Below are 223,544 nucleotides of genomic sequence, written 5' to 3' on the forward strand. Positions count from 1 at the left end.
ACCGTAGAATATTAAGGTCTCATATACAAAGGGATTTTAAGTGGTGACAACTGATACAATATTCAGCTCCTTACCTTATCTTTTGAGCGTCGCACAGACGTCTCAGTAACTGTCTGGCCGTCTCAGTTATTCTTTTGTCTGAAGCTGTACTTGATGTGCTTTCCTTACACCTAATATATCTTCTTAAACATGTTAGCTGTATTTCCATATTTAGTGTATAAGATCAACGAAAATGTAGTTTTGATTAATAGTTTTTCATAACTATTCCCGATTGTTGCGTAAATATTTGAATTTAATAATCATCTAAATTTCCATTTCAGAGGGCAAAAAAGATTAGTGTGACAATGGTAGTGTTAATTTATTGCATCTCAACGAAATGAGTCAGTTATTTATCTTTGACTACTCAAAATCACGAAATTATATTTAGGTTAACAAGGATGACATGCACTCATATTCTAATGTACATCTTGTACATGTTGTGGTTTAGTGGATAAGTCTATGGACTGTGATTCACATGGTAGTGGGATCGAATCCCAGCCGCAGCACTTGCAATTCCGGCAGGACATTAATTTACATTTGCTGTGCTCAACCCATGCGTAGGAAGTGGGCACCTGGTAGGAATAACAATTCCTTGAATTCTCTGAGCGCTATACGGTTACCGTAGCTAATTCAGAAGCGCAGAATCGGAACATTAGTACTATTATTATTATTGAAAGCACATCTTTGACGGTGGTGTTTCACGATGTGCTTAATTGGGGGAATTTAGAACCACCCTTCCTGACAGAAATTCAACACAGAAAGCGAAGCATGTGGCAGAGGTTACAGACGTTACATCATCATCCTGCATGTGTCGGAAATAAGAGGGTCAATGAACCTGTGTTCATGAACACGGTGAATATTAGCAAGTTCAGTGATTCATTTTTCATGCCGTTTGATATTGAATCTTTCATATCATTTGTAATGCTCAAACTGCTACCAATGAGAGGATGCGCTATTCTTTGTTATCTTAATCTATTTTCTCCATCTCAATCAATCATTGCCTCTACTTCCTCCTTTTAGGGCTAAGATTTGCAAGGGGCACATTTTGTTTTTATCGTGCACTTAGGATATATGCACGGTCGGGCTTTAAAAGGGTACACAAACTAGTTTGGACCCCACATACCCACGTACACCCACACACCATCACCATAAATCCACCAGTCAGGTTTAGTAGTTAGGAATGCTCCGGTGCCATTGGGTAATGCACTCTTGTCAGATGGATGTAATGCAAGGGGGCCTCACTTTCATTTTCCTTCTCCCTTTTCGGGGGGGGGGGGGCGGGCACTATGCACCCGTTGTAATGTGCCCACATGAATCATCATCATCATAATCATCATTATTATCATCATTGTCATCATCATTGTCATCATCATCATCATCGTCATTATCATCATCTTCATCATCGCCACCACCACCACCACCACCACCACCACCACCATCATCATCACCACCACCACCACCATCATCTTCATCATCGTTGCCATCTTCGGTACCATGCACAACCATCGCCCTGACTGTTAATCATCAGTTTCATAATCGTCGTTATCATCATGAGACTTATGGCCTCCTTCCGACCCATCCTTTAATCGATTTACCTTCCTGAGAGTCGATTCCATTGGATAAATCAACGTCAGGATCCACTGACATCTTCTATCTCCTCTCTGAAGGGAGGGGATCAGTCAAACATAGCGCACCCCTTATCCTCATGTTGATTCAGTTCTTCGAAGCCCGCTCATGCTCAATTCTGTTTTCGAATTTCATCGTAGATTATTTTAGCATCCTCCTCGGATCATCTTGTGTCTTTGAATTTGAAGCTTGAATCTCCTACACAGCAGAGCAAAGAAATAATTTCACTGTGTATCACGTGAAGGCTGTCTCCCGTACGTTATATATCTGGATTTGTTATTTATTAAGTTCCGTGTTTGTTATTTCAACTCATGATGACCTTGACATTAAACCAGCAAATGTTGGGGAATTCAAGCTATTAAAAATGGCATCCGTCTATGATCACCAACAATGCTTTACATTATACTCACAATCAACGAAACATAGTTACCAAGCCTACTTCAGATAATTAGAACAATTATTATGAATGCAGTATTCACAAAGGATAAAAATTAAACAAATATTACTCAATATTTCTGAAATCAGTTTTAATTAACAACATTAAGAAATAAAATGCATTAGAATAAGCAGTTATCATGCAATCGGAAATTTCACTGGTAAATATTAACAAATCAAATTTACCAAAAAAATGGTCATAAGTCATACAGACAGTTACAGTAGTGGTAAAATACATTAATAACAGCTTTAGTGACATGACAGAAGTTTATTTTACAATGAGGATGCCGACAGAGCGAGAGAGCAGAAGAGGACCAAAGGTAAATAGGCAGAGGAGCTAAGTGGGTAGAGGAATGAAGAAAATATATAGAGAGAGAAATTCAATATCAGATAGTATATGATAATAGATAGGGGGAAAGTATACAATAACAGGAAAAAGGGAATACAATGTATCAATAGTATTGTCAGATTTGTTAATGCCTGTCCAGCCTAGTACGTTTCGTAGAACATCATCATCATAGGCCTACACAAGCATTACATTGCTTTTCAGTTCATAATTATTAAACAAAATATCATAATGTTATCACTGTGACATCGCCATAAATCCCATCTTTGAATTAATGTAGATCATACATTTCAGTTGGTTAATTAAATTGTGACGGTTTTTTTTGGGACATCGAATGAAAAGTGGTGTTTGTCGAGCAACGGATGAAACTGGATGGAACTGGAGGTGATGAACTAGGGAGCAATGGCGTTTCCAAGAAATGATAAACAGGAGGGCGGAATCCTCCCCAGACAAGGGATGGAATTTACCCGACTGCCGAAGTCAACTCTACTTGACGAAGACTCAGGGTATTTTTTTACCCCTGTTACAGTTTCCAAACTGGCGGGGGAAAGAGGGGGAGAGGATGGGGGCGGTAGTGGAAGTGGCGCTACTTCAGGGTGCGAATCCACCCTACATTAGTTAGTTTAGGAAGAAGGTGTGAGAGAGGGAGGCTGAGGGAGAATGAAATGTAACCGGAGCAAGGTTGATACCTCCATCGCAATCTAGGATAAATAGAGGGCGGTATACCGTTACTTCAGCAGCCGGACATCAATGGTCGAGCTCCAGCACCAGTCTAACGAGTTTATTTTAGTTTAAAGGATGTAATAGATATTGTACTGTATTGTATTGCATTGCATTTATTCTATCACAGTAAACCCTACTTTCAGCTAGAATTTTTTTTCGGCAAGGCCGTGAACAGCAGTTTAAACAAAGCGTCATACTAAACAAAAAAATATAAATTGAAATCACTTTGTACTTCGTTCAAATGTTTCTTCTAACAAAAGAACATTAATTACTTCTTATCATTTTGAAAGTAAACAAAACAATGTTTCTTATATAGTGTGAGTGAGATTATCTAGCAATTTATATTTTATTTATCTTCGCTTACAATGGAAAGTAGACTTCCACGCACGCACACAAGCTGCCCATTCCACAGCGGCTGTTTGTTTTGTTTTTTGTTTGATTTTGTTGTCGTTGTTGTTTTGGAAAATTATTTAATTCTTCTTTTCTCAACAAACAAAATGGAATACATTAATTGCACAATTAAGATATAATATAGTGCAAAATTATATTACATAAGGCTCAATAGAATTATACTTTTAAGTTCATTTGTATCGAAGCAGAAAAATAAAAGCAACAGAATGGCGAAAGTTTTAAATGAATACGATCAAGAAGATTATGAATATTTCAAATATGAGATCACTGTGAGATAACAGTGGATTGTGACGTAGTCGCGGATAACTGTACCGTTTGTCATGTACAAAATATAATTAATTTTTGATTTTCTCCTATGTGACTTCTCCCTTTGGCACTACTCAAAATGTATTATGGGTAGCATGAAATCATTATTATATTTTCTGTAATAGAGGGGGGGGGGGGGTGGAATTTGAGTCATTTTGTGTGTTATGAACAAATGGGGAAACATTCCGATACTACATCACAGAGACAATACCGATTCAGCCAATTTGAAGAACCCATATATACCCATAGTAATTGCAACTTTCAGATTACAACTAATGTTTCATTATTTTGTCCGATTTCATTCAAATTTTCACCAGTCTACTTCGTGGATTTTTCTACTTTCTGTAGAGTAGTTTGCTATCAAGGTTGGATTTCCCTTCAGAATGAGGTCTATTATTTGTAATTTTAAACCCAGTGACAGGTGAAGATTGAGTAAAATACTAACTCCTTGGTAGAATACGAAGCGCTTGGCACTTTCAAGCAAGTTATCGAAGCCTTGATACTTGGGGCTAATGCAGCTCTAACTCCCTGCTCTTACTAATAATAATCCTTTCTGTCATTAAAGAACAATAAATTATCAGACTTTTAATTCTTTATACCATTAAAAATGATTTTATTAAACAACAATATGATGATCCAATAGCAGACAAAAAAAGGACCGAACAAGATAGGGGAAAAGTGTCTGTAATTTCATATAGATAAATTATATAGACCTCACTTCCTCGTCTGTCTCTGTCACTCTGTCTCTCTCTCTTCTCTCTCTCTCTCTCTTTCTCTCTCTCTCTCTCGTATCCTCAGGCTTGCTCTATGCCTGCTCTCTCTCTCTCTCTCCCTCTCTCCTTCTCTCTCTCTCTCTCTCTCTCTCTCTCTCTCTCTCTCGTATCCTCTTCATACTCGCTTGCTCCAATTTCTCTCTCTATCTATCTCTCTTATACTGGATAATGTCTGCTCCTTGTCTATCTCTCCACCCTCTCTCTCTCCCTCTCTCTTTCTCTCTTTCTTAACTTAAGATTCTCTCTCTCTCTCTTTCTTTCTTAACTTAAGATTCTCTCTCTCTCTCTCTATCTCTCTGATACTGGATATGTCTGCTCCTTGGCTCTCCACCCTCTCTCTCTCCCTCTCTCTCTCTCTCTCTTTCTTAACTTAAGATTCTCTCTCTCTCTCTCTTTCTTTCTTAACTTAAGATTCTCTCTCTCTCTCTCTCTCTATCTATCTCTCTGATACTGGATATGTCTGCTCCTTTTCTATCTCTCCACCCTCTCTCTCTCCCTCTCTCTCTCTCTTTCTTAACTTAAGATTCTCTCTCTCTCTTTCTTTCTTAACTTAAGATTCTCTCTCCTCTCTCTCTCTCTCTCTCTCTCTCTCTCTCTATCTCTCTGATACTGGATATGTCTGCTCCTTTTTTACCTCTCCATCCTCTCTCTCTCTCTCTCTCTATCTCTCTCTCTCTCTCTTTCTTTCTCTCTCCCCCTTCTATTTGTCATAATTACCCCTCTCACGACATGAAAAAAGGTAAATAACACGAGGAGGAATCATTACGTCATTCCATTTAATGAGACCGTTTCGTGCACAATGTGTCAGATAATAAAGCAGCTGATTAAAACATTGACAATTTATAATCGGAACATACTGTTAAGATCGTTGATTTCTATTTTTGATTTTTATTTCTGCATTTTTCCAAATATAATATCTGAATAACAAAGAACATATAAATGTTAGGTATAATACAAAATATACAAAAAATAATTACTTCATGTCAATTTTTTTAAATCATTATGTAGCCTACATAATTATAATAACGAAACTTAATATTTCTATAACATATTATTATAAATTTAAAGTATTATCCGAACTATCTGAAAAAAGTGCAGGACACCGCAATCATAAGCGATGCTTGACAAGAATGGCGGCCTGAACAAAATTAAAACAATTAAAGGGCAAATCTACTCCAAAAAACAACTTACTTTCAATAGAAGTAGAAAAATCAGACAAACCAATCAAATCAAGTTTGAGCAAAATCGGATAACTAATAACAAAGTTATGAATTCTTAATGACATGAAAAACCTTAATAATCACAAGACAAATTGGAAACTCTCTCATGAGTCTATGACGTCATTGCCTCACTATCCTCTAATTGTTTTCTTTAAATTGATAATACAAATTTCCGATTTCTAGCATCCAAGTTATATTGATAGTAATATGTTTTTGTGTGGGTGCACAAATTAGTAAAGAGTCTTTTTCCCCCAGTTAATTCATGAAAAATTGGAATTTTGATGAGCTATATAAATAAATATCGATAATTATCAATATGCAATATTCAGAAAATAGTATAAATTCTTACAGGTTCAAAAAGGATTTTGTGAAATGTCAGGCACGCAATATCATACAAATCATTTAACCTCGGCAAAGGCATGGGGAAATCAAGTTTAAGATCCATCTTGGGTCATGATTGTTGGGTCCTCCTTTGTAGTGTTTAAAACAATTCAAAGTCATTCATACATTTTACCGTACTGGTGCAAGCCCATACAAGCTTTTTTTAAGTGGGGGTTCTTAGGGATGCAATTTTGAGTCAGAGGTGAAAGCGAGACATTGCGAGGGAGCGACCAAGGAATATTTAGCGGCGAATAAGCGGGGGGGGGGGGGGGGGGGAGGGGGGGGGGGGTGGTGAGCACTAATTTTTTGGGGGCTCTTTCTTTATTTCTCGATTAGAAGATATTCATATATTTACCTATTGTTTTCGCCAGAATTTTCTTTCTATTTCGTTATTTTTATTTCTGTACACCTTTTTGTGTGCCGGATAACTCAAGATCGGTTAGGTCAATTTCGTTCAATTTCCAAGTTAATCAAATTATCGTGACGTCATCCAGGCGCCATTTTGTGTTTTTTGTTGTTGGAAATCTCAAATCATCATAACTTCATAACTGAAACTCATTTCTCATTTATTTTCAAGCCATTCATGTCGAGGATTCACGATGTACGCAAAAACAGCCACACCCTCACATGACGCCTACGTGGATAATCTCCATACAAACCCTCGACATAAATACCTTTGGGACTTGATTGCGCATTATCGAAACATTGTAAAATTGATGCTAGTATTTTTGCAATCCTAACAGTGAGTTCCCCTCGCCCTGCTGCTGCTCCCAGTGTGACGGTGACGGATCTCCGAATGAGCCGAAGTTGGATACCTGCATCACCTATAGGTAGAGAATGAATCGTATCACAACCTGATTAAGATTAAAAAACACTGTTATATACCCGTATATGACACTAAGCCGTATACACAAAATTTAACGAAGAACAATTGACGAGAGTAATAATTAAAGACGTTCCGTTGTCGGTAAGCGACAGTATGATTAAATGTGATCTTGAGAAATTCAAATGTACAGTAAAAGGTCAATAATATTCATTAGACAGAAACATTACTTGTCAATGGACGATAATGGTGAACTGTCTGAACGGCGATCGTTTATGCTACCCCCCCCCCCCCTCACTCCCGGAACGGAGGGACCGCATTCATGTTCCCAAAATCTCTGGCTCGTAACAAACAAAAAGGTCTGCCCGTATTGACTTTACCCACCGGACTTATGGGGTGCTGAAAAGGGAGGGAACATGCATATGCGTACCTTAAATAACACTGTGTGGGAGGGGGCGGGGTATGCTACCAGGTAACACTTGATAGAAAAGAAGCCAAATCAAGTCGCTCTTCTTTGACCCCATGCTCAACTGCAAAAATAAAATAAAAACACACGAAAGCACTCATTAGCAAATTTAAAGTCATCCAAGATTGTAAATCGTGGATTAAATGACTGGACATTAAAACATGTGAAAATAATCGGATTATCCTAAAATATTGAGTTTTTGTCAGGATCTAATTTTTCTTTAACCAATTCTGGCACACAAATTATAGGAAGGGCGGAGTACTAAATTTGAAAAATTGTTTGATTCACTATTCCCAATAAAATCCCCATATAAAGTTTATAATTTACACTGAAAATTCCTCCGGAGTTCCCCGCAGTTGAAGAGCGGCTCGGAGCATGGAACTTCAAAGCCAAGTGGAATGTTACCCATCCCATTGTTACGATTTAGAACTCACGCATGCGTTTGAATATATTACGAGAGTCCCCCCCCCCCCCCCCCGATTGATCCACCCTACCATTACCAAGGAGTTTTAAAAGATGGGCCATATCTAGCTCATTCCTTTGTACCATCTTTGATGCCGCCAGGAGAAAATATGTCAGGCATGTGCTTAACTGGATCTTTCTTGCAGATATTTTACGTTGTTAAGCGCTTTATAAATGTAATGCATTATTATTATTATTATGTAGACAAAATTAATAATTCCTGCATAGCTGCAAACTAACGGGCCACTTTCAAAGGGAAATATGCTTTTGTAAATTTGTAATGATAATTACTTTTCGCTACCACTCGTCTGATAATACGAGCAATACAGTGCTTACCTTTACAGGAGGCAAGCGAAAGGAAATGGAGCAACATTTCCCGAAGTATTAATCAAAATTACTCGACTGGGCATGTGTGGGCACTAATTTGACATATAACATCATATTAAAAAACTGTACATGAATTTACTTTTTATTTTCGTGAGTCGGAAGTAATCGGAAAAGTGTCAAATTGCAGGTTTTAGGACTGTAAAATGTTACTATTTTTCACAAATTCAAGCTGCTATCATACAATGTAAGCAAATTTCTTGGCACAATAAGGCTTTTGTATTCATATTTTATCATCTGCTCGATTTTCTACTTGTTAGTTCAAATAAAAAGTGAAATATTAGGGATATTTCTTTGTGAAAAAAAAAATCACCACCCAAGCTTTCCAATGACATTGGCGGCTTCGAACCTCGGACATCAAAGGTAAGAGCACACCAGTAGATTCTTTGTGCAATCATAGAAAACGGCTTGGAAAAATTTGTTGCCAGTTGAGTCTCCAGCTCTAAAAAACTCCTTGCCATTACCAAGAATGATAAATGTGGCAAACATGTTTCGGGGAAGAATCTTTCATGCCGGTCAACCCGAGCAAGTGAAAAGGTGTTCAAAATGCCTAGAAGCCGGGCCCCATTTATCACAATGTATTAACATCCTTGAATTACGAACACAGTTTAGTACTCTCTTTCCCTTGAAGAAGCAATTTTGACCGAATTAAACACAAGATGCAATATAAAAATTAAAATGGTCGAAACAATAATAAATCAATAAATCAAATCAAATCAAACAAAACTTGGTTGGAAACTAAATTCATCTGGAAAGATCATCGGCATGGATAAGAAGTGATAAAATGTATCTTTCTCTAATGCAGTCAAACCTGCCTTAGGCTTAGCGGACTATACTCTCTATTAAGGCCACCGGCCTATACAGGTAGTGGTCACTCACATTGCCTCCCTCTAGAAGGGAATGTGTGTTGAAAAACCTGTCTGGAAAGGCCACCTGTATACAGTGTCACTGTATACAGGTGGCCTGTAAACAACTCTGATAACATTCATTTTTGAAAACCCCCCCTTCTCTATCATCAAACCTCAGCGACAGCTTACTTCAAACCTATTCGGATTATGTAAAAACATCATTGTCATGGAATTGCTTTACTGAGGTTTATTGTTTGGTAATTATTATGCTTTAGTTATTCATTTAGTTGGTTGACAACATTAAAAAAGGAATTGCTTACTTTCGGATCTGACGCCCTGCGTATCGTTCTCCTCGACATTCAACGCATCAGAATTGTCGATCTCATCTTCCTCGACTAAAACACTTACTGCCGCGGCCAAGGCAATCAGAAAGTAGAGAGCGATCATGGTTTTTGATGCCATTTTCAAAGTCTGAGGAAAAGATAATCAACATGGAATACATTTGTGTTTCACCAATGACAACTTAAAAAATGTTTAACTTTCCAATGTTTTTTTACCGGATATTGCTCAAATATTATTGTACTAATTAATTTTTGTTTGTCTCACTTTTCTGATTTTATCAAAACCACCTAAATATCAAGGTGGACTTCCCCTTTACAGTCGGGTACAGTTTCACACACATGAGGTAAACAAAATAAGGACCGCACATGTATGTTGGGTTAGATTTAAAACCAACACTATAGGTAATATTAAACTAATTTTTAGTACATGCATGTTACCCAACAAACATGCAATAATAATAATAATAATAACAAGCTTTAGTATTTTGAAAGTAATAAACAATTTAGGAAGGTAGTATATAGTTAGTCAGGGTGAGTAATATGGATTAATGCCTTACCAACGGACACTAGCAACCTTTAGTGTTACGAACCCGGGACCACTCCTCCCAATTACGGGATCACTGGGCCTTCGCACCCGTCTGAGGCAAGAGACGAAGAAAATGTCTGAAGAAATGCAGACCTTCGCTCAGCAACTTAATAAACATTGAGTATTCCCATATCCAGACTCTCAACTACCGAAAAACGTTTTACAGTGACTGCTTCGAGGGATTTAACCTGTCTTGTCACTTTCAAAAGATCCATTAAAACATTCTTCCTTTCAGTATTAAAGCATGATTTACTTATTCAATAATTATTATGTTTCTCTTCACATTCTGTTACTTTGTAAGCGATAAGGTATTTTTTTTATTTTAGCGCTCCTAAATAGTCGATATCATTATCAATACAATTACGAACTGACGAAATCAGAAAGACGTCTCATGTGCAACAGGCTTAACGTATTAAAGGGCTGTTGGGCCTACCTGATTTCGATGCGGTGTTCGAGTAGGATTCTGTGAGATGATGATATACTTGCCCGTAGCTTGATGTGACGAAGTGTCTCTATCCAGCTATCTAGATAGCTTCTAGATATATAGAATATCCAAGGTCACATGAAGGATGCCATCTGCTCGCAACCGCGAGTGAGAATGCATTAATAATTCAGTTACAATAATTAATGAATAATGAATAATTCGATTACAATAAATAATTAATAAAGAATAATTTAATTACAATGAATAATTGATAATGAATAATTCAATTACAATAATTATTAAATATATTTAATCTGAATATTGCGCCAGCCAAATTAACCAGCAAAAATAAAAATCTCTTCCTATAAATTTCGCACTGATATATTAAATTCACCTCTTTTTAGATCTCACGCATCTGAATTAGACAACTTGGTTTGTCAATATGATTCTGTTCTAATTGACCCCCCCCCCCCCCTCAAAAAATGCACGCACAATAAGGTGTCGACCTAACGCGCCTTGGTTCAATGAGAAATTACATGAAATGAAACGGAGCTGTTTCTAAGTTAGAAGTTGACAGACATATTTTCAAAAAACTATGTTATGAATATAATCGCATGATCAAACAATCTAACCAAAACTATGATTCAAAACAATTTGAAGGCTGTAATTCAAAGCTGCTAATTCAAAAAGTCAACTTATTGTCCACACAAAAAGTATCCAAGGGTACAGGTGCCTCGAAAAGAGTGCATGGTACATTTTTGATTTATATCCTTCATCAAGAAATGAAAATCAAAGAAATTCAATGAAAACTATATATATAGAAATACAGTGCATCAGAAATCAAGTATCAATTCACATCTTTGTCCAAAATACACACAAACACACACTGAAAAAAAATGTATAGTAATTTTAATTTTGTTTTATTCCTCCAAATGTGTAATACAAACAAAATTTGCTTAATTGCTTATGCATAAACATTATTAAACAAAAACTAATTTGCAGTATAATATTATATTAACTTAGCAACAAAGCAAACTCATAAGTACCTAAACTTAGTTAATATGTCAATCGTAAATGTTATTTACTTTATAAAAAAATACTTTAACAAATCTGGAGGTTATCTTACCGGTACAATGCCTTCTCCTCCCTGCCCCCCCCCCGCCTCCCTCAAACAAACACCCCCCCCCCCCACACACACACACACGCACCACACACACATACATCCAGAACCCTGAATGGCTGGCCCCACGCTAGGTGTACCCTGTCCCTATGATAGGACACATATGTTCTTGGTGAGATTTGTTATCTCTAAAATGATTGTATTACAAAAAAAACATAGACACATCGGTTTTTTGGTTAATGTAATCGCGATAGCGAACTAGGAATACCAATATAGGGTTAAAGTGTGAATTATTATGGCAACCTACAATGCATTTTTGATTTTTTAGTATTCCTAGAGAGTAGAGATAATGTTTGACTACAATGTATTTGATTAAATTTGGTTATTCTCGATCGACTCTATATTATCATCAATTATCCCCCAATCCATAGAGCTCCTGTCTTTCCGTCTAAAATTGGGATATAATTGGATCACCCATCTTGGCCGCATACAACTAACCAAGAACAATTTTAGCTGTCGAAGATAATTTTACCCCTGTGGTTTTGACATCATAAAATTGACAGCTCGAAAAGCTAATTATCTATATTGCTTCTATGCACACATTGATTATTGTTGCCGTAGCCTGGGTTAGATGGTGAAAACAAAACAGAAAATGGAGACGATTTCTTGGTTATGGAAGGCACATGAAGAGCTGCGTGGAGTGGGCGTGGCGGACGTGGAACATACAGCAAATGAACTGAAATTGACTGTCTGCCTCTACTTCTAAAATGTGCGCTGAATTTGCTTGCTTTTCTGCTCACCGCCGCGCGTTCGCCCGCAACACGCGTCCGGTGCTATCGCTGAAGTGATAGCAGTCGATACGTACGGTTCATCTGCTAGCTGCTTGAGTGTTGTGAGATGATATGCCATCATCGAAGACATTACATTTTCGTGTTTTTGCAAGTTCGGGTTGGCCTGAATTTTTGTTAAGAAGGGGGAAATATCTTAATTAGTATCAACCTCGAGGAGAAATTATCTTTGGATTATTTTGTTACACATCCGACCATAGCTGGAAGAGCGCTGGGAAGAGCGCTATCTATAGCAGACGGAATCGCGGAATCTGTCCCGCTAACCTGTCCGGAGAAGCAGTCAGTCCTCCCAGCAATACCCCCCGGATCATTTCATTTAATCTGACGTCCATCTAGGAAAATAAATCATGGATAATGCAAGCAGTGATTGGTGATGCCAAAACGAATGTTGTGACTCTGGAATAACATCAACCGTTGCTGGTCTAAACAGAAGGTCATCATGTATCCCATTTGCAGGATTAAGAGAATGGTAAGTTTAACCATGTTTACAGGCAATAATAAAATGCATACATAATTATAGATGCGACAAAGAAGGAATTTATTTATCATTATCAGAAAATGCCTCGGTGACACAAACTTTCATTTAAAAAGTGTTAAGAATTGCAAATGAAACATTCGGTAATAATTATTATTGTGGTAGGGCTGTAGTATAACAAGTACATTTTCCTTGGTTTCTTGCACCACACCCCTGGTTCGGGAGGAATAAATTACATTTTAAGAGTGACTTCTTTTCGGTTTGTTGACGTTGATTTTGATGGCAATCATTTTCTAGCTTTGTCTCTTACCATTAATCAAAGCTTACCGACAAAAAACAAAAGCATTGCCCTGGACCTCTGGAAATGTATTATTAATCGTTATATCTCACTGTTGATCATTGTTGGGACTACCATGAGTAATAGCAAAAAGGGGGCGTTTCCAGCGTCAAAACTAATGGGGGCGGAATCCCTTCAAGGGGGACTGGCGTATCTGGACAGCCCCTCATGGCGTTGACTCTTCTCATTTAGTTTTGGTTTCATTTTCTGGGTCTTCAAGAAGAGGGCGGGGTATACCCCCAGCTCAATCCTATCCTGGAAACGCCACTAGCCTACATGTTTTTCTTTTCTTTCAATTTCGACTTGGACGATTAAACACAGCAGGCATGATCATTCCATGTGCAAAACAAGTTTAGCATGCGTAGCTACCTGGGATAGGTAATAAGAATGGATAATACAATAGCTTGAGTGGGTGGATGTAAAACTCGATCAAGGTCGGAAATTGGTGGTTTTACCGACAAGAAATCATGAAATGGAACAACGAGTTCACACTACATTAACGCTCCTGTCTGAAGCCGATAATGGATGTTTGAAACACGAATGAAAATGTAGTTGTATAGTAATTTTTTATATTTTTTAAAGTCACTAGCACGAATATACATGTAAAGGACGGTGTAATCTAAAGCACATTTGTACTGCTGTTCGAATTGAAATCGAATCATGACCGTATAAAAATGATTTCTAGAATTATTCTGATGAGCAATTCGTCAAAATAATGTATGTTATTCACCCATTTTCATTAATAAGTTGGTTTGACTATATTTTTATTTGTCATTTCTTTTGGCACAATCTCACTTTCAACAAAGCTCCTCTTTGTGCATAGTTATTGAGCTCTTTTAATAAACTCTATCTACAAGACGATGGGTTTATAATACGAAAAATGACTTTTACTAAACCATGACTTATCCTGATCCTCACCTTGTCCTCGATCATACAAAGTTTACTACAAAGAAAGGAATATCTTTTGCCATATCCTTGATGTAAATAGGCAAAAACACCCTCTGCATACGTTTCCGTAATCTCTTGAAAGTGGAATTTTGTATCAATATCATATCATAGCCACAAGCAAAACGTATATAACTGTATTCAACCGAGGATCGAGCTTAGAGCTCCGTGATTCAACATCCAATCCTTCTGATCCTCAAAGCATTCTAAAGTTTAATCTATCTGACAGCTTAATAACACGTTCTAGACTAGACTGCACGTTTTGTTCAGAACGATGCCGGAGGGCTAGGAAACAGAAAAATAATATAGAAAAAATATGATGGAACGTGTAACAAGATCACGAACTGTACGTGTATGTATGTGTCACCCGTACAAAATCCCACGTTGCGCTTGGCAGTGATCATTAATGATAATGATAAATTGTATACTATTATAGAAAAGAATGTCATGTTATCAAATGAATATAGGGAGGGGGATAGCGGGTTGTATTTGGGAGAAGGAAGAGGAGCGACGAGGGGGAAGAGGCCGGAAGAAGAAAATGAAAGTGAGATGGGAGAAAGAGGTTACAAATGGGGAGAGAAGGTGTATGGATTTAGAGGAGGAGAAGAGGGATGATAACGAAGAAGAAGAAGAGAAAAGGAATGAGGAAAAGCAGGTTGAAAGATGAGGCAGCTCAGCCGAGTAATCCATGAGGGATATGTGTTTAGACAAACTGCGCCACATCAGATACTATTTCCCATCTCAATCCCAGTCGACATGTTATTCGAGATATTAATATCTCCCAGATGTTTTGGTCAGTCACGGTCATAATAGAAACGTTGGATAAAGTCCAAAGAACAATATACCACCCGACTGAGATGCGATCCCGCTTAGAAACGGGTATTCAATCTAATAATTGTGCGCTGCCCTAGTTTAACAGGGTCTCGATACCAGATTGAAAATCCAGGTTTATTTACGATTGCCTCGTTTGGTACCTTGGATTAAGGGCTTGTAACGGCTTCATATAACAGTGGGATCTTCATCTAAAAATACCAAAAATATCATGAACAAGAATTGAAAAAAGAAAACATCTTAATGATGCATAATTCATAACATAGTCGAGTGCTTAGGGCAAGAAAAAAAAGACCCATAACTATAATTCGAAAGGATGAAGAGAGGAGAGGGGTGAAGATGACATAACCTGGTTATTGCAAATGCGGTAGGCCTACGCCCAACCCCCTACCGAATTTACGCCTCGCCACTGAATATACCAATATTATCACTAATCCTGCAAGATGTAAACACCATCGTAAAGCTTTACTTGATAGTTGTTCTATATCAGGTAGCTCACGTCTTTCCAATTACCCCTAGAGCTGGGTGCAGGTCAAGTGTATACCGTCTAACGTTTCAGAAACAATTCTCTTCCTGTCTGCGCATGACCCCTACTAAGTGTAACTCGAAATATCTTGACATGTTTAGTGATTATGTGATGGAGCAAGTGTTAGGAGAGGGTAGAGTTATTGTACCGCCATCAGAGCCCTCATGAGACCAGGAAGGGAGATGAAGTGGGGGGGGGGGGGGGGTTGGGGGGGGGTTGGGGGGGGCTGGGGGGAGGGCGAGGGGTGTTACAAAATAACACTCCGTTTTCTCCTTGTTTGAACTCTTGCAACATTTTAGAACATCGAGTGGGTACTGAAGTAATTTATCGAAGTCCCTCTTAAAAGTTTAGAAGAGATCTTCAAATTATTTAAAGTCGATTTCCCCGTCATCTTAGTTTATACCTTAAACGCAATTTCAAACGTCATAACTTTCAATTTTGTACTATGTTTAGTTAAAAGCTACCATCAAGAACATAGAAATGCTTGTATTCAGTACTGTTGTAAAGAACATCAAGCTACATAATTAAACATCAGACCATTATTTCCCCGTAGATTGGGTCAATCATTCCTTACACGGTCATTCTCTTTTATAAATAAATGACAAATCCTTTGCACTTTCCATCCTTTTACATTTTATGAGCAATTCCATCGTTGGCATGTTTTGAAATATTGATATTAGACAGGATTTGGTTTCGTCAAGGGAGAAGTACGTGATGTGTTAAAGATGAAAACTCCCTAGAAACTAGATCAACATTCCTTAGTGATAGAACAAACAACACCACCTCTGTGGAGAGCTGCTCTTAGTAGTGTCTTACAAATTGATGACCTAAAACGGGAATGACAGATAAAACAATAAAACAATGATTAAATGATGATGCGCCATCTCTTTTAGGTTTCCACTTTCCTTTTAAATGTAATCGTTCGTCTTCCTAGCTTATTCTTTGTAAGAACATTTCTCCCTCTACACGCTTGTAAATAGCTGAATGAGGTGGCAGATGCCCAATGCCCCCCCCCCTTCGGTGCTGTTAGAGCCCCTTCCAGTCTTTACTGAAATAACATTGGCTCTGAAAATTATGTATTTCTAAGATTATATTACTACAACAAAAATCAATCGAAATAAATTTCAGGAAAATAACTCATTTTCTCCCGAGATTAAATAAATCGTGTTTCCTCTACGTTTCCAATTAAGACACCTGGAGGGGCGCTTTGACACTATACATGTATTCTGAAAATAAGCACGAAGAGGAAACTGTTCTTCGAGTAGAGAAAGCACGAAGTTGGGGGCGAGCGTGCAGAAATAGCTTCAATCCGGTTGCCCATTCTGTTTAAAAGGGATAGTTGCAGAGGGCGCTAGAGAGATAATGAAAAACTGAGTGTCAAATTTGAAAGTACATACAGTTCAAATGACAAAATTCTCTTTGTTTGATCAAAAATCGGTTCAGAGACGGCTGAAATATCCATAAATATAAGGATTTGTAACATTTGTGGAGCCCCATGCACATGACTTTGTATTCGATAATTTAAACCAGCCGTTGAAATGTAGCGCCTTATACGTTTTTATTGCAGCCAATGCCGATGTTGGCTTTTTGTTGGCTTTTTCGTGTTGGTTATAATACGCGCGACCAGCCGGTCCGTGTATTGTTGTTATTAATTGATTAATTAATTAACGGTCACCGCATGTATATATGCACACCTCTTTCTGTCTGTTTGCTTCACCAATCTGTTCTTATCACTACACCATTAAAGATATCCGGTAACTTTGTCTTAGATCCTTTAAACAAATCCTTGATGTAGCTCATGCTGTAATGATAATTATAAACCTTTAGGTCAGTCAGGAACCCCATGACTTTTACAAGCCGATCGCCTGTCTGATTATCAAGACATTTATGATTGAAAATCGAAATCAAATTTTGCGTTTGCCAAACAGTCTATTGGGGAAAACGAGTATGGTAAAACCAGTCACTCAAAGGTTTTTACCTTTTTGAGGCACTTCTTAATCATTTTGAAGCGCAATTTTTTTTAGGGCTTCAATATAACACCATATCACAGACACTGATAACACGTACGGCTGTGCATCTCAGATTTAACATTGTTAAACGGTCCCAGAGCTGAATTTGGAATGATCATATTGGCTAATATTTCACATATTTTGGGGGTCTAAAATTACCTCCATAGCAATTGAAGGTCATAAAAGGTCACTAGAAATGTCATAAATAAGAATAAGAGCAATAACCATGCACTTTGAAGGCATTTGCGGTCTGAAACGAGAATTCAACTATCCCTTTAAAGTCGTGCCTTTATTGAGGGTAGAACAAATTCTCTACACATTATGGAACTGCGCTTGATGATAATCATTATATTTTTCTGTACGAAACGGTATTTGCTTTATTTGGATCAATATTCACGTGTCCATGAAAAATAAACTGTCTAGTCCTCAGAAACGGTGACAAACAAAATGAAATCGCCCAATTTTAGAACTATTATGTTAATCATATTCCTTCACTTTAAGTCATAAACGAAAACATAATATATCAGTGCCCTTCATGATCATCTTCTCATATTTTCAGCTTAAAGTCAACGTTTTCAGTCCATTAAGATTTGATTTATGTCGTCCTCGACGTTCCTCGAAGTACTTTACTGAAGCTGTTGCCATAGTTCCATGCGGCTGAATATAGACACGACTATTTACCCACCTGACCTTCCCCGTGGCTTTCAAACTCTGACAGAAGAAAGAGCGCGATTGTAGTTCCATATCGGAATATTAAAATGATGGAATGCCAGGAAAATGATCGGTACTGAAGCCCTAGGCTAGAGCCTAGGTCAAACATCAGATGTTATGGGATTTTAAGATTTGCACTTCTAAAACGAAAGGCAAGGGGGTAATTGATTCTTTTAAGTACAATATTTAGAATTGATTTCCGACCATCGGTTTCTAGAAGGCTAAAATCAACTTTACTGTTAATATTATCAAAAGTAGAGTCATTTAATCCTGTTTTGTTCTGTAGTTTGTTTGGTGAGTCACTTATATTAATATTTAGTATATTGACATGACTTTTTTTTGTAGTAATGTTCAATAAAACTACATACCAAAGATGCTTCTGGTTTCATCTGAGAAAAATATTGGCCTGTAGGCTGTACAAGGCCGCAGTCCTCTCCTTATGATTCTCATTTTGTTGATGGGTTGGGTGGTGTGATAATTGAATATTTTGTTCTCTTTTCGGTGTACTAAGCAACGCTAATGGACAGTTTACTAATGGCCTGTAGTCCCGAGCACTGTAGTATCTGTTACCTAGTTTCGTTAACAGAATTTACACGATTATATTTCCCGTGCACTTAAGGAAAAAGTATGCTTCAGGCCAGGACGTGACAGCAAATAAATACGCTAGTAAACCAAGGAAGTAATTTGAAGGAACACACCGGCGACAGTGTTTAGGAGGGGTTGTATACTGTACGACACATGTACCGGTCACAATAATGTTCCGTGGTCAATATCTACTTCAGTCTGTGACCAATCCCTATTCCTTCCTCTAAAACTAACCCTAACCCTAGCCTGAAACCCTAATGGCAACCCTAACCTTATTAACCGTATCACTACGTCATGTTTGTCGAAATAAAGCTCGCAACGAATGTCACCGAAGCAGATGAGGTGATCGATGCTTATTATCTGTGCATGGCTGTGTATCAGATACTTGTTGTGTTTTTTTTTGGTGGGGGAGGGTGCAATAACTTTATTTAAAAACAAAAAGAAGTGGACGATTTATCAGCAAATATTTAGTAGCAGGATATTCCGCATTGTCCGTAAGAGGGATATCATTTCTTCCTCTGACCTCCCTATCCAAGGGAAAGGCTCTGACTGCTGACAGAGTCTCAAGGTCTGGAGGATGGACGGATGGACATCTAATCTGAGATATAAGAAAATAGATTTTTGATCGGATGGTCGAGATCAGAATCTCAAAATCTATTATCTAGAGTGTTTTAAGAGTCACAATTTACTCCAAGGTCGGTGTATATCGTCCTATAAAGCTAAAAAAAAAATATTTTGTCATCGATATGGGTTTAATGGATTTTATTCAGCGCATTGTATCCTCTGGAAAAGGCGCTGAATAAATCAAATTGTTATTATCATTTTTATTATTATTGTTATCATTATTGTTATTACAGTATGTGCTATAATACAGACACAGTGAGTGACAGTATTTGTCAAGGATAAATAAGATAACGATCGTTTATATCGGCTTGTCCTGATTAATTATCAGTCATGGTATATCATGAATATTATAATTTGGATCTATCCTCGGGGCAAGATTTCTAGCGTGTAGGGAATGTTTAACATTTCTCTGCCTCTCCCCCTCCCCCCCCCCCACACCCCTTCCCTCTCTCTGTCCTTGTAGTTTTGTGGATAAGCACAGGTTTTGACAGTATAAATGAAATTTAGATCAAATTAGATCTTATATGGGGCTCGTGTCCTGCTGTGGTTAACTCTTCGACCTCAATAGACGAGATCGTACAAAGGTCTCCGAACCTGATGATGATGATAACGAATGTTTAACATTTCTCTCTCCCTCTCTCTCTCTCTCTCTCTCTCCCTCTCTCTCTTTCTCTCTCTCTCTCTCTCTCTCTCTCCATACAGTTTCGTGGATGAACACATTGTTTCAGATTAGATCTAATCGGGATAGCGTTTCTGATGTGGTTGATATTTACTTGGTATTTACAGCAATGATAACAACGGGCAATCAATGCTGCTTACTTATGAAATCATGTCACAATTACACCCCTGACTATAATGCTAATTTCAACAAACTGATGATGTATGCAGAGGATATAGATTTTTTTTCCCCCCACAGATAGTATATTAAATCCTACAGCATCAGGAATTTATCATAGTACATTCATTTACTAAATTGAAATCTTTTTGTCGAGGACTCTTCGACCTCATCAGACGAGATGGTACAACGATCCCCGAACCTGACGACAATGGTGTTAATAATAACGAAGGTTTAACGTTTCTCTCTCCCTCTCTCTCTCTCTCTCTCTCTCTCTTTCTCTCTCTCTCTCTCTCTCTCTCCGTACAGTTTCGTGGTTGGACACGGTTTTTCAGATTAGGTCTTATCGGGATCGTCTTCCTGCTCTGGTTAACTCTTCGACCTCATCAGACGAGATCATACAAAGGTCTCGATGTCTGGCTCGACCAACAACAAGCCAAGAAAATTTTAGGTAGGTTATTTTAAAAGTGAAATGGGAAGCAATGAAATACTGCATATTAGAGGCAATGCAGATGAAACTGGTAATTTGCTGGAAATCCTATGCAATCTTAGCAATTGGCGGACCTTAAATGTGCCCCATGCAGGCAGTGACTGTAGATCCTCCAGAAAAGGCAAAATGGATGGCAAGGCGACCCGCACCGGGTCGTAACTATCGTAACTGTATTGTAACTGTTATCATTTCATTGTGTGAATTAAGCTATAGATGTTTTAGGACTTTGATTAAACAATATGAATGTCAAATTTCAGTTATAATGACTCAAAACCAATTTTAAAAAAATAACTTTCGGCCAAAACAGTCGATAACAATCAGCCTTTATGCATACCTGTCATAAATGCGATTGAATTTTATACCGTAGATAGAAGACAAAACTATGAAAAAAGTGAACATAAGAAATTACTTATAATCAAACTTATAATCATATATTATAATCAAATTATAGGAATAAATAAATGAAGATTGATTCTCCGGCCGCAATGAGCATGAGCAAGGTTGTCGAGATAGATGTAAATCATTAAATTGCTACTTTAAATCCAAAAATATAAAAATGACAAAAGCAAACAAGGAATGAAAGGGATCAATGTCAAAACAGAAGTTCAAGTTCAGAACATGGAAGACAAATTAAGATGTAGCAGGCACAGGAAGAATGTCACGCTCTCATTCATGTCAGGTACAAGGCCTAGTAACTCAGTCGATTGGTCTATCTCCTAGACAACCAAATAAACAAGACATCGAAACACAAATCAAATCAAAGATGCATCGACTTTCATTTCTGCTTCATACTGCATCACAGTCGTTGTATAAACAGGGTGATAGATCGTTTAGGTGCTGCACAAATTCAACAATAAACAGAGAACATTGCTAACCAATAAATTGTGATTTAAGATACTTTGCGATGACAAGTACTTAAAGCGGTAGATCAGAAATGAAATTTAGATTCGTCTCTGGTCTAAATGTCATTTTAAAGTAGCTTTTTAATATTCTTTTATTGTTGGGTCGTTTTGACAAGGAAAATGTAAACCAAGTCATGAAAATTATCTGGAACCGCTAGGAGACAAGATGGCCGTCCTAACAAAATTGTCCACTTCTTTATTTTGCTCTTCTGCTATATCCATTTCCTTAACATTCGTTTGTCATATGAGTTATCTTTTATTTCAGATTTTCAACATTCAGTGTAATATTTTGTTTAGACTACAATCATCAGAAATGAGAAGAGCTTTATTGAAATAAGACGTACTCGATAAAATATGCTTATTTATCTAACATGTTTAAAAAAATTATAAAAAAACATAAACTGAAATATTACAAGGATGTTTTGAAACATTTGAAACTGATGTTAGATTACGATTCTTTCTTTTTATCTTTCTCTTTACTTTAATTCTTCTTTTCAGGCGTGAATGTTCCTCACTATTTCATACAAAACGACAATCCTTCAGCGCCTTCAGCTAACGCACAGACAAGGCATCTTTCTACGAGATCTCGTCTGCAATTATCTCGCACATCACGTTATTTAAACATTTCATTTTCGGCTCCTGCAGGTGTAAGTAAAATTATTGATATATATCTTGAACAAAATCGAAAGCTATTTCTAACCATAGCATCCAAATGATATCTGATAAACGGCAATATTCACAGATAAGTGATTGTTTCGAGGGACAGATGGTATCGATAATTTACATGTGGGGGAAGTATTGGTTTATGGAACCACATTGCCCATAATAGGCCTTTGGCTATAGTATACTATGGGACATGAAGTCTTTGATCTTTGATTCTTGACATTCATTAAACATGGGTCAAACCATTTGAAGTCCTATTGTCCAGAAAGACGTAAGTAAAGTGGGGATTAAATGCTGTATTCAAAGTCAAACTCATAGCACTTGGGTTTGAACCCTCGACCTAGTTGCTATAAACCACTGTTGTAACCACGAAGCCATTACTCTTCTTGATTGATATTGGTCCAAGGCTTACATCCTGAATAGAGGCTTTACATCATCGTCTTGAAGTGGCATTTGTTTGTGTCTCGAGGTGTTTGGTCTGCCTTGACATTCAGGGGGTTCACAAGGTCAGGGAAAAGTCTGGAGAAAGAAAAAAACTCGGAAGTAAATCAGATGGATGAAAGAAAAACAGTGAAAGGGTTGTAATTTCATCCATTCTACCCAGATTCTGAGCTTCATAAAATAACCCGAGGCTGTGGTATCTCGTACAGTGAGAGCTGTGGAAGCCGATGATGCAAGTTTTCAACAACGCTTAAGTGGAGAACTGTTGAAATCTAGTCGAGTTTAAAGTCCCACTGTACTGCTTATCAAAGAGATTCGATCATACACATGCGCCCTCTATATAGCAAGCAATGCCTTATCGGTACCTGTTGGTCCCCATGATCCCCCTTTTTTAAATGTTAATTGAGAGCTGATTTGATGAGATAACCACATGTCAGTGAACTTGCAGGGAGGTCTAATCCCCCTGGCCAAACTAGTACAGACTGGATTTAAAGAGCAGTAATGTTGTGCCGTTTTTATTAAATAGTGAGACTAGAATTAAAGTTGCAACAAATAGTTGAATTTAGTCGAGTTTAAAGAGCAATAATGTCGTGCCATTTTTATTAAAATAGTGAGACTATAATCATATTTGCAACAAAATAGTTCAAAATCTATTACATAGATAAAATCTGCTACCTGATTTGTTCATCATGGCTTGTAGTGTTTCATTCATAATATTGAGAATATATTACATTATTAGTTTTTAATATGTCACATAACCTCACCTACAAGATCAGAGCCAATGTCGCTTCTATTACTCAGCATGGCAGGGTTTAGATCTATACTCTGTCATCTACGGGTCACATCTTCCGTAGATCAACCAAAATCGCCATTTTTCCCAAGTTGATCGGATCAGCCACAATTATCAGATATTTGACTGATGATTGGAGTATATTTCAGCATTTTCTTCCTCCACAATAGCCTTCAACCAATGTCTCAATTTTCTCGATGTCTTTTCCTTCCAATTGTAAAATCACTCAAGTCAAATAAAAGCTGTGAAATAGTGAGGGAAAAAAGTGAAATAGCTGATGCTTCAAATGGTATGATCCCTATAATAATTAAACGTATCACAATAAGATAAGGTACGTGGATAAGACGCATTGAACACCTTCTTTTATTCAAAATTCAGTTATATCTCAAGTTTCTTAAACCATCTGTCTTCATTATAACAAGCTATATCATCGTATTGGCAAATAAGAAAGGTTAAGGACTGATGATATACCTTACGAAAAATTATTATAATCTACAGTGACACACAAAAACCAAACTTATAACAGAAAAGCAGCAAAACGTGATCACATAGGAATTACCGTTACTGAAATCAAATGACTCTCCACAAACTGAACTGCTTGACATGGATGTGTGGTCGATGGGCCATTAATATGCTGTCATCGGAAGGACCTACCATCGCTCATCAAGTTCACACAGCTCCGTCTGATGATCGAAATGTCACAGCCTCTTCCTCATATCATTTAAGTCGCTCGCACTTGTTCTCACCCTGCTTCTGAGGCAAACCAACCTGCTCGTGTCCCCCTTAAGCCACCCTTCCCGATTATAGACCACCCTTTTCCATTATTATGATTTATATAGATAGCGTACCATAGCGGTATCAACCAGAATGGACTCAAGTTGAATGAAGAGAAAACAGAAAAATTCCATTTTGATAGTCGTTTTCGTTCTCACATTCTTCTCGCACCAATGTATCCTGATGAAAGTGTTATTAATCCAGATTAATTTGCTCGGAATCAAGGAATGTATTATTAGTAGTATATTTCATTGTTATATTTTTGTAAATCATTTTCAACTTGGGGAAGTTGGCAAGCTGCCTTAGTATGAGAAAATTATATTTCTCAACCGAACACTGGTGAAGCGCTATCTTGAAGCTCCCGAAGTTGACGTTCTCGTTGCTTCCTCATTACAAGTCATCTTCCGTCTCGATTAACATGATTAATGTTCATTATGACCTTATCCTATTTCCTGTTCCACTTATTGCCATGAATATATTCCCACCCGTCTACGGTCATGACGATATCTCTTTCTACCATTATAGGAAAGGTTTCTTGATTCAAACCTCCTTTTCCCACCTGGTGAAAGCCAGAAGCTCCCATCTATCATCAGGTTCAAGATCCATCAGGTAGTGAGCAGGGTCTACCCACAGACCACCCCCTTCATTAGGAGTGTGAAACCCCGTGACCTGATGCTTAATTCTCCGTCAAATCCTCTGTCAAGGATAAATTTGAAGAAGACAGGTAGAGGTGTGAACGAAATATGACGAAAAATATGCCTTCGACGGCTTGCTCTCTCGGATAGGCTCAGTTCAACACCATGCTAGCAAACTGTGTCAGGTTTTGTGAACCATATTGAACGTGTCTGTTCAAACAGTATTCAGAAATATAGATGGATTATGATGATGGAAAAAGAAGCAAGGCCCGCTTCTTAAAAGGCGTCATTGTGCTGACGTAGGACTGCGTTAGTGATTAACGTGGTCTTTAACGCGCCATACGAGAGTCGCGTCGTACACAAAGTGAATGGACAGTGCAAGTATTGCGTCACCGGCTTAATAGGCGCAAGTAATTACGCAAACGAAATAACGCTTCGTGTGCATCGTGCGTCAGTACGGATAAGTTTCCGATGCGCCAATACAAAAGCAGGGTCTGATTTTAAATGTTTAACTATATCAGGCACTTACCACGAAATCAATAACCTCGAGTATGGCGATGTAATGCATCTTACAATTTTCCGAGTTCTTTTTAACTTGCGACTTGATGAACAGAAATGGGAAACTTGCCATAAACATGAATGTAGTCTAAGAACATGCAGTCAACACTTGGAATAATTAGCCCTGACCTACTTTCTTAACAATTCTCGGGTCGACGTCCGGAGAATGAGGTCATTCTACTCTAGCTGGTCATACTTTTTTTTCAGAAGATCCGGGCGCCATATTCTGCTGAAGTGCTATAATCAGAGTAAAGAGAAACTAAAAGACATTAGACATCTTGAAGTGACGCAATCCATGTAACTTATAGTCCTCTTGTATTGTATCATCAAAATAATAAACGTGAAACATTGAATCCATGGACTAGATGAATAAGAGGGGCGTTATGAATTTCGATTTGAAAGGTTTTGTTTTCATATTGTTTTGTTATGTAATTAAGTCAAAACAATCAGTTTGCAAGAATTTTAGGTCATCCTACACAATGTCATATTGGGTCAAAGCCAGCCTTTCTCGCCCGCAGCAGACAACAGTATAAGTCCTCAACACGAAGACATTTATTGTTTCTTATTATTGCAAATCATTACAACCTAATTCTGAATAAACAGTACAAAATAGTAATATTTAATAAGGAAGTATTAATTGTTGATAATTAGTTTCAGTGATCAGGTAGATTTTTGAAAATGTAAAAATAAAGTCTGACTTTTGGAACGTTCATGGCTTCATGCAGGCCTTGAATGTCATATTCGGTTCTGGAGCATAACGAGAAACGAACAAGAGCCATCCTACATTGGGCCCTTGCAACAGCTGATGAAAGGTCACCATATCATATGATTCATATAATGAAACCACATGAGCAACATTTATGATATCATTATCACAGCATGACAGTCATACCATGCTTGTATACGCGTTTGTTCCTGCTTTTTACAAAACAAAATAAAGAATGGGGTTAATTTCATTTCAATGTGCGGTTCACTTTTTTTATATTGAAAATGTTCATTAATTTGAATGCTACTATTTTCTTGCTAACAGATGATTTAATCACACCATGAAGATCACCGACAAATCATCGTTTATCTTGGTATGAAATAGGTCGGTTATCAGCTTACAATAACTTATTAATGACATGAGCAATTTCTTTCAAACTATCTAAAAGTTGGGTGAAAACAAAAGGAAATTCATATTTTCTGGTAACGAGGCAATTTATGACATATGACTCCACAGGGAGCCGCAAAATTGCAATCATTTGAGCTAAGGTCAGATGAAAAGGTTAAATGCATTACTGAGACAATCCTTGATGTATTGTCTAAAGATTCGTCGGATATAAAAACATACCACCTTGACTATGATATCCATTATATTTTAGTCCGTCTGGAGCAGTAAGGAGGGCGGGGAGGGGGTTGTCAGTTAGTCCCACTTTTTATGTCATGTCTCCTGTGCCCATGATTTCAATTCGGGAAGTCTAGAAACATATGGTATCTATATGAATATTACTACATGTATAATATTTTTTCTGTTTTCGAATGGTAACCATGCTGTATTCAAAGGCCAAATTTCTAATTTCTGACGGAGACATACGTCAGCTAATGACGCCTAGTGTACGTCCGTTTCATTCTAATTGCGTTAACTATCTACACTCATCAAGCCTTTGGGTATGATTGGCGTAGGCATAAATACCTAAACGCAGTGTTTGCATCTCTCATATTTCAAACAATTGTGTACGATACGAACTCACATGGCGCGTCAGATGCTGACGCAGCCTTGCGTCAGTAAAATGATTGACGCCTCGTGCACGACCAGCATTAGGAACATGTTGCAATCGCCTGACTAGTACATGCCTTTAATTCTACTGCCTTTTAAATGTTAACTGCAAACATCGAACCGAATCACATCATGTGCCTTCTCTCCCGTAGGTCCACGGTCACATACCTTTTCGCATTGCCGACAATAAATCTAATTTCACCGGGATAATTCTACCTCGAGTTACAGGAGTAAATCAATTTGCACGAACATTACAAACACGTTCAATCTTTGGTGTAAGCTCAATTACTTCGAATCAGAACCAGGGCAATGCACCATCTTGAATGTGAATCAAGAAATCCATTTAATTTCCTTCTTGTGTTCCCTCTTGGGTGACTCATTACTCTACCATTCTTTAAAACATGTAGAAGCAGTTGGAATTCTATAATCAAACCCAGTTTACTTGAAATGTTCCTGTATTGATTGGGTTATTGGGATGGGATGTATAAATAGCCAATTTGGCCAAGTGGGTTTTTATTCCTCTCCCGACCCTTAAACTTTCCAGTTATACTAGTAAAGCTTGTCTGCATCATTCGTTTGGGTTTAGCGTAGCGTGTGTCGCGAGATTAAGGGGGCACCGCCATAAGGGGCGGGGACACCAGAGACCGTTCTTATAGTCAGTGAATGAAATCAGTAGGGTCCATGATGAAATGGTCTCGATGAGGGGAAGGATGTCGGTGGAGTCGTTCAGTCTTCTTTTTATGTTTACTTTTCCTTCTCCCTATTCCCTCTCCGTTTTTCGTTTTCCATTTTTTCCGTCGTTTGGTTCAGGTGCTCGTGTCCCAATATTTCCTGGAGCAACGCGCTTTTTTTAAATTCCCTTTCTTTACACGATATTACCACATATTAGGCATTTAATTTTGCTTTATTGTATGGCGACCAAAATGCAACTTCACGCACAAACCATTGCAATCTCTGACTTGACCGGGCACGGCTAGGGTACTGCACAGTTTATTCATCATCAAATTGATGGTTGTTTTTCTTTTTACATTAATTTTTTGGATCACGAAACATTGTAACTCATCACTGTTTACGTACAGTAACGATGAGGAATTATAGTTATGAATAACAGTAAAAACATGTTATTCATATCATCACGGAATGTACTTTATCAAACACTATGATTTACAATATTGACATTCACATTGTATGACAAGGGTCTACAACATTCGTTTTTTTACTTGCCAATTTCCCCCCGACAAATACACCCACAAACTCGACAATCAAATCTGCTCTAATTGTTTAACCTAAACGTAGAATCGTTGAGGAATGCTTACTATAATGTTGGCGTTGCATGTCGTGCTAACATGGACACACATCTCTTGATGTGACTGATTAGTGAGAGGTTGGAGTGACACAGTAATATTTATGAAGCAAATGTTTGTCCTTTAACCCACTCTCAGTCGAGGGGGTGAATGATGAGAGTAAGGACATATCCCCTTGTTGACTCTCTTGAACAAGCTTTGCATGAATAAATTGGTCTTTAGTCATGATTGTACTTATGTGCAGAGCAGGCGCGGATCCAGGTTTTTTAGGGGAGGGGGGCCCAACTTGTTTTCTTTTTTTTTTCGCTCCCGAAAATTCGCTCAGTAGGGGGAGGGGGGGGGGGTAGTGAGCACATTTTTTTGGGGGGGGGTCCTCCAAAATTTAAAAATTTGCACCCCCACCCTTGAGCGCCAGTGGGGGCCCATCCCCCCCCCCCCAAAAGGTAAAAAATCACGTGTTTTGACACTTTTTTTTCCAGGGGGGCCGGCCTCCTCCCCCTGGATCCGCCACTGGTGCAGAGAGAGAGGGGGGGGGTAAGGGATGGTGGTCTTTTTCTTCTTTCTGAATTAATCTAATGTTGTCATTATATTGAATAAAATTGATAAGTATGTTTGCTAATGGTAACAAAGTATTATAAAATAATCAATCAGGACCGATATTCATAGCACGTATAGGCCCTAAGTGTTGTCTTTTGTGTTGTTTTTCAAGTCTGTATTGTGAAACACTCTTTTACCATTATGAGTGAAGACTTAATCATCGTGAACCTGGGTTCTCTCTTTCTTGGTGAAAGCTCTCAGATGGAAAGTCTTCTTGATAAAAGACGAACAGTGATTGGGTCCTTACCTTCCCTAAGTCTTGTTTGTTAATGTTTCAATGTCAATTTATAATTGCTTCTTTGGAAAGGGGAATCATTTCTTACTGCACACATCTGTAATTTACTTTTTGTTTCAATAATCATTAGTCCATGAAAAATTATCTAAATTAATCTTTCGAAACATCGTCTGTCCGCATTGGATTAGAATTGTAAATGTTTTGACAAGAAAATGGGACGCCTGGTAACGCAGGCGGCGTTATGATCACAGCCTGCGTGTGAACTTGACGCATGGAAACATCTCATTTCCCGCCAAACCGCGTCGTCTGCTGACTGTTTCCTCTCTTACGTATCGAAGATGTCGTCTGACTGGTGAAAGTGTGGGGGTCATGCCATTACAGTCCAAAACGTCTTGAGGATTAGATATAAAACAAATACAGATTTAGTTTAAAGGTACTATGTCCCATTTGCAGGCCAAAAAAATGAAAAGGTTAAATTCCAACGGCATTTGAAAGACAATACTAATTAAGAACTTCCCTAAAAAAGAGGGGGCTTGAAAATGTCTTTAAGTGGGAAAATAACGACTATTAGTTGTCGAATCGACTTAGGAGCTATAGAGCCAGTAAGTAATAGTCTGATTTTCAGACCATTGTACCGAATAATCGTACGTTTTATGATGCACAAAGATTCAATCAGTTTAATTTGGGCCATTACAAGAAGTGGGTTATTGATGTAGACAATGCTCATGTACCCTTTACAGCTCATTTTGTATGTTATTACCAAAGATGGAAAAAAAAGTCAGTCAGTCACTCAATAGTGTCTGACAGTGAAGTCTAGCAAGTTAACGGGTTTCCTTGCATAATTTGAATATTCGGACACTGCTAACGTTTAAATTTCACAGATAGGACATACATGACATATTCATTATACATGCAGAGTTCTACAAAAGGGACATAGTATCTTTAAAGAAAGGGGAAATTCGTTCAGACTTGCGTTATATTGTCATCCGAATGAAGTATTAATCGGTTTTGTTGACTGATGCATTTCCGTTTTGATGGCTACTCAAGATTCAGATACGCCTTGATGATTTCCGAGTTATTCATTTATGGAAATAGACATTCGTAATTCTTATCACAACATCTCTTCCGTTGGAAATCACATGATATCTTCATGTGCGCCCAGTCTGAAGGGGCTGATTCATTTTCTTAATCACGTACATTGATCTCCCTCACTTTTAGATATTGGTCTACATGTAGGCCTACGTATGATACGTGTTAATGTGTTAAAATTACTTTTGACTTTTTAATATTCTTTTATAAATGTTTTTATTGTTATTGTTTACTCTCTGTTTAATATCTCACAGTAATGTTTAATAGATTAAATAATACAGAGAGCCTGACAAATTAACATGACAGATATACATTATAGGCTAATGTTTGGCATTTATCGGCATATACATCATCAATATATCATAAAACAATAATGTTAGTTCCTTATAATTAATCTAATGAAGTCGTGAATCACCAATTGATAACGACTCTCGTGAATATGATATATTCGCTGTAATGGAAATTAGCATTCTTTTAAAACTTTTGTTAACAACATTGCTTTGCTTTATTTTCTTCAATTCTCGTATAGTATCATTACTCGATTGAAGATGTGACTACAAGCAACCCTAAGCTTGTAGGCTACCCTGTCTTCAGTATACCAATCAAGGGCAGAGTACCATCAAGACATACAGGTGAGATCACTAATACATTACATAACGTGCCAAAATCAATCTGATTATGATTTTGTATTATTTAACAGAATTATGATATAAATTAAATTGCGAAATTATGGAACATGCTACAAAAAATTAGACAATGCAATTTAATTGTAGGATGATATGAATGATTATTCTCTTGTTTTGTTTTCTCTCTCGATTAGAGGAGCGCTTAAACTATATTAATAATAATAGTATGGCACACAAAATTGACACATGATGTTTTGTAAAAAAAGTCACGAAGTGTTCGGAGCATGGGGGGGGGGGGGAGGGGTTGAACTGACATTGTGTATCATTATTTCGTTTTCTCTTGGATAATTAGATAAAAATGTAAATGAATAATTTATGATGTTTTGTTTTTCTCGTCCACAACATGGAGAGGCTTAATTTCTCTTTTAAAACATGTTTATGTTTATGTATATTGCAATTGACAAAATATTATTTATCTTTCTGTGATGTGTTGTAAAGTCCCCCCCCCCAAAAAAAAACAAACAAAACAAAACAAAACAAAAACAAAACAAAACAAAACAAAAAAAAACAAAACAAAAACAAAACAAAACAATAATAATAATAATAATAATGATGATAATTTTTTAAATTAAAAAAATTGTACTTTTGTTCTTACTGTACTTTATTTGACACGAACAAAATGTTGATGTGTGTGTTAATGATGCTTTATATAAGTGATCACATAATTTCATCGAAAATTGAAATTTTAAATCATTTTCTTCTCCTTTTGTCAGTATTTAGTGTGGAGTTTCCATGCACGGGAAAAGGAGTAGGCTCAGCTCTTGTCAGTTTTCGTCTTCGATTTCAGACCGAAAACTACGATGGCCAAGACATCAAAGCATCACCACTCAACTTCCAGATAGAAAAAGAATGCGAGAAATGTAAGTTTTGAGAGGTTATCATTGCAAAACATGAGTGTATGTTTCAATGTAGATTTGATAAGATTTTACCGTTTTCATTGCTTCATAATTAGACCCGACTAAAGACTATACCCTCGTAAAGGGGATGTCCACCCTAATATTAACTTGGTTTTAATGAAAGCAGAAAAATAAGAGGGAAATAGGTCATTGAAAGTTTGAGCAAAAACCGATTAATAATTTCCCCAAGGGACGGAATTGTTGTGATCACGTGACAAAGAGTTGTCATTATCAATTATCATCCATGATCGAGGCCTCATCGAACTAAAATGTTATCATTAATCAAGTATAGTTTCCTTAGAAAATGTCATGTTTTCCCAAATTTTCGCATTTCCCCCCATTTCTTGTGTCTGGAAAGATGAGGGTGTGTCTACATCCACAATCGAAGTCTGCCATCCGCCATGTTTAGAGGGGGGCGTGTGCAGTCCAGAAGGGAGATGTGATTGTAAGGAGGGGTACTACGGTCTGCGATGTTCACAACGTATGTATATATACCTTTTACCCCCCCCCCCCCCCATTCTACACTCTACCAGAAATCATCTTACTCTACCCCCTTAATAGTGCCGCTGTTCTCACCCCAATCCCATCTCTCTCTCTTTCTCTCTCTCTGATTCTCTCGCTTATTTTTCTTATTCTTTTTTCCCTTCTCTACCCACTCACTCTTTCCCCATTGTTTTCCCCTCTCTTCCACCTTGAATAGTTCTCACCCCCTCTCGCTCTTGCTCTCTGTTTCCCTAGCTTACTCTCTATCTTTTCTCTCCCCCTCTCTACCAACTCACTCTTTCCCCATCGTTTTCCCCTCTCTTCCACCCCTTTAGTACCTTTCATTAGCAAATTTAAACACTCCAACGTTATTAAATGTGCATTAATCTATTTCATGCTTGCTCCCTTCACTCATCTCCTGATGAATATGAATCTTTACTATCAACAATTTAATTTAAATACATTACACTTATTTCTTGCATCCCGTTTCGTCATGGTTTCGGTTTGACCTTATGTCAGATAAATAAATAATTGCCTCACTGATCTAGATCAATTCATATCTATTTTGATCCATCAAACATTGCAAATCATGAATGTTTAGTTCAGCGAGGACATCCTCGAGATTCAGGCGATTTATGTGATCATTTTATTTTTAAAGATTGTATTCGTCACATGTACAAGGAAGAGGATCATTATTTTAATCAGCAGGATTTAAGCAACATTATTTTGGAAAGGGGAGAAGAGAATAAATTGTGAGTGAATCATTTCGACCACCAATGTCTCATATCTATGGAAAATCATCTAATGTCAACACAATCGCAGTTGAAAATTGAATAATAAATAGATTTAGCCGTCATCATCATTTTCTCAAATTCAATTTCCTGTCTATACAGCTCTTTGTATTCCACATTGCTACAATGGTGGTACCTGCATCAAGCCGGGACTCTGCGCATGCCCAGAAGGATTCAGCGGAAAAATCTGCCATTTAGGTATCCTGCCGATTGACTTTTTTAAATTCAACTGCCCTTTCTTTTAAATAAATGTTAATTTACATTGACATCATTTGAGGCAATATAGGGTCCTGATTAAAGAAAGATAGATTGAGTGTTGTACTAGTAGCCTTAATCAAGAAAACTGAGAGTTTGAGAGTGTTCTATTTCCGTATGGAGTAAAATAAATTCCATGAGAAGCGTTTTGAATATTATTAATAAGTATATGGTTGAAAGAACAATATGGGTATCATGTATTGATCATTAAAGATAATATGTATATTCATTGTGACTCTGCTTAGTAAGTGAGATATCCTTTTAAAAACAAAACATATACTTATGTAGGCCCATTTCCCTCTTATTAATTTCAACCTTTCTCTTTATCGTTTCTAACTTTTAGCATCATGTAGGGATAACTGTTTCAACCACGGTCGTTGCATAGCACCAGGAAAATGCAAGTGTTATCGGAACTGGTTTGGTGATATTTGTCAGTACCGTAAGTAAATGCACATTTCTTTTCATTTTATCAAAACAATGACAAAATAGTAAGCCGATATCTATAATCTACCTAAAAAGTCAAGGGAAAACGGGGGTTATTGTCCCCAAAATACACTTTTATATATTTGTTGGCCCATTTAATATTTTATTGGCGCTTGCATATTTAACAAATGTATTTTTGTTTTATAATGAAGAAGCCAATATATCTGTACAGTAGGTCTCTCCTCCAACTATGGAAACTCTTCATAAAATTACAATCAGCTATCTAATCGAAAGGGTGACGAAAATGTAGTTTATGTGTAAATTAAATTTAACAGCATTATGATGAAAATAACCTACTTTGAAGAAAAAAAATCATATCCTAGACGTTGTTTTATATTTATTTTTTGTTTTTGTTTTAGGGGGGGGGGGCACATAATATGTTTTAACTGAAATGTGAAAGTGTTATTCTTTCGAATACAAAAAGTGTTGAAACTTCTTAACCTTTGCTTTGTTTGGGATTTTCATGTACAGCTGTGTCGAGAGAAAAATCCGAAGGTGCGCAACCGGACAAGGATAAAAGCATGCCGAACATAGACAAGATGAAAGAAGGCATCAACAGTAACTATTCATCGGAATGAAGTACTCTATCTGAAGCCGTCTGAAGAACTTTGTGAAGGGATATCCATATTGTGGATGGAAGGTCTGGATACATGAACTGGGAATTGTGTCAGACGATATAGGCATGGGGATGAAATATTGGCATTATCACGATTTTACTTCTTGGTCGGAACCATGAAGCCTGTGTCACTAATATGATAGGTCGATATTGGCGGTTGCGAGAGTTGCAAGGGAACTAGTACTCAAATTAATTATGTTGATACTAGGAGAGACTTGGTTTGCTTAATTAGTTGACTATAATGAGAATTTGTTTCTCCTATGCCAACTCTGGAACCACAGAAGGGAAACAGTGTCAATAAACATCCGATAAAATTTGATTGATACTTTGACATAAAAGTTTGAAACGGTCATGACTGTGAGTGACTTTCCTTTTAGAAGTAATGCATTCCTCTAACTAGGGCAACATATTTTCCTTTGCTGCAGCTACGGAATACCCAAGGATGGCTGTCAATATCTATAAGACTGAACGATTTTTTTTCGAAGCTCAAGACTGCATCATGTGATACACGTTTGCTCAGTCTAAGGAGTAAGGATCTTAACTCCTTACTCAGATGCTCGACGTTCGTCTAAATATTGAATTGAAGAGCGCCAGCTTTCGATTGTATTTTGAGCACTGTCAGCTGCAACGCCAACAAATATTTTCAAAGCATTGTTCAAATTGTTGTTAGTAATTAGATGCATAAAACCTTCAAAGTGGTTGTTTCTATTTAACTCGAATAATGCACCTTACAGTAAAATGTTGTTCAAAGTTTCCTACATTTTTGTCTATGTTATCTGATTAGAATGCAGAATGAAACATTTATCTACCATGTTAGACACTGTTTTATCATGGCTTCATTTTTTTATATACACAATCTCCATCATCATCAACATTATCATCATTGTCACCAACATTATCATCATCATCATCATTAATGTTGTCATTTTCTGATCATCGTCGTCATCAACGTCATCATCATCTTGCATCATCATCATCAAAGACACGTGATGAGCCAGATGCAGAAACGAAATGGGGTGAAAGAGAAGCGTGTATACAGTTGAAACAGAGACATGCAGAGAGATAGAGGCATATATATATACAGAGAAAGAGAGAGACAGAGAGAGACAGAGAGAGAGAGACAGAGACAGAGAGAGAGAGAGAGAGACAGAGAGAGACAGAGTCAGAGAGAGGCAGAGAGAAAGGGGCACAGTGGAAAACTGCAATTTGGGGATTAGGAAATGTCCACTTCAGACAACAAAGAAAAACGAATAACAATGTATTTTTCTTCAAAAACATGGATCTTAATGATAATTAGAGCATTCTTATTGCGTTTTCCGAAAAGGCGAGAAGACAAAGAATAACAATTATTTCAATTTCACTAATAAACCAATACTCATTTTTTTCAAAATCTCCAATTAAAACAGTGAGCAGTATTTTATATTAATTTTAATTATAATGATATTTTTCTGATACATGTAGTTTGTTTGAAACTCGCTCTTTCTTGATATCATTTTTGAAGTGAAATATCTGTATGCGAATGAACAATTTTAGTGAGAAAAAAGGGAACGCATATAATCATTAAGTAACCAAAATACAAAACGTGAACTCAAAATCAAATGATTTTTATGAAATATAAAAAAAAATTGCAAATGCACTGAAAATTAAAATAAAATGAATCAAAAGAATTTTTAAAAGTTTGGTCACACGTAGTAATAATAATGACAATAGGCACTTAATATCACTTTATTTGACTGCTGAAGTATTGAAGTAGATCTATCGTCCACCCCTTATTCCCAATCATATGCCTCCCCCCCCCCTCCCCCCCCCCAAAAAAAAAAAAATAAATAAATAAATAAATAAAGGAATAAATAGATCAATAGTTATAAAATGATAAATAAAACGCAGTTCAAATCGTTACAAACGCAGAACTGACGGTCAACCACCATCTTTACAGATACCGGGAACATTGCAAAGGGGGAGCTCAGGATTTTTTCCCACATGATACAGCAGCGGCAGTCCAATCGTTGGCGGGGCACTTCCTCAGTGGTTGAAGTATAATGCTATAGGTCCCCTAAGCGAGATCTATTTTAGTCAGCGCTGACTAAATTTGACCAATCACAAGCCTGGAAAATAGTCCGTGACCAAAGAATTGTCGGTGAACATGACATTAGTCGGTGAAAATCACCGACTATTATTGTTTCATGAAACGTCCCCCTGGTTTGTCATATTTCAAGTGTTTTTTTTATAATAATGTGTAACGGTGAGGATAATTACAAATATTTTAGCCAACTCCATTCGGGGCATAGGTCTCATGTCTCCTCCTTTTTCCTTTCCCACCACCTTCTCTCTCTCCCCCACCCCTCCCCCTCTCTCTCTCTACTTCTCTCTCTCTCTCTCTCTCTCTCTCTCTCTCTCTCTCTCTCTCCCTATTTCCAATCTCTTCTCTCGACTACGACAGAAACCCTTATGAATGTTATATTGTCCCTTTGGCGCTACATTATAATATAGGCCTACGTCCCTGACAGTATCTTTAACAACTTTAGTTTCATACCATCATGTCACCTGATGTTTGAAAAATCTTATTTTAAGTTTTGAGTGGGGAGGTGCGGGGATCACTTCACCGGGATCAAAATTTATCACTGCTCATGGCTTCATCGACTTCAACAAAAAGACATTTCAATGAAAATAAAGAAGAGGACCGAGTCTATGATGGTGAGGTCTATGCGTAATTGGCGGCAGGAGCGGCGGCATCGACGCTGTCACGTGACACCTGATAGTATGACGTCACACAAACTACGCACAGGATCTAAACAGAAAAATAAAATGTAAATACAAACGTATTTTTACTCTGAGTCTGTATCTTAATCCGACATGCTAAATATTCCGTCCCTAATTAGCGTATATTACAAACATCAACGATTCGACGGGGAAATGGCTGATTGATTTATCAAATTGCAACTTCATATCATTACTTCTATTAATTTCAGATGAAAACATGTTAAAGACTTTTCTCTACTACAACGTTGACAAACATGGTAAATGTGAGACATAACCAGGATCTGTAAAAAACATATATATATATATCATTAATACCTGCGTATTAATCTAATATTTATGATAATAAAAATGGCAAAAGATAAGTGATCAATATAATTATTAACCGATGGACTTACATTAATGACCAAACACAAGATGTTGTACAGGATGAAAAAGAAGTCCATTCCATCGAAACCATTCATCGCCTGTAATCAAACAACAAAGGAAGAGAGAGAGAGAGAGAGAGAGAGAGAGAGAGAGAGAGAGAGAGAGAGGGGGGGGGATTACTACAATAGTTGGAGCTTTTATAGAGATATCTTTTTTGACCCCTTTGACAAACGTCATTATTCTCCACTAATTATTATTATTCAGCATTAATATACATGTAGTTCTTGAAACATTTTAACACGATCAGTTCTCACAGAAAATGAGATTTAAGAACTTCATCTTGTTATTTTCATCTTTGGAATCCTAATCACTTTTATAAACATTTAGTATCTTTCTTTTAGAAAAGGAAACTTTGATTGCGGGTCAAGTCTTTGCACATAAGAGACTGTTCCCTCACCATTTCAAACCAACTCAAATACTTCAAGTAACTATCAGGGGGGGGGGGAGTGCACACCTGCCAATCTGGCATATCTTAAGTATACATTATAAGAGTTTAAAGAAATTCTGCACCAGTACAGGTGTCCTCCCCCCCCCCCCCCCCTCCTTCCCCTCACCAACAAAATATCAAATACGATATAAAAACATTGGCTTCGATTGTGGTAGTTTGATCATACTTCCTGCGATAACTTACCAGATTAACAATGATGATGATGAGACTGATGGTTTGTATGATGACGAAGATAAACATCACTATGATGAAAGGGATGAAGAATTTAGGTGCTTCCTGCATTAAAAAAAGAGCAATTTTGAAAACGATAAATTGTGTATAATCAAGGTTCAATTCAATACAATTCAATTTCATTTATCTCCATTGTACATGTTTTAAAACATAGTGTACACATAATTATAGTACATGGACAAAATATCAACAGCAATAAACTCACAATATAGTATAAAATGGTGGAATATCCTCAAAAGCAACTAACAATCATTCGATGAAGTGAACCTGGAAATCAAAAATTTGAATTGGTGTTGATGATTCTTACCCGAAAAATAGCGCAGAGTAGGAGGATTGAGACGATAAGGATAGTGATGAAGAAAATGATTTCGAGGGCGTTGATGACGAAGACACTTGTTTCGCCAGAACCTGAATGACAGATAAAAAGTGAAAATAATACGTTCTAAAATGTTGTTTTACAATAATATGAATATGACAGATACAATTCGTTATTCTAATGTGATACCCTCCTGGTAAACGGAAGTAGTTTTTATAGAAGGCCTGGTGGTAGAGTCGCTTCCCGGCTAGCAGAAGATGGCAGGTTCAAATCCCGCTGGTTCCAATGTTTTGTTTCTGACCTGTTTTCAACTACAAGATCAAGCATGCGATCTTTATCTATACTGGGTGCAAGCCAAACATTTCTCTACAACAATCATTATTGTAAGTCAAAAAATATTTTTTAAAGCAGATTTTTATTGAATACACGATCCGATGAAGGGATGCAACTTTGAAACATAATATTCGAATTTGACATTTTCTAAAAATCTATAGGGATGTGAAATATTGATATCGATGTCCAACCGTTGTTTATAGTACAATTTACAAAAGAAACGAATTAGCCACTCACTAAGGGTTCCATGCTTGAAGACGTAGTACGCCGCAAGTGCCACCGAAATTCCAGAAAAGATCTGTACCAGAGAAAAGAAGAAAGCGATAGATTAGCACTGTATAATAGATCGACATGAAGGGTAACAAAATAGATTCTTGGTAAAGATATATCCGAAAATAACGTCGTTTTTCTGATTCAAATCATCTAACCCACTCGTAATTGGTAGAAAGAAACTTTTGGTTTATTTCCTATTTTTCTGTCCGCTTTTTTCTTTCCAACTCCATCCACATCTTCACCTTGCATTATTCTTAATTCATCTTCCCATTTTCTTTTCTAAGACGATTATATTTCCTGTTTCTGGTATTAAACACCATAATTATATCGAGAATTTCATTATCGTCGTCGTCGTTGTTGTTGTTATCATTAACATCATTATTATTGTTATTATTATTGTTATTATTATTATCATCAATTATCTTCTAATTATATCACTATTCTTGTTAATTCTCTGTGTTTCTCTATATGCCACACCCTCCCCTCCCCTCCCCTCTAAATCGTTCCTATGAACCATGTATTTCCAATCTTTTATTTAGTCCCCATCCTCCTATCCGTCTACCATCCATCTATACTGAGGCGATCATCGTTAACACAGCGGGTTGAACATACATGAGTTTGGTATTCCATCAATTCACTCTTCGTAATAGGCCTCCTCCCTTCTCACAAAACTTGTTAACAGGCGCACGTAATTTAGGGGGGTACATTGAGCATTTTTCCGTATTTACGGGGGTCTCCAAGGCAGGAAAAGCCCGCGAAAGGGGTTCGGAAATGTTGGCAGTCCTCAGATAGGAGGTGCTTTCAAAAAGAGGGAACGAGCATACGCGTACCCTAAATAACACTGAGTGGGGGGGGGGGGGAGGGGGGAGGGGGGGGGGGAGGTACTTGCCCAATACGGCATACAGGGATGTGCCGCTCTAATGGATTACTGTTTTGCAAAAAAAATCCCTGAAAGTGCCTCCACTTTTCAGATCTTGGCCGTAAACACGGGTAACTATTTTCTTCAGGATTATATCATTAAATTTTGCTAAAGTAAAAACTCCAGATGCAAAATCCCGCAAAAATAGTTGAAATCATTTAAACATGGGTTGCGTTTTGAATGGAAGTCCCTTAGGCCTACCAAAAATATGTTGTATTGCCCTTTGCGACCGAACCCAAACATCTTAAATTCTACGATCGGCTTAAAAAAAAAAATTAAAACCATGTTTTAGAGGAAAAAAATATTAAAGTATTCAAAACTGAGAAATATCATTCCAAAGAGGGAGGAAAAAAAAAAAAAAAAAAAAAGATTTCCGATCGACCGACCCTTGTTTTGGCAATACAGAATCTTTTTGGGAATGGGTACCATTTTCTGCCAAAATGACCCATGAACTTGAGGCTTCATCCCCACACCAACGTCCAAACCAAATTTGAGTACCTGGGGGGGGGGCAGGAGCATCACTAAATATTCAAATACACTACTGCATGAATGTAATGTTTAGGATACAAAATACTAAATCACTACGCAGATAAAAAGTTAGATATTCTACAGATAATACGTTTACTATCTATAGTTTTGGATAGTGTTGTGACTGTTGTTATTGTAGTTATCCGGGAGATAGTATACACCCATTCTAGCCTCATGCAAGAGAAAGGGCATGTCACATTGGATCAAGTTAACACACTCCCACGTAAGCAGATGCGTAATCAGATGATATGCAAGCTGTCGATATTGGTCTACATGAAACAGTAAACATCTCTCAATTCATGTACTGATTGTGACGACAGACTTTGTTATCTGTGTAGGCGTATACCGATGAATATTTTACTAATTTAGTATTTTGCTCATGTGTACGGTGTATGTCACAAATGTTTATTATGTTCATGTTTACACTTCTGACATGTATGAGAGACAATTCATACATACCCCTCCTACCCTCCCTCTTTTTTTTTCTTTTTTTTTTTTTTGCTCTCTCTCTCTCTCTCTCTCTTTCTTTAATATTTCTTTCACCCTTTCACTGTTCAGTCATATTCTAACTCCAAATCTGCATTTACTTTCAGTCTATAATTGTATCATATAGGCCAAACCCTCACCTCTCTATTTATGAATGAAATTGAAATGGTATATCAAATCACATTCTACCTGAAATATCATTCTTAATTCCCCTTATCGCGTTGTGCTCTCATCGTTTGCTTCCAATTAAAGCATGTATAACGATCAACACAAAATTCAAATTTCCCCTTTCTTGCAATTATTGTACACGCATCTTTTTTTCCATTACTCATGTTTGTTTGTTTTAACTGACTGCTAAGAAAGCATGTGTATGCTTGTATTGGTAAGCAATCAGGGGACCGATGGTTTTAACTCCTCTCCGAGAGACTTGGAAAGGAGGATCAATGCATTACCAAAGAGCACTATAGCGCAACGATTATTGGTTTCGAACCCGAGACCTCCCAGTTTCGTTCCCCAAATTATAACAAGCATTGCTTTTTTTCAGAATAAAACTGAATATTATTTTCTCAACATATTATTATACAGAATGAAAGCCTTATGAGTTTTCTTTTATTAAAATATGTTTTCCATGTTTCTCTCGATGCTTCCCTCTATACCCAGGGGGTACTTCTCAACTCGACGTGACGCAGTGGGATGAAGGATGAGGCCGAATTCTCGGGATAGCTTGTCGCTCCAGCTATCATCCATATACCCAAGCTACCTATATAGCTCGTGCACAGAGATATACTTAATGTCCATGAGAAAATTTACCAGTGCTAGAAACGAAGAGGAATGGAATCTGGTAGGCTTCACCTCCCGCGATGAAACATGCATATTATTCTCTTCATCCTACTCCTCGAATACCTCCAACCATCTCTCTCTCTCTCTCTCTCTCTCTTTCTCTCTCTCTCTCTCTCTTTCTCTCACTCCCTCTCTCTCTCCCCTACAACTTTCTACATTCTCTTAAGCAAGTATTGTTTTTCATTAATATCAATTCCGTTTTTCTTTCACATCAGTGCCTTAATACTTTGTTTATGTTAACCATTCCCTTTAAAAGAAAAACACAGGGGGAAGGGGTAGACGCATTTACATAGGCTCTGCTATTATAAAGCTAAGATAATTCTGCATCATTGTTGTGTCATGTGCAATTCACATTAGGCATGTGCTGCCAACATACTTAGTTCGATATTTACAATGAGTGGGCTACCATCTTACCAAAATGTATAATTGTCCAGAGCCGAATATAGTAATGTCAGATACGGGGCGGGGGTGTTTGGAAACTGTTAAAACTCATGTTCGTGAAGCTCGCTTTTTAGAGAAAAAAAGTATTATTATTATTATAATAGGGGGCGGCTGATTTGTTGCCTATATCGATTTTATAGGTCTATTGATAACGAAAATATGTGTGACATACTTAAGGGATATCAATAAAACTAAAAAAAATAGAGACTATTGTTCTGGATTTTTTTTAAAAATAGTGTCACATGAAGTCAACGTATCGTATACCATGAAATGTATGCTCTATTACCTTTAAAAGGACAGAAAATTGCCATATCAACCAGCAGTGTGAAAGTGAAAATACAAATAAGGATCACCCTTATTGCATTATAAAAAATATTACAGAAATAAGGAAATTGTTCTTACCATACAATAAATTGCACTCATAATGGATCCACTCCTTAATCCACAACAAAAACATTTATTCATTAACGCCATCTTGCTTCACTGATGATAATATACACCGACCTAGATCAAAAGTATTAAAATGAGGGACGCAGAGATGGAAAGCGGCCGCAATCCACCATTTAACGATGTAGAGAAGAGAAGAAGATAGTCCAAGACCTTGGCATTCGATTGTTGTCAAAGATGAGCTACGGTAGAAGGTTCATCCAAAGAGTTTGCATCTTTCAAAGCCAAATGCCATTACCATCCTCCTCATCATCACGTACAATACATGTTTATCATATCGTGTGTGAGAGAGCATCTGCTAAACTGCATCACCAGCTAGCCCAACCACACCCTACCAGGGGCCGGGGTGGATGCTGGATGCCATCGACTGGACGCCTTAGCAACCAATCAAACAACTTTAGACCAACAGATGGAACACGATCGCAAACACTTTCGAGAAATTACCTCAAGGGCAATTTCAAAACCCTATTGTATATTCCAGGGAAACTATCATTTCATGTCATTGTAATGTTCGCACATTCCAATAGGGGACATACATTTCACCCATTTCAATAGGGGACATAATTATAAGACTATCGATACGGCCTTGGATCGCGTTTATATTTTAGAGAGCCTTCGTATGTTTGTTTGTTTAAACTTACGAACGCCAATTAAATATTTTGTTTTTCTTCTGATTTATATCATAAAAATCTAGTAAATTCTCGCTTTTGTGGTATTCATTCAGGTTTTGATCACCATGCATGGGAAAATCTGCGTTTCAGTTGCTACTGGTTGGAAAACAGTATACTGATCGGTGATGGTGCAGGTACGCGAACATGGCGAATGGAGGGAAGTAGTTAAGGCCGTGACGATGGGCGATGCATTTCAAGAATGTCTGACGTGAAATTCTATCTGAACAGCTGACCTGGGCAATGACGGTTGTGATTGGGGATGAGTCAACTGGTTACTGGTAGGGAGGGAGGATTGAATAGAGAGTAAGAGGGTGGGAGAGAGAGAGAGAGAGAGGGAGAGAAACAGAGAGAGAGAGAGAAACAGAGAGAGAGAGAGAGAGATAAAGAAACAGAGAGAGAGGGGGAGACACAGGGAGAAAGAGAGAGCGAGCGAGGGAGAGATAAAGAGAGAGAGAGAGAGAGATAGATAAAGAGACAGAGAGAGGGGAGACACAGAGGGCGAAAGAGAGAGCGAGTGAGGGAGAGATAAAAGAGAGAGAGAGAGAGAGAAGGGGCGGGGCAAGGGAGACATGAATAAAAGAGAGGGAGAGAGAGAGAGAGAGAGAAATTAAGACTTAAGACAGATAGAAAGTACAGAAGGTTTTTGTATCACATGTACACATTATTATCGGTCATAAATTAAATATCAAACAATGCAGATAAAAACAAAATTGGAGACAATCAATTCATTAGATTATTGCATGTTGCAAGTACTTTAATACTGGAATTAAAATGATCTGAATTATTTCATGATCAAAGAAATGATGAGTTAGCGATTGATAATTATATTTGATTGAGTGCATCAATAAATGAATGATATTTTTTTGTGCATTTCTTGAAATTCCATTTCAATTTACAGAGCTCATCAGTTTATAATGACTAAATTGCACTCAAGTTATTTTTATTATTTATTTGACGTATTTATACAAGATAAAAAAGAAAGAATCGAATCAGCAAAGCTGTTTTTCATCGATGTCCTGTTGACATGATTAAACATTTCCAATTCTAACCAAATATACATAAGGCTTTTAATGCAAGAAAAAAAATATTTGGACAAATTTGTTTGAAAGAAGTTAAAGAATGTCCAATCATATTTGTTTGAAAGTTAGGAATATTTTTCTAACCAACATATTGTAAAATTGAAAAAATAAGGAAAGAGAAATTCTAACAATGTACCATAACAGAAAACAAGCTACAAAAATCCTTTTACAACTTGTAAAACGTGATTCCCTATTTCAAAATATACCAAATGATAATTATTATTATCATAATTATTATACAATTGTAGGTATCAAATATTTGACAAGGTTATAGTTTACGCTAAGAAAATTTCATCAAAAAATAGGATAGCAAACCTATACTATTAAGCCATTTCTAATGTTCCAGAAGTATACAAAATCCCTGGTTTCAGTTATAAAATATTAAAACAAAGGAAATTATGAAAGACTTTAATATTTTTAATACAAGTTGTGGTGTCTTTCTAGTGCTAGCAATGCTTTCTTTCTTAAAGCCCCACTGCACTATTTATAGCTACTTGGGCCCTCGTTAGAGCAACCAATACCTCATCAGTGACCATTGGTCCCCCATGATCATCTTTTTCTTATTTTAATTGTGACCATGATTTGTACGTCCGTTGAGAGACTATTTATAAATGGCGAGAGCAAACAGTGGCATGAACAGCCTGCCATAGTTAAGTCCAACTTAAAGTCGACCTTAGTCTTTGTGAAACACCCACTTGAATGTGTCTTTGTTGGGCCTGATTTTATGGATTTCTGTTTGTTTCTTCCATGATTCCATCAATGTATTGTTAACCTTAATCATAATAAGCCTAAGATAACTCGAGATAGAATCCATTGGAACTATTTGTTAAATGAAAATGAAATCACTTCTAATGAGATAAAACAATATGATAGATTAAAAGAGATGATTCATGTTCATTTCAAAGACTTCTCCACACAACCTTGATGGTCTTAATAGTCTTTGCCTCATGAGTTGAGTGGTGTAACATGCAGCAATAAAGTTAAATTTCTGAGGTTGCACAAGATATCATAAAATTAATTTCAAAGAGTTAACTATATATATCGAGGGGTCAGTGACATAAAGACGTTACTCCATTTTGGCAATTTTGAGAAAAAAACGTGTCACTGAGCACTTGGCCTTAAAGAGTTAAGTCTATGTTTCACTAGCCATTGACTTCAACGGGGTGTTGGTTGGAGTTAAGTCTTTGTTTTTCCTGGAAAGCCCACATTTTTATATCAAATACTCATTTTGGCAAAATATGAAGTTACAACTTTGTGTCACTGAACCCTCAATATTGTCTATTCAAAGCCAGAAGGGCATTAAGTCTGTATTAAAGGATATGAGTTAATGCCCTTTTGGCTCCAAACAGACGATACATTAGTGCATTTTGTGTATCACTATATTATAATGCAAACCATATGTTTACTGGCCATAACAACACTTCTCCCATACAATGTCAAAAACATTTTTTTTTTTTTTTTTAATGTCCGTCTGATGTTTAAAAAATAAATAAATCTAAAAGAATTTTTAAAACAACCTTGTTACCATATAAGCAATAGACCCATCTACCTATATAATTAATTTCCCATTATACCCTGAGACTTAAATAAAACTAAAAGAAACTTTAAATGACCTTGTTACCATATAAGCAATATATTTAACTATATAATTTACTACCAATTACACCCTGAGATTCAATTTTATGCTGATTTGGCTTTTCTCAATAAGTTTATTCAAACTTCAGTTGTTTTTTGTTTATTTAAAGAGCAAATTTTGTTATACATATGTACAAACAATGTAGTGCAAACCCGCTTGCCCAACCTTCTTACTGTCACACAATAAAGTATTACAATGTGTAACCAGTTAATAATTTCAAAGTCATTTCTAAAGAAAAAAACTAAAATATATTCTTTGATCATTCCTTTGTTCTTAACAATACAAACTTGAAGAAGCGCCACATAAACCAAGTCTACCACTTGCATAATGCCCTCATCCAATAATATATTTGTAGCATTTTGTATACCTAGTCACATGATCACTATACAGCTTGGCACTCTTACATTGTACGTAGGTAGTTCTCCTGACATTGATAGCGATACAAAAGTGCAAAGATTACAAGCCTTCAAAGAATTGCAAAAAATTATAAACATAATAAAATATGAGCACAATTGATAACTAATCAACTTATATACATATTCTACAGATCAAAAGGCACTTTAACATATAATGTATTCACACAACTATTCTCTTTCACAAAATGATGATTGTCTGTAAAGGTTTTAAGTACAGTGTTGCAAGATCAGATAAGAATTTAGGAATCAAACTTCATGATAATGAATCATTATTTGAATTATGGATTTGAAATAAAACAGTGTAATTTATCACAAAATATTGATTAATACGTATCTTTCATACGGTACATGCTTGATGTAATATGATCTTTCAGGAAAAAACAATTAATTTAATGCCTCCTATATTTTATCTACTCTGTTCTCTACATAATCCCATGTTATGCTACATGGAATCAAATGAAGATTGATAAACAGGGAATTTACTAAATCTCCTTTTCACATACTTTTAATATAAGCAGTTGCTGCAAAATCAAACTGCATTTATAAATAGATGTACACACATACACATTCATAAAGAAAATTGCTACAAGAGTCATCTTGATTTATGCAAGAGGAGCAAAAATGTAATTTATTTCTACATATTCTTTTTTTTTGGTGAGAAGAAGTTATATTGCATTGCTAATTTCATCCTTTGGATGATAGGTATATCAGCACATTGATTATCTTATTTTCTATAGCAAAGTTTAAAGCACCTACTTGTTTTTTTCTTTCTTCAGACTGCATGTAAAATGGAACAGATAAATAACTAGATGGAATTTTGACTGCGTGCAGTCGAAAATGATGCCTCCGCCATAGAGCAATTTAAACAAGTTTGGAGTTTAAATCTCCAGTGGTTCTTGAGATATCATGATAACAATCTCAATGTATATAATTTCATAAGTTGACCTCTGTGACCCTTGACCTTTGACCTACGTGCTCCAAAATCTAATCAGATTGTCTTCCTATGGTGATACACACTATCATTAAGTTTGAAGTTTAAATCTCCAGTGGTTCTTGAGATATTATGATATGGTGATACATACTATCATTAAGTTTGAAGTGAAAATTCTCCAGTGGTTCTTGAGATATCGCGATAACGATCTCAATGTATGGAATTTCATAAGTTGACCTCTGTGACCCTTGACCTTTGACCTACGTGCTCCAAAATCTAATCAGATTGTCTTCCTATGGTGATACACACTATCATTAAGTTTGAAGTTTAAATCTCCAGTGGTTCTTGAAATATTATGATAACAATCTCAATGTATGGAATTTCATAAGTTGACCTCTGTGACCCTTGACCTTTGACCTACGTGCTCCAAAATCTAATCAGATCGTCTTCCTATGGTGATACATACTATCCTTAAGTTTGAAGTTTTTACATCTCCAGTGGTTCTTGAGATATCATGATAACAATCTCAATGTATGGAATTTCATAAGTTGACCTCTATGACCCTTGACCTTTGACCTACGTGCTCCAAAATGTAATCAGATTGTTTTCCTATAGTGATACACACTATCACTAAGTTTGAAGTTTAAATCTCCAGTGGTTCTTGAGATATCATGATAACAATCTCAATGTATGGAATTTCATAAGTTGACCTCTGTGACCCTTGACCTTTGACATACGTGCTCCAAAATCTAATCAGATCGTCTTCCTATGGTGATACATACTATCCTTAAGTTTGAAGTTTAAATCTCAAATGGTTCTTGAGATATCGCGCTAACAAACTCAATACAAGGAATTTCATAAGTTGACCTCTGTGACCTGTGACCTTTGACCTACGTACTCCAAAATCTTATCAGATCGTCTTCCTATGGTGATAAATACTATTCCCGAGTCTTAAGTTTAAATCTTAAATGGTTCTTGAGATATTGTGATAACGGTCAAACGGGACGGACGTACGGACGGACAACCCGAAAACATGATGCCTCCGGCACCACCTTCGGTGGCGGAGGCATAAAAAGTAGTTGTATAGGAGATAGAAATGCACAACAATTGCTTACAATTTTGTCCCCAAGGAATCAAGAAATATCTTTAATTCCATCACATTTTCCCTGTTGTCATTAATATATTTCTCTGTAACACAACTTATATGTAGAATTGCAGTGTAAAAAGTGAGCCACAGCATTCTACAAATACTACATCATTTTCTGAGTGTGAATCAACAAAGATTAAAGTCAATAAAGCAAAAGATTTAGAATGCGATTTATAACAATCTAAACCAAATACCGGTAACCAATCAACATAAAAAAGTTGTAAAAACAAATATTTTCCCAAATAATCAGGCAGTCAGTTTTTAAGATTAATAGTACAAAGAAGTGTAAAAAGTATGGGGTCCGTTGTGTCAGTAAAATTCAGTTGTGACTCAATTGCATGCAAAACCTGCACAACCCACACACATATTAATGGGCAAGTCCACCCTGATATTAAGTTAGTTTTAATAGAGTTTTTGTTTCACTAATGCCAACTTCACTAATTCAGAACTTTATTTTACTATATCTTACTCAAACTTTCAACAAAATGTTTCTCTCATTTTCTTGCTTTAAAGCTTATCTGCTATAGTTTACAGGAGGGATTAGAGCGCCCTGCAAGGTCACTGGACAGGTGGTTATCTCATCAACTCGGCTCTCAGTTAACATAAGAAAAAGAGGATCATGGGGGACCAATGGTCACCGATTAGGCATTGTTTGTTATATAGAGGGCACAAGTAGCTACAAGTAGTGCAGTGGGCCTTTAAATAAAACTAACTAAAATTTCAGGGTGGACTTCCCCTTAAAGCATTATGAAATTACAAAATATAAATCTATCTATCTATCTACCAAACTATCTAATTAGCAAAATTTTCAGCAAATTCTTCACAATAACCAGACGGATTGCTTGATTACTCTCAATCCCAGTGTAAAAAAAATGTTTTAATCAAATACCCTTTAACATGTAGGTTCATACATGAGAATGAAGCAAGTTAAAACTACATAAATTTGGACTGGACAGTGATTGCCAAGAACATATGCCAGTAACAGTGGTACTACATATTTCGAATTACCAGTACAAACGTAACGTATGTGGAATGGACAAAGTTTACCACAGGACCTGCCGACTCTCAACCACGAAGCTCGACCATCACTCTCTTTCGCTTTTATCCATCACTCTGCCTTCTTGTCTTGTGACTTAGGTGGAGGTCCTACGAAGATGGCATCCTTCAACTGATGGAGGACGCCGGTGAAGAGAAGCGTCCCCCCAAAGACCAGGCCGGTTCCAAACCAATGCCACAAGGTGAAAGGGTTCTGGAAGTAGATGATGGAAGCGACCAGGCTCACAAACTTGCGGAGGGTGACGACCAGCGTGGTGATGAGGGATGGACACTCGGAGGTCAGGATGAACACACCACGAATGCATATATACGTAAGGTCAAAGGTTAAGGAAGCAAATATGCGGTTTACACTTGGGTCACTCCCCTTACTTTCTTTGCAACTCCATCCATCCAGAAGCAAAAGTCGCTAATACATTTTCATTTCAGTTTCAAACATGTTAGTTTTAAAGTCTGTCTAATTTGAGGTAGTACACTTGGGGTCATGTGATCTGTGTCATTAATAAATTTTACTGTATCCTCAACAGTGAGAATCAAACCTAGCTGATATTCTTTCACTTGCTCTCCCTTGATGGAGAGTGTTTCTGTGTCATTTTAAAATTTTACACTTTTGTTGGGTCACTCCCTCATTATTGTTCTGATTTCCTTTCTCTCTCTTGCTCTCTCTCTCTCTCTCTCTCTCTTTCTTTCATCATAATCCTAAATCTCTCTTTCTCTACCTCCTTCAAATTTTCCTCCCTCTCTCTCTCTCTCTCTCTCTTCTCTTTCTCCTCCCTATGTCATTTCATTGCCCTTACTCTTTCTTTATGTATGTCTGTCTGTCTCTCTCTCTCTCTCTCAGTCATTCTATCTTAAATTATAACATATATTTTCATAATTACGTATATGACGTAATACTGTTTCATTCTGGGTTTGTTCTTTAGTAACCCAAGGATGATCTCTTTCCTCGAATTACAATGTGACCTTAATTGAAGCAAAAAGGATATTGTGTCAGCATATTCCCTAATAGATAAAGCCACATCTTTGGTAAAGAAATTCCAAGACCAATCATAATAGGTTCTAGGAATGAAAACACAGAGAAATAAGAACAAAAATAAATACAATTACAAAATATGGTTACCGGAAATCTATAAATGCAATGTTAAATGGACATTGGTAATTAAACATCTGCTGGTAGGGGTAGTCTTAAAATGATGCTCATATAAAGACATGCATTACCTGCAAATGTGCAAGCTTTTACACCTCTTATGAATATGGGTAAATATAACAAGTGCAATCACCTGATAAATGCCACTGTACTTTTCTGTCCCAGAAATTCTTGTGAAGTGTTTATGTGTACCACAACCAAACTTATTTAATAGGGATGTCGTTAAATTGAAAATTTCATGAATGAAACCGATCAGTTACAGCACATTATCTTCTTAACCATTACCTTATAAAACAAGCACTGTTTTATAAACTCATTTAGTGATGCAAACATGTTTAGATTTTTCTATTATTTTTACATAATCATTATAAACAATAGTATTTTGGCTTGAAAACTTCTTTCCCTGTGCGAATACTAATGTAAACCCACAAAACAGAAATTATTGATTGATGATCAAATGCCTAAAGAATTATTTGAATTAGTTTGATTACAAATAGAATGATGAAACATACTAATATTAATTCTTATTTTAAACAGGAAATAACTGAATACTAATTCTGGGACTTTATTATGGCCTCTCTATTGGTATTGGGGTGGTCATGGTATGGAGGTTGAACTCACCTGAAGCACTGTACATTACAGCATGGTGATAGATATCCCTACCCATGAGAAGAAACCCAGGCAGAGGCAGAGCATGCTGGTGAATCAAAGAACAATACAAACAAGAGTTATAAATCATGTATAGTCAAACCTGCTTTAGCAACCACCTGTATAGAAAGACCATTTGTCAATAAAGGCATCATTACAAAAATTGGGTGTTAAAGCCCGTCTGCACTAGTTTGGCCAGGAGGGATTAGACCACTCTGCTGGTCACTGACAGGTGGTTATCTCATCAACTCAGCTCTTAATTAACAAAAAAGAGGATCATGGGGGACCAACGAATACTGCTTAGGCATTGTTTTCTATATAGAGGGAGCCAGTAGCTACAAGTAGTGCAGTGGGGCTTTAAAGGAACCTTTACAAGAAGACCTACTGTCTGTAAAGAATTCTCTATACATGTGTCCCTTGAGTGATCTTTTTATACAACTGTAACATGATGCATACTCCTTGCTCACAACAGTTAGAAGTGCAAAAGGAAATTGAATCATAATGGGATATGTTATGCACCTCAAATGTACATTAACAAATACACAACAATCAAAGTTCAAAACTGGCACCATGATTTCATGTGTTGCAGAACATTTAGGCATTCCTAACTTTTTTTTTTTCCTCAAAGATTTCAAAGGTTAATCCTCTTCAAGTCTGCACTTTTCTTGTACTTCATGAAGGAAAAATAATGTTCTTTTTAGTCTTAATGATACCAATGTATTAAACTGGGTCAAGATGTGACGATGACCTCATTTGACAGCTTATTATTTCCTAGTACAGCTATATAACATCAATTCCTTGAAGTCCAAACAACGGTTGACCATTTCCCCAAAATTAGAGTCAATACTCTAAGTTAAAAGTCTAATGTTATGGGAAGCAAGAATACCATGAAGCAAACTATTAACCTGACATGACAGGAATTATTAGCTAGATACCAGTCACTATACAATAAACCACAAGGGGCTATATAATAATAATGGGTTCTTGTATAACGCTAATATCTGTCAGACTTGACACTCCCGGCGCTCGCCGGTCATTACCCTGACCTTACCATGGCTGCATTTATGGCGCTCTAGCATTTCAAGGAATTAATTCCTGCCAGGTACCCATTTACATCACCTTTTTATATATATATATATATATATATATATATATATATAGTAAGGACATTATGAAAGCAAACTGAGGGGCTTAATATCTGAAAGTTTCAACAATTTATTGTGATCATGTACGATATAAAGAAAGATTAAGTGATATATTCATTTCAGAGAAGGATTTGTAAAAATATATATGGAAAATAAAAAAATTCTTGAGCTCTTGATGTAGAATGGTACTTGAAGTTAAATGATGCTTGAAGTTAAATGGTGCTTGATAGTGTTCAACCAAACAATATTACATTGCACAACATGCAAAATGATGCTGAATTTTTAACATGATGAATAACAAGCCCAATAAACACTGGCTGGAAATATGTTGAAGCAAAATATTCTCTTCAACATATTATGTTTGCATTTAAATAACACTCTCAAGCAGGGACCAACTTTTGTAAAATACATGAATCTTGACTCTCAAATAAAATGTTCTTGTTATCATCCTATCTCTTCCTAACCTATATATACCTGCAACACTCAACATTTGTTTACTTTCATTGTGTGTATTTTAAGCTATGAATTCAAAGTACAAACTTTCAAGTGCCATATTGAGGGTTCAGTGACACAAAGACATAACTCCATATTTTGCCAAAATGAGTATTTGCTATCAAAATGTTCAGAAAAATGTGGGCTTTCCAGGAAACACAAAGACTTAACTCCACCCAACACCCCATTGAAGTCAATGGCTAGTGAAACACAGACTTAAATCCTTAAGGCCCAAATGCTCAGTGACACATAAACCACTTTTTCTCAAAATGGCCAAAATGGAGTAACATCTTTGTGTCAGTGACCCCTCGATATACATGATTACTTACAGAATAGAAGAGAGCTTCTCTGGGATGTTTGCCGTGTTCCTTGTAAAGAATCTCTTGAAAGATTCCCATTCGAGCAGACAGTACGAGAGCGAAGGTCAACATACTAAGACCTGATGAGGAAAATTAGATAAATACATTATTAACTCTCTAAAATCTCAGGCTTACCCGCACACAATGTGTGCACATTTTCCACTCCCTGGGGAGCATTCCAGCCAGTCGCCATTTTACAAGCGCACACTTGCTCGTCCAACCACATGAACGTTCGCATCCTACCGGGTACCCATTTAACACCTGGTTGGAGAGTAGCAAGTGCAGGTAAATATCTTTCCAAAGGATATTAGTGCCGTGCCAGGATTCGAACCCTCGACCTTCGCATCTACAGTCACACACAAAGGACCCTGTCTGGGCTTTTTGCTGCGTCATCTAACCTCTCCCCAGCCTAATCAGTTTACTTTACATCTTCATGCTCACATATTAGATGTTTGCTCTGTCGTGAGAATATATGTGAAAAAAGAATGTCAATGCACTCCGAATCAATGACAATATGCAATATCACACTGCCATACTGATCTAACTCATACACAGAGCTTTCTCGACATAAATGCCTCACAACTATCAGTACTTTTTATTTTGATCACAATGCATATACATGTTGAGAGATACTTAGTGATATCTTGATCAAAGCAATAATACTGTCACTTAATCATTTTCCTTTTTGCTCCAAACTCCAAATATGAACAGCTTTTCTTGGGAATGTACCAACAATTAAAAACAATGGACAGACAAAAAGAGAGAGACACAGAGAGAGAGAGAGAGAGAGAGAGACAAGAAAGCGAGAGGGAGGTGGAGGTAGAGAGAGAGAGAGAAGCAGAGAGGAGATTAGTCATCTTACCTATAACCCATAGCATGAAATCTGATGTAGATTCAAATCCTTCTGTCTTTGGTTGATCTTCGCCACCCTGCATTTTTCAAAATATTAAAATCATATCAATATCACATGATCAATGAAATAGCAGTATTCTTCCTCAACTCCGTGTGAGATTTTGACCTGGTATTTCTGCTATTACAATCCACTATTATTTTGCTCCTTCACCTTTTATAATACAAGGGGAGGCCAGGGCCCCGTTTCATAAAACTTGTCATCAATAACAAATGCTAAATTTCAATGACAAATTTGCTCTCAGCTAATCAAATGGCATGATTTCAGTAGCTTATAACAGTTATTGTAACTTGTTACTGATGACAAGTTTTATGAAACAGGACCCAGGAGGGTGATAGTGATGTTAATACAGCTGAAATCGTCCTCCTTCGATTCCTTTACTACATACATGTGCATCCAAATTTGAACATTCCATTTAACAATAAATGATAAATTACTTGAACATGAGTTGCTTGAATATTAGATAAATAATATTTCTACATACCACGTTTTTGGCTGACATTAGGGTACACAGAAAGATTCCTGACGATATCATGCATATAGCTGCATACTTGGAAGGAGCATACCTTAAGGAATTCATGAAGAAATTAAAGGGGAAAAAAGGATAAAATCACCTTACACAGAAAAATCATTACTTCATTAGTGAAAAGAATATAACATAGTTATAGAATCAATTCAGATTGATAAAGGCATTTACTTTTTTGAGCTGACTACACATGAAACATATTTACAAGATTTGATATCAAAATATCTCATTCTGAAATCAAGTTGGAAAAAAGAAATACTAACTGTCAACATACACAAAGTCATCTCATCCAAGTGCTAACACAGGGTACAGCAGTTTGGTTTCATTTTCTTCAGCAGTTGTTCACTTCTTGCCATGGCAAAAGCAGTCAACCTTCATACAACAACCATGCACTGTAAACATTTACTGTACAAATAATGTCATATATATTCATACTGGTTGCAGTTATTGACTCTTTTATCAAATAGATATTGTGGTCACAATCGTTTAAAAAAGACACCAGAGTTGAAGAAATCAGCTACTCACCGTTTGTGTAAGATATAAATGCCAAGAATCATGTTTGCTATAAGAGATCCCTGTAAAATGACAAAGCAATGGAAAAAGAGAGGTTTCCAGTGGACATATCAAAGGGCAATAAATTTCATTTTATGAAAATAAAAGTAAACTTGAACTAAGCTTGTATCTCATACACTTGGTCTCATACTGCTTTTTTAAAACTATGCATACATGCAAATAAAAATATTTGAGGGGAATCTATTTTGTAAACATTACTACTTTGTTTTCTACCAAAAATCTGAACATGTTCCTGCTACTAAAATCCATCAAAAGGAAAACTTTTCACCTGATTTAGTTAGCAACAATAATTATGGTAGCGCTTTTATATAAATAAAAAGATGTTTCATGAAGTTCAAGTGGAATCTCCACATACTTACACTTCTGAAGATAGTATGTAGAGGAACAGATATTTTAAAGTTGAGTGCGTAGTTGTTGATTACGCTTAGTGTAAAAAAAAATGCCACCATTATGAAGTAGTTCCTGCATTGAAAATACAAATTAACCAAAATATCTTTGAGAAATGTTACAAAGATGTTGATTGGATGGAGTCATCCTTAAATAATCTCAATAAAATTAATTATTATCTGTATTTTTTTTGTTTTTTTTTGTTAGCAGATGTTTCTGCATTTATTGATAAATCAAATATAAAACATTCAAATAACAATAATAGTATATAATATAATTGATTTACATCAAGAGTGACAACTTAATACACACAAAATAAAGTATAAAAAAAAAATACATAATTGAAAGCTTGAAAGTATGGAGGTAAGTAAAAATAATCAAGATAAATGCAGAGGCCAACTATCATAAGCAAGGAAGCTTGAGTCGATATTTAGGCTACAATGGTACAATAAATCAGTGTATTCAATATCTTTAGCGCAGTACCCGGATGACTGATCAATATTGTTTTCATATTGCTCAGTCATCCTGGAACTTAAAATATCAATATTGCACAAAAACAAAGCCATATTATCCGAGGTAAGTCAAATTTTGTTATTTCGGCAGTCAGCTTGATATAGATCATATCAATAATATTATATGGCTTTGTTTTCATGTGATACAAGAAGATATTGCTCTTGCTATGACAATATTGGACTCATCTTCGACTTGTTTAATATTGTCATAGCTCAAGCAATATATTCTTGTATCACACCCAAAGCCATCCAATATCATATAATTATTGCATCCAAATTGTACCAATATTGATCTATGGAAAATCCCACTAAGCATAGGTCAGTGTACTTACTTGATAGGTATAATGGGTCTCTTTGTGCCAAATTTTGTGGTGAACACAAATCCTTCCACAGCAATCAGAAGAAACTGAGCAAAAGTAATGATGTTGCCGCTCCCTGGGAATTCACTGTTAAAAGATCAAAGAGTGATACTACAAATCAGAAAAGGAGAGGAGGGCAGCTAGGGCAGAATGAAATAGGAAATGTGAAATTAGAAGTCCCGTACCTGTGTTTTATTCTGCATCCCATTGTGATACAAGTAGTGCAATAGACCTTACAAGAATTGTTGGATTTCCCAGTAATGGTAATGGTAAACAATGACAAATACAATCTAAATTTGCAGAAATTTAAAAAGAAAATGTATACTTAATGCTAAATATATTACTCATTGCGGCTATAGTATCGAAAATAATATCGCTAGAGATATTCGTTTGTCTTGCAATGTATGGTCAAAAAGGGATCAAAAGATCATGACGTTTCATGCGCCGCTGCAACACTTCGTCAGGTGATAAAATATATTGTAAGCAAGCGTGTTTTATACTCTACGGGTAGACCGGCGGTAAATAATTCAATCAATAATTAGAACAATAACGGACGAGGCCTATTGGCCGAAGCACACAGGTGCTCAACCAGTCAACGGGGCCGTTGACTCGGCTCGCCTGGCAGCGGAGCACGAAAAGTTGTGATCTTTTGATCCCTTGTGTACCATACATTGCGAGACAAATGGATATCACTAGCGATATTATTTTCAATAATATATATACTTGTTCTGACATAATCTTAAATTTGTTTCCTATAAGCAGGATATTTAATTCAAAGGTATCTTGAATGTACTGTCATCTTCTAAATACTGCTCATTTAATTCAATGGCATTTTGATTAATGGTACTAAAAATATTTTGAAATGGGTGTGAAAATAGCTGAAGTGTATCACTTGTCAAAGAATGAAAGAAAAAGTATCCTTGAAAATATCCATAAAAATGAACAATGTAGAAAAAAAAATGTTATGTTGATAAAAACTCTTCCTTCTCAAACCTTTTGGACAGATTTTCAATATATAGTTTTTATAAGTTAGACAGTATCTTAAAGCAGCAACAACATGGGTCAAACCATTTTGAATTCAATATAAAAACATGTAATTGTATTCTTGACTCCTTCCTCATTACAAATATGTTAGAAGAAAACAAAATCAAGAATCCAAAATAAACTAACAGAAATACAACCATTATGTAAATGCTTGTGAAATGAAATACCAGCTATTGAAATTCAATTCTTATCCTATATATGCCCATCACACCTTTTAGTTAAGGTATCATTCCTGATGTGACACTTTACTTCTTCCTAACTTTCGATTGGAGTAAAAATACATAATCATTTTCTTAAAATAAATCACTTATAAACTCTTCCAAGGAAAACAAAAAGTTGAAGATGACTTTTACTCACCTCACTATAAGCTCTAAGAAGAAGACATTAGCAGCACATCCTATGAACACCATGGCCATGGCCATATAGACATACATACTGTATGCCATGTCTGCTGCAACAGGTTTCAATCCCAAATCAAGAATCCAGTCCAGATACACAGCTCTGCAAATAATTAAAGAGGAGAGATTATTACAAAATAGAAATTGTATAATAATAATAATAGTGGCTACTTGTATAGCGCACAGGTCCACCTTTTTGGTGCTAATGGCGCTTAGATGACATTCCAATAGATCGATCTTAACCCTTTGACTACTGAATTCATCCATCCCCATAGGCTTAATACAGTAGGCACCCAGTTCCTGTAGGCAAAGGTTTATATTAAATATAACTTAAAAGGGTTAAAGTTAGTGTGCAACGACATTAAGTGCGGGAATTGTCAAAAACACTGTAAGTCAGAATCTGTAATTACTACCGTTACACACTTAGGGAAAAATGTTGCCACAACGTTTTTTGTTTCAGACTCCGGCGTTGGAGCTTCCTGGAGTTAGGGTAGCTGTAGACCCTAGGCCCACATCATGTTTACATGTCATAACCATGGCAGGCCACCGGAAAGACTGGATTTTTTGGCGAAACTTTGTTGTGGATTGAGTAATATAAAAAAGGCCTCTTTACTTTATAGACTTTATATCGATTATCATGTTCATGCCAGGTCTTGAGCCGAGTTCTGTTAATTCTCTTGTTTCAATGGTCTCCTTCCAAGCTTCTGTCAGCATGTCTGATGAAACCTTACATTACAGACTCAGCTCTGTGACATCTACTATACTAGATCTATATTATAATAATATTAATACTATACATCTACTATTCTCGTGAAATAAGCCACTGCTCGATCACTTCGTACGATTTCATCGTACGATTTCATCGCGTGTAATGTCTATGGGGGACTCCACCTCCCATACCTCCACTATCCAGTGAGCTCTGCCCCCGAAGGCGTGGCGGCGAAGCTCCCTGGGATGGGGTTAGGACTAGATTCTAGAGTAGACTTAGAATTTACACGCAAGTTATTCAATGAAGTGTTTTATTTTACGAGAAGCCCACATAAATCATGTTCTATATGCCATTATAATGTTAATTTATGATATGAATTAGATTAGGCCTATAGACTCTACAGCAATTAAAAGTGTGATATCACGCTTACCGGTACAAAAAAGGCAAACGTAGCACGGCCACCGACGTCTGTCAAAAATGATACCGACAGCCCTCTTGTGGTGGGCTCATGTACATGTAAACAAACAGAAGCAGAACTTTATATGAAACTCCAAAATATATAGATCAAAAATAATTCCCATCGTTGAAATTTTGCCAGAAAAGAAGGCCCTTGTTAATTTTTGTAAGTAAAAGACACACGTGTTAATGACAGTCTATTCTGTGCGTGTAATTCGATTGTGTTAAATCTACAAATTCAATCATACGTTTGCACTATAGCACTAGCAAAAAACATGAGAGAACAAAAATTACCTTGTGTTAACTTGACAGTAAAAATGCCCTGTTACATTATACATGTACTAAGCGTTAATGTATTATGTAATAAGTTAATACTTAACAAGTTGAACTCTATTCCGTTGACACAGATTCATCGCTACGCCTACGGGGGACTAAAAGAAAAACAAATCTTTTTTATTTCAATTAATTTTCTAATTTACTTACCTGTTCCTTCTTATCCTCCTCCTCCTTATCCTCCTCCTCCTCGATGTCTTCAGAGGTGGAAGTCAATGTTCGCTGGTCTGGAAATAAAAAGATAATGTATAACAAATTTAATTAGTATTTTCACTACGTTTAATGTCCTTTTTATTCCTGCGTTCTTTATCGGAATAGTAAAAAGGTTTTTTTCAACCAGATCACATACTGTAAGTAAAATTACACCAACTGAAAAGAACATACACTTATGTTATAATGTATACACCTCATCAGTTAAGTAGCCCATAATTTTCCTTTCATGAGGCTGCCCTCGTGTTTAAGCTCTAGAAAGAGATTGCAATCTCCTGCATTTTCGATTTTGAAATGATTTGTCAACTCATTTGTTTTTTGAAAAATATAATTATATTTAATTATTCATATTATTATGTATGTATTTTAACTGTTGTAATTTGTTTACTATGTCAACTGTGACATTTTGTCAACTTGACAATCTATAATCGCATCGATAAATTCCTCATTTCTTATCTTTTCCTCAAAAATTGTCTTCGCAATTTGATTATAACTTTCACCGTAATTACCCTGATAAAAGTCTCCTCGCGATAACATTCAGAACAAAACTGAACTTTTATAAGGCAATGTTGAAGACGATTATTTTGATGATACAGTCACATCTTGAGTTCATTCTCTTCTATCACCCAGTGGCGAATCCCAAAATAACAAAAACAAAGAAAAACAAAAACAATTGAAACAATAGAAAAATAAACTGTAACAAGGTTCACTGCACTTTTAGATGCCCGTTTACTCATACATTCCCTGACACCCAATTAGGACGCAAAGGTATAATACCGGAAAGTTAAAAAAAAAAAACGAGGGGCTATGCCCCCCATGCCTTCGCCCCTGCCCTTGATTCCCCAGTACCAAGAAAAATCGATGTCCCATGCACGCTTTACTTGTCTGTATGTTCACTTTGGGAAAGGCAAATCATAATTGTATATGTATATATTTTTGTCAATTTTCCATTTTCAATATCATAATCTACTTATTTTGTTCAAATCAGATAATGTACCTTTCTAAAACGTCGAAAAATAGAAGCATAATTATATAGATTTTTCTCCAGACAAAGCCTGGTGTTTTCCATTTCACTTATAAGAAAAATTGCTTCTTTTTTCTACTTTAAATTAGGTATGCTGATCATATTTAACTGTTGTATTTTATCCGTGCCACTGATTAACAGAGTCGGAGTAATGTTGAAATCTATTAAATTTTCCATAACAATCGCGGAAGACTGATGAGAGCATTATGGCCGTAAAGATTAGAGGAATGGCATGAACATACCGCCGAAGAATTTAAGAAACTCTATAATAACTTAGTAATTACAATAATTCTTAGAATTCCATAAGTACACATTTGGGTTATTTTGTTTGTTTGTTTGTCTGATTAAGCTTGTTTATCAATTTGTTTTTTGCTTTGTTGTTGTCGTTATTTTGTCTCGATTGCCGCGGATGTAATTTTAACCGTCTCCCTATCCCAAGCAATTTGCTTCCAATAAATTAACATTCAGTCACATAACGAAATCCGCAAACATAATAAATGTCGATATAGACAAATGAAACAATTAGTGTGACCTATATTGTATCCGCATGTAGCTTTTTTGAGGGTGTCGTTTCCATACGATTTCATGATTTCGAAAATGGGAAGGAAATCTAATATACACATATACACATCTACAAATCTGTTAATAAAATATTATCGATTTCTTAAAATAACGCTCGGGTTACTCAAGTGATTGAATATGATAAAGATAACGTAAGTTCGTGATGATTATGAGGAAGATAAAGGAGATAATGAAATAGACAAATATGAGATTTATATAGAAAAGATTTACTTTCGACGATATGTTGACGCGGCATGTGCCTGTCTTATGATTCTAATTCCCGTTACAAAGATATTCGCGTCATTTGCGTCAGGATAGCGTCAGCGACTGGCACGGTCTATGCGCCATGACAGTGTGTTGTGAGATTGTAAAACAATATAAAAATTTGATGTGACTCCGAAATGATAATCTTGTGCACAACGGGTAACGTGCATGACGCATTCATCTGTTTTATGTGTAAACTTTTGTTGATCTTTTTATTTTTTATTCATTTTTGTATGCTGTTTTCTCTTTTACCTCTTCTCCCAGGAGATGAAACCTTGCGAATCAAGGGCAAAGAACGTGAATGTCGAAAAGGCATAATAATAATAATAATAATAAAGACATTTTTATAGCGCGACATATCCACCCAGAGGGTGCTCAAGGCGCTTACAATGATCGAGCTACATAAGATACTTAAATACAATTTTACTTACAATACATTACACATGACACATAAAAAAGGAAGAAGATGATATTAGTTAAAGTTGGCCATTAGATAAGTTTAGATAATGTCCTACTACAATGTACATGCATGAGGAACATAACTCGAGATGTCTTTAGAGGATTTCTACAGGACCTTTAACCAAAGATTTGCCGATTTGATAAATGATACAAAGTTCCTGTATAGTGAGGGATGATTCCTCCTCCCCCCCCCCCCCCCCCCCACTCCGGGGTCGGAATGACCGCATGCGTGTTACCAAAATGTCCGGTAAAAGGGTACTTTTCACGCACCAAAGTCCGGCTCGTACAATATACACAAAATTGACTTAACACACCGGACTTAGGGGGTGTTTTCAAAAGGAGGGAACACGCATATGCGTACCCTAAATAACACTGAGTGGGGGGGGGGGGGGGACCGGCCGGGGGGTGCATATTTTTTTTACACAACTGTTTAGCCACTTCAGTCAAATATACTGTGCAAACGACTAGAGACAGAGTCTATAGCATTACCCTTAGAAAGAGAAAGAATCCTAAAAATAGTCATTTATGACATGAAATTGTACATACGTATATATATATAAATAATTCATAAAATAGTGTGTGGCAAAAATAGTCAACTGTGACTGATTGCCAAACAAAAACAAATCAACAAGAAGAAGAAGTGTTTTGTTGGATTGCTGGAGCTGTACATGCATGTGTACATACTCGTTATGCGGGTTAAATATATCCTCTCTTCTCTTTCATTATGTATTTCTGAGTTCTCCTTCAATCTATCCTCTTCTCTTTTGTTTTATGTATTTCTTTGTTTCTCCTTCAATCTATCCTTTTTCCTTCGTCATCTATTTCTTTGTTTTAATCTGCATGATAGATTCCTTTTCTCCTTCTTTATGTATTTCCCTGTTTTTCCTTAGTCTAGATCTATGATCCTCTTAGCTCTTCAATTATGTATTTCTATGTTCTTCCTTTGACTTATCCTCTTCTCTTTCCTTATGTATTTCCCTGTTTTTCCTTCTCCATCCTCTCAAATATCCTTGTTTTCCCCTTTCTATCACCTATCCCCTTCCCTGGGTGTACGTGCTTGCACATAATTATAGTACGCTGACGACTATCACCAGAGCACTTCTTTGAATTTTTTCGCGAAAATGGCTAAACAGTTGTGTAAAAAAAAATATGCGCGGCCGGGGGATGATAATCCTTGACGAATATATGTTTATGTAAATATCTTATATAAAAAAATAATAATAATAATTCCACTATTTTCAGTACATTAATCAATGTTGTTTTTATGAAGGCACAAACCGCTGCATTTTCTACCCTAGCTTACCTTATTTTGTTTTCCTTAAATTCCTCTGGTATATATTTTGTATCTCTTACATTTTACCGGGCACACACTTTTCAGCATTATCGTAAGTTTGTGCGTGTGTATAATATACATTACTAACAAAATTAAAACAGTCCAGTATATGATAAGGCCAAAATACAAGAATACCAGTATAGGCTACTATAATAATCGTATCCGTACTTTTGATTAATGTAGTGGCGGGTTTAAAGTATATTACAGTGCTTTGCATAAAGGCCCCCGAGTGACACGTAGTCTCTTCATAGAATAAAACAAATCAAAGAAGAGTAAAAAGAAGAAGAACAAAAGAGTGAAAAACAGAAGAAGAAAGGAAGGGGAAAAAAAAGAAAAATGAATGCATGAACTTTACTAATTTCTTTCATTTTAAAATTCTTTGTTTTCCCTCTCTTTCCTGAAATAGTCTTCAGAGACATCAATGCTCCATCACTTCCTGTGACCTTTTAATGAGGGGAATTATTTTATAATAATATATCAAAATATTGAACTTTTAACCCGTATTGCAAAATATTTCATTCATAATGGAAGTACAGTATAGTCAATGAGACGCCGCAGAAGATATACTGGTATCGATGTTCAAAAGCGGTTCTAAAGAGAATTTTCTTTTCCCCAATAACTATTTGGGTGGGTGTTAGCTTCGGGGACTTGGAGGCTTAATCTTGCAGTAATTTTCTACATAATTTTGCCACGCGATGTGTTTTGATTTTTTTTCTTAGGGGGGGGGGGGGGTCGGGGACGTCAGGAAATGGGAGCGGTGCTTGAACTGTGTTTATAAAGACTTCTTTTTGTATGTTCAAATCATAAACTCTGATCTTTTATAATAATCAACGGTAATAAAATAAAATAAATATAATTGATACCAGTATGTTTTTTTATGATGAACATTGAAGTTCAATGTATAGGGGACAACGAAAGTTCAACGAATGTATCTAACGTTAATGGCGAATTCACTGGAGTAAGAAAATGACGGCAGGTTATCTCGAAAAATGAAACATCGATGGGATAAATTAAATATGCTTTTGATAATGCTTTGAAATAAAATTAGGGGCTTCGAGTAACTTACAAATCTTCTTGAAGGTGTTTCGTTATAATACTTCGTCATTCACTTCGTCGTCGATTAACTATTCTTTGGATAAAGAGTCTTGAAATAAACAGATGATTATCTGTTCCCTGTGACTTTGAACCCAAACAAGTTTTTTGTAAGATATTTAATCTTAAAGATATTTAATCTTTAAGATAATCTTTGTAAGATATTTAATCTTTTCCCCAGTGGAAAAGTCCTGGCACAGCCGCGCCGGAACTACACTCGGAGTTGACGAGGGCAGACGATCGGCCAAAAACACAGCAGAAATGCCTTAAACCGGGCTAGAATTACAGCCCGGCTCGAGACACTCACACGAAACACAAGAAAAATATACACAAAAAATTACGAAATAGGCAGAGCAGAGTAGCCCGCCCTGCCCAAGACGAAAATTCGAAATTTACCTTAGAATCTACTGATTAATATCAAATCACAGCGAGCAGCTTAGCCCAACGCACATGCAGGACCGCACGAGTTACCAATGCGTATACGGGCAGCTGTGCTCGCTGTGCAAAAATCACAAGTTTTAAAATTCCCCGCAAAAGCAAGAACGTAATTAGCTCGCAGCGCCAATGATGATGGTTGCAATAGTTTAAATTATCTTTTTTTTAATGGAAAATGCCATTATGGTTTATTTTTGCAATTGTGGTACAATACTTTTGATTCCTATACATTATTGTATAGTTTCGTATAATTTTGAATTTTACAGTAAATAATTATGACAATGTTAGTCTTTGGACTTTTATTTCATTTTGTTATTCTTTTAAATTAAACCGCAAATTGCTGTTGAATTAAGTTGCGTTATTCTATATTTCACTATATTTCATAACTACTATGAAGTATTTTACGAATTAGATATGTAGGCCCAACAATTTGATTATTGTCATGAAATTTTAGGTCATTATGTATATAAGCCTTTCTATTGGACAAGAAAACAAAATAAATGATTTGGGTATTCCCAATTAATGGATGTCTTGGTTATTTAAAGAGTATTATTGATGATTGTATACTGACTAGGTTGATGTAAGTTCCCCCGTTAGAACATGTATAAAAAGAAAAAAATGTAACAACACTATACATGCGAAGTAATTGCCACATTAAAATCATTACAGCGTCCGTTCTTTTGGGAAGTATATGGAAACGGTTATGGTGACCAACTTATAAACATCTTCAGGAAACGTATCGTGGGAACGGTTTAGCTCTTGTTGACAACATTAGAAAGACTGGATGAAAAAATTGTCGCAGGTGTATTTCAACTGGTATCCAGATATGCATTAATATTTCAGTATCGCGTTATAATCTTGACACACTTTCCTAAACGTTGAATAAATCTCACCTTGACGAGATAATAACTTAAGTCAGGAACCTCTTCAAGAAAGGTTGTGGCTTTGAGCTACATGTAGTTTACTAAAGATATCTGATATCCTGATTTCGAGAGGTGCAGTAATTAATTGGATAGTAAAAACAGCCTACCAGCAAACGTGAAGTCCGGATTCGAGTATGTGACTGGTCGTTGATACTACACTACTAGTACCAGTACAATGGCAAGATAAATACGCACGGAGAAAATAATTTACACAAATCAACAAAGCCCGTGCCTCTTTACCTATAACAGTAGCTATGTTTTACTCTCTTTCCATTTTGGTTCATGATGGGACAGAAAGCGTTGCTTCTTTTTTTCTGAGCGGTGCATGAAGAGTACGTGTCTCTCGTATACCTACACTTAAGTGATTTGATTATCCTGACGAGATGATTTGAGATCAGTCGACTCCTACCAAAGGTTGAAAATACTTGTCCATTCCTCATTTGATTCGTCACGACATAGACAAAGTGTGGAAAAGGGACGAAATGTGAATTTTTGCATACGATCGCCTGAACTCGCCCTATAAACCTGTAAATGGCTCGGCAAAGAATTGAACGGTGGTAAGTACTAGTAATGATTGAAAAAATTGTGGTACAGCGATTGGTGTGATTATGATGAGGACGTATTTTGATAACTGATTTTGGTGATTTCTCTCACGTCTTTTAAAACTTCAGATAATATTGCGTTCTATAAGTTAATTAATAGAGTTTATTACTTTTATAAGTGTACAATATGTTGACATGACAATGTGTGTTATCCATAAATCATCACCTGGGCCCCGTATTTCAAAGAGTTGCGATTGGTCCAAATCAAGTTTGCAGTTTCATAATTATATCTTAGTTATATACATAGTTGCGATATACGCATATATTATTATATCTGTTCAGTTGTGCTGAATTCTATATCACTATCATGTTCACGAAAATGATGTTCCCGTGAAATTCGTTGAAAGTTAAATATAATTAAGACCTTCCCAGGAATAGTCACGTCCGTCTACCATAATTTAAGCTATGCTTAAGACGACCCCTTTTCTGTATATAACATGTCATTATCATACATCTAAACTTATAAGATTTTATAGTGTAAATATGTTGATGTATACGGAATAGATAAGCATCAAATAAAATATAAAATCTTACATCATGTCTCTTGACCATACGTAAAATATATTTGCCTACCATAAGTTTATAAAATGAAAGTGAAAAATATGAATGCAGTTCTCGAAGCCAAGTGAAAATTCAATTCCAATCCGGGCCCCTTAGAATCAAAGAATTATGATTATATTAGTCTTTTATACAAAATATAAGTGACACTCACATTATTTTGTGAGCTGCTGATAGCAAATATATTTGCCTACCATAAGTTTATAAAATGAAAGTGAAAAATATGAATGCAGTTCTCGAAGCCAAGTGAAAATTCAATTCCAATCCGGGCCCCTTAGAATCAAAGAATTATGATTATATTAGTCTTTTATACAAAATATAAGTGACACTCACATTATTTTGTGAGCTGCTGATAGCAGTGTATTGCGTATTTTCTAAATGTATTCGAATACGGTGGCATAGAAATACATTGAAGGTAAATGATGTCGAAAAAGGTCGTCTCATGTATGAATATGCGGGCATGTAATCATACCAGGTTCAACTATTATACGGGTCATCCATTTCAATTCCTATCTGAAAAATGAGGTTTGTTTCCTAAAGGAGAACAAGGAAAACGAAGGGGTGGGAATAAAGAACAGGAGAGGGGGCGAGAGAAAGAGAAATAGAAGGAATAAAATAAAGGAAGAAACACTGTAAAGAAAGAAATAGACAAGATGATAAAGAAAGAGAGAGAAAGAGAAAAAAAGAAAGAAAAGAAAGGGCAACGGAGATGGGGAGAAGGAGAAAGATAAACAGCTAGGGAGAGAAAATGGTCTCTATTTGACTAGTTTTGCGAGTTATCAGTATTATACAGAAGTAGTAACTCGCCACTCGAACACCATTCCTCATTGTGTATTGCTAAACGTTTTGATGTCATAATGTAGGCCTAACTTCTAAGAGTGCATAAATATGTAAGGATCGGTAGCGATGTGATGCACAATGTTATGATTAGTTGTCACTTACTGACCTCTTGAAATCATTTAAAAAGAAGGTATATAATCATTTCCTTCATGTGCAATTTCTCTTAAAAACAGAGCAATCTTCCACGTGACGTGACTAGATTGAAGCAAAAACGATGGCATTTTGTCGGACCAGTAATTTACTCCTGGCCATACTCTGCGTGCTTCGTGTACAACGTGGAGGGAGTATAGATGGTAGGTTCCACACATTTTGTTTCCTTCTGCTGTTGTTGTTGTTTGTTTGTTTGTTTCTTGTGAGGGTTTTGAGGGTCTAATCGTTCTTCTTCAGAATGGAGAGAATCAAATAAAATATTATTCCAATAAAAAATGTTGACGCAAAAATTACATCGTCTCTTCTGAGACCTGTACATTTTTCATGAATTCATAATTATAAACATAGCCTATCTCGAACTATAGTCTAAATAAGGAAGTAGCCTATATACTGTGCGGCCAAGAAACAACCGAAACCCCAAACAAACGATTATTGTGAGGGAATTATGAGCTTTATGACAATATAAGGCAGAAGTAATGTGCTTTTAAATGATACTTTGATAGCATTAATCTGCTTCACCGAGCAAAATTATTTTGAAAAAGGCATGTCAAAATCTATTTATTCCAGATTCCGGTAAAAACAATGAAAACGTTAGTATCACATGCCATCATGACCTAAGGAAAATTTAGGCTTTAAAGGATTATTATACAAAATTTCCACTGTGTGATAATGTGCATTCAATAAAAAGTTACCCAGTAGGGCTGAATATCCATTTCCTGGGTGTCTTGGAATACACCCTCATAATTTATCCCCAAACCACTAAATAATCTCCGAGCAGTTGAAAAAGTACACCTCTTGTGATTGAAAAAGGTGCCCATCCTGAAAGGAAAATTGCAGTCTGTTGGATAATATTTCTACCTTATGTGCCCATTATACCCTACCTTTCCCCTCTTTACCACAACTGTGCATGCCCCTTACTACGATTCTTGTAGAAATACCACCTATAGCTGTCCGCTTTGTGCTTTTGCAAAGTTGCAGTTCTGAAAAATCAAAATAAAATTGTTCACAACAATATAACAGACTAATTAGTTGCAAGAAAGTTGCGATTGATTGCAAGTTGCAAAATTTGCAACTGATATTTGCAATCGATTGCAACTCAACTTTCTTGCATGCCCCTCTAGTCTCCTAAATTTCCTAGGATTTTGTTAGGATTAAAGTTTTTAACAATTAAAATAAGTTAACTAGATCTAGCTTTTATTCCCCCCCCCCTCTTGCATGCTTACACGCCCCATTAGTCATATATAATGTATTGAGTACAAAATATGCGCATGCATTTTTAATACACTTACCACCGAAAATATCTCAGTTAGCCTTTATATTATGATGGTGGCACTATGTTTGATCTCATTATTTAAAAGGGCATATAAAAACAATATTCTCATTATTGTCATTGAGGGTTTCAGTTGAATCGTGTTTCTTTAAAGTCATGTTCGGTAATATTCACCGTTTTCACTATTTTACCAATATCTGGCTCAAATGAATTTCAACATGCCACTTTCAATACAATGTTTTGATCAATGGAGCATGCATGGATTAATGTTATCGATGTATCATTATGAAAGCATATTACTTCTACTTTACAATTATTATAACCGGTTGATTTTGGGTACTTTTTTTTCTGTAATGGCCGTGCTGATGCAGTAAGTGTGCATGTTGTTTGTAAAATCCCGTGAAATTCAAGGCATTTATTGAACCATAAAACGATAACAATAATCTATTTGCTGTTACAGTGCATGTGCCCCCTTCCCCATCGAACTAAAAATGAGAGGGTAGAGATGAAAGAAAAAGAAAGCGGAGAAAAGGAAAGAGGAGCCGTGAGAAAAAGATAATAAGACCCCCTCCGAACCTCTAGCACCATGTTTCGAATACATCATTTACACTGTTATCCATCTTGTACCCCCCTTGAAAAAGCTATAAGATATGAATGAATGAATAAAATATTTTTTTGTTTTAATTAAGAAAAGACGCGGGTCCAGTCACGAAGGGGCGTTGGCATTGAGAGTGGGTGCTGGGCATCGATTTTACAAATTGAATTAAATGTGAAGAGTAAACTTTACAAAAGGATAGAAGATGCCGTGTTACCTTCCTCTTGCTCTTATCTTGTTTTCCCCGTTAATCCATCTCTCTCTCTCACACACACACACTCTCTCTCTCTCTCTCTCTCTCTCTCTCACACACACACACACTTTCCCTCTCATTCCATCTTACCTTCTTCTGTTCGGAGCTGGTGAGTGTCCCCATGCCTTCATGCAGTATGTACGCCTCCTTAGAAAAAAACGACATCATAATCAATAAAATAAGCTATTTTATTGCTTAATAGAATAGGGAAGTTCTCTAATGATTAAAAGTTATAAAACACAGAAAAAATCATCTAAAGTCATTTTTAAGAGGTTTTTTTGCCATTTGAACTTGTTTCTTCTATATAAAAAACAACAACTCTTGTCTATTAAATTCAAGCCTTGCTTTTTTGAAAGGGGGTTTACTTGTTTTGCGATTTTTACCCAAATATGAACTACGCTTACTATTCAAATGCTTGTCTCTCCATAGAACAAAATTAATGTCGTTTTCAAAAAAAAACTAGAAGTATTAATTCGCTGTCAAGAAATCTGAAACGTTTTCAGACTGATTTCATGCACAAAAAACAAAAAACGTTTTAGACATGGTAATCTATATTGTTTTATTCATTAACGTTCTGTTCCTCATTTAGGCCTATTTAATATTGTTCGAAGTCAAAAAGAATTTTTTTAATCGTATACTTTCCCCCCGAAAATATTATGTTGCCTATATTCTTATATTGCCATAGACGGTTTCATGAAACCGTCAAAAGTACACGTTTGTCGATATAATAGTAATAATAATCCCGATGAATTATTACCCCGGTCATCGGATTCATTCATGTACAATGTGCACCATCTCCACTCCATGCCGAGTTTTCCTACCAGTTTGGTCACCGTGAGGGCATATGGCAATTACTAACACAAATGCTTTCGTCATCCTACCGGCCGGGTCCCCATTTCTCTCTTGGGTATTGAGTGGCAAATGTAGATTAATGACTTGCCAAAGGGATTGAAACGCTCGTTGATAGGGATAGTTGAGTTTTGTTGCAGGGGGCGCTACACAAAATGTTTTTTTTTGTTTGTGTGAGATAATAAAAAAACGAGTGTCAAATTTGAAAGAACATACAATTTAATTGACAAAATCATCTTTGTTCAGAGACGGCTGGAATATCCATAAATATAACAATTTCTAATATTTGTGGTACCCCACAAAATAATATTCGATAATTTGAACCAGCCGTTGAAAAAATGAGATAGCGCCTTGTATATTTTATTCCAGCCAATGCCGATGTTGGATTTTTGTTGGCTTTTTCGTGTTTGTCATAACACGCACAACCGGCCGGCCCGTATATTGTGTTATTATTAGTTAATTAATTAATTAACGGTCGCCGTATTTTTTTCTAAGTGGAGCTGAATTGGTATGATCGTATATAGGCTAAATTTCACACATTTTGGGTCTACAATTACCTACATAGCAATTGTAGGTTCTAAAAGAGCACTAAAAATGTCATAAATAAGAATAAGAGCAATAACCATGCACTTTGAAGGCATTTGCGGTCTGAAACAAATACTCAACTAATCCTGTATTTCAGTAGGATATTTGCTTTTATGGTGTTTTCGTGAATCGATTCCCGTGGAGTATGTTTCACTTTGGAACGACCATAGTTCCAAATGTCCTTCAGTTCTGTCCTGCTTTGGCTGAAAGGAGGGCCGGTTCAAGGAACCGATGCTAATTATGATGGTCATATCATTTTCAGTCCTTAACAGGAGCAATGTCCACGAGTGAAGTGTCAAAACAGATCTTTAACCTGCCGGCTACGGCGTGAACTAATCACATTGATTAGGGGCGTTATTCAGCGGTTAAAAATTGTTTTTGATAGAGGTGATATCAGATTTAAACCCACCCCGCACTTGACGATTTAAACGAAATTCGGAGAAAAGTTACCTGGTAATGAATAACGATTGTATAATAATAATAATACTTATGATTGTGTAAACTTATAGAGCGCAGACATCAAAATGATACCGAATGACCAAAGTGATGGACAGCTTCTCACTAAACCCTATCAACTTCGGGCTTGGAATATTCCAAACAAAGACACCATCGCCAATCAATGATTTCCTTTAAGTTATTTAGAATCCTAAATGCATTGTCACCGGCTTGACCAAAGTCAAAACCGAGAGAGAAAAACAAAATTGTCGTTTTTGTTTTTCATCTGAATGTGTAGGATGTTGAGCTACGAAGAGAGCAGTATTGAACAAACAAGAGCACCACTACATGACAATTTTGACTACGTGTAGACTTCTTGCTATTTATTGGGTGTTTTCATCAATTGCCGAAAATACCCCCCCCCCCTCCCCGAACGCTTTGTGGGAGTGGGTAAATTGCTCTTTTTCATTCGTTTCTCAGCTTTACTGTCCTGTCTTTAATGTTTTCTCCTCTCAGTCCTCTGTCTGTATCTTTTTTTTTGTCTGCGACACATAAGTCGAAATTAAATGCAAGAACACAAAGCCCCGCCCTTCCCCTCACACATACACACACACACACAAAAATCTTTATATCACGACAGCTTTACCAAATATTTACCGACAGCGTTACGATTTATTGCCGACAGACCTTTAGAAAGGGTATTACTCTCAACATTGTTTGATATGTTTTACTTTTACTATTTCTGTTAAATCTTAAAACTTTCTAGTAGAATCACAACTTATAAAATGCACTTATGAAGCGGATGCTTTCAGTTGAACCCACATCATACCACACTGTTAAGAGTCACGAATACTTTCAAAGTGCAAGTCCTTTTCTTCTGACGAATTAATTAGAAATATCAATAAATTTTATGACCATGTTCCTAGCATTAAATACCCACATTACCACAACTTCAGTGTACGAGTATTGCAGTGTGTATACGTGATGTTGATATTTTATGATTTCTGTCTATCAGGGAAAATCGGGAATGTACAAATTAACCTTTATCTCGATGATTCATAGTAACGAACCTTCGGTATAATATATCTTCTGAGTAATACACCCTCTTAATGATCGATATTATTAACCTTATTTCATTTTCGAAATACTACATTCCTTGTATTATAAGGCTTTGTGTTTTTTGAATTAGTGAATGCACTTTTTTAGGGGTTCCCCGAACCTTTAAAATGCCAGTGCCCCCACCCCTCCTCCACACACACATACACCCTTTGAAAAAAACAAGCAGAATATCCATGCGCGTGAATGATGTCATTAAGTTGAGTTATGAAGTATGTCAAACACATTCAACAATACTTTACTAGATGGGTGGCCAGGAAAAGGAAACAAAGCATTGGGTATAAAAGTGCTAACGAATGAATATCCGGGTTAATGGGCGCATATTTAATATACAGGGAAATTCGCCAGAATACTCTATTAGGAGCGCTTCGCCTTCGAGAATAATAATTTGGGAGTATGTGTGGATTCTTCATTCATTTTCTACATAAGTTGTTATGCCTCCTGATTATTATTATTATTATTATTTTATTTTTTTAATTTATTAATTTATTTTTTTTATTTTTTTTAATTTTTTATTAATTTTTTTTTTTAAATGTTTAAATATATATATATATATATATTTTTTTTTTTTTGGGGGGGGGGTTGAAGAACCGCCACTGCTCTCCATTTTCTAAATCTTATCAACCAAGCGAAGCATGCTAGCTATAAAAGTAGAGACTGTCCTTTGCTGATGACGAAGGAAAAAATGCATTTTATAATACTTTAATAGGTTTAGAATGTCGAGATTTGCTATCAAACATGTTAGGCAAGACGTAAAAAGGTAACGACAAAGAATCTCGCTCCCGGATATAACATATATGTTTTGTTTACATACGTAGTTGCCAATACTCACATTTTAACTCCATAGGGAAAATGAGACTGACTCTCTGACTCTCTCTCTCTCTCTCTCTCTCTCTCATTTCTCCTTCACACATCAAAATAACATTAGATTTCAACTGTTTTAAACACATTTTTGGCTTACCACATGCATGCTGTAAATAAAGATCGCGTGCTCTTAGATTTTAAATTTGTTTTCATTTTCTTCTTTACACAAACAGCATCACTTCAGCCTTTAGACCCTGTGATTCGGGTCGGAGGTTCACTGACCCTCTCCTGCACCCTCAACCATGGAGACAACAACAATAGGACGTCACAATCCATTCAATGGACTAAACACTCCTCTCGTATCCCAGCATCTCAGTACGCCACGCCCAATGTATCTACGTCACTACTACACTTGCATAACGTCACCATTGCAGATGCAGGAAAATATTACTGCCAATTTGAGGATGATGACGAGTGGACGGGAAAACAAGGCGTTCACGTTTATATCGGAAGTAAGTCAATTTTCTGCATTTTATGGGATTTTTGTTACGTTATTTTCCTTTTTTCGTAAGCGAACACAATATAATGTTTAGAAATATCTCGATAGTAATCAAGCTGTTGTGTCTTTTGAGATGGACTTCTTTCTCTCAGTTTTCTCTTTTCTGGATTATTCAAGATGAAGAATTCAATAATTGGAATGGGTTTTTCCATTTATCTTAAAAAATCACATGTTTTTATGTTTCGCGTTGCCCATGATGTATATAATAGACTTGTACCTAAACATTTGCGCGAATGACGTACGAGTTGAGCGTTGCATGCAAATTGTTTTGTTTTGGGGAGGTGTTTTACGATCTCAGATAACAAAGCAATAAAAACTCGATTCCTATATTTTCCCCAAAGCGCCAAAACAACCTATGATATTTGGGAGGGCTTTGGAGATAATTTGTATTGAGAATTCATGGAGCTTTCGACCCGCACAATTTGATGAGTATTATATAATATCTTTTAAAAACGTTATTAAAATTTTTATGGATATGTTCATCGTTTTACTGGTATAATAAAAGAGTAGATTTGTCCAGAGACTGTATAATTATGTTGGAGCCTTGTCCCTATAAACCATTATGCAGGGAATGACGCTAACTACACTCAGCAAAGAAATAAAATGGACGCTCTTTATTGTTCATTTTTTCTCTCAAATAAACCGTCATTAGAATATAATAACATATATATCTAATTAAAGTAAAATTATTACTTTACCAACATCAATTAAGATCGAGTTTTGAACTTTCACACTGTTCGATGGGGACATTCATTTAACCGTCAGAAGGTCTGATTAAGAAAATTGCAAACATAGAGCAAGTAGCCATCTGTAAGACATTCTTGTTCGACAATGAAAACAAATAATGAGAAACAATGAGAAGGATTGAGCTCTGGATTTCAAATGTAATCTCAGGACTGCATGGTTTTAACAAGCACAGTCAAGATGCCTCTCCTTTCCACAACATTTTGTGGACGGTCCCTATAACATACCTTCAATGCTCATTGACATTTTGAATGACCAGATGCCCTATTTCGTAATTTTCTTTCAGAGACTCATTTTCTGTTCAATGGCTATGCTTATTAATGTGTGAACGGTATGATTCTAATGGCATGATCATCTTAAAGATGATAATTAAATCTTTATTTAAACATATTAAGTATAAGTAGTGTCCACTTACTTCTTTTTTCTTTTTGCTAAAGTGTTTTAAAATTAATATTACAATTAAAAACGTAGAGTATTGACAGGGAGCTGAGACTTTTGGTACGGATAATGTTTTTTTTTTAATTTTTATGAACCTGAGTAATTATGTATTTCCCCATGCAGAAATTCGTTCATGAAAATGCGAACAGAACACATAATTTTATAGGTACAACAGAGGCGAAGCTCTCTTTGAAAAAGTAATGTCAAGTAAACGTGGTTTGGCACTTTTTCAAGTTAAAGTATAGCTTTTTAAAGCCTTCATGTATTTTATGGTAAGATACTAAGATGGTATATGGAATTAACCTATAATGAATCTTTAAAAAGTCAGCTTGCTTTGTGAGATCACTTTATCCAACGATTTATATTTGAAGATTAATGATTCTAATTGCATGATCATCTTAAAGAGGATAATTAAATCTTTATTTAAACATCTTAAGTATAAGTAGTGTCCACTTACTTCATTTTCTTTTTGCTAAAGTGTTTTAAAATTAATATTTTGTTGGCCTTGTTTTACATCATAACATTTATGCAGTGTTTATACAATGCTAGGTCATATAGCAAGGTTATATACTTCGTTATGATTGATATAACCTCGTGTCATATTCATTGTCTAGTAGTAGTTGTTTTATTGTTTTGTTGGATTTTACATAAACGTTCCTCCAAAGAAAAACGAATAAAAAGGTTTCAAAATCAATGAATCGCATATTATCTTTCGATCGATTTGTTATTTCTTACCAGAGTAAGCCCAAAACAAAATACTTTATCAAGTCTATAGTCAAGTAACAATTACATTCGAATTATGGGTTATTTGTCAATTATACACAGTTAAAATTTTTGTGAACAAGTTGTTTAAAAGTTTAAACAACTCTTGATTAACGGGTGACCTGATCTAAGAGTTGTTTAAAATGTTAAGCAACTCGAGTTGTTTAAAGTTTAAACACTAAGTTGATCAACATTTTGAACAACTTGTTTAAAATCACAATTTAAACAACCGGTGTTGTTTAGAGACGGTTGTTTAAAACGGAGCTGTTGTTCAGTGGAGGTTGTTTACACCAACTGGGTTGTTTAAAGAAAGTTGTTTAAAAAGGAGCTGTTGTTCAGTGGGGGTTGTTTACACCAACTGGGTTGTTTAAAGAAAGTTGTTTAAAACGGAGCTGTTGTTCAGTGGGGGTTGTTTACACCAACTGGGTTGTTTAAAGGAAGTTGGTTAAAAAGGAGCTGTTGTTCAGTGGGGGTTGTTTACACCAACTGGGTTGCTTAAAGAAAGTTGTTTAAAATGGAGCTGTTGTTCAGTTGGGGTTGTTTAAACCAACTGGGTTGTTTAAAGAAAGTTGTTTAAAAAGGAGCTGTTGTTCAGTGGGGGTTGTTTACAACAAAAGGGTTGTATAATGGGGTATAATTTGGGTTTGATACTCTGAATAAGTGCACCACTACTTCTGGGTCTCTATATAGGTATATGAAGACTAGGGTCATTCTGCAATTCATGAATTAGCGCCAAAACAGTGCCCATTTTGCATGAGCGCGCATGCACGCACGTATAAACTGCATATATAGGGATGCATGCAATCTCTATGGCAAGGAATTTAGCACACGTTATAACCGAGTGCGCGATCAGTGCCGCACTGCATGACGCGACGATTTTAAGTCTACCAATATTCTGACATTTGCGTACAGATACCGAAAATTTTAACTGTGAACTTACGCTATAAGTTAAAAACTTCAAAGTGGTTAATAGAAAAGTGATTTCAATTAAGCCATTGAATCCCCAGTCACTTAGAAGCGCGTCGGTAGCTTGGTCGGCCATGATGTTGTGTTGTGGGTTGGAAAGTAATAACTATTAAGCTAAATAAATGTAAGTATAAAGACAAACAAGATGGAGCCTGCAGAAACACGTGTGGTTGCTTTGGTAGTTTGATCCAGACTCAATGTCCATGTGCTTTTACATATGTATCAATCTGTGTAGTCAACAAAAGGCCCTTGCATACACTTGCATTGTGTGTATGCATCTAATATGAATAACAATGAGCTGTGCCTTAACAGCTGCACTGCATTTCTAAGTGGCATGTCAATTTCAATTGCATGTTAGTTTCAAGGAACCTGTTTCTAAACATAACAATGTGAAATAAAGCCTTTAGCCAACACGCACTTAACTGGCACGAGACACATGACGTCATATGTAAACAACACTGTCTAAAAGCTCTCGTATAGTAAATATAGCAGTCATTAAATTTTAAACAACGAATGTTTAACAAAATTACTTCTGTTTCGAGCAACATTGTTTACAATTTGATCAACTGTTGTTTAAGATAGTGTACAACTGTAAGTGAACATCACTTTTTTTAAACAGCGTTTTTACTGTGTATCGAGTTAAATCCCAATCTTTCATGATTGTGTTCCCTATAGTTAAATTACAAGCTATCACTTTCCTGATATTGAACCTAGTACAAATCGACCCCCCCCCCCCCAACCCCGAACGAGAATGGCAAACAGATTGCATAATGTTTCAAATAAAGACCCAAGTAATTAACATGATCATGTTGAAAATATACATCATTGTAATGGTCATGGACAATGCTACGATTGGAATTGCCTAATTCGGTTGAATTTTCGAGAGTCCTTACAATCATCTAATTGCACTACTTAACTACATGTACATTATTTGATTTGTCTATATCAGCACCACCTGAACCAGTGAAGAATGTAACGTGTGAAGCTCAAACCTTGACTACTTTTTGGTGTAAATGGGACAACCATCATCATCCTAACACCAATCTCGCTGTCAGAGACACACTTCAGTTTAGACCATATTTTGGCCAGTAAGTGAGATTAATGTTTTACTATACTTACATGTACTTAAGTAATTAGTCGATTAAGTAATACTCACTTACTTACTTAATCAATTAACTCATTATCACTCACTTACTTACTTACTCACTTATATGATAAAGTAATTAATCACTCACTCATTTGCGTACTACTTACTTACTACTTACTTATTTATGTACCTACTTATTTTATCATTTAATTACTTAATTTTACTTAGTAAGTTACCAACTTGGTTACTTAACTATTTAGTTACTAACAAAATAATATTGAAGTTTGGGAAATTAGGTAAGATTGAGAGAAGAAAACTGCTAAAAGTGTTCATTTTGCGATATGTTGACTGAAATAAGTATAGGATTTTGGATACACTGATAGTAACTGTTGTGGTATAGTCAAGCTGCACGAAGCAGAAATAAATATGTTGGTATTTCGCCCAAAATGCCGCGATGATAATGAGGTCAAAGATATTGATTCCCGTGAGGTATCATATCGTTGTGAAGCAAGCAGGACCTTCTGAAAGAGATATCTAGAATGACAACAAAATATTTAATTACAACCATTTTGAAACATAATATTCCGTACTTGCAAGAAAGTGTTATGGATTATCAAGAAGAATAGACCTTTTCACATGGGAGGTGTCTATTAGACCGGGTTACTCGTATAAGCCCGCAAACAAAAATTGTTGACAGCTCCGTTATCATAAAATATATTTGTTTGTGCTGTTTTTGGCTTCAAAAGTGCCTAAGCAAAACCCGGGGTTATAATTCCCACCTAGCCCTTTGTAAGCTTATTTAGGCAGTGTATCATGACTGTGCATCATGCACGGAATTATCATTATTATTGTTGTTCTCATTATTGTTATTATTGTTATCATTAGTATTATTACTATTTTTATCATTTTTAGTATCATCACCATTACGTATTGTTATTATTGTTATTTTTACTATTATAATTATCCTGTAATCAATATAGTTGCTCTCTGAATTCATTGCGTGGGTATATCGTGAACAGTGGCGGATCCAGGGGGCCGTGGGCCCGGGCCCCCATCTCTGGGGAAAAAACGTGTAAAACCACGTAATTTTACCGGTTGGATCCGCCCCTGATCGTGAAAGTATACTGTATCCCCGTTTTCTTATCATGCTCTCTCTTAAAAAAAGAGAGTGAATTTTCACTCCATTTTCACTTTCTTGGGAGTGACGTCCGTGATCACTTGTTTAGGAGTGAAAATCGATTGATTTTAGAGTGCTCTCTAAGAAGAAAAGAGTGAATGTTCACTCTATTTTCACTACATTTTCACTCTCCAGAGGAGTGACGTCCGTGATCACTCGATTTTTTTTAGAGAGCACGGTTTAACACACGGAACCTTGCAAGAGATATCTGTTCATATATCTCAAAATCACATTTATAAATCGCCGATAGGTTTGGAAGAAATTTTCCATTTTATCGAGCGAATGCGTGATTACAAATCATGGAAACCTACATGTTTTGTAGAAATATACTTTTTAATTTAATGGGAACATTTTGAGTCGTGTTTGATGACACAAGTCCCCGATTCGCTGTTTTCATCTAACTTCTTTTTGCTTTGCATGTATCTTTCTTCTTTTGAGTTCTCGCCACATATTTTGACTTTGTTATGATGCTTAAAAGTGAAAATAATTATAGATATTGACCATTCATACCGCACTTCTCTTAATGTGATATTATAATATAAACGCTTTTTAAATTTGTTTATAGTACTTTAAAAATAATCCTTTTCCTCGGAACAAAAGTTATTTTAGTCATGGTCCCATGTTTGCATTAATAAAGCTAGCCAAAGATGCTTTTAAAGGTTTTATTCAGCAAAATCGAATAAATTTATGATAATTTGTGGGTTTCTAAAATCATGCGATGCATAATCTTTCTTATTTCCCACATAAACAACATTCAGAGGAACTTATTCTTATTTTTTTCATTTAATAAATACATGACCTTTAATGTTCGAATCGATAATAACTGTGGGAGTAGAACTCTATATAACGGCAAAAGCAATGTACATTTTTAGCTGGAAAATCCTCGTTGGAATCCCTTTAATTATCTAGAGGTTATAATATTTTCTTACAATCGGTATGACCAAAATGTTTCTCTAGAACGCTTCCCGTAGAAAATATTATAATTCATCTTGCAATCCTGTTTCTTTCGGCGAATCTTTAGATGGCGAACATGCAGGCTGACAGAGCAGAATAGATGTGAAGGTATCTGCGGCGACTACTACGAAATGTTTGAAACCCGTGTTATTTCTACCAATGTACTTGGAAATGCGTCTCTACACGAGCAGTTTATCTTGAACGAAATCCGTAAGTTACACAAACACAAATCTTAAAGCTACATTTAATGCAATACAGTGCTATTTTCAATCTAATCTAACTTTTTGTAGATCTGAAATGAGATCATGTTGTTTATCTAACATCTCAATCAATTAAGTATGTTTTTGCCCGGTGTTTGTTAAAAGTGAGTTTTGATACAGGTTGACTGTATAATTACAATAATGATTGGCATATTCCTTGTTTTTGCCCTGTTCAGTTCGTCCAGATCCTGTTCGAGATGTCAGCATGACTGCGCTCGAGCCAGGATGCTTAACGGTGACCTGGCAGCTACCTGAAGGATGGGATGGAGGGATTTTGTTTTTCTTGACGAACTCCATTAGGTATCGAGATTTGCATCACCCAACATTGCACTCACAGTGGACCGAGGTAGGTGACTTCGTTCATTATATTGTTAAAACCTTTGTCCTGTTTATAGTAGGCGTACATTATGATTCATCACAGACCGAGCAAAATTTGCGTGCGTGGGAAACCGATTAAAGGGTAATCTAACCCTTATTGATTTGTATGAAAGCAGAAAAATAATAGAAACAGAATAGCAAAAGTTCGAAATGAGTCGGACCAGCAGTAAGAATGTATGAATGTTTGAAATATGAGATCACTAAGTCTATATGCGAATCTCAAATTGGTAGTTCGGTCATAGGATGTCGATAACTCTCCCATTTGCCGTGTACAAAAATATCATTAATTTCTGTTTTTCGCGTAAGTTCCTTCTCCCTTGGGGCACTACTAAAAATGTATAGCATATTAGTATAGGTCCTCTAAAAGGAATAGACCCTCCTGAGCAATGAATTTTGAACAAATCAAATTTTAGTCATTTTATATGTTGGAACAGATGGGAAAGTAGTCTGGTACTACATACATTGACATTACCGCTTCAGCCAATTTGAAGTGCCCATACGTCTAGTGATTACAACTTACACAAATCATAACTTTCTATTTCGTCAGATTTAATGGAGACTTTCATCAGTTTGCTTCTCTGATTTTTCTGCTTTCTTTTAGAGTATAGCTGTTTATTTGGGTCGGATTTTCCTTTAAGAACGTGGGCGATGTTCTTATCATTAAGAGAAGAGGGTGATTATCGACATTGCTGGTACTATTATCCTTCGAAAATAAATTCGAATAGAAATTCTACCTTCCCTCCTCCTACCAGCACTATAGCTCGCAGAGACTCTGTCACTATTCACAAATTTCCCCTTTACGCTTTTGGTATCTTCGGTTTTTTTTTACTTCGGACTATAGTTCTTCTGTGTATTACTCCAATACTGTGTCTTAAAATGCTTTACAAAATACTGGATATTCGGGCAAAAAGACATTTTCGCCCACTTAATTACTTTTTTGTTTTCTGGCTGCGTAGAAGAAATTTGCCCCCCCCCCCATCCTCTATTTTAACCCCTAATGCAGTGTTAGAAAACACCGAGTTTAATGCAGCCGATGCTTGTTAATTTTAGTTAATGTATTCTTAATTCACTCTTTGCCCATCTCTTTAGACCTACACACACAAAAAGTGGTGTTGTTATAATATATCTATATATGTTTATGTTTCAGGTGAACCTTACATCGAAGGGTAAAAACTACACACTTTGCCAATTAAGGTCCTACGCCACATACGAAGTAGTGATTTCAATATGGAGTATACTCAACGAACGTTTCAAATTGAAATCGTGGTCTAAGCCTGTTACAGCTAGAACTCAAATGACAGGTATTAATATTAATTAATCAACGAAAATGTAAAGTTTTTGCCAAAGATGGCTGTCTTACTGTCTTATAATGGCATGGGGTGAAGACCCACTTTTTAGGAGTCATATTAGGAAGTCACTTCTTTTGGGGTTGATTCCACTCCAAATTATAGTGAATTCCGCTCCAAAGTAGTAGTTGAATAACACTTATGAGAGTGGATTCCTCTATTCTAATTGGATTTTCCCTGATATGACTCAGCTAACAGAGGATTTTCACACCTGTTTATGTAGAAAGCATAGGGTGTTTTTCAAGTAATAGCAACCCTATTTGAAAATATATATGTACATGTACCATACTTTTACAGCGGTATATGTCCAAATAATGTCATAAAAGGAAAGAAAGGAAAATAATAGAGAAGAGTGAGAGTACGCTCGGCTTACATCCGTATGTTGTCAATTGGATATTGTAAATTGTTACCAAAAAAAAAAATCGTTTTAAGACTTGCTTTTAAGTTGTCAACAGTATAAAAATTGTTTAAACATATTCGGACAATTCATTTAGTCCAAAGCTCTGCTGACACAAAAGTGCACGACCCATAGAATTACGTATTTATTTGAAGGATAATAAGGAGGGACTTTTTGGGGAGACCTGAGGTTTATGTTAGGTACGTATTGGGTACGCAGTTCGGTCGATTCCTTCAGGCACTTTAGCCTTGAGCATTAAATACTGATAAAACAAGTAGTATAATGATAGTAACATCATAACGCAGTCTTTTTCATATTAAGCAATATTGTAAGTTTCGAAACAAAATGCTAGACATTGTGAAGTTATCACAGTTCGCCCAGTTTCACAACCGTTAAAAAGGTTTGAATTGATATGTTTTATTCATGTTTGAATTTTGTTTCTTTATATTTCGCAGCTCCGTCCGCGGCGCCCCGAAACCTCACCCTGAACTCATCATTGGAAACCCCCACTTGGATCTCAGTCACGTGGTCTCCAATGGATGCACTGGAAGAAAATGGCGTCATCTTGGAATATTTGATATACTCCTGCACATTGAATGCTTCTTATCCACAGACTTTTGTAGAAGAGTCTGTCAGAAGCAGCAACGACTATGTAGAGTGGACGAGTCTCTTCTGCTTGGGTAAATCATCTCATCAATTTCGAACTACATTCCTTCGTTTAGAACTGTGCATGCTTCCTTATAATGTTACTTTCAGTGCAAAAACAACAACTAACATGACTTTACTAGATACTGCCGTGACATATTTTATGTAACGGCAACGAAGACCCATAAAGGCATTGTAGGAGATTTCTTATAAGGAACTATAACAATTACAAGATTTAATAGAAACATCATTTCATTGGGTGAATAGATTATTGACAAGTCTAATATTTACCATTTAAGACTCTTAAGACATTTCAAGAACAAAAGTGCTTATGAAGACCAACACACTCAATTCCACACTTACCAAGAACGTTTGTGCCGGCGCTATACAAGAAGCCATCATCAACATTATTTTTATCATCAATTTGTAAATTATACTTCAGTTATTTTATGTGTCTGCATTCCCCCTTGATAGATGAAATACGAGTCGAAAACATGAACATAACACAAGAGGAAGACCAGTATGACCTGATTGAATACACCCTGATCGACTCCGAAGCAGGGCAGAGTTATCTGGTATGGGTGAGCGCTGTCAACTTCGTAGGGGAGGGACCCTTGACTGAACCTGGCATGATTGCTCTCCCAAGCATTCCAGAAAGTAAGCAAATGAATGAAGACCAGTCACGGACGACATGACTACTTTTTGTAGATCTGAAATGAGATTATGATGTGTATCTAACATTTCAATCGATTAAGTTTGTTTTTGCCCAGTGTTTGAAATGACAACGGACGACATGACTACTGAGTTCTGCACTAAACACAAACAAAAATATATATAACTGAATAATGAGTGCGTTTCGATGATGACAGGGCTAGATTGTTCATGATTGGAGAGGCGAATGTTCCTCTTTGCTATTTATAGATATATTCAAAAGGGTTCCTGTCGAACGCAACCATAATCACGCTATCGGCATTACAAGAAATGAAAAGAAAGTACAATAGATTCCTTTTATTTACATAAAATGTGGTCATCGATTTGTTTTGGTCAGTAAATTACCAAAAACGATTTTCAAGGCTTCAACACCTTTTTCGTCATTATGCCCAAACTGCAATTTATTCTGTACATTGTTAGCCCCTCTTGTAGTTATGGTAGGGTTAAAGTATGGTTTCTCTGATAAATTCAACTATTATTTGCAGAATTGTAATGACGAGGTGGAAATGGTCCCTAGTAATGAGGAAAGAGTGGAAAGTAAAAAGCTTGCTGTCTCTGATGCATGGGAAATTTCTCATTTCTCAAATCTCCAATATCTTCTAGGTAAAAGAAGAGGAAGAACAGGTGCCATTATCGCGTCAGCTATTACCATCTGTCAGGTGATTTTCATCATTGGTCTATGTTTGTGCTGCTGGCAAGCTGGGATGGATCCATTCAAAAGAAATCGACGTCTACCTCAGCCCTATATCCCGCCTGATGTCCTAGCCATGAAGGTAAGCTTCCCGATTGCAATACGTTAGAAAAGTACCATAGCATGGGTCCAACTAATTTGGGGCCACTACCGTCATGGGTTGGGGGGGGGGGGTGCGCCACTGGTCCTACCGGGTGAATAAAACGCATGAACCTTATGCCGTTAAGTAGGAAGGACAAGGCCTTCACCCCTGCCATTCTCTTTCGCTCCTCTCTCTTTCTTCTCTTTTATGACATTCAAAGGGTGGAGGTATGTGCCCTTCGTGCCTCCTGTAGCTACGCCAATGGATTCAAGAGTCATTATTTATAAACGTAACCTGCTCATAATCTACCAAATGAATGTCATGTGAATGTTACAGTTTAGTAATTTAATTCTCATATTACTTTATTTCATCAATGTAAGAGAAGCTCTGTAATAATGTCATGGTTCGTTCGTGTGGCTGCTAACCTCTGTAAAGATCAGTTGTACGGGAGACTGGTTGAACGAAAATCCACTGTGTCATCATCAAGTGTTGATATACCACAGCCATAAGAGCTGCTGATTCTTGTGAAGACAAATAGGAAATATCTACTTTTGTCTGTCTTCTGTTTGAGTTTCTTATCATTTGTTTCCTTTGCTATCTGCAGCAAGAGGCATTGACTCCTAGACCACCCTGCACTGGTGAGTTCTTCAATGAACTTTGTGAGTACAAGGAAGACAAGTCGTTACTCGAAGACCAGTCACAGCTCGCTCCAACAATGGTTAGCAACAGCGGAGGTTCCAGCGTTGATCATGGTTTCTATGACATGCAGAGTAGTAGCAGCAACAGTGGAAGTGGATCATCATCATGTTCATCGTCTCAATACAATTCGTCCCATTACCACAGTATTTCCACCTTGAGCTGTAGTGTAAACCTGACAGGCAACAAACAAATTGTATTGATGAAAGACCCTGAAACGGGCTATTCAGTAGCAACATCGGTAACTGACAAATGTGACGTACCTTCAGAAAATGATAACACGCAACCTTTATTAATCATGAACGGGAATTATGGCATAGCAGAAGAGGAGGAGGAAGATGAAGACAGCGAAGGTTACGTCAATCCCAACGATGTTGAACCTGGTACAGTAGGTGTCTCACGGATAATTCTGAAGGGAAATGTGTACAATAAACCCAGCACGAGGCATAGATACCAATCGAGTCAAAGTGACACTTCGACTGTCTTGACTTCTCTGAGTGATCAGGGGTTTGGAAGTGCAGACAGTGATCCAGATTCTCGACAGGTCAGTCCCACGGAAACAACTTCTCCCTTGTTTCCAGAGCTCCTACCTTCGAAACAAGACATAATGGATTCAAATGTTGACACGAACGACAATGCAGACTACTTTGGTCTGGATGAAATCGAAAGCATATGCAGTTCCATGGCGTCCTCAAGGTATAGGTCGTCCAATGGCGAAGATTTCCCTTATAGGTTACCGTCAGTAACGCAGTATCGTAGGAAATCCAAGTCGTCCAACAAGAGCTCGGGAAGTGAAAGTGACATCTTTTCAGGTTACATGTCTATGGCGACCAAAGAAGAAAGCGACAATGACTACGGATATGTTTCAAAGGATCGTGAAAGTGGTGCACGAGAAGGTTACGAAACGGCATATGTGTCCAATCAAGAAAAGGTCAATGCCATATCCACTTATGATATGAGTGAGTTCGGTTCAGAAGCACATCCATCTGTAAATAAAACCATGAGAACTGAACCCTTCTCCAATTCATCGTCAGGAGATATCATCACTGGAGAAAACCGCCAAAGTCCCATCTGCATTACGATACCAAAAACATTTAGTCCTTCCTCTTCCGGGTCGTCACCTTGCCCCTCTGTAGCTTCCTCTCCTACCTCCATTGTCTCTGAAATGCCATCGGTACTTGCAGACAGACAGAATCTAATCGCAAGAGATTTTGAGGAAAAAGTAGCTTCCTCCCCTAACTCCACTGTCTCCGAAATGCCATTGGTACTTGCAGACAGACAGATTCTAATCGCAAGAGATTTTGAGGAAGAAGGGGTTCCTTCAGATCTGATACGTGCAGGCCCTGCTCTTCCTCCCGACTCATCGGACGATCATCAATCAGGGGAGGGTGAGTGTGGTGGTAAAAAGGATGGATATGTCTCACACGTGGAAGCAACCAAGATGTCAGCAACCAAGATGTCAGTCATCCAATCTCGCAGACTTCCTGAAATGATCAAATCAAAGGAGACTCCACCAGGATCGTCAATCCGGCTACGTACAGAAGACAACCATCCAAAGAAAGCATCACTGCGCGATATATTGTTCACTGATCCTGTATCAGGTTACGTAAGCAATGCAGTTTTTACATGAAACAACTTTACCTGGTAAAAACCTAATTTATGTTTGCCCATACCGCTTTTTTCATTCAAAATTATCCAAAATGTTTTTTACAAAAGAAAACAATTTATTTTGGTTACTAAAGAAGTATCTCTATATCATATTTTAGTGAGATCCTCCTTCCTCTTGCCTCTTCTTTCTGCCCCCCTTATCTCTCTATTTCTCTCTCTATCTTTCTCTCTCTCTCTCTCTCTCTCTGTTTTAAACAAAATACATACCACCCTCTTTATCCTTCCCTCTCCCCGAAATCTCCCTCTTTATGTTTTCTCTTTCTCCCTTTTTCTTCTTCCTGGACTCTTTCTGCTTGTACTGCAGTCAGTACTGAACAATGTTTCTATGAAGTGCAATACTTCGTGCAATGTTAAGAGCACAATGCTTGTGATGTAATAGATTTAATGTTTGCTAACGATTTTTCCTTACACGTGCAACAATTCATATGTCACGTGCTGCTAATCAGTGTTTATAAAATATACCATTACAGACGATTCAAAATATTCGTGAAATTCATATATTCATTAATCTTGATCTGGCGTCCTGTAAAATTGTAAATAGGCATATTATATTGACGTTATCGTTTGTGAGGTTTGGAATCGTTATACTATGTGTATATATATATATATATATATATGAATTAATATTTTTCAAGAGTTTGATGGTTGTGATTATGCACTGCCTGTTAATTTCGATAATTTATTACGTAAAATTGGGCGTATAATATGGATGCAACATATAAAACTGCTGCAATACGATTCTTCAAAAGCTAATGCTTTACGAATTGCATTTTATTGCTGCAATAAGTATGTGAATAATATTTATGGACCTATATGTTTAGATGTATGAATCATGTCGATAAAAATGTCAACTATATAGTCTGCACTAGTCATCATTATGCATTTAGTCAAATAATTATGAAATATTTTTGTCGTGAAAAACGGCGATTAGATGTATTTTTGTATTGAAAAATTCAACATCATTCATTCAAGTAATTTTTTTTTCTGCAATATTATGTGAAAGATATATTATTTTGCTTGTGTAAGTTGCAATATTATCAATTATGTAAATGACTACTCAAAACTGTGTAACTATATTGAGATATTAAACATAATTATTATGCATATTTCTAGTATGGCGATTAGGAACTGCCACAAAACATAAATATTTATAAAAAAAACATTGACTGTTTACAAGTAATCAAACGAAGAGAGCATTGATAAGTTTGTGATTGTAAATACTCGTATAACGTGCGGGCAGTTTAGGGGTTGAGTAAATCATGCCTTGGTAACGATGTTGTTTAATGCCTTGATTGAACTGAAAGTTCTTAGACCGATACATTGTACATTAATTTTGTTAAACAAATCTAGAAGTAACTGATGTACATGTAATATTAAGGGAATACGTAATGTTGTAATATCCGTTTCCCTTTCTCCCTCTTTCTGCTGATCTAATCTCCAATTTCTAGAGCTTCTGCAATCAATTCTTTTCTTTTCTATCTTTCTTCCTTTTTGCCTTCTTCTATTCTTCCCCATTTTTGCCCAGTATTTTTAAATCTTCTTCCCCAAATTCATAATTTCTTCATTGTTAACGGTATATATTTGTTAACTTATTGATTTTCAATGTATACTTTGTTTTTCAAGACGTACTGTATAAATGCCTCAACAAGCTCTGATTCTTTTTAGTTCCTTTTTTCTCCTGCCATTATGTATTATATTTGTCTAGTTTCATTGTATATTTTTTGTAATAAACATAAAAGAAATTATTTGTATTATATACAAGAAATATTACCGGCAGTCCTTTGCAGGACTTCCCAATCCTCCCCCTTTCTCACATGGTGCAAGCCTACTGTATAATATATGTGTACTTATATTAAATTGCAAATAACATTACAATTTCATTGTATTGTGTTTTGCATGAGAAATAAAAATCATTTGAATACGAGATAAGATTCTCTCACGTTTGTCAATTGTCGGCTATGAGAAGACGGGAAAGTGAATGGAATGAACGGAAGATATGATCAAAATAAAGTGGGCGAGGAGAAAGAGAATGATATGGGTAGCTGTATGAAGAGATTGCCGTAAGAGCATGGAGGGGTACTACTAATAGACAGATATGCTTCAGTGGGGGTAATTATATTGCAATTATTGCATGAAAATAGATTTTAATAAAAAAATATGGGAAGCACCATTAGCAAGAGAGGTCATCTTTTTGGAAAATAGCCCCCTTCCCGTAATTATTTTTTCCGTCGGGAAAAAATTAATCTAGTCAAGGTATGGTAAATTGGGTGATTAATTTTGTGAATTTCTCGGTCATGAAAATGAAACAGCGTTAAACTAGTAATCTAGTTGCAAAGAAACCTGACAAGTTCAACTTGTCATCGTAAGGGCAAAAAACAACTATCGTCACAATGAACATTTCCACAATTCTCTGACGTAACAATGATATTAATTGTATTTATGTTGAAAAGTATAAGCGTAATGCGCTCTCTCAAATGCGCGTCATCATAAGGGCAAAAATACAACTATCACGTGACACACGTCACAATGGACATTTCCACAATTCTCTGACGTAACAATATGATATTACATGTATTTATGTTGAAAAGTATTCGCGCAATGCGCTATCTCAAATGCGCGGGCGCGTTATTGCTGCCTTAGATTTCTACAACATCGATCCCGTACAAGTAGGTCACGTCATGCGTGGAGATTTTCAATAGGCCCAAACAACAACAAAGTAAACATCTCTTGCACATCCATGCTCTATCTCTACCATTATCAAGCAATTATTCTCGATGCAGAGGTTTTTTAAAAATAAACAATCATGAAAGCATAACAGAATTATAAGTTGGAGAGATATCGTTGGAAATGAGTAATCACCTACCTGAAACTGCTTTGGGCGATCGAAAGTATGGAGAAGAATTTTGGAGCGCAGCTGAAGAATTCTGCTCATGCCATAGTGATGAGGATCATGGCGGTAACACCAAGTTCTGCACGTGCAGTGACTACGAATACATCTGTGTCGGTAGCACACTACATCCAAAGAAAGGTGCTGAGTCCGGAGGCCCCATAAAAAACGCAGAAACTCAGCATGATATTCAAGTAAGTATTATTAAGAGACGAGTGATGGTGATCAAAAAGAAGGGGGAGGTGGGGTATGTGTGAGGCAAGCTAAAGAAAAAGTTGGGAACAACCAAGGCAGATCAATGAGCTCTTTTTCGCAAGCATTCCAGACTGTCATAAAGCAGTCACCTTTGAGAGAGTCTATATGATATTTGTATTTAGTCGGCCTATTTTGTAGAATTAAGTCACCGTGTTGTAGAAATGAAAGAAATTAAGAAATTAAGTAAGGGAGTTGTGTGTCTTGAAAATTAACAAAAGTAATCCTGTCGCATTTTCTCTTGGATCTTACTAAGATATACGTTAATCTAGATCTAAATACTAAAGCCATAGTCTAGTCATTCAGTAGCACCAAATGCTTTTAAGTACTGCTATTCATAACTATGTCGGCAAGCTGAAAGATTTATTTTTATCCAGTAGGACATGCTATTAACGGAGCTAAAAATATATATTGACCTCATCCAACTTTATGTTCCAAAGATAACTTTTCAAGATGTAGGCACATTCAAGATTTGGCGAAAAGTGTTATCGAATGGTCGTAGTTATTCTAGAATCAACAAAAACAAAAAGAGGAAAAGGGTATTCTAATTTTAATGGTTTCTCATTTCGAATTTTGGTGTGATTAATTCATTCTAAAATATCTAATCTACTTCCAATTTAATTTTACAGCACTCGACTGGAGCAGGTTACGGTGATGACAAAAGTGGTTCAACGAATGTCCGGTGTGCAGAAAAGGATAAAGGGCCAGTAAGACAGACAACATCTCAAAGTCATGTCTCGATCACGAAATCGGAATGTGATACACAATCTACCGGAAGTCATTTCACTAAAGATAGTAGCAAGTCAGTTGGGTCAAAGTGTGGAGAAGAAGGTACAAGTAAGGAAGGTAGAAAATCTACCTCTTTAGGGAGCACACACAGGAGAAAGTCGTCAAAGAACAGGACAGGAAGGAGAAAAGATGGAGTAAACACCAAACGTGTAGGACTAGTGTTAGGTAATCAACAATTAGCGTCAGTTGTACTTTCGGCTCCCTCAAGTACGACTGATGCAGTAGGTTCGTCTCCCTCAAGTATGACTGATGCAGTAGGTTCGTCTTCCTCAAGTATGACTGATGCGGTAGTAGGTTCTTCTCCCTCAGGTATGACTGATGCAGTAGTTGGTTCGTCTCCCTCAAGTATGACTGATGCAGTTGTAGGTTCGTCTTCCTCAAGTATGTCTGATGCGGTTGTACTTACGACTGTTGCAGTTTTAGGTTCGTCTCCCTCAGGCATGACTGATGCAGTTGTAGTTTCGTCTCCCTCTTGTATGTCTGATGCAGTTGTAGGTTCGTCTCACTCAAGTATGACTGATGCAGATACAGATTCGTCTTCCGCAAGTGTGGCTGATCCTATTGTACTTATGACTGTTGCAGTTGGAGGTTCGTCTCTCTCAAGTATGACTGATGCAGTTGTACGTTCGTCTCCCTCAAGTATGACTGATTCAATTGTAGGTTCGTCTCCCTCAAGTATGACTGATCATGCTGATCAGTCTGTATTCCCTGACCAGCATAAAGAGAGGAGCTCCGTGGAATCAAAGTATCAGCAAAGGGATCATGGTAAAAGGGCGAAAAAGATACTTGGAGTTAATCAAGTTCATACCCATCGTGCCTCCGAACAGAGTGAATATCTTCTTGGAGACGAAACGAACGCCAAACATCTCTCTCACAAGCACCAAAAAACTTCAAAGAAAACCTCCATTAAAGGTCAAGAAAAATCACTTTTGAGAGATATTGATGGCGAAAATAAAAGCCATTCTGTGGCTTCGAAGAGCCAAAGTGTTCAAGAAAATGAAAATGACTATAATCCCTGCCGTTTGAAAGATGAAACTGAAGATCCGGAAGTGTCTGAATCGATGGAGAACAAGGACAACAAGGTTTCATTTTCTATTCAAGGGCATAACAATAATGAAACTTATAAAGCAGACAGAAAAGGAAAAGAAAAAAGAAAAAATCTGAAGAATGCAAATCTATATTCCGAAGAAACAGTTGACAAAGAATCGCTCTCCCAACACGGCCAAAAAGGTGGACAGAATACAGATGGAGATGGAAAAGAGGAACTTCTTTGTAATCACTGTTCGAAACGTCTACATGAATCATCCTGTGATGATTTTCTAAAAGAAGAACTTCCGCAGAATTACATATCATCCGACCATTCGAAAAATGGCTACACAATAAGGGGACAATTGTTCGAGCCCGCAAAACAAGACTCAGGAAAATCATGTAAACAATTTCAGGGAAATGATCATGATGATAAAATGACTTCAATACAATTTTCACTCCCCGCGCCTTCTCATTTGATAGCAGGTAGAGAAATGTCTGAAGTTGATGCTACTTACACCACCAATGTTTCCTTTTCTATTCGAGTTAATAAACATGATAAGGAAAAAAATCCTGACACCGATGAAAAGGAAAAATCACGAGATAATGTGAAACATGATGATGTTCATTCCTCGAAACACCCACAGGTACCTGCATGTGGAGGAAATACGTGCAGTAGTTTCCAAAGAGAAGATATTTCAGAGAATGATCTACATATCAACAATTCGAAAAACAATGACGAAAAACAAAACCACCGTTTCATAAAAGGGACAAATGACGGAAGGCAAGATGGCGAAAGACACGCACTGTCTCATCAATCACATACGGAGAATGCAGATATTAAGGGAAAGGACGAATTAATTGGCAATAGAACGCAGGACTATGTTCATCCCTTTGAAAATCTAAACGAGTCCTCTGATGAAAGTGGTGGCACTAGTTTTCAAGGAGAGATTGAAAAGAATGACTTGCAAACGAACTTTCTGAGATATGATGAAGAAAATCGAAGCGACCTTTCGATTCAAACGAAACGAATCTCCAGGGATAAGTTGGATGACTCGGATACACCATGTAAACAACTTCAGAGAAAAAGTGTTGACGAATTTCCATCCAAACAAACTCGGACCCAAGAGCTGTCTTTTCCGATGTCTGATATTTCAGAGAATAATCTACATATCAACAATTCGAAAAACAATGACGAAAAACAAAACCATCGATTCATAAAAGGGACAAATGAAGGAAGACAAGATGGCGAAAGACACGCACTGTCTCATCAAACACATACGGAGAATGCAGGTATAAAGGGCAATGACGAATTCATGGGGAAAAGAACGCAAGATTATGTTCGTCCCTTTGAATATCTAAACGAGTCCTCCTCTAATGAAAATAGTGGCAGTAGTTTTCAGGGATCTCGAATCTCCAGAGATAATTTAGATGACTCGGATACACCATGTAAACAACTTCAGAGAACAACTATTGACGAATTTCCATCTAAACAAACTCGGACCCAAGAGCTGTCTTATCCGATGTCTGATGTGGGAAAAACCGATACGAATGCTACCATGAAGCCCAAGGGTCGTGTTGTCGTTGAAGATGAGAAACAAGGTCCACAATACTTGGAATATCCACATACATCCTCTCATGATCCAAGTGGTGGGAAAGGTCGTCCAAGAAAAGAAGTTCCGTTAAATGACCGACGGACCGGTTTGAAAGAGGGTGACGAATCGAGCACCCCACCTTTAATTCGGTCTAACCAAAACATTGAAGACAAATTCGATAATGAAACTCGTGTCTTTCTAACATATCCAAAACGTATAAAGAAAGCAGGTATTACACGTCCAAAAGGCCGTGCTCCACAGACTGATCTACCAACAACTTCGAGAAATGATGAAGATAACACTCTACCAATGATTCGGACTAATCGAAATTGTAATGGTATGCCACATGACACGGATGATTCTTGTGAAGAAAGTCAACCAAAGAACGAGACTGATCTGGCGACATCAATAAGATCTTCTAGTCAAGAAGACGCAAAGACAGGCACGAACAACGCCAAAATGGACACTACTCTTGCGACCGAAGCTTCATTCTCCATTCGTGGTAATATGGTACTGTCTGCAGGGCCACAAAAGAAGTATTTCTACGACATGTGGATGAAAGGCAAGTTTTGCGACGTCAATATAGTCGTAGAGGATCACGCTTTTTTGGCCCACCGTGTGGTACTGGCGGCAAACAGTGAATACTTCGAAAAATTCTTTCTCAACACTCCTGCTAAAACCGATATACTGACTGTATACATATCAGATATTTCTGCAGACGTTTTCCGTGACATTCTTCGTTACATGTACACAGGTGATGTTGACATTCAGTTTGTTCACGTTTCTCAGCTTCTAAGAGGATCACTCTTTCTTTCGATCAAAAGTCTTACGAATGCACTTCAGACGTTTCTCTTGAACACCTGGAAAGGTGAATGCATTGGTGCGTTCTGCCTGGCACAAACTACAGGTCTACACGACCTTCTCAGGGAGATTTTGAATTACATTCGGACACATTTCGTTGAGGTGTCCACGTCGAGAAACTTCGCTCTCTGTCCCGTTGAACACGCATCGTGTATCTTGAAAGACGACAACCTACGGATAAACGAAGAGACAGATATCCTCCATGCTGTCTTGCTGTGGCTAGAGCACCACACTAGGGACACCAGCTCGAATTTAAGGCTGCTGAGACACGTGAGATTTGAATACATACCCCTTAAAACAATCGAACGCATCGAGAAAAGCCATCTCAATTCTATTTCCAATGAATCAGTGAGGCGCTACATTCAAGATGCAAGAAAGCGGGCATCTTGTTTGGAAATAGATCAGCTCCATTTCGATCCTCCAATCATTAGGCAACGCATAGCAGAAGTGGTTGGATGCCGCGCCTCAAGAATAATTGATTCCGAGAGCATCACTGCTAAGAACAGCGATCGTTTCTATAAGACGTCTGACGAAGAGGAACGCATCAGTTCATCGAAAGAAGAGCAGACTCCCTCTTATTCTCAAGGTGGTTTGTCATTGTCTTCGATCGAGAAATCGCCCTCTTCAACTAAATCGTCCAAATCTCGGAATACAAAAGCAGGGACATTTCCATCATACCATGACATCGATACAACCCCTATTCGCGTAAGCGTATCGCAAGATGTATCAGCATCTCCCGTTGCATCGAATGACGATCTTGGAGAAAGTAGCAGCCAGGAATCTACAGAGGATGAGACAACCATACAGGTAGTGCGTATAGGTGGTATATCCAGAACATGGGACGAGGACAGTGTGCACAGTGATATCGAGAAGCTGGACCGCGGACGTGGCAAAAGATGGGAAGAATGGATATCGTTTGCAGACCTACCTGTTGCCATGCACCACCAAGCAGCCTGTTATATCCACAACTCAATTTACATTTCAGGCAAGTTTTTTTCTTCTTCCCCGTTCGCTTCTCTAAAGTGTGGCCCCTAAAACAACGATGAAGTCATGATCAATAAAAGTACAATATTCCTTGATTTAAAACAATTCATACTAGTAGCAATAAATATACCTTAAACTTTATGATCATTATGTTCAGTGAGGTCTTAGATCTGATAACAACCAAAGAAGATCATGAATCACACACAATTGATCTTGACATGGAATAGTTTAGATCAGTCCATTATCTTCTAATTACTTATGTCACATTTTACATGTTTTATCTCAAAATAATCTTATCACACAGGTGGTCATGTACAGTTGCCCTGTGATGCAAGCTGCAACAATTTCCAACCCAGTCGCCTCTTCCATGTGTATGATCTGATGAAAGCGAAGTGGTATCGGCTCGCGGACCTGGATCAGGCCCGGGTTTTTCATCAGATGGTGGCGCTTTTCGGGCAGATTTATGTTATCGGTGGGCAGGGGCAAGACGGAGGGTAAGAAATCTTTCCTCGTCCTGCATGGAACACAATCTCAAAAACTGTCGAGTAATCAACCAGCGTGATTTTAGTAGCCTATTGTATTGTCTAATGAATTCATATTCTGATTACGTAATAATATTGACATTGTCAATTTCGCACATTTCAATAAGTGATATTGAAATTGCCTAAGGTTGAATTTTGGAGAGTCTCTGCAATCGTGTTGTTAGGCAATCTTTACTTTTTCTCAACATTAAAAAAATACAATGAAGGCATGTAATTAATATTATTATTATTACCTGTGTTATTAATATTATTACTGTTGTTTTTACTATTATTGTTACATTATTTTAAGCAGCTGTCCGTTTTTTATGATTTAGTAGGTCTACCAAAGCTTTCATGCACTCCTGTAGACCGACCAATGAAAATATTTACGAAACATGCTACGTGATATATACGTCACTTGAATAATAAACTATATAGGCCTTGCATGTATCACTATTTTCCATTTTGTATTTGCACATGGTTCTAAAGATACGGGTTTACTAAACTACACGTTTTATAGAATCGCACCATGAAATCAGGATAATGAATGTAGGCTAATTATTATGCCTGCTATATATGGCAGGAGTTTCATTAACGTTGGTTTTATTTCCTAATGGGTCACGTGCTGTAACAAAGAGGTGAAGGTGAAAAGAGGTGATTTTCTTAGAGGAAAGTTTGAAAGTTAGTCATGTACGCTGACGTAAAATCATAATTCCCAACACTTGTTTGTGATCCTTTTATATTCATTTTTGTACATTATTATCATTATATATCACCGTATACATACACCTATGTTTATCTGATTTCATCCAGCACATGATAGGCTATTTGATCAGTTTAAAATTTCTGGGGATATTACAGTATTATTATAGTTTTGGAACAGAAACGTTTTGCATTTGAAAATGCATTCTTGATCGTAGTGCCATTATAGACCTTAAAAGTAGTCCTCTCCCTAAATAAGCTCAATAATCGCTTTTTATTAACAGAGCTTTGGCGGCAGTTGATCGGTATTCGCCATACACGGACAGTTGGCGCCAGGTAGCTCCCTTGAGTTCCCCGCGCTATGCCACGGCTGCGGCACCGTACAATTTCCACCTGTGGGTCGCCGGTGGTGCTACCAATCACGTGACCAATCGTCGTGGCCAATCATCTCAAAGTGCGGATGAAAGTAAAGAGTCCGGCGATGAAAAAGGCGCAAGCGTCTTTGATGGATTCTACAAGAGTTCCAACACACAGCTGACTGGGATCGTCGAGTGTTATTCACCCCATGACAACAGGTATACATTATAGAATATATGAACAATAAAATCTTTAAATAAACGAAGGCCATAGATAGTGAGCTTAATATATAATGTCCTTGTCGGGATGTGATAATTATCTTCGAACTTTACGCCAAAGTCAAGATACATCATAATCAAAGCGACCTTGTTGCATGATAGACAACATTATACAAGTATTTCTACCCTCATAGATAAGGGTTATGGAGAAACCAACCTTCCATTCTTATATTGAGTGATAGTCTTATTTCTATTAATTTTTCTTCAACTTGAATAAAAAGAGAATTCAACATTTTCGATTAGTTAGTGCTACGGTGCTACCTCGAAGTGAAAGCTAAGTAGGCTCCTTTGTTATACACAATAACAATAAATCTGTATTTTGAATTTGTTACCCAAAACACTCGTATCAATTTTGGATTATGAAAACACTTTGGTATTACACATGTTGTTGTTGAGGTTGTCCGCCGCGGTTCGAATACACCCCCAAACACTCACACACACACACACTTGCAAAAGTTTAAGGCCTTGTCGTAAACTTATATTTTATGAGGCTGCAAAAATCAAGACGGTTCTTCTGATTTTCTTTATAATTAATTCATCTTTGTTATTTAGCTGGTCAAAAATTAACGGACTGCCAACACCAAGATGTCACGCCTCTCTTCTGCGGATCAATCAACGTCTCTTTCTCGTCGGTGGTTTTACTTGCATACGCCACTTTCCCGATGACGATAGCTCCACGTCTTCGGTAGACGTGTATGATGACGTCACAGAATCGTGGCGTTATGTAACTGACGTCGTAGAAGGAAACTACGGCGCAAATGCCGTGGCTGTAGGTAAGTGCGCTATGGATTGATAATCGTGTATATTACGAGGATGTGAAATGTTTATAATTTTGTTTTCTTTTTCTTGTTTCCTTTTGATTGGGAGTGAGTGGAAAGTTAAAGATAAGTTTGATCGCGGTTGTAGATCACAATTTCGAGCGTCTCCATTCCAATGTCGAACAGTTTATAAATATTATGAAAAAGACGTAACTTTTTGTATCTTTCACTCAAAGATGTTTTGATTAGTGATAATGAAAGAACTTTGTTTTCATACTGTTTGGGCTGAATTAATTCCCGATGTCCATCTTTATTTTTCTACAAACTTATGTCAAATTTTTTTTTTCGATAATCAATTTGGATATTTGCAGGACCCAAAATAGTCGTTCTCGGAAAACCTGGTCCTTTCTTGGAATCTGATGGTGACGTCATATCAATCTTTGACACGGCGACTGATAAGTGGGAATTGAGGCGGAGTCTGTTGCTAGAGTCTAGAGTTGGACATGCGTGCTGTGCCATTCCTGTATCGTTGCATTCGCCATTGCGTCGCGCTTGAAGATACGATTGCTCGATGTTCAGCAAAATAAAAAGCTTAATATATCTGATAGTATCCTTAGACCTATCCCGAGGATGTAATATTCCACATGGCACGAAGCCAACAATGGCGAAATATACGATCGAGTTTTAGAGACACAACCGTACTAGCAAACACCATTAGTCAACAAAAGATCTTTAACTAAAATATGAAATGATGCGCTGTACTTGTGCAATATGCAATTGGTTTGGTTTTATTTTTTCGTATAAAAAATCAAAAGCATGCAAGAAAACAATTTACAGAGAAAATACAAATCAAGAATTAAAAACGGCTGGAATGCTCTAAGTTGGTCAAATTCCATGAAATGTATCACACCCTGAAGTACTTATGACTTGCAAGCTCCATTCTGATGTGAATAAATAACAAAATAATCACTTTGACCTTGTTTATCATTTCAAATTGTGATTTATTATTTCTTCCACTCATTGATACAAAATATACTCTGCTTTTGTAATAATAAATACCTATTGACCAATATGTGACATAGTAATGTATAGTCTTAGATTTGTTCCCGACACTTCATAACAACTGCAACTATTATAAACCCACACAACAATCATAGATCTGAAACATAAACCTTAAACCTAAATTTCAAAGCATAAATATGACATTTTAATCACACTTAGTTGTGAGAGAGAGAGCAAGCAAGTTCATGTAAAATAGTGATAGAATTATTTCTTTGGAATACAATACGAATTTAGAGTCAATTCTCTACATCTAATTGTGTGTGTGAGAGAGAGAGAGAGAGAGAGAGAGAGAGAGAGAGAGAGAGAGAGAGAGGGAGAATGCAAGCGAGTTCATATAAATAAGTATTATTTTTCTGGAATGCATTTTGGTTTAGAGTTCATTTTCTACACATATGCTGCTATTTCATGCCTGTATTTTATGTGAATGTTCTTAATGTTTCAACAAAAAAAATCATCAAGCGTCGAATCTTAATTAGCGTGTAGGAAGTTTATGAGTAAAACTTTTATGTTTTCATTGAGTAAAAGTAACCATAAATATAAATTTACTGGTACATGTACAGGATTATCAGCTCCATTTTCAAGCCAAAAGAAAGTTTGCAATAATGCAGTCATGATTCGATTTTAAAAAATGAGAACACATTAAACATATGCTAATAATATAATGGAATAAGGATATACGAATAGTTACAAATGTAGTAGTACTGAAGGCAACCTCAATATATTTCAAATCTTAAGTGACAACATATTTGTATGATTCAGCCCACTTAAAAGAAATATATATATTGCTTTTTAAGATTAAGAAATTATAAGATCTGCTTTTAAAAATGTAAGATATCAACAATTTGCTTTAAAAAAGTCATACTATACACACAAATGAAAACATGACTAGGTTTTATAACTCTAGCGACTGAATTTTCGATTTTTGGTAAAATTAATACATTGGTAATACCCTGGAACCATGTTTCCTGAAAGTAGCTTCACACACACTATCAATATATCAAATACATTGAAAACATACCACTAAACAATCAGAATTGTATCCATTCATTTTCACACACAGATAATCAAGCTTAGCTCCTTCATTCAAAATGGAAGAATATTGTGTAAGGGTCACAAAAGACACCACAGTTTTTTCTCATCCCATTCTCTCATCAAGAGTTGAAATGAAAAACTACCGGTAACTGACATTTATATTGCTCAAGTCAAAATTGAAAATAATGTTTGGCAATCAAATCTACAGCATTTTTAACCCTTATCTTACATAGAAAATCGTATTTGGATTAAATGAAAGGTCTGTGCAAAGTTAAAATTGATCAATTTCATGAAGGTGTTTGCAATTGTGTTTTCAATTCAATGAAAATCAAGGTTAAGATTAATCTTGTCTACTAAAAAGCAAAATCAATTAATCAAATTTCCCTTCATTCTTTAAAAATTGCCACTCATTACACTTTGATCTTATCTTATATTATTGTTTCACAACCCATCATCAAAAATACATGTATACATCTCTTTCTATATATAAAAAAAAGGGATAATATATTCAATCAAAGAATGCAAATGTACAGTACGAAACTACAACCAGATCAATCAGTAAAGCTAAAACTCAAACAAAATATTCTTTGAGTATCAATCAACATTTCACATTTCTGACAACTGTATAATCAGCTTGGTAGCATACAAATGGCAAGACATATACTCTCATAATTCTCATGGGCAACAATGTTTGTCATTAAGTAGGAGTACAAGTTTCATATGAAATTAAAAAAACATCAGAAAAGAAAACCCCAGTGTTATAGTAGAAAATGAAATGACATATATGGTAACCTTTGATGGCACTTTCTGTTTTGTTTACCTTCCCTTTTTACATGAAAACCTATCATTTCATTTTTCTCTAGTTTAGTTAAAATTTGAGTATTAGTATCACAGACAATATTTTTTTCAACAGATTTAGTACTTTTGTAAGACTGTACACATTCCTACAAATGTACCTTACTACATGGCTGTAACCCCTGGCTTTTCATGTTATGTAATTCCTCTTTCATTTCTTATAATTCAACTTTATTAATGTATCCCCACACCCAAAAGGAAATGATGAATAAAACGCATTTACATTCTCTTCTTTAAACTGGAAGTTTCTCTTTTACTGTATGCCTCATACACAAATGTTAAATACACACAGAGCAAACTTGAATGAAATGAATATAATGAAGGTGAGGTACCAAATAAAAATTCTAGCTTTTCATTATGGCACATTCTCAAATACTTCTGGCACATTTATTCAAGGTAAAGTACATATTTCATGAGAGATTAAGTAAAGGAACCAACATTCAAGAATTGAATGTCATACATGGAACAAAGTATACTCACTTTAAAACAGCATGAAAATAAATAAAACTTTACAACTCACATCTAGATCCTAATCAAATGATTGGTCAAACGAAGTATTAAAAATGTGTCATTCATTTACTGAGACTATCTAACAATTTTTAATTATGCAATGTGCAGCAGTGCATGTAGAGGTTAATGGGCTTATAATATTATTGTTTATGGGTTAAAGTAAGCATATTAAACTTGGGCTTTATTTTTGAACGATAATGACCCCAAAAAATTAGAAATTTATTTATTTTACAACAAATAATAAGGATCTAGGAGTTTTGTTGTATAAAACAAATGATGCATGTTTCATTCGTTCATTACAGGATCTATCAGCTCTAATATTAGCTCTTGTTGGGGCTGTATGTGCACCTATCTATCAAAGCCTAATGGCTTTGTGTGATGGATGCATAAAGCCTCAACTCCAGTGTGGATAGATTTTTATAATGAACCCATTTCGCATGCATCATTTTGTATAATCTCTGTAGCAAAAACACTATTATATAAGTTTTCATAATCCAGGCAAGGAAATAAGGATGTTATAGAAATAAGTCAGGTGCGTGTGAATACAGGCTAAAACATAGGCAGGAATGTACAAGTACCAGTAAACACAGTTTCAAGGTTGAAAATGTCATTGATATACTTAAATATGCTTTGGTGCATTAAGGCTTCTGAAAGAGCGGAGTTGGTGCACAAGACCTGACTGCGTAGCATAAATGTAACTGATCTCACCATTAATAATAGCAATGTGCGACCCCAAACCTGAAAATATGTGTAGCAGTAGCTTGCATGATTAAGTTCGCTCACACTCCATAAATCACTAGGCAGAAAGACGGGAAGATACATGTTCTTAAAACAAGTGGGGAAGGGAGTCTTTAAAAATTAAGTGATCCTACTTGTCGCTCTGCTTGTAGGTGCCTTCCAGCTCGGTAACATGAGCAGTGCAGATAGGCCATCCAACATGGGTCTGAAATTAAATTATAATATAGAAAAAGAAAAAGTTTTCAAGGGTGACAATTACCATCATCGCCCTACATAAATATTCCAAGCAAGCGATCACTGAACTATAGTGCATGATCTGTAAAGTCTGCTTTTAACTGCCATTCATGTCAATTCCATTCTAATGAAGCTTTTTACAAACATGTCGCAGAGAATTCACTCCTTATGGTATAGACAGAGAAAGATGATGTTCGTTATATTTTTCCATATCTGTTTTGCCTTTGTTATGTCTGCTATTAAGATATCTCCACTGAGTCCACTCTAATTTTAAATCTTTCTTTTATTTCTTGCACAAAAACAGAAGAACTGTTCCCTTCGGCTTCCGAGGCTACTCTGATTTTTGCAAAACGTAACTTTGTGTATGGTATGTGTATTTTTTTTAATTGTTAGTCACGTCTGCAAAATGAAAAGATGAAGGAAAAAGAAGCTAATTCACAAAGGAAAGATAAATTAAATGCCATTTTGCTTTTCCCTGTATACAAATATTCATATTAACAACCTACCCTACTCTGCTATATGACAAACTATTTGAGATACCTACCTATATGGCACAGCTCTGTGTTGAATCACTTTGGTTTGTTTGAGTGCTGTATCTAGCTGCTCCTAAAGGTACACAAACAAGAATGATTAACATAAATCACAACTTCAATCCAATTCGTTTATTTCCATTCCAGCAAATACATGAAATAGATAAAGGGGTGTGTATATCAGTGTTAAAAAATATATGGTATGATAGAGAACAAATTAGTATTAGGATGGCCATACAAAAAGCAAGTGGGGATTGTGTTCTGACGGCCAAACAAGCAAAGCAAACATGAAGTGTATTAAAATACATGTTTGACATCATTTTGAATTCATAAATAAAAATCAGTGTAAAATATAATTTTCTGATAAATATGAACAAATGACAACCCCCCCCCCCAAAAAAAAAAAAATTAAAAAAATAATAACAATAATATACCTACACAAACCATACACAGGATGCAGTATAATTAAAATGTATTAAAATGTATTTTAACAGAGATTTCTTCAATTTTCTTTTAAATGTATTTAACAAAATGATTGATTGTATTTCAGTAGGTAGATTATTCTAGACAAATGGAGCATGATGTCGAAATGAAAATAATACATATTTGTTATTAACACAAAAAAACGGTCTTAGCCTACTCAGTCTTGGCCTATTATGTGTGGCACAGTTTTCAAGTAAATTTGAAAACAGTTACAGTTTTCTAATAATTTGCATTATACATGTAGTTCAATTTCTACCCAACATGGTTAAAACACGACAAAAAACTTAAATAAGGTACCGCGCGAGCAAAGAGAACCACACTTCATACTGCATTATAAAAACAAATACAGTCAATATGAGGTTTTGGAAAATTGAAGCATATCTGCACTCGCTTACATTTAGTATATTCACTAGGCTTATCAAATTCAAGAATGTATCTGTAACAATAATATCTTTAAAATAAAAAAATTTAAAGTACAACCTGCAGAAAAATGATTCAACCTTGCATTTTAGGTTATTCACTTTGGCTCAACCTTCCATTACACACTTTACACACTTCAAAAAAATACCTGCATAATATATTGTTTATTAGTCAATGTTAGATAACTGGTCTCCTATACCAGTAACTTGTGAAATTGAAATCGAAATAACGTATCAAATTCTTTTCAACCAAAAAACAACAACAAAAAAACACCATATAAAAATAAAAGCTACCATCATTTCTTCTAGCTATATATCATGTTATCATATTTTCGAAAGTTGCCCCTTTATTGAACCCACAGATCATAACATCAAAGTGAATTCCCTTACATCATACCACTCTTTATATGAACAAAATACCCATACACTTCAAAAGATAGTTGAGTTTTGTTGCAGAGGGCGCTACACAGATAATGAAAAACTGAGTGTGGAATTTGAAAAAATATACAATTTAAATGACAAAATCATCTTTGTTTGATCAAAATAGGTTCTCCATAATATTGAAGTCCAACTTAGAGTTAAGTTTGACTTAGGATCTTTGTGAAACACCCCCCTGGGCTGGTATTCAATTAAAAACTTATGTCAGAAATATGATTTTTTTTTTTTTTTTTTTTGTAGTTGATTTTTTTAAAACTTAGTTTTTGGCTTAGATAAAATACTTGGCCGACTGTAGTATTAAATTGAAGCTTTTGGAGGTCTTGATTGGCAGGCATATGGTCATCATACGCAGTTATCGCATTGAATGCAACGCGTTAATTACAAATAATTTTGGATTGACCATGTGACGTCACAATGCTTATCAGTAAGTATTTTGCCTTATAGTCGACTTGCTTTAAAAGTAAAATGCTCAGATATGATCTGAATACAAGTTTAGAGATAGAAATTAGCCAAGCAAAGTTTTAAGTAAAATGCTAACTTAATCGACATACTAAATTGGAAATGGCCCCAGGTTTATAGGGTTGCAATTACATTTCCCCATTAGATTTAGGGTAAGGGTGAAGTACAGTGAGCACGTGTTACCAGTCAACATGAATTTGATCTGTACAACATAGGTCATTATGATAAAAAGATATGCCATGTCACAACCGTATAATATAATTAACTCGGTTTGTAATCCATTGTCTACCAGGCGTTCTTATATTTGGTCTACATGGAGTGAGAGAATTCAGAAGTCAAGAAGCTATTCACACCGACTATTTTTACTATACCAATCACCCTCAGTTCAATACTAAGCATTAAAGGGATCGTTTAACAATGTTAAAACTGAGATACACGGCCCTACATGTTATCAGTGTCTGTGATATGGTGTAATATTGAAGCCCTAAAAAAATTGCGCTTTAAAATGATCAAGGAGTGCCTCAAAAAAGTAAAAATCTTTGAGTGACCGGTTTTACCATACTCGTTTTCCCCAATAGACCTTAGTGTTATGAAAACCGTCAGGCGAACGGATTTCAAAATTTGTAATTCCAATCATAAATATCTTGATAATCAGACATGCGATCGGCTTGTAAAAGTCATGGGGTTCCTGACTGACCTAAAGGTTTATAATTATCATTGCATCATGAGCTAAATCCAGAATTTTGTTTCAGAATCTGAGACAAAGTTACCGGATCCCTTTAACACATTGTTCTCCACCAACAAACAAAAGACACAACATACCAGTACAGAGTCACTACTTCACTTACTTCACTGACATCCAGTCCAGAGTCCCACAGAGCCTTCTTGATCTGAACAACCGACAGGTTTCCAGTCGTTTCAATGTCCTGTGCTAGACAATGGCTCAAGATCCTAGACTGGTTGTCGCAGATGAACTTATCGACCATGGCTGCTATGTGACTTGGAGGCTAGAATGGGATCAAGAGAGATTGATGAGAGTAAATAGATTGTCTTTGTGTCTCCATCAACTTTCTTTAACACTCAGCGCAGCTCTACAATTGGTAGACAGGGTTACTTTTAAGGCTTGTTCAGATATCGGTCCTGTGCATATTCACTAATTTCTGTGGCATAAGATAGGAAATGGGAAGCATAAAGTTAAATCTGTTGAGACTGCAAAACATAGTTTGACTAATGTACAATTTGACTTAGGAAGGGTAAATAAGCCATATTCTGCCAAGTTTGAACAGCTCTACATAGTACAGATGTATTATATAAAGTTGGGTATTTTGTGTATAGAACTCTTTTGTTTTTTTCAAATTAAAACCAAAGTTGCTTCATTTCTTACAACAAATGTCCAGCCATGAACAAATATGATAATGAAAGTTTGCCAAATAACCCATTATTTTCAGACACAGGATATTATCCCGAAGCTCGAAATTGCGTCTTCATACACCAGATCGATAAGCTCATCACAAACTAGCTCGCACGGTTGCAAATTAGCCAGCTATTTCCCAAATAGCGAAATATTTTGGAAACAAGACCAAGATTTCTTGGGGTTTTTGCTCGACCAAATATACTGCTAATTGCAACTGTGGGCTGTTGAAGACGCAAATTAACTGGCTAATTTGCGATAGGGATAGTTAAAATAGCGGGTTATTTGGCAAACTCGAGCTAATGAGGACAGGCCTAAGGTCAAATTCACATCCGCAGACTTACTACGTTGCGTTTATGTCCATCTACATCCAGCTTGAGAACATGGATATCCTTAGACTCCATTACATCCCGAATCTTCTGATGAATAATCAAAGGCATCGGGATGTTCTACAGAAAAAACAATAATAGAAAGCAGCTTTCATCTGACTTTTACGACCAAGGGAAAAGAAATAAGTTGAGAATCGCTAAAGGATTCCAATGTGAAACTTGGCATGCATTTGCAAAATACGTATTTTTCAGAAAATGTTTTGTGAATTTCTCTATCAAAAGCAACAAATACAATTTTTTTAAAAGATGTCTGTTACAAAATTGAAAAGAATTTTATGGATGATTGACAACATAACATGTCATGACATAACCAAAATTATAACAGTTCAGCCAACAAGTATAATGACATAATTAAATTAGACAATACAGTGGATAATTACCATTTCCATTTAATAAAATTCTTAAAGCACTTAACATATACTTTTCAATTCATAGAATTTTGACAAAAACTTGGTGGTTGTGGTCACGATGGTGATGTTGGTGAAATAGGAAAGGACAAGATACAGGTGGACAGCTAGATGTTGGCTTACCTGCAGTGCTACCAATCTCAAGGTGGGATTCAGTTTGAAAGCTTTACACAGTGCCACCATTCCTTCATCTCCAACGGGATTCGAAGTAAGCTGTAAAGAAGAAATGGTTCAACTTAAAGCCCTACTGCACTACTTATAGGTACTTGCGCCCTCTATATAGCAAACAATGCCTAAGCGGTGACTGTTGATCCCCCATGGTCCCCTTTTTCTTATGTTAATTGAGAGCTGATTTGATGAGATAACCACTTGTCAGTGACCATGCACTCATGCAGGGAGGTCTGATCCCTCCCAGCCAAACTAGTGCAGATAGGCTTTAAAACAAATTTCTTTTATAACTTCTACTAACAAAAAGCTAAGACCGAAACAGGTATTATTAATATTTTTCAGTATTATCATATATATAGATTTAACAAGGGAAGCAGATACAATATAAACATTCAGTAATATTGCCAGAATATTACTTCTTGTTTTTGATAATCCATGAGAACCAGTAAATGGTGTCGACAAGTTTAAGTCTTAACACTCATGGGAATCTAGCAGAATTTTGGGAGCGAAAAAAATGTAAAATGGAGGGTGAATAAAATAAATGTGCTTTTAAAAAAATGTCTTCATGGTAGTAAATCCACTATTCATAGAACAATTTTTCAGAAAATAAAATGTATAATTCAGCAAATATTTTGGACGTGAGTTTATGCAGAATAGAAGTGATGGCAACAAACAACAGTGCATTCATTATGAAAACAACAACAACAAAGTGAGCTTACCAAGAGTGCTGCTAAGCGGGTGTTCTTTTTGATTCCGATGGATAACTTCTGGGCTCCTATACTATTGATATGATTATAACTGAAAGAGAAAAAGAGATGAGACTAATGATGGTTTTAAACTAAATTGATAGAATGCTAGGGAGAAAATTAATTGTCCAAGTAGGAGAAGTGGTTCCATTATCTTCTCATACTGTCTATTTCTGCCTTTCTTCCATTTCTTATATCTCTCTTTCACTCTCCTTTCCTCTTAATTTTCTAATTTTCTTCTTTGCCATTTGATTGGGAAGGCAAATATCTTCCTTGCCTTCTTGCAGTAGCTTTTCTTCTGCCTGACACGTGTAAGAAAATCAAAATCGCACTGAAAGTCTCTCCATGCAATGTCTCAAAACGCTATCTTATTTTAAAATTTCACATAATTCTTGGCCTTGCTTTTCTCCAAATTTGAGTTTCAGCAGTATTGGTGATCTCTTTAAAGCTACTATCACCAACAAATAATTGAAACATTCCATATCTGATAAAAGAGTTGTGTAATTTAGCATATATACCTTAGATTTAGGATTCGAAGACCTGTATTCAGCTTGAGTGCTCTCATGAGTGCAATGCATCCTGGGACTGACATGCCATTATTTGAAAGGTCGAGAACCTCAAGAATAGTGTTGACCTGCAGAAAAGCATTAAAACAGGTGGATGAATACAGAAAGTTGATGTGATAGAAACAAATCTATTTTGATTGGTATTCAAAACAAAAACAGTATGAAAATTACACTTTTCTGTCTGTATCATATGACATTACAAAGGGCACATGATACATGGGTATATAAAAAGTTTGGCTGCTGTTGGTTACGAGACATTTCTGGTCCTCATAGTGCAGTTGTTGCTTAGCAATAATTTAAAATAAATGTATTCACCTTGAGTGCATTAGCCAATGCTGCAATGCCCTTGTTCCTTACAGCATTCCATCTCAGATCTAGGTAATTTAATCCATCATTCACCGCCTGCCAAGGAAATGAAAAAAATATAGGCTCATTACCCCCATTTACACAGCCCAAACACTAATTTGATAATCATCAATTTTTTTTACTACCATAACTACTGGAAAAACCCATTAAAAAATGTAAAAAGTTTGCTTATACCAATTTGTAGGTGAGTAGTGCAAATGCGCCACTCGACTGTGCTGACCAAAGTTTGCATTAAAACTGCACTTGAAAAATCATAGAAACTTCGATTGTTATTTTAGGTCAGGAAACGCAGGAATGTGAGAAAATACAATGATTTTAGGTTGCAGTGTAAATGCTATACTTATTTAAAAACAAATATGCTTCATCTTACATAATGCAGTAAATATAAGTGAAAAACACAAATTGCCATCCACAAATTCATTTTCTGGGTAAAGATAATACACAAATATATTTAAATGTACAGGAGACCTAAGATATGCAATGTTACTTTTAATCATACACTGTGGGTGAACTAACATCTCTAAAGAATTTACAGGTTGTAAACCCTATATAAACTAAAAAAAACTATCCAATTATTGTGGGCATCAGTAGATCCAACTTACAAGTCCTGATCCAAGATGTACCCCAGCCATCTCTCCTAGTTCATTATAACTCAAGTCAAGCTCTGTGAGTGTGGCATTGTTCCTCAGTGCCTCTGCCAAGGGGATGGCATCCTTATCGGTCAGGTGATTTGCTGGTGGGATCGATGAAGCAGAAAGAATGACAATGAGACTTTAGCGTATCAACGATTACCTGATCCAGACTCAAGAATGGTAGAGCAAGGTAAATATCATACGTATTGGACCTAAGAAATTATTCTGAACGTACTATACAATAATCAAACTTTTTTAGCAACACCTCACGCATGATCTTTAAATACAATCTAAAAAATGTATAAGTTTCAAAACTATACAAATTAATGAGTAAGCCCAATCCAAGATGGTTTGACTTTGGCTGTAGTCCAAGACCTTCTGGTTCCAAGATCACGGTGTACATAGTGGTCTAACTACTGAGATGTCAATGAATATAGTTGTGAATAAAACCTTGCTCGAATCATCAGAAAATAACGGAAGCATGATATGGATGAGTAATATGAAAATCATATGGTAATGATGATAATAATGTATTTATATAGTGCATTTTTCATATGTTCAAATGTGCTTATATCTGTACATGTATGTACACTGTATATTTGTAAAGCACTTAGAGACATTTTGTATTAAGCACTATATAAAAGCTAAATATTAATATTATTATTATAGGAGATGTGAGTTCATAAATATTTTTTTGATGGTGAGAGATTGCTCTTTGCCATAAGAAATAATGGTAGGTACGAGTCCCGCCGCGGCACTAATGTCCTCTGGCAAGACATTGATCTACATTTGCCACACTCCACCCAGGTGAAGTAAATGAGTACCTGGTAGGAATTTATTTCTTGAAACGCAGCGCGCGTAATAGCTGCACTGCTAAAGTCATATATGCTGCATTATTTGTAGAGCGCTTAGAGACTTCTGATAAAGTAAGTGTAAGGCGCTATATAAGCACTATAATTATTATCCACGGTTTGGGAGCAGAAGTTGAGAATGCTCTAGCTGCCACCAAGTTTTGGCAGCATCTAGATATGGGGATGGATGGTTCAGCATGATGCCTATTGAGATCGAGGAGCTAAAGGAGTACCAGATAAAGTGCGTATGGTCCACTGTGATGAGTAGACATATGCTTTTAAGTGAAAACACCAAATGATTGAAGGCTGATAAAAGCTCACCTCGCAGACAAAGGGTCTTCAATGTGTAGTTGGATTCCAGCATGTTAGAGAAGGCGGTAATCCCTCTCCCTCGTATCAGATTGTGGGAAATGTCCTGGAAACCAAACATAAAACCACTGCTTTATCAGAATCTGGTAATGAGCTACCGGTAGATGAATTGCACCATCCACCATTGCAAGAATCCTCATTCATATAGATGAACCAACAAAACTATTCTGGGGCACACTTGGCAAAGTATGCAATGCAGGTTTACTGTTTTTATTATATTAAATGTTACATATTATTTTTAAAAGACCAACATTGGCTTGAGTTAAGCCTTTCTTTCCTATCTCACACATCTCCACTTTGTCATTAATATTTTTCTACAGGTAACATATGAAATGAATTTAGAACTTGTCCAATAGTTTAGTTAACTTTTGGGAAAATGTATATCTTGAAGCAAGAAGAAAACAACTCTGTGAACATTTTGTAATATCTTTAGAAAAACACCCTGTTTTTAATGATTGGTTACCGGTTAAAAGAGAAAATAGATACGATTTGAGAAACTCAAACAAATATGACACTTTTAAATGTAAAACGTTAAGATTTCAAAATAGTGCTCTTCCGTACCTTGTTCGCATTTTAAACAATATATAGTCTATTTTTTTATGATTATGTTCTTCTCCTATGTACAATTGTGTATTTGCTGGTTGTATATGCATGGGCATTCTCTGGGTGATGGGCGCCCTTTCTTTGTTGGTGGGATCTAATCTTAATTTATTCATAGCTCTTGTTCCGGTTGCTGGAAGCTGTGAGGGGTGTGTTTTTGTCTGCCTTTTGTTTTGCCTGTTCATGCGTTGACTTGTTATGCCTTTTATATTTCTGAGTGAGTGTGGTGTGTTGTGTGCATTATTCAGTAATTCCCGTGTTGGGAAGCGGAACTGGGGAAGCATGACCGGTCTCGGTCACCTTGGCTTTAACCGGGCTCTCCCAGCTCTGCTCCTCGCTTTATATTGTTTTGTGCGCTTGTTATCTGATTTGTATGTGTTTGAGTGCTGCGTGTGCGGTTTGTGTCTTCGTCATTGGGGGTGTGTTAGTGGGTCCTTGAGTGTGTGTTTTTTGTTGTTTTTTTTTTTGTTTTTTGGTGTTTTGCGAAGTTTGCATAATCCCCTTTTTGTATAGCTTTCAGCAATCGGATCTAGTTATTGTTATAGGGGGAGGGGGGTCATTTGATGAATTTTTTTTTTTTTGAAGGGGAAGGGGCCCACCTCCTGGACATGTGTGCCCATCACCACGAGAATGCCCACTGCCACTCATCACTTTTTAAAATTTTAACATTTACTATTGGTTTGTAACGTGCACTTTGCAATTTTGTTTGTATGTATCTATTTTCAATAATTTATTTTGTATATCTTTAAATGTAACAAATGTGCAATTCAGCCTTTGGCTGCTAATCATTTGATGAATAAACTCTTTTAGAATCTTGAATCTTGAATCTTGAATCTAGAATTTGAGTAAAATTGTGAAATATTGTGAATATATTGTTTAAAATGGTATTTGTATTTGTTTGCACTATATGCATCGGCACATCTGTCATACTCATAAAGACGAGGTGATATCAAGTGGATTAGCTATACTCACAACTTTGGTGATATTGACGTTATTTTCCAGCATGGTGGCAATAGCAATTCCACTGTCATCCAGTAAATGGTTATCACACAGATCTAGAGTCTCTATCATGGAATTATTCTGTGAAATAAAACAACATTTTAAAAACTTTAAAATGAAGTTCATAGAAATATTCATAAACAGAAACATTTGATATGAACCTAATGACATCATTCATAACTTGGACCCCTGTGTTATCGTTAAATTTATTACACACGATGACCTCCTCTAAAAATCATTTAATTTTGCACACACATTATATCAACACATGAAAACTATATATATTTACATTTCAAGCCTATATGAACTACATTATTGGATCACTGTTGGATCGTATGGTAAGCAGTAGAATGATAGATTTACATCAAAAAATCCTTAACATCAACATATTCCCATGTTTAGTATCCATTCCTACCTTCATAGCTTTGGTGAGGGGGACAATGTTTTGTGCGTCGAGGTATCGATGCCTCAGCTGAAAGGCTGGGTCTGTCAAATGTCTCAGAACATATGATGCCGGGTCAACACCTTTATTAAAAAGAGAAGAGTACCATCAAATAAATGAATAAGGTCATCTAGATTGATGGTCAATCTGAGGTGGAGAAAGGTGAGATACATTGAGACCTGTCTATTAAGACCATCCAAGGGGGACAAAAAAAGTGGTCTTTACAGGCAGGTGGTCTGATGTTCAGGTTCCTTTAGTACATGTTTCAATGAGAGACTATTTTTAAGGGATACAAAAATTGTGGTATTTGTAGACAGGTGGCCACAGGTGTATATATTGACTAGTTTTATCGCAAGGAAGAGTAAATGTTCAGTCCATTTGATATGTTCAATTTATGTGCTATATTTTTTGTTGCATGGAAACATGCTTATTCCTATATGTTTGTATTTTGGAATCTTTCTTTCAACAGGTGATCACTACATATATATTTAGACTTTACTGTTACATCAATGAAAATAGTGAAAATTATTTTAAAAATCAATTAAAGGATCATTGAGATCTATATCATATATTTGATGTTTGCTATATAATACAAATTCACAAAGTTGCAGATGATTTAAAACTTATAAACTTAATGAAATAATAAATCCTGCAGTGCTATATTTCTTATACTTGTACCAAATACAGGTAAACAATATTGTGAATTACCTTCTTCTTTGCACTTCTGCATGTAAACTTGCCTGCCTGATGCATCACGTATAACTCGAGGTTCTGGAGTGTAAACAGTAGAACATATATACAATAACATGGATGTTAAACTTTGGAATTAAACACAACGAATGGTAACAACAATGAATAGAATGATGATATGATTGCTGGTAATTTAATCTCTGCATTTACATATGTTTTTTAAAGTTGATACTCTAAGACAATCCCAAATACTGAGATAATTATATAAATAGAAAGCTTTTAACCCCCATAATAACACCAAATGGTGTCCACCCGACAAAACAAGTTTAGAATAATGAATTTATTCAAGTAAACTCTACAAAAATATCTAAGTCTGAAACCCAGAAGTGCACGTAGAGTCGGGCCTCTATCCGTGACGTCACGAACGGGACTCATGGGCTCAGTGAGAGTGAATGGCAGTGATATCCCTACGTAAATGCTATCCTGTCAGAGCTTAGATTTGTTGTTGTAAGGAGTATATTTGATGGATTTTCTGTTTTCATTTGAATGAAGAATAATGAAGCAACATTTTCCAGTCGCTGATTTCTTTTTATATCCTCATATTCACCTATTTGGTAGAGATTTAAGACGAGTTTACTGCTTAGGAATTAAAGTTAAATCGTGCACGTATGAATAGGCGGATGCATTATATTGTCATCAGATAAGGTACAGGAGCAGTTTTGTAAAGCGAATAAGTCTATAACTATTATAGTACTTATCATAGATGTGTGTGACTGCCTCAAAAAAGGATACAGTACCAGTTAAACATTTTATGTTGTAAAATATCAAACTTGAACGAGATCATGCAAGCGCGCTTCCTCTATAATATTTTGGCGAGTGATCGATGCGGCTCTTGCATGAACGTTCGTGAAGCGAGCAAAATCGGGAGGTAAGACCAAGCCGCTGCTCTAGGCGCTGCTTGCTTGTGATGGAACGTACGTGCGCTAGTTATATGTTTATCGGCAATTGCAAGAGAATGAAAGTGACGTTGCCAGCTATGAAAAACAACTAACAAAGACTTGCTCCTGACTACCGGTGTCAGAATTGGTAGATGAAGGATCTTCAGGGCCAAGGAAGGCGAAAGACATGGGAAAAAGGCAGAAGAAACCATCGGGAGATCGCTGTAGTGTATGGTAATGAACTGTGCATGGGTAGACAGCTACTGTTCACTCCGTGCCTGGGCCGATTTCAACACCAAAACAAAAAATTACATGGTGAAAATATCGACTAATAGCACATCGTTGGCATGTATATGTCATAATTTTTAAAAGGGGAATTGATATTAATACTATGAAGTACTAGGGGAAGGTAAAGAATTGTACATAGAATTATGATTTATTAGACTTTTCAGCCTTTGAAACAAAAATATGCAGAAAATCGTATCACTCTGCACATGTTTGCTATGGAACATCCGGGTACGTGAATATACTCTTTCCCGGACGTGAGGTCATAAATAGTAGACCAGCGCCGTGACTGATTTTCTATGCAAAGAGAGGCGGATATTTTTGACATTTCAATTGAGGATTTAGAGTAGACAGAATTTTTTTGTGATATACTAAGTAATTGAAAAACTTAAAAATAACATATACTTGCTGTAGGTAACAAATTAAGGGACATTTATTTGCTTAGAGTATCAACTTTAAATACAACTTTCACTTCACATAGAGAAACTAATTCATCATTCTATCTTTGTGACTTCCTTACATATAGATATCCTCTTTTCCTTATATTCAGTAAAACTTTGCAATGAAAAAAAAATTGTGAAGTCATCTCAAATAATGAATAATAAAGTTGACTTACTCGGAGGAAAATATTCTTCCAGATCAGTATCATAATCATCGTCATTGTCATCAACACTCATCATCTCTTTAGTAGGATCCTTTAAAACACGCTCCTCTTTCTCGACTGCTTCTTCATCTTCATTTGTTGCCGTGGTTACATCCTCTGGCATAAGATAAATGAAAGAAATCATTACCACTAATGATCTGATAGAATATGATATTGAATGTAAACATGAATATGTATGACATAAACTAGTTCTATGGATGATTTTCTAGAATAATCTTAAGATTCTTTACCAAGAGGAGGGTAAGACAGGGTAAAGTCATACATGCATCATAAAGAGTATGTAAGTTTTTTTAAGACGTTTACAATTGTGTTACACTATTGAATGGAAAGCTCCTCTGACACAGAGGTTTTGAATAGTGGGTCATGAACTGTATGATCAGGCCACATACATGCAATAGCCCTTTTGTACGGCTATAAAAGTTTGAAATATATCCAGAGACCTTAAAGGTAAAGACCAGTATTGGAAACGCCCCAATTTCAAAAAATGAAATGGAAGCTCTCATTACCAATCATGTGAAAGAATATGTTTTGACTAATACATGATAACAAATTTGCCGGGAAACCGCCTACTAATTCATATATTTGGTAAATTTGTTTCTCTCAAGGTCTGTGAGAGATATAGGGTAGTCCCATATACATCTTTCTGTGTATAGTGCTTGTAACTTTACGAAGAATGGGCCAAATTTCTTATCATTTTGATGATTCTAGAACCTTGCAGATGCTAGATGCTAGATGATCAACCTTTTCTGATCGATTCCACAACGTTTCTTTCACAATGCAATCGCATGACCATAACTGGTCTTTACCTTTAAGAATATAACCAAAAAAAGAAATCACTCAAATAAGATATTTCAATGGTCTATGAAATATTAAATCAGCAAACATACAAACCTACATAACTCATGTATCAATTGGTATTATCATAATGCATGATGCAAGGATAGGAAATGTATCAGTTTATGTATCACAACCCTTTCGCTAAATGCAGATCATATATAGCAACAAATAGGTACATCAATAATTATTTTGATTGAACCTTAACCCCTTGACTACTGAATTCTCTCATTCTCTACAGACTTCATACAGGAACCACCTGGTTCCAGCAGGCAATGGGTTAATACAATTTCTGTTCTTCTGACCTGGAGTCGTCAAGTCATCATCCCTGGTATCTGGGGTAGCAGGTAGACTCCTCTCATCATCTTGCAATTCAGTGATGGACCACGGGGTGCTCTGCCTCCTCTCATCTAGAATGGAATCACCCAAGCTAGATCTCCTGTTGTGTGGTAATATGTGATGGCCAGGAGCGCTTGATGCTCTCAGAGGGGAGCGACTCTTTGAACTGGATGACCTCTTTGGACTGGGTGACCTCTTTCCGCGTCTGCTTGGACTTTTGCTCGAGGACCTTCAAAGATGAAAATTATGTTTGTGATTTAATTGTAATTTTGAATTTTTTTAAGCATATATGCTTTTAATTACCGGTAAAACATAAATTTGATATATATATATATATATGTATATATATATTATATAACAGATAAATGTAAGAATATTTATAAAAAATAGATGGCAATTATACATATAGCTCTGGATAAGACAAATTAATGAATTGATTGAATTCTAGGAAAAACATACACTGTACTGTTTGTCAAATACATACTACTGTATATGGTGTTGTATGACAAATAAAACAAAAAACAAACCCTTTTTTTTTTTACAAGACCAAGTTGAACTGAACTAAATTAATAACTATTTTAAAAGTCTGCTCTGCTTTGACTGAATATGATTCTATCTCTCTCTACACGCACCTGCTTGGGGAAGCAGTCTTTGGTCTCCCAGTACTTGACCTATGGAGTGTTGCCTGAGTAACATCGTGTCTGGGAGACTTCCTCCTAACAAAGAGAGCGTCAGCATGATCACCCCTTTCATCTACCAGACTGATGCCACCGATGTTGAGCTGAGACAGAGAGAGAGTATCACTGCGTGATGCCGGTGCTGTTTCCGTGGTAACGAGATGCTGAAGGAATCCATGAGGGCTATTTCTCTCCGGGGATGCTCCACGTTTCCGACTGGCGGTAGACTTTTTGTGTTTTTTGCTTTTCTGGTTGTAAGAAATATAGATTCATACAAGGGTTTTAAAATGAAATGAATTTCCAAATAGCACATTTTGAAACAATCTTTTTCCTGCAGTTTGTAAGAAGTGACATGTATTGCCATTTGTTTTTTACTCTATTTATATTCCAGTGTTAAACAGAGCCAATCTCCAATATATCTCTTTTTTTTAAAGACATCAGTAATGATATATTATATATATATATATGTGCACAGCATTCTTTACATTCGTTGTTTTTGTGATAAACATACAAAATAGCAGTGTGAATTACACAGCGATTAAGAGGATATCAACAGAAATCTATGTTTAATCAATCCAAGTCATATCATAGGCTAAAATATTAGCATACATAAAACTTTGAAAGAAATATTGATTTGTCTTCAGAAAAAGCGTACAGTAATGAATGCCTATATTTGTTTCCCCTTATAGATGATGAATCAGAAGAACTTCAGGGAGTTTTTTGTTGTTGTAGTAATTAGATTACTAGGCCAGTTTAGATATAAATAAACATCCCAACAGTCATAAAAACTTTATACAACTACAGATCAACCAAGTGTTTTGTCTTAAATTTCTTAATCATCTTTACTTAGTTGAATGCTGTTCCCAAGTGCAGATTACTTCTATGATTATAGGCAGCAACCATTAAAAATACATCATAATTACTGATCTAATAATCTCCTAGTATCCAACAACACAGAAACGTGTCATCCCCAGATTTCACTGACCTGAAAAGAGATGTAGTAGTCCCTTTTCTTAACTGTACACTCATTAAACACTTTAGAGAAAAGATGGGCACTTTGAATGGCTGGTCAATATTTGCATAGCGTGAGGACAGTGTAAACACTAAATCTCTGTTGCATTGTATAGTTTGTATTGACAGTAGAGAGGCCCAACTTTGAAGAAAACCCTCATCATGTTATACAAAGAGTGACCATGGGGGGGGGGGGGGTGAAATGAAACATGACCAACTATATTTTGTTAACATTCAAAGAAGCATTTCCTCCAAAACAAAATATTCAAGAATTGTCTAGATCTACATTTATTGAAAATGTTATCCTGCATTGTAGTCAGATCTATTTCAAATATCTTTGCATGTTTCAAAATGTAATTTAATTGCAGTAGATCAAAACATCAAAACATCACAGACACACTACAAGAATTGAAGAAAAGGTTGGATATCGTTACATGTGATGTGTAAGCTCCATTGTGAACAAATTGTATCAATTGAACAGTCTCGACCTCAAGTCAAAGAACTGCCATATAATGTTTATATGGGCCGACGTACAGACTGACAGTAACATTAATAATGGTATTACAATGTAGAGCAAATGCATATTATGTGGAAAGTCATTTAATAAGACCATCCATAAGTCATCATAACCAATACATCTTTCCTGTAGTTGATATAATTCAGAGAAGTGATTTTTGACCTTTTGTTGGTTGAAAGTATTAAAGACATTTTAAAAGTACCCCCCCCCCCCCTCCTCAGAAAAAATGCCATCATCAACCATCAACACTTGTCATGGGCTAGGGCACAAACTTGTTCATTAATTATTTATCTTTTTAAAATAAAAAATCTCTGAATAAACCCAATGTCCGGAGAGTTTGTATATCCAAACAATTTATCTTAAATAGCAATTTTCATAAATTTGTTAAGATTTATATTGGGCAATATCAATTACAAACGATTCATGATAATGATTGGTGAATTGGTGCTATTTCAGTATTTTGATGAATATTTTTTTCATGAAATCCAAAGCAAAGGCACTCACTAAAAATTAGTGAAAAGCCAAAAGAGAAGAATTAAGTTTACGTTTGTAAGCATGGTAAGTGTCCAGACACCCAACCCTCCAACATACAGGGTTATTCAAAGGTGTCATCATATTGGTACCAAGATTTAAAACTTACCACTTTGTTAATAATATCATATTCATTATTGCTTCGTCGTATACCAGCGGTGCCCACGCCCGTGGTCGTGGAGGCAGAAGCCGTAAGCCACCTAGGCCTCACCACCGCCCCGGTAGAGCGGGTGGACTCTCCGTGGTTATGCCTACAGGCGTGACGTCTGGCTGGTTTTGAATCGGACATTATTGATTGGTTTTGAAATGCGGTAGCACGTCCATCTAACCATAAATCATGGGCCGATTTCCCTTAAACATTGTTGAGCGTTCGAAAGTATTCCAAACTCTCTGAACTGAGGGTAAACTGTTCTAAATTTGACAAACTTCACAGCTCAGCATACATGATCGGCATTCCTGATGGTGGTCGCCAGCGCAGCTATGACCGTCGCGTCGGTTGCTGGGAACGCTCAATCAGCTGTTTTGGAAAACTTTTCCGAACTTTCTACTTTTGTGAATAGCGCCAACTCTTATCCACGTCGAATCGGCGCAAATAAATGTCCCCGATTAATTTATTAATTGATTTTTATTCGCCAAGCTTCCAACATACAACAAAATGCAAGAATAACATATCAGTTGAACAGGATAATCCACGAAAGCTCGAGAGCTTATTTCCAGTGGGGTACCAGACATAAATGTACAAAATAAATAAATTAAAATAGTAATATTTACAGCCAGAAAAAAAAACTTATTAAAGATCATAATGATGATATGGAAAAAAAACATCATTAAACTGATGATAGAAATGATAATACGTACAAGAAGAAAAAGAAGAAGGAGAAGGAGAAGGAGAAAAGGAGGAGGAGGAGGAGGAGGAGAAGGAAGAAGAGGAAAATAATGATTTATTCTTCTGCAAACTGCATGTCAATTAATCATCCAATTATCTTATCCTAAATGATGCCGATACTAAAAACAGATAAAGAATCTTATTTAAATTCTTTTCCAGTTTGAATCCCTCCAATATTATCATTAAAGGGGCGATGCTCGATTGAGTGTTGGGGGGGGCACATGCAACTTGGGTGAAACCAATACTTAGTGAGAAAGACACAGGTCAAACAAATCTCTGACAAGCATACTATAATAATGTTTCACAAATGTAACTTAATTTTTCTCTATAATCTCTGATGAGCAAAGAAGTCCGCGGGAGGCATCGGACAATAAAAAAAATCGTTCCGAGACGAGCGACCTGCAACTGAAAAAGTAGACAAAGTTGCGGTCAAGACATATCTACTGTATCGTTCTTTTTTTCTTTCGTCTTTTTTTGAGAGACAGAAATATGACTTCTGTCTGGTCTATAATCTAAATACCAATTGCTTAAAATATGAAGAATACGTGTCATGATTTAAGAAAACAGGAGATATTCTCGGTTGAGCCTGATTCTATTAGTTTTGCAATGGTACGGGCGTGCCGGGTGATAAAAAATGTTATGAACCTTTCAAATTACAAAATATGTAATATTGATGTATTCACTTTACCTTCCTGTAGATCGGTTCCATCATATTTTTGTTGACCCATATTAGATGCTTTCCGGTCGAAGGCTCTACAGCAGTATCCAATGAAGAATTCATCGCACAAGATATTTTTAAATACTTGTTCTATGACTGTAAAAATATACCGTTTAAGAATGAAGTTCCATCAAACTTGTACTGAGATAAGATCGAGAGCTAGTAGACGTCTATTTCGCAAGATACAGATGTGTCACTTGTTAATCCTTAGACGTCAATCGTGATTGAAGTGTAACTCAGAATAGAGATGTTGGCTGGCATCGCATGAATTTTTAAAACGATATTCGGAAACTGTCATCAATTCGTGCAGAGAGGAGAGGAGCAGATGGGAGGAGGGGCGAGACAGAGACAGGCGGGAAATTCATTGACTGGGAGTAGAGAAGAGGTTTGTACGTACGGTGGATGCAGATGAGATCATAAGAGAGAGAGAGAGAGAGAGAGAGAGAGAGAGAGAGAGAGAGAGAGAGAGAGAGAGAGAGAGAGAGAGCCTGAGTGAGAGAGAGAGAGAAATAGAGAGAGAAAGAGAAGAGAGATAGAAGAGAGAGAGAGAGAGAGAGAGAAGGAGGGGACTCAGACGAAAGATATATAGGGCGTGAAAGAGGCATTGAGGATGCGATAGAGAGGAGATAGAGAGATCGTATACAGAGACAAGATAATTAGAAAGGGCAGTGAGAGAGAGAGAGAGAGAGAGAGAGAGAGAGAGAGAGAGAGAGAGAGAGGGAGAGAGAGAGAGAGAGGGGGAGGGGAGGAAGAGAGAGTGAGAGGATGAAGAAAGAGAAGAAGACCGCCAGTTTCTATGACGATCTGCTTTGTTTATATTTTTGCAGGTGGTGGTAAGTTGGTTGACTAATCTATAACCTTCGCAACTGAACTTGTGAGAAGGTGTACGTAGCTTACAAACACATCGTTATTGGAAGATTATTTATGAGCCGTGTTTTAGAACCCTCACATTCAATAAGCAGGAGACGTCCTAATGATAATGAGCTGTCTGGAATTAAATTTATTCATTCGATTTCCGTTTCCTCACTTTGCTTCTCTGTCCTTTCCATATTTTGGTTCAAAACTTTCATCCTAACCTTTTTCTTTCTCTTGTTTCATTACCTATCATTCACCTATATTGATTGTTTACATAAATGGCCGTTTAATCAATCCAATTTACTGGTTAATATTGGTTCTGAATAAGTGTTTATAAAACAACATTCGATCCTCTGTTAATCTGTGCTTAATCATATGTTAAACCTTGTGTATTCACTGTTAATGTCTACATTTTTGTAAATACATTAGTAAATGTTAATCTGTATAATGTGACACCAGTGAAAATCAAATATCCAGAAATGGACAATAAATACTAAGTTGAAGTTTTACTGATATCTTATTTTGAGAATAACAAATCAACTCTTCATTTCATACTGCTGTATATCATTCACACAGTAAACTCGAATATGGTGCAATTAACTTTCAAACTAACTCGAAAACTTGAGTTCGTGAGTACGTTGTCATAATGATATTGTACATCAAGAAGGAAATAATTTGGAAGGCGCAAACAGGAAGTATGAAGAAACAAAGAAAGAAAAAGTGAGAATGCAACTTTTGTAGCGAATGCGGAGAGGACGGAGAAGCAAATGAGAAAACGGAAATAAGTATGAATAAAAATTAATTCAAGATATTTCATAATATACCTCTACCGATTATTGAATTTGAGAGAACAAAATCAAGTGATGCATCCTTTTACACCTGCCTCTTTCATTATTCCTCTCTGGCTCTCCAAAAGTCTTGCTTTGAGCTCTAGACTCTTTGTCAACTCGTCTAGAGGCTCTGCAAAGGACCAGGTGTGATCGATATGGGTTGCTTGGTGATCGGAGGAACCTCAAGGCGATGCTTGATGTCGTCTGATCAAAGGCATCATCATCATAGAGAGCGGGAAATATCACCTGTTTGGCGAGCTTTCTTTTAAGATTGATACTTAGGTAGTTTTGCATTACAAGACGGCTACCACCCTTAGTATATTCTTCATGTTTTCTTTTGCCTTATTGGTCGGTAGAAATAGAGAAAATGGATTTAATTTATCTTTCTCTTCAGCTGGAATTTGAAACTTTTAACAGAGGGAAAATTCAATTGCAAACGATGAGGAATCGTAAAACAAATATAAACACACATTTTGTCTTCATTATGTTGATGATTTGTTTGATTTTCTTTGTAATTCAGTGTTCTACATCCCCAGACAGGAATATTATGAACAAAGCATGGCAATTGCGTTCATAAGCGGTTCATGCTTTAGAATAATGATACCCCCTTGCAACATTTGGGAAAGATTGATAATTTTCAACCATTTTGGGCTTGTCCGACATTTTTCAAAACAGGCATGGACTTGGCACCTGTATTTTGTTTTTGTTGCTCTTTTCTATTTATCTACATTGATATTGTACTTTACTCAAAAATCACAAATGCTGAACATAATTATGTTACACATGTGATCACCACAATGACAAATAACAAATTAAACACAATCAACAACAATTTCAAATATGGTTGCAAGTCAAGTTTCATATATTTCGAATATATCATTTTTTTTCACGTCCACATTTCAAAACAGCTTGTGTTTGCAGTAATGCTCATACATTTTTACAATAAATGTCTTCAGTCATGTTATTAAAATACTGCAATTATTTTGTTTTCACTACATATTCATATATCATCTGCATGAGCCAGTGCCACTGTCCCAGAAAAAACCCATATTAACATTTAATGGAAGCATCTGTGACAATGCAGCCTTTTACATAGGTTACCATCACAAACATACATGTATAATTAAAAAAATAATAACAATTAAATTAACCCTAACCAATAATTGAAAGATTACTCAGCATTACAAGCAATCATGGCATAGCCACGGAAATATAAAACAAAACCCACATATCCGTTGCAACAGTAGTTACAGATACTTGAAATGTATTCTACTCATCAGATTGAAATGTCAATAGATTTATCCTAAAATTGAGAGGGATGGATCATCTACTGCTCCTCAAAAATTTGAAAACTAAAGGTAAATTGTAAATAGTAAGTGCCATAGAGAATGAGGATAATTCTTGCTGAAGAGAAGGTGCAATACATCTAGATCCCTCAAAATAAAAATTAGTGAGGGGGGCAATTGATATTTTCCCCAGCACACATACAGTGGGCAATTTCAGTCTTTTATTTACAATTGGTATATAAAAAAGAGCACCTGGACAGGTTTTGACTTTATTTAATAATGTATCGGTGAGGAAAACTATTAAAATGGGAAGGTTAATTTAGAAACTTCAAGAAATGCAGAGCTTTGAAGAAGAAAAATTAATGTAACTTTTATTCATTACAGAGAATGATAAAACTACAGGTAACAATTTAAAAATATATATTGCACCTGTCAATATAGTTTTCTCAGTCCCTTAATTGCCTTCGTATTCGAGGTTAAGACCGAATGTGTGCCTGCCACTTTATATGACGGCTTGTTATTTTGACAGACACTTTTTTTTTTAATTTACCACTGTTATCTGAAAAGAATAATTCATTCAACACTCTACTAATTTCATGCTTACACATCAAATAAGGTTTAATATTTATTTGATGAACAAATTCTAAAATAAAATCCTGCAAGCCACTGAAAGACACAATCTACAAAAAAAAAATCCATTACACCCCCCCCCCTCCCAAAGAGACAACCTTTTTTGTATTCCCCATAAAGTAATTGCACAAAACAACTAAAGCTCATGAAAGAGCATTTTGACATCATTTTTTTTTCTGTGGGGGGGGGGGGGGGCATGTACTTAAATGTCCTCTGAAATGAAACATTTAATTATCAATGCTAATTGGCAACAGTCGATAATGAAAAACAAAACACAAAATAAACATTCAAAACTTTACATATTTGACAACAAAAAAGAAAGAAAAAGAAGAGACAATAACAAAAAAAATCCAGTTAAGCACTTTGCATCTACCGGTACATGTATTTATACCTATGATATTATACATGCTCTATATGAAACAAAAATGTGTTTACCTAGTCAAAGTATCATATTATGAATGAATATTTCAATTCTCATATTTACACCATCATGGCCCCTTCAAGTAACATACACATCGTTGTAATATATATCACTATTATACACCTTCAAAATCTATACCCAACTTTAACATTATCACTACCATTGCACTTGAGTGCATGATACAATATAGCATACAAGCACAATGCACAAATATCAGATTAATAAATTAACTTAAAAATTAGATCATCCCACAATTACAGAGTTATCGTTTACATTATTAATTTTACTGGCAATCAAATAGAGATGTCATAATGTAGTATCAATCTCTAATGCGGCATTCAATTTACTTTGTGTAATGAATGAAATACTTGCAACAAAAATACAAAATAAACTCTTGAATGTATACATGTATTTGCAAAAGGTGAGTTATAGAAAATATTAAGTTAGATAATGTTATATGCCATTTGATATGCACAGCAAATGTTTGTTGTATATGTCTGCTTGCCTTAGTGGGTTAACGGGGTACATGACTGGGCACTACATATCTAGTAGTCATGCATCTATCTAAGGTACTCATTTCCAATACTTCTTAGATCATATAACACAAGAAGTATACAGAAGGGACCGCTAACAAATAAATAAGAGAATCAAACATTAGTTATACGATTTAGAATTGAACTAAAGGGAATTGCATAGCAAAATTTGGAATAAGGAAAAACAAAAACAAATAGGTAAAGAACCATTACACCATGCATAAACACATGGACATATAAAATAATATATATTTCTGTTAATTGGATTATTACACAGCAGTACTATCATATGAAGTACTTAGTATTTCAACAATTACAATTAAAATAAATGTATAAGAAATACAACGGGAGTTTATAGAGAGCAACAGGATATTCACTATGAGAGTGTAGTTGTATGATGGAAAAGAATTATATGATATAGATAATCTTCTTTCATCATTTGAAACTGCAAAAAATATCACAAAATGATAAGGATAAAGAAAAACCTTTTTTAATATAGCCAAACCATATACACTAACAGGGCATGGCAAGCAACTGCATTACTGCAGTCTCTACTTGACCACATATGCATTTCTGAAGTATAAAATAAATATTATATAAAACTTTGTAGTCCACATTGGAGAAATTCATTTGTAGTCAACAAAATGCTGCTATGATTCACTGGCATGACTTTCAGATTCAAGTTACATAAAAACAATGTTTTGAAATACCAACCGTGCAGGTTAATGTCTATTTGAATTATCTTCAAAATTGTTGTTTGGGACAATAAAGTGACTTATTTGGATGACTTTAGAAGATGACTTTCATACTGTGGCAACCCGTTTCCAATAAATGACCCTAAGTTGACTCAACTACACCATATTGCCTAAATTTAGCAAAATAACAGTCTTACAACAGATTGTACATTTCATTTTTGCATGTCTAAAGATAGAGCGATTACTCATGCACTGTGACTGAAACCCAATTTTCTCAAATGTTAGCAAAATGCCCAAAATGGGACCAAAATAATTAGTTTCTGTTGTCATAATATCACATATCAGCCCAAACCGAACGATATGAGGTTTTAAGTTTAAACATATCGCCACTTTCAGGGGACAGGGGTGTGAGCGTTGTTCTGCATCATGGAAGAGTAAGCTTGGGAAGTGCCATTACCAAGTGTATTTCACGTGTCCTGCATTTAACAACACTCACAAATAATAAATCTCATGGCCAATATCATTAGTGATACATGCTCAGACGTATCAAATATACCGACAGAGCAACCATAAATGAGTTCCCGAACTAGTATAAAGTAGATAGAACTATACACCAACTGTTATTCTTAATACCCTACTGCCTTTATCTCATGAAAATTTACAAAGGATCAACCTTTCCTGACAAAATCTTCACTATAGTATATGTATATAACACACTTGAGATTGACATGTCAAAAACAAACACTCTGAAGTAACAGAAGTTTGTGAAATACTTTGTACTGACTCGGTATGAATATATAGTTAGCATGAGATCAAGGTCGGTGAAAACATAAATAATAGTAGAATATTTGAAAACTCACATATTTGTTGAATAATCATTTCTCAGTTTCTACATAATTTGTATTGATAGGGCTACATGAGTGGTTGCGTTGTCTTTGTGGGTGAGGTCTACTACCACAGGTGTGTTTCTCTGATCTCACTGATGATTTGACCTGCCTTCTGAAGAGCCTGTGGAGAGAAATGAATAAAGATGGTTGTAGAATAAGTATCACACGCTCACTATGAAACACAGCAGCTTCTCATAAATGTAGAGAATAAATTAACCTTTTTTAGACACTGTATTGACTAGTATGTGTAGATGTGTTTCTTACCCCTAAAGAGGCCAGGTTATCTGGCAAAATATTGATGAGAGTACGAGAGATACAAAGAGTACACTAAGTTGGCATAGGTTGGCTTAACTTATCAACTTTACAGGAGGGAAAGTACTTACTTGTAACATTTCTTGAGCATCTTTCCTTCGCTGTGCCATATGTTCTGATTCATTGAGCAATGTATCAATCTCTTTCTGGCGGTACAGCTGTCCAACCAGCTCACTCTGAAGGTTATCTTGTACGTGGTTCACCAAGAAATGCATGATGGACTTGGGGACGCTGTCCTGGATGTTTTTACGCACGATCAGGAAGTAACTCTGGATCAGTCGCTCTGAAATAAAATATCAGAAAGATGACGATAAATCATTAATAATAATAATAATATTTGATATTTATATAGCACACGTATCCACCATACATGGTGCTCAAGGCACTCCAACTTTTACACCGGCTCTACTAGGCAGCCGATTTCGGCGCTCACAGCATTCAAGGAATTCCTTCCTACCAGTACCTATTAACACCAGGGTGGAGAGTGGCAAATGTAGATTAATATCTTCCTATGTTCAACCAATATTTATGTCAGAACTTGAAAGATCAGGATGAAATATTTATGATGACTCCTTATTATATATCCACATTCTGGCCACAGACCAATTGTCATTATCAATATGATTTGACCCCTGACATAGTTTTTGGTTCATTTCAAATATCAATGTTATTTGTTTTCACATAATAATTAACACCAACTCATTTTTACTTCCTGTATCAATATCTCTCAGCTATTGGATGTAATTTTCAATGTAGCATGCGATTACACTTCCAGGATTCCATGTGCTATTTTAATTTGTAACTTTAAATTTACATAAATCACCACCTATTGGTAAATAAAGTCCATCCTATCTCTGAAAGAGGTTTTGGTTACTTCTGAGATACTTCTTTTTCTTCAAGTTTCAAAGAAGAAAAAAGGACCTTGTTCTTATCCTCTAAATATCTATTCATCTCTGCATGGTCATACTCATTTATGTACAAGGATATATAGACTAATGGATAGACATAGAAAATTCAACTCATGGTTCTTGCACTTGTTGTGGCTTAAAAGCAAAACAAAGTGCAATGTGACGATCATATGCAGAAGATGAGATATTCCACATTTTCATTAATTCATATTTGTTTAATTATTCCAGGATATGCAGGTACGATGGTCTTGCCTTCTTATTTTTTCTACAGAAGAAAAAGAGAGTACTGCTTATACATCTACCACTTACTTATAACATCCACATCCCTCTGTTCCCTTGAAGAAAGTTTCCTAGAAACTGGTACATCAGGCTGAAGGATACATAAATAAACAAACAGAAAACATGTCAAGCATATCTTAAACATCAAAATACATATAATTTCAGATGACAATAGTAACTTTTTTTTTCCTCTGGCAAAAATATTCAATATGATAAATGTAAAATTGCTATAAAAATGTAAGGTAGCTTCTGTTCAGCTGTGAAAGTTTCTGTTCTTCATATATTAATGTGCTTGAATGTTATTACAAATCTCGAACACAAAGAATAGCAAATCCAATGACCAATGCCAAAGTGCAGACTCTATGGAAAGAAGTGTCCTTCTCTATTATTGAACTAATTACATTAACCACTTGTATTGATTGCTGGACCACAAGCCAAGTATTTCCAAGAGCTAGTCATCCGTTTGTAGAGCAAGGCTATGGCTACAACAGCTAACATGTATCAATGGCCTCTTGCCAAAGGATTGAGTACTGTCACTAAAGACTAAACTTTACAGTAATATTACAGTTTCCTCCAAAAATACTAATACTAAATACTAGATTATGTGGTACAACTTCATTTCCTCTTATACCAACACTACAAAATCAATACACAAAGGATCTGGTTCATGAAAAGGTCACATATATATCTAAATGGGAATCTATTTCATGATGAAAGATGTCAAACTTATACAACACCCTCCCGTTTGAAGCCATCTTCACAAGACAACTAAAACTGATGGAACCAGATATGGTAGCATTACTGCCTCCAAAACTTCTGCTGAACTGTGGAACAAACTACCTTTAAATGTCAAAAACTGTCAAACTATTAACAAATTCAAAATTTGTCTTAAGACACATTTATTCAAAATTGCTTGTGATGATTAACTTGCCCTGTTCACATTGATGTTTATGTCATATGTATTGTAATTTGTAGGTTTATTTGCACGGTTTTGTTTTGTTTAATATGTAATTTTTTATCAGTCTATTTTTTGTGTTATAGCGCTTAGAGACTTTGGTGGTAAGTGCTTTTTAAGCAATGTTTTTATTATTATTATTATTATGCATTCCAGCATAAATCAGGTCGAATTCTGGTACATATCACCCTGCCCCAACTAGTATGATGAAGTTACTTACAACATCAGGTAGCAGGTTGATGCCTGGTCTCTTCCGTTCCACTTTAGGACTGCTCATCTGTGGTGGGGTACTGGTAGCAGACAGGTTATCTGAGCTGGCAGACTTCAAGTTAGGTGCACTTCCTCTCACCCATGAAGGAACCCATGAACTCTCCTTACCATCCAACCTAGGAGGAGCCCCGTCGAGTGGTGTGGTTTGAGGTGTCTGTAACTGTGCAAATTAAGAATAGCTCAAATTGGCGACAACACTAAATATAGTTCCAAAAGTAGCGATGAAAGACAACTTGGATATTATTCAATCCAACAATGAATACAAAAAATTGACCTGATTTATGCTTGAAATAAATAAATTTGATAATCTGGAAAACACAAATTTGAAATGCATGTACATCATTTAACTATCCTGCAAAAAAAATATTAATTGATTCACCAATATATCAACAGGTGAGTCATTAAAGTAATCCTTAACACAGAATATGTATAAGATGCAACTGAAGATGAAATGTTAAGAGAATAAAATGGATCTTCTTTGTTCAGTTAAAATCAAAAGTAGCGTGTCATTTCTGTAACTTCCCTATTATTGTATAAAGAGATATAAGTGACTACCGGGTACCATGGCTGAATTACTCAGTGCATACTTGTTCTTGTACTTAAGATTACAAAAAGGTGACTTGAGCCTATTAGAATAGGGAAAATGAGGAAGAGAATAACATAAAAGCGAAAGATAGCGGGAAAGAATTACCTTTGGCTGCTTGTCGTTCTTCTCTCTATTCTCAGGTACCGATTCTGCAAGTCTTGTAGATTTCCTGCTGTTCTCTCTATCGTTCTGCTCTACAAGTACATTGACCAGACTAGCATCAGCAAAGTCAGGATGCTTGGTGTTGATGTACGCCAGCTCTATGCCAACAATGTTTTCAACCTGCATTCACAGAAGAAAATGGGTAAATGATGTAACAATAAAAATGTATCTGATTGTTTCCATATTGTCCCTTATATCACTGTTTCGCAAAGAGTTTGTAAACAATTGATTTTTGTTTCTTCAACAAATATTCTAAAGATACTGCTTATAAGAGCCCCCCCCCCCCCCCCCCTCTCCTACCGACGCTATAGTTCTCTTAAGAACTATAAGCTCAAGAAAGATTACCAACAGTCCTTCTCAGGAATACACACACTCGAGAAAGAAAGATTACCATGAAGTTGTATAGAATATTTTTAACATTATATGATGGTGACAGTTTGCCAAAGTAGTGCACAATATACTAGAACATCACTTAATTCATAACAACAATTGAAGTTAAAAAACAACTATCTATTTTGGGACCATTCCAAAACACAGACCTGTATGTAGTATTTTCTACATTTTCACGAACTATTTCATACCATGGCATTTGTGGCTGGTAGTCTCTTCCTGAGCAGTGTGGTTACAACTTCTACAATGCGATCATGGAGCCTTGGGAATCGTAAGAGATCTTGCGTTCCACAGTGTGCTATGATACGCTGCATCTCTTCATGTACCAGCTCGATGCAACGCATGCTGGGTTCCTCTAGTCGTCTGATCTGCCTCTTCGACAGCAGCTCAAAAGATACTTCAGGAACAAATAGAGCTGGTCTAGGACCCTGTAAAAGTTCAGAACAAAATCATTAGAAATAGTCAGATATGAAAAACCAGCAACATTGAGGTTTCTGGTTTCTGCATGACACAGTTTACTTCAATATAACTCTAGCACTATGGCATTTAATTTAATTGATAGGTAACTTATCATATACATATCCGTCACTTATTGAATTTAGATTAAAAGGCAGTGTTCTCAATCTTTCCATTGCATGATGTTTTTTTGTAAAAAATGTGAAATAAAGGTAGGTTTTATTCATAATGTCACCTTTTTATGTATATCGTAAAGTGTATATGTTATTCTCAGCAACCAAGTCATTTGACTGCTAACGTGAATGTTTATGAGCTGTTGTCGTCCTTTTTTCAAAGAATTCACTCAATTCAACTTCTGTATATTAATTGAAAGGGCAAGATAAATGAGACACCGTTTTATTTAGTACATAACTATTTGATTCATCAGTTCAAACAGGAATGATATGTCTCTATACACTTACCGTAGCATTGCGAATGGCAGTTAAGATGTCTATCGTTCTAAGTCCTCCGAGTGGATCTATACTGTCTAACGTCCTTCCAAATGTCTCGTGGAAAATGTAGCAGATTCTTGCTCCTCCGCATCTAATTAGAGACAAGACAACAACAACAACAACAAAATCCATTATAAGTTTAGTTATAATTTTGTCTACCTCACTCTAAAATTCAACCAAATTCTACATTGCAACTTAAGTGTTAGGATAATGGTAGAAATAATTATCATGATATAACCAGGAAATCTTAAGATTTTAAACGCTAAAAAAACAAAAATTACACTGTTTTCATGGAGTATGTATGGAATGGTTAAAGTTTTTTTTTTTTTTTTTTAATTATTAAAAACAAAACAAAAGAAAGAAATAATCATTTGAAATCATTAAAGCCTATCTGCACTAGTTTAACCAGGAGGGATTAGACCTCTCTGCTAGTCACTTAGCAGGTGGTTATCTCACCAAATCAGCTCTCAATTAAATTAAGAAATAGGGGACTATGGGGGATCAACAGGTACCGCTTTATAGGCATTATTGGCTACATAGAGGGCGCAAATAGCTACAATTAGTGCAGTCCTGCTTTAAAATATGATGGAAGAGATGGTTGAAGTATTGTTTTTTAGCATATAATCATCGTAACTTACATACAAAGGGAGAAGCAAAGAGAATGACTTACAGTTCCGATGTCTCTATGTTCCTTGAGGTTCCTTCAATGGTTGCGCAGTATTCCGAAGCAAACTTGGTGATGATCTGTAGCAGGGTCTGGCTCTTGTCTTCCACTGGTTCACCAAACGAAGCCATGAGCTGCTGAAACTGTGAGGTCATCACGTTGACCCTGGTCTTCAACTCTGGTAGACAGTCTCTGATATGGTGCATCAGTAGCTACAAGGAAAGATGCATTTGTATTTAGAAACATCCTTGGTGTCAATAATTTATGAAAGGATAATACGATACTGAATATGAAGAGTTTGAATAAAAAAGGAGCTGAATTCATTTTTGTAACTTCAGAGAAAAATGGATTTGTATACCACATTTTGTACAGGCATTTATGGAAAAGTGATATTAGAAGATGCATTTTTTCATATTTGCTCCCAAAATTAAGGTAAATACTTTTGTTGAAAGAGGGGTACTTTAGTGAACAATCAATAACTCACTTTTCTTCAAAAGTAGATTTAGCTCCGTTTGGAAATAAATTCTTCATATGCTTGATGAATTCAAATATTTCCAAATTTCGCTTTCAGCAAAGATATCATAATCATATCGCCAAAATTTGAAGTCATTATAGTATCCTCCTCGTCAACAACATCATGGCAATGACAAACATTCTCTTCATGGCAATGACAAACATTCTCTCAGCATTTCATATTAGCTGAATTTTGTTAGTGTCCATTAAAATCTGATATTTGAGATACATACCCTGTTGAGTGTTCTGGCTAGGTAAGCAGTACCATTTCTGCTGGCAAGAGCTGGATACTTCCGCTGTAGAAAAGCTGATTCATCCTTCACAGCATCATCAATGACCTGTTAATCAAACAATCAGAGAAGATGCTCAAAACATGGTTGAAAAAAACATTTTCCAAGACTTACTTATGGAAAGTTACAACAAACATGGGCATCACTTAATAAAAATATCCTAATGATAATTTCAAATCTTCAATGACCTACTAAGAAATGGCAACATGGGATTTCAATTGCCTACATGAATTTTGAATAATTCAAACAAATGTAAACAAGTGCAAAAGTAGTACAACAACCATTTTCTATCATAATGCTGTAATAAATGCCAGAACAAAAGAAGCTGTCTTGGGCACAATTAGGTTTATGAAATCACACAATGTACACAATTGAAGACATTTTTGCCCTAGGAGATTTTCATCCAGATCTGCACCATCTTATAATATACACCTTGTATTTCACCCAATTTCTAAATCATAGGACTTCTCAAATCAAGTTTTACTCACCTTTTTGTTATTGATGTCCATTTGACTCCTATTGACTACTCCAATGATTCCGAGTTTGACTGGAATTACTGTTAAAAGAAACAAAAGCATTCTCCATCAAACATGACGATTCTTAGACATTGTACATGGTCTTAGATCATTTATCCTAAAGGTCTTATAGACTAATATAAGTTTATCAATTCATCATTATGTTTTCACTTTCACATACAAGGAGACAACCAGGTAATCAAATCTAATAGAAGGGTAGTACAGCAGGCATAAACATGTATGTAGTCCAGCCCAGCCAAAAGGGCACATATTAAACTGCTTAAATTGCTTTGTTTGATGAACTGCATATCCAAGATATCTAACCAGGTGCACATGGTGCAAGTACTTTGGAAGGTAATTGAGAGAGAGAGAGAGAGATACAAACTGAGAGAGAGAGAGAGAGACAGGGAGAGACAGAGAGATACACAGAGAGAGAGAGAGACAGAAACAGAGAGAGAGAGAGAGGGGAGAGACAGAGAGAGAGACAGAGAGAGAGAGAGGGGGTAGGAAAAAGGGGGAGTGGGTGTAGAACAGACAGGAAAAATCAGATGACAAGACATGATGTAGGCATGGAGGAAGAAGCTAGATGGCTGCCTTCTTACCTCTACCACACAGTACATCCACGGCATCGGTGCCAGCATCCATGAGATCAAGCTTGGTGATGACCGCCAAGGTCCTCCTGCCGTCGGGGTCTATCTCCTTGGCTAACTTGAGAGATTCTGAGGTAGCCATGTCTGTATTGGCAGACGTGACGGCTAGGATGATGGAATTGGGATTGCCGATGTACTTGACGAGCATCTCTCTGATCTGACTTTCAATGTCTTCCGGTTGGTCACCAACAGGAACCTATAAGGAACAAAAGACATGGTTTAATTGTAATGAGAGATTCTGAGGTAGCCATGTCTGTATTGGCAGACGTGACGGCCAGGATGGTGGAATTGGGATTGCCGATGTATTTGATAACCATCTCACTGATCCGAATTTCAATGTCACACAACATGTAGTCATCAGCATTACAATGTTGCAGAGAACGAGAATGAATATAAAATCACTATGACACATTGGAGAATAAATCAACAAAGCTTTTAAATCAACTCAACATATCATGAACAATTTCATAATCAATGGAAACACTTCCCTACAAAAATCTAGCAGTACCTGTGGTGACATTGAAAACTTGGGCATTCTCAAAGCCTAGTCTTCATGGTGAAAGTGGTGACTAAAAAGTCGGACAACAAAACTCTTATTTTTGTTTGTTGGGGGGGGGGGGGGGGCTAACTTTCAGACACATCTTCTGTTTATGACAACCACAATACCTTCAAGGTATAATCAGTCATAATTGAAAACCAATAATATTAAAAGGATTTAGATAAATGCATAAAGCTATACTCACCTTTGTTAGTCCTGGCAGATCAACCAAAGTCAAGTTAAGAACCTTGGGTGAGTAGATTCTAAGGTGAATTGCATCATGGACAATTCCCTGTAAAGAGAAAGAGTGAGGTAAATAATAACAATTCCAGATTCAAATTGTTGAAATTGAAATCTAAAAGAAACAATCAATTTAAAATACAGTATTTTGAAAATTCCTCATGATTGCTTAAAAGAAAAAATGTATTCTTTACACATTTGTATTATGAATGCCGATTTCTATGGTTGTGTTTTCAACCATGCAGAATCTCCTGACTTTATTGCAAAAGTAACAACTCAATGATTTAAAAGAATAATAATAATAATATTCCGCTTTTATATAGCGCCCAATACATCGATATGTACAACAATGTGTCTAAGCGCTCTACATTACCCCGGTCATTGGATTCAGGCTTACCCGCACACAATGTATGCACATTCTCCACTCCCTGGGAGTATAAAAAGTATAAGATGATTACCTTGTTGGTCCCTGCCATTCTATCAGTCTCATTTTGAATTTCTTCTCGAATCTCCTCAAAGTCAGTGTAGACCTTGTTCTTGGTGTGCAGAAACTTTCCCCATTCATCGGCTGTGATCTCTTCTACAGGATATAGTGAAACAAAATCACTTAAATGTAATTTCACTGTGGTAAACATGTTCATATTCTGGTTATGTCTAGTAATATTTCAAAAGAAAAATAGGAAGGAAATTGATAAACATGGAATTCTTAGGGCTATCTTACAATTTCATGTTACAGAAATTAATACCAATAATGAATAGATGTATTTTTCAAAAAAAATATGGATGAGACTCAAAGAGGTAGAAAATAACTGCGGTAGTATCCAACATAAGTAAACTTAACACTAAAATATAGACACATGGCGTACATACAAAATTCACCCGAGCAAAACTTCTTGATAACATACTTTACACAACTTGAGGGAAATATATTTTCTGAATACTGTAGCTCATAACCTTCTCTTTTATTCTGAGTGTAATAGACTGTTTGAGCCTGACTTTCCACAATATTTCAGATGCTTAGATCATTAATGTTATCTGTAAAACAGAGTAAATTTAACATTGCTGGTTGAATCAATTTTCCTACACACTCTCAAACAATGAAACTCATACCAAAGCTGCATCAAAAATATAAATGATGAAAAATCGATATAACGAAAACACAATGTTCCTTCTTTTTTTCTAAATCAATGAAAAATCAATCCAAATTAATGAAAAAAAAACATTGATGAGCCAGCAAAGAATATACTGCATGATCATTGGAATGTGGATCAGGATTTAATATATGCAATCAACATGACAAAAGTACAAAAATTAAGTGCCATTTACTGCTGCACACATGTGGCTTAAATCAAGCATTCATGCTACAATGTGCAAGTCCTCATTCAACGACATTTGCCTTTGTTCACTCACCCTCATTAGCTCTTCCTGTCACTGCCCACAAAGGACACAGGGTTGAAATAAACACAGGTGTAAGTTACAAAAACCCTAAAGCACCAATTCATTGAGGACATGCCCTGACATGAACATTTTTTTTTTACTGATCTTGAGTCTCATGAAAATAATGCATAGCTTAGTCCAAATAGAAACACGCATCACAATGAATGTACATGAATGACACATACTGATTCTAAATACCAAATTTGACTACTAAACTTTAAAAAAATACACATACATGATACACATATGTTATATTCTCAAAACTCTATAGAGAGAGAGACTTACACATACACACACTAAACTTACTCTTTCTTACAAGGATTGAGTGTCATTGAAAATAATTGAGAGAATTTACATTCAAAATTTCAAATTGATATTTCAAATGATTTGTAATTTGTAATGAGAACATGGGAGTTCATTTTGTTGCCATATCATGAATAAAATAATTGGAATAAGAGTATTGTTATAAATTTTGACGTGAGAGCATGCGATGTACCCAGCCACTACACAGGTAGCGTTTATTCAGACCACATCCTACTATACATACCTTCGCCTTCTCCGCTTGCTCCTCGCTTATCCTCAGGATCAACATGGACCATCTGCAGGACCAGAGGCCGTCGAGTCACTATCCCATTTCCTGTTTCAGAGAAAACACATTAGTAAGAGATTTAGTAAGGATAATGGAGCAACGACTCATTCAAAGAACGGTTGAAAGCATTTAATCCATATGATTATTCAGTGGTATCTACAAAAATTACAAAAACGTATGCTATTTTACTTCATTATTCCATGGTAATATGGTATGCATTTTCTGCAAAAAAGTTACATGTTCGTGATATTGTATTTCAGTTATATTTTGAGCAAAACTAAATAAATGTTATGTACCATACAAACTTCACCAAAAAATAAAACAAGGGTTGAGTAACTAGAAAAGCGAGAAAGAAAACCTTAAGAATATTGGCAGATGACTGATATTTGGTGATGAGTTAACAAAGTTTGTTTTCTCTAATTGCATTCTTTCCTTGAAAATGGTTCAATAAAGAGGCCTTGCCCTAGTACAAGATTAAGAAAAAGCTATTAAAGCACTTCTCAATCATTCAGCAAAACTTGACACATATTTTTGTAAATAAGTCAATTAAATACCAATGTATTCATGACATCACATTCATTTTCATTACAAAGAATTTAAGAAGTAAACTACCTTTTAAAGGACAGTGGAAATGGGTAATTAACTATATGAGGATTCTGATAATTTTCACTCACTCATGAGAGAAATTTTCAGTGTATACTTCAATTAGCTTTGGCTAAAGAGTAAATACGAAAATCAGTTTCTCTCCCTTGGTGAAAGATTTACCTCGAAGTTCAAACTTTAGTTAGCATTTAAAAACCCCAGAGGATTCCAAGACGGATTCCTAAATAATACAATTTGGATCATACATGTATGTGGTTTATCACCACTTACATGTACATGGGTATTGAAATTTAAAATGGTTACATTATTTCAGTCAAAATATGTGCACATGTCATGACTAAACATCACACGACAGATTCACCTCAAATTGCTTTTCCATTCCCAATACCCAGTCAATGGTGAAATACTGGTACATGTACCTGTATTTGGGTCCTATACCTCAATGGAATTGAAATACACTGTGCCTGAAATGAAGCTAACATGTTGGTTGGTGCTCACATTTTAGTTTCAATCCAATGCAATTAAGTGATTAAGAGAGTAGACTATGACTATAACTTAACATTTCTATTTTTATTCTCATTAATTCTCGCTAAATGATTTCACATACATGTATAGCATAGCAATATACTTAATGTGATTAAATATCCATTATGTGTAAACCTAAAGTTTAGATTGGTTGTGTAAGGGAGCTATACACAGAGTAATCCATTCATATAATCTGATATGGTTGCTTAAAGGTAAAGACCAGTAATGGTCATGCGATTGCATTGTGAAAGAAACGTTGTGGAATCGATCAGAAAAGGTTGATCATCTAGCATCTAGCATCTGCAAGGTTCTGGAATCATCAAAATGATAAGAAATTTGGCCCATTCTTCGTAAAGTTACAAGCACTATACACAGAAAGATGTATATGGGACTACCCTATCTCTCTCACACGACCATGAGAGAGATAAATTTACCAAATATATGAATTAGTAGGCGGTTTCCCGGCAAATTTTTTATCATCATGTATTAGTCAAAACATATTCTTTCACATGATTGGTAATGAGAGCTTCCATTTCATTTTTTGAAATTGGGGCGTTACCAATACTGGTCTTTACCTTTAAAAATGAATACATGTACTGTACAAGCAATTTCATTATGTGTTCATTTTATTTTGGACATTCCTCCAGTAAAATTTTGCTCAGCACCAAAGTATCCAGATAGTCTGACATGAGGATAAGTCTGCCAATTTTCGCAATGTTAAGGATTGGTGAAAGCATCCTGGAGCCAGGTTTTCTAAACCATTTTAAGTCTAAGTTTGTGAACATTCTATAGAAACGCAAGTGTATTCTATAACACACGTTTCAATGGGATGTCCAAGAAGTTAGACCTTTATGACCGTTTTGAGTAACGGACCCGAGAAGTAGTCTTGTGAACAGGTTAGTTTGTTAAAAGCAGAAAACTCTTAAGGGGAGAGTTTGTTTTTTAATACAACAAATAAGAAATTTGCAAAGTTTTGAAATTATAAATACTTGAAACACAAATTGGCAACTGTATTTCTTCCCTTGAGAGTAGATCTCTATAAGTTTGTTCTGAAAAACATATATAATTTATAATTTCATAAGGAGGAATGGATGTACAAAATGGGGTTAATGTCCCACAATATGCCAACAGCACAGTATGATTGCAGTGTTTTTACAACATTGTGTACAAAAAAGGGAGAGTTGCTTAAAAAGGAAAATACAGAGTCGAATATTTAAGTTTGATCAATTGAATGAAAGTCATAAGACTTCATAAAATCTTAACTCTTATATTATACTTATAGGATGTTCCCCAAACTGTCACTGCTCAGTCTACTTATCTCATTTTCTGCTTTTCTGTCGGTTGAATTTCAACTTTTAAGTAGATACTTACCCCTTGGCAAGAAATCCTTTCCTACGAGACCCTCTAGAACAGAACTCTTGCCACTGCTCTGTAAATCAATAATAATAAGTTTCAGGTTACTCATTGAGCATGCTTTTAAATTAAAAATGCTGAGACAACTAATACAAGTTGACCAAGATTTCAATTCTAGCTTTCTTGGTTTTCTTAAGAAAATACCTGCTCAAGTTATCACATTATCAGATTCATATTTCATCAAATTCCCTGTGCGTGCCTTTTAAAACTAATCATTATTTTTGTATAGTAAAGTAGACCCTATACCAAGTATCAAATTGACATCAAGAAAACAGTTTTTTTTTCATACATATTAATACGAAGTAGATCTACAGTTTGTGTGTGATTGCTAATCTCATCGAACAGAGTAGCTTCAAGAAAATGGACAGACTAGTCCTTATATTTTGTATGGCAGAAGTAGTTGTGCGTCCAGAAATCTGAAATTTACACGCAATATTTGATAAATCTCCTAGATTCTAAATCTTGTATGACTTAAAGTGAGGGAATATTATTATTATACAGGATAAATATTTATGAAGGTTAGTGCTTTTTGATGCAACCATTTCATTAAATCTGTAGTTAAAAGTGGTGGTTTTATTCTTTTCTGCATCCAGACACACATCGACAACCCCCCATCATTCATATTGAGTATTGAGTATTGACCATAATACTAGACCTGCCGGGCGTCGGGTAGTACCTGCATAATAATAATTGAAAGAAACATATTTCAGACATTCTTTTACACAAAATATACAAATACTAAATAGGAAATGTAACTACACTCTACACTAGTCGGCTCGATCACTTAAACAGAGTCAGTACAATGCAGGGAGCGGCAAATACATGAAGTGAGTAGTCGAGTACGAGTCGGACACAACCCACCCACACCAATGACTATGCACAGGCTAGGCCGAGGCACAGCACACTGGCTTACTTGGGCTTGGCTGGCTTGCACCATTATCCGTCGGTCTAAATTACCTGATTTCCGACGACTACAATCTGGGGTAACTGGATCACATCCGTTCCAACAGTATTAAAAACATCTTGAAGTCTATTTATAACGGGTATTAGTGCTTCCATCACGTATATATTTCTTCCCGGAATCCGTTCTTTTCTCGATCTGTGATACTTCTCGCGTCGTTCGTTGATGATCAGTTGCAGGTCAATTCAGCTAGAGTGGCATACTAATATACTCTGTACAGGTCAATCAGCTACCACCGCTGTTTCGGGATGTTTTATTCGTCCAAAAATCTATTTTACCCTCTAGGTATATTAACATAAAATTAAGATTAATCATACATTTCATTCCAGATGAAAATAAATATTCATTCGATGAATTATTTTCTATTAAAGGACAAATGAAAGTAAAAATATAAAAAACAAAAAAATAAAGCATTATTACTAGGCTTAGGAACAGGCTTTTATAGTAGCTGACACCGGTATTAATTGTTAGTGTGTATTGTTAATGGCAGCGGTCACATGTAGATCGTGATAAAACGGCTGGAAATATCCTAACTTTCTCTCCCTCTTGGATCTTGGTTGGTTACAGTTGTATTCATTTCGAGTTTTTACTCGAGTTGGTGGAGGGTGGAAGGTCTCTCCCGGTTCTCTCTCTCTCTCTCTGCCCTTTCAAATATATCTATATACGATAAGGGATACGATATCTCTCTATAATATCTCCATCTCCTCTCTATCGCATCCTATTGCCCCCTCTTTCTCTTTCACGCTCTCCATCTTTGTTCTATATGAGTCCCCTCCTTCCTTTCCTCTCTCTCTTTTCTCTTCTATCTCTCTCTCTCTCTCTCTCTCTCTCTCTCTCTCTCTCTCTCTCTCTCTCTATGTCTCTGTCTAGTCTCTGTGTCTGTCTGTCTGTCTGTCTCTCTTTCATTGTCTCTGTCTCGATCTCTCTCCCTCTCTCTCTCGCTCGCATTTTCTCCTCTCCTTTCTTTTCTTTCCCTTCGTCTGCTAATTCAGTATATTTACTAGGCCTTGCCTATAATGGATCCGCATCTAGCCATCATCATGTAAAACTCAGTATGTAAAACTATTCTCATCATGCATCAACATTTTTGGGGAAGAATGCATGGGGACACGAATCAAAACGGAAGACCGTTTCACTTTTGTAACTTTAAAAATAATTATTAATATTGTAGCCTCTCAATTTACTTACCTTCATCATAGTTATACATGTACTACGATCGAGTTCACGATACAAAATGACAAAATAAGAATACACCCTCCTTTTATTTCTCATGAAAAAATGAGCCTACACCCCCTTTTATTTTTAGTGCTAATTAGGTGTGCATGGGCCAATCGTGGCCAGAAGAGGTAAAATCTTTCTTTTTTTAATGCTAAAATCATCATTCCTACTAGCTGATGATTAGCCAAAACCGAGTGCTGGATATATATGTTAAAGTAGTAGAATTTTGGTCGAAATTTTAACCTAAATTTCAACAACAAAAATACACTGTAACACTGATTCTTAGTACAGGCACATATGGTACAGTGTTTGCTACATATGAAGAATTTCATTGTCGGCCCACTTTGATCTCCCACCCCTCCCCTATTCTGAATTAGTAGAATGTGATAAATCAATTCACACTCAGTAGATATTGCAAAATTTGCAACAACACTATACGTACTCTTAATCTATTCAATCTTTCTGGCCTTTCTCTGTTTTTCTATGCAGCTTTATAAATATATAATCTTTTTATTTTACATGGGAAATCATGGGCTAAGCCCCCACCTCCCCACCTCCCCAACCCATGCACCCCATGCAACCCCACCGTAAGGCCGTATATACCCAGACGCACCTCCTGAGCTAAGCCCCCACGGCCGGCCACCTCCCGGCAAGAAGTCACATCTCCCTCATCTCCCTGCACCTCCCCCACCCCTACCCCACCGTACTCACCGGTACGTTACGGTACCCCTACCCCCTCCCTAAGTTAGTTTCAACTCCAGACCCTATCATTCGACACATAGATCTGCAGTCGAGACATAGACACGAGAACTTGAACTCCGAGAAGTAACTGTGTACCTATAGACTACTGCTTGCTGATAGAGTGATCATGTAACTTTGAAAAGGTGAGTATTAATATAGCCTGATTTCACTTTTTGTTTGGAGTTGAAATAATGAAAGTTTTGTGATAATACATCGCAATCAATGCGTGTTCTGTGTTCTAACGAGTCGTGGTTCGTTGGCGTTGCTAGGAGTCGGACGCCCCGCTGTACCGGTGGCGATACCCCTTTTTCCGGTGTTTGTTTCGCCCAAGCTGCTGGGGTCGGGATATATGGTGGAACGCCTCGCTTGAAGCCTCCATCGACCCCCATCGACTGCGCATTGACTCGCCTGTCATCATGTCAGCTGTCAGCGCAGCCCACTCAACTCGGCTCAAGTTTGACTTGACCACAAAGAGTTGGCCAGCTTGCTCACAATTGCTCTACTTTAGAGATTCTAGACCCAGGCATTTGGTGTATGGCAGAAATGAGATCAATGACGTTGCAAACTTACAAAGGCAAAGACAAAAGTTTGTGCATCTATTGATATTTAAAGGAAACCGCACCCCCAACTTCCAAGAAATAACTTTACTCATTTAATATGAGAGATTTATTATATTCTTGCCCATTAAACTACAAGATTCCCCACCAAAGTTTAAGTGTACTAGAGAGGTATAAAGCAAAAATAATGTACTGTTTCTTAGCATGACATTGGCATCGCCATTTACTTGATACGGCCTAAAAAAAAGATGTTGTAGATCTATTACTATTGCCCTTTCCGACCGACCCATAAATCTTGAAATCTATGGTCGGCTTTAAAAAAAAAAAAAAATGTTACTTTTTTTAGAGAAAAAAAGGTATTAAAGCAAAAAAATGAAAAATATCAGCCCAAAGAGGGGGAAGAAAAAAAAAGGGAAGAAAAAAAATGGTAAAAAAAAAATAAAATCAACCGACTGACCCATTTTTTGGCACCTAAACATTTTTTTTTGTAGGCCTAATGTGACGTACTACTGTATGTGAAGTCGTTTATCAAGTACCGTAAATGTATTCAAATTTATGGATGCTTCCTTCGGCCTTATCAGGCATGTTTTGGTGATGTTTGGTGATGTTTGGCATTACATTTACCTGCTATTATCCTTCGTACTACAATTGTCAGAACGCAAATTGCATATATTTGTTGGTGCTCTTTTGGGATGAAGGTTTCTCATAAATGAAATAGATTTGTCAACTGCTATTTAGAATGAATTAGTTACAATTGTTTCTCTGTTATATATTTTTCACCAAATATAATTTCTATCTTCCCAATTATGATTTTTTTCCTCATTGAAAAGTTAAAGGTTTTGTTATCAATTTAAAAGTATATCCAACTAAAGCTTGGTGCATGATACATATACAACTTTAGCTGGTAGGGCCTACTAACTAAAGTTACATAGAAATATATTTGCAAAGTTTTTCCAAGAATTGTGCCAATTAGTCTGATATTTTTACTTCTTCAACTTAATCATTGGGATACTTGACTGGGAAATGACCTCTAATTCCTTTTCTGGCGTATAATTTAGAATGTCCTGTTTTTGTTTATTGGCTACATTATTGTCAAGTGTTTTAAAGGAAGTTGTGCAATATCCTGAGCTGTCAATTATGTTTGTACACTATTAGTCTACCTATTGGTGTACATGTACCGTGGAGCCAATCATTTATTGGACTGAATTGTCTTGAAGGTAAGCATTATGTTACCTTTATTTTGTTGACTCTTTGTGGAAGCTATTTCAAACAGCATTTTTCCTATTCAATCATTTTGTATATTGCAAGTTATGTTCATGTAGTGTTTCCTGGTTGTGAAGTGTGTAGGATTGGCAATAGCTCGAGACTAGACAAACCGGCTCTGCCTCATACTTCCTGTTCTTTAGCATACCTTGTTCATTGTGTGTATAGCGTGTGTATAACTACACATCTGTGCAATATAAACAATCTTGCTCTTCAGTTTATGATATACCTGTCTTGTAAGTGTTTCTGATACTATGTATTTACGATCTTGTGAAGATTGTAACTCACCGGGCTGTAACTCACTAGAGCAACAAATAGAGATGTGTGTTGTGTGTTAATCTTTTATTTCATTTCAAATATCAAAGTCACCTCTTATTTAGGCTTCAGCAGTTGCACTTTGTTATCCTATTATTATGTTGTTTCTATTTCCCTCGATTTTTCACAAGATCATTATCAAGCCGAATATGAGCCATTGCAACATTCGCTGTCTGTCGTCACTTTGGTCGTATATATTTTTCATATTGTTTTACTGAATATAAGGGTGTGTCAGTGATTATGCAATGTGGATATATAAAAGTAAAAGATCATTTATGACAGTTGTGTGAATATAAAATTACAAGGTTATAAATGCCAAATTATATATTATTTAAAAAACTATGTCTTGTATTTTATCAGGTGGTGATCAAGCCAAACATGGCCGATGAGGAAGAAGAGTTAAAGATAAAGCAGTCCATCTACTCTGGCTCCACATTAATACCTGAACTCCCTCCTAAGGTGGTCAGGTTATTTGTCAGCTCAACATTTGTTGGTAAGAAGATATAATTATACTTTTGTTTGTTTATCATACTCCCTCAATCTTTCACTGACCAGTTTCTCTCATCTCTCTGCTTTGATGTAAACAAAGTTGATATCAAGGCAGCAGAATTTCTCAGTGCAGTGATTTTGTAGCTTTGTAAAAAAATTGGAGGTTATTCTAAATTTCAGAGGGGTTTTTTGCCGGCAAAGGCCCAAATCACTCTTACAGGTTTGCGCCCATTCCTTCTTTTTTTTTCATTGCACGCAAATCAAGCAAATATGTGGTAGCTCAGTTTATGGTATGAAATTACAGAATACTGGTAGAAGTGTTAAAAAAAGGACAATTTCTAGGGTGTTGTATCACTGGCAAGTTGTAGAAATATTCCTTGACAGCTACAGTTTCTATGTTACGTATATATGTCTGTAGGACACCTTTACTCAAAGACTAAATGCCTTTTCTACTTTCCTCAATACTCAGATGCTGAAGCAGAAAGGAATGTGCTGCTGAATGAAGTGTACCCCACCGTGTGGTGGTGGTGTAAGAATCATGATCTTGACTTCCAGCTGGTTGATATGCGGTGGGGTGTACGGGACGAAGCCTCAACTGACCATACCACCACCCAGATCTGTCTGAGGGAGATACAGAAGTGTCAGAATGTGTCTATGGGGCCAAACTTTCTGGTGAGAATCTTCTCTTCATATCTCATATTCTATTGTGTCATGACATAAGTACCTCACTTACTACCCCCCCCCCCCCACGTGGATGACCTCATGTACCTAGGACCTAGGACATAGTATAATTAGCCCCCCCCCCCCCCTGATATAGCTAACCTACAGGCAACGACTGTTGTAGAACAATTATCACAGTTTCTCTCATATTGAAACTCCACCCTACTAAAGAGCAGTTGTTCAAGCAAGGGGTAATTGTCCATTAAGGGTATTGCTCATATGCAGGTTCTTTATGTAGATGTCATAAGGTTAGTTGTGTGAGGGTTGTATGGTGTATTGATTAGGATAAGTGTGAGGTCATCTATCAAAGGATAGTTCTCCTGTAATCTATCTTTATTTCTATGCCTTTTTTGAAATATGCAGATATGTTAAGGATAACATTTGAATATGATAGTCATAGGTAATTGTAAAGTTATTATGTGTGGGAGTTGATTGTCATTAAATCTAGTATGTGATTGAATTGAATGTATTGATAATTTCCATTGTTTTCATCTGTCCTTTGTAATTGTACGTAGTTCATTCTGGGTCAGCGATATGGCTATCGTCCCATCCCAGCCACTATCCCTGCTAGCATGTATGGCATTCTCCATGAACACGTCACTGACGCGGATGACATCAAGCTTCTGTCGTCGTGGTATCTAAGGGATGATAACACAGTACCTCCTGTCTACGTTCTACAACCAATCATGGAGAACGTAAGGAAACAATGGTCAGCCATCTCTGAGCAGCTCATAGATATACTCCGGAAAGCGGCATCTGGGGCTGAGAACGCCGGACTGATTACTCCTGCTGAAAAACACACATTTTTTATGTCAGGTAAGGTATTAAAGTGAATTTGTCATGATGCTTGAAGTGACATAATTGCTTTCTGACCTAATCTTGCTTTTCAAAAAAGTTGAGGCAATTATATATTACTAATGATATCTCACCAATAATTAAAAGAAAATAAGTACAAAGACTCTTTCTCCTGCATTTTGTTCACTATTTAAATATATATTGTAGTTGGACCAGATACCTTGTGGGGAGATGAGAAGAAGAAGAAGAAGAAGAAGAGTAATGATATTGATTAAAAGAATAAAATAATAATAATTATTTGGATGATAATAATAATAACAACAACAACAATAATGATAATTGGATTCATACAGCGCCTTTTCATTATGGCATTTGTCTAGTAGTGTCCTATGTTAACAAAATGTAAACATTAGAACAATGATAACAGAATGCTCATCTCTTCATTTTCAGTGACTGAACAAGAAGTGAGAGAGGCACTTGATTCCAAGAATCCAGATGACCACTGTGTAGGGGTCTTAAGAACAATCACGGATCTAGAACAGAATCTTAGACAAGCCAATGCCAGCAAGTAAGTAGTAGAGTTTATGTATCATACCCTGAATAGGAAGGAGTCTTTTTGTATTAAAATTTTTAAAAATAGAGCTTGAGATGTGCATCTTATAAATATGGCAGTGCTATGAGGTTGAGCATAATAATTCCCTTTATTAACTAGTGTTGTAACATCACAGATATTTAACTCCTTTCAAAGATAAAGACCAGTTATGGTCATGTGATTGTATTGTGAAAGAAACGTTGTGGAATCGATCAGAAAAGGTTAATCATCTAGCATATAAGTATCGGTGTGTACTGCAAGGTTCGGGTATCCTCAAAATGATAAGAAATTTGGCCCAGTCTTCGTAAAGTTACAAGCAGTGACACAGAAAGATGTATATGGGACTACGCACACGTGCGCGACACATGCGTTTATCTCTCACAGGCCAATAGATAAACTGATTTACCAAATATATCAATTAGTAGGCGGTTTCCCGGCAAAATTTTTATCATCATGTATTAGTCGAAACATATTCTTTCACATGATTGGTAATAAGAGCTTCCATCTCATTTTTTTTAAATTGGGGCGTTTCCAATACTGGTCTTTACCTTTAACCGCTAGTCACAAACGGACGCTTTTTGGGGTTAAATAATTTAATTTTAATAATTTTATTTTATTTTATTTTTTTAATTTGTGTTTTAATTTGAAAATTAAATAAAAGAAATCACAATATTTACAAATGATTTACATAATTAGATACAAAAAAGAGACTTTACTGTCAAGCATGCTTTGAAACTGACTGGGTTTCACTTTGTTTATGAAGCTCATGAATCTAGTATGCAAAATCTTGCAACTGATTGTTATCGTGTATATTGTTGTACTGCAATTCAACATTCAACAGTCGGGGCTGACTTATTTATGATGACTATAATGTCAACAAAACTTGATTTATTAGCTTCATAAACAAAGTGAAACCCAGTCATTATTCCAATGCATGCCTGACAGTAAAGTCTCCGTTTTTGTTCAGTGATTTTTTTTTCTCATTATGTATATTATTTGTTGATAATGTGATATCTTTTGATTTGTAAATAACAAAAATAAAAAAAGGGGGAAAATGAGACCGTCCAATTGAAAAAGGATGGCGCCATGGACGGTCGGATACCAGACGGTTAAACGTTTGACCACAGCACTAATATTAACCTTGACAAGGCAGTTGATGTTATATTTCAATTCTGATGGGTTGATGTTTTGAATTTTCTTTTCAAAGATTCTGTGATTTGGATAGCAACAACAAGGTACAGGAGGATGGAAAGGCACTTCTTGAAGATCTCAAAGAGAAATATACAACAAAATGCTTGAAAGAGCAGAACATTCACCAGTTCAATGTCAAATGGTCTTCCAAGGGGATTGACCCCTCTCGTTCAGAGCACCGAACCTACCTCGATCAATTCTCAAATGCTGTAACTAACAGTACGATCAATCTCATCAAGCGTGCCGAGACCAAGTACACCCACTATGCACTCAGTAAAGACGATCTCTTCCTGGAAGTCTGTCATCATGCTGAGTTCTGCCATTCTAAGTGCATCAACTTTCACGGTTGCGAGGACATCATTCATTCCATCTTTGCGAAAATCAAAGATGAGATGTTCAGGAAGCCGATCGCGATCCACGGTCCATCTGGAAGCGGGAAGACGTCCATCATGGCCATGGTACAGGAGAATGCTCAGATGCACCTTGGTCGTCCTTGTGTGGTGGTATCCAGGTTTCTTGGTACCACGTCTCAAAGCTCAACCATCATCAACGTGATCCTCTCCATAGCGCAGCAGATCTGTGCTGCTTTTCAAATCCATGACAACAGTGAGCTTATCGAGAGGAGGCCGAAGGAATTGTTTCCCTACTTTCATTCCCTCCTGGAAAAAGTATCATCTACCTCTGATCGACATCTGATCATCATGCTTGATTCTCTGGATCAGCTTGAGAGTGCTCATAGTGCTCATAGGTAAATGTTTTCCTGTCTAGTCTTTTCATATTCTAATACCTTAGCAAACTTTTTTTTGGTATCATTATTGATGAATGTATTGAGTATAGCATCACTTTAGCAAACGCCATTCATAAATACTCAGATGTAGGCAGGTAAAGGCAAAGCTATTAATTGACAAAGTATAATATGTTGTGCCTATACTTGACAACATATACTACATGTGTATAAGTTTTTATATGAATTCAGAGGTTAAAGAAATACAACCTCCTACAAACCTACAACCTCCTACAAACCTACAACCAACCTTTTTGCAACCAATATAAGATCCAAGCTCTCTGCCACATTAATTCAAAAGATCTGCTTTAAGAGAAGTTTCATTTAAATTTGTTGGTTACATAGACCAAATCTTTTCTCTCCTTGACACTATTTTGTCAATTGTTTTAATAATTTTCCTGGTTTTTCTTGTTTCAGATGTTTGTGGCTACCGAGAAACCTACCTCCGAAAGTCAGTGTAGTTGTGTCCACTCTCCCTGACATGTATGGCATTCTCCCCAAGCTGAGGCAGTTGCTTGGCAATGAAGAATGTTTCCTGTCTGTGGAAGCTCTCTCAGAAGGGACTGGTGATGAGATCATGCATACGTGGATGCAGAGCACTGGACGAGCTGTGACAGAGGAACAGAAGAATATCCTCAAGAAAGGTGAATTTCTGTTTCCTTGATGCGATAAATGATGTGTGCTAGTCTTCTTGCTTTGAAGCAAGTGTCTTTTCTCTCTTTATTCTTCCAGATCATAACATGTTTGTAAAGAGATTTATTTTCAGATCTTCTGTATATTTATAAAGGATTGGAATAATGATAATAATGGGTTCTTGTATAGCGCTCATATCTGTCAGACTTGACACTCATGGCGCTCCGCAATTATTCCTGCCAGATACCCATTTACATCACCTGGGTCGAGTGTGGCAAATGTAGATTAATGTCTTGCCAAAGGACATTAGTTCTGCGGCAGGACTCGAACCGCAGACCTTGTGATCCACAGTCCGGTGACATATCCACTTGACCACGAAACCTCTGTAATACTGTCAACTGACAATCAGAAGGGTGCTAGCTATCTTAGAATGATATGAGTTTACACTGTTCTGGCACTCAGCACACAATATTTACAATTCAGAATCTATTTTAAACATGGTGTTCTCAAAGAATCTTTGTCTTTCCCTCTCCAGCTTTCCTGAAGTGCCCTCAGCCCCTGTTCCTGAAGCTCCTGTTTGAGGAAGCACGTCGCTGGAAGTCTTATACCAAGGTCAGGGAGGAGGACTTGGCTGTCACTGTCAGGGCGGCCATCTGGAAACTCTTTGAGAGGCTGGAGAGGCAGTTTGGATATAAGCTGGTTTCCCATGCTCTTGGCTATATAACTGCTGCTAGGTGAGTGTATAGAAAGATCCTGATTTCATTTTTTTTAAAAACATTTTAGCATATTTACCACAATCCCATAATTTGATGCCAGATTTGTAATTTATAATTCACATAAATAGAAAACTGAAAAGATGATTGGTACTATGAAATCGGAGAATAGCGTTGAAAAGAGCCATAACTAAAGCTTTTCGACTTGCACTCATCAGAGTAAAACGCAAGAATGAAACAGAAAGCTGAAATCGATCAATATAAACGAAAACTAAAAGGAACAAGGCACGAATATAACGAACACTGATTGGAAAAATAATTTAGATATGATCTTTGTCCATATTTTATATTTCTGTACTATAATTGAAATTATAAGATTGTACAGAATATGGTAATAATCAGATTTTCCTAACACTGAAAGAAAATTATGCAGCATCATAGATATATTGTATGTAGAAGTTAGTCAAAACAAATCAGTCTTATTATCTTTGCATCATGCTCAAAGATGGTTATATCCTTGTTACCATATTGTAGCTGAGTCTGCTGAGGAGACCTTTTTCTTCTTTTTCATCCACTAATGAATTTCATACCTTTTCTTGCATTCTTTTAAAATTTTGTAGGAGTGGATTATCGCATGCTGAGCTTGAAGACATTCTCTCTATCGACGATGAAGTGTTGGATGAGATATACCAGTACTGGTCCCCGGTGGATCCTACCACAGTACGGATTCCATCACTGCTCTGGACTCGTCTTAAATACGAGCTTGAGGAATACCTTGTTGAGAGACAGGCTGATGGAAGGGTTGTTATGGTCCTCTATCACAGGTAGGTCTAATTCCTCTTCTCCACAGAACAGGGGCCCGTTTCACAAAGCCTTTTTGCAATGACAAATCTGCTGATAACCAATCAGAAGCAAGGATTTCAGTAGCTTATAACAAAATCTGTCATTTGTCACTGATGACAAGTTTTGTGAAACGCCCCCCAGATTTGCACAAACTTATATTGTGAATTGGCCTGCATTACAGTCTATATTATCGAAGGGTGTGATTTCAGTGTTAGAGTCATTGAAAATCATCACACAATGTTGAACATGAGAGATTGGCCTGTCTTAGATTCTTGTACAGGACGACATAAGGTTATAAAATATCACCCGTTATAGGCAACTTTAGGGTGAATCGATCACACATTTGCCATTGTTATCAATTCCAGAGATGCCAACTGTTCCGTTTTTTCGCTATGAATACGGCAGTACGTTTTTTGTATGTTTTGTTACGTTTTTTTAATTTTTAAAATTTTTATTTTTTTATTTTTATTTATTTATTTATTTATTTTTTCATTTTTTTTAAAAATTTTTTTAGTGATGTTTTTCTTAATTTCTGATCATGGGCTTTGTGTCGTAAGTGTATTATGCACCTACATCTTCAAACGATGCACGCAGGATGGTGATACGGGCCCCAAACTGCGCACATTGCGAACAACCCACGTGTAATGTATGCACGTTGCGCTCCAATCCGGGTAGGTATACGTGGTACTGCCAGGTTTTTTAAGCTGCTCGATTGGGCGATATGTTAAGTTGAGAGATTTTTTCAAAAATACTGTTTTTTGTCCAAAAATACTGTTTTTTGCTCTTAAGAATACTTTTTTTTGTTGAAGAAGGTTGGCATCTCTGCAATTCACACTAAACATAACCAGGTTCTGTTGATAATCTCTCAAGAGCAAATTCTGCCATAATGAACACCAATAGCCATGATTTGTGTAATAACATCAGAAGACTATGAATGAGGATAAATAGAGGTGCAGACATCGTGTTATAGTTGAATGAGATTATGAAAATAACTGCATCTTTACTTTTTTTCTTCATACCAGACAATTCAAGGAAGCAGCCCTTGCCAGATACCTGAACGATCCCAAGGTAGCACGACAACACTACCAGGTTTTGGCCGATTTCTTCGAGGCTCGGTGGAGTGACAAACCAAAGGTAAGCAGATGAGCCGTTAATACTCTAGTAGTAGTAAAGATGGTGTATATAGTTTCCCTTTGCTTTGGTATTTTTCAATCTAACATACTAATGTTTCGTTAGGCTTCTATAAAAAAAAAGACGACCAATTTATTTATTCCTATATTAATTTTGAAATGTTGGAGAAAAATTGATGTCTCATAAAAATATTAATTATTTTGAACAAAGGATTAAAGAATTTTAGAAAAATGTGGAAACATGAACTTTTATTTATTGAGGAACACACCCATTCTTTATATAAGCCATAAATATGCAGTAAATAAATACGATAAAAATGAAGTAGAAATTCAATTCCATGTTACATTTTATTGCTTTAAATAAATTACATGCAGAGTATGGTGCATCAATCTTGAAGATCAAATATGTTATATCTTATTTTCTTTACTGTAGACCCTGGTGTTAACTCAGAGGAAGGAGACCCTGCAGGCGTATCGTAAAGTGGCCTCTCAGCCTCTCAGATTCGACAAGGAGTTTAATCAGAGGAAGATCAGTGAGCTCCCCTACAGTCTGCTCTTTGCAGAAGACATCCCCAGATTCGTTGAGGTACCCAGGAAATTCATACATTGTTCAAGGCTTCAAGTTCCACATTGAGTCGGAGAGAATGAGATTGATGGTGCACATAGGATGGACTAATAGATTTGTTCAGTTTCCAAATTGAAAATGCATATCATTTCATTTATCACCAATTTCATTATTGTAAATGTGGTCATCTACCCCTGTTCTAGTAAACTGTATTGGTTGAGTGTTTGTATAGAAGTATTAATATGTGTAAAACATAAAAACTCTACTTAAGACTTTTTTTGGCAAGGCTAGAGACTCTTCTTTATTTCCTCGCATTGTCCAGTGATTAGCTATTAAAGATGTTGCTTGTTTCTTTGTCCGATTCCAGAGCACACTTGGTAACTACGAGTTCATCCTGACATCCATGCTAGCCAACTCAACTCAGTATCTGATTGAGGAGTTGTCATGGGCCCTCACCTATCCTGACATCCTTGGACCTGAGATGTGCACTCAGCTTGGACTTCTACAAGACACACTACGGTGAGATATCTTGAAGCCTATTTGTACTAGTTTGGCCAGGAGGGATTAGACCACCCAGGTTGGTCACTGACAGGTGGCTATTTCATCAACTCAGCTCTCAATTAACATAAGAAAAAGAGGATCATGGGGGACCAATGGTCACCTATTAGGCATTGTTTTCTATATAGAGGGAACAAGTAGCTACAAGTAGTACAGTGGGGCTTTAATATCAAGCCCTACAAACATGTAGGACAGGATTTAAAACTTATTTTATGCATGTTTGAAGTCAAAGTGTTGACAAATTTATTTGTGTTACATGTACATTGGGTCTATGACATTAATTTTTGCAACGATTGTTCTAACTTTTACCAAATTCCCAACTTCAGCCCTGGACCGAACACTATACCTAACCCCACCCTAACAGGAAACCGAACCCTATATCTCTGACGAATTAACTATTCATCAAAACATTCAAAGAGCCATTTGAAGGTTGAAGTGTAAAGTACAGATGTAGTACTTGTGTATTCACTACTGAAATTATGTTTGAGAAATCAATTTATATAAACTTGTACTGATCCTGCTATTGATTCCCTCCAGACTGGCCAAGCCTACCCTTGAGTTCAAGAACAACACCCAACCCGTAGCCATTGAGCTTCTGGGGCGATTGAGCTACTTCGAGGAGCAGTATCCCGATGTGATTGGTCGAGTGATAGCGGGATGCAAGACGTGGTGTCAGGATACAAATCGGTTACTTCTCATCCCTCAGATGAGCTTCTTCCCAACCCCTGGAGGCCCAATGCGCACTACTCTCATCGGACATCTAGGTAGGATATTGTTTTTATTTTATTCTTGCTTTTAATAGCAACCACCGGCATAGGCAAACTCCCTGTCAGTAAAGACCACATTCTTTTCCTCCTTGATAACTATAAGAAAAACAGCATTTACATAATGACCTCCTGCTTTTAAAGACTGCTTGTTGTCTCCCAGGAATGCTGTTAATGTAAAGGTTTCACTGTTCCTAAATTTCAACCCATACACAAAGACAAATGCAAGCTATTCTATTTTCCAATATGAGCTGGACCATAGATGGAATGGCATATTTTTGAAAGAAAAAAGCCGACCGTAGATTTCAAGATTTTGGGGTCTGTATGAAGTTTAATATCCTATTTTGATGTAATACATTTTCAGTGTTTCAAACATAGAATTACCTGCTTTTTGTTTGCTCTAAGTACTATTTTTCTTCCTTTTTTCTAGGTAACATCTGTGATCTGTCAATAAGCAACGATGGCAGCTACCTTGCAACATCAGACACAGAGGGGGCTGTTTACATCTGGGAGCTAGGCTTAGATGAGTTGCTCTTCTTTATGAGAGATCCTCAAGATGGTTGGTATTCACTTCTTTAGATGTACCCCAGTTGGCTAGAAAGCATTGATTCTCTCTGGTAATTTAGTGATGTGATGTGTATTGTCAAAGGCAAACATTTTCAGGATATTTGTCATCATTGGACATTGTTTTATGAATTTAATCAACATTTTGTCACCTGGTCTGAATGATTGAATGCTGTGAGTGTTATAGGGATGCTTAGCTAAATCCAGGGTCATATAAGTAGTTTTGTAGGCAACTTGAGCATCCCTTTAAATAGGAAAATTATGGGTGTTTGTTACAACCGCCATTATTATTTATTAAGGGAGAAAAGAATGGTGGTCTTTGATTGGAAAGACATTATGTCACCAATAAATATGCATCAATTCATCAAGATTTGAGTATGGTTGTGATACTATGGATGACATACACACACCAAAAAAGATTCTATTTGCTGCTTTTGCGCCAGAGATTTATTCAACTGGCATTCAGAATGCCGCCAGAATCCATTGTTCTGTTAATCCCCATTTCGGCTGCAAGCTAAAATGTGGTACTTAAAGCTCCCTGCTTCCAGAATGGTGTCGATATGGGTATTCTGGAATGCTCCCGGAATGGGCCATCGAAACAAAGGCGAGATCGGCAACCAATGCTAATTTTTATTGTAAATGTTTCTTTTTTATGTATTAGGCAATCCTGTCACTCATGTAACCTTCTCACATGACAATCGCTTGTTTGTGGGATACATCAAGGAGTCTGGAGTCATTCAGGTCTGGAACATGCAGAGTGGTGATCCTGCCTCAAGGATTGTGACTGTCAATGAGACTGCGGATCTGGACAAGAGAGGAGATGATCACCAGGCTTGCATCATTGTGCCCAAGAGTTCTGAGACCGTGGTGTTTGGTACTGCAAAGGAAGTGAAGGTAATCTTAAAAAAAAAACAATTGATGATTCCTTTGCTTCTTCCTGTATTTCAGAGTTGTCTGTCTGTCGACTTTATATTATTATCATGATATTTCAAAAAATGTAAAGTGGGATGAATGTGAGACTTGGTTTAAATATATAGAGGTGTTGTGGTCTAGTGGATAAGTCACTCGACTGCAGATCACAAGGTACAGGTTCAAGTCCTGCCATGGCACTAATGCCCTTTGGCAAGATGTATCTACATATCTGCCACTCACCACCAGGTGTAAATGGGTACCTGATATGCTTGAGCGCTAGCTACTTTGGCAGCTTGGCTACAACCAGGGTAATATGTGTATAAAGCGCTGTGAGCGTCAGAGCCTGGCGGAAACCGGCGCTATATAAATATCCATATTATTATCATTTTATCACTTTAGGTAGATGCGTGTAAGCATTTTGCACAATTGTCTTTATAGTTATAACACCATTTCTAAAAAGAATTTCTAACACAGTACTAATATTCCTTAGCATGGGGAGATAAACTAGTATGATTTGGAGGCAATTTGGGGGCTTTTAGCACTTCAGTTTGTATGCTGTTTATCGGCTTTGTTATTCAGTATTTAGGTATTAACCGTTTTCCTTTTATCCATTATTTTCAGATATACCATATCCAGTCTGGTGCCTTGCAGCGCACTATCAATGTAACCAGTGGTGAGATCAAGGGACTTTGTTTGTCCTCGAATGACCAGTACCTACACATCATAACACAGAATGGTCACTTCATCACTCATAGCATGACAACCTTTGACCTGCTCTATGACCTCTGCCCTCATGAAGGTCAAGTGAACTGTTTTACCAACACAGAGTCTGGAAGTGTAGGAATGGGATACGCAGATGGCACATTTGTAAGTTTCTCCTGTGGTCTTATTATCCCCAAGCTGTACCTGCTTGCATCCTATATCTTGGTTATGATTATTCTGTTCGCTTAAATATTCTTTTGTAATGCTTTGGATTTCAAAAGGAAGTTATTGAGAGGGCAGTTGATGTTTTCTAGAGAAAATGATGCTTGCAGAAGTTCACTAAAAGATAGCTGGAACAATAAAAATCATAAATTTATTCACTAATCTTTGTTAACAAAAGTACACAGTGTGTGCCGGCAAGCACTGAATCCAATGACCGGGGTAATAGTATATCTGTAAAGCACTAAGAGACATTGTGTTAAGCGCTATATAAAAGTGGATTATTATTATTATTACCGGTACACTAACATGAAAGTTATAAAGGAATTTTACAAATGAACCACATTTTAAGAAGTCCTGTTTATATTCTACAGAGGTAAAAAATGTATATGTATCCTGAATTTCATGTTTAAAGTACAGACAATGTGATAATGTGTTCTATGCTTCCAATTATTTTATTCAAATATTTCTGTTCATTGGATTTATGATCATTTCTTTGTAGTGCTTAATTCAGCCAGATGAGAACAAGAACAGCAAGGGGACTGTAGCATTGACAGAAAATGTTTCAGAACAAAAGTCAATAGCTTGTGTGTGCATCAAAGAAGACCTGAACCTGTTGATAGTAGCAGCTGACAAGAACATCTATGTCTGGGACTATGTGAAGAAGTGCTTGCAGAGCACGTTACAAGGTAGACTTAACATTATATATTCAAACAAATCCATTCATTCTTCATGGTCTAAAGCCAAAATTATTACATTTGATGCAGTATGGACCTAAATGGATTATGAGTACTTTCAAAGCAAAATAAATTTCTATATCAGATAGGATATCTCTTTAAAGGTACTATGTCCCTTTTGCAGCCAACCTCAAATTCTGTAGAACTTTGCAGGAATTATGAATATGTCATGTATGTCCTATCTGTGAAATTTAAACGTTAGCAGTGTCCTCATATTCAAATTATGCAAGGAAACCCGTTTACTTGCTAGACTTCACTGTCAGACACTATTGAGTGACTGACTGGCATTTTTTCTTCTTTGGTAATAACATACATGAAAAGATTTGAAGAGGGTACATGAGCATTTGTCTACATCAATAACCCACTTCTTGTGATGGCCAAGATTAAACTGATTGAATCTTTGCGCAGCATAAAACGTATGACCATTCGGTACTGAATTGTCTGAAAATCAAGACTATTACTTTTGGGCTCTATAGCCCTAAAGTCGATTTGACAACTAATAGTTGTTATTTTCCCACTTGAAGACATTTTCAAGCCCCACCCTTTTTAGGGAAGTTCTAAATTAGGATTATCTTTCAAATGCAGTTGGAATTTACCTTTTTCATTTTTTTGGCCTGCAAATGGGACATAGTACCTTTAGTTCATCCTTTTTCTTAAGTCAAACTTTTTAAATGTTATTGCTTACTATTTATTGTAAAAGAAACAGGACTTGTTATATTAGTTATAATGTTGTTTCAAGGTATATGCATGGTTGGAAGTTCTGTAGGTATCCAAAGTTTGCCTCTAATGAGATCATCAAGCCAACAAGGGAGTTGTTTGATTTGATTTGATTTGATTTGATTTGATTTGATTTGATTTGATTTGATGTGATTTGATTTATTTTCCACTCAAATATCCACGAATGAAATGACATATATAAACCGTACAATAATACAATATATAATAGAGCAAATGAATTATACTAGTAACAAAATACTGACAAGTATGTTCGTAATGTATGTGGTATGGTCAGGTCTCTGTGTTTGCCTACAAACTGAATCAGCAGACCCTGATTCGAAGTCTTTTTAGGACATTAAAGGTCGGTCAGCAGACAAAAAATAATCATATCTGATTTGATATACATCTGTATGAACCAAAGTTACACACACCTAAAAGGAGACACATTTGAATGTTCATCCAAGCTATGAATTGACTTGTATTTACATTGTGCTTTACATTTAAATATTGTGTGTGTGTATTATTTTGTTTGGGGGGGGGGGTGGGTTGCTCTGTTGCATCTGAACTTCTTAAATCCTGGACTCTACGAAATTCAGGTTTGCCAGATTATCCAGATATACATCTCTCATACCTTTATCCTACCATGTACATGTTTCAGGTCATGAAGAGTGTGTGGAGAGCATTGAGGTAGCTACTGATGGCAGTCTTCTTGTATCTGGAGGTTATGATGACATCATCATAGTGTGGGACTTGATCAGTGGGACCGAGGTTCGAGTCTTGGATGGTCAACAGAGTGACATCTCCCTCCTCAGACGGCACAAGAATCAACTTGCATCTGCCTCCTTCAGCACCCCATACATCAAACTGTGGGACATCTCCCCTCAATACTTGTCACAGCACCACCACAAGTTTGTCGACAAGAAAGATATGGCAGCAATAACCAAAGATCTCCGGTATGTTGTCCACCAGCAGTTCCCAGAGAAACCCTTGATCAGCATCTGGGAGAGTGATGCCAAGAAAAGCGTGCATGTGAAGACAGGGGAAGATGAAAGCAGCAGAATCACTTGCTTTACAGCAACTGACATTGCCCGAACTGCCATTGTAGGATGCTCAGATGGACGTGTAGTCATCGCCGATCTGAGCCTGAAGAAGGTCTTGAATGTCCTTCCAGGTGACAAGAATGCTGTTGCTGCCATAGCAGTCCGCCAAGATGAACGATACATAGCAGTTGCATATGCAAACAATACAGTCTGCGTTATAAACATTCAATCTCTTAAGACTCAGCGGCAGTTCAACCTTGATGTCAAAGGCAACATCTCCAATCTCTGCCTCACCCTGATGGACATTCTGGTGGTGGCGAGTGATGCAGGGCTGGTGTACGTGAAGCTGTCTTCGTCCAGTGATCTTGTGAAGCTGGAAGGGAATCAGAGTCCTATTAATTGTCTAGGAGTAAGTCCTGATGAACACCATGTGGCCTGTGGAATGGAAGGTGCCAATGCGTTAGTCTGGGACCTTCAGATGACCAGAGTAGATTTGCAGATCAGGGTATATAATTCAAAAATATCTCTTACCTGTAATTTTTTTCTTAATTAACTTTCACCCAATCATGAACTAACCAATTGTAACTCTTTCTTTTTAACAGAGAGGAACTGTCCTTGTCCTAATGATTTTATAACATTTAGCTATTGAAAGAAAATATAAGTGGGCTTGGTACATTTTTTTCTCAAAATATTATAGTACTCATGTTTTTAAGAGAAGATGCCACCTAAATCTAGTTGAGTATCATGGATAGAATCACAAATTTGAAAAATCTACTGTGGCGTGACTCTGATACTCTGAAATCTTCAAATCATCTTGAGCATCTTTGTGAGTATGCATTTTTAATTGATTTTAATTTATTTGGTGATGTTTGTTCTCTCACTTTCCCCAATTTTAGGCCAAGTCTGTCCAGCACCTTTGCTTCACCAAGGACAATGAATATCTGGCAACGACTTCAAATGACAAGGTGGGTAAATCTAAATGTCTCATATGAATACTTGATGAGGTAATCCCTGAAGCATCTTTTCCAAGCTATACTGGGATGGGATGTGTTGTGACAGCAGGTGAAGGTGCAGACAACAAAAAGGTGTACAATTTCTATATACAGTAAAACAGTGACATGCAAGTAAAAAATGAATGCTGCTATATGGTTTACAGCATTCTGGAACCTACAGGAGGTTCCAACCTTCTGATGACAGGGAAGGCTGTCATATGGAAAGCAGCAACTGCAGTTTGCTGGTAATTGATTCCAGATGCGAATAGTCCGGGGGTAAAATGAGTACTTGTAGGAGTCTATTGTTGCCTCAGGAACAGAGATCTTGAGTGTGTGGTCTCTTCTCCTGATGCATGTAGCTTTGGTTATGAGGTGAGGAAGACAAATACCGAAGTTCCTGAACTTAAACCAGTTGTTGTATAAAATCAGGAAACACCCTCAAAGCCATTTGCATCCCAATCAATGTAAATTTAATGACTTATGCATTGTTTTAGAATCAATGTTGACTGGAGACTGAGGACAATGAGACCTTGCTTGCATTTGGCATGTCATTTGTAAGGAAACATTGACAACATTTTGAGGAAAACTTGGCATCAGTACATTTTCTCTGATGGATCATTTGTCCCATAATTTTTTATGTCATTTTTTCCCCCTTTTATTCACAGTGATTCCATTCTTTAATTCCCAATCACAAACCTACCTGCCTGTGCTCCATTTAAGAGCTTGTAATATTCTAGATGTAAATGAATTATAGGAGTTGAGAGTTGACAAATCTGACCTCTTTACCTCATTTTATCATTCTTTTCATTCAATACAGAAAGTCTTCCTGTGGCGACGTAGCAACGGGAACCAGCTCCTTGAGATCTACATCTACTCCAACATGTCCTGTCTTGCAGCTATAGAGGGCGCTCTGATTGGAACCACACAGATCGGTCAAGTGGTTGCCATGGAAATCAAGGATCGGAAAAAGCAAGCGTTGAAGAGGCAGAAGTCCATGACATGTGCCGTACTGTAAGCAGTTGAGTTCTGAATGAAAATAAAGGCTTAAATTTGTCATGCACCTCCAAATATTTTGTTACCATCATTCATAACTTGATTGTTAAAGTTTATTTTGAGTTCTGAGAAACTGGCCTAAAGTTATCCTGAATCGTCCATCATGCTGTAGTGTTGTTGGAACCAGCAACTGACTAATTAAAATGTGCTAGACATCACATTTCTCTGGAATGCACAAATCACACCTGCACAGGTGAGACTTTTTGTAAGTCATGTGGTTGTGACTTCTACTATGATTTCCTTTTCTTTCTTTGCCATAATTAAACTTTTTTCAGGTATAACTTATCTTTAGTCTTTAATCCTTTAAGAATAAATTTTGTCTTTACCAGAACTCAAAATTACCTGTAACTAGTCAAAAGGCGTTGGGAAAAGAGGCCTTGAAAATTGTAGAATCAATTGTTGAGAACACACTGATTCAGCACAAATTTGCAGTTTTTGAGATAAGATATTACTTTGGTGTCATAGGTTTGCATGTTATTGTAAACCTATTGTAACATGTTTGTAATCATACTAAATATGTGAATAAATTATGAGTGTGTCTGTGTGTGTGCTTTCCTCGTGGGCTGAATAAATGCATGCTTATATTTATCAGTACTGCCAAATTTATCACAGGGTGTTTTGGATTACCGGTAAATCATTTTGACAAGATATGTTGACTTTTATCACACAGCTTATATAATATATTTATAATGTATTTATAAAGTTATAAGAGTAATTTTGTATGTAATCATGATTATGCAATGACTTTATACTGGTGTAAGCTTAATGAATAACTCCTGGTTCATATATTTTTGTGAGAGCTGATCAAGGAGTTACAACACTGCCAGTTAGTGCCTACTGCCATTGCAATATAACAGCCATGTTCTTTCAGAGGTAAAATTTCAAATGCATTTGACATTCCAAGTCGGGACTAATAGATGTTTTTCAAATATGTGCACATGTACAGGACAGTCAAGAATAAAAGAGTCCATTCTTGTATGTAGACAGGGTTTCCCCAGTACATAACAAATTAGTTTATCATATATACCAAGTGTTGAGGACACCAGGAAGAGAAGTCCAAAGGATAAACTTGTGACAGGAGTGCCAGTAAGGATAATAAATATGTTGGTGAATTGTTTCAGTATTGGTCCTTACCAGACCCTACCCCTAGGGATGCTGACTCACTTACTATTCCATCCTTTCACAAACATATTTTCTGCCGAGAACATTACATAGATGGAATGTGACAGATAGTCATCAAAACATATTGAGCTGAGGCCAGTTTCTCGAAACTGTCATAAGTCTAAGTTCGTGGACATCCCATAGAAATGTGTGTTAATTCTATAACACACGTTTCAATAGGATTTCTAAGAAGTTAGACTTATGACGGTTTCGAGAAACGGCCCCCTGTATGCCATCATACAAAAACAGACTCCAAGTTCAAGTTACTGCCTTTTTTTGAGCTGTTTTTAATAGCAATAAGCAATACAATTAGCCTTTTTTTTCCTGCTAAATGTTTCGGGAAAACATATGTAGGCTGCTGTGTATAGAAGTTTCACATGGATGCAGTTTAAGAGAACTGTTTTCAATATAGCAAACGACTAGTCATCTACCATGGTATTAGGTTAAATTTGATTTGGCTGTGAATCTGTGATAATCATAGAGTTTTCTTTCAATATATGTATCACAGAGATAATGACCGAGTTGTCTTGTAATAAACCTCTTATACATTCCCAGTATTGCAGATGATCTTATTGAGTTTCGAAGCCTTATACATTCTTTATGCAAGGTATGCACCCCTTATTGAAAATTCTGTTGACATATTTATTTCCTTTTGATAGGGTTTAAAACTACACACATTAGTTTTGGTCAACATCACCAAACTAATCATAAGGAGTTTTCCAAAGCAATTGTTAATCATGCCAAATCTTGATTAAGTCTTCCAGTGGTACCAAAGAAACAAAAAACAGAGGGACCAAACTACTGTCCAGACAGAGAACAATTCTCCATCTTTGTTATTCTATGGTGAAAATTTAATGTATGGTTATTATATATATAGCCCACGCAAGCAATGGTATGAAATCTCCCTTTTCCCTATTTTCAAGAAGTGCAATTATGATTGCAAGGATATGTTATTAAATTATGTACAATATAGTTGTGTTGATATTGTTTATGTTTATGCTGATGTGTCTTTCAGCTGCATTTATGTGTATAAAGTATGTCATGTACTTAAATTTTTGTATAGGAAATTGGGAATTCCATTTTTTACATTTGTTGTGTGAATAAGTGTTACAACTAACAACTTTTACCTCATCTTTTCTCAACTACCAAACACTTGCTTTCAAGATGAAATTATGATACATGTACATTAATATTGTAAGTATTATTGATAACATTTGATTAAGTATGCAATAAGGCTTTTCCACATAGTATATTGTTGCACCCAATTATGTCACAGCGAATATTTTCTTTTAGCTGTAAATCCATCAAATTTAAAGTGGATGATGTCACTACCTCTGAAATCTTGTCTCTATAGCATGAAATATCATTTTATACTTCCTGTTGAGTTTATTCTTATTTTTGTGTCCAACGATTTAAAGACAGGGTATATTAACGACATTGCTACTACTGCTATAATGTACTTTCAATCAATTACGCCATCGTTCGGTGAAGGTGTACATTGCAAGAGCGATTTCTGGTTCCTGTACCCAAACATCATCACATTCACATTATGCAGTTGGTGATGCATACTTAGTGGGGCATTGTGAGTGATAGATGGAAGAATATGTAAAGCTGAAGCAGCGTCGGTAGAATACCCTGACTTGAATTGATTAATATAATGTTGCAGTTAGAGTTCTTCTTTTTTTTTGGGGGGGGGGGGGGAAAGGGGTGTAATGTCTGATTTTAGATTTTTCGATAATGCTGTCTAATTGATATCGTTATATGCAAATGTTAATGCAAACATGGGCTCATAAAATAAACCTGAATATGGACATGGAAAGAAAGTTATGCAAATGTATATATATACATATATATATATATATATATATATATATATATATATATGTATGTAGATATATTTCTATTATCTGAGGTCAAATTTCTCTTGGAACTGCAATGCAGTTGGCAATTTGCAATAATATTATATCTTTTGTGGCATATAAGAAAGAGTTTACAATCATGGTCTGTCATATTTTCTACTATCATAGATTATTATCATTGTCTTTCATAACTATCTTGCAATTTATGCTTTCATATTTTTGCAACAATAATATTTGTAGACTTTGCTGAATGCATGTGCAGTTATGCAATAGTTTGTACTTACTAATAAATCATTTGATGATGAAATGCTTGTATTTTTCTTTAGTCGCCCTGTTTTTTAACCTTGATGGATAAACAATTATATATGACAATTTATGGTAGGATAGAGAGAGTGAGAGAAAAAAGAGAAGGGAGAGAGAGAGAAAGAGAGAGAGAGAGAGAGAGGAGATAAGAGGGGAGGGATCAAGAAAAAGAGAGAGGGGTTGAGAGCTAGAGAGATAGATAGAGAGGAAATGGGATGGTGTGATAGAGAGGAAGCAGATGAGGGGGAGGGATGATGTAGCACGGAATGACCTAGCTCCCATAGGAATTGGAAGCCTATTTATGTACTGTTTACCCACAGCAAATTTTCTTTGATATTTTTTGTTTAGGGCCTTTAACGTTTGGGGGCATATTGAGTTGAAGAGAAACAGGGAACTTCAGACAGACTGAGACAGAAAGAAAGGGGGGAGCATGGAATTCAACAAATATGTCCTTTTTTAAAATCTGAAAATAAGATGTCAATCATTTGATTTGCTCTTTTTACATTAAAGAACAAATGTGTAATTCTTACAGCCCAAACTACTCAAAAGGGTCACTTTGTAATTATATGCGCTTGACATCGACACCGCGCGCGTGATATGGGTTAATCGAATGCATATTCATGACCTTACAGTTTCATCCATCCGTTGTTGAGTGTCAAGTTCGTTTGGAAATTTGTAAAAACAGAGTGACATGGCTGAAGAATAGACAGTAAATTACCAGGTAAGAATCCTACTAATTGGAGAAGATAAAGAATTTACTTCTAGAGTATTGCATGTAATCATAAAATCATATTTTCTCCTAGAATATCGTCCGTCATAAAAAGAATATTTTAGCGGATCACAAGGCTCCGAGCCCCCCGTCTTGTCGGGGGTGTGATCATGTGATGGTCGAGGCAGTGCTAGTGAACTGATACTAGTGATACGATAAAGTGACAGGGAGGGACAGTGTACAGTAAGGTCTACTAGCATGACTAGTTCAGTAGCAGTACGACTATACTAGAAACAACTTACAGTGCAGATTTCGGCACTATTTCAGAATCATATCCGTACTTTGACCCGTAACTCAGGTGTGGAGATCTTCAAATAATATGATCATGATTTAAAAGTTGTTATATTTTTCTTACCGGTTTCGTGTCAATTTTCTTATCATTCTTGGAGTATTTTTCCTAAAAACAAAGACTTTAATATACACCTTCTCACGGGATTCAAAGCAAACTGCTGCACGATACTGTACCGACGTTGGGTAATTACCATTTATGCATGTACTGTGCAAGTTGCACAGCTGAGTTCTCAATTGATGCGAACATGGCCAGTAATACAAAGTTTTGGTATGGGGTCATGAATTTGGTTCAAATGAACATATTGGAAGCATATACGATCCTACAATATTCAGTGATCGTTGTCGCGGTCGAAATCGACTCTAAAGTTATGAAATTGTAAATAATAAACACTTCATGTTGAATAGCTCCCTCTCAAGGTCAAGATATTAATTAAGCTATAAAACAATGTCTATTGACTAAAATCGACCGATTAGCTATTCTCGTTCCGAAATTATATACCACAACTACATACTCTGTGATTTGCATGGTCGCAGCTACCATTGTACGGCCGTAGGACCTATTTGAAATTTATCAAAATTTACCGGGAGCACCGGTAAATCTTTATATTCAATTTTTCACGAAAGCAGAAATGTTTTAGGGGCTTAAATTTCTGGTGTTTTAATACATCCACAGGGGCATCCAAATATATCAAAATTGTAAAGAATCACTATCCACCCATTTTTCAATATTTCCCAAAACTTTGTAATACCTTTAACCAATGACTTAAGCCTTAAGCTAATTTTGATTTGTTATGACAATTAACAATTTAATATTGTTTTACCTTAATTAAAAGATAACAAAGTAGAGTCTAGATCTAGATTCCAGATCTACATAGGGATAGGATTGGTCTGCATAGATAGATAGATAGATAATTTATTGGTCCATATTAAAAAACATAGAAAATTGGCCTCCACTGGCAGCACATAAACATAATACAAAGTAGTTACAAAATAATTGATATGTCACATAATGTACATAAATTCACACGAGATCATGACATTAACAAAACACATAAGTATAAATTACATAGTAATAGGGAAAACTTAAGAAAGAAGTCGACATTCAAAGATTGAGAAGTGAGAAAAAAGTTGTAAGGAGACTGAGGAGCAAAAATAGTAATAAGAGAGAGAGGGGAGAGGGGGAAAGAGACAGAGAGGGAGGGGAGAGATAGAGAGATAGAGAGATAGAGGGAGAGAGAGAGAAAGATAGGAACGAAAGGTGGACGTAAGGAGAGAAGAGGGTATAAATACCATTCTACTCCAGGGCATTGTTGATTTTATATAAAAAGATATATTTTAAATGATTTGATTCAGAATTCAGGCTTTATATTGTGGTAAGAGTTTTCACCTTTTGAGATTCGTCATTGCACAAGGTCGTTCGCTAGGCTGTAGTTGATCTACAGCATAACTTAAAGGCACACTGTCTCACTTGTAGCTACTTGCTCCCTCTATATCGAAAACTTCCCAAATCGGTGCCTGTTGGTCCCCCATGATCCTTTTTTTCTTATGTTAAATGAGAGCTGAGTTAATCAGATAGCCACCTGTCACAGTGACCTCGATGGCTTACTGGGTGGTCTAATCCCTTCTTGCTGAAGTAGTAACGCCACCCTTTAATTGATAGAATACCCCTGAACTTATGGACCTGGTAACTTTGTTTGTCAAGCTTTCCAAAGTTGTTAATGGGCATCGCTATTGACTAAAAGTAGTTTGTCCTAAGATTTATTTTAAGCATGGGAAACAAAACTTTTCCAGTTAAATTTCCTTTTATTGATTAGACCTCTGAACTTGTTTGTGCTTAGGTAATTGATTAATGAATTTGGAGGATATGATGAGATATCCAAGACATCAAGAAGAAAAAAAAGTATGATGAAATGTTAAAAAAATGAAATTTGTTGAGTTTTATGTTAGCATAATAATCTCGACTGTTATATATGTGTAAATTCATGAAAGAAATGCAATGAAGGTAAATTACTCTTTTAATACCCCAAATACTCCATTACCCATGTATATATATTTTTTTCCTTCAGAGTTGAACTATGGCAACCTCTAATTACAAGAAAGAAGATGTTCCTCAGGCATCAGAAGATCCTCCTCAGGCGTCAGAAGATCCTTCCTTAGACGTCCAAGAGAAATCAGAAGAAAGCAAGGGAAGGCAGGAGGAGCCTGTTGCTAAGGTGGATTCTAAAGGTATATTATTCTTACTGTTATTTGTCCATGCATGTAACATTTTTCATTTGACTGCTTTCTGTACAGAGGATATCGAAAAGGCACTTTCAGTGACACATATGATGAAGAAGGTAAAAAAAACAAATGAAACTTTAAAACAGTCATAGAATTTACTCTGTAATATGTAACTGATGTCATGCTTTGAATATGCGGACATGTGTAACACAGCTGTCTGCCTAGTTATCACTTATTAAGTGGCTTGGTGGATGGATTTGGACAGTTTCTTAATTTATTCATATATACTACCACTCCTCAGGCTGTACATGATATGCTCGAGCCAGCCAATCGTCCAGGGAATCAAATTTACTGTTGATCTCCCCCCCCCCCCTCTAGGCTCTAGATAATCCATACAATGTGTGCACTTTACTGAAAATTGAAACACTATTACTTAACATCGAGTTTTTAATATCTTACCATGTATTATTTGTAGTGCAACCTTGTATTTTATATCTGTATGGTTCAGGTGTTGAGAAGGACGGTAGCACAGAGGCAGAGATTCTTCCCATCCCAGACACATGTATAGATCATCTCACTCAAGGATTGCTAGATGCTATACTTCCTCACTTCCAGAAACATGATAAATCACTTACAGAGCTTACGTAAGTAACTTCTCTATGAGGCTGTTCACACCGCAATGAGATAGCGCGGTCTATCGTAGCACCCCCTTTTTTCTAGCGCGCGCTAGACCGCGCTATCTCTCGTGGACCACCCCCAAGAGGTGCTCCAGTGGCACGCCGTGGCTCGCTGTTGGGCGGACTGAAATGACGTTGTACCTTCCAAACCGCAGAGATAGCGCAGTCTAGCGCACACTATCTCTGCCGGTGTGAACAGCCTCTATCATTATTTATCAATGATAAACAAATCTATAAACGGGAGGAAAGAACTGCTGAGGAGGTTCTTACAAAGTATGCTTTTGTAGGAGTTATTCTGTCTTGGTTATTTTCTACAGATATGATGATTAATTGATTTTTCTATGATGAAGATTATGTAATTTACGAAATGGGATTTGTCTCACTGTTCAAAGCCACTCTCCACAGGATGCATCTAATGAAGCCATTCATGTCCAAACTCAATGATATCTTATCAATTCGATCAGCCAGAACTTTACCATAGAAAAGTACACATCCGAGTGTTTATCAGAGAAACAAAACATTTATTGATTTGTCGTAAACACGTTTTTGTTTTGTATTTATTGAACAGGAGAAACCAAGTTCTATTGATTGAAACTCTCCAGCAAGAAAACACAAAATTTGCAGAGAACAAGATAGTTGAGGATCTTACCAAGATGGTAAGTAATCCATGCTCCATGATCTTTAATATTGTAAGTATTTATAAGTAAAATAGTGCTCTTTTACATATTTTTAAGGGTACCAATCACAAAAAAAAATTGTTTCAAACTAGAATGTATAAAATCAAATCTAAAAACTCTCCTTGGCATTCTACGGGTTATTAAATGGCTGAGGGGTGGGGTGGGAGATTAATACACTTTGAATTTTATTGAATTTTTTTTCTCATAAAGCTCAAAAGTAAAAACTCAATTTAAATCGGCCAAGTTTTGGGAAACGTTGAATTGTTATGATGATGTATTCAAACAGAGGCACTATTATTACAGGGTCGTGTTTGACTTGTTGATCAATTTATAAGTCGTAGGTGTTGATTATAACGAAAGTTTAACATGATCTCACCTAATATGTTTGTATTTTTATCTATGAAACTGAAAACTAACCATTTGATTACGATCTATAATTTACAGATGCTTGAAGCCAAGGTGTACCAGGGCAAATTGACGGCCATTAAAAAGGAGATGACATCATTACATGAAAAGTCTAGCAAACTAAAAGTATGTACATGTATTTATAAATTCTTGAGTATTTTCAAATAAAAATGCATTTATCTATATGTTTTTTTGTTGTTTTTTGTATGTTTTATTAAATAAAAACTAATATCACAATATTTACAGGTCATCAAAAATGATTGGTACATAACAAAAAAAAGATACATATAAAAAATAAAAAATAAAAAATAAAAAGGCATTCATCTATATGTTCCGTGACATTTTAAAATGTCTGATAAAGAATACCATTAAGTTCATCAATCACCAAATTGACCAAAACATGTTTTGCTCTTGATGTAAGGGGCTTCATGTGGCTATACTGTATTCAAAATATGAGCTTCAAATATGACTTCTACAAAGACTCAAAGAGATATTGCAAATTTGAATACCGGTACATTCTTTAGTGAACAGTGGAACAACTTGTTCAGTAGACTAGTTAACAACGCCTACACACTTGCATAGAATAGGGCGTACATGTACGCACTTAATGCAGGCATGTCCGACTTAGGCTCTGTGTGGGGTTTCATATAATCCCTTATTTTCTTCATACTACTTAACCGGTTACCAATAGAATACGGGCTAAAGGTTTTTTAGGTTGATTTTATACATTCCAGCTATACACAAATTATATTTCAGGTGATTTTAATTCATTCATACCATGCTATATTGTTTTCCTTGACAGAATATATCAACTCTATATGTATCTCTAAATGACTGAATTGCTATTACCATTTACATTTTATCTTTAAAAACAAACTACCGGTATACATTAAACTTCAACCGTAAAACAACAGTGAATTCAATCGTGAAAGTCATTTAGTAACTAGAATTGAATGTTTGTTTCCCTCTTCAGAAAAAAGCTTTGAAGCTGCAACAGCAGAAAATGAAAGAGAATCTGGAGAAGGAACAACAGAGAGAAAGAGAGATTGAAGAGGACAGAAAGCTCACTGCAAAAAGACCAAACGCTTCTTCATCAAAGAAGACAGCTCCACATAGGTAGCCAACAATTAAGACATAGAAATATAAATAGAAACACCAACCAATAAGTGCAAAATACTAGATATATATATAGGAGAGTTTGTATTAATTTACATCGGTTTTTCATCAAAGACTGTTTTAACAAATATTGATGGGTGACTATTGATGTATTGAATGCACAATTTTTTTGATGCAAATTATGAGATTGAAGCATTCCAGGCAGTATTGGTGAAGTGTTTGAACAGTACTGATCGTCAGTACCTAGGAATCATGCAAGGAGCTTCTTGTAGCTACGGTAATCAGAATTGGTGCTCTGAGAAAGATGAGGGAGAGGGACATTGACGCTTAAGGAATTTTTTTTTTCTTCTGATTTTGAAGGCTATTTTTTTTAAATGCCAACTTGTAGCATTTTATCTGATAGGTTTTTTGAAGTTTTCAAATATACCCACACTTTTATGACAACCCTGTGGCCAGCTGCTAAACAAGAGGGTTTGAATATCATATGCCATTTTCCTGTTGTTTATAAATCATTCCATTAAAAATGGACAGAAATGTGTAATATTTATTGTTTATTCAAAAATTGGCAAACAGGAAATAAATAATAAAATTGTAAAAAAGAAAAATAACATTTTGTCAGGGGTACCTGTATAGCATCTACTGCTTTTCTTATTGACCTGAATACACAAGATTTATTTGATGTTCATATACATGATTATAATATCTTTCTGTGCATTGTGAAAACATAAAATCATTCATTTATAAGTTTAAAAAGAGAAAATTACTCATGAAGTACTGTAACCAGTCAAAATTTTACTCTACGACTTGTATTTATATGTAACAACAAAACTCATTGATAATAGTATGATAATCTGAATTATCTCAATAGTGTATTGTAAATATTCTTGTTTCCAAATTTCAATTTCCAATTTTGACAGTGTATTTTTTCCAGATTTTTATTCTAAAAGAAAGTATACAAAAGAGAGTGACATCATTGTGTGAAAGAAAATGATCTCAATGTGATTTCATGATCTTTGGAAATATACCACAAGAGTTCAAGTTGCTACTTCTAAGTTTCTCAGACGAATATACAGACTTTGTTTGCACACTTTTGAAATAATACTAACAGCTATAACAGTAATGAGTCAGTTATTTTATATTTCCAGAGTAGATTACCAATTCACCCATAGATGAATTTTGCTAAATATACTCCATCCATGATTTTTTTTTAAGGGGTAATTTAAATATGTAATCCAATTGTCTTCCAATGTGTATGATGAAAAATATATACGATGATGTAAATGTAAACAAACATTATGAATGTTTATTTAAGATTTATTTATGAGTAATAGTAAGGGGTAACAGTGAGATTATGATAGGATTGATTCATTAAAAAGAAATTACACTGCATGTGCAAGAAACATGAATAATATCTGCCAAATAAACTTGAAAGAAATAGATGATAGCTGAATAATGAGTCCCCCCCCCCCCCCAAATTAAAAAAAAAAAAAAAAAAAGTTTTATCAGATCCATCGACTGAATTAACACATGATTACCATATGTAGGAATTCATGTGTTGATCATGGTGCTTTTAATTGCAAATGTTATCAGCTAGTTTTTCATGTTGGTTTATATTTTGCAAGGCTAAACAATTTCATTAGCACATAATGCAGAATTCAGAATGAATTTCAGACCTTTTTGTCTGGAAATGCTGTAACTGTTGCACTACCAGATCCTGAATTATCTTTGAAAGAGAGATCAATCTATTTGGTACAAAAAGTAACAAAGTTGCTATGAGTAAAAGTAATCAATCGGTACTAAAGGGTTCAAAGTAAAAAATAATATACACTATTATAGTAACATATCATTCTAGCTGTATTGATATGCCATCAGAAGTACTAATTGTTATTTAATAATGTCAAAGTTATATTAAAAAATATAATTTGTTATGTTTATATGTTATGTTAAAATATGTAAAACTAGTTTGTGGCAGCTCTGGGGGTTACATGTGGGGTGCCAACTAAATTTGCCAAACATAAATATTTGAGACACATGTATGTCCCCCTTACATCCTGTAGAATGTAAATTCTGGGCCTGCCACAGGTAGTTAAATTGTGTTCATGTAAATCCCAACTTTTATTTTGTTTCTGTATGGTTCTTTGAGGTTGATTGATTGTGTTTCATCAACAGTGAGGATACAAATAAGCTTGAACTATTAATAACTATTAATTAATGAAGAAATTGGAATCACACATGTTATAAAAAAAGGGAAAATTTGAGGTAAGCTGATCTAAATGTTTGTATTATTATGTGTAAGGCCCAAAACACACATGCATCAAATGCTGAGAAGAATATGTAGTACATGTATACATGAATATGATTTACATGTATGAAATGAAAGATGTAAATATAATTGTTACTAATGAAAAAATCATATCCTATTCAACAATGTTGAACTGCAATAAACTTTGTGAATAAATGAAATTTTTATACATCCATGTACCACAAGGTTTTTTCAGGCTGTTGAATTTGTCTTTCCTTACGGCCATCACAGAATTTGGGGGCTCTATTCTGAATACTATAAGGATTCTATAGCTACTGAACAATCTGAAGGGGAAAACAAATTGATAATGATTTTGGAGGTGCATATGCATCATAGGAATATGAAGATGGATATTTTAGAAGTTTTAGTAGCACACATTTAAGAAAGGGGCACATTGAAAATTAGGATAGCTTGGAAGAAAATTATTAAAACAAACAAATTAACAATAACACCGAATGAAAAATGAAAAATACACCATTTAGGAGAGAAAAAGAGAGAGAGAGTGAGAGGCGGGGAGGAGGAGGGTTCTTAAATAAAGATATATCTAAGCTACTGAGTGGGCAGGACCTGAAAAATGTTGATGGTTCTTTTTCAACATCAATATATTAATAAGTATGGGTATTTTGGATAAAACGACAATACATTCTATATTCTGGCTATAAATCGTTACATATGCTCTGCGTTAATACAGGACTGCTGAAGAGGGGGTGGGGCATGCACATGTGTTGAAATTGAATATATGCATAAACCTTTTACCCCGAAAGTCTTCAACAACCAATCAAATAAAGCCAAGTTGTCATACATTCATTCTAACCTTTGAGGAACGATTGTTTTGTGTAAATATTTCGAGTACGAAACATCAATTCAATATGAATAAAAATAAAATATATACAAAGCTTGATCAAAGGATATAGGGAAATTTTGTATCAACCTCTAAACCATGTGAATTTATCGTTTAATCACCCTGTTTACGATACATATGCAAATGAAACTTATCTTATTTGCATAAAGTTAAAATCATATGTGCCTAGTATCTGTACAATATGGCGGGTTTCAACACTCTTTCTGTCACCGTGTTTCTTCTTTTTCTGGCAGTTCTGTACTGTTCTGCACAACCTCCTTTCAAAAAATTTGAGTACAAATACAGTTTCAAAGGTCCACACTTGATACAGAAGGATGAAACGGTTCCATTTTGGCAGTACGGAGGAAGTAAGTAAACTTCATTTTTCTGTTCGTTGTCCTCGCTGCGCTCCTAGCTCGCTAGCGCTGTAGCTGTCCGCTGCTAGCTGCTTGACGACGTGGTTTAGCCTTTAGGTGCAGGGATCGGATGGACGAGCATCCGGCCCGTCTTGGCTAGTTGAATTGAGTCGATACAGCAATGTGTATAATAAATAGTCATGTCAATGACAGCTGGAACCTGAGCAAGCCTGTTTTTATAATTAACATTTATTTATTAAATTATAAATATTACATTTTTAATGTGTCGAGATCCACGTATAACTTTACATTTAGCGCATGCGCATAACGTTCATCCAAATTCCAATATCGTATACATTTAGGTCTATCGCATAGAGTCTACATGTAACGTTCATCCGATATCGATATCGGTAAATTGCATGCAGCCTCATTTTCCTAAATTGTGCCTTCAAGGGCCCTTCTTATTGGCTATCGCTGGCTGCCAGCCATTCGCTCAATGTTATAAGATATTGGTGCGAGGAGAAAGCTTCCGATTTTCTGCTTTTTCAGTCAAACCCTCTAGCCTATATCTATTTGTTACAATTTTTTCAGCAAGAAATAAAAGGTTTAATATTTCACTTAAGTTTAAGTCTGACATAACTTTTTTTTAAGTTTGAAAAATTGTATTTAAGGTACAAACTGGAAAATATACGGTATTCTAAAATGTTTGTTGAGTTTTTTATTTTATATGTTTGCCCTGCCATGTGTGCGTCAGTTATGTGTGACAGTGAAGTGCGTCCCCTGTTTAAAGCATGACATGTCAGTGTGTTATGTAATTGACGATCAGCCATGCATCAAGTCTTTCGTCTTCTTTGTGCATGGCTGATCGTCAACGAAACAGAGTTAAGTCTTTTGTCAACTCTGTTTGTTGCTACGGCAGGCAGCCAGTGAAAACGAATTTGTTTAATCAAAGTATGGAAATACCAGCATTACTTTAAACAAACAGAACTTTGTTATTCCTGGCTCATTTCTCCTGATTGAGGTGTAATGAAAACGGCAAAAAATAAACTTTCTAGAAATGTGATTTTCTCTTTGAAATTCAGATACTGCCCGCCAAATGACTTTTTGGTACCCTCTCTTCAAATTGTTTTTAATCACTCATACATGAAATATGCATCATATGAGTTGCATCAAATGAAAGAGGAGGATCTAAGCTTTACAAATATGTGTAGATTATTAATTATGATTGTGATTAAGTTATGATAAAACATCGATAACTCTCAGTTTCGTTTTTCTGGGACGCACTGTACATTTATATACCAAATTCAAATTAGTCTAAATCCAGTGAGTAATCAGTGCAGCTTGAGTCAAATTTGTTCTTTGTTTTATATTTTCATGAATTGATGTAAATTGAGTTGCTTTGAAACAAGTTTTGTATTAATGATTCAATTCTCAATTGTCTCAATATAAACTCAGAGTTTGTTTACATTAGATAAAATATATCTTTCGGTTTTTACAGGCATTGGTAATGTTACTAAATGTGTAATATCCAATGATAAACTACATTTATATTTTCATGAATTGATGTAAATTGAGTTGCTTTGAAACAAGTTTTGTAATAGTGATTCAATTCTCAATTGTCTCAATATAAACTCAGAGTTTGTTTACATTAGATAAAATATATCTTTCGGTTTTTACAGGCATTGGTAATGTTACTAAATTTGTAATATCCAATGATAAACTACATGTACCGCACAAAACATGTTTTTAGAATATAGGTAAAACTTAAAGACCAAATTTCTACAGGCTTTGCTTATCCTTATGTGTTGTGTGCAGTATCTAATCCATTGTAATACTACTGGTACTGATATTGTGGTTAGCCAGGATCAAAGTTCTTATGTACCAGGATTCCTGGTCTCCACTAGATTTTAGAAGTTTTATCATTTCAATAATAATGAAATATTTAACTATACATACAAAAAGTTTTGCATTCATGCAATATTTAGTTCTGCATTTAATAATCATTTTATATTTATTTGCCATTTTGCCAAAGAAATCACCAATTAGGCAATTACCAATTACTGACATTATCAGTGCAACAGTAAGCCTTTCATTTATGGAATGTTAATTATATAAGCCACATGTTTAACTATACATACAACAAGTTTTGCAAGCATGGAGTATTTTTTTCTGCATTTGAAAATCCTTTCATATTTATTTGCTAAAGAAATCACCAATTAGGCACAATTACCAACATTATCAGTGCAACAGTTATTTATTGTGAAAAACCATCAATTTATTGGCTTTGACCAAGTGTAAGTTGCATTTGCCTTAAAAGTATGGATAGCTTAATGTATTGAACTTCGTACCTGTATAAGTGGATTAATTTCATCTATCATTTGTTTTCTTCATTCTTTTCTACCAGGTGCTCTGGCCAGTGAAGACAAAGTTCGGGTAACCCCATCACTGAGAAGCAGAAGAGGTAATATATTACATAAATACATCAGAGAAAAGCTTTTTAGACGGTCATACCATGGAGTTACTCCATGGTCATACTAAAGCTTTTAGTCTTGCTCAGACTAAAATACATGAATGAACAGAAAGCTGAAATCAATAGTATGAATGGCAAGTTTGCAACTCAAGGGGAACAAATGCACTTTTTAAAATGATGCATTTATACAATACAGTACATGTATTGTCATATCAGTGCAATGTAAGGATCAAAGAGTAATTTGTGAAACTCTTCAGCTCGTCATTGGATTGGATTGAGAGGAATATTGATTAGAAAGCGGGGAACAAAAATCTGAAATAACAAAGTCAGATGTGTATTGGTGTAATAACTAATTAAACCATGTATGAGTGAATATGAACAATCGGAATGAATTTTATTCAAGAACATTATATGAATTTGCAATCATAGCTTACTAAGAAGGCTGCAACATATACTGTTATTTTAGGCAGTACCGGTATATTATATACCGGTACATATAATATGTTGGTTATAATAGAATCTAACTCATTTTTATAAATTTAAGTAATTTATTTATATTGTTTTTATTAAGGGAGCTGTTGATTCTACAATGTAGACTCATTCTACTCCAAATTTGTTAAATTTCATGTTCAAAATATAATTTATTATTATTCTAGAGAACTAAAATGTAGTCCCTACTGGCCTATACCTAGCTTGTTTGTACTGGGGAAATAGTATACTATTAACACTGTGGGGCGGACATTTAGGTTAACACTTGTATTGATACTAAGTACATTGTGTGTTTGTTTCAGGATTCAGTAGTCGCTATCAGATATCATTATTTGATCCATATGCTTTGTTCCCAACCAGAAATAGCACACGTGGGTTGTCTGAAGATTAGGGACAGATTTAGCCTTATATATATCTTGCTGGTAGCTTTACGGTTTGAATGAGCAAGGAAGCTGAGAGATTTATATGATATAATATTTCCATTTGTTCATTCTTAAATGCATACATGTATGTATACATGTGTGTATCTAGGCAGTAATATAAAGAAGGGTTATGCTGAATACAGTTTATATGGTGTCATGTGAAGAATTTTCTCCTTATGCATAATATTTTGTTTAATTTCTTCATGAATTGGTGTCAAGGAAAATAGTAATCCTTTTTTTTCTCCAAGAAAATGTAATCACACCCCTCCAAGAAAATGTAATCACACCCCATTTTTGAGAGTCCCACTGGCTGATTTTCATGAAGTACGACTGTTGATCCTTTATACATGTATATAACCCCCCAAAAAATTATGATATATCAAAGAAGATCTTTCAGTCTGAGCCAAAAACTTGACGGCTTTAATCTTGACAAGATTTCTTGAGTAGAGCCTTTTAAAAACAGTAAAGTCAAGTTCAGAAGGCTATTTAGCAAGGAGACTTTTAAAATACTCTAAATCCTTTCAATCATCTTCACTCAATCTGTTGAAGGTGACTGCTGTTGGGACAAAGGGATTGAAGATACATGTATGGGGAAAATATGGCAAAGAGCATTTATGTCTGCTACGACAAGGCTAAAATTACTCTCACTGATGTATTACGCCTACTAGACACCTTGAATAATTCAAAGGGCATATCAACACATGTACAAGTATGCATTCTGCTTATTGTGTATCAATGAACATATGATTTTCCATATGCTGCATACTGAGTTTCCTTGAATTTTCATATGTGGTTCAAACATTTCTTTATAAATGTATCATCATCACAGGACATTATGTATTAGCATTGTAAAGAGTATTGTTTTGGGGTCTTAAAGTTACTAGGTCCCATTTGCAGCCAACATCAAATTCTGTCAAAATTTGCAGGAATATATGTGAAGTATGTCTTATCTGTGAAATTTAAACGTTAGCAGTGTCCTAATGTTCAAATTATGCAAGGAAACCCATTTTACTTTCTAGACTTCACTGTCAGACACTTTTGAGTGACTTCTTTTTGTTCTTTGGTAATAACATACATAAAATGAGCTGTAAAGGGTACATGAGCATTTCTCTATACATCAATTACCCACTTCTTGTAATGGCCAAAATTAAACTGATTAAATCTGTAGCGGACGTTTAGACTATGATTTTAGACCATGGGTAAATTAAACCTCCTTCTTAGGTTATGGCCAAGTTGCCGTATATATTACCTGTAATATGAAAATGCTCTTGCCTCTGACAATGTACTTTCAATGTATGGTATGCAAAAATTGCAAATACATGTGTTTGATTTATCCAAAGGTTACATCTGGTCCAAGATGGAAACCAGTTTTGATTGGTGGGAGATAGAGGTCATCTTCAAGGTCACAGGACGTGGTCGAGTAGGAGCTGATGGATTGGTAAGTCGATCAACTCAAAGATGATCTTTTAATCAGGGTAGTTTTGGTAGTTGATTGATGAGAAATGATCTTGTTTGTATTTATTAACAAAAAATGTGCAGCTGTAGTGAATTTACGTAAGTACTTATTAAATGTTAAATATATCCCAAGGTAGCTCTCTCTCTCTCTCTCTCTCCTAAATTTGATACTTGCTAATCATGTTATTGCAATGTCTTAATGACCTGGTAATGTAAAGGAGATCATTAACAAATACATTTGGTACTCTGTCAATCTGTGGGAGACAAATTTATTTTCATTTATATTCATTCATCCGTGGTTTACTTGGAACTTGGAACTTGGAAGTTCATTTTGAGTAGATTAAAGGTGGTCATAATATTATTCACAACACAATTGTGATTACGCAAATATCTATCAATCATACTTCATGCTTCAAAAGATTAAGGGTACTTACTACAATGTAAATACTTCAAGCCCTTGTAGGCTTGTGTATAATTGAGATGGGCACACAAGCTGCTGTATCACATGGCGTGTTACCCTGTTTGAAAATTGTTGGTTGATTCGCTATTTGAAAATCATAGATGATGAATATTTCACTGTGTGGAAATGTCTGTGATGTCTTGAGATTCTATTCTTTGTTCATATGAATATTTGCATCTACCGGTATAATATGTAATTATACCCTGGTATAAGTTATAACCAAATATCCGCCAATAGAGACTTGTAGTGATAACATCATAGGCCTTCATACTTATGACCGTCAGACAGCTAAAAAGTTGAGTTATCAAGAGCATGTGCCCTGACCAATATAAGTGAATACAAATTTGTTTTTCTTTGATGATTTTGTGTACAGGGTATCTGGTTCACCCAAACCAGAGGAGAAGAAGGGGGCGTGTACGGAAGCTCGGACAAATGGAACGGAATGGGTCTCTTCTTTGACTCCTTCGACAACGATAACCAGAGAAATAATCCTTACATTCTAGTGGTGACCAACGACGGTACCAAGCAGTATGATCATCATAACGACGGGTTGATGCAGCAGCTCGGCGGATGCATGAGAGACTTCAGAAACAAACCATTCCCAGTCAGAGCAAAAGTAGAATATTACAAGAATGTCTTGACAGTGAGTAGTTTTCATGGGAATATATGGTAACATTTTATCCATAAGAATTTTTGATGATTACTATTCATATATACAGTGCCTCCCAGAAAAGAAGAAACCAAGAATTATTAATGTTTTATCATAATTTCATCACAATTGTAATTAATAAATGACACATATTTGTAAAGCTTACATCATCCTCTTTCATTTGATGCAACTCATATGATGCATATTCCATGCATGAGGATTAAAAACAATTTGAAGAGAGGGTACCAAAAAGTCATTTGGCGGGCGGTATCTGAATTTCAAAGAGAAGATCACATTTCTAGAAAGTTCATTTTCTGCCCTTTCGTATGACACCTCATTCAGGAAAAATGAGCCAGGAATAACAAAGGTCTGTTTGTTTAAAGTAATGCTTGCATTTCCGTAATTTGATTAAACTAATTCGTTTTCACTGGCTGCCTGCCATAGCAACAAACAGAGTTGACAAAAGACTTAACTCTGTTTCGTTGACGATCAGCCATGCACAAAGAAGACATAAGACTTGATGCATAATGCAAAGTTGTATGGCAGATATCATTTATTTGATCTTTCTAGGCATGTTTTGTTTGTCATGATCAAAACTCCAGATTTTCTGTGAAATGTCGGTGAATCTCTACTGTTAACTTTGATTTCAGGTGTACTTCCACCAAGGATTAAGTGCTAACGATCATGACTATGAGCTGTGCATGAGGGCTGAGAATGTCTATCTTCCTCAGAAAGGATACTTTGGTGTGTCCGCAGCGACTGGTGGTCTAGCAGGTAAACATCACTGAGTATGATTGGTCGGTTTAGGAGTGTTCTTTTTTTCTCTTTTCTTTTTTCTTTTCCTTTTTCTTTGATGATATATGATGTATAAGAAAAATAGTTATTTTATGACCAGTTTGTTAATGCAGAGCAGCCACACATTGAAGAATGGTTTAGAAATATTGGTAGTACAGAAAGTTCTGAATGACATCTTATTGACACTTTTGTCATGTGGTATATTTTTGATAATTTCATATTTTCGTAGTAGACAAGTATTATTTTTTAAAGTGGTCAACATGATATCCTGCATTTGGGTTGAAGCGAATGAAATTTGGAATCTTAACTCCAAACCTAATCCAATTACATAAGTATTCCTTTTCAATATCTCAACTGATTTTAAAAACAGTACAGGTCCATACTATTTTGTGGTTTTGTGTCACTTAAGACTTGTCTTCATCAGTATATCATTAATATGTTACCTTTTCTTAGATGATCATGATGTTATGAAGTTCCTGACCCATAGCTTGGCAACACCGGAATCTAAAGTAAGTAGCATGTAGACAAACTAACATTTGTAGTTAGTTTCAAAATTTCTTCATGTAGATTCATTCATATGTAATTAAAGGAATCCGGTAACTTTGTCGTAGATCCTTCAAAAAAATCTTTGATTTAGCTCATGCTGCAATGATAATTATAAACCTTCAGGTCAGTCAGGAACCCCATGACTTTTAGAAGCCTGATTATCAAGATATTTATGATTGAAAATCAAAATCAAATTTTGCGTTTGCCAAACAGTTTTCATAACACTACAGACTAGAGGGGAAAACGAGTATGGTAAAACCGGTCACTTAAAATTTAGGCACTTCTTGATCATTTTGAAGCGCAATTTTGTTAAGGCTTCAATATAACACCATATCACAGACACTGATAACACATAGGGCCGTGCATCTCAGATTTAACATTGTTAAACGATTCCTTTAACATATTATACAAGAATATAATTGAATGCACTTCTGCATTGCACCAGTGAGGCTCTGTACAACAAGTATATCAAAATCAGACAGTAAGAATAATAATAATTTAACTGGCCGTTTGTTGAAAGAAAATAACTGTGATGTCACAAATATCTGGCATTGTAAATGTGTGTTTTTTTAAAAAATGTGTGTATATAGCAAGATAAGCTGAGATTACTAGGGGTATGATAATAACCTCTTTTAGTTTACAGTGTGAGTATGTTTTGAAGATACTATTTCTTTTTTTCCTGATTTAGATTGATAAAGACGGATTCATCACTGATGAGGAGGCCAAAAAGTTTAAAGATGAATTTGATGACTTCCAAGGAAAATTACAGCAGCAGAAAGAAGAGTGAGTATTTTAATGCACCTCTGCCATCCATATTATACAGTAACTAAAGGGTCTTTTAAAAAATCACAGTGTAGTTGGGTAAAAGTCAAAGAAGTATTAAAGAAGGTAGCTGGAACTTTATAAATGTATGTTTGAGTGTGATGTGGTGGGGCTCATTAACAACGGTAAACTCTAATATTTGAAGATGTGCTTTGTGAAGAAATTGTATGCATATTTGTCTACCTTTTTTAAAAGTTCTTGTGAATGTTCATAACAGATTCTCTGTACAGACATTGTACACACTGTATTAAGAAAATAAGAAACATACCATGATCATACAGTATCTATATGTGATTTTTCTGTTCCTCCCAATTCAGCTTTCGCCAGCAACATCCAGATAAGATCAGAGATGATTACGATGATACTGATTCATTTGTAAGTATGATGATTGGAAGTAAAATGACAGTGGAATTGATGAATAGATAGATAATCATATGTGTTTCTTATCATAAAAAAACTTATGTTGTCTCTGTGGACAGAATGACACGAAACAGCATAGGTGTTGATTTCAAGTAAAGATGCATGAGATACCAAGGATGAAAGTCATGAGTTGTGCAATATTATGCACTTGTATTGCACCTCATAGTTATCAGTAAATTGGGGTGCAGATAAAGTATGTCGTCACAGCTGATAAGAAAAGGAGAGATCTATTATGTAGAAATTTATTCACTTATTCAATTCTAGATTCCTGCTTATGAATTGATAATAATCATGGGTGCAATCATTGTAGCCAATTACCATGAGTTCAATTAAACGAGCCTCTACAATCATTTTTGTATTACAATCAAACCTGTCTATAGCAACTGCCTAAGGGAAACACAGAAAGTGGTCTTTGTAGACAGGTTCCTTTAGTACTGGTACACGTTTCAATGAGAAACCATTTCCAAGGGAAACAAAAAAACATTGTCTTTGTAGACAGGTGGTCACTAAAGCAGGTTTGGCTGTACATTCATGCTTACCGATATTTTGAGGTCTCTTATTCTTTGGTGTTCCCTTTTTAATATGAAATATTCCTCCTCTTCTTTTTCAGTTTGAAGATGATTTCACCAGAGAACTGAAGCTCATTTTGACTACACAGAATGGTGTTATGCAACAGATCAAGTGAGTTCCAATGCTGGATATTCTCTTTTTTTAATTTGATTGACTTTGTATTCATTAGCTCCAAAGTGACACAAATATTAAAGGTATGTTACGATATTAAACTTTGATTTTCCAATCTTTTTGATAAAATAAAGTAAGTCTTAATTTGTTAACTTACTTCTAAGTTTCCTCATTGAACCTGAGGCTGCTGGGTGTATATATATATATATATATATATATATATATATATATATATGTTGATGTAATTATGCAATGCGAGAAACTATGAGTTTTTTATAATGAAAAAGTACCATATCTGAAATCAACCCTAAACCTATGGCTTTACAATAATCACTTTATCTTGGGAGTTTAAATATGTACATGACCAACTTTACAGTAAAGTAGGTAGCTGAAAGGAGTTTTACCATAATGTTTACAAATCATAGAGGATATGTCATTGATCCTAAACTTTGAAGGCAGTTGCTTAAAAGTTGAATTATAGTTATATACTTTGTACACTAGTATTGTTTTAAAATTGTAATCACTATTAATCACTATTAATTCCAAAAGGTGCTAAATCCATTTTTGTAACTTCAGAAAAAATAGAAATTGTTCACCAGATTTTGTACAGGCGTCTATGGAAAAGTGATATTAGAAGGTGAATTTTTTTCATAATTGCTCCCCAAATTTAGGTAAATAATTTTGTTGAAAGACAGGTACTTAAGTGAACAATGTTCTGATATCTATAACTCAATTTTCATCAAAACAGAATTTACCTTCTTTTGGCATTAAGCTCTTCATATTTGTCTCTCTTTCCCATGTGATACCAGAATGCTAGGGAGTAAATTGGATGAGATAGTCGGTCGACAAGAAAGAACCCTCTCCTTGATGTCATCGGTTCAAGCTGCATCGGCAGCATCAGTAGGAGGGGGCGGGGCACCTCCCGTACAGCACACCGGTGGGGCGGGGTCTGTTATGCAGAGACACGAGGTAGACTCGCTTCTAAACACTCAAAGAGAATTACAGCAATCAGTTAGAGATATAAGGTAAGAGTAACTATTAGCCTGTTGAGTACTGATTGTTTCATTCCCCATAGATTTTGTACACAAACCACCCTGTTCCTGTAGGCTATGTATTAAGTTCATCTATTGAAATTCCCAAGGCTAGGGCTAATAACCATTTTAAACTATCAAATTTGAATGACTGCGGGGTAGTTCATTAAAAGACACAGCAGGACTTTCTGTAAAATACAAAATGGCTTTATCAGCAAACATAAAATGTAGTGTGGAGCCCCTGTTATATCAATGTCGAAGATTTGTTTGATCCTGTTATTTCTAGAAAAAGAAGAGAATTCAAAATTTGATATTCATATAGTTCATATTATGAGTTAAAGGATACATTTTGTTTAAGTGTATGACCGCTGAATTGTGGAACACTTTCTTCATCATGCTATTTAAAAGCACTTATGTGAACATTTGTGTCGGTTTTTCAGGAAGTCATGACACCTGATTGGCTAAAGCAAATAAAATGAGACATCCATCTATCAATATTTTTACTTTTATGAAAACAAAGCGATAAGATAAAAGAATTATTCAAGAAATATATAATTTGATATCAAAGAAGAGCCCTTTATTTTAAAAATGGATATTTGAATAGACATGAACATTCAGATGCATCAAGAATTTGAAGGAAAAACAAAACCAAGATTCTATTCTTTGTGTGTTTGACTTCTGAAAACAAACACTAGCGACCCATCCTGGTTGTATAACCAGTTCTGGGAAGAAAAAAAATGGCAGAGCAGTACTGGGAGGCACAATGTCATTTATTTTGACTACACTTAGTAGATAAGAGTATGAATCATGTATACACAGTCATGTTATGGGGAAAAAATTCTCACCATTTAAACATGCATGTTAGAGACAATGAATAGGAGAAGGCTAAAGATAATGCAGCAGCGATTCCTTATCATTTAGTTATGGAAACAACTAGGTAGGTTGCAAAAGGGATCCTTTCACACATTTTTTTTTGGTAGATATAATCTGAATTTTATCAATAGCTTCACCAGCAAACAACTTCACATATGGGCAATTCCACGGTAACGGAAGGACACTCACGACAAGATTTTTGAACTTCAGGTTCATACTAAAAGAACTGTTTTATTAGTATAAGATGTGAAACAGTACAGATATAATACCTATATAAGTGCCTTTAATTCTCCCCCAAAAAATTGTCATTATAGTTAAGTAGTGTAAGAATGTGCATATTAATTATCTCGGTAACGGAAGGACATAAAAATGGACATGGTTTTTCCAGTTAATTAGTGTTTATCCAAACTTTGTGAAGTTGATGAAGCTTTCCACTTGACTGAAACACATTTTGTTCCCCATAGTTTAATACATACTAATAAAACATTTCTTTTAGTATGAACCTGAAGTTCAAAAATCTTGTCTGAGTGTCCTTCCGTTACCGTGGAATTGCCCATATACTGTTTTAAACTGTTGATTTTCTTTTGTTTACTAAAAATGAATGACAAATTGGTAAGTGGGGATGAAATGCTTACTTATTCCTTATATGAAGGACAGTTAACTATAATAAACCCATAGGTAAACCGCTGCTGAATAACGCCATATGTGAACAACGTTTAAGATGTCACTTCAAAGTCACACATGCTTGACATGTACCCAACCTTGTAATGAATGTGTTTTGTCCTTTCTTCACATTTGTTCCTACCAGAAATGTAGTAGGTGATGTTCAGAATAAAGCAGGTCTGATATATAATCGCCAGCCGACCAATCAGGGTGCTCAGATGAACCAGGGGAATCCCCTTGCAGATCATGAGATGTTAGATAAAATCAACTCTATACAAGACAGTGTACTCAAGCTAACACATAGGCCTGAGGTAAGTTACATGCTTCATTTCACAATGTATTCTCTTTTTCCCCCCGATGAAATAGAGTGAAGAGTGATGGTTATAGATTTAGTAGGTATATATTTCCTCCTGTTAAATACTATGTCCCTTTTGTAGCCGACATCAAATTTTGTAGAACATTGCAGGAATCATGAATATGTCATGTATGTCCTATCTGTGAAATTTAAACGTTTACAACATCCTAGTATTAAAATTATACAAGGAAACCAGTTTTTTTCTTTGGTAATAAAATACATAAAATGAGCTGTAACAGGTACATGCAGCATTTGTCTACATTAATAACCCACTTCTTATAATGGCCAAAATTAAATTGATTGAATCTTTGCGCGGCATAAAACATACGACCATTCAATACAAGGATCTGAAAATCAGACTATTTACTTAAGTAATTGCCATCACTTATGTCGCTTCGACAACTAATCGTCGCTATTTTCCAGCCCTTTCTTTTGAAGGAAGTTCTAAATCAGTATTATCTTTCAAATGCCATTGGAATTTAACCTTTCATTTTTTCAGCCTGCAAATGGGACATTGTACCTTTAACGGTTTCTACATTTTAAACAATTTTAACCCTCAAAAGTTATTTATGACACAAAAATTATGGCAATGATATTTCAACAGCCCAAAAGCGGGGTCTGAAGATGTAGTGCATGTTTCTATGGAAGGAAGAAATATCATATTTATTTTTCTCATAAAATACTGAGAATTAGTTTGCAATCACTGTTATTACAATTCTGTGAATCAGAATAAAACAAAAAAGTACTGGTGAAATTCATGTTAAGTGCTCCAGTGGTCATTGCACAAAGTATTAGATATTTCTATATTTTTTAATGATTTATTCAGTTCTTTTTCTAAAAAACAAATGTGTGTAAGTTTTAAATATACATGTTCATTTTCATCCAAGTGGCAGTAAAATAAAAGTGCTTTTTACAATTTTTTCTCAACAGACACAACAAGCAATATGTCCACCAGCGCCTGATATGCCTTCCTGCCTCACGCCAACATTATTCTTTGTTTTCGCGTTCATTCAAATTTTTGTGATCTTTCTCTACACAGTATATAGGTGAGTAGATATATGTATTGTTACGATTGTGTTTTGTAACACAAATAAAAATTGGTTTTTAGCCTTTTTCCAAATATTATAAACATCGACAAATTTCATACTTGTTCTCTAAATAAAAGTTGTAAATCATTGTTATTCATTAAGTCAAGAGCCATTTCTGTTAGGCTGTGATGTTAGACTGGTAGATTCAGGGTATTTCAGCAGAAAACTTTATACATTTGATCTTGTATTAAGCAGAGCTTGTAATCACTGACTGCTAAAAGCCATGTTCATTGTTCTTGTTATATTTTATTCCATTTTCTATAGTGTCATCCTTTGAAATATATGTAACAAATTTCTTTGTTTCTTTTTTTATTGATGATAATTCTTTCCAATGTATCTTTCTTTTCTCTTTCCGACAGGAGTAAACAAGAAGCAGCAGCAAAGAAGTTCTACTAATCCAAGAAAAAGAGTTTTAAAAAACAGCATTATTCATGGGAAACTCATTTTTTATCAGGACATTTGTTTATTATTTTATGTTTCTTTGTTTAGCTTAAATTTGGACATTATTTTTTGTTGTAAAAATGAACAGTAAAAATGAAAAAAGAGTGAGTTCTGTTACGGGTCAGTATTCATATTCTTGCCTAAAGGAAATTGTCAAAGGTGAAAAATTTTACTTTCTCAATTTTTTCTGATGTTCCAGAGCTTTACTCATACTCCAAATTTAGCTAGAAGTTTTTATCCACTGCAACAGTAAAAGATACTCGTTGGCATAAAGGTTTCATGCAAATGTCTTTAACCTTTCTTTCGTGTTTCATGATTTGAATGGAAAATTTCTGTTGATTCATTTGTTTTCTCCCCTCAAGCTCACATCGTTTATATGCATCCACAGCAATGGACAAGGTTATTTGTAAATATGAATTTAATAATAGTTAGCGGACTTCTCGGCTCTGTTTCATTAAACAACTGCCACAGATCAATGTCACAGTGTGCTCATAGCCAATCGATGCAATGATTTCAGCAGCTTACATAATGAAAATAAATGATTAATGATCATAAGTTTGATGAAACGTAGCCCAGGTTATGTTTTGTATCACAATGTTAAATACTAAAAGGGTAAAGACTTTAAACCTATATAGAGTCACGATTTTGCAGTTGGAAGAGAGGTGCATGTAGCTATGAATTGTTGGAATTCTCGTATGCTTGAATTTGAAGTCTTGAATAATGAAATAAAAACAGCACAAAACGCATTTCAAATTTCTGGCAAAACCATTAATGATTGATACATTGGAAGATTACAGATTATTTGGGGCTATGTAAAGCGCTCCAAAAAACATTTGTAGGATGTATGCATCCTTTGCTGCTATTTTTACCTGGAATTCTAACCAAACCAGACACAACTCATAATAATAATAAAAAACGGTGCTTATAAATGAGTAGCAATGAAACTTTCATTGCATTGGTAGTTTGTAATGGCTGTCTGAATTGTCGATTCCCTTTTTCTTTCTTTGTTTTTTGCGACAAATTTTATAGGAAGCTATCGGATAAAGGGTCATTTGAGATGACGTGCTATTTTGTCATTTATCAAAAGTGTTCTTTTCAGAATTTATTATAACTGCAAGGCCTTGACATTTCCGAAATTTTACAAAGTGAAGAGTGGTTGAATGTAAAACAAAAAAAATCTACAAACTGTTTATGCAGAAATAAAATATGTATAATGTTGGTGCTTTGTAGAAAGTATAAATTGCAAGGTTATGATTGTCTCCATAGAAATATTTTATTTTTAAACTATGTATTAAGGCATAATTTGATTATTTGATCTGAATACATACATTCTTGATAAATTTGTGAAATAAGTTACATCTCAAAAAAACTTCCATTGCATACATATGGCACAACTCTTCCTTAAAATATATTTGAAGTACTTCTGTCAAAGATTGCTTTTAATGTAGAAATCCTACCTTTTTCCCACATCTCATTTGAAAAATGCCTTTTTTATGCTGATGGCTTGTTGTCATTTTAGAATATTCTTCTTGAATGTTGATTATGATGGTAATCATGAGTATTATTATGATTTATGATATTACTGTTCTTTTGTGTATTGTTAATGATCTACTAACAGTATAAGTATCATTATTGTTGCTTTTAATGATATGTAATTATTTCTTGCTGACATTGAACATTGAAACTGGAGGTTTGAGGTCAGAGACTTGAGCTCTTGTTTTAGAAAGCAATTTTTTTTGAAAAGTCATTCGTTCTTTCTGTTTTGTTTTGTTGGGTAACTGTTCTTCATTGTGCTATTAAAATAAAAGTAAAAAAATAATATAATTTGATGAAGGCAGGAGATTCATACAAGCCTTTTTGGGCTTGAAATGCAGTATTAATATTTTATTAATTTTAATTTATTCAGCATTATCATTTTAACTGATCTTTTGTCTGGCCTTGCATGCCACTTTTAAAAAATCTTGTACTTTGTTTTATTTCTCCATTACTTTCATTCAATAAATTTCCAGATACTTTATTAAGGTCTACTAATGAAAAAGATGTTAGTATATTTTATTTGTTTTTATTTGTCTGTTTGGGAATAAAGCAATGTGATTAGGGATGTACGGTGAAGTAAAGTTTATCTATTACTCTTTTCCTTCTCATTATGCCCCTGCTCCCATATTGGTAGAGAGGCTTTTCGTCCAAATATTGGGGTTTTATAAGTTAATGAAGTTTAAAATCTTAATGTTGCAATATATTTGACAAATAATGGAAGGCTTTCAAGGTTTGTTTTATAGAAAAGGGACATTAATTTATCTGATTTATTGAATGTCAAATTTTCACAAGGTGGAATATGTGCTAGAATATATTGATATATAAATGCATTGTACTTCCCTTTTTTTTTAATTCCAAAGAAAGTTATATTTACGTAGGCAGGTTATGTTTGATGATTATGTTATGTTTAAACCTTGATGATTATGTTTGGTTCTACTTCAGTATTTTGTTTGCATGTGGCATATGCAAGTACAGCAATGTACAGGTATAATAAATACAGTTATGTGTATTTTGACAAAGCAGTATCAAATGTATAGTTTCTTGATCTGTATCCTCGCTCACTTTAGAATTATAGAATACTTTCATGTGTCATTGTCTTCAGTTCAAAGTTACAAACATTCCAATGCTGCAGCAAGGAAGTTATTGTTAATTTTAGTCTCATTATTAAATTAAAAGTACTTTACATGTACAAGGCATGTATACTGTACTTGGAAAAGGGCACGTCTGTTGAAAGCATCGGTTTGAAAAGAAAACTCCATTGGAACTTGTTATGAAATGAGTTTTCCAGTTTTCAGGAACTTTCTCTTCAATATCTGAAAGATACATACATGATGTGTAGGTAAATCAGATAGCAAAATATGCACTTTCTGTAGTACATGTAGGTCAAAATCATGTCAACTGCAAGGTTTGAGGTTTACGACATGATCATTCTGTCAGAGGAGTACTGTAACAGGCCTCAGTTTGTGTTAATTCCAGTTAGTTGTACACATCTGTCAATTAGTTTTCAGTTGTATATGTTTACGTGTGTATTTCAGATTTGTTTTCTTTTTTCTTCATTTCACAATCTATGATACTTGGATTATGTTAATAAATTCTACCTTTATGTTTACTTCATATTTTAACTCAAGTGAAACTTTGCATTTGCTTTCGTTATGGATGTATAGATGTACATGTATATACATCGACAGATTAGCCATTCGAACATTTGTGGAAGGATATTAGTTTCTAAAACTAGGTCCAACCTGATAATTTTGTTTGATAAGCTTGGAGAACCAATCATTCTCTTACAGAAATTCACCAGAAAATAAATACATGGTAAATATATACATATAGTATTTACATACCCGGTACATACAATATTTACAGAATTTGAACTGACATGGCTAGTCATGATCAGTTGAAAATGTACACAAAATACAGGTTGGGCAAGGCTCTCACACACGCAAACAAATCTTCAAACAGTTTCTTTTCTTATGATTCAATAGCAACTCATGAATTTATTATGCACTGATCAAACGATACACTTACACACCACTTTACATGATACAAGTGAGACATTACGTGTGTACAATAAGTTACCTAACAAATTCATGGCATTACATAAAAGAAAACGTCATCAATCAACGATGGCCTTAACAATGTGGTCATGATCAAAATGGTCAGGCTGTACATATTTATGTGCAATATGGAAAATTTTACAATTTCCTGCTCCTCTTTTCCTCATCTGATGTGGCTTTATGAGTATTTAACTTATGGCAAGTGATAATATTGGAATACAGAACTCCCATATTATATGGATACATACACTGTGTTTCCACGACACTTTGCAAAAGGGCAACATTTCTCAAAATATTTGTGTACAACCCCACCAATGTTTTACTTTTATGTACTTTTAAACAAGCTACTCATAATACTGTTCCCAATGATTCACCCAAGAACAACCATTTTTTTTTTTAGAAAGCTCCATATATTCTGGGTTGTTTTGTCCAAACATTTGGCCTTGCATTCTATCTATTAAATATGCCTTATGATTAGACTTCTATCAGATCAAGTATAATCAGATTTAATTCTCTCTCGCAATTAAAAGATTCAATAAAAGTTCAATGCCCTTTTAACTTCATGAGAAAATGGCAATGAAAATCGTAAGGAACATGCCTACAGCTGACAAGCAACTGTGAATTGAAGAAGAAAAAGACAATCATTCACATTCTTGCACTTACATTGTGCACTTTCAGTTTCAATGAAAATTCTTTGACCTTTAAATAGAACAAATTAAAAAAAAAGAGGGAGAATGGATGTTTATAAGAGAAGAGATTGAGTTGTGCATGAAAGTCAGATCTCAGAAGGACTAAACCGTGTCCTACATCATCATTATCGTCGTCATCAGTTTAATATTTGAGTTTTTAACATACACATGTAAGAGAGGCGAAAGTAAAGTGCCTTCAATACAAATTCATTGTGTAATTTGCTGAAAATTCCACTGCTGTTATATATCCCTCTAGCAATGAATGGGTTCGGGTGTAAATCAGTATGCATAAACTTGAAATTGATTAAAAAATCAATACAGTTCCCTCTTCCTTTTGTTTTTTTTCTCCATAATCTTTGCATGCATACAAATTCTGTTGAATCTGGAAAGTATAACAAGTCATTGTGAACAAAATCTCACGGTAACACAAATTATTTGAATACATGATATTTGTTCTTGTATTTTAAACATTGCTCTACAAATGATCAGCATATAATGTAGATAGGCAACACACTCACATTGTGTGTGACTTCTTCTTTCAATAACTCATACAAAAGAAAAAAGTTGCAGATAATTAGTTTAAAACATAGAACTCTTCTTGAACTTCACAAACACTAAAGCTGAAGGAATTCATAGGATGCACTTAAGAAAGCACAAACAGAAATACTTCATTATTCATTTGAAGAAAAAAAAATCAATTTCTTACATATTTCAGATAAGAGTGTTAATTATGGAAATTACATGATGTTCTAGACACGCACAAGCACATTGTATTTTGTTCAAATACTTAATATAACTGTATTATTTGCTCACAACTTTTTTTGAAGAAAATGTTACATGATTCAAACTGGTATCACTCAAATATACCAAACTCTAAAAAAGCCAACACAAACTTTCATGTATTGGTCAAAAAAATATATATTATCAAACAGGTTACATGATAGCCATTGATAGGTAATCAAAAATGACAAGCAATATTATCCTTACTTGACTTCCTACCATATTTTCGTTTTCATTGAATTATGAACAATTCATGCCCTTCATAATCCTGACCCTTGTAGAAACTGGAATATATAAACATTTCAAAATCTGGCGTAAATTCAATGGTGTTGATACAATAATGATAGATTCGCATTCCATTACACAAAATTCCATTCTTGCATACACATCTGACATCTCGTAACGATGCAAGTGTATAGGCAGCATTAACCGGGAAGCCATCTTTAAATCAACACTTGTCAAAATCGGAAGTGATCGCAGAAAAGTGCCAATTTAGATCGAAGACAGTGTTCATACAATATTTCTGCTAAATCACGATAAATGTAAACAAGGTTATTTACAAGTAAAACTCATTATGAAGGAGATTTATAATATTTACATCCCCCAAGACTTTTTGAAGCAGTTTTTTTCAGAAGACGATGTCTCCCCATGAAATCACCTGATCATTCAATAGCATGATGTTCATGGAAGACATAGACAAAACAAAGTACATGTATTTACATCAACAGAAAGCTTGAAGGGTATTTTCAGTAATAGTACTACTCAAAATTCAACAGTCTGTAAAAAGAAACAAAATATGACCAGAAAAAAACAAATATGATAGCAACTAAAAAATATCCATATAATACAATATTCACAATTATTTCCATATAAGTACAAATGTTCAGGGATGCATTTCATTGATAGCTGACCACAAGAGTGCTTCCAAAGATAGAAAGGAGGCAAGGTTCTGTTTTTCAGGCCTAGGTTTTTTTTGTTCAACATGCCAAACGACTAGACCAGAGTAGAAAAAAAGAAAGAATTTACAGTTTTGATCACACCAGTTTAGTTCATCTTAATTGTATTTATTGCTAATTAAGTTACAATGTAACCCTCTATGTTTATATTGCACCTCACAAGAGGAAATAACCGTTGTAAAATTGTTCAAGGCCAGGTTTTGGCATCTTTGGCTCTGGTGGTGAGATGTGCAAATTATCATACCTGTAATCATCAATAAGTAAAGCACACAATCAATTTGTTTATTTTCTTCATTTTCCAAACAATATATGACACACGGTATGATGATATGCTCACAAAAACCAGATTTATTTAATATGGCCTTCTTATTTATGAAATGTTGTACTGCCTCTGTTTTCTCTCATACCCAGCTCTCTCATAATGTCTGTCTGTGTGTGTGTCTTTCTACCACCGCACCCCCTCTCCTCTCTCTCCCTCTCTTTGTCTCACTCTCTCTCTCTCTCTCTCTCCTTTTTTGATGTGCAATTACAATCTACCTGACTGCTCTCTCCCTGTCTTTCCCAATCGGTCTCTCTCTCTCACTCACACACACTCTCTCTGTCTCTGTTTGTCTCTCCACTGTTTATGAAAATGAGTCTAAATGTTTTGGGGTTTTTTCCTCCCTCATTCTCCATAACTCACTTCTAATATCTGATTGGTATGATAAATGAGTTAAATAAGATAATTTCATGCATTTCACTATTCATTGATGCTCGACCAGATGCATTTCTGTTTGATCTCTTCCATAAGCTCAAACAGAGAGCCTCATGAACTTCCAGCAGATATAGCACCATTGCTCCTTTGGTTTCATTGACTAGGTTCAATACAGACCTAGTGTTTCTCGCGACGTTCCAAAAGGTTCCACAGTCAAATAATGTTATCATCTGAACCTCCAAACTATAATATGGTCTGATGAAACATGCTACAGCTCCAGACATTCCAAAGGAGCTCCTTCGTAAAGCTTCTTTCATAGCCTCCTGAAGAGTCCATGTCTTTCCTTCGACTGCAGTGAATGGCACAAGTGATACTGTAAATAATTCCAGCCTCTTTTCGTCTAGTCTTATGTACCGCCCGTGTAAATCATCCTCCTCACTATACAAGTCCAATATAAAGCTTGTTGCCATGGTAGGCAATGAGATGGCTCAGTCAAGGGGATGCGGTTCCATGAGGGGCATCGTGTGCAGAACCTCATCCAGGAGTTGAAGCGCTCTATGAAGATGAATCTCGATCCAACATGGCGTCTCCTTGATGCTCTGTCGGGGGTAGTCCGGTCCCCATCCCTTCACAAAGCTCATACGTAAGATACACAGACGTCTCAGGTCATCCACTCCAATGCCTGCTGCAGCCGAGTAACCTACACAGGGTCAAGACATCAAATAAGTAATATTACTCTCTACCCGAGGTTAAATGGAACATTTATACCTTCAATGCAATACAGTCAAACCTGCTTTAGTGACCACCTGTCTACAAAGACCACATTTCTTGTTTCCTTGAAAATGGTTTATCATTGAAACATGCATTGAAGGAACCTGTCTACAAAGACCACTTTTTGTGTTTCCCTTGGGCGGTTGCTATAGACAGGTTTGACTGTATTAGCTCAATTGATACAACACACATCTGCATAACGGATAGTTCAAGGCACATTAGTACATGTGTCTAGCAGACGACATCCTCAAACTCCTAGTCCGTTTGATATGATATCATGCAACTTTGTACTGGACATGCTACAAACGTTAATAATAGGGATGACTAGGTGAAATTTCACAAATGTTTAATGTTTTAACCATAACTTATTTGAATGTATAAATCATCTGCTGAGAATCTGAATGGCATTATATCATTTGAACTTTTGTAATCCTCAACACAGAATTGATGCCCTAGACACTCTCTATCAAAAAGACACTAGCAAAACACAACATGCCTGTTTCTCCCCATAGTTGGTTGTAAAAACAGCTATTAAAGCCGGTCTGTACTAGTTTGGCAAGGGGGATTAGACCACCCAGTGTGGTCACTGACAGGTGGCTATCTCATCAACTCAGCTCTCAATTAACATAAGGAAAGGAGGATCATGGGGGACAAATGGTCACCGATTAGGCATTGTTTTTTATATTGAGGGAGCAAGTAGCTACAAGTAGTACAGTAGGGCTTTAAGATAGCCATTGGTATCTCTTTTGACTTGCATGGCAATAAAGATTCTCAGCAGGTATACTTACGGACTGCAGGTGCTATTCCTCCTACCGATGATGGGCCAGGAACGTGTCCTGCTACAGCCGCTGCCTGAGCTGCTGCTGCTGCCTGGGCTGTGGCTGCTTGGGATTTCATCTGAGCATAACACTGCTTCAGATCAAATACCTACACACAAAAAGTAAACAAATCAGAAATTTTCTACAACAAACTACCCAATCCAAATTTTTAAAACAATTTCAAGTTTTCTTGGGTAATGATGTGTCAAGGCCTGTCTGCACTACTTTGGCTAGGAGGGACTAGACTTCCCTATGTGGTAACTGACAGGTGGTTATCTCATCAAATCAGCTCTCAATTAACATAAAGAAAAGGGGATCATGGGATACCAACAGGAACCGCTTAGGCATTGTTTGTTATATAGAGGGCGCAAGTAGCTACAAGTAGTGTAGTCCCGCTATAACATATTTGTTAATGACCTTGTTTATATGTGCAGTTGCAATACTTTCCATATGGACCTCTTAATCTAAATTCACATTGATATGAATTTGGTGATAGGATTTGATCACTGGTATATCAAGAATTAAAAGCAATGTACGACCATTACAACACAAATTAAGTACTAATCATAACAAAAAAATGAAGTACTAATCGAGGATCAAACAATTCTTTATGAATGGATATACTTGGTAAGAAATTGCTAAAACGTGAGATGAGCATTATGACAGGCAAAAGCCAGGCAATGGAATAGACATAAAGACCCACACCTAATCAAATGGCTAAGTTTGAGACCTGTGGTCACACTCGCCGTGATTACCTTGATATATGCTGTAGGATATATCTTATGAACAGCATATGATCACCCCATGCTTGGATTTCCTCCTTCATATCTTATACAGGGACTATTAAGATTAAGCTTTGGAACCCTGGTCACTCTCTTAAAGGCATCATTTGACAATGTTTAATCTGAGATGCATGGCCCTAGGTGTTATCAGTGTCTGTGATATGGTGTAATATTGAAGCCCTAAATCTTTGAGCGACCAGTTTTACCATACTCATTTTCTCCAATAGACTGTAGTGTTATAAAAATTGTTAGGGAAACACAAAATTTGATTTCGATTTCCAATCATTAATATCTTGATAATCACACAGGCAATCAGCTTGTAAAAGTCATGGGATTCCTGACTGACCTAAAGGTTTATAATTATGATTTCAGCATGAGCTAAATCCAGGATTTCATTTCAGAATCTGAGGAAATGTTACAGAGTCACTTCAATGATTACCTTTATATATGCTGTAGGATATATCTTATGGACAGCATCACCCGGTGCTCTGCCGGCTTCCCTGTCTAAGTAGTAGCTCTGAACGAAGACAGCATGGTCACTTAGACATCTTACCCAGACATCCCCTTCTCCTTTAAGCTCTAGCTGGACACCCTTACCGATATGAAGTCTGTGAAAGAGAGAGAGAGATATAATGGTTTCTTCATTCATATCTTATGACACTCCTTGTAGTTTCCTGAGTGAGCTGCCAAAGGGATTACCCAACCAAGTACCAAGAGTGGAAATTATAAAGTAAATTAATATAAAATAATTTCATTTCGGAAAAAGTGGGATCTCTACAACGTTTAGAAAAGGTTTTCATACTTATTGTGGTATGCAAGTTGCAGCCAATGATACAACAGAATGATTCGAAGTTGAACCAAATAGTCTGAGGAACAAAATCTATTAACCCAACAGACAGCTGCTGAGAGCCTGCATAGCTTAAAGTCTGTGTTAAAGGTATATAAGTTAATGCCCTTCTTAGATAGATAGATAATAAAATTTATTCCATTCATCATAAAAAACATTTAGATACAATAACATACAAAATCACAAAGATATATAGTCAAAATAAACATACATTACAAAAGATAATTGTACAATATCATATACATTACAAAGGTGATCTGGACAAAAAAAGAGAAAAGTGAGTATTTATGAGAACGATGACACAGCTAGATAGGAAATTCCTAATTGGTGCTGCCACCTACACAAAACTGAAAATTTGAATTTAGGATAAGAAGAGAGTATAAGAAGACCAGATTACCATACAGTATCTTGTTATTTTCATTTTCACTAAAAGATTTCTTGGAATCAAAGTTCAAATAGCTAAATCATTCCTCCAAAGAGGTATGTTGTCACAGAATTGTGTGATTTGGAAGTCCTACATTGAAATATCCTAAATCTACATGGTAAGGGAAGAATATTGCCATACTACAAATATATAATTTAACTAAAAGCATGCTAGTTTGAAAATATGAAACAGGATCTGATAAAATACCTTGCTTTCTCACTGCTCTCTGTTCTATGTACATTGGATAATTGTCCTAAGCAAAACCTGTCCATCCTAGAGGGATCCACATAGCCATCCACCTTCACTGTGGGACACGAGGACTGAATCTTGAAGATCTCACCGACTTGCGTGTCAAGCTCAAAGTAGGCTATTGAACACCAATACTCTGGAGCTAAATGTAAACAAACAAAAGAACATGACTATTACTCAAAAGCATATCTTACACCATTGAGTATCACCAAGATTACTGTAAGCACAATATCATATCTAAATAAAAAAGAAGTAGTTCGTAGAATGGAACACTTACTCAATAGGTGAATCTCAAATTTCAAACTTCAGAGATCAGAAAATCATATGAATTTGTGGATATCAGTTGACTATTGTTGAGACATGGTAACTAAATATCAGTGACCTAGGTAAAACAAATCATGCACAAAAATTTAAGCCTTATAAGGAAGCAATAATGAGATGTTTATCTCTAATGCAGATGGAAATACCTTCATACTGCATGTTTATAAACAATATCATACACGTCTCGGAGTGTTTCATCAAAATAAATTGATAATTCACTTTTCATAAAGTGAAATAAAACATAACTAGACATTGACAGGCTTTAATTTATAGACAAGTATCAAACAAATGCATTGTTTAACAATGTTAAATCTGAAATGCATGGCCCTACGCGTTATCATTGTCTGTGGTATGGTGTAATATTGAAGCCCTGAAAAAATTGCGCTTCAAAATGATCAAGAAGTACCTCAAAAAAGTAAAAATCTTTGAGTGACTGGTTTTACCATACTCCTTTTCCCCAATAGACTGTAGTGTTATGAAAACTGTTAGGAAAACACAAAATTTGGCTTCGATTTCCAATCATAAATATCTTGACAATCAGACAGGCAATCGGCTTGTAAAAGTCATGGGATTCCTGACTGACCTAAAGGTTTAAAATTATCATTGCAGCATGAACTAAATCCAGGATTTTGTTTCAGAATCTGAGACAAAGTTACCGGATCCCTTTAACCATCTTACCAGGACAGGAAACTTTGCATTCCTTCCTGAAAAGCTAAGGAAAACAAACATATTCTACACAAAGAAGTATTAAAGTCACACATGACCCTCCGATAAGGTGATTGTAGTTCTAAGAACCTACCTGGTTGAGTTGATAGGGGTGGTTCCACTGCATTGTCCTTGGGCATCTGGTAACCATGAAACTGATTCTGTCCGCTCACGCCTTGAGGATTGACACCTTGACGGTAGTTGAGGGTACTCCCGCTGGAACCTGCACCTCCCCACGACTCTGAATTACCTGAAAAATATACACATTTTTTTTAATGACATGAATAAATGATATGTTCCTTCCCACAATTCTGAATTACCTGAGTAGCATACAATTAAGAAATTCTATAATTATAGACAGGTAGTGAACCAGACATTGGGAAGGATACATTATCAAGGATATTAATCACAATTGTTAATGTAATGGGATGGAGAGTCAAACTTCCAACCATAAAAGAGTTGACAAATAACAGCAGCGCAAAAAAGACAAAAAAAAACATGTTTCTTAATTTACTTATCATATATCAACGCTACAAGCAGTTATTACTTTTCTATATGTTCCCTCATTTTCGATGAGTTAAAAAGATACATGTTAAAGAGTTTACATCTTAAATCCTTCACACTGGTTCTAAGGGCAACATTCCACATTGACTGATCTAGGTTACAACCACATCTAGCCGTGGTTCAAACTTCCCTGCTCCCCCAAAATAGTCACAGTTTCTAAGTCTGTGTTCCCGGTTCACTTGAGTACCAAGGCCCCATCTTATAACAGTTGGGATTAATCTCAACTTATTTGCGATTGATATCAATTGCAACTATGAACATAACAGATAAGAGACAGCAAACTTGGATTAGAGGACTTGCGATTGATTTGGATCGATCGCAACTCTTTATAAGACGGGGGCCAACTTAATAATATGCCCATGGTTGTTTAAACCATGGGTTAAGGTACATCCCCTTTGTGAATTCTGACCAAAGAATCTACAAAGAGAAGTCTTGACCAAAGCCAGGCATTTACAAGTACCCTATACAAATATATATACACAACATTTATTTAAAATCAATTCATTTCAAAATTCAATCTTGTTTTGTTCGCTCACTTCTTTGGAAGGATGAAGAGGTCATGTTTGGTACAGGTGATGTGGGACCCTGAGAGGTCTGTTGCTGCATGGGAGGTGCTGATGGTGGTCCTCCTTGACTGGGGGCTTGTTGAGATGGAGGCGGGGGACCTCCTGACGGACCTGGACCACCGGATGAACTAGGACCTGGAGCCAGAGGAGCACCTGATCAAATACACAAAGTTCAAAATAATGTTGGGATACAAGTAGGAGTATCTTCATTGAAAATCTTGTGGTGTGAAATTCTAAAAAAAAGAAAATCAAAAATTGATGTTTGAGCATCTTGTTAGCATGCCCGGTGTGAGTATAAGATTTACCCATTAAATCTGTGACCCTTTATTCTTTGTAGTAATTGTACTACCGGTATTAGCTGAAGTGCCTCAAAATAGTTAAAATCTTTGAGTGACTGGTTTTACCATACTCATTTACCCCAATAGACTGTAGTGTTATAAAAATACGTTAGGAAAAACCCCAAATGAAATTTTGATTACCAATCATAAATATCTTGATAACCAGACAGGCTATCGGCTTGTAAAAGTTATGGGATTCCTGACTGACCTAAAGGTTTATAATTATGATTGCAGCATGAACTAAATCCAGGGTTTTGTTTAGAATCTGAGGGAAAGATACCCAATCCCTTTAAAGACCGTCAACACTACTGGGCCAGAAGGGAATAGACCACACAGCAAGGTCACTGACAGGTGGCTATCTCATTAACTCAGCTCTCAACTAACATAAGAAAAAGAGGATCATGGGGACCAACAGGCACCGATTGGGGAAGTTTTCTATATAGAGGGAGCAAGTAGCTACAAGTAGGACAGTGGGGCTTTAAACAAAGAGAAATTGATAAGGCTTCAGATGAAGAGAAAATAAACATGACAATCAAAGAGCATAAATCTTACCTTGTGGAACAACAGATGGATGACTGGTGTGCATGACAGGAGGAGGCTGGGCCGGAGGGGGAGCAGAGAGGGCCGGCGGAGCAGGAGCTGGGGGTGAAGAGAGGACTTGAGAGGGACCGGGAGCAGAGAAGGGGGGCGGCTGCTGATGGGCTGGTAAGGGAATGGAAGGCATACCCATGGAATGTGGGGGCATGGAGACGGGCGGAGGAACTTGACCTGTCAAAACAAATTGGGTAGAAAGTCAAAATATGAAGATACAATTTTCGATCTGCTGATCACTAGAAATAAGTGCACTATTACAACCTTCATTACAAACATTATAATGGATTTAACATTAATAGGCCTTCACTGGAAATAAATGCACTATTACGAGGCCTAACAAAAAAATGTGTTGTATTGCCCTTAAGGTGCCAAAACATGGGTCGGTCGGTTGGAATTATTTTTTCCTTTTTTAACTTTTTCTTTTTTATCTCCCTTTTTGGGCTGATTCTTTCTCAGTTTTTAATGATTCAATATTCTTTTCTCTCTAAAATACGGTTTTAAAAAAATAATGAATTAAAAACCGACCATAGATTTCAAGATAATAATAATACACAAGATTTATATAGCGCCAAGATCTTTTTTTTTAGGCTTAACCTTCATCACAAACATTATAATGGATTTAACATTTACAGGCCTTCATTGCACATGGGCCCCCAAATTTTAACTCTGGACCCCAAATTTCAAATTGTAACAGGAGGTCCATGCATACAGACCATACATATACCAGCATACAAGCTCTTCTAATTGTAATCCAGACTACCAGGAAAAAATCAGTGTCGAGCCACACTTACAGTATGAAAAATACAATTAGGAAGGGCGATTGTGCAGTCTTGTATAATGTAGAGTGCACTACAATAGGTTTGAAGATTGCTTCATGGACAATTTCATTATGTAATAGGTAAAAGAAATGAATATGACTAATATTTTCTTTGTTGTTGTTGTTGTATTCATTGGGGCTGGGAATTTTGAGGTATCTTTCATGAATCAAAATGGCGGCTCACATGTTCTCTTTCTACTTTTACACCAGATTTTGACCTTTAGAGGCATGATAAAAACATTGCCAAACATGGATGAAAATAATGTCAAATGGGAGAATACACTGATCTGAGCCAAGGTATGCATTTGTTGATTTATTTGAAAGCTAAAAAACGTCAAGCGACATATTTTTCATTGTCATTGTCATCTAGCTTTGGAAAATTGGTATCTAATCTTTTAATCCAGGACCGAGGTTCTCGGGTGGGCACCGGGTACCCGGTCTTTAGTACCAGCCCTAGTATTCGTCCATAAGAATAACTGGATTTTTGTTTTGTTTATGGCAATATACAGATTGTGTTTGATATGATTACCGGTAGCTTGTTGATGTGCCAGCATACGGTTGAAGTCATTCAGCCCGGCTGCGGAAGGCCCAGGTGCACCATGGGATGATGGGTGTGGTGGTCCATGGGGAGGACCGTGGGGTGGGCCAAGGGGTACAGCGGGGTGCCCGATGTTCTGTAGTCCTCCATTGCTCATGCCAGGAGGGTGTGATATGTTCTGCTCCACCTGAATACATTCTCCACCAAACTCGTCTTTAACCACACGTGGAGGACCGGCTGTAAGACCAAACGAGGGTTCTAGGACAATTACCTCCGAGGACAACCACCCCAGAGGACAATTACCCCTCTGAAAATTACACCCAAGGACAATGAACCCACCCCTCTACCCCTGAGGACAATTACCCCATGAAAAAAAAACATCATTATCAGGGTGGACTTCCCCTTTAATGAGCAGGGGGGGGGGGGTAATTTTCAGGGGAGGGGGGGGGGGGGTTATTGTCCTTGGAGGGTACTTGACCTAGGGGGTAATTTTCAGGGTTGTAATTGTCCTCGGTAGTGGCTGCCTTCTGGGGGGTAATTTTCCAGGGGGTTATTGTCCTTGGGGGTAGTTTGCCAGGGGATAATTATCTGAGGGTGATTGTCCAGGGGGTAATTGTATCGATGTAAACGCAAAACAAGAGTAAGCATTTACCAATAATTTCCAATTTTCAATTATACATTCAATATCACTAAAGAAATACATCTGGAATACACAAAACATAGCAATACTGGAACATCAATGACCTGATCGATTTTGCACCGTACAATAACCCACAATGACAATTTTATAAACCCATAATATTGCTAAAAGAGAGAGAACAAAATCTGAATACAATAGAAAGTTTTCATAATCAGTTATCAAGATATCCAAGTATATTATTCAGTTAGTCCAATGTCACATTTAAAAGGAAGATCGTGTACCCTAGCTTGCACAAAAGAAGTTCCAATTTCCTTTCCATTTTTTTTTCTCTCTCTCTCTCTCTTAATATTCTCCCAACGTTTATTCTATAACCACACAATATGACAATGTCAATTTCACTTGAATGTTCAGTTTTTTTTTTGTGAGGCTGGATAAAAATATTTGTACCAGTGAGTAAATAGACAAATACTAGGCTTCCCCTAGTATGACACTGGTCTTGCATCAGAGTGGTCTCTTCAAAGGTGACTAATTTTCACCCCTTTTAAAACTTCATAACTAGTAATGTATGTAGAGCTCCTGAACTTACTACATGTACTTCAGTAGAGCGTACATCTATTCTTTACAGCTACAATACATGTACATTGTAGGTGTTGTTGTACCCTTGTAACTTAGCAACCAAGCACCAAATATTATGAAACATGTGATAATAATACCAGCAGATGGCCAAGTTACCATCATCCCATTGTCATACCAGTACTGGCCTGTGCCAGTGTGACTAACATCGCAACACAAATCTGTAAATATTTATATACCATTGGATGGCTTTGATTGTGATGCAAGGATATATTGTCATAGCAAAAACAATATTTTCTTATTCTTGTATCACACGAAAACAAAGCCATACAATATTATTATTATCTATATCAGGCTGACTAGCGAAATAACAAATTCGATAATCAAGCAATATTGTATCGACAGTTTAAATATAATAATATATTGATCTGTCATCCGGGTACTGTGCTAAAATATTAAAATACGCTGATTTAATGTACCACTTGGAAGCCTTATATATTAGAAATTATTACCCGTATCAGACATCTCAGCAGTGGTTTTACAAAATCATATTACACTTGTTGTAATCCTAAAAGAGCTAGTCAGTAAATATGAGACCATATTATTCATATCTCGTGAAAAAGCCTATGGACGTTACGTGTTAAAAAAGCAGGAAATAAAGTCTCATATTCACCGCGCCGTATTGTGTCATTTTCATTGCGCATCTATTATCCGTACGAAAACCTGAGCACTTTGCGCGCACTCTATTGTGACGTAATAATCACACCAAATTAGGTACACTGTTTGCAGTATATCAAAAATTTTGTCAAGTAGCTGGATGCACAGTGCTGGTTTGACAAAGTTTTTTTCAGTTCTATGAGATTGTCATGTATGTACATGAATTTGCTCTAGATGTCTGATTTGGATAATAATTACAATATTGACCGGCTTAACTTTTGGGAGATACCACATATCTTGCCCTCTTTGACTCGGGGCAATATGAGTCTAGTTTGGGAAATATTATGTGGTATCTCCCTCAAGGCCAGTCCATATTATATAAATAATATGTTTTCTTTTCATAAAAGATGAGCAATGCAACACAAACGTTGTTGCACATTTGTACACCTCTCACGGTCTCACCTGTGTGTTGTAATGTGAGCCCAGTCAGATCTACAAAAGAAAAGAGGAGATAAGATTGTAAAACAAGTAGGGATGGGGGAGAAAGGAAGGAAGACCTCTCCAAGTAGTTAGTTAGTTAAAGACAGTAGAGCACTAGAACTTAAAGACATACACTGTACATGAATATATGTATCATGTATTGTATGTACAGTGTTATGTGTGTTAAGGATTTTAAAAATAGACAAGTTGAAAGAACATTCCTACACAAATGACCTGCATCCTGAAGCAACTATTAACACCTTTCTTATTTTCTTCCTCCTTTGGTTCAACTCCATATTGAAAATATCTTGTTGAAGAAAAATATTTTTGAAAGATTCCAGGCATTACCATTAGGTTTTGCCTTCTTTTCTAGCTCTAGTTGACATTCATAGAAACTAGGATAAAATTTGTAATATAAACATCTACAATTTTTGTTTTAAATTTTGTTCCAACATGTAGCTTATTATCTGGCCACCACCCACAATTTAAACCAATATGAATATACACATACGCCATGTCATTCAAACAAATTACAAACAGTGTGACTTTGAAGCATTGCATACTTTCCCTTTAAAGAAGAAATGCATGAAACATAAGAAGAAGAAAAAGATGAAAGCATGGTTAAACACAAGGAGAAGAAAAGGAAAGAAATCCTCAAAACAGGATGCTTTGTGACATATTCATGGAATAAGAGACATTTATTTCCAAGTTATGTCCAACAACTACTGAATCATAAATGTCAAATGGAAATCTTAGCAAACCATCTAGAAGAATGTTATGAGCAGTTGGAAGGCCGCCAAGCTGGGATTAAGCCCCCAAAGTTTGTTTCTTTGTTTTTCAATTTCAAGGGCACCTTTATTTTTTCTTTAAAAAATAATGTTTATAAAAATGCTCATAATCCCAATACGATCTATAGAAATTCTTGACATGCTTCAATGAACAACAAGAAACTTACACTTTGTAATTTAGATATGTCCTCCTTCCTTTGAATTATTTTCATTGAAAACAAAATTAAAAATATTACTATCAATCTCCACTTTAACAATGCTCATATCTTTAATAACATTTCATTAAATACACTTACCAATACCAGGTGACACAATTCGCTCATAGTGATATGCATTTACACACACGCTGTCACATTTGAGATCAAATGCATACTGGCAAAATTTCAGGTGCTTTAGTTCATTTTTGTGCAAGTCTGGCCATCTCCATATCCTGGCATAGATCACATGTGGAAAACCCTTTCTCCCAGCAACCTATTACAAAAATAATGAAATAAATTAAATGATAATTATCTCATCCATGAAAAATTATAAACACTATACAGGTACAAAAGTAAAAGAATTATAAATTAAACTATAAAATAATTATCTTATCAATGGAAAATTAGGTAAGAAAATATTTATAGAATTAAAAGGTAATTTTATAGGAAAGTAAAAGAAGAATAATTGAAGTAAATCATAATCATCTAATGCATGAAAAATTATTTAAGAAAGTAAAAGAATTATAAAAATGAAGTAAATCAAAATCATCTCTAGTATCATGGTCAAATACGAGTACACATACATTGTTAATTGTGTACAAAAGGAAAAAAAACAGGATCATTCTTGTACCAAGTAAATCTTTAAATCAAAAATATGATTTTCTGAAAAGAATTAGAGAACAGAAATGACCACGACGTTTGGCCTTTAGACTAGAGTCCACATATCTCAGCTAATTCACAGGCTTATAAAGAGATTTCCCCATACACTGTATGTATGATTCATAGTAGCCCTGAGGGTGGGTTAATTACATATTTATACACCACCACTTTAGCTGTGTTGATGTTGAAAATTATACACATACATGTACGTAACTCACAAAGAAGTAGCTACATGTATTATCATAATTCCTGGGGATAAAAATATCAAACTCATCTACAGGTACATTTACATTCATACAATTACAATGTACCGGTACATGAATCATCTATAAACTGCATATTTACATGTACAGTATGTATAGGCCTACATGTACGTGTGAAATGTATGTTGTACGCTGCAAAATTTTGTAAGAAGAATATATTTCCAGTTAACTATATGTATGCACAATGTACTGCTCATGGATGTATTAAAGTCATCTTGGATGATATTAAATGAGATGCACAGATTAAATCATGCAAACATGCCCAGGGCTAGCCACTTGCTAATATCATTTGATAATCCCGGGAGAATCATTGATTTCTTTTTTATCATTTGGGGGAAGCATGCCAAAACGCAGCTCAGCATTAGAAGTTACTTGATACCCACACTATAACCATGATGACTCATTATCTACCGAGACCACATAATTCACTCCAATTCATTATGATAAGAAAAACCTGTCAGGCAGGAAAACAATGGGCAGAAAAACAATGCAGATTCTGTGCCAGAATGTGAGATACGTATTTCTTTAAAATGTTGCCATTTCTTGTGATACCGGTAGTCAAGAAAATTATATTAGCAGAATAATCTTCTCTTAAAAATCAAGAAATGAATCATGACTCATGACCAAGGGCCTTATGCAGATCTTGTACATGTACTATATTTTATAACTTCACACATTATGACTTGTAGTAAAAACAGAAACTGAATCTACATGTATATCAATTGAAATCACTGTTAAATTCAATTCAATTCTGGTTTATTACAAATAAAAACTATGCTGACTAAAAAGTTCGGAGACTCATACAATTAAGTTTATGAATTATAAATACATACAAGATTATAAGAAATTAATACTTTTAGCAATCTTCATATTAATTACTGATTCTAACTTACTAAACAACTACGGTAATATCAAATAATCATAAAATAATACAATTATTTCTGGAAAATGGTATTACTGGTAACAAAGCCACAGGAAGGACAACAATTAATGATCTTGAAATTAATGACCTTAAAAAGGAAAGAGAGAAGTAAATTTGTGAAGCTTATTAAAAATATTCCCCCCCCCCCCACCCTTTTTAAAAATTATTGCACAAATTCAAAAATGACCTACATGTAGCTGACAGTCTAGGCACATGGGACTTTCAGCGTGTCCACACACAAAACAATTTATCCCGAAACTCTATAACGAAACGTCGTATAAAGAATCATAGTATAAATTTCAAAGTGTCCACACACAAGAAACGTCATATAAATAATCATCGTATAAATTCAAGGATGTCCATAAACAGCAGAAAGTAATCCTGAAACTCTACAGTCTGGTCTCCTTTCGCTCGAGGTCACGTTAAGCCCCGCCCAGTTAGTTACACTAGTTACACTCCCCCTGTCCACACACAACATTTTTCGTGATTAGGCGTGATTCTTTGATGCCCAAACCTGCGTTTCGTTAGACTAGTTTCGTTATACGACGTATTGTTAGTGAGCGTCCACACACACAATTTCATTGTAAAACTATCGTGAAACGGTATCACTATCGCGAAACGGTATAGCTAATCACGGAAAATGTTGTGTGTGGACAGGGGGTTGATAAGAAATGGGTTAGTTTGTTGATAGAAAGGGAAACATATTGGCAGCAAGTGTGTGACATGCACACTCTTGAGAGGAAACCCTCTAATATGCAATATCCAGGTACAGCTGTAAGTCGACTTTACAGACAGGTTTCACTTTCTATACAGCCTGCAAAGGAGAACTGTTCCTTCCTGGGGGGAAATACAAACCAGTTACCTTTGAAATAACCCTCCCCCGGCGATATACATCTGAGGCAATAAGAACATTTTTTCACCTCACGCCATTTCTAATATAAAGGTTATCACATGTCTCCAATTAGAGGCGGAAAAAAGCACCCCTTCCAAGAAGAAAAAATATTTGTAATCTTGTAAAAGGTAGTTCAGAGAAAGAGAGAGCTGTCTAAAGTGTCTATGTATAAATGTATACGTGTACCTGTAGGTATAGGTATGTCTAAAGTGTCTATGTATAAATGTATACGTGTAGGTAATATTATGAATAATAGTTTACTATGCAGTAAAATACATTGTTAAAATCAGCAAAATTAAAAATAATGAAATTACTGAAATTCAAATTTCAATGGGAAAAAAATACTACAGTTTACATGTATATCATCTATTTTTACAACAAACAGCCTCATTATTCTTTGCTCTTTACTAACTAAACTAAGATACATTTTCAATATGAAGTTTGCATATATATTTCAACAGTCTGTGTAGATTTGGTAAGATTTTTTAAGAATCATTTTTTGTTAAATCAAACCAGAAATAACAGTGTAATTTTTAAAGCATTTTTAAATACATCATGACAAACAGGCCCCAACATAAACAGTTTTAATAATAATTAAACTTTATCGTAAACACAGGACAGGTTCTTCAAATAATCATTATCTGATTCTCCTTCCCCTACATAATGCAACAGTGCAAGTTATATTTCATACCCAGGAAATGTGGAAGATTAAGTAAGTACTATTGTGAGAATCTACAGATCATCTGAACATCTAATGTACATGTAATTCAAATTTCTGTTACAAAATTACAGTTCGCACATGTCTACTGATATTGCATGAGCAACTCATTCTATTTATTTATTAAATTTGCCATGTTATTCATCTTTCATAATTGCAATTTGTTAATTGCCAATTGCATCGTGAAAGTACTTTAAAATTAAGATGCTCATGTATACTAAACATAGTGATTACAAGAAAAAACAAACCCTTCAAATGTCTATACTATATGTTGATTGCAGACTTCTGATATTGAATCATTGATATTTCAATACCAAGTCAATTAAATCAAAGTGAGGAAAGGAGTGGTGAACCTACCTGTAACCTGCCATCCAATGTCCTTTGTATTGTAACACATTTGCTGGGATGTGCACCGTTTGTTGTAATGGCTGTGATGAGGCTGTCCAGCTCATCTCTCTTTTCTTTCAGTTTTTTCACCAAACTTTCGATGGCTCTCTTTGCAAATGATTCCGACTCTCCCCCCTGCCGATGGCACATGAGGCTGTGTACGATACTAAGACAGGCATCGGCACTCGTTGGTGCCCCAGCCATGGTTCCCATTGTGTACGCCAGCTTGACGACGGTGATGACACTATGGTCACCTCAAATCCGGTCTGAAATTGTTAGTTCTTCTGCAACCCCAAAATGAATCCTGATGGTTTTCTCTGTCACACCATGAATCAAGACATCTGTCTAGGAAGTTTCTGTATGTTTGTTGAAAAGAATGATATAAAGGAGATGTAAGTCTAGGGACTGCAGATTATGATCAAGCAATCATGCCCTATTTAAAGATTCAACCTTTCAAGCATTTCATGCAAAAGGCATACAGAATCTATAATAATAATACGCTAAGGCTCCGCGGGGGGCACGACGTCTCCGCGAGCCTTTGTATTCTATTGTTTTTTAATGAGATCGCCGACCCAAGTTGGTGCGGCTATCTCCTCCTGAACCCTCCCCTCGGGGTACCCGTGCCCGGTGCCATCGTCCGCGGGAGAGTCTACTCTGTGGAATTGGCTATACTCCGCCAGAGGTCCTCCTCCGTGTCGACGTCCAGGGCGAAAACAGACGCGATATGCATAATGCAGGATATGCGTGACGACAGAGATACCTCATGGATATTCAACATTACATCCGTAGACACACGACCGATGACAAAAATCGGTCGTAAAAAAAACTCGAACCATATTCCATACCTTACCTGGCTTACCATGTCGCACGCAAGTGCGCCAAAACACGTACATTTTCGCAGTTGCGAGATCGAGACGGAGCGTAGGGCTCGAGTTTTTGGCGGTCGATTTTGTTTCGGTAGAAGCTGAATCTAGACCATGAACCACTAAACATCGCGAAACTGCAATCAATTTCCATCACGAATTCACGATTGCTGCAATATTATAAAGTTTCCATAAATAGAGGTATGAAATTAAAGCCTATTTTGTGATGTTCTCGCCATGTTTACGTAATTTTGATAATCATTTCTTCAAAGTAAAGAAAATCAGACAAAATCACCGTAACTGACAGTGCATTGCCACTGTGTAGTGTGTGTGAGATGAGCTGAGTTGCAGTTGAAAGTGTGTGAGTTGAATTCGAGTCGAAGAGATTTGACACTTTGAAATTGTTATCTGTTGGTTTGCATCATTTTTGCCGCGATTTCAATATAGTTTCGTGAATAGATTTACGAAACCTGAGCTTAGAATTAGTAAAAGTATTACTAGACTCTAATGTCTACGTTTTTAAAAGACTGTTTGATTTTCCTGTGAAAGTTTTACTTTGAAAAATGATTATCGAAATTCATGGTCAGAAATAATCACAATCTAGGGTCTATTATGTTACAGTTCTTGCATCAAATCAATGCATGAAAACTTAGTTATTGAACTAGAAAAATGTTTTGTTTTTTTAAATAGGCAATTATGAAGTAGGAAGCCTGAAACCTAATAGCCTACTAAACAAATCTCAACAAAGTGTAGGCCTATCCTTATATGAATTAATGAAAAAGTAGCCCCAGAAAAAAGAGCCCCCGAAAATTTCCCTAAAATTTGAAATGGAGCCCCCGAAATGAAAAACTTAATTTTTTGCCTGCGCACCCCCTCTAGAATCCCGCAGATTTCCGCGGGTCCTGAGTTGAGTGTAGACTATATATAATATAGGCGTGGGGTCTACGGGTTTCAAGGGGCCATAAACCCCCAAAAGCTCGGGGGTTACGTTTTCAAAGTTGGGGGGGGGGGGGGAGATCAGATCGCAGCGAGTTGAGTGTATATATAATATAGGCGTGGGGTCCACGGGTTTCAAGGGGCCATAAAACCCCGAAAACTCGGGGGTTTTAGGCGTATAGGGTCAGATGAGCATATTTTTAATACTTTATTTGTGACACTTGCGGGTCACTAATTGGCGTGGGGTCAATACGTAGAGTTGCGTAGTGTTGAGTAACAACTACGCTGGCCTACGTTACTATATGCTGAGGGACGGAAAGGGGTACGCAAGATGAACGAAAACAATTCAACCTGTTTAATTTTTTTCGCCAGCCTACGCATAACCTACGCAGGGACTATTTCCCCATTAATACGCAGCCTAATTTCTGCGTAGTCGGTACGCCACACTACGGAACTCTACGCAGTTCCAGTGGCTTAAAGAATAACTACCGGTACAGTTGGATCGTTTTTTTAATTTTTATATAAGGCCAAATTAAAAAAAAAACATGTTTAGCTTCCTGTTTTTTCGAAAAATGGGAAGGAGGAGGCCCTTTTTTTTTCTTTTTATTTTCTTTCAAAATGGCCGCTCCGTACATTTTTCCTGACATTCAGGCTATTTTTCAAGATGGCGGCCGACAATTTTTTTTTTTTCTTTTTTAAAATCAGAAATACATTTTAGCAGTGCTTTTCATGTTTTTTTTCTTTCAAAAAAAAATAAATAAATAAAAAAAAAATAAAAAAAATAGGAGGCGGCCCCCAAAAAGGAAGCAGGCGGGGACGCTGTTTTTTTTTCTTTCAAAAAAAAAAAAACTTTTCAAAAAATTTCAAAAAAAAAAATAGGAGGCGGCCCCCAAAAAGGAAGCGGGCGGGGACGCTTAACATGTATATTTCTTAATGGCCTGAATGGCAAATAAAGTTCTTGGTGGTTTTAATTTAGACAGTCTCTATCTATTTACACCCCCCGCCCCCCTCTAGGATCCCGCGGATTTCCGCGGGTCCTGCTAGTTTGTATTATAGTCTTTTTAAACTCATCTACATTAACTCTGGTACACAGGAAAGAGAATACATTTCTATAAGTATAAACATTTTCAATGGGAGGAGATGTATACAATATTCATGTAGAACATATTTTGCTGACAGATAGGAACACAAAATGGTTCTGAAATGTAGATCTCTTAAAGGATGAAGAAGGAAAAAAAAAAAAAAAGAAAGAGAGAAGAAAAAAAAAATTGTAATGTCAAAAAGTACAAAAAGAAAAATAACACAAAGGGTCTTCAAATTTGCAATCATCGTTACAAAATTACAGTTTCTATTTCCAAAACTTAATAATAACAATATTTCTACAATACAAAAAAGAATGAGATATCTGATATTTATACATGTTATAGATTTTTCAGTTTTTTTGAAAATTGAGAACATAATATGTTTGTATAACTATAATCATTTTGATAACAACTGCTTTTAATATAAAACCTTTTGCCATTTTACAGTGTATCTTTTTGACAACCAAGTGGTATTCTAAATTCATAAGAAAGATGTTGTGTAAAAGCACAGTATTATTGTGTTCCTAACTTGTAAATTAATTACTGGTCTACACAAGAAACTCACTAATACTGCATAGAGCCATTAACAAATTAAAAAATGAATTGAACATACTATAGACATCTACATGTACATACATGTACATGTATATCAGAAAACTTCAAATTTTAACTTCTGAGTAAACTATGAATTGATGCAAATTGTACAGTATCTACTTTTTTTTAAATCAACAATCAAAAGAGCTCAAAGTTTGTAAACCTTAAAATAAAATTATCAAATACACCACGATGGATCTACAACATGAAAATAATTCATACTTTTTTTTTACAGCTGTTTATCTCTGGTAAAAGCAGAGGAAGAATAGGAAGTCAAAAAGCATGATCCAATATGAATCTCAATCACGGGGGCAATTGCAAAATTAAAAATCGCCCCATGGAATCATGAAGTAAAGATTATCTTTTCTGTTATAACTTTTCCCACAATATTGAGTTTCAACTTTCCAACCTTAGGGCTTAGGCTTAAACCAATGAAATGGAACTATGGAGTTTTCTGTCTCGATCGGAGGCCGCCATGTTGTAAATAAATGTACGCTTGAAAGTTGGCACTATATCTCCCAACCAATACAAACACTAGCTTGCAGTGCGACTGTCAGCAGCGGCTATACCGCGCAGGTAGTACCAGTGTGCAAGCTGCCGCCCCATATCTGCTGGGGCTAGAAGCGATCGCGCAAGGACCAAAACATTTTCGTTGTGAAAAGCGTGAATCCTCTGAAATCTGGTGATCCCAAAAGACCAGCAAATACATAATGAACCTCGACCAGTAAATCAATATTGAGAAGAAGAGGAAGACCAAAGATATGTCGTGGATGGATATTGTAAAGTCTAAAGAAAGAATGTAATAAGGTTGCTCTGAATGATGAGGAGGAATGTGCAGAACGGGAAGAAATGAAGAGAATGTCATTACTGGATGAACCCCTAGACTACGTACATTGTAGCTTAGTTGTAAAGATGGGAAATGCTGACTTACTGGTAAATAAATGACAATGATGAAATAGCCGAGTATCATGGGTACCAATTGTCCAATGCGATGGAAATTTGTATTAAAAAAAGAGCCCCCATCCATGAGAAGGCTCAACAGGGCTCTTTTTTTTTTGGAAGAGCCCCTCTGGACCAAAATTTTGAGCCCTGCCCGTTTTGTCTAGTGATGACACGTACAATTTACAATGTCAACAATTTACTGCTCATGCTACTTGACCAATTATTGATTTTTATGACAGACATGGATCATAAAACATCTACAATGCATGACACCCTATTTGTACAAATACATCATTATATACATATCAATAGTATCTCTCACCTCAGTGTTTGCCCCACTGCTCAGCCTCCACTCCACTCTTCAACTCGGGCGCGGGCTCAGCTCAGCTAACGCTGCAAGCAACTGCTGCACAGTTTACAGAATCGGGACAATGACAACAATGGTTTACGAAACTGTAAATCCGCGTGAATGTAAAACATATCAGACTAAAATAACACTTCGGCGAAGAAAAAGTATGTCCAGGATAAAGCTCGGACGGAGAAGCTCATCAAATTGGGTGTTAGGGAGGTGGAATTCGCCCAAGTCTTCGACGACTTTCACAGAAGAAACTACAGGAGAGTACGCGGCAAGCCATTTAATTACATACTGTCGCCGATCAAGCGCCAGCAGCAAACATGGATTTCAAACAACTCGTCCTGTACCTGCTCGTCATTAAAGATATCGGCCCATCAGACTACGATGGTTAACTAACAATTTTATTTCGAAAATAAACATTACACAACAAGGGTTAACATTTTTATATTGAAAATAAAAAAACTCAAACGGTACCGTGTCCTGCAGCACTTATTAGGGATCAAAATGATTGTTGGCAGTCCATCTGAAATGTGCTGAATACCGAATAATATTAAGGACGACTTGTTAGACATCCGTGTGTTGGTCAATAAAGTGCACCGATGTGTTACGGCTGGCGACGTGATGGTTTGGGAGAAACTGCATCCCTCTCCGAAACTCAACCACCCATGATGCTGTTTTGTTGTATACGATATGTTGTTTAACACTGCCCCCCCCCCCCCCCCTCCCTCTTTTCTTCCTCTCTTCTGTTATTTCCTCATCATTTATAAACTAAGAATTATATCACCCTAATGCTGAAGTATTTTTCTTTCTTTTTTACTTTGATTAATCATAATCCTTTTCATTTATTTTCTTCCATTTCTTAAGCCTAGGGGGAAAGAGTGAAGGGTGGGAGGAACAGGTGGATGAAAATTATGAAGAATTGATATAAATCGCATTTTAGTTTTTCAAACGAAAAAGGCAAAAACACACGGATATGCCCGCAAGTATGCAACTTGTAGTAGATCACATTCTTTTTGCATGAGATTGATCATTGAGGCCTTTGACTTTGAGGCAAAATGAGACAGGTGTAATGACGGTCTTGATCGCGTTATACATATCATACAATTTGATTAAATATTATAATGTGAATTAATATAGCAAAGAAATCTACAATTTCTAGTGAAGAATTTTTTTCTCAACGTATCTCAATTCAATGCAGAAATTATTTTTTGAACTCTTTGTTTTCAAAATGACTGAAGCTGATATAATCACATTATCAAAAAAGTTACTGGTATAGGCTAGATTTTGGCGTGATAATTATTGTTTTTGTTGTTTTTTGTTTTATTATCATTATTTTTTTTCATGGCTTCTCAATACTATTATTATTATCATCATTTTCATCAATCATCATCATCAATAACATTATTACCAGTACACCTGTATTACTTTCATCATCATTATTATTATCATCATAGTGTGTGTGTATTGGGTTTTTACAGACGTGTATCAATCAGATATGATTATTTACGTCTGGGACCGACCTTTAAACGTCACCATCCGAAAGACGTGACTCAGTTTCGAACCTGCGTCCTCGGCTGAATCAGTTTGTAACTTCCACTTTTTAGCTGGATTACAGGCGCACGCCACAACGCCTAGTATATGATCACTGAATGTTTAAGGGACATGTCATCGTTCAAATAAGCAGTGGGAAATGTATTCACCATACAAACATTTTTCAAACATGATATATTGAATCTGAAAAATAAATCAGTATAAATACGAGAAATATAGCTGATTGCAACATACAAATTAGAAAGAAATCAGAATTAGCATAAAGTAACATAGTGCAACTGAAATCATGTGAAAGAGAAAGGACTGGAATAAGCAGTAATCGGGAAACGGAGCAAGTGTATGTGGTGGAAAATATCGAGAGTAGAACTGAAAAGTGAGGAGAAAAGTTTGCAAATACAATGTAAGTTATTGAAATTAAGAGTGGGAGAGATTAAAAGAGGAACAGTAAAGGCTGAGAGGAGGAAAGGTACATAACAAAGCAGTAGAAAGCGATAATGGAAGAAAAAATGCACATAGGAGGATAAGGAAGACTAGGGAAAAGAAGAAGGAGACGATGAAGAAGAAGAAGAAGAAGAAGAAGAAGAAGAAGAAGAAGAAGAAGAGAAGAAGAAGAAGAAGAAGTCAAGAAGAAGAAGAAGAAGAAGAAGAAAGGGAAGATAAAGATGAAATACTTAAAAGAGTAAAAGAACAAAACAAAGTGAAAATGTACAACCATGCCTAAAGTGGACAAGAGGTGGGGTAAAGAGGGGTGATAAACTACTCCATGACAGTTAAGTTCAATTAAATTGAATTAAATATGGTAAAAACTAAATGGAGTATAATCTACTCAAAAAGTAATTAAACAAATACGATACAAGATTGGTAGGAGTGTATACACAGGCAAAGGCAAGGCAATAACAAAAAGTGAAGGAAAAAGAGGGAGGAGAAGGGAAAGAAGAAGGAGAAGAAGAAAATAAGTCTAGAAATAAAGAAAAGAAGAAATAAAAGAAGAAGAAGTAGAAGAAGAAGAAGAAGAAGAAGAAGAAGAAGAAGAAGAAGTAGAAGAAGAAGAAGAAGAAGAAGAAGAAGAAGAAGAAGAAGAAGAAGAAGAAGAAGAAAAAGAAGAAAAAGAAGAAAAAAGAAGGGTGCCAAAGAACAATAAAACAAAACAAAAACGCACTCCTCTAAATAAAATTCTGTATTTTCTTAAATTAATATATTCAATTCAGACTATCAATTACCGGCTATCACAAATTTGCTGGTAACTGTAATTGCAAATGGATTTATTGGTGCATTTTAACCTGACAAATTACGTCAGTTGGACGAAAACTGTAAGACTGCTAAGCATATCATGATCTCATCCATCGGAATACACTCAGTCACAAGAAGGCAAGATATCTGCAACAATCAGAAGTAACAATGTCATTGTAACTACTTCGCCACAAGATAATAAAGCATATCTTGACATGATTAAGAACCCTTCAGGATTAACAAGATGCATAACCAATGGTAGATTTAAGGTGGGGGCACATCCAGTCTATGCCCTCCCCAGCCCCCCCCCCTCAATTAAAGGTCAAATGATACCCCAAAATAAGTTGATTCTTGTTGATGTGCAGGGCTGCATACATTAAAAAATGTGAATATATTTCAATATTTTTTTTTTTTTTTTTTTTTTTCTTCTCAGACCTGCTAAGCTCCATCCTTAAAAAAATGCACATGCTCACAAACTTAGAATTGCATTCTTTCATACAATACCTCCACATTACCTTTCTTTTCCTGGTAGTGCTACAGCACGTCTGACATAGCAACTATATGTTGGTATTGTATGGTCTATTGTAAGCATATGGTCAGCTCTGTTGAAGCTACATACCACTGTCTCTTGTTAGCTCACTAATGAATGACAGATGATGTCACAAGGTGAATGAGATCTGGAGCATTTATTTTAGGGTAGAGCTTAGCAGGTGTGAGAAAATCATTATCAAAATATTTAAAAATCTATGAAATATAACTATTTAGATGTTTGAATAACAAAATATGAATTGTATGCAGCCCTGCACATCAACAGGAATCAATTTATATTTGAATGTCACCCGACATTTAAAACCCCAAAAATGAAATGCTCAAAATCATCTTTGTTTTAGCTTGCAAGAGATTTTTGGGGGAACTGTGCCCCCCCCCCCTCTCCTCTTTCACAGAATCCTGGATACATCCCTGGTACCAACAAAATCATATTCGACAACACTATCCCTTTAACTTGGTCAAAGGTCGTCTAAGTGATGCCGTTTTCAAAGGGGTACTCTCACACATTTCTTCCCAAGTTATTACTGCTAGATATAGGTTAATTCGTTCGTGTCTCCTTATAGTTATGTATAGTTCCTTAATTAAAATTAAATTAAACTAAGTTTTTCCATCGCCCGATTGCTGCAATGGCCATTTCATTAACAAGGGCCAGGTCTTCATGGTATCGATGATGTGTCCGTTTATAGATGATTGTATGGATGATGTTTCATTGATAGTCACAGTAACATAATTATAGTCCTTAACCTAGATCACAATGGTTGTAACACCAAATATAACAAAATGCTTCCATTAGCTTGTAGCATACATTAATTTATTCATCTACCATCAAAAAGCTAACAAATCTGAGATAAAAACACAATTTTTTAATATTTCAAACAACAATAATGCAGAAAATAAATATTGAAGATGTTGTGTGTACCAAACTTACACAGTATCTTCATTCAAATATATATTTTTCAGGATAAATGGAAAATTGCACAAACTGGACATTTAGACATTTTATGGCTTATTGGTCCTTTTCAATAAAAAGATAAATACTACTCAAGTCTGAATCAGACTTTCATTTCACATGTTTAAGAATTTATGCACAGCTATGCATATACCTATAATACAGTGTTGAACTGGCAAGCAAATTACTTGGAGATTAGTGTTAAAAAAAGAATTAATTCATGTACTAAAACAAGCTTCCAATAATTAAAGATCACATGTGCTCCAAAAATGGGTCTACATTTTTTAAATTATAACGTAACATCATCATCACATTTACCAACTTAAATAATCTTTCTAACATATAGTAAATTCTAGCACGATTCCAGTTGTCACTATAAACTGTTGATTCAAGACTGTGAACTTACAAAAATATACTTACTTTTTAAAAAGATATTTCCAATAAAAGCAACTCTATTTCTACAGTGTACTCTATAAAGTTTGCTCCGAGTATTTATTTATCCCTGTAATGTTCAATCTAATTATACTTGGAGTTTTAGAAAGAGACAACTACAATTGAAAAGAGACCTTAGGTTCAATCTGAAGACCTAATAATCTTTTTGAGTTGGTCTTAACAACAATACACTGTAACCTTTAAGTTAAAATCTTTTCTCAGTTCCCACTTCCCACACAATAGATGTAATACCTTTTTGAATAAGCAGTATATGGTCTAGAAACAAACAGCCAACCCTTGTGGAGAAGAATATACAAAGAATACTCAAGAAATACTGTTACTTATTACAGCACAGCAAGAATAGGATATACAGGACGAAAACTGCCATACATTCTTACCTTGTCATTTAACTTGTCATTAAAACACCAAATATTCAAATTACTGAATGGTAAATAAAATGTTATTGGCATAACATACAAACTCCATATAGAAAATATTGATATTTAAAAAAAATCTTCATCTGGAGGCAAAATAAATTGTGTAAAGTTACAGCTGGGAAACAAGGTAAGACTAGGAAATGGCCAGATTTATCATGAGACATCATTCAAAAGAAGCAAACATTAACATTTTGAAGAATAAAAAATACCGGTAATGAAGGAAGTAGGCTCACATTGTATACAAAAATAATGATATAACTATACTACCCCAAATCAATATGGTACGTGTAAAAGCCGAGTATTTTCTAGTTGCCAACATATCTAGAGTTGAGAAGTTCATCATTATTTTCCATCACTGAATGTTGCACTTTATTCAAAAACTTCTTTTAAAGATGACAAGAATTCACAATTCCACAGCTAATCATGGCTTCTTCCTTACTTTTCACAAATAAAGTGCATGGACATCTCCTCACCTTTGTTGTACATAATGGAGGGACTTGAGTAAACTTACAGGATTATATACGGTACATGATTCCTTTATAGCTTCTTTGTAGCCAAATACCCTTAATAAAGTGTATCTTTCTACTGATGCAATTTCCTCATCTCGTAAAAATGAATATACATGTATTGTTATAACAACATATCAACTAAAACAAAGAGTACCCGGTAATAATAAAAATCAAAAAGAACAAAAAGCACCCAGACAAAAAAATAAACTGATATGACAAAGAAAATATGTATGGCAATATTCATCTACATCAAAATTAAAACCATAGATTATATTGTACACTATGAAAACTTTTCCTTCCATTCACTTCAAAAATAAAATCTAGCTGTAATGAAGTAAACCTTCATTTCATTTAAACCCTTCTCTGTTTAGTTTTAGTCTCCGTTAAATATGACCCAAAAATAAGAATGACCAAAATAAATAATAACGTATTCCATCAAACACAAGAAATTTCCCCTTCAAAATTTTATAGAGAGAGAAACATTCAATTTTTATTTTGCAAAATGCCGAAACTAAATCTTTCCACATGTTTGATTTGTAATAATATAGTAGCAAACATAATGGCGAAATCTACCTTCATCCAGTTGAGAGAGAGGGCGTACATATGATTTGGTACATTTAGGGATAACGAGCCTAGAGGCATGGAGACCTTTCCAGCACAAAGTTCCGCCACAGGATGAATGTTTACCTCGTGTTTGAATTTTTCCGGACCATTAAGTCCACAAATACAATTGAATGATTTGTGAGTGGTCAGAGTCTCAAAGTAATAGTATAGATATATTGACTGCTATGAGAGGCATCACTGTTTCTATAGGCTCAAGAGTTCATCGGCAGGATGTAACATCCCCGAGAGCCAGTATAGAAGCAGCTATGCTTCGAATATTAAAGCAGTCCGTATAATATCTTTTTTATACCGGTACAAAATTCACAAACAAATCTACAAAAAATTCTTTCCTTATCCTTTTCAAGAGTAAAGACTGGTTAAAACATCACAGAAAATCTGAGACACTGTCTCAAATCTTTGTTGGAAAGTTGCCTGAATGTTACGATCATTCGGGAATCGCACACACACTGCACTGTATTTTGTATCCACGCTCGCGCAAAGAAACTTTTTACATGTTAACTAATGGGGATCTCAGCAATTAAAAAACCTAAAATGTAGCCACCATATCGCACAAACACTGCATGGTATTCGCACTCACGTAAAGAAACTTTTTGCACGTAAACCAAGATCTCAGCAAAATTTATTTAAGCGACCTGTTACCGGGGCAACAGGCATCTTTTAAAAAACTATTGACCGGTAGGTGGGCATGCGAGCATCTTTTAAACTAGATGGAACTTCGACTGCGCGCAGTCGAAAGTGATGCCTCCTTCATAGAGCAATTTTACAAACCAAAACGGAAGAAATATTTCAAATTCAAGTTCGGTTGTAATCCATTAACAGGTTCTCAGAATAACGTGATTACAAGCTATTTCTCATATACATATATGACCCTTTGATCTTTGAACTCATGACCCCAAATGCAAAATACATACATGTCTTGAGTTTGATGGTAATCCATCCATCGGTTCTA

General features: G+C 35.9%; 11 protein-coding genes across 17 annotated transcripts; 6 read left to right on the forward strand and 5 right to left on the reverse strand.

The window, feature by feature from the left end:
* Window positions 1–12,570: 12,570 nt before the first annotated feature.
* Window positions 12,571–35,517, forward strand: LOC100891008 (wnt inhibitory factor 1). The gene is made up of 9 exons (XM_003724538.3): window positions 12,571–13,031; window positions 20,750–20,891; window positions 22,331–22,479; window positions 31,207–31,309; window positions 32,077–32,223; window positions 32,618–32,740; window positions 33,636–33,731; window positions 34,132–34,227; window positions 34,743–35,517. Exons 1-9 carry the CDS (start codon window positions 13,002–13,004, stop codon window positions 34,847–34,849), a joined length of 993 nt encoding a protein of 330 aa, XP_003724586.1. The 5' UTR covers window positions 12,571–13,001; the 3' UTR covers window positions 34,850–35,517.
* Window positions 35,518–37,256: 1,739 nt separating this feature from the next.
* Window positions 37,257–43,604, reverse strand: LOC105441062. The gene is made up of 6 exons (XM_011671866.2): window positions 43,291–43,604; window positions 39,639–39,699; window positions 39,060–39,160; window positions 38,705–38,797; window positions 38,043–38,111; window positions 37,257–37,675 (listed from the first exon to the last, which is right to left on the reverse strand). Exons 1-6 carry the CDS (start codon window positions 43,360–43,362, stop codon window positions 37,589–37,591), a joined length of 483 nt encoding a protein of 160 aa, XP_011670168.1. The 5' UTR covers window positions 43,363–43,604; the 3' UTR covers window positions 37,257–37,588.
* A 6,299-nt stretch (window positions 43,605–49,903) lies between these two features.
* LOC115918286 (UDP-xylose and UDP-N-acetylglucosamine transporter-like) lies at window positions 49,904–58,867 on the reverse strand. The gene is made up of 10 exons (XM_030972462.1): window positions 58,728–58,867; window positions 57,300–57,413; window positions 56,428–56,530; window positions 56,021–56,070; window positions 55,454–55,535; window positions 54,922–54,988; window positions 54,030–54,139; window positions 52,037–52,112; window positions 51,255–51,327; window positions 49,904–50,582 (listed from the first exon to the last, which is right to left on the reverse strand). Exons 1-10 carry the CDS (start codon window positions 58,814–58,816, stop codon window positions 50,324–50,326), a joined length of 1,023 nt encoding a protein of 340 aa, XP_030828322.1. The 5' UTR covers window positions 58,817–58,867; the 3' UTR covers window positions 49,904–50,323.
* A 7,901-nt stretch (window positions 58,868–66,768) lies between these two features.
* LOC100891084 lies at window positions 66,769–88,161 on the forward strand. Of its 2 annotated transcripts, XM_011671865.2 has the most exons (11): window positions 66,770–67,124; window positions 68,741–68,860; window positions 74,858–75,136; window positions 79,043–79,181; window positions 81,379–81,521; window positions 81,748–81,917; window positions 83,097–83,250; window positions 84,148–84,372; window positions 84,812–84,994; window positions 85,652–85,821; window positions 86,426–88,161. In XM_011671865.2, the coding sequence occupies exons 2-11, from the start codon at window positions 68,782–68,784 to the stop codon at window positions 88,145–88,147; spliced, it is 3,264 nt and encodes a 1,087-aa protein (XP_011670167.2). In that variant the 5' UTR covers window positions 66,770–67,124; window positions 68,741–68,781; the 3' UTR covers window positions 88,148–88,161. The 2 variants fall into 2 exon arrangements, with proteins under 2 accessions (XP_030828185.1, XP_011670167.2); XM_030972325.1 differs by lacking the exon at window positions 84,812–84,994 and having other exon boundaries at window positions 66,769–67,124.
* A 5,659-nt stretch (window positions 88,162–93,820) lies between these two features.
* LOC105441071 lies at window positions 93,821–99,751 on the forward strand. Its single transcript, XM_011671884.2, has 5 exons — window positions 93,821–96,580; window positions 96,884–97,073; window positions 98,087–98,377; window positions 98,990–99,210; window positions 99,567–99,751. The coding sequence occupies exons 1-5, from the start codon at window positions 94,282–94,284 to the stop codon at window positions 99,749–99,751; spliced, it is 3,186 nt and encodes a 1,061-aa protein (XP_011670186.2). The 5' UTR covers window positions 93,821–94,281.
* A 1,833-nt stretch (window positions 99,752–101,584) lies between these two features.
* Window positions 101,585–120,972, reverse strand: LOC105444934. Its single transcript, XM_030972336.1, has 17 exons — window positions 120,497–120,972; window positions 118,284–118,576; window positions 117,618–117,880; window positions 116,431–116,574; window positions 114,610–114,672; window positions 113,875–113,984; window positions 113,433–113,540; window positions 111,813–111,906; window positions 110,611–110,741; window positions 109,958–110,044; window positions 109,595–109,710; window positions 109,050–109,128; window positions 108,286–108,375; window positions 107,711–107,815; window positions 106,804–106,962; window positions 104,171–104,232; window positions 101,585–103,597 (listed from the first exon to the last, which is right to left on the reverse strand). Exons 1-17 carry the CDS (start codon window positions 120,674–120,676, stop codon window positions 103,513–103,515), a joined length of 2,169 nt encoding a protein of 722 aa, XP_030828196.1. The 5' UTR covers window positions 120,677–120,972; the 3' UTR covers window positions 101,585–103,512.
* A 3,543-nt stretch (window positions 120,973–124,515) lies between these two features.
* Window positions 124,516–142,039, reverse strand: LOC577217 (dynamin-1-like protein). Of its 3 annotated transcripts, none has more exons than XM_030972010.1 (17): window positions 141,872–142,039; window positions 140,873–140,930; window positions 138,332–138,421; window positions 137,758–137,778; window positions 136,806–136,927; window positions 136,313–136,399; window positions 135,522–135,765; window positions 134,893–134,960; window positions 134,348–134,452; window positions 133,608–133,813; window positions 132,908–133,028; window positions 132,182–132,418; window positions 131,544–131,720; window positions 130,803–131,012; window positions 129,658–129,718; window positions 128,512–128,723; window positions 124,516–128,249 (listed from the first exon to the last, which is right to left on the reverse strand). In XM_030972010.1, exons 1-17 carry the CDS (start codon window positions 141,971–141,973, stop codon window positions 128,193–128,195), a joined length of 2,178 nt encoding a protein of 725 aa, XP_030827870.1. In that variant the 5' UTR covers window positions 141,974–142,039; the 3' UTR covers window positions 124,516–128,192. The 3 variants fall into 3 exon arrangements, with proteins under 3 accessions (XP_030827870.1, XP_030827872.1, XP_030827871.1); XM_030972012.1 differs by lacking the exon at window positions 141,872–142,039 and adding an exon at window positions 141,674–141,698; XM_030972011.1 differs by lacking the exon at window positions 137,758–137,778 and having other exon boundaries at window positions 141,872–142,038.
* Window positions 142,040–143,894: 1,855 nt separating this feature from the next.
* On the forward strand, window positions 143,895–162,666 carry LOC115918273 (NACHT domain- and WD repeat-containing protein 1-like). Of its 2 annotated transcripts, none has more exons than XM_030972170.1 (20): window positions 143,895–143,977; window positions 146,330–146,462; window positions 146,928–147,130; window positions 147,694–147,994; window positions 148,424–148,541; window positions 149,773–150,504; window positions 150,958–151,184; window positions 151,709–151,907; window positions 152,507–152,710; window positions 153,752–153,863; window positions 154,293–154,445; window positions 154,792–154,943; window positions 155,520–155,746; window positions 156,177–156,305; window positions 156,972–157,204; window positions 157,844–158,089; window positions 158,646–158,832; window positions 160,256–161,142; window positions 161,534–161,602; window positions 162,447–162,666. In XM_030972170.1, exons 2-20 carry the CDS (start codon window positions 146,348–146,350, stop codon window positions 162,642–162,644), a joined length of 4,692 nt encoding a protein of 1,563 aa, XP_030828030.1. In that variant the 5' UTR covers window positions 143,895–143,977; window positions 146,330–146,347; the 3' UTR covers window positions 162,645–162,666. The 2 variants fall into 2 exon arrangements, with proteins under 2 accessions (XP_030828030.1, XP_030828031.1); XM_030972171.1 differs by lacking the exon at window positions 143,895–143,977 and adding an exon at window positions 145,561–145,608.
* Window positions 162,667–166,613: 3,947 nt separating this feature from the next.
* LOC762368 (biogenesis of lysosome-related organelles complex 1 subunit 6) lies at window positions 166,614–174,641 on the forward strand. Its single transcript, XM_001197916.4, has 6 exons — window positions 166,614–166,726; window positions 169,132–169,291; window positions 169,794–169,929; window positions 170,531–170,618; window positions 171,084–171,170; window positions 172,018–174,641. Exons 2-6 carry the CDS (start codon window positions 169,141–169,143, stop codon window positions 172,162–172,164), a joined length of 609 nt encoding a protein of 202 aa, XP_001197916.2. The 5' UTR covers window positions 166,614–166,726; window positions 169,132–169,140; the 3' UTR covers window positions 172,165–174,641.
* Window positions 174,642–175,473: 832 nt separating this feature from the next.
* LOC115918285 (protein ERGIC-53-like) lies at window positions 175,474–192,477 on the forward strand. The gene is made up of 13 exons (XM_030972421.1): window positions 175,474–175,671; window positions 178,064–178,120; window positions 180,381–180,478; window positions 181,329–181,598; window positions 182,255–182,378; window positions 182,853–182,908; window positions 183,634–183,728; window positions 184,085–184,142; window positions 184,798–184,868; window positions 185,678–185,893; window positions 187,581–187,746; window positions 188,721–188,836; window positions 189,238–192,477. Exons 1-13 carry the CDS (start codon window positions 175,506–175,508, stop codon window positions 189,272–189,274), a joined length of 1,530 nt encoding a protein of 509 aa, XP_030828281.1. The 5' UTR covers window positions 175,474–175,505; the 3' UTR covers window positions 189,275–192,477.
* Window positions 192,478–192,821: 344 nt separating this feature from the next.
* Window positions 192,822–216,649, reverse strand: LOC115918267 (mothers against decapentaplegic homolog 4-like). 3 transcript variants are annotated; one of them, XM_030971980.1, is made up of 13 exons: window positions 216,282–216,649; window positions 211,513–211,898; window positions 207,800–207,974; window positions 206,698–206,727; window positions 204,357–204,578; window positions 202,969–203,184; window positions 202,049–202,231; window positions 201,043–201,198; window positions 199,881–200,064; window positions 198,880–199,010; window positions 198,376–198,413; window positions 197,591–197,729; window positions 192,822–196,731 (listed from the first exon to the last, which is right to left on the reverse strand). In XM_030971980.1, exons 2-13 carry the CDS (start codon window positions 211,753–211,755, stop codon window positions 196,520–196,522), a joined length of 1,929 nt encoding a protein of 642 aa, XP_030827840.1. In that variant the 5' UTR covers window positions 211,756–211,898; window positions 216,282–216,649; the 3' UTR covers window positions 192,822–196,519. The 3 variants fall into 3 exon arrangements, with proteins under 3 accessions (XP_030827840.1, XP_030827838.1, XP_030827839.1); XM_030971978.1 differs by having other exon boundaries at window positions 204,357–204,602; XM_030971979.1 differs by lacking the exon at window positions 198,376–198,413 and having other exon boundaries at window positions 198,842–199,010; window positions 204,357–204,602.
* Window positions 216,650–223,544: the final 6,895 nt, after the last annotated feature.

This window comes from Strongylocentrotus purpuratus, unplaced genomic scaffold, assembly GCF_000002235.5.
Source record: "Strongylocentrotus purpuratus isolate Spur 01 unplaced genomic scaffold, Spur_5.0 spur5_scaffold_6, whole genome shotgun sequence".
NCBI lineage: Eukaryota > Metazoa > Echinodermata > Echinoidea > Camarodonta > Strongylocentrotidae > Strongylocentrotus > Strongylocentrotus purpuratus.

What these genes read in the sequence shown, in the direction of transcription:
- LOC115918273 (XM_030972170.1), top strand. Translation starts at nt 146,348, where the DNA reads ATGGCCGATGAGGAAGAAGAGTTAAAGATAAAGCAGTCCATCTACTCT. An exon ending in TATGAGAGATCCTCAAGATG is followed by an intron (nt 156,306 to 156,971) that starts GTTGGTATTCAC and finishes TTTATGTATTAG; the next exon opens with GCAATCCTGTCACTCATGTA. An exon ending in CTTGCAGAGCACGTTACAAG is followed by an intron (nt 158,833 to 160,255) that starts GTAGACTTAACA and finishes TACATGTTTCAG; the next exon opens with GTCATGAAGAGTGTGTGGAG.
- LOC115918285 (XM_030972421.1), top strand. Translation starts at nt 175,506, where the DNA reads ATGGCGGGTTTCAACACTCTTTCTGTCACCGTGTTTCTTCTTTTTCTG. An exon ending in CAATCAGTTAGAGATATAAG is followed by an intron (nt 185,894 to 187,580) that starts GTAAGAGTAACT and finishes TGTTCCTACCAG; the next exon opens with AAATGTAGTAGGTGATGTTC. An exon ending in AGCTAACACATAGGCCTGAG is followed by an intron (nt 187,747 to 188,720) that starts GTAAGTTACATG and finishes TTTTCTCAACAG; the next exon opens with ACACAACAAGCAATATGTCC.
- LOC577217 (XM_030972010.1), bottom strand. Translation starts at nt 141,973, where the DNA reads ATGGAAGCACTAATACCCGTTATAAATAGACTTCAAGATGTTTTTAAT. An exon ending in TTGTAGTCGTCGGAAATCAG is followed by an intron (nt 140,931 to 141,871) that starts GTAATTTAGACC and finishes ATTGATTTACAG; the next exon opens with AGCAGTGGCAAGAGTTCTGT. An exon ending in AGCAAGCGGAGAAGGCGAAG is followed by an intron (nt 137,779 to 138,331) that starts GTATGTATAGTA and finishes CTTTGTGGGCAG; the next exon opens with TGACAGGAAGAGCTAATGAG.
- LOC762368 (XM_001197916.4), top strand. Translation starts at nt 169,141, where the DNA reads ATGGCAACCTCTAATTACAAGAAAGAAGATGTTCCTCAGGCATCAGAA. An exon ending in TGCTAAGGTGGATTCTAAAG is followed by an intron (nt 169,292 to 169,793) that starts GTATATTATTCT and finishes TGTATGGTTCAG; the next exon opens with GTGTTGAGAAGGACGGTAGC. An exon ending in AAAAGTCTAGCAAACTAAAA is followed by an intron (nt 171,171 to 172,017) that starts GTATGTACATGT and finishes TTCCCTCTTCAG; the next exon opens with AAAAAAGCTTTGAAGCTGCA.
- LOC100891008 (XM_003724538.3), top strand. Translation starts at nt 13,002, where the DNA reads ATGTATCCCATTTGCAGGATTAAGAGAATG. An exon ending in CGGTCTGCGATGTTCACAAC is followed by an intron (nt 32,741 to 33,635) that starts GTATGTATATAT and finishes CTGTCTATACAG; the next exon opens with CTCTTTGTATTCCACATTGC. An exon ending in CGGAAAAATCTGCCATTTAG is followed by an intron (nt 33,732 to 34,131) that starts GTATCCTGCCGA and finishes TCTAACTTTTAG; the next exon opens with CATCATGTAGGGATAACTGT.
- LOC100891084 (XM_011671865.2), top strand. Translation starts at nt 68,782, where the DNA reads ATGGCATTTTGTCGGACCAGTAATTTACTCCTGGCCATACTCTGCGTG. An exon ending in GTTTATCTTGAACGAAATCC is followed by an intron (nt 81,522 to 81,747) that starts GTAAGTTACACA and finishes TGCCCTGTTCAG; the next exon opens with TTCGTCCAGATCCTGTTCGA. An exon ending in GACGAGTCTCTTCTGCTTGG is followed by an intron (nt 84,373 to 84,811) that starts GTAAATCATCTC and finishes CCCCCTTGATAG; the next exon opens with ATGAAATACGAGTCGAAAAC.
- LOC115918267 (XM_030971978.1), bottom strand. Translation starts at nt 211,755, where the DNA reads ATGGGAACCATGGCTGGGGCACCAACGAGTGCCGATGCCTGTCTTAGT. An exon ending in CATTGGATGGCAGGTTACAG is followed by an intron (nt 207,975 to 211,512) that starts GTAGGTTCACCA and finishes TTTTTGTAATAG; the next exon opens with GTTGCTGGGAGAAAGGGTTT. An exon ending in ATCCTACAGCATATATCAAG is followed by an intron (nt 197,730 to 198,375) that starts GTAATCACGGCG and finishes TTTTGTGTGTAG; the next exon opens with GTATTTGATCTGAAGCAGTG.
- LOC115918286 (XM_030972462.1), bottom strand. Translation starts at nt 58,816, where the DNA reads ATGGCATACAGTATGTATGTCTATATGGCCATGGCCATGGTGTTCATA. An exon ending in TAATGTCAGCCAAAAACGTG is followed by an intron (nt 54,989 to 55,453) that starts GTATGTAGAAAT and finishes TGAAAAATGCAG; the next exon opens with GGTGGCGAAGATCAACCAAA. An exon ending in GAGAAGCTCTCTTCTATTCT is followed by an intron (nt 52,113 to 54,029) that starts GTAAGTAATCAT and finishes TTGATTCACCAG; the next exon opens with CATGCTCTGCCTCTGCCTGG.
- LOC105444934 (XM_030972336.1), bottom strand. Translation starts at nt 120,676, where the DNA reads ATGTCCGATTCAAAACCAGCCAGACGTCACGCCTGTAGGCATAACCAC. An exon ending in AAGACTGCTTCCCCAAGCAG is followed by an intron (nt 117,881 to 118,283) that starts GTGCGTGTAGAG and finishes TCATCTTTGAAG; the next exon opens with GTCCTCGAGCAAAAGTCCAA. An exon ending in CCCGCTTAGCAGCACTCTTG is followed by an intron (nt 108,376 to 109,049) that starts GTAAGCTCACTT and finishes TCTTCTTTACAG; the next exon opens with CTTACTTCGAATCCCGTTGG.
- LOC105441071 (XM_011671884.2), top strand. Translation starts at nt 94,282, where the DNA reads ATGTCTGATATTTCAGAGAATAATCTACATATCAACAATTCGAAAAAC. An exon ending in GGGCAGGGGCAAGACGGAGG is followed by an intron (nt 97,074 to 98,086) that starts GTAAGAAATCTT and finishes TTTTATTAACAG; the next exon opens with AGCTTTGGCGGCAGTTGATC. An exon ending in CGCAAATGCCGTGGCTGTAG is followed by an intron (nt 99,211 to 99,566) that starts GTAAGTGCGCTA and finishes GGATATTTGCAG; the next exon opens with GACCCAAAATAGTCGTTCTC.
- LOC105441062 (XM_011671866.2), bottom strand. Translation starts at nt 43,362, where the DNA reads ATGGCGTTAATGAATAAATGTTTTTGTTGTGGATTAAGGAGTGGATCC. An exon ending in TGAGTGCAATTTATTGTATG is followed by an intron (nt 39,700 to 43,290) that starts GTAAGAACAATT and finishes TCTCTGGTACAG; the next exon opens with ATCTTTTCTGGAATTTCGGT. An exon ending in TCTTGTGTTTGGTCATTAAT is followed by an intron (nt 37,676 to 38,042) that starts GTAAGTCCATCG and finishes TTTTCTGTTTAG; the next exon opens with ATCCTGTGCGTAGTTTGTGT.